Consider the following 243,796-nt stretch of genomic DNA (forward strand, 5'->3'; position numbering starts at 1 on the left):
GAAGAATAGGAGTAGACACAGGCCTCAATTTCTGCTGCAGACATCTCAGTCTCTGTGTTGATTGTGTCATAGCACATGAGACCAAGTTCAAAAGTCAAATCAAGATATCCACATGAACTTCTATCTGGAAAAAAAGCAGTTTTTCTTGTTGCTACTTGCAAGCATTGCTATAATCTTCATCAATGTTAAAATTACTTGAAAAAAGTAGTGAATTTCACTGTCTGTGAAGCAATTTGCATAGTGATTATTAGGCTACTGTATATTATTTGCCCTTGAGACACCACTACCCTGTCGATTACATGAGGCATTCATTCAATGAACGCAATATTGTTCCTCACTCTCTATCGCAACATTGTTGCTGTATTCATGAGTGATATCATGAAAATAACCATGTGTATGTATTAATAGGGTAGTCGGTTCTGACCTGACATCAATTGCCTCGAATTGATTATCTTTCTGCTAATCATTTGAACATGAATCGCATTTGAACATGAATATCACACGTCTCCATTTTTCTGCATGTTCACGTGCAAGGGAGAAACTAAATTGAATACTTCTCGCGTTCTCTCTCCTCCCCTGCTTCTCAAACTCCATTGGATGAGAAAGGCAGAGCGCCCTCCCCTCTGACCTTCTCCTCCAATGGGTTTTCAGATAGAGGCGAGGAGAACGCGATTGAGATTATCCCCAAAATATCAACGCTCTGTTTTGCAGCAGTGACTAGATTGGGCTCGAGCAGCACCGAAAATGTACATAAATCATAATTTGGCGGGTGCTAATGTCTTATTTCACACATGTACACGTGTGTATTAATACGCATCTGTGAATTAGTCATTTGTTTTTTTGCATATCCCAACTCTCCTGGAGACACCTTCAGAGAGTGGTGTCATGGCCAGGGTCTGCCATTATCAACTCTGACGCTGGAACAATTAGGATTAAATGCCTTGCTCAAGGGCAGATTGTTCACCTTGTCGGCTCAGGGAATCGAACTAGCGACCTTTCGGTTACTGGCCCATCGCTCTAACAGCTGTCATGCCAGCACTTCATTTGTCAGTACAGGTTGTAGGCTACACTTACGCTTTGGCTGAGTACTGAAAAGCTGGGACCCTGTAATGCTAATTAAGGCTAACAAAATCAACCCAATTTCCTTTCCTTAGTGGTAGCTACAATAATGAAATCTGATCACTTATTCAGCCAAAACAGGCCAGTGATGCATGAATATCAAGTAATGATCGGAAGACACCATTGCGATGCTGTAGGTTTCTCTTCAAACATTGATGTAGTGACACCTTGTAGCCTACATTAGTAGGCTACATATACCCAAGTCACAGTGACTGCTCACCTATTATCTAATTCACCACCTTATTTAGATTAAAAGGCAATCACTTTGAGGCTTGATGAAGATTGGGGTTTATTGAAAAAAAGGTTCATTACACAAAATATTTTTTTTCTTCTTTGTTTTTTAAATCCTGCAAACAACTTCTACAAAGAGGAGATGTAGACAAAACAATACAGTGGATGATGTAGAAACAACAGATGATATCAGTTGGTGAGCTGATATGGTTGGATCAACTTCTGCCAATATCACAAATTTGCCACCATCAAATAAGTTCATAATTTGGAACTGGGTCTGCTTTAGATCTCTGAACGGTGTAGAACTGGCTAAAACTGCAGGACTCAGTTGATCGTGAGGACATCACTCTGAATTTCATGGCTCAGCTGGGTCTGTAAATCACTCAGTTTCTTTTTCAGCACTGCCAGAGCAGACATGACGATGGTCTCTGGTCGCAGTGAGCCACATGTCTCCACGTTGTAATAGAACCTGCAAGTTTGTGCCACAACACAAATTAACAGTGACGTCTCTACCATCTTTCCTACTGATCATTATTCACCATCTTTTGTCATCACATACTGCTTTAACACCATCAAAACCTGTATCACACAGTCATCATCATTGGAATGCGACAGTTGATACTGAAGGACACAAATGCTCAATAACAGACATGTAATTCAATACATTGGTACTGACTGGTAAAGAACCATTTAGACTCCAATTAACTGATACTCGCCTCTCAGGTTTGCCATTGGGGTCAAAGGGTGCTTGCACCTCATCCTCCTCAATCTCTGAGTATTCACTCTTTGGCCTGAGACAGAGAAAAACACTGGGTCAATTCACAGTAACTCTCCCCCTCACCGAATACGGTAATGGGCCTCCATTAAGAACATTCAAATGTAACCCACCATTCCTCTGGCCGTGGATAAACAGTGTGCCTCAGTGCATTGTCTGGGTCATACTCAAAGGACACCCCTGCTGTAGGGTCCACTTGGCATGCTCCTTGCCAAAACCTTTTTTGGCATAAGCTCTGAGTCGCAGCTCCTGACCCTTCCTAAGCTTCACCAGCAAAATGTCTGACGAGAGGAAGGAGGCAGAGCCAAGATGAGGAAGAGGGTAGAATGATAATGCGAGAGCAGCAATGAATGTAAGAGACCAAATATTTATAATAAAATACTTTAATAGAAAACCATTGGTAAGAGCAGCCTACCATCCTGTTCAACATAGTCATTGGGATCATTGTCTCGACTCTTGGAGGTCACCTGAAGATCACATAAGATAAGTCAACTCGCTTCCGAACAAAATAATAAGGGGAGGAAAATCTGTATGTGAATTACTGTTGAATGGAAGCGCACTCACAGGAATGACTCGAGGGTGGTTGGACAGCAGGTCTCGTGAGGTCACATGGCGGGTCTGGTCCTCTGTGCAGCGAACGTCCAGTGTCAGTTCAACAGAGCATTCTGGGCAGAAATCGTCACATGTACAGTCCTGCGGTAGACGGGAATAGAGGAGAAAAGACTTAGTGGTTTTATCTTCAAGTGAGCATGGCTGGCAACATAACTTTCAGCCATTGTCTGGTCTTCATCAGGTGTCCAAATGCTTACTCTGGAGTACTGCATCTTGTCCACAACATCATCACTGGTAAGGGGGATAAGACCTGAAAATGTGACCATAGACTAAGTGAGTTAGTGATCAGTACAATATTGGTGTAAAGGAGAAAACAAGGGAGAAAGAAAACGTAGAATCGTATAATACATTAACTACATACCCACTCTGTGAGCAATAAACTCGTCGTGGATCACAGAAGAATTTGCATCAATTTGAATCCAATCAATAGCTGAAATTAAACAATGACATGAACACTTCCAAAAATATTAATCATTGTGGGGACTGGGGAGGACATGACTAACAAATGTCTACACGTTCATGAGATTCTAACAAGCACAGGTGATGCTGTATCTTACCTAGTCTGATTAATCAGGCTGTAATAGACAATTAATTGGTATACACAGCCTGACACAAATGCCTGCAAAATCATCTAAAATGTTCCTTACAAGCCAGAATGATGAATAAAATTACATTTAAAAACGTACTCTACCGGTTGTCTGTGCTGTTCGTCTTTCAGCTGCTCGTAATTTGAGATAAAATATCCACAGGAAAGTATTGTTTACCCAATGTTTTAGAGAGCCGGTAATATGCCTCTAAAAAGTTGAGTAAACAATATTTTCCTGTGGATACCGTGTCTCAAATTTTGAGAAGAGTAATTGCAGACCGCAATTAGAGGCATTTCTGATATGAAGTTACACCCATTGATGCTAGCCATTGGTCTGTGGACATTTCTTTCGCTTCAGGGACATCAGTTGTTGACTGTAGCAATGTAGCTAAGCCTAACCCCAACCTTTTTCCTAACCTCATTCTCCTAAACCTGCCACGCCAGTAATTATCACACAGTAATTATCCTAACCAGCCACGCTAATGATCCTAATCTCAATTCGAAATTGTATTTATCACATGCGCCGAATACAACAGGTGTAGACCTTACCGTGAAATGCTTACTTACAAGCCCTTAACCAACAATGCAGTTAAGAAAAATATTTACTAAATAAAATGATCAACAATAAAATAACAACGAGGCTACATACAGGGGGTACCGGTACCGAGTCAATGTGCGGGGGTACAGGTTAGTTGAAGTCATATGTACATGTACACTACCGGTCAAAAGTTTTAGAACACCTACTCATTCAAGGGATTTTATTTTTACTATTTTCTACATTGCCAGTTTCATCATAGCGCTTGATGGTTTTTGCGCCTGCACTTGAAGAAACTTTCAAAGTTCTTGCGAGGTTCCGTATTGACTGACCTTCATGTCTTAAACGGTTTTTGATATAATATGGACTTGGTCTTTTACCAAATAGGGATATCTTCTGTATATCCCCAGTACCTTGTCACAACAACAACTGATTGGCTCAAAACACATTAAGGAAAGAAATTCCACAAATTAATTTAACAAGGCACACCTGTTAATTGAAACGCATTCCAGGTGATTACCTAATGAAGCCGGTTGAGAGAATGCCATGTGTTATTTCATAGCCGAGCAGTTGCCATACCAGGCGGTCATGCAACCAGTCAGGATGCTCTCGATACAGCTGTAAAACTGAGGATCTGAGGACCCGAGGACCCATGCCAAATCTTTTCAGTGTCCTGAGGGGGAATAGGCGTTGTTGTGCTCTCTTCACGAATGTCTTAGTGTGTTTGGACCATGATAGTTTGTTTTCCTGTAGTTCACAACCATCTCCTTTGTCTTGATCACGTTGAGAGAGATTGTTGTCCTGGTGCCACATGCTCGGAGTACACGTCCTGGTAATCCGCCTGGCCTTGTGAATGTTGACCTGGCTAGCGTGATCACACAGCTGGTGCTCTCATGCATGCCTCAGTGTTGCTTGCTTCGAACCGCACATAGTAATTTAGCTCGTCTGGTAGGCTTGTGTCACTGTGCGGCTGGGCTTCCCTTTGTAGTCCGTAATAGTTTGCAAGCACTGCCACAGCCGACGAGCATCGGAGCCTGTGTAGTAGGATTCAATCTTAGTCCTGTATTTACGCTTTGCCTGTTTGATGGTTTGTCTGAGGGCATAGCGGGACTTCTTATAAGTGTCTAGGTTAGAGTCCTGCTCCTTGAAAATGGCAGCTCTAGCCTTTAGTTTAGTGCAGATGTTGCCTGTAATCCATGGCTTCTGGTTGGGGTATGTACGTACGGTCACTGTGGGGGACAATGTCATTGATGAAGCCGGTTCTGATGTGGTATACTCCTCAATGCCATCGGATGAGTCCCGGAACATATTCCAGTCCGTGCTAGCAAAACAGTCCTGTAGCTGAGCATCTGCGTCATCTGGACACTGCCGTATTGAGCGAGTCACTGGTACTTCCTGCTTTAGTTTTTGCTTGTTTGCAGGAATCAGGAGGATAGAATAATAGTCAGATTAGCCAAATGGAAGGGGAGAGTGAGCTTTGTACACGTCTCTGTGTGTGGAGTAAAGGTAGTCTAGAGTTTTTCCCCCTCTGGTTGCACATGTAACATGCTGGTCGAAATTAGGTCAAATGGATTTGTTTCCCTGCAATAAAGTCCCCGGCCACTAGGAGCGCCGCCTCTGGATGAGCATTTTCTTTTTTGCTTATGGCTTTATACAGCTCATTGACTGTGGTCTTAGTGTCAGCATCTGTGTTGGTAAATAGTCAGCTACAAAAAAATAGATAAACTCTTGGTAAATAGTGTGATCTACAGCTTATCATGAGACATTTTACCTCAGGTGAGCAAAACCTCGAGACTTCCTTAATATTTAATTTCGCACACCAGCTGTTATTGTTCTTTTTTGCAATTGCACAGAAACCAGCCAACTCTATATTATCCATGTCTTTGTTCAGCTATAACTCATTAAAACATAAGATATTACCGTTTTTAAAATCTGCCACGGTATTTATCCTAACCTTCTATGTAAACAAATAATCTGTGTCGAGAAACCAGTATCATAACACCGGAATTGACCAATGGCAGGCACAAATTGGCGTTATCTGATAAAGGAACGCCCACATCAAGAAACGCCTCGAATTCCGGTTTGCAATACATCATTTGGCAAATTTCGAGCAGCTGAAGGACACATCTCACATACAACCGGTAGAGTAAGTTTAAATGTAATTTTATATAAACATTCTGGCTTGTAAGGACCATTTATTTACACGATTTAGCAGGTATTCGTTTCAGGCTGTATATACACTAGTAACAATTAATTGTGTCCAGCCTGATTTAATCAGACTCTTACCTATTGTTGCAACCTCTGACATAAAGACACGTCGGATGGAATTCGCAACCCTGTATAAATAAGACAACACATGTGAAAGAATGAATGTCAAACTTTAGACAATAGCAGTCACTTATAATAAGAATATTATCTTGCACCAAGCCCTCCATTTCGTCGAGCACCACGACCCCAGATAAGAGCCAGGAGAGTCGCTGGCTTAAGCCCCGCTGCGCCATCCAACTAACGTTAGCTAGTTAGTCACACGTATGTTTCCATTGCTACTTATTAAGCCACGTACAACGATTAAAAAAAAAACATTTACAGCTGTGGTTATCAAGTTTATCGCAGGCGCGCTAACATTGGCTACCCTATCGCAAGCCAGCTAACAACTTTTTGATAATCAGTTGAATGGCTACTCACGACAGGTCGGTGTTCTCAATGACAAATTTAACATTCTCATCCGTCAGTTCTGTGATCTTCACGATTGGCTGGTTAGCATACGGCATGGTTAACGTATAAGAAAAGCAATTTACATTGAAGTTTACACGTCTTGTCGGTCTAAAACAACGCCACCGGGAAGGCCTCAAATTGCTTACCGCTTATTGGCCAAAATAAATCAATAAAGTCTGATTGGTCAGTCGTGGTGGGCGGGTTCTTTTTAACATCCGGGTCACACCCGTGACGTCTAGAAATACTTTCTAAATAAAACATTTTTTGCACCAAGATGAAATCCATGCAGTGTTGTTATCTCATTGTAGGAACTCCTAGGGATAGGTGTTAATACACACAGGATACATCTAATATAGATCTGTTTCTTAGTTGACACATTCCGATTATGCTTTGTCCTCATCCTAAATCAATTTGGGTGAAAAAAAAGAACATTGTTCTGTTGTAATTCATCCGTAATTTATTTAGGAACACTCAATGGAGCCGAACAAAAATGTTTGAAATACAATCACATTTTTGTGTCCTTTATACAAAAGGGATAGGAGTGGGCGTGAGGGAAAACCATTTTAAACACAAACTCCTGACTGGCAGAGATCAGAGGGGATGGTGGAACAGAAATAGCCATCTTGTTTCACCGTCTCTGGTTAATTCCGGTTAGATTTTTCAGCTGAAAAATAGAGAAATCTCCAGTGACTACTAAACACACAAAATACAATTGGAACTAAACAAATGCCAGCGCCTGGTATTATCATTTAAACAATGCAGAATTTTGGGGGAAAAAAGCCACCTAAGGTTACAAGCAATGAGGCTGTGCGTGTTCAAGACAGATACAACATATCTTTACAATGCCTAGAGAAGTGTTTAAGCTGTCAATGTGTTATAATAATCCTTTATTCTGTGCATCTCAAACATGCATATTCTCTCTAGCATCCTCACCGTAACAGCAGCTCCCATAAGCCCCTGCACCACTGCTTCTCCTGTGGATGCCGCCTACAGGACACAATAGCAAAAGAGATGTCAAATACACGTATTGAGTTCCCTTAATATAGGTTGCATACTAGTGAGGTCTTTCTAATGATTTATACGTTTCATTACTGGTGACCATTTACTTACACTACCGTTCAAAAGTTTGGGGTCACTTAGAAATGATTGTTTTTGAAAGAAAAGCACTCTTTGCCCATTAAAATAACATAAAATTGGTCAAATACAGTGCAGACATTGTTAATGTTGTAAATGACTATTGTTGCTGGAAACAGCAGATTTAAAAAAAATGGAATATCTACATAGGCGTACAGAGGCCCATTAGGCTTTCTAATGGTCATTTAGCCTTTTAAAATCATAACTTAGATTAGCTAACACAATGTGCCATTGGAACACAGGAGTGATGGTTGCTGGTAATGGGCCTCTGTACGCCAATGTAGATTTACGTTTACATTTTAGTCATTTAGCAGACGCTCTTATCCATTACAGTAGTGAATGCATACATTTCATATTTTTCTCTCCGTACTGGTCCTCCGTGGGATTCGAACCCACAACCCTGGCGTTGCAAACACCATGCTCTACCAACTGAGCCACACGGGACCATATTCCATTAAAAAAATATATATATCTGCCATTTCCAGATTCAATAGTCATTTACAACATTAAATGTCTACACTGTATTTCTGATCAATTTGATGTCAATTTAATGGACAAAGAAATTAGCTTTTCTTTCAAAAACAAGAACATTTATAAGTGACCCCAAACTTTTGAATGGTAGTGTATATTAAGAGACTATACACAGACTGAGGAAATGGTACCTGTTTGGCGGCGTCGGCCATGTTGACAATATCCTGGATGCGGTTGTCAAGGAAGTTCCAGGTGTCCTGGAAGTCTTCGGAGGAGTCCTGTACCATCACCAGCTCTGTGGTGTTATAGATCCCTGTCAGTGCAGCTCGTTTTGTATACCAGTTCAACTGAGATGGGAACAGAGGGAAAATTGAAGCATAGTGGTTGTTGACAGACTATACTAAAACCTTCGTCATGATGGAAATATAAGTATTTGGGTTAGACAAATGTCAGTAGCACCCACATGTAAAATAGGGATATTATAGAGCATAGGAGATGGATTAAAGGAGTAAACTGTGCTAAGAGGTAGAGGTGGTGAGTAGTAACCTTTGCAGAGGCAGGCCAGATAGTATGAGGTGAGGAAGACATGGGGAGAGGGGTACTTAGGCTGAGGGGATCGACTCACATCTGTGGAGCGGTCTCCAGCATAGTACCAGATATCATCCACCAGGGTGGAGAGGTGCTTCAGACTGTTTGGTATGTTGTGTGGCAGAAACAGAATACTCAAAGCCTGGAGAAAGGGAGATATACTTTAATCAGCAGAAAAACGGATATTTGAAATATATATAAATAATTGGGAGAGACTAACAATGTGGATGGCAGTGATACATTTCTTCTAAGTAAGCTGTATGGCACATTTGTGCACAGCTCATAATGACTGGAACTGAGAAAATGGAATGGCATCAAACACATGGAAACCATTTGTTTGATACCATTACAACAAGCCAGTTTTCCCCAATTAAGGTGCCACCAACCTCCTGTGGTGTACAGGTGTAATAAATGGTTGCCTCTATTAGTGTGTCAAGAAGACGTTACAAGATTAGGCTACCTTATATCAAGGAGTAGCTTGAACTGGTTCAAGGTGAGGGGATTAACTGTCAGTTGTCAAGGTCTAGGGCACAATTGTTATCCTGTGTTGTGTGCAAGATACCTGTGGCCAATTATTTATGTATGGGGTCAACATCCTCAATCTGGTTTCCACTGCATCCCTAAGAAACTCAGCAGTTTTCTTTGGTCTGCAAGAAATTATGTGGTTAACACATGCTCACATACCAATAACAAATCACAGATGTTTAATTCCTAACTGTAATATCATTCTTCCACCTGCTAATTTTAGAATGAGGGAACTTACTCTGCCTGACCAAGTTGGACCTGATTGTGATGCTCTGCCAGTTGCTCTGTTAGCTGGGTATTGGACTGAGCGATGAAGTGCAGGACTAGGTCCCCTGCCCCATTCTGGAACATTCCACTGGAAGCTGCTGAGAGACCCAGGGTCTGCTCAGAGGAAAACAGTAATAGGAAAGCAACAATTATATTTAGTCACATTACCTTAAACTCTCCAACCTCTCCGTCCCATCCACACAACTACAGTGAATCCAACTTCCCTAAACTCACTAACCTCAGCTCCTGCTGAAATGGCTTCAACAGTCCAACCATGTAGTGGGACAAAGTCCAGCGCAGCGTTAAGGATGCGCGCTTGCAGTTGCTCCTCTGTTTCATAGTCTTCTCCTTGTTCTCCACTCTGGTCTACATAACTGCACAATCAAATCAAAGTTTATTTGTCACGTGCGCCGAATACAACAGGTGTAGACCTTACAGTGAAATGCTTACTTACAGGCTCTAACCAATAGTGCAAAAAAGGTATTAGGTGAACAATAGGTAAGTAAAGAAAAACAACAGTAAAAAGACAGTGAAAAATAACAGTAGCGAGGCTACATGCTGATTGAGGTAATATGTACATGAATGTATAGTTAGTGACTATGCATATATGATAAACAGAGAGTAGCAGCAGCGTAAAAGAGGGGTTGGGGGGTACACAATGCAAATAGTCCGGGTAGCCATTTGATTACCTGTTCAGGAGTCTTATGGCTTGGGGGTAAAAACTGTTGAATCCTTTTTGTCCTAGACTTGGCACTCCGGTACTGCTTGCCATGCGGTAGTAGAGAGAACAGTCTATGACTGGGGTGGCTGGGGTCTTTGACAATTTTTAGGGCCTTCCTCTGACACCGCCTGGTGTAGAGGTCCTGGATGGCAGGAAGCTTGGCCCCAGTGATGTACTGTGCTGGAACGCACTACCCTCTGTAGTGCCTTGCGGTCGGAGGCCGAGCAGTTGCCGTACCAGGCAGTGATGCAACCAGTCAGGATGCTCTCGATGTTGCAGCTGTAGAACCTTTTGAGGATCTCAGGACCCATGCCAAATCTTTTTAGTTTCCTGAGAATAGGGGAATTCCTGGGAATAGGCTTTGTCGTGCCCTCTTCACGACCGTCTTGGACCAATCTAGCTTGTTGGTGATATGGACACCAAGGAACTTGAAGCTCTCAACCTGCTCCACTACAGCCCCGTCAATGAGAGTGCTCGGTCCTCCTTTTCCTGTAGTCCACAATCATCTCCTTATTCTTGGTTACGTTGAGGGATAGGTTGTTATTCTGGCACCACCCGGCCAGGTCTCTGACCTCCTCCCTATAGGCTGTCTCGTCGTTGTCGGTGACGTTTTTGTTGTCGTTGTTGTGTCATCTGCAAACTTAATGATGGTGTTGGAGTCGTGCTTGGCCATGCAGTCGTGGGTGAACAGGGAGTACAGTAGGGGACTGAGCACGCAGCCCTGGGGGGCTCCAGTGTTGAGGGTCAGCATGGCAGATGTGTTGCCACCTACCCTCACCACCTGCGGGCGGCCCGTCAGGAAGTCCAGGATCCAGATGCAGAGGGAGGTGTTTAGTCCCAGGATCCTTAGCTTAGTGATGAGCTTTGAGGGCACTATGGTGTTGAACGCTGAGCTGTAGTCAATGAATAGCATTCTCACATAGGTGTTCCTTTAGTCAAGGTGGGAAAGGGCAGTGTGGAGTGCAATAGAGACTGCATAATCTGTGGATCTGTTTGGGCAGTATGCAAATTGGAGTGGGTCTAGGGGATGTTCGTGTTGTGAGCCATTATCAGCCTTACAAAGCACTTCATGGTTACGGACGTGAGTGCTACGGGTCTGTAGTCATTTAGGCAGGTTGCCTTTGTTCTTGGGCACAAGGACTATGGTGGTATTACTCAATCAGGGACATGTTGAAAATGTTATTGAAGACACCTGCCAGTTAGTCAGCACATGCCCAGAGCACACGTCCTGGTAATCCGTCTGGCCCCGCAGCCTTGTGTATGTTGACCTGTTTAAAAGTCTTAATCACATCGGCTACGGAGAGCGTGATCACACAGTCGTCCGGAACAGCTGATGCTCTCATGCATGCCTCAGTGTTGCTTGCCTCGAATCGAGCATAGAAGTGATTTAGCTCGTCTGGTAGGCTCGTGTCACTGGGCAGCTCTCGGCTGTGCTTCCTTCTGTAATAGTTTGCAAGCCCTGCCACATAAGACGAGCGTCGGAGCTGGTGTAGTATGATTCAGTCTTAGCCCTGTATTGACACTTTGCCTGTTTTGATGGTTCGTCGCAGGGCATAGCAGGATTTCTTGTAAGCTTCTGGGTTAGAGTCCCGCACCTTGAAAGCGGCAGCTCTACCCTTTAGCTCAGTGCGGATGTTCCCTGTAATCCATGGCTTCTGGTTGGGGTATGTACGTACAGTCACTGTGGGGACGACGTCCTCGATGCACTTATTGATAAAGCCAGTGACTGATGTGGTGTACTCCTCAATGCCATCGGAAGAATCCTGGAACATGTTCCAGTCTGTGCTAGCAAAACAGTCCTGTAGTTTAGCATCTGCTTCATCTGACCACTTTTTTTATAGACCGAGTCACTGGTGCTTCCTGCATTACTTTTTGCTTGTAAGCAGGAATCAGGAGGATAGAGTTGTAGTCGGATTTACCAAATGGAGGGCGAGCTTTGTAAGCGTCTCTGTGTGGAGTACAGGTGGTCTCGATTTTTTTCCCCTCTGGTTGCACATTTAACATGCTGGTAGAAATTTGGTAAAACGGATTTAAGTTTCCCTGCATTAAAGTCTCCGGCCACTAGGAGTGCCGCCTCTGGGTGAATGGTTTCCTGTTTGCTTATTTCCTTATACAGCTGACTGAGTGCGGTCTTAGTGCCAGCATTTGTCTGTGGTGGTAAATAAACAGCCACGAAAAGTAGAGCTGAAAACTCTAGGCAAGTAGTGTGGCATGCAATTTATCACAATATACTCTACTTCGGGCGAGCAAAATCTAGACTTCCATAGATTTTGTGCACCAGCTGTTTACAAATATGCACAGACCGCTGCCCCCCCTTGTGTGCTGTTCTATCTTGCCGGTGCAGCGTATAATATCCCGCTAGCTGAATATCCATGTCATCATTCAGCCACGATTCCGTGAAACATAGGATATCACAGTTTTTGATGTCCCGTTGGTAGGATATTTGTGATCGTACCTCGTCTAATTTATTGACCAATGATTGCATGTTGGCGAGTAATATTGACGGTAATGGCAGCTTTCCCACTCGCCTCCTGCGGGTCCTCACGAAGCATCCCGCTCGGTATCCTCTATACCTGCGTCTCCTCCTCTTGCAAATAACGGGGATGTTGGCCCTGTCCGGTGTTTGGAGAATGTCCTGTGCGTCCTGCTTGTTGAAAAAAAATCTTAGTCTAATCCGAGGTGAGTGATCGCTGTTCTGATATCCAGAAGCTCTTTTTTGCCGTAAGATACGGTTGCAGAAACATTATGTTCAAAATAAGTTACAAATAACGCGGTAAAAAAGAGAGAACACAGCATAGACGGATGGCATAGAAGTAACTTAAGAACAAAATGACAATGTTGTTTCAGTTGCAATGTAATCGCTTGCGGACAGATGCACGTAACAAATAGTAGCATCTGTCAATTGGTACTTTGTTCTGGTACTCAGATTTTTCAGGTGTGGCCAGGCTGAACCTGGCTCAGAGTTACGGTTTAGACGGGTGGAGATTTCGCTAATCTCGTTAGTACATTTTCTAACATGTCTACCCCCAGAACTTATTTGAGCATCTGACACACTAAAGATGTTAGTTCTGGGTGTCCAAGATTAGCAGCAATGCCACAATGTGGTATGGTAATGTTATGCATTGGTAAGGTGTGTAAGTGTCAGTTTGCAGTATCATCCTAACCTGATGTTGGGCTGGGGAGCCTTTTCAGCAGCAGCAGCTTCCTGCGTTGATGTGGCTGTGTCATGTTCAGATGGGTGAGCCTGATAATGCTCGTGGAAGGTTGTAGTCGGGGATGCGGTGGAGGATGGAGGGACTGGGATGGACTTGTCCTTGTCCTCCTGAAGCCGACGTGCAGCACAGTGCAAGCCTCGTCTCAGGCCATTACACTGGGGACTGGATGTTTTTGGAACTACCACTAGAATAAATAATCAGAGAAAGATGCTGTAATTATGTTCATACTGAAACTTTGCATCGTGTGTCCTGAGCACATGTATTAGCCTAACTTATACTGAACAAAAAATATATAAATGCAACAATTTCAAATATTTTACTGAGTTAGTTCATATAAGTCAATTTAAATAAATAAATTAGGCCCTAATCTATGGATTTCACATGACTGGGAATACAGATACCTTAAAAAAAAAGGTAGGGGCGTGGATCAGAAAACCAGTCAGTATCTGGTGTGACCATCATTTTCCTCAAGAAGCGCGACATCTCCTTCGCATAGAGTTGATCAGGCTGTTGATTGTGGCCTGTGGAATGTTGTCCCACTGCTTTTCAATGGCTGTGCAAAGTTGCTGGATATTGTTGGGAACACGCTGTCGTACACGTCAATCCAGAGCATCCCAAACATGCTCAATGGGTGACATGTCTGGTGCGTATGCAGGCCGTGGAAGAACAGACATTTTCAGCTTCCAGGAATTGTGTACAGATCCTTGCGACATGGGGCTGTGCATTATCATGCTGAAAGCGGCGGATGAATGGCACGACAATGGGCCTCATGATCTCGTCACGGTATCATTCAAATTGCCATCGATAAAATACAATTGTGTTCGTTGTCTGTAACTTATGCCTGCCCATACCATAACCCCACTGCCACCATGGGGCACTCTGTTCACAACGTTGACATCAGCAAACCGCTCGCCTACACAACACCATACATGTGGCCTGCGGTTGGACGTACTGCCAAATTCTCTAAAACAATGTTGAAGGTGCCTCATTGTAGAGAAATTAATATAAAATTCTGGCAACAGCTCTGGTGGACATTCCTGCTGTCAAGCATGCCAATTGCACCCTCCCTCAAAACGTTTGACATATGTGGCATTGTGTTGTGACAAAACTGCATGAGTGGCCTTTTGTCCCCAGCACAAGGTGCACCTGTGTAATGATCATGCCATTTAATCAGCTTCTTATTTACAATGATCGCCTACCCCGGGCCAAACCCTAACAACGCTGGGCCAAATGTGCGCCACCCTATGGGCCTCCCAATCACGGCCGGTTGTGATACAGCCTGGACTCGAACCAGGGTCTGTAGTGACGCCTCTAGGACTGAGAAGCAGTGCTTTAGACTGCTTGGCAAAGGAGAAATTCCATGCACAACATTTTAGAGAAGCTTTTTGTGCGAAATAAAAATGTCTGGGATATTTTATTTCAGCTCATGAAACGTGGGACCAACACTTTATATTTTTGTTCAGTATAGTTGCCAAATAATGGGTGGGGGAGTCCATATGACGCTTGGTAGTTTGTGAAAACACAAGCAGGCTGACTGGACTCGCCACCCTCTCACAATTTAAGGGGTAAATTATTGCATATTAACGTTACCTAGCTACGTGTATTGCAATGAAGATCTTAATACTTGCAGTTGTGATAACTAAGTTAAATGTTTTCTTGCGCTGAGATGTAGCTTGCAAGGAGTAGCTAGCCAACATTATGTAACCTAATTCTGTCCTTCATTATCACCTTCTCCGATAAGTGTGTTCCCATTGGTTGGCTAGCTAGCAAGCTCTCTTGCGATTTAGACCTAAATCAATCTACACTATTACCAGAAACAAGTTCCTGAGCTAATGTCTAGACTAAGATCAACTAGCAAGTCTTGGCTCACCGCTGCCAAGATATCGAAGGGCTCTTCCAACTCGAAGTCCTTGTAGCAGCGCCGCCATATCTAGCTGCTAACTGTATTTTGTAGATATCCGACGCGTCATTTTTACGCGACTCTCTTTTGAGCAGCACGTAAATCGAATATTTCACAGTTGTTTTGACCGGAGAGGTAAGTTAGCAAGAAGGTGATCTAACTTTGACCGAAACCCTTTTGCCCTATTTAATGTTCAGAATTCTCAAAGTGAAAGTGGAATTACTACACGGAGTTTGCGTATCGAAAACATACATTTTGATTTGAACGTTTTAGCTTATACTAGTTAGCGTTAATTAACTTCTATGTCACAAAAACAATTACACGAGGCGATAAGACCAATATAATTTATAGAACACAAGTTGGTTAAATATGCTTGATGTCTGTTTGACTGGTAGTAGCTTCGTTTGCCAGAAACGTTTTTGGTTTCTAGTCGGTTCTATAATATTACACATTTTATGTGTGTTTTTTATGAGGTTGGACTCTAGCCTTGAACTACAGAGACACTAACATTAATCCTGATGTATATGTAACTGATGCAAGGTGCTGGCTGTAACTTGTCCTGAAAATGTGAAATCCTAACACAAATCAGTATAGCATTGTGTATTCTTTCTGTTTCGCAATCACTCAGGTCATGTGACTGCTGCTATCAGGGTGGTTTAGTCAAAGATGATCTATTATATTGACAAGATAGTCGAATAACCGCTCTAACAATGGAAATGCATGTCCTCAAAGATGGAAGGCAGGCGAGATCAGTGATAGGGCAGATACGCGTGTGAATAACAGGCCCACTCCAATATAAAGTTGCCGAAATGCCACATGCGTCAACTTATATTACTGCGTTCGTAACAACCTAGCCATTACGAAACATATTTTAGATCAAATAATCCTCACGTAGCAAATTAGCAATACATTTTTTTAATTGACCTGCATAAAAAAAATACTAAAGGGAAAGTGGTGTACCTAGTCAGTTGAACTGAAATGTGTCTTCCGCATTTAACCCAACCCCTCTGAATCGAGGAGGTGCGGGGGGCTGCCTTAAATCGACATCCACGTCTTCGGCGCCCTGGGAACAGTGTACATGGACAGATTTTGGAATGTGTAAACCCTATTGCTTCGCGTATTCCCCTGGTCTTGTAAAACTCCTGTCTCCCAGCTGTGTTATCAGCAGGATGTCCACCCACTCAGATAAGTCAAGTCTGATAGATAGGAGAAGCTGTCCTGTGGTGGTTTCTTCAGTCGATTTTAAATTACATTGAATTAATTGATTGCTGCTCTGCAGGAGGCCATGGCAGACCTTGGTGTGAAAGCAGGAGATAAGGTGCTTTTGGTGTGGAGCCAGCCTTCGTCCCCAACAACCCTGAAGAAGCTGGCAGAGAGTCTAGGGGCCATGGTTGGCACCGATGGCCGAGTGTCCCTGGAGAATATGGAAAGACTTATAATGTGTAAGTTTATTATCTATGCGTATTCACCTGTAATTTGTTTATTTTTATTTAACTAGGCAAGTCAGTTTAGGACAAATTATTATTTACAATGACTGCCTACACCGGCCAAACCCGGATGATGCTTGACCAATTGTGCTCCGACCTATGGGACTCTCAATCACGGCCGGTTGTGATACAGTCTGGATTTGAACCAGGGTGTCTGTAGTGACGCCTCTAGCACTGATATGCAGTGCCTTAGACCGCTACGCCACTCAGGAGCCCATAACTCCACCCCTACCAACATGTACACTTCACCTCTACCTACATGTACAGATTACCTCGACTAACCTGTACCCCCGCACACTGACTCGTTACCCCCTGTATATAGCCTCGTTAATGTTGTTTTATTGTGTTACTTTTTATAATTGTTTACTTTAGTTTAGTTAGTAAATATTTTCTTAACTCTTCTTGAACTGCTTGTAAGTAAGCATTTCTCTGTAAGGTCTACACATGTTGTATTCGGCACGTGACAAAGTTTGATTTGAAGTGACACTCATTCACCTGAGGATCTGTTACAACACTTGGCCTATGCTTGTTCTTAAACCCATGCATTGACATGTGGGTCGTTCTACCTCAAAAAGCACAAGAAAGAGGATTTTGACATCCGCCATCTCAGATTGTTACGGAATCGTTTCTGTAGTTAGAAACAGAAAATGAGATTTCCTGCAACATTATTTTGTTGAAATATAATCTACGGTATAAGAAATTAAGCTAGTTGATTGCACCCAAGTTGCCTATTTTTTAATTATAGGATTCCTGTAATGTTCAATAAATATATTAAATAACATCTGATTTGGACCCCCAAAAAATGTAAGACATGAGGATTACAAAGAAATGGTCAAAAGCCCCCCCCCCCCACGCCAATCGCATCCCATGCAAATACACCCCACTCCAATCCCACCCCAACAACCAGTCTACAGTATGTTCTCTATGTCTAACAAGTAGTATGGCGCTGCAGCTCTGAGTATTGCTTCTTCATGTAATGTAATGTATTCCCAGTGAATTTGGTGACGTTTTTCCCTCCCTGTTGTTAGGTTTATGTCCCATCCTACATCCTGATATTACCAGGTTCTGACCACTAGATGATGCTGTTCTGCATTTTCTTTTGTTGGTATGACAGCAATCCATGCTTTCAAAGCTACCTTTTTAGCATTTGTGGCACAAATCCAATGCAAGTTAATAGCTAGGTTTCCAACCAATTTAGCGACAGATTTCCATGCAAATATTTTAGATTCCGCATCAAGAAAATATGCGCATTTTCCCAGCAGCGGTGTATCCACCAAACGGACTTGTTGTGGATAAAAATCAGTGTGTGACGACGTAAGGTTACATGTACCGAATAAAAAATCGAAAGTTCAATGTGTTTCCAAAGCTCTACTGATAGTTTTATCACAAACTGTTGCGTTAAATAGCAAATGTGTCTACTACTCTGGTCTTGGCACGTGTGCTCTAGGCATCAGTTTGCAGATAACCTACTGCAGGGTATTCTACATGAGATTATTAATTTGTCAAATGGCAGTCAAGAATCAATCATTATGTCACCAGAATAAGACCCTCAATATTTATTTGAAAGGAGCTTCAAGATCACCATGTACTTTCAACATTGTGAAGTTCATCATTTATTTCATCTGTAGCCTAATAAACTGCATGGTTTCCCGAATTGTAGTGAGAGGACCACACAACATATCATCGCGTATATCCAAGTTTACTTCAATATGATGGTTGTTATTATATAAATATTTGCGCATAAAAGCATTTCCACCGCCATTCTCGCATAATTAATTTAACCGACACAAAAAGATCCCACCAGGTCGAACAAACAAATTCTGTTGGCATTTAAAAAATTGTACAGCTGTCATGATTTTTTAAAAATACGGTATGACTTTAATCGCATAAAAACTGTCGATGGAAACATGGTTAATGGTACCTAATATTAGCAGTTTCATGCTTCATGTCCAAATCATCCTAAAGTATCTTACAATACATTTTATAACTAACTCAATAGCAAAAATGCTATTATAGCTAACGTTGACTTGCATTGGATTTGTCCCACAAATGCAAAAACGTTGGAGTTTGGCCAAGTAAACAAAACCAAAGCATGGGTTGCTGTCATAACTTGTCCATAAACTGCTTACATGGTAAGGAAACCAATATGTCATTTCCCCTTTAACATTGAGGGGGGGGGCTTAATTTTTTAATTACCTACTAGCAGGAACAGCACCATCTAGTGGTCAGAATATCAGGATGTAGGATGGGACATAACCCTAACGGCTCCATACTACATATAGTACTTGTCAGACATGGAGAACTGATACGGTATACTCGTTGTTGGTGGGTCTGGCGTGGGGGGTCCGTGGGTGGCTTTTGACTATTTATTTGGATTCCTCATGTCTTATTATTAGAAAAAAAAGTTTGGTTCAAATCAGATGTTGGGTATATCAACAAAATACAGTTGCAGGAATGCAAATCTTAAAAAAATCTGAGCTGGTGGGTGTCATGGGTGTGAACAACCCATGTCTGATATGTCTAGCTATATATACACTTGTTATAAGGGCATCGGATTATACCATTTTATGAACTCCTTTCCTCAGCTTCACATGCAGCATCAAGCTACGACTGGGTCCTCTCAAGTCTACTCTCTGACAGCTTTTCTGTCCACACCTCAGAGACACTAGCAGAGATGGCCAGAGTGATCAAACCTGACGGAAAACTAGTGCTTGAAGAACCTGTTACAGGTAAGAAGGTGGAGAGCGCAAAGTGTTTGAGTGTCCTGGTCATGATTGAGGACACATAGTAAAGGACTCAGATTCTTGACACCTGTCCTTGTTCTTAGGAACTGATGACCAAAAAGTGAGGACTGCTGAGAAGCTTATATCAGCGTTGAAGTTGTCTGGCCTGGTGTCAGTGACTGAGGTGAGTAAACCAGCACTGGAATGTCACTCCTCCAGGCACTGTGTACTCTACTCATGTTTTCTTTAACATTGACAGGTCAGTAAAGAACCCCTGACCCCAGAGGCTGTGTCTGCCCTGAAGACATTCACAGGCTTCCAGGGTAACACTCTATCCAGGGTGCGCATGTCTGCTTCTAAACCCAACTTTGAAGTGGGCTCTTCGAGCCAGCTGAAGTTTTCCTTTGGGAAAAAGACCTCAAAACCAGGTATGTGGAGTTCTCCTTCCTTCGGTTAACATTTCATACTATTCCTCCAGGTCTCCTTTTGAAAATGTAATTGATTTTCTTGTTTCAGTAGACAAACCTGCACTTGACCCCAATGCTGCCAAGGCGTGGACCCTGTCAGCCAATGACATGGATGATGATGATGTGGTGAGTGATTTGTGTGGTTTTTTTGTTTTTCATATTTCTCTGATGGTGATTCTCAATATGCCACTCCCCTGTCTTTTCTTCTCAGGACCTGGTAGATTCAGATGCTCTGTTGGATGCAGATGACTTTAAGAAGCCAGACGCAGCCTCCCTCAAAGCGCCCTCCTGTGGTGACGGAACCACCAAGAAAAAGAAGGCTTGCAAGAACTGGTAAGAAACACCCCTCACTCTCTTTGGTTACAGAAAAGAGGGCTCACCCATACACCAACAATTTAGTTGGCATCATCGCCAAGAGACTAAGTTCAACTGATTATTGAATATCTCTAGTGCAAATATGGAGATAATCACACATGGTTGCCTTGAATCATAACTATTCTCTTGTAAATGTCCCCCACAATGAAATTGGGGAGGCGACTGTGGATCTTTCTCCAGATTGAAAATGCAAACTTTGAAAGGTTACACCCCTCACCCCGTTTGACCTTAAGTCATGGAATTCGGTACATAGGGCCCTCTCCCCACAAGGAACACATTTTCCGTAGGGACCCATAAGGTCAGATTATCCTCCATTTTTACATTTTGTGAAAAAAACACTACTCTGCTGGCACCAAATGAGTGGTATATGGGATCTATGGACAAAGGTCTCTCAATGTAATATTTTCCTGAATAGTACCTGGCCACTATTGACCATTTGTGCCAGGTGTGGTCTGGCACAAATGCATATAAATCAGTCAAGGATAATCAAACACAATTTTGGTGCATATGTTGCAAACACTCAAGTATCAACATATGCGAGAACATTCATATCAACCACACAGTGATGCTATAACAAGCCATGAACATGTTTCTGTTTGACTCAGTGCTGAAATGAGTCTAGCAAACCCATGCGATATCCAACACAACTGGCCTGATTTTAACAATTTGGGTGAATGATGCTTCTTGCCATAGATCCGGAATTTACAAAATGACACTTAGCCCAAGGGGGACGGCATGCTTACGGTTGCCTTGTTTGTCATTACTCCTACGTAGCTCTTGTGGTCTTGCTGAGGAGTTGGAACAGGAGAGCAAGGGCGCCAAGACAATCAGCCAGCCCAAGTCCGCCTGTGGAAGTGTGAGTGTCACTCTTTGCCCATATGCAACCACCATGGCTTTGTCAACACCAGCATCTTTGTGAAGCCAGTTTGTAATTGTTGACCAGATCTTTTGACCTGTATTTCAGTGTTACCTGGGTGATGCCTTCCGATGTGCCAGCTGTCCATACATTGGGATGCCTGCCTTCAAACCTGGAGAGAAGATCGTACTAGCCAACACAGGGCTAAATGATACCTAGGAACAACCACAATATGTACTTTCTGGAATATCACATTCCTTACATCATTCTAACCTCCCACCCCCTGGAGTCCATGACCAATGCCAGGTTCTCACTGAGATGGTCAGAATGGCTCTTCTACATCATGTATAAGAGCAAAAAGCAGGCAGAGTTTGAGTAAATGTATTGGGAGTAGTGAAACATTACTGAATCGATCCAGGTTTACAGGCTTATTTGACCACGTGACAACTGTTCCTGGCCATATCATACAATGAAGATTTCACAGGGCACTCACCATATTTCAACATACAGGTGTCCATAATAAATGTCAGTTCAATTAACCGTGTGTATATTACTATCTGGATTGTTTTCTACAAAAAGTGGTAGTCTATTTTCAGGATTTCCCATTTAATAAGTCAATGACAATCCTTCAAGCATGGCCTGTTTATATATTCACTTTCACACTTAAAAGCACAAGAATAAAATATAAAACAAACACCATCCATCAGTATTTGGTTTTACTAGAGTAATTTAAAATGTCTGTCCTCTTTATAGAAGCCAACCCAGAGATGTCCAGTTTCATGTGTACCAATACAGATCACTGTGAGGCAACTGTGAAATCCATTTTGATATCCCCGATGCTGGGTTCAAAGGTGAAACTATAAGACACTGAGGCCCTTCCATCCCCTGAGCTCTCCCAGGGGGACCTGAAGAAGTACACGCCTTGTTTCCGATGGAGACTCCATTCACAGGCACCCTACAGGGGAACAAGAGGGGTTAATTTACTATTCAACCATTTAACCTTATTCGGGTATTCATATTGAATTACAGAAAAATAGAAATTGCAATGCATTAGTAGTATTGAATGAGTGATGTTAGTACCTCTTCACTGACTGGTCTCGTCAGGCCCATGCTAACTTTGATGTCATCATTCAGTTGGTACTCCATCCACAGGGCCACACCATGGCAACGTCCCCTCCTGTACAGAAACACAAATGGTGTTCAGGACCATTTGGAATGCTGTTATCAGAGCATATTTGAGAATGTGCTCTGGCTAGGACATAATGACAATTTACTTACCGGTATGAGAAAGAAAAAAATCTGAGACCAAAATAAGAGTCCATACCTCGTAAATGGTAGTGATCCCTGACATCTGATTGGCTGTTCAGGAACACACTGTAGGAAGTCAAAGGTCATGACAGCTCTGGGCTGGGTCAGAGCCCGACACGGGTACTCCCATAGAGGCTGTGGCTCAGCCTCATGGGACTCACGGAAATCCAGAGACTGCTGCGCGGGGAGTGTTAAAAAGGTGCACTGCTGTGAGTGAGCGCTAATGAAGACTAGAGCAGTACCCATTCCCATCTTTGATAAAAAAGTGTATTTTTCTCCAAATTAAATTATGTCCATATTGAAAGAGGTGGATTCTAACCTGAACCATCTCATCCATAGGTCCAACGTCAAAGCCTTCACATGTACCACAAGGAGCTCTTATCCTCCACAGATCCTGACAGAGGTTGAGTGAATGAGAGAGGCACACAAGTTCAAAAGTTTACTTTTCATTTTACTACAGATGCCAATATCTCTTACCTGAAACTCCACGGCGACCATGCACAGAGTGGCAGAGCAAGGCAAGATGGTGGCATTGGGTGTCAGCAGACGGACCAGGGCAGTACGACAGTACCAGAAGTACAGGGAGTGCCAGGGCAGAAGACTGGTGCTGAAGTAGGGCTCGCCTATCAACACTGATATCTAGGGGACACATGAAACAATATAAATACATAAATAAAATAGAAAGCAGTAGAAAAGAGTTAACAAAAACTTTTAAAAGTGTAAAATAGTTTTTGTACAGACGCTGTTCAGGGGATTCTAATACTGTATATCATATACAGAACACCCCAGAATAGTGTTACTGTTCATACCGGTTCCCCCGCCAGGTCGGTACTGGACAGCTGATCAGGACGAATCCCCAGAATCTGAACTCCTCCGCTCATGGAGTTGGCATTCAGCACCTACAGAGATATACACGTTTTAGCAACTAGCAACCTTGTGTTCATTGACTTTTACTAATAGATTTGAACGAAGTAAAAGCTTTTGTTATGGGGACTCTCACTTGTTCAATGACCTGCTTCAACATTCCAGAGCTTTCCAAACTGAACACCTGGATGGACACAGACAAACCTTATTTCGTGGCCTTGTTGGAATCATTTCAAAAACCAAATAGGTGAGTAAAAATATACAAGTAAGAGCATGACAAAGTAAAAATAGTAATACCTTCTTAGCTCCAAGCATGTGAGCGAAGACGGGTAACAGACTCCCATCACTGACCCCTACGCACACGCTGTCTGGTTTTACAACCTAAAATTGACAAACACCCATATTCATTATCTGGATCGAATAGTAGCTACACCATATCCATTATGGCAAAGCCGCACACACCCTGCTCTATACCCGACCCTCAAACCTCATCACTCACACTGCGTAGAGCTCTGACGTAGCTCTGTGTGCGCTGGCGGTCGTTGAGCTCCCCGAAGCGTGTGCGTGTCCACACCAGGTGAGCTTGACAGACGCAACATGGCCGACAAGGTGGTGCCTCACTCAACGAGCCCTGTTGACTGAGAGGACATAAACAACCACACACAGCTCTGATTAGACAACCTTTACTCACCCTCATTTGTTTGTGCAACATTAGGTAACTACAGACAGTTTTGTACATCTAAGTAGTCTAGGGTGTGTGTGTTTGTGTGTATAGGAGTTAGTTACCCGTCGGGCTGTAGGCTGTACCACAGGCTGTAGTCGTCATGGGAGACAGTAAGGCTGAGTTCCTCTCCCTCTGCCACCCTCCTCTCCACAGGAAGGAAGTAGACACTCTGCATCCAGTGATCCCGCCACTAAAAAGACAGACAAACATTACTTCCTCAAACTGTATCACACATGTGCATCCATGACATACCCACTGCACTTACAGGAGCGGACTGAGGGTCTGGGTAGGTCCAGCTGGGAGCCATGGAACACACGATGGATCCGCTGGGGTCCATGTCTATGTCCCACCAGGAGAGGACCACCTGAGCCCGGCCACTGGACTGAGCTGGGAAGCTAGAGGAGTGGGACTGAGGGGCACTGCTCACTGGCTTACTGAAGTCCACACTGGGAGGGAGAGAAGAAAAGAGAGAAAGGCATAAATTACCACTGAATGGAGACGATTCATTGGGAATATATAAATAATAAATGTTTGTTCAAAAATGTGCATCTGACCTGAACATGGTGCAGAGAGGCCCTAGTGGTGTGAAGCGGTGAGGGGGCACCTGGCTGAGCTGGATGTCACAGACAGAGTGGGCTCCAGCACAGTGGCTTACAGCGGGAGGAGGCAGCAGTTTGCAACCATCCACCTCCATGGGTTGTAACTGTGCCCAACTCCACAACTGCTCTGACTCCACTAGCTGGGCATACACTGTGGCACGGTGGGGCACAGCCTCACAGCCCTCCTACAGGAGAAATACACATCTGCTTCACACGTCTGATTATTTCTCACAACACACACACACACGTGCACGCAAGCACACACACCTACCTGGACCAGGTTGAGATGAGCGTGTTCATAGCTGGGTAAGGCTCCCTCTCCAATTAGTTCAGTGTCAAACAGCTCTGTGACGAGGACGTTGGCTCGAGTCTGCATGTCTCCATCTGGAGTGAAAACACATGTAGCAATCTTATGATAACATTCAGTTGAGGTTAAAAGGTTTCTCTGCACAGTTAAAGAAAAGTGATCCAAAGTGGATGTAACTGCACTGTATGAGGCATATTTCAGGTCACAGGTCATTACATGTGTTATTGTTAAGATGATTCAAAAACAAACTTTGCACTTTCTGTCAAACTTGGAGTTTGTCACACACGGGAGTTACTGATGCTGCGGCACAGGCAATTTGAAAAGTAATTTGAATCAGCACAACTGTACATCACATGACTGTGTGTATGACACGTGTGACTTACCTAGTCCAACTGTCACTTCTGTAGAGTGTTTATTGATGATCTTGATCTTGTCTGAGAAGCCATTTTTCTTCACTATTCGGAAAGCAGCATCTGCCATGGGCTTGAAAACCTATTGGATAAGACAAACAAATCACAATTAAAATGGGGTTTCAAAATCCATTCTTCATTAGAACACCTTTTCCTATTTTCCATTTCCACTATCCTGTCATTGACGGTGAATTCTAAATGCTATTTGATTGATTTGCCAATGGTGTGTGGGTTTCAGCAAACTCATGCTCACCTCTACAGCATAGCAGTAGTCAGCCCCAGCTGTGACAGCCATCATGGACAGCAGTCCTGTTCCGGTGCCAATGTCCAGAACGATGACTTTATCACCCCGTGCCTTCACTCTGCTCACAGCAGCCCTGATGCCCTGGTAGTACTTCTCATTCTGGAGGGCAGACAAGAGGTTTAGATACATCAGTGGTTCCCAACCAGGGGTACTTCAGGGGTACCCCCGGGCAGAGAACCACAGAAACATACAGGGAAAGTACAAACTATATGCTGTAAGTGTTGTTTCCTGTCAAAGGAAGCATGGACACACACTCACCCTATCGTGATCGTGCAGCATATCAGCATAGCAGGACCTGAGAAACAAACCGGTGATCATCATTTGATCAGATACGGACGTGGGAAAACTGCCTAAACGCCCCGGACGCTTAATCGAGCTCACCTCATGGTTAAAAAAGTGATTTGACAAAGACAGAAAATAGTGCTTTGTATAGCTAGTGCAATAAATTAATATTAAATTATATACAAACGAAATGTTGCATTGGCGGACTATTTTAATGGAACATAAGTGGTTGGCTTGCTAGCATAACGTTAACTACCTGGCAATCTCTTGATGGTAGTCATACTCCTCACTCTCCTCGACCCAATCCAACGCGCCTGTGGTCGGGTTGGCACGTCCGCAGAAAGTCTTCATTACAGTAGCTATATATCGATTACGATGCCGCGTTTTTGATTCAATATAATATATTGTATTCCAGAATAATACCGTTTTTACACTAATCTCTACCAAATTGGATTATGGCAGCATTGCTTTAACGGGGGCAGACATGTTTTTTCTCCCTCTGACTGCCAATTGGGGTGTATTCATTCCGTGAATTCGGTTGGAAAACGTTTCTCAAACGGGACACAATGGGCGGAAACTACCTGAATGTGTCCAATAGAAACTCAAGTTTTACTCCGTTAGCTTGTTTTTTCTTAAACGGCCAACGGTTTCCGTAATGAATACCCACCTGACGTCACCCTCCAAGTCACATGACTAGTGTCAAATTAACCCCCTGTAATCTGAGTGCTTCTGCTCTTTTTTCTGGCAGTGTACACTTGTCATTGTAACAATCAGATTCATCAACTATTTTTCCAAGTAAAAAATAACGAAATCCACTGATTTTCATTTAGAATGTATTGTTCATATGAATATACATACAATTATTTATACAGTAAAATACATCACATTACAGGTGCCCCACGATTTTCTGTAGGTACAGTCTCTTGTGGTAATCAATTCAGAACATCAAACTGATTGATTGAAATTACATTGGAATTGTAATGTATTCATTAAGACCATCTCACCAGACAATGTCCATAGTACCACCCTGTGAAGCTGGACAAGCATTTCACTGCATCTGCAATAACACTTGCTAAACTGTGTACAAGACCAATAAGCATAGATTTGAACTCTGCAGACCATCAAGCTTGATATACAATCCACTGTGTGGTGGATGGATGTATTATAAAGTTGATATAACTTATGAATCACAAGCTGTGTGTTGTGTGGATTTAAAGGCCGCAAAATTGTAGTCAGGCACACTTGGCAGTAGGCAGACAGAATGGCATGCTAGGAGTTGGGACCAGGATGTCAGAGAAGATGGGTCGATAGCCAGCAGGAAGAGGAGGAGTGCTCTGCTCCAGGAGGTCCAGAACTGTACCCCTCACATCCCTGGAGACATCCCCCCTAACATCCAGCAATACTGACACATGCTCATCACTGAGGGGCACAGACAGAAGAGAGAAGACCAACACAGAAGATCAACACCTGACTACTGAAGAGACAGCTGTACAAGTGTCCCTGATATAATCATATCTCAGGAGTGAGGTCATTAAGGCAAATGTTAGATTTGTTAAAAAAATACATGAATTGATTTACAGGAAATTGATATGGTAAGGATTGTGTGTATACCTGATATCAGGGTACTTGGCCACCAGTCCAGACACCTCGAGCGTAAGCATGCTAGGGTCTTTAAGCCGGATGAAGTCAGCCAGAACAGGCAGTAAAGCCATTGGGTTCACCTCACTCACTGATCCCTCCACTTCCTAAACAGACACAGTGCATGCATGAAAATAGAATACTGTAAATAAAATGGTGTAGTGAATAAAAATGAAGGAAGGGGTGGGTATATGTTGAGTATGGTGTGGTGCGGGTTGGGTATGTAGTCCATGGAAAGTGGGATAGAGGACAGAGCAGAGCTGGGCCGAGTGTCGCACTAAACTGGGTGTCACTGGGTGTGGTTAAACTCAAGGCTATCCTCACCACCAGACCCTGGAAGAGATCCCTCAGATGCTGGGCATCCAGTGCCATTCTCTGGGCCAGCTGGCACCGCTCCTCTGCATTCCGACACACCAGCCTCTTCTGCATAAACACCCTCACATACTCCACCACCGTCAGCCACTGGCACTCTTCCTGCAAACGCTACAGGAACAGGGAGGGGTCAACAATACCATACAGGAGACTAGTATAAGTCAGCTACAGACTCATTTGATTGTCAAAGAGCCTGACCTGCCGGCAGGGTGGGCGAACACGACTATACAGCTCAAAATGGCGCTCCAGGACTCCACATAACTTCAGGGTAACCGTGACGTCTCCCTGGGCCAGCCAGGAGCGAGACAGTAGCCCCTGCAGGAAGGGCTGGAGCTCTAGCAGCAGCTGGTCCATCACCAGGCGGCAGGCCCTCCTCACTGCCCGGTCCAGAGCAGCAAGGGGGCCGGGGGGAGTCCGGGAGAACCTGCTGGCTGAACGGGACGAGAGCTGCTGCTGCAAACTCTCTGTGGAGGTCCTGAGGAGAGGAGAGGATAGGAAAGGGGGAGAAACAGAAGAGAGGAGGGGAGGGGGAGAAGAGGAAAGGAGTTGAGAGGAGAGGCAAGGAGTCTTGAACAAACTGTATAATATACTGCATGTATGTGTGTACACATACTCACATTGATGAACGTACAGATGAACAGAAACAGATAGCACTGACAAAAATAAAACAATGTACAGAAGCTCACTTGAGGATGATGCAGTTGCTAATAGAGGCCAGTAGATAATGGAGGTAGAACTTGTTTTGATTTGTGCTCTGATCCCTGCGGTGCTCCTTCCCAAATTCCACAAGAGCCTCCCGAAACCTGGAAACAGGGAGACGGAATGAGAGACTTACATGATGGAAAGAGAACGAGGACCCCGTATTTAATTGCAGTTACAATAAAATATGATAGGTTGCATTAGACCTTAAATGTGTGAAAAGTATCACAGATTTTGTGCCAAGTTCTCAAACATACTGACATAAGAACACTGACCCACCTATTGAGGAGGTTCTCCATCTCATAGAGCCCCATCTGTATGGTCTGATCCCGAAGTGATTCACTAACCATCAGAGCCACCCGTGCATTCTCCTCCAGCATCTAACACAACCACAACACAAACACAATATCAGTCCAACTCAATCACCGGCCTCAAAACAAACACAACATTGCCACAACTCATGTATCTGCATAGAAATATAGTTTAACCACATTTTAAACCAATATTAATGTAGAGGTAGTGAGGTATGTATGTTTACCTGTGTGATGATGGTTGGCAGGCTGGTGAGGTAAAAGCCTTCGTGGTCAGTGTCTGGTTCCTGGTCTCTCTGCCAGTCTGTCAGCTCCACCTCCAGGGCCTTATGCATCCACTCAGACACACTTTTCTACAGCACAAAACACACTCCACTCAACCACACTTTTCTACAGCACAAAACACACTCCACTCAACCACACTTTTCTACAGCACAAAACACACTCCACTCAACCACACTCTTCTACAGCACAATACACACTCCACTCAACCACACTTTTCTACAGCACAATACACACTCCACTCAACCACACTTTTCTACAGCACAATACACACTCCACTCAACCACACTTTTCTACAGCACAATACACACTCCACTCAACCACACTTTTCTACAGCACAATACACACTCCACTCCACCACACTTTTCTACAGCACAATACACACTCCACTCAACCACACTCTTCTACAGCACAATACACACTCCACCACACTTTTCTACAGCACAATACACACTCCACTCAACCACACTCTTCTACAGCACAATACACACTCCACTCCACCACACTTTTCTACAGCACAATACACACTCAACCACACTTTTCTACAGCACAATACACACTCCACTCAACCACACTCTTCTACAGCACAATACACACTCCACTCAACCACACTCTTCTACAGCACAATACACACTCCACCACACTCTTCTACAGCACAATACACACTCCACTCAACCACACTTTTCTACAGCACAATACACACTCCACCACACTCTTCTACAGCACAATACACACTCCACTCCACCACACTCTTCTACAGCACAATACACACTCCACTCCACCACACTCTTCTACAGCACAATACACACTCCACTCCACCACACTCTTCTACAGCACAATACACACTCCACTCAACCACACTCTTCTACAGCACAATACACACTCCACTCCACCACACTCTTCTACAGCACAATACACACTCCACTCCACCACACTCTTCTACAGCACAATACACACTCCACTCAACCACACTCTTCTACAGCACAATACACACTCCACTCAACCACACTCTTCTACAGCACAATACACACTCCACTCAACCACACTCTTCTACAGCACAATACACACTCCACCACACTCTTCTACAGCACAATACACACTCCACTCCACCACACTCTTCTACAGCACAATACACACTCCACTCCACCACACTCTTCTACAGCACAATACACACTCCACTCCACCACACTCTTCTACAGCACAATACACACTCCACTCAACCACACTTTTCTACAGCACAATACACACTCCACTCAACCACACTCTTCTACAGCACAATACACACTCCACTCAACCACACTCTTCTACAGCACAATACACACTCCACCACCACACTCTTCTACAGCACAAAACACACTCCACCACACTCTTTCTACAGCACAATACACACTCCACTCCACCACACTCTTCTACAGCACAATACACACTCCACTCCAACCACACTTTTCTACAGCACAATACACACTCCACTCAACCACACTCTTCTACAGCACAAAACACACTCCACCACACTTTTCTACAGCACAATACACACTCCACTCAACCACACTCTTCTACAGCACAAAACACACTCCACCACACTTTTCTACAGCACAATACACACTCCACTCAACCACACTCTTCTACAGCACAATACACACTCCACCACACTTTTCTACAGCACAATACACACTCCACTCAACCACACTTTTCTACAGCACAATACACACTCCACTCAACCACACTCTTCTACAGCACAATACACACTCCACTCAACCACACTCTTCTACAGCACAATACACACTCCACTCAACCACACTCTTCTACAGCACAATACACACTCCACCACACTCTTCTACAGCACAATACACACTCCACCACACTCTTCTACAGCACAATACACACTCCACCACACTCTTCTACAGCACAATACACACTCCACTCCACCACACTCTTCTACAGCACAATACACACTCCACTCCACCACACTCTTCTACAGCACAATACACACTCCACTCAACCACACTCTTCTACAGCACAATACACACTCCACTCAACCACACTCTTCTACAGCACAAAACACACTCCACTCAACCACACTCTTCTACAGCACAAAACACACTCCACCACACTTTTCTACAGCACAATACACACTCCACTCAACCACACTCTTCTACAGCACAAAACACACTCCACCACACTTTTCTACAGCACAATACACACTCCACTCAACCACACTTTTCTACAGCACAATACACACTCCACTCAACCACACTTTTCTACAGCACAATACACACTCCACTCAACCACACTTTTCTACAGCACAATACACACTCCACCACACTCTTCTACAGCACAATACACACTCCACTCAACCACACTTTTCTACAGCACAATACACACTCCACTCAACCACACTCTTCTACAGCACAATACACACTCCACTCAACCACACTTTTCTACAGCACAATACACACTCCACTCAACCACACTTTTCTACAGCACAATACACACTCCACTCAACCACACTCTTCTACAGCACAATACACACTCCACTCAACCACACTTTTCTACAGCACAATACACACTCCACTCAACCACACTCTTCTACAGCACAATACACACTCCACTCAACCACACTTTTCTACAGCACAATACACACTCCACTCAACCACACTCTTCTACAGCACAATACACACTCCACTCAACCCCACTTTTCTACAGCACAATACACACTCCACTCAACCACACTTTTCTACAGCACAATAAAACACAAACACCACAGGGGCCTCCTGAGTGGCTCAGCGGTCTAAGCCACGGCATCGCAGTGCTAGAGGCGTTACTACAGACCCGGGTTCATTTCCGGGCTGTGCCACAACCGGCCGTGGCTGGGAGTCCCATGGGAAGGCGCACAATTGGCCCAGCGTCGTACGGGTTGGGGGAGGGTTTGGCCGGGGCGGCTTTACTTGGCTCATCGCACTCTAGCGACTCCTTGTGGTGGGCCGGGTGCCTGCAGGCTGACCCCGGTTGCCAGTTGAACAGTGTTTCCTCTGACACATTGGTGCAGCTGGCTTCCGGGTTAAGCTGGCGGGTTTTAAGGAGCGCGGTTAGGCGGGTCATGTTTCGGAAGATGCATGACTTCACCATCGCCTCTCCCGAGTCCATTGGGGAGTTGCAGAAATGAGACAAGATCAAAAATTGGGGAGAAAAAGGGGGTAAAATACAACAACAACAAAAAACACAAACTCCACTGAGACAGAGAGGTATATCCCACACCACAGTGCACGTGCACAGAGGCATTAGTACACAGACATACAGGCACACTGACAAACAAACAAATAGACAGACCTAGTTAGAAACACAGATAGATAGGCAGGCAGACAGACAACTCAGAGACCCAGAAGTCTCACCCACCCGCACACTGTGTACATATTTGTTCTGCAGCTGTTCCAGACTCTCCTGGGTGATCAGGGGTCCCAGCTCCTCTGACTCCATCTCCACCATTAGGTCTGGATGCCCCATCATATCTGAGCTGCACACATACAGTACACACTGATCACGCCAAAACAACTCTACACTCGTTAACAACTAGGGTTGCAAAGCTACCGTAATTTACCAAAGTTACCGAAGTCTTCAGTAATTTTGGTAATCAACAGAAAATCGATTGCAATCTATGGTAACTTTGGTCATTTATACTTGAATAACTTAAATTATATATAGCATTAATTTGTCCATATTGTCCATGAGTTTCTAGTAGATAGATCATATGGTTCAAGAGAAAATAGCCTAATTAATGAAAAAGCATTTAAATCAACAATAGCATTATTGACTTTTTTCACAACTGCCACCAGTTTGACACAAAAACATTGACAACAAATACATAGACAATGCCATAGTCAAATAAATAAAAATATAAAGGATATTTCATTCTCAACCCCCTGTATTGAACACCAATGGTATTATGGTTTATATTTAGGATAATGTTTTACAGCTTTGTCATTCAATGTTTTATTTTGAAATCATCTTATGTAATTATTTCATATAATAATGGGATAAGGCCAGACAGAGGGCCAGAGATAATTACAGACACCTGTGATAACCTGAAGTACGCAAAAGGGCCACTAAATGTCTTGTGATAGAATACATAAAATCCTTGAAAGATACCAAAATTCTGTAAGTTTACTGGTAAACTTATAAAGTTTCCAGTAATATACCCTCCTTTTGCAACCCTATTAACACACAAAAACATATTTTGTCTCAAATTGTTTGGTCTATATTTGCTCACCTGTTGTAGATGTGTAGGACCCAGTTAAGAATAGCAAAGATCTCCCCGCTCTCCAGCTCCCATCCACTGACCTGGCCCAGGTGTGACTGTAGACAGCGGTGGCAGGCGCGGAGGTAGGCCCTGGTCAGGTTATAGTGGGGCGGAACGCAGTGGTCCAGCAGGTGGCGCACCGTGGCCAGGTCTCCCATGATCCCGTGCTGCAGGGCAGACAGGTGGCCTGCAAGGCCAGGCCCACGGGTGTGCAGGTAAGAGACGCTACGGAAACGTGCAGACACCGCCTCTTCCAACACCTAACAGAGTATAACATCACTGTAAAGCACCAGTGCAATGCTACTATCAAAACATAAGGAAAACCATCCCTGTATCTCATTAACATAGGACCTAGACCTATTGCATCATGTTCTATTCCAGTCATGTATTGTGTTGTACAATTCTACTTGCATAGCAATGTGGGCTCTTGAATGATGCTCAACCCTATCATTGAATCTCACTGTATTCAACTAGCGTACATACAAGTCTAGACATACTTGGAAGAAGCGCTCCCTCCAGCAGCGTGGCCGTCCTGGGGGAAGAGGCCTGCTGTGCCCCCCTGCACGTCCTCTCTCCTCCAGCATGGCCTGATCCAGCGCCTCCTCTCGCTCCACAATCCTCACAGCAGACACAAATGGTGTAGGGTTCTGCCGGGCTAAAGCCAGTCCACTCCCCACCACTGCCCACAGCTCCTTCCCCAGAGCCTCCACCAGCTTTCCAACGCCTGAGAAGTAGTTCCTGACCAGCTCCTCATCCTGGGCACTGAGGGCTGTCCCTGCTGTCCCAGGGGCCCCTGCTCCATGGAGCTGCCACAGGACATCATCCTGCCAGCACTCCAGCTCCATCAAACGGGCATGGGCCTCCAGGAGCCGGCGAGACTCCACCAGCCTCTCTGTCTCCGATACCATGCTCTGTACTGACAGGTAACAAGGGAGACACTGTAGTTTTAGCCAAGTTACAGATTGACATAGTTATTGAAGTGTAGGCTGAAAGGGAGTCATTCAATTTTTCCTTAAGGAACAGGATATGTGCATTTATGTGAGTCTCTCTGAAATTTCAATGATGTTTTATATGAACAGATTCATGAAATATTTTGACAGTTGTGAAGCTACAGAACCAAGGAAGCTGTTGGGGCAGTCTCACCAGAGTAGAGGCGTGGCAGGTTGCTAACGGCAGCAAGGAGTTGACAGTGATTGACAGAGACCTCTCGCATCATCTCCAGAGCCTTGACTCCCTCTGCGTTTCTGCTGGACTCCACCCCTGCCTTCCCCAGGGCATGGGACACCTCTTTCAGCTCTGCCCGGGCCTCACGAAGCTGCTCCAGACCCCAGCCCACCCCCTCTAGGTAGGACTGGACCACTGACTGGAAGAAAGGCAACATATGTAGGATCTCACAATCAGAAAATCAATCAAGGCACAAGTGGAAGTGCCATATAATAATAATTTGGTGGGTGCTTATATTTGTCCTATTTCACACATGTACAAGTGTGTATTATACAAATGTGTGAATTGGAAATGTGTTTTTTACATATACTAACTCCCCCTGAAACACCCTCAGAGAGTGCTGGTACGGCCAGGGTCTGCCATTATCAACGGCGAGTCTTGAGCTATTAGACCAGGGCTGCCCAACCCCCTACCCAGAGATCTACTGTCCTGTAGGTTTTCAGTCCAACCCTAATTTAGCGTATCTGATTCAGCTAGTTAAGGTCTTGTTGAGCAGCTAATTAGTAGAACCAGGTGTGTTCAATTGGGGTTGGACTGAACCCACAGGACCGTAGATCTCCAGGAAGAGGGTTGGGCAGCCCTGATTTAGGCCATCGACAGATTTTTCACCTTAACATATATTATGTTAACATCGACACAGATTAATAACCTGCCATCACATAAACAATTAGAAAAATCAATTTCTCCCCCAAGTTTTTATAATTTCATGTGGAAAGTGACAATAGCCTCTAGTGAGAGCAGGTGTGTTTATAGTTACAGAATACCTTGAGTCTTGACTGGATGGACGAGGTCCTCTGGCTTTCCCTTTTGCGGTACTGTCCTAACCTCTCCAGATGCTCAGGGCGACAGAACACACCCGATGCCCACTTCAGGGCCGCGCCCCGGGCCAAGCTCTCTGCCCTCTCTGCCTCTGGCCACACCTCTGGGAGCGCTGCCGCATCTGTCAATCACACGTAAACAAGCTCAATTCACCAGACGTTATGTGACAGGAGGATCCACGTGAAAGTATACATCTCCATCTGTCTTTATAGAAGAAAATCCCTGTTTTGTTCAGCTTGTATGTGTGTGGGGACATGAGCGATTATGAGTCAATGGAGAGCAGCACGGTGTGTTAATCCGTGTGTCTGTGTGCAATTTAAACAAACAGCTCTGTCTCTGTCTCACTGGTGGTCATGAGACAGATATGTTTACTACAAGCATTAAATGTGACATCAGCATTTCTGCCGCACAATAAACCTATGGAAAATGAGACTAATGCATTCGTTAACAGCACCATCATGCTTGAAATACAGAAAATAATACGCTTCTTCGGTCTTAAAACACAGAAATAATTACATTTGGAGAGGATGAGAGATATACATGCAAATGTATTACGATCTATTCTTTCCTCTGTTGTGAGTTAGTGAGAAGTGGGTGTTGGTTAGAGTCAGTGGGTACAGTCTGTTTTGGTTGTTAGCAGTGTGTGTAGAGTAGACGTCTGTACCTTCAGGTTTGTCACCACCATTCTTGTCTCTGTCTGACATTTAAGTTCAGTTCAGTGGTCCGCCTGTCCACCACCAACAGTGGCCTACCCAGAGGGCCAGAACACCACTGAACGAGGAGGATGATCAGAGCCCGAAAGAGAGCGAAGGGGTGGAGGAACGAAGGCACATATCCATTGTACTGACGGCCTTCCTCTCACACTCCCAGACACATCCTCTACGCAGAGGCCGGCAGGAAGGGAGGGAGAGGGGGCAAAGAGGGGGAGGGCAAGAGGGAGGGGACTCCAGCCAAAAGACAAAATCCAGATGGATGGGGGAAAAGGGGGAGAGCTAGGGGGTTATGGTCTTGTGTCGAAGAGTGCCGCTCTGTGTCTGAAATTATTATTTTCCTTTACGGGCAAATGAATTTTATACATACTCGTTGATAGAAAAATGCATGCATACAGTACTTGCCATTAGAAATGAATGGGAAAACTCTATTCCATATTTGTAAGACATTGTAGTTTGTAAAGCAGCTCAATAGAATGAGTGAATTATGTACTAACCTTAAGCTGTGCATTGGTCTCTCTGAGGAGCGAAGTCCCAGTAAAGTCCTCTGATCCTCCACAGCTGTTGAGATCTGGGACAAACTAGGGACGTTTCACAACTGCTACCTCTAAAGGGAGTTTGTTTATTTGTGTATCAGTCAAGGCCTCTGACCTCTCCCCACGTCTGTGTTTACATCTCCTCGTTTCCTGGACCTCTTCAAAACACACGGAACTATGCCAAGTGGCCCAGACACTAGCCAACAACAGCCTCAGTGGGGGTATTATTACAGCCTTGGTATTCGTGATGGGATTTCTTACAACTATTTTCCTTTCCAGTTTGTAACACAATCCAGTTGATGCAGCTTCCACAAATCAGTGAGGCAGCCAATTAGAGTTTATTTGATGTAAAGACTCCTGTACCATGTCTTTAGTGGTTCATATGCCAAGTACCATAATGGGTTGAGGCCAGGTATCTAACAAAACAAAAGACTAAGAGAAACATCCCAAATATGACAGCAACAGATTGGGGAGAGGATGTTATATTGTCTCCTCTCAGGGTGGGACTGTTGTACTTTCAAGGCCAGTGCCCCATTGTTCTTACTGTATCTTACTGACCACCCGGATCACTAAAGTCACTGGATGTCTATCATTACTTCCCCCACAACATTGGCCTTGTGTGCACTGGGCATCTCACCACTCATGTCAATGTTATGCTAGCTATAGGCCCAGTATGCATACCAAATTACATCATATTGCCTACAAAGTGCACTACTTTTGATCAGGTCCCACATAGTACACTACATTTTAGGACCCCAGTTTTCTGGCTGAACACAACACTTTGAGGCGTGGTCTGTACAGATGTGTACCCCTGCGCCACTCCTTCACTGTCATCACCTTGAGCTGAGAACAGCCCCACCTCCACCCAGAGGGGCTCAAGGGAACAGGAAGTCTATTTCTGTAGTAGTAAACCAAACACAGGGAGTACTTCCTGTCTGGCATTCCTGACCTGGGCTGAGTTCCTGCTCCACTCCAATCCCATTCACTTAAAGGCCCAGTGCAGTCATAAATGTAATTATCCTGTTTAATATACACATTTCCACACTAGGAGGTTGGAATAATACTGTTAAATTAGATTTTAATGCCCTTTTAGTGTAGGCGTTGTTTGAAAAGCCTGCCCGAAATTTCAGGCTGTTTTGGTGGGACGGGTTTTTTGCCTGCCTGGTGACATCACCAGGTGTCAAACCAGTTTATGTAAACTGGGTGGTTCGAGCTCTGAATGCCGAATGGCTGACAGCCATGGTATATGAGACCGTATACCACGGGTATGACAAAAACATATTTTTACTGCTCTAATTACGTTGGTAACCAGTTTATAATAGCAATAAGGCACCCTGGGGGTTTGTGATATATGGCCAATATACCACGGCTAAGGGCTGTGTCCAGATACTCCGTGTTGTGCCTTCGAACAGCCCTTAGCCGTGGTATATTGGTCATATACCACATCCCCTCGGGCCTTATTGCTTAAAATAGACCAATAAGAGTTGCAAACCTTCTTGCCACTCCCATAGTCCTAGCAAAATTCTTGCTTGAAAAATTACTCTTTGCTAAGAAGCTATTTTGTTTATTTTTGGCCAATTCAATTGAAAACAATCACAGTAAGTTACTTCATTGTAACCCAGAAATTATTTTATAGAAATTGAGATACAAACTGCTGCATTGTGCCTTTAATACTTAACTGTCATAAACACAGCCAATGGCTAGCTCTTTCATATTGTAATATTGCCATCACTATATTAAAATAGAGAAATATTGGTCATTAAGGTCACACTGCATTGTGTGTGTCAGCTTTAAAGACTTTGCGGACAATAAATGCTATATTTGAGCCCATGGGGCTTTGAACAACAAAATGCCACGCAAACTGCAGGGACATAAAACAAATTCATCAGATAATGTACACTATTAGAGACATTTTTATTATTTACTTCATCAAATCAACTGCATATAAGAATGTTGACAGGTAGCTGATTACATCCACATACAAAAAGAGAATGACAGATTGACAGCAAATACATCAAGGGGAAGGGGAATAGGTTAACTACAGAGTCTACAGACAGCAGCTACATTCATCATGTCCCTTTAGGGTCCTACTGGGATTTATCATCAGATGAGGCACTAACATTATACTGAACATCTCCTTCGGACGTACATCATTCTATACTCTCCTTTGCCTTGCCTGGGTAGCTGCCATCTTTGTGGTCTGACCCCTGTTGTGTTATGCATAACACAGCACTAGATTTTGAATGAAGGAACTCATAAACGGTCAGTATTTTCAACCTCGAAGCAGGTTGTCAAGTACAATACTATAACTCAACTTGCACTGCAATTCTACTTAAATCACTAAATTAATGAGTTTTTAGATTAGGTATTTATATCTTTTAGGTAGACTATATTATTTCTGAGAGACATATTTCCACACTTTAGAGGGTATTACAGCAATGCTGTAGTACTGAAATAATGTTGTCCAGTAGCCATGTCATGCTTTGTAGTGTTTGGCTTATCAGAATTATAACTACACTATTGGACTAATCATCCGTTTAGTGTTAGGGCTCTTCTGCACTAGCTTTGATACTTATTCAGTAGTGTTTCTAGATTATATGGATGTAGTTAATTATCCACTTCAAGCTCAGTTAAATAGTATATAATGCTAATAGACCACAAGATGGAGCTCTATTTCAAAGAGCTATTCAAAGTGACAAATCTAAGGCAAAAATATCACCACGTATAAAATAACCTCCCAATGGTAATTATAAGAATCCATAAAGATATATATAAAGATATAGAGAGAGAGCTATATAAAGATATAGCATAGCATTATATAATAGTGTGTTACAGACTGCTCTCCCTTATGTTCCCACTGCTGGCCCGAGTGTTGGGCTGTGCTCCAGCATGGTTCAGGGCTCGGTGAGTCCAGGTATGCAGGTCCAGGAGAACCTGGTTCAGCTTCTCCATCCAGTCCCCTCGATCCTCCCGCGTATCTGCTGAGAACCAGCACCTGAAGAACAGAGAGATCATGGAACAGAGATTGGATTCAACACTTAATGAGAATACTGAAATGTCATGCTAGATCTATAAAGATACACCACTGTCTATGACACACACAGATAGGCTTACTTTAGCAGGATCTGTCATTCACAAAACATTCATATTGAAGACATTCATGACCACTTGTTGTCAAGGAATGGTAATTTGCTTGTATCATGTGAGTAGTTGTTACTTTACAGTTCATGCTAGACAACTATGAAATATCATCTTACTTGGCCAGAGCACGCTGGTCATCCTGTTGTGCAGTCTGGATGCCACTGACCAGATCAAAAGTATAAGCGCGAGCACAGGAGTCCCTCTTCACTGGCTTCACACTTTGACTAGAGGAACTAAACAAAGAGATGCTGCCTTCTGCTGCCTGCAAGCACAACAGACAGAACAGTAGAGGGAATAACAGAATATTTTTAAGAGTTCAATGACCTTAAGAAATATCAAGTCAGGGTGTAACTTGGTCTATGAGAAATAGAACCAAGAGCTCCAGTCTATAGTCATATGTCAATTCAATGCCCACCTTGCTGCCCTGGTCACTGGGGTGGTTCCAATAGGACATGTGGTTTCCCTCCAGGACAAAGAAGCGTCGATGCCAAGCTCCAAATCCCTTCACCACCTCAAACATTGTCTGAATGGAAGGAGAAGGGAGAAAGAAGGGGTGGGTGGAAGATGAAATACCGTAAAGAAAGTATAGAGGACAGGAGCAGGATAATTCACAGCAGAGATCCCAATGAAACAAAACAGTAACTCACAAGGATGCCCTGGTGTTGGACGTTAGAGTGGCTCGCGCTGTCTAATCGCAGGTAGATGTTTCCCTCTAGTGGAGATAGGAAGGGCACCTGTGTAGAGAGGAGGGGGAACTAGCAGGACATGGATGCCAGGGTTGTGCTGCTTGTAATAGTTCATCTAGCTAGGGAGGTAAACAAAACATGCAGTGGAAAGCAATATGCAATGATTGTATTTTGCTCTAAGTCATAGGAACATACATTTATTTCTACACACATCTACCTATAGAGTACGCCATCACTGATATTGAAGCCAGTGTAGCTAAGACTAATTATTGGTTGCTGGCTACACACTCAGAGGCATGAAAGGAGTCAAATGGAAAAGCAAAGAGAAAAGAGAAAAAGTGAGAGCTAAACCTTTTCCTGAAACTCATCTCCCAGGAGTCTCCTGATTTTGCCTTCAAACTTTATCTGTGCACAAGTGGAGAGACAGCACAGGGGGTGGTAAAGGTTACATCACCAGTGATCCCCACCCAGACACTGGAAAATTTTAAACCAAAAACAAAAGTCATGTGAGGAAATGACAACCATTCCGATCTGTATATCGCAACTGAAAGAATTAAAATGGGTGGAAAAATCTGAAATGTGACATGACAGATTCAATCAAATGGTAACCCACATCCTCAAGTGACAGTGAGTGAAACAAGCTGGCAATCAGGTGGTTCAAAATAAAAAAGGACAAGATAAAACCATGGAATGCAGTGACAAAAACATCAATCCCCACATCTTCCCATACTGCAGTAAAAATATCCGATACACAATCATCCAGGCTGGAGCACTGCAGCAGGTCTGACTGTGACGTGCAGCCAGGTGAGGTGAGTCTACCTTGTCCAGGGGGAACTTGCTCTGGCCCAGGGAGGCCAGGGAGATCTTGTGAGAACCAACCAGAGCGAAGTGGCTGGTGCGCCGGGTGTTCAGGGCTGGCATGGTAGAAGCTGTGGGCGGTTGATTTGATCCAAATCAAAAACTGCCACCACTCAGGATGAATGTTATCTTCAGATAATATGCAACCGGGACAATAATACTTACATGTCACACTGTGGTTGGATCTCTGTTGAAAAGCAACAAGAAAACATTTTCAGATGAGAAATGTGTAACAGGTAAGGAAAAAGGGTTGGTGCCTATCCATCTCTGTTCCAAATGAAATGCATGTGTGCCTTTCTGCACTCTTACTGATCAAATATGTACTCTCTGATATCCCAGATCAATAGTGTCCTAACATATACAGCATTTCATTGAAAAGGGTCATGCAGATACATACACAGTGAGTGGGACATTTCAAGTACTAGGCAGATAAGAAAGCCAATCACTCACCTTTATGGTGCTTAGAAGCTTCCTTGGGGTGATCTTAAAGAAGAACGTCGTAAGATCAGAAATTTGCTTTCGTGCAGAACACTCGTGTATAATACTTCATTGTAATCTATAGAACATTGGGCAGAATTTCTTAAATCAGAAGATTAGCTCACTCACCCTTGATCTGGAGGAGCTGCGGAGATCCACATCACAGGTGTTCCCTGAGGTGTGGGACTGAGTAATAGAAGACCGTTTGGAAATAATACATACAACCTATTAACACCTTTCTCATCATTGACCCTTTATTGTAAAGATTTACTAATAGACCCGTTTTAGGTGACACATTCAGTAATACGTTCCATCTCACCAGGCTGTAGACCTCCACATCAATCTCAAAGTTGGAGTGAATGTCCTCCCTGAAGGGACACAGTACAGAATCAGAAAGACTTGGACAGACGAGGGGTGACAGCTATTTCAGCAGTAATACAGTAGACATTACATAAGCATCTCCTTCAAGGCACGGACAGACCGGTAGGCCGTAATTTGCAAACTGATTCTACATGTTGAAATGGGCCAAAATGATGGCTATCAGTCGTCCACCGGCGGGTAGTCTCTATAACACACGCGCCGACAGCAAGCAAATAGTGAACAAACAGCCCCCTACTGTATAGAGCGTCAATCGAGTTGTCACCTTTACTCCTAACTAATAACTTCCTCCATATGTGGAACCAGTGGCGGGACTCACAGGGTGATCGAGGTGGGGAAGGAGATGGTATCTCCATTCTGGGCGTCCGCTGCAGTGGCCAACGGGGTCGCAACAATGTTGCAGGGTCCATAGCGAATCAGGACAAAGAAATAGTGAGTTGGACGACCTTTAGGGAGGAAAGAAATATTAGATTAGTTGTTCATTAACCATCTGGTATGGTGTCTTGAGCTGACCATGAATTGGACTATACCGTTTTGTGCATTTAACCTAAATGAAGAGGCAAACAACTAACCTCTGCAGCTGGCAGATTCAAAATAAACTTTACATTATAAAGGTGACAACATGCGTAGCCTATCGGATGGTAGGTACCTGTTTGTGTGCGGGCTGAGCAGACAAACTCCACCTTGAGAGGTAGCTGGACACTGTTGATGCTGACGGTGCCCCTGCAGGGCTGCTGGGACATGCTGGAGTCCCCCTCAGCATCCTCTAACTCCCCTGAGACCCCCCTCTCCCTCAGTCTGGACACCTCAGCCAGCATGGCCGCCCGCTTCTCACCTGACACAGAGAGAGAGGGGACAGTCAGATTACAATACAATGGAGACTAATCAAGAGGTTCATCATTCACTCCAGAATAGAAGGATTTGGGAGGGAAAGGACAGGAATAACCATAGGACAGAGATAGAGTTTGTGTAGAAACTAACTGAGCAGATGGAAAAACTGGAATCATGGCACTAGAAGGTGGATATGACCAGCGGCGACTCACATGAGACGAGCAGTAGTTTCTCAGCCTCGGCCTCCTCTAGGGAACCCCTGCCGTGGTCCTCATCAGTGCAGCAGCTCAGGGCCTGCAAAGTCTGATTGATGACCGTCTGCAGCTTGGCAGCCTCCTCATTCAGAACCTGACCAATCACAGCACTACAGGATATTCACTCCACCCAGCCATAATCATTTAAATAATATTTCTTTACAGTGTCAGAGGCATAGTTATGTTATCCATGTGGTACATTTGTCAATGCCTTCACATAAAGGAACGTTTTGGATAATATGCTACACTGGTAGTCTCGCTCCATAACACAGAAGACACACTAGACTCAACCGCTCCAAGTTGTACTACAGACCATGATCCTGTCCTTGGTGTTGACAGTTTGCTGGGGGCGGGACTTCTCAGCCGCACGCCTCTGCAACCCTGGGGTTACACTCTGAATAGCTGGCTTGGTGCTCTGCTTCTGGGTACGGTAGGCATCGATGCTGTCAATCTATCAATGACAAAACACATTGGAGTCATCAGTCACAGGTAGAAATCACAAGCCAATCATTTTTGTTGTTGCACTTTTTACCCCAATTTCTTGATAGTCAATTGGTAGTTACAGTCTTGTCCCATCACTGCAACTCCTGTACAGACTCAGGAGAGGCGAAGGTCAAGACCCGCGCGTCCCCCGAAACACAACCCCACCAAGCCGCACTGCTTCCTGACACACTGCTTGCTTAACCCGGAAGCCAGCCGCACCAACGTGTCGGAGGAAACACCGTACAACCGGCGACCCTGTCAGCGTGCAGGACAGAGTTTTGGATACCCTGGTGTAGAGGACATGATGACTCACCTGTAGAGAGGGACACTGACAGCAGGGGGAGTGGTCAGCTCCTCAGGAGTCAGCGGTAGGGATGGTGGGGTGGCTGGCTGACTAGCTGCAAGTCTCTGCAGGGATATTAAAACACTTAGATGTCAATTTGGAAGTGTAAAACACTCAAAGCTTTGAAACCGCAGGGCAACACTTTCAGAATCAGATTGAACAAGGTGACCCTGGCGCCCTCTGTCTGTCTGCAGAGCCTTACCATTGGAGTCACCACAGCTTCCACAGACCTGCTGAGAGGAGAGAGGATGCAGATAGGTGGGAGGGTCAGCAGCTCATCTGCACTGGAGTCCAGTTCCCTGGTCTCTTCCAGGTCTTCACCCTCCTCAGCTTTCTCCTTGTCCAACTCTGTGTCCGTTTTCTCCTTTCTGCGCATCACTGTGGCTATGCCAGTGTCATAATCCTCAGTGCCCTCCTCCTCCTCCCTTCCCTGGGCAGCAGCCTCCAGTATGTCCTTAAACATCAGGTCAATCATCTCAGCAGTGTTGGTTTCATCTTGAGAGCTCAGCTCAGCCTCTGTGGATAAATCCCCATATGCAGTAAGTTAACATTCAAACAAACTATTGCTGTAGTATGTCTGGGACCTGGTTATCCAACTTGTAACAAATATTTCAAATGGCTCATTATTTGGTTGTTCAGTGTAATAAATTATGACAGGTGGTGGCAGTGACCCATTGAACCGATTGTTTAGAATGGAGTGCACTGCAGACAGTAAAATATGACCAGTATCTTTATAACCCAGGTGTGTAAGCGACTGCATGTACAGTGCCTTCAGACAGTATTCGCACCCCTAGACTTTTTCCACATTTTGTTGTTACAGGCAGACTGAATTTAAATTGGATTCAATTGAGATTGTGTGTCACTGGCCTACTCACAATACCCCTTAATCTCAAAGTGGAATTATGGTTTTTCAACATGATTACAAATTATTAACAAATTTAAAGCTCAAATGTCTTGAGTCAATAGGTACTCAACCCCTTTTATGGCAAGCCTAAAAATGTGCTTAACAAGTTTGCGATAATGTTTTAAAAAAAATTGAATGACTACCTCATCTCTGTACCCCACAGACACAGATAATTGTAAGGTCTCTCAGTCAAGAAATTAATTTCAAACACAGATTCAACCAAAGACCTGGGAGGTTTTCCAATGCCTCGCAAAGAGCACCTATTGGTAGATGGGTAAAAATAAAAAAAGCAGACATTGAATATCCCTTTGAGCATGGTGAAGTTATTAATTACACTTTGGATGGTGTATCAATACACACAGGTGTCCTTCCTAACTCAGTTGCTGGAGAGCAAGGAAACTGCTCAGATTTCACCATGAAACCAATGGTGACAGTTAAGAGTTTAATGGCTTGATAGGAGAAAACTGAGGATGGATCAACAACATTGTAGTTACTCCACAATACTAACCTAATTGACAGAGCGAAAAGGAAGCCTATACAGAATACAAATATTCAAAAACATGCATCCTGTTTGCAACAAGGCACTAAAGTAATAGTGCACAAAATGTGGCAAAGCAATTAACTTTGTCCTGAATACGTGTTTTGTTTGAGGCAGACACTGGGAGATTAATTCAGCTTTCAGCAGGACAATAACCTAAAACACATATCTACACTGGAGTTGCTTACTACTAAGACAGTGAATGTTCCTGAGTGGCTGGCTAGTTAGTTTGGACTGAAATCTGCTTAAAAATCTATGGCAAGGCCTGAAAATGATTGTTTAGCAATGATTAAGAACCAATTTGACAGAGCATGAAGAATTTTGAAGATAATATGTTACACAATCCAGGTGTGGAAAGCTCTTAGAGACTTGCCCAGAAACACTCACAGCTGTAATCGCTGCCAAAGGTGCATCTACAAAGTATTGATTCAGGGGTGTGAATACTTATCTAAATGATATATTTCTGTATTTAATTTTCAATAATGTGCAAAAATGACTAAACATATTTTCACGTTGTCATTATGGAGTAGTGTGTGTGTAGATGGGTTCGAGGAAAAAAATCTATTTCATCCATTTTGAATTCAGGCTGTAACAACAATGTGGAATAAGTCAAGGGGTATGAATATACTTTCTAAAATCACTGTAAGAACCCAAATTGTTTATTTATCACCTCACCAACTTGTGCCAACAGCCCTAGACCACATTTGTCTCACCTGACATACTCTCTCTTCTTCAGCTAGATGAGGAGTCCAGCTCACACAGGGCCTAGTCATTGATCATTTCTGGCTCCAGAGTAAAGGTGAATTTCTTTAGCTCTTTTGCCTCTGACTGCAGTTCACAAGTCTGTTCCTCATTTGTATGCAGCTCAGTCTTCCTGTTCCCTGTTTGATGAGTTTGTGGTCAACCCCTGCTTATGACCCAAAACAGAACCCCCCTCCCCTGGTTTTCAACTTCAGCAGACGCCACACCCTGGACCTCATCTACAAGACTTTCTGGCTTCCCTCGTTCTTCAAATCCAGAAGATTCCATCTTCTCTTGCTCCTGACATAATGGGAACCCAACCTTCTCTAGTGGGGACCCCACTTCCATCTGCTCCTCACCTACAAAGTACCCCATCTCTTCAACTAGTGGGGACCTCATCTTCTAGTGGGGACTTCATCTTCCCCTTCTCTTCCTCTATCGTGGACCCTACCTCCATTGACACTTGCTTATCATCTAAAAGGGAATGGAACTCATCATCCAACTGTTCACCTATATAGAACTTCACACCCCTCTGCTTCTCACTAAGGACTGAACCTCTTTCCTCCTGCTTGTTACTAGCAGAAGACTCTGCCTTGTCCTGCTCTTTCACTACAGGACCCTCTGCTGCCTCATGTCGTTTATCTGGCAGAGCATTTCCCTGACAAATGTCCAGAGTGCACTCCGCCTCCTCTGTCATTCGTCTCCTCCACCTCTTGTGGTGGGACATCCATGTTGTAAACTGAGGCTCTCATCACCTGTTGTATAATCAATCTCACACCTCTCTTCTACACTGACATTTGCACAAAACTCAGATTGACTAACAGGAACAGTTAGATTTTTTTCAACATATACCGTTAAAGTGTCTCCAAGCTCTTCATCTGTAATACATTGACTTCTCCTCTTGCAGTGTCTTACCAATGTCTTGGATCGGAAGCTCCACTCCATGGATCTTAGCAGTGACAGAAGTCTCGGTAAAGCTGCCATCCTTCACCCAGAGAGTCTCATCACCAGTCACATTGAGGTCTGCCTGCTGGACAAAACATTTTTTTTTTTTTTATAGCTCAGGCCAAAATACAAGCAAGCACCTTTGTTCCTCTCATGCACACATCTATGCAGCCTTTTGTAATACACATATTACAAAAAGGTACTGTGCCACTATGTGAAGGACCAGGTGAACCCTATACCCGATTACCATTCACATGACTTTGAAGAGGACAATGATGGTCAGTGACACCTGTGACATTGAGACACCCCGGTTTCTCCGCAGAACTAGTTACACCCAGTCCAATGTCCATATATGTAAACTCACATTCCATGGTTGGAACGGTGGCCACTGCAGTCTCCTGCTATAGCCAACCATCATCCGAGGGGAGGATGAGGAGACGGGTGGGGTCACCCTCTAATGATCTCACAACAAATACCATTGTTCTATCAGGAACCGAGTACTTGAGCTCAACCAAAGAGCCACAAACATAACCCTTAAGAACAATATTCCATTACCAGACACAAGGGGAGGGTAACACCAAACTTACCTCAGTCAGTGAGGAATCAGAGTATGTTTGCTTTAGAAAGACATTCTCTGCGATTGGCTGGGACCTCAAGAGACGCAGCTCCTCCTCCCTTTCCTGATTGGTCAGACAAATAGAAGCCTTTAGACAGACACTTCCCAGGAATCTGAACAATTGTGTAATATCAACATTTCAGCATTGCATACCTCTAGATAAGCTCCTGCTATTCTCAAGAGAGTTGGTGAGCACACAAACCACATTGAAAATCTTACTTCACTGCCTGAAGTGTGTGTGTGAGTGGCACAGACCTGGCGTATGTAGGAGGCTTGCTTGGAGCTGGGTGTTTCACTGTCCTCAAGTTTAAGCTGTAAGTTGGTAACGGCGTTGGAGAGGGTACGGGGGCAGCAGTTTCCTGGCAGAGGGCTGGCCGGACGGGTGGTGGGGGCGTTAAACCGCTCCACCCGTGAGCTGAATTCTGCCTCACCTGAAAAACAGACCAGATGCTCCTATCATACAACAACCTCAGAGCAGACAAGTGTTCTCCCTCACATTCAATGACTGATAATGATTCAGTCTTTACATTGGCAAGTGAGTGTGGCACACTGTGTAAAGAAGCATTAAAGGTGAATGTGTAAGATTACTCACCAATAAGATGGTTCTCTTTGAACCCTTCCTGGATTATAATGGATGGTACCCCAGACCCTGGATCAGACAGGCATCTCGGAGCCAGTAGAGGCCCTCCTACAAACAAAACAACTACCGTTGGTCACTGTTTCTCCATGACTACAGATCTAAGTATTGCAAGTAGGTTATTTTAGGAGGGAGAGTTATCAAATCAAACTTGGTCACATGCTCCAAATACAACAATGCAGAGTTAAAAAGTACAAAAAAAAATTCTAAACAGAAAATAGTAACACAATGAATATCAATAAAGAGGCTATAATACAAGGATAGCCCTTGATCATGATGACTCTCAGTACCATTACATAAGTCAATGGAAGAATGTGTTTTCTGTACAGGGAAGTTTTATAAGACTCCCAACGCTTGGTCTGAACATTAAAATGCATTGCTTGCTGTATGGTTGTTGAAGCACTTTGACCTTTTCTTTCATATCGGCAAGAAATAATCTTCAAATAACAAAAGGTTAAATTGATACACCTTTATAGGGTCAGGGTTCCCACGCAGCCATATGTTTCATGTTACAGTGTTTGTTTACAGGAAAACAGACAGAAAACAGAGTGGACTACCTGTGCAAATTAGCTATGTGCATCTCCGAACACCTGTGTGTAAATCCGGAAGTCGAACGACAGAAACATGTTGTCACTGAAAAATACTGCAACTATTAAAACACTGTACAGTAACTGTGTACTTTGCATTTGTGAAATTTTGAAGTGATATTAAAATAGAGGGTTTTAAGTTTTCAGAACCATACCACATTTGAGAATTGATTCACGTTTAGATGGAGTGTTTGGCCATTTTGGCTGCCAGAGCCAGTTCGCCTTTAAACAGAACATGCAAGGTCCTTGAGCTATAAGGAGTAAGGCTCCTTTAGTCCATTATTGGGCGACATAAACATCCCTTTTTCAGGACCCTGTCTTTCAAAGATAATTCGTAAAAATCCAAATAACTTCACAGATGTTCATTATAAAGGGTTTAAACACTGTTTCCAATGCTTGTTCAATGAACCATAAACACTTAATGAACATGCACCTGTGGAACAGTCATTAAGACATTAACAGCTTACAGGCAGTAGGCAATTAAGGTCACAGTTATGAAAACTTAGGACAAAGAAGAGGCCTTTCTACTGACTCTGAAAAACACAAAAAATAGCTGCCCAGGGTCCCTGCTTATCTGCGTGAACGTGTCTTAGGCACACTGCAAGGAGGCATGAGGACTGCAGATGTGGCCAGTGCAATAAATTGCAATGTCCGTACTGTGAGACGCCTAAGACAGCGCTACAGGGAGACAGGACGGACTGCTGATCGTCCTCGCAGTGGCAGACCACGTGTAACAACACCTGCACAGGATCGGTACATCCGAACCTCACACCTGCGGGACAGGTACAGGATGGCAACAACAACTGCCCGAGTTACACCAGAAACGCACAATCCCTCCATCAGTGCTCAGACTGTCCGCAATAGGCTGACAGAGGCTGGACTGAGGGCTTGTAGGCCTGTTGTAAGGCAGGTCCTCAGACATCACCGGCAACAACGTCGCCTATGGGCACAAACCCACCGCCACTGGACCAGACAGGATTGGCAAAAAGCGCTCTTCACTGTCGAGTCGCGGTTTTGTCTCACCAGGGGGTGAGGGTCGGTTTCACGTTTATCGGCCTGTACTCTGGAGCGGGATCGATTTAGAGGTGGAGGGTCCGTCATGGTCTGGGGCGGTGTGTCACAGCATCATCGGACTGAGCTTGTTGTCAATGCAGGCAATCTCAATGCTGTGCGTTACAGGGAAGACATCCTCCTCCCTCATGTGGTAGCCTTCCTGCAGGCTCATCCTGACATGACCCTCCAGCATGATAATGCCACCAGCCATACTGCTCGTTCTGTGCGTGATTTCCTGCAAGACAGGAATGTCAGTGTTCTGCCATGGCCAGCGAAGAGCCCAGATCTCAATCCCATTGAGCACGTCTGGGACCTGTTGGATCGGAGGGTGAGGGCTAGGGCCATTCCCCCCAGAAATGCCCAGAAACTTGCAGGAGCCTTGGAGGAAGAGTGGGGTAACATCTCACAGCAAGAACTGGCAAATCTGGTGCAGTCAATGAGGAGATGCATTGCAGTACTTAATGCAGCTGGTGGCCACACCAGATACTGACTGTTACTTTTGATTTAGACCCCCCCCCCTTTGTTCAGGGACACATTATTCCATTTCTGTTAATCACATGTCCAGTTTATGTCTCAGTTGTTGAATCTTGTTATGTTCATACAAATGTTTACACATGTTAAGTTTGCTGAAAATAAACACAGTTGACAGTGAGAGGACATTTCTTTTTTTTGCTGAGTTTACAAGTAGATAGTTCAGGTAATATGTACATGTAGGTATGGGTAAAAGTGACTAGGCAATCAGGATAGATAATATAAATAAAGAGATTAGCAGCAGCATATCTTATCTTACCCTCACGTCTCTGGGTTAGTTGCTGTACTCTGGAGCGGACAGAGCAGAGAGCAGGGGTGTCTGGCTTCACCTCCAGCTCTGCACAGCAGAGGTGGTCTCTTGATGAAGAACTCTTGTTTGGGCTGACGTTCTCCTCGCCCAACAACTTCAGGCGACGCCTCTTCTGAACATCATTGACCTCTAAGACAGGATAAGGAAGTTCATAATAACGGCTATGCCCCAACACTGCACTGTTAGTTAGGTGTTTGTTAGTTACACAGACAACACACTCACCTGACGAGGGGACATTGTCCTCTGTGTCAGACAGAGGGTCTCTCTGTCTCTTCAAAGCTGTCGACAACCCACTTCGATGTTTACTATCCATGCTCCTATAAAATAAACACCAAATGAAGTGCAGTGCCTAGCTAGCTATCGATTATGCAAATTAGCTAACTATCTGATTTACCCAGCAGCAGGTTCAGCTACGAGCCTGCTGCATACTGCTGCTAGCTATCTAGGGTTAGCTAACGGAGGTGGCTGAAACGACTTAACGTTAGCTAAAATGTGTAGGATATAACATCCTCTTACGTTAACAGAAGTGTCAGTGTGTGGCAAACAAGTCACGTCTGGGCATACATTGCAGTGAAGATTCAAACGACTTTGTTTATTCGACGCCTTTCCTACTTTGAATTTCAGCGGGTTTTAGACGTACGTCTGTTGTGCTTGAACACCTCGCCATAAGACTACCGTAACGCCAAGCTTTAGTGCGCAATACTTTTGGTATTGTATTTATGGTAGGTAGACGAATAACTTCCAGAGCGGAAGAGACAAGGAACTTCAATCTAACTAACTTCATTAGATCCGTGAAGTCTCCCAAACTCTCGATTTGTCTTATTGTCACATACAACTAAAATCCAATACAAGTCAACAGTAAACATGTTGTCCCCCACGAATGATGCAGGGCCCCCATTTGGGCCAATTAGTGAAATCAATTCAAGCACCAACGGGACAGGAGATATACTCGTTCAAAGTTTGGAATTTTAGTTGATTACTGTAGCGCCCCCAATTGGGCTTATCAGTGTAGGTTTTTAAATGTCGGATCTCAAGTTTCGGCTAAATTGGACCAGAGGTGTCTGATATATAGCCCAACATCTATTTTATTTAATTAAGAACACATTCTTATTTATAATGACGGACAACGCTGGGACAATTGTGCGCCACCATATGGGACTCCCAATCACAGCAGATTGGGATACAGCCTGGAATCGAACAAGGGTCTGCAGTGACGCCTCTAGCAACTGAGCTGAAGTGCCTTAGACCGCTGCGCCACTCTGGAGGGAAAATTCAACAATGAAACGAACATTAAATGTGGAGAATGATACATTTGCAATAGAGCTGTGGCCATGATCACAATTGTTAACTTCCAATTTAATTAACTAAACATGGCCGTTAATAATTGCATAATTACACAAGGCAACAACAACAAACTGAGTTTATAGGCTATTTATTCAATCCATTTGGCAGATCCGGGTAGACTACACAAGTGGCACAAATTGATTTGCAATAACTTCCGTGATATCGTCATTTCAACATACTGTACTTATTGTATCAAATGGTAGGCTACAGTAGCCTACAATGGCATATCAACTACTTGATGGCCAACAGATGCAAATGTAGCCTATCATTCTCCACATTTAATGTCATGTTCATTGTCCATTTTTTCCCATAACTCAAGCACAAGGAGTTCCATAACATCCATTTCAAATTGAGCAGCGCTCCAGACCCTAAAACTGAGCATGAGTAAAAGCCTTCGCTTAATACTGTTATCCATAAGAAAAGTCAACAGTATAATTCATTTTACTTTAAACCACCGCTGAGCGAACTTATCTAAAGAGCTCTAGTGCGCCTAAAGTCGTTTTCTAAAGTCGTTTTCCAATGCTTTGTCGCCGTTATATCAGGTTTAGCGCGTGAATATGTTTTATGGAAAAAGGGTGTCTCCATAATGACCAATCTAAATAGCCTACTCACAACTTGTAAGAAGTTGTCACAACATGGGGGCGTGATGTTCTGTCTCCGTGACTCAGCTGCCTCTCAAAGCACACACATCCCTCCACCACTCACTCACTCACTCACTCACTCAGTAACAGCCTGCTCACTGCCTGATAGTCAGCAGCAGCAGATCACAGTGAAATATAGATTTTTTTAAAGATACATGTCATGGCTGGCGCGGTGCAATTTAAAAGTGGCCCAAAAACCCAACATAGTTTTCAAAGTAGCCCAAAACCGCGAACATGGCAACACTGATCATTAACCATGTTAAAAAAAGGCAATAGCCTAAACATATCGTCCTTCACGACTGATGCAGCCCCTCCCTTGGGCCAGTCAGTGTAAATGAGTAAATTATGGATCTCTATGGCAAGACACATCATCTACCCAAGTTTCGTCAAAATCGGGCCAGTGGTCTCTGAGATATTGTGTGTGACTAACGTACATACAGTTGATTACAATAGTGTCCCCCTTGGGCCAATCAGTGTGATTTTGTAAATGCCTGATCTCTATGGCAAGATGCATCATTCACATACTTTTTGTCAAAATCAGGCCAGTGGTGTCTGAGATATCGCGTGGGTTAGCTAGACTCATATCCCTGAGCATGTGTGCTAAATTTCAGCTCTCTGAGTCAAACATATCCTGCGTCTCGCCAGTCCATAAAGAGTTCTCCGAATCCTGAGAAGCGTTGGAGTGGGCGGATTTCCTCGTCCTTCTCACCAGCCGTGATTCTGGGAAGCTCCATAGTAAGAAATGTGACCGTTCCTGGTGCAAAAACAATGTCTTATCCCGGAGCTCGAGTAAATCACATTACTAAGCTGCTCCCCAATGTATTACGCCAGGACATGGACATCGATTCTATCGTTGTCCATGTGGGTTTTAATGACATTATAAAGGGCAGCTCTGAAAAGTTTAAACTGGATTTGAAAGAATTGATTGACTCTCTGCTAGACACTAACAAAAGTCCCATCATATCTGGCCCTCTGCCATCTCTGAATCGCGGCATTGATGAAATCAAATCAAATTTTATTGGTCACATACACATGATTAGCAGATGTTAATATGACTGTAGCGAAATGCTTGTGCTTCCATTTCCGACCATGCAGTAATATCTAAAAAGTAATCTAACAATTTCACAATAACTACCTTATACACACAAGTGTAAAGGAATGAATAAGAATATGTACATATAAATATATGGATGAGCGATGGCCGAACGGTAATGTAGGGTATGTAAACATTATATAAAGTGGCATTGTTTAAAGTGACTAGTGATACATTTATTACATCCAATTTTTTATTATTAAAGTGGCTATAGATTTGAGTCAGTGTCACGTCCTGACCATAGTGAGTGGTTATTTTCTATGGTGGAGTAGGTCAGGGCGTGACAGGGGGGGTTTGTCTGTTTTTGTATGTCTATGTTCAGTTTCTAGTTTTGCATTTCTATGTTGGTGTTGTTTGGCATGACCTCCAATTAGAGGCAGCAGGTTGTCGTTGTCTCTAATTGGAGGTCCTATTTAAGTTGATGTTTGTTTCACATGTGTTTGTGGGTGATTATTCGTTGTGAGTGTAGTTGATCCTCCTGCGTCACAGTTTGTTGTTTTGTGTATATTTTGAAGTGTTTAATTGTTGCATTCAGTTTCACTGGTTAAATAAATATGTGGAACTACGAAAACGCTGCATCTTGGTCCGCTCCTTCTAACAGCTGTGACAGAATCACCCACCAAAGAAGGACCAAGCAGCGTGGTAAGGAACAGCAGAAGTATTTGGATGTCACGTCCTGACCAGCAGAGGGAGTAGTTGTTTAGTATTTGGTCAGGACGTGGCAGAAATTGTGTGTTTTATGTAGTTTCTAGTTGTTCTGTTTCTGTGTTAGTCTTGTGACTCCCAATCAGGAACAGCTGGATATCGTTGTTCCTGATTGGGAGTCATATATTAGGTGTGTGTTTTTCTCTTGGGGTTGTGGGTTGTTTTATTTCGCACTGCTGTAAGTATTTGTATAGCCTGTGAAACTGTCACTTTGTCATTTCGTGTTTATTGTTTTCCGTGTACATCATAGTTAATAAAAATGATGTTGAGCACGCAATCCGCTGCGTATTGGTCCACATTTTCTGACAGTGATTTTGAGATATCTTCAGATGAAGGTGAAGATCGTGACACTGGAGGAATGGACTTGGGAGGAGATTTTGGATGGTAAAGGACCCTGGAGGCGCTATATGCATCGAAAGGCAAGTCTGAGAGGCAGCCCCGAATTTTTTTTAGGGGGGGGCACAAGGGGAGTTGGGCAGAGTCAGGATGGAGTCCTGAGACAACTTCCCGTGCTTAGTGTGGGGAGCAAGTGATGGAGCAGACACTGTATTTTGCGGTGAAGCACACTGTGTCGTCAGGGCACATTCAAAGGCCGGTGCAAACTGTGCCCGCACCCCGCAGTTATCAAGCGGAGTTAAGCATCCAGCCAGGGCGGGTTGTGCAGGCCGTGCACTCCAGACCTCCAGTGCGCCTCCAAAACCCAGTGTACCCTGTGCCTGCTCCGCGCACTCTTCCTCCAGTGCGCCACCATAGCCCAGGACGTCCTGTTCCTGCTCCCCGCACTAGCCCGAAGGTGCGTGTTACTAGCCTGGCGCCTCCTATGCCAGTCCCACGTAGCAGACCTCCAGTGCGCCTCCAAGGCCCAGTGTTCCCTCCCCAGTCCGGAGCCTCCAGCGACGCCTCCCAGTCCGGAGCCTCCAGCGACGCCTCCCAGTCCGGAGCCTCCAGCGACGCCTCCCAGTCCGGAGCCTCCAGCGACGCCTCCCAATCCGGAGCCTCCAGCGACGCCTCCAGCGACGCCTCCAGCGACGCCTCCCAGCCCCGAGCCTCCAGCGACGGTCTGCAGCCCCGAGCCTCCAGCGGCGGCATGCAGCCCCGAGCCTCCAGCGGCGGCATGCAGCCCCGAGCCTCCAGCGGCGGCATGCAGCCCCGAGTCATCAGCGGCGGCATGCAGCCCCGAGTCATCAGCGGCGGCATGCAGCCCCGAGTCATCAGCGGCGGCATGCAGCCCCGAGCCATCAGCGGCGGCATGCAGCCCAGAGCCTTCAGCGGCGGCCTGCAGCCCCGAGTCTTCAGCGGTGGTCTTTAGCCCAAAGTTTTCAGCGGCGGTTGGTGGTCCGAAGCATCCGGCGAGGATCCATGGTCTGGTTCCTCTGGACATACAGAAGCGGGGGGATCAGTGGGCAGTGGGGGTACCACGCCCGGAACCAAAGCCGCCGCCATAGACAGTTGTCACCCACCCTACCCTCCCTTTGTGTTGTGTTGTTTTTTAGGCGCGATCGGAGTCCGCACCTTTGGGGGGGGTACTGTCATGTTATTAAAGTGGCTATAGATTTGAGTCAGTGTCACGTCCTGACCATAGTGAGTGGTTATTTTCTATGGTGGAGTAGGTCAGGGCGTGACAGGGGGGGTTTGTCTGTTTTTGTATGTCTATGTTCAGTTTCTAGTTTTGCATTTCTATGTTGGTGTTGTTTGGCATGACCTCCAATTAGAGGCAGCAGGTTGTCGTTGTCTCTAATTGGAGGTCCTATTTAAGTTGATGTTTGTTTCACATGTGTTTGTGGGTGATTATTCGTTGTGAGTGTATTTGATCCTCCTGCTTCACAGTTTGTTGTTTTGTGTATATTTTGAAGTGTTTAATTGTTGCATTCAATTTCACTGGTTAAATAAATATGTGGAACTACGAAAACGCTGCATATTGGTCCGCTCCATCTAACAGCTGTGACAGTCAGTATGTTGGCAGCAGCCACTCAATGTTAGTGATGGCTGTTTAACAGTCTGATGGCCTTGAGATAGAAGCTATTTTTCAGTCTCTCGGTCCCAGCTTTGATGTACCTGTACTGACCTCGCCTTCTGGATGATAGCGGGGTGAACAGGCAGTGGCTCGGGTGGTTGTTGTCCTTGATTTTTTTGGCCTTCCTGTGACATCGGGTGGTGTAGGTGTCCTGGAGGGCAGGTACTTTGCCCCCGGTGATGTGTTGTGCAGACCTCACTACCCTTTGGAGAGCCTTGCGGTTGTGGGTGGAGCAGTTGCCGTATCAGGCGGTAATACAGCCTGACAGGATGCTCTCGATTGTGCATCTGTAAAAGTTTGTGTGTTTTTGGTGACAAGCCAAATTTCTTCAGCCTCCTGAGGTTGAAGAGGCGCTGTTGCGCCTTCATCACACTGTCTGTGTGGGTGGACCATTTCAGTATGTCCGTGATGTGTACGCCGAGGAACTTAACATTTTCCACCTTCTCCACTACTGTCCCATCGATGTGGATAGGGGGGGGTGCTCCCTCTGCTGTTTCCTGAAGTCCACGATCATCTCCTTTGTTTTGTTGATGTTGAGTGTGAGGTTATTTTCCTGACACCACACTCTGAGGGCCTTCTCCTCCTCCCTGTAGGCCGTCTCGTCGTTGTTGGTAATCAAGCCTACCACTGTAGTGTCGTCTGCAAACTTGATGATTGAGTTGGAGGCGTGCATGGCCATGCAGTCATGGGTGAACAGGGAGTACAGGAGAGGGCTGAGAACGCACCCTTGTGGGGCCCCAGTGTTGAGGATCAGCGGGGTGGAGATGTTGTTTCCTACCCTCACCACCTGGGGGCGGCCCGTCAAAGTCCAGGACCCATTTGCACAGGGCAGGGTCGAGACCCAGGTTCTCGAGCTTAATGATGTGCTTGGAGGGTACTATGGTGTTAAATGCTGAGCTGTAGTCGATGAACATCATTCTTACATAGGTATTTCTCTTGTCCAGATGGGTTAGGGCAGTATGCAGTGTGATTGCGATTGCGTCGTCTGTGAACCTATTGGGGCGGTAAGCAAATTAGAGTGGGTCTAGGGTGTCAGGTAGGGTGGAGATGATATGGTCCTTGACTAGTCTCTCAAAGCACTTCATGATGACGGAAGTGAGTGCTACGGGGCGATAGTCATTTAGTTCAGTTACCTTAGCTTTCTTGGGAACAGGAACAATGGTGGCCCTCTTGAAGCATGTGGGAACAGCAGACTGGGATAGGGATTGATTATGTCCGTAAACACACCAGCCAGCTGGTCTGCCCATGCTCTGAGGACGCACCTAGGGATGCCGTCTGGGCCGGCAGCCTTGCGAGGGTTAACACATTTAAATGTTTTACTCACGTTGGCTGCGGTGAGGGAGAGTCCGCAGGTTTTGGTAGCGGGCCATGTTGGTGGCACTGTATTGTCCTCAAATCGAGCAAAGAAGTTGTTTACTTTGTCTGGGAACAAGACATCGGGGTCTGCGACGGGACTGGTTTTCTTTTTGTAGTCCGTGATTGACTGTAGACCCTGCCACATACCTCTCATGTCTGAGCCATTGAATTGCGACTCTACTTTGTCTCTATACTGACGCTTAGCTTGTTTGATTGCCTTGCGGAGGGAATAGCTACACTGTTTGTATTCGGTCATGTTTCCGGTCGCCTTGCCCTGATTAAAAGCAGTGGTTTGCGCTTTCAGTTTTGCGCGAATGCTGCCATCAATCCACGGTTTCTGGTTGGGGAAGGTTTTAATTGTCGCCGTGGGTACAACATCATCGATGCACTTGCTAATAAACTCGCTCACTGAATCAGTATATACATCAATGTTGTTGTTCGACGCTATCCTGAACATATCCCACTCCACGTGATCGAAGCAATCTTGAAGCGTGGAATCAGATTGGTCAGACCAGTGTTGAACAGACCTGAGCACTGGCGTTTCCTGTTTTAGTTTCTGTCTATAGGCTGGGAGCAACAAAATGGAGTCGTGGTCAGATTTGCCGAAAGGAGGGCGAGGGAGGGCTTTGTACGCGTCGCGGAAGTTAGAGTAACAATGATCCACAATGATTTTTCCATCCCGGGTCGCACATTCGATATGCTTATAAAATTTAGGGAGCCTTGTTTTCAGATTAGCCTTGTTAAAATAGCCTCAGGATATGTGGTTTCCAGTTTGCATAGAGCCCAATGAAGTTCTTTCAGGGCTGTCGAGGTGTCTGCTTGGGGGGGGGGATGTACACGACTGTGATTATAATCGAAGAGAATTCTCTTGGTAGATAATGCGGTCGGCATTTGATTGTAAGGAATTCTAGGTCAGGTGAAGAAAAGGACTTGAGTTCTTTGAACGCTTTAGCAGGATTCATTCGCTTCACAACTGGCTATGTGATTATTACAGGTCAATGGGTATAACTTTTGTTGACAAATTCGATACCTTTTGGAAACAAAACACATTTTATAAGGAGGATGGGATCCACCCAAATCATATGGGATCCTGGATCCTTTCACAGCACTATAAGGCTGCATTGAGACAATGACTTATCAATGACCCAAGCCCAGCTCAGCTAATCCCTACCATTGTGATGCAGAGTTGTCATAATGCTTCAGCAAATGTACATTACACCACGGGCATCAGTAGACACAATATAAGTAACCTAATTTATGTCCATTCAACTGCCCCGAATGCCTCTACTGATCCTACAGCTATTGTATGCAGTAATCATGTGCCTATGAACCAGATTTATACTGTTAGCACCAAGCCGGTGTGCCCTAGGAGGAAGTCCACTGGTGTGCCGCTCACCCTGCGCTAACATGAAGAACATGAGCACGTCTACTGCTGCTAAGCTTCCCAGTAAAGCAATAAAAGTAAGTCAACTTCCCAGAAGAAAAGTGCTCAGAATAGCCCATGTTAACTTATGTATCTTAAGAAACAAGGTTCATGAAATCAATAATTTGCTAGTAACAGATGGCATTCATATTCTGACTATCTCTGAAACTCACTTAGATCATACCTTTGATGATACAGTGGTAGCAATACAAGGTAATAACATTTACAGAAAATATAGAAATGCCAATGGTGGAGGTGTTGCTGTTTATATTCAGAACCATATTCTTGTAAAGATTAGAGAGGATCTCATGTTAAATACTATTGAAGTAATATGGCTACAGGTTCATCTGCCTCACCTAAAGCCCATTCTGGTGGGAAGCTGCTATAGACCACCAAGGGCTAACAGTCTGTATCTGGATAACATGTGTGAAATGCTTGATAATATATGTGATATCAACAGAGAGGTGTATATTCTGGGTGATTTAAATATTGACTGTCTTTCATCAAGCTGCCCACTCAAGAAAAAGCTTCAAACTGTAACCAGTGCCTGCAACCTGGTTCAGTTTATCAGTCAACCTAGGGTAGTTACAAACAGCACAGGAATGAAATCATCAACATGTATTGATCACATCTTTACTAATGCTGCAGAAATTAACTTGAAAGCAGTATCCAGATCCATTGGATGTTGTGATCACAATATAGTAGCCATATCTAGGAAAACCAAAGTTCCAAAGGCTGGGCCTAATATAGTGTATAAGAGGTCATACAATAAGTTTTGTAGTGATTCCTATGTTATTGATGTAAATAATATTTGTTGGTCCGTGGTGTGTAATGAGGAGCAAACAGACACTGCACTTGACACATTTATGAAATTGCTTATTCCAGTTGCTAATAAGCATGCACCCATTAAGAAAATGACTGTAAAAACGGTTAGGTCCCTATGGATTGATGAGGAATTAAACAATTGTATGGTTGAGAGTGATGGGGCAAAAGGAATGGCAAATAAGTCTGGCTGCACAACCAATTGGCAAACTTATTGAAAATTGAGAAATCATATGACTAAACTGAATAAAAAAGAAGAAACTACACTATGAAACAAAGATAAATGAAATGAAGAATGATAGTGAAAAGCTTTGGAGCACCTTAAATTAAATTCTGGGAAAAAAGGCAAACTCAGCTCATCATTCATTGAATCAGATGGCTCATTCATCACAAAACCAACTGATATTCCTAACTACTTTAATGATTTTTTCATTGGCAAGATTAGCAAACTTAGGCATGATATGCCAGCAACAAATGCTGACACTACACATCCAAGTATATCTGACCAAATTATGAAAGACAAGCATTGTCATTTTCAATTCTGTAAAGTTAGTGTGGAAGAGGCAAAACAATTATTGTTGTCTATCAACAATGACAAGCCACCGGGGTCTGACAACTTGGATGGAAAATTATGGAGGATAATAGAGGCCGATATTGCCACTCCTATTTGCCATATTTTCAATTTAAGCCTACTAGAATGTGTGTGCCCCCAGGCTTGGAGGGGAGCTAAAGTCATTTCGCTACCCAAGAATAGTAAAGCCCCCTTTACAGGCTCAAATAGCCGACCAATCAGCCTGTTACTGACCCTTAGTAAACTTTTGGAAAAAATTGTGTTTGACCAGACACAATGCTATTGTACAGTAAACAAATGTTCAGTATGCTTATAGAGGACATTCAACAAGCACAGCACTTACACAAATGACTGATGATTGTCTGAGAGAAATTGATGATAAAAATATTGTGGCGGCTGTTTTGTTAGACTTCAGTGCGGCTTGTGACATTATCAATCATAGTCTGCTGCTGGCAAAATGTATGTGTTATGGCTTTACACCGCCTGCTATATTGTGGATAAAGAGTTACCTGTCTAACAGAACACAGATGGTGTTCTTTAATGGAAGCCTTTCCAACACAATCCAGGTAGAATCAGGAATTCCCCAAGGCAGCTGTGTAGGCCCATTACTTTTTCAATCTTTACTAATGAATTGCTACTGGCTTTGAGGAAAGCCAGTGTGTCTATGTATGTTGATAACGCAACACTATACATGTCAGCTATGACAGCGACTGAAATGACTGCAACACTTAACAAAGAGTTGCAGTTAGTTTCAGAGTGGTTGGCAAGGAATAGGTTCATCCTAAATATTTCTACAACTAAAAGCATTGTATTTGGGACAAATCATTCACTAAACCCTAAACTTAAACTAAATCTTGTAATAAATAATGTGGAAATTGAGCAAGTTGAGGTGACTAAACTGCTTGGAGTTACCCTGGATTGTAAACTGTCATGGTCAAAACATATTGATACAACAGTAGCTAAGATGGGGAGTTTGTCCATGACAGCACTGCTCTGCCTTCTTGACAATACTGTCAACAAGGCTGGTCCTACAGGCCCTAGTTTTGTCGCAGCTGGACTACTGTTCAGTCGTGTGGTCAGGTGCCACAAAGAAGGACTTAGGAAAATTGTAATTGGTTCAGAACAGGGCAGCATGCCTGGCCCTTAGATGTACACAGAGAGCTAATATTAATAATATGCATGTCAAGCTCTCCTGGCTCAAAGTGGAGGAGAGATTGACTTCATCACTGCTTGTATTTATGATAGGTATTGACATGTTGAATGCACCGAGCTGTCTGTTTGAACTACTGGGGCATATCTCGGACACCCATGCATACCCCACAAGACATGCCAGAAGAGATCTCTTCACAGTCCCCAAGTCCAAAACAGACTATGGAAGGTGCACAGTACTACATAGAGCCATGACTACAGCGAACTCTATTCCACATCAAGTAACTCATGCAAGCAGTAAAATTTTATTTAAAAAACAGATAAAAAAAAACACCTTATGGAACAGCGGGGACTGTGAAGCTACACAAACATTGGCACAGACACATGCATACACACGATAGCATACACACTATACACACACGTACACATGGATTTTGTATTGTATATATGTGGTAGTGGTGGAGTAGGGGCCTGTGGGCACACAGTGTGTTGTGAATGTATTGTAATTTTTTTTAAATTGTATAAACTGCCTTAATTTTGCTGGACCCCAGGAAGAGTAGCTGATGCATTGGCAGCAGCTAATGGGGATTCATAATAAATACAAATCAAGATGTAAACATGTGCCCGTTATAGCGCCACCGTGTGGTCGATATGAATGTTCTCGCATATGTTGCGTCTTGACAGTGTTTGCAATGTGTACCAAATTGTGTTACAATACGAATATCCTTGACTGAGTCATACTTTAGGTCAAACGGGGTGAGGGGTGTGACCTTTCAAAGTTAGCTTTTTCAATCTCTTGTTATACCTTCACCATCTGGCCAATCAGTGTAATTTAGTAAATGCCGGATCTCTATGGCAAGACCATCATTCACACAAGTGTCGTCAAAATCGGGCCAGTGTTGGCTGAGATATCACATTTGACTAAAATAATAATGAGAACGTGTATGGACGGAGATAGATCCACAGTCCCCTCCCTGATTTAATTGTGGGGGACAACAAATCCCAAACACATTCTACATTCATTTAACATTGATTGAACATACATGCGAGGTCTGAAGTAGTCTCATTAGCATTATTGCAGAATACCAATGATTAACTGTCTGTGGAAATTGTTGAGGGTTGAAAATGATGGGTTGCAAGTGTGTGGGAGTCAGCCTGATATGAAAATGCTACTGTATGTATGTGTGTAAAAAATATCTGATAAGATCTGTTGTCTGTACAATCTCCACTTGTCACAGACAGCTCCACACCACAGACTTCTGCAACAGCGGCCTACACTGACATTTTCACAGTGTTGGGGAGTAGTGAACTATATGTAGTTCAACTAGTAATTTAACAACATTTTGCAGTAGCTTGGTGGTAGTTTAACTAAATTCAAATATAGATAGTGTTTTCAGTAGTTAATTACTTTTTTGCCATGTAGCGGTGTAGCTAACTACTGGAACTACACACCTTACTAATTATCACTTGAAACATTGTTTTTGTGTTTAATAGGATAAATTACACATTCTGTTATTATATGACCCCAAAGTGTCTTGTAATTACATGTTATAGTCTTTTACATTTCAGATTTACATATGATAATTTTTCACAAAGTAGTTTGGAGGTAGTAAACTACTTTTTCAAAGTAACTTTAGTTGAGTAAACTATATTTTTGTAGGGCTAGCTTAAGTGTAGCTTAACTTCTTCCAGTGTGAAGTAATTGGTAGCTATATATATAGTGCATTCAGAAAGTACTACTCAGTACTTTGTTGAAGCACCTTTGGCAGTGATTACAGCCTTGTGCCTTCTTGGGTATGACGCTATAAGCTTAGCACACCTGTATTTGGGGAATTTATCCCATTCTTCTCTGTAGATCCTCTCAAGCTCTGTCAGGTTAGATGGGGTGCTTCGGTGCACAGCTATTTTCAGCTCTCTCAGCTCGCCCCAGTCCGAGGTCCTGAGCAGGTTTTCATCAAGGATCTCTCTGTACTTTGCTCCGGTCATCTTACCTTCAACCATGACTAGTCACCCAGTCCCTGCCGCTGAAAATAATCCCCACAGCATCATGCTGCCATAACCATGCTTCACCTTAGGGGTGGTGCCAGTTTTCCTCCAAACGTGATGCTTGGCATTCAGGCCAAAGAGTTCAATCTTGGTTTCATCAGACCAGAGAATCTTGTTTCTCATGGAAAACTCCAAGTGGGCTGACATGCCTTTTACTGAGGAGTGGCTTCTGTCTGGCCACTCTACCATAAAGGCCTGATTGGTGGAGTGCTGCAGAGATGGTTGTCCTTCTAGAACTCTGGAGCTCTGTCAGAGTGACCATCGGGTTCTTGGTCACCTCCCTGACCAAGGCCCTTCTCCCCCGATTGCTCAGTTTGGCCTGGCGGCCAGCTCTAGGAAGAGTCTTGGTGGTTCCAAACTTCAACCATTTAAGAATGATGGAGGGCAGTCTTCATGAGGACCTTTAATGCTGCATAATTGTTTTTGGTACCCTTCCCCAGATCTGTGCCTTGACACAATCCTGTCTCTAAGCTCCAAGGACAATTGCTTCGACCTCATGGCGTGGTTTTTGGTCTGACATGCCCTGTCAACTGTGGGACCTTATATAGACAGGCGTGTGCCTTTCCAAATCATATCCAATCAATTGAATTTAACACAGGTGGACTCCAATCAAGTTGTAGAAACATCTAAAGGATGATCAATGGAAACAGAATGCACCTGAGCTCAATTTTGAGTTTCATAGCAAAAGGTCTGAATACATATGTAAATAAGGTATTTCTGTTTTATTTTTTCATAAATTTGCAAACATTTCTAAAAACCTGTTTTCCCTTTGTCATTATGGGGTAGGTATTGTGTGTATATGGATGAGAAAAAAAAATGATTTAATACATTTTAGAATAAGGCTGGAACATAACAAAATGTGGAAAAAGTCAGAAGTCTGAGTACTTTCCGAATGCACTATATATAACTATATTTTCAGAGTAGCTTCCCCAACACTTCCTTTTCACAACCATTTGAAAAAAAAATACCTTAAATAGAAAATTCTTGGGGGTTTCCTGATGTCATGGGTATCATTTGACCAAATGGTTGTACAGTAGACCTAGCATGCATATATACAGTGCATTCGGAAAGTATTCAAACCCCTTTACTTTCTACACATTTTGTTACGTTACAGTCTTAATCTAAAATAGATTAAATATATTTTTTCTCAATCTACACACAATACCCCATAATGATAAAGCAAAAACAGTTTAGATTTTTGTTGCACTTTATTACAAATAAAAAACAGAAATACCTTATTTACATAAGTATTTAGACCCTTTGCTTTGAGACTCAAAATTGAGCTCAGGTGCATCCTGTTTCCATTGATCATCCTTGAGATATTTCTACAACTTGATTGGAGTCCACCTGTGGTAAATTCAATTGATTGGACCTAATTTGGAAAGGCACACACCTGGCTATATAAGGTCACACAGTTGACAGTGCACGTCAGACCAAATACCAGATCATGAGGTCGAAGGAATTCTCCGTAGAGCGCAGAGACAGGATTGTGTCGAGGCACAGATCTGGGGAAGGGTATGAAAACATTTCTGCAGCATTGAACGTCGCCAACAACACAGTGGCCTCCATCATTCTTAAATGGTTGAAGTTTGGAACCACCAAGACTCTTCCTAGAGCTGGCCACCAGGCCAAACTGAGCAATCGGGGGAGAAGAGCCTTGGTCAGGGAGGTGACCAAGAACCCGATGGTCACTCTGACATAGCTCCAGAGTTCCTCTGTGGAAATGGGAGAACCTTCCAGAAGGACAACCATCTCTGCAGCACTCCACCAATCAGGCCTTTATGGTAGTGTGGCCAGACGGAAGCCACTCCTCAGTAAAAGGCACATGACAGCCGCTTGGAGTTTGCCAAAAGGCATCTAAAGGACTCTCAGACCATGAGAAACAAGATTCTCTGGTCTGATGAAACCAAGACTTTGGCCTGAATTCCAAGCGTCACTTCTGGAGGAAACCTGGTACCATCCCTACGGTGAAGCATGGTGGTGGCAGCGTCATGCTGTGGGGATGTTTTTCAGCAGCAGGGAGTGGGAGACTAGTCAGGATTGAGGGAAAGAAGAACGGAGCAAAGTACAGAGAGATCCTTGATGAAAACCTGCTTCTGAGCGCTCAGGATCTTAGACTGGGGCAAAGGTTCACCTTCCAACAGGACAACAACCCTAAGCACACAGTCAAGACAACACAGGAGTGGCTTCGACAAGTATCTGAATGTCCTTGAATGGCCCAGCCAGAGCCCGGACATGAACCCGATCGAACATCTCTGGAGAGACCTGAAAATTGCTGTGCAGCGACACTCCCCATCCAACCTGACAGAGCTTGAGAGGATCTACAGAGAAGAATGCGAGAATCTCTCCAAATACAGGTGTGCCAACCTTGTAGTATCATACCCACGAAGACTCGAAGGCTGTAATTGCTGCCAAAGGTGCTTCAACAAAGTACTGAGTAAAGGGTCTGAATACTTATGTAAATGTGATATTTCAGTAATTTATTTTGTTTGTTGCAGAAATGTCTTAAAAAAACTGCTTTTGCTTTGTAATTATGGGGTATTGTGTGTAGATTGATAATGGAAAAAAACAATTGAATCCATTTTAGAATAAGGTTGTAACGTAACAAAATGTGGAAGTCGTCAAGGGATCTGAATACTTTCCGAATGCACTGTACATCTCAATATTGTTTGTTATTAAGGCTTGTGGTGATCATAATTGTAGTCATTTTTTACTTATTACAACTAAATAATGCAAGAGGACAACAGAATGTTCAGCTTCTTCTAAGACTGTTAAATGAATGTTGTTTGATGATGGCATAGCTTCAAATAGCTGATACAGTGTGACCCATTACTGCTTCGACTTTTTGTGATGATTCGTCATTTGCTTTCCGGTGACAAAGGGTTGCTAGAGATCATTTGCAAGCACTGTGGTGGCACTGCATTTAATCTTATCTTCTTTGCCTCGTATTTAGTCCCCTGCCTCTCAAAAAGGAAGTGACAAGGCAGTAGAATATAAAGATGATAGATATTGTAGTGGTTGGCAGGCTATGGGGGTGTATGGAAATTGGACATTGTAATGGCATTCTCTTCTAGGAAATATTAATATAACTCTGGAAGTTCCATCATACATCTTGACAGTATTTATATGAGGAGATGTAACCCTTATGGACTCAGACTACAGAGGAACCAAGACAAAGACAGGTCAAAAGCCAGACTTTCGACACATCTCAAATCATCATGAAGACTACCTGCTTGGCTCTTGGGTTATTGCTGCTGACAGTAACCCAGTCCTATGCTATCCGTAAGTTCATTAAGTTTTCATGAGGATTGTGCAGAAATTTGTAACCAATGTGTGCTTATATGCCCTTTTATAACTTGGCTAGGTGACTCCTTTCATGATTTTGATTATATACCTGTAAAGAGCTTGTCATACTTTTCTTGGGTCAGTTGCCCTATGGCTTACGCTAGGAAATAGAAATCAAAGGATGTTCTAATTGACACAACTTATTCCCCCACAGCTCTTGGACTGGAGTCCTCACCTGACAGCTGCTGTTTCAGCTTCTCCAAAATGAGAGTACCCATCAAGAAGATCGACTCCGTTCAGAAGACTCACAGTGGATGCCCCCAACCAGCATTTGTGTAAGTGTTTGTTCCCCTTCTTCTGATGCCACAGTCCAAAAGGACAACTGCTTAGTTTGATGCCCTAGCATTGTCTCAGTTATGGAAGACTGAAGACTTTCACTGACTTGCAACAATCATACAAGCAATAGAACCCGCCTGATGTTTCTCTTTTGTACCATTATCCCTCTACAACAGGGTCAAAACTGTTGAGGGCAGAGGGATTTGCTACCAGTCGAGTGTGCTGTGGGTACAGAAAGCCTTCAACCGGGTCAAGCAGCCAGCAGCTGTGGCCACAAGTAGTGGCATTGAGGGTTCCAGTCATCCTTGATAGCCTCATCATGACTCAAGCCTCAAGACTATTCTGTCATCAACATGCAAGCAATGCATTCTAAGAGACATGTTTATCACTTAGAATGCAGAAATTACTATTTTGCAATATATGGAATTGGGAAAGGAGTGTTAGGATGTACAAACATGTTTTTGTGTATGTGAATACTGTATGTAAGAATCCACTGCTTAAATAAAATGAGAAAACATTTGACTTAAACATAAGTCTCATCTTTAATATAATAATGTACAGTTAGATAGAGAACAGATGATAAAAGGAAGAACCGAATAAAGCTGAAAACAGTGTACATAGAAAAAAAATATATAAACCAAAAAACAACTCCTAAAGTTATGACTACCTTTTAACAGTGGTTTCTAGGATAAGGGATTGGTTAAAGTACTATTTAGAAAAAGTTTGTTTCAGAAGTTTGCTCAACTGAGCCTTTTACTGACCAGTGTAGGTTGGGTCAAAGGTTGTCTTCTGTTAATTCACAGGGATTTTGAGTTTGTGTTCAGTTGTGAATTATAACAATTTAGTCATTTCCATTATGAATGTGAACCAGAGAAGAAGTACAGGGGTTAGATATTAGATGTGTGTTGTACGCGTCTGTCCCTTTTGCATGTCTTCGATGCATCTGTTAAGATTATACAGGTTTGTAAAATCAAGACTAGGCTAAAATATTAGCTTATGAACCACTTACTGTAATGATCCTACTGGGTTTAAGAAATCTTAGTTCTCCAACCATACATTATATATTAAAATAAAACTTGACGATCCTCAGAGAGGTAAGGGTTTTGAGGTGTCACACAGTGTGGCTTAGTGTTAGTCTCACCATGCGTTTGGGACAAACCCATGCATATAGAGCTTTCAGCACAGTCTTTAGAACAGAGGACGCGACAGGGAGAGAGAGGACGCGACAGGGAGAGAGAGGACGCGACAGGGAGAGAGAGGACGCGACAGGGAGAGAGAGGACGCGACAGGGAGAGAGAGGACGCGACAGGGAGAGAGAGGACGCGACAGGACGCGACAGGGAGAGAGAGGACGCGACAGGGAGAGAGAGGACGCGACAGGGAGAGAGGACAAGGGATATATAGGGCTTTAGGTTCAGGGCTTCCACAAAATCCATCACTTCACATATAAAACATCATCACGATTATCATTCTTTTAGACACCCATGCAATTTGTGTAATATCATCTATATAAGAGGGACATGATTATCTACTTCAGTATCCAGATAATGTTGCTATGACACTGACAATGTTCCTGTTAACGTTACATGTGTGTTCCATTAGTAAAAATCGGAGGCATGGTTCTGATTGCATTATCAGGCATTATCTAGGACCTCAAACACATAGTTTACAGTTATACACACTAGAGGTCGACCGATTAAACGGAATGGCCGATTAATTAGGGCCGATTTCGAGTTTTCATAACAATCGGTAATCGGTATTTTTGGCCACCGATTTGCCGATTTAATATATATTTTTTTATATAAATATTTTTTAACCAGGCAAGTCAGTTAAGAACACATTCGTATTTTCAATGACGGCCTAGGAACGGTGGGTTAACTGCCTTGTTCAGGGGCAGAACGACAGATTTTTACCTTGTCAGCTTGGGGATTCAATCTTGCAACCTTAGGGTTAACTAGTCCAACGCTCTAACCACCTGCTTTACATTGCACTCCACGAGGAGCCTGCCTGTTATGCGAATGCAGTAAGAAGCCAAGGTAAGTTGCTAGCTAGCATTAAACTTATCTTATAAAAAAACAATCAATCAATCATAATCACTAGTTAACTACACATGGTTGATGATATTACTAGTTTATCTAGCCTGTCCTGCGTTGCATATAATCGATGCGGTGCGCATTCGCGAAAAAGGACTGTCGTTGCTCCAACGTGTACCTAACCATAAACATCAATGCCTTTCTTAAAATCAATACACAGAAGTATATATTTTTAAACCTGCATATTTAGCTAAAAGAAATCCAGGTTAGCAGGCAATATTAATCAGGTGAAATTGTGTCACTTCTCTTCCGTTCATTGCACGCAGAGTCAGGGTATATGCAACAGTTTGGGCCGCCTGGCTCGTTGTGAACTAATTTGCCAGAATGTTACGTAATTATGACATAACATTGAAGGTTGTGCAATGTAATAGGAATATTTAGATTTATGGATGCCACCCGTTAGATAAAATACGGAATGGTTCCGTATTTCACTGAAAGAATAAACGTGATAGTTTCCGGATTCGACCATATTAATGACCTAAGGCTCGTATTTCTGTGTGTTATTATGTTATAATCAAGTCTATGATTTGATAGAGCAGTCTGCCTGAGCGGTGGTAGGCAGCAGCAGGCTCGTAAGCATTCATTCAAACAGCACTTTACTGCGTTTTGCCAGCAGCTCTTCGCTGTGCTTCAAGCATTGCGCTGTTTATGACTTCAAGCCTATCAACTCCCAAGATTAGGCTGGTGTAACCGATATGAAATGGCTAGCTAGTTAGCGGGTGCGCGCTAATAGCGTTTCAAACGTCACTCGCTCTGAGACTTGGAATGGTTGTTTCCCTTGCTCTGCATGGGTAACGCTGCTTCGAGGGTGGCTGTTGTCGATGTGTTCCTGGTTCGAGCGAGGAGAGGGACGGAAGCTATACTGTTACACTGGCAATACTAAAGTGCCTGTAAGAACATCCAATAGTCAAAGGTATATGAAATACAAATTGTATAGAGAGAAATAGTCCTATAATTCCTATAATAACTACAACTTAAAACCTCTTACCAGGGAATATTGAAGACTCATGTTAAAAGGAAACACCAGCTTGTATATGTTCTCATGTTCTGAGCAAGGAACTTAAACGTTAGCTTTTTTACATGGCACATAATGCACTTTTACTTTCTTCTCCATCACTTTGTTTTTGCATTATTTAAACCAAATTAAACATGTTTCATTATTTAATTGAGGCTAAACTGATTTTATTGATGTATTATATTAAGTTAAAATAAGTGTTAATTCAGTATTGTTGTAATTGTCATTCTTAGAAATAAATAAATAAAAACCGGCCGATTAATCGGTATCGGTTTTTTCGGTCTTCCAATAATCAGTATCGGCGTTGAAAAAAAATCATAATCGGTCGACCTCTAATACACACACAGGCAGACGCACGCGCACACACACACGCGCGCGCACACACGCGCACACACACACAGGCAGATGCGCGCACACACACATTTGAGAAAGGTCATCCCTTTTCCTGAACCTGGGTTATTCATCTTGACATGGCTTTTCACTGTCATCATTCCACACAATTATTTTCCTTTTTTCTTGTACTCTCCGACCTGACTCAAACCCTTAATGACCACCTACATTGTCCCCCCCTGTACACACACTCCCAAGTGTGGTGTTTAACATGCACATGTACCAGGTGTTCGGGGAATTTCAGACTGTATATGATTATGTGTTTACACATGTCACAATGGAGTGTGCTTGTGAATAGTCTAAGACTTGAGCTGCCTCTGCTGGAAGAAACAGGCGAGTTAAGTGGCCAGAGCAGCATCTAGAAAACAGTCTGTAGTACACTTGTGTAAAGGATGACTACGCATGGTGCCTGCCATGTGTAAAACTACAAAGATCAGAGGGACATCATTTCCTCCATGTCAAGAATAGGCATTGACTTTCACATTCACATTCATTCCCACATAAAAGGTTAAGGTTTTGGCAGAGACTCCAAGAGAGCGATGTGGCTGTGTGTGTGTGTGCGATGTGGCTGTGTGTGTGTGTGTGTGTGTGTAGTGGTGTACGAGTGTGTAATTGGGGTGTGTTGTTGTATGTACTGTATGAGAGTGAGTTAGTGATGTGCGAGGTCCATGTCTGACATGTACTGCAAGAGAAACATACATTCGGAATGTTGGTATGGAATGTCTACTATAGTACAATATGTGTGTGTGTGTGTGTGTGGTGTGGTTTGCGGGTTACAGATTGTGTGACAATCTAAAAGGATGTAAAAACAAGTTTGTAATATTTCATTGGAGGAATAGGTTCAACTCTTAAAAGATTTTTCCTTTCTTTTTGTTCTTTTCCATGGTCCTGTAAAAAGAGACGAAGGGAAAGGGAGATTTCACATTTCAGCATTGCATTACATTGAGAGAAATAGATAAAACATACTATATGTTTGTCTGAGAGAAAAAAAGAGCAAGGATGAGTAAATGTGTCAGCCACTTACTTAGAAGCGTCAAGTTTCTGCTGCTCCAGTATACGTTGCTGAGCCTCCCAGTTGGACTTCTCTTCCTCATGGTGGCGCTTCTTCTCCTCCAGTTCCTTATACTGAGCCTCCAAGTTCTTTTTCATCTGCTCGTGGCGTCGCTCCAGCTGAGAAGGGAAGGGAGGCAAAAACTTACTAAGACACAAATACACCCCCACACAGACAAACACTCTCTCTACCTCTCCTGTCCCCATTGGTTCACACACACACACACACACACACACACACACACACACACACACACACACACACACACACACCTCGGCCTCAGAGTCCTTCAGTTTCTGTTTCTTCTCCTTGACCTTCATCTCGAACACCTGCTCCATCTCAGTCTCCATCTTCTTCATCTTCATGACATGTTCCCTCCGCTCCTCCTCCATCTGGGCCAGGGGGCTCCTACAGGTCAAAGGTGAGAGACCAGACAACAAGCATCACTAACAGTGACCAGTGATTCATGAATCACATCTAATATAGTCTTGTCAACTGTCACTTAACGACAGTATGACAATACCTTACTTAAAGTATCAAACCAAAGGTTCATCTATGAAATAAGCTTCCTAGCAAATTAATGATATTGCTATTTGTTCTCTTAACATCATTTAGATTATTACTGTCTGAATACTATTCAACATATCAGATCTGTGGTATTTCCTCTGATGATTAAGGTCTCTCTCCTACCTGGTCATTTGGTTCTTGGTCTTGCTGGTGTCCACTCCTCCATTGCAGGTGACGGCAGCAAGCTTCCTGCTGCGGTAGTTCTCATAGTGGACGTTGTTGGTCACATCCTTCAGATCTTGCATATGGGTCCTACAGGAGGGAATTGGTAATGTTATCTCAAATAACGATATCACAAATTATAGCGATATCACTGTACATACTGTAAATGCTGCGGTATGTATCACTGTACATACTGTAAATGCTGCGGTATGTATCACTTTGACATGCATCCTCCGTCTCTCACCTGATCAGCATGTTCCGTAAGACAGTAAAGTCACAGTGCTCCCCGTTCTCCACTGAAACAGGAAGAGATGTCAGAGACCTTTTGAGATGAATCTCATCACACGGCCAGCCATCATTACTGTGTCTACTGGTAGAATACACACCACTTCCCAGAGTTCCCAATAATAATTTGTGTCTAACGACATCACAAAGGCTCTCGGATCAAACGGGACAATATCTACTTCTGAAGCCAAAAAGCACTGGGTCACTCAGCTAGTCAAGTGTACAATCTAAACACAGCCTATTAGCTGATGAGACAGTTAGGTAGTCAAACACAGTCAACACACAAATTCATGAGCCAAAAGGAGCCATGCTCAGTCAGTCAGACTGTTCACTGAGCAGACACATTGTTTAGTTTACACACAGACACAGTCAAACCTATCACTGCTTGCTAACACAGAGACCGGACATCTCACTGGACCACCGTTCAGACAGACATTCAGTAGTATACATGGAGTAAACAACAACAGGCAGACAGACAAACATCTCACCGATCAGACAGACTACTGCCCTAAGCCATTCCTTTCAGCTGATTAGATGGCCATACAGTCTCTCTGCTCAGACAAACACACGGTTAGAAGATCACATGGGATTCTGGAAAAGGACTGCAGAGATGCTATGCTGCTGCTGAGGATGTGGATTGCTCCTCTTTCCTGATCAAAACATGGCTCCTCTCCCCAGGCCCCACCTCCTCTAGGGCTAAACCCAATATGCATCCCGCTGGACCTCAGGAGGAGGACACCTTACCATGATGAGGTGCATGCATAGAGCCCCGCCTGCCAACCAATCCCCGGATGACACCTACCTGAGTGACTTCTGACGGAGGGAGGGAAGGGCACACAGGAGCCCAGGTCCTGCCCAGGTGATCCCCATAACCCGAGTCTGTCCACCCTGACTGTCTACTGAACCAGGGGTTACATGAGGGGGTATATGATGGCTGGCAGGGCAGGCCAGCCTCAGTGATGGGACGGGAGTGGAGGAGGGTTGGGTTCACAGGGTGATAGGGACACAACAAAGAAGGGTTGTAGCTCTGATGGAAAGATACACCCTCGGCCGATTGTCTGAAAACTCCTGATGTATGCTGGACTGAATGGTTGTTGCTCCCTCACTGTTCAGTGCTCTGACGTTAAAACAACAGAAATATCGCGAGCAAGAGGTCAGCTGCCCATCTGGAGTTTTAAGCTTTAGCTACGAATGTTTGTTAGGTTATGATACATGCATGGATGTTTCCATTGAATGAGCCAAGAGCAGTGAAAAATGTCTTCGCTCATGACCAGGTACTTATTGTAAAATGCTCTATGCATCAATATGCAATGTATACTGAACAAAAATATGAACGCAACATGTAAAGTGTTGGACCCATGTTTCATGAGCTGAAATAAAAGATCCCATAAATGTTTCATACACACAAAAAGCTTATTTCTCTAAACTTTTACACACAAATTTGTTTACATCCCTGTTAGTGAGAATTTCTCCTTTGCCAAGATGTTCCATCCACCTGAAAGGTGTGGCATATATCAAGAAGCTGATTAAACAACATGATCATTACATAGGTGCACCTTGTGCTGGGGACAATAAAATGCCACTATAATGTGCAGTTTTGTCACACAACACAATACCACAGATGTCTTAAGTTGAGGGAGTGTGCAATTGGCATGCTGACTGCAGGAATGTCCACCAGAGCTGTTGCCAGAGAATTTAAATGTTCATTTCTCTACCATAAGCCACCTCCAATGTCGTTTTAGAGAATTTGGCAGTACATCCAACCGGCCTCACACTGCAAACCACTTGTAACCATGTCAGCACAGGACCTCCACATCCGGCATATTTTAATTTATTTTTTGTACCTTTATTTAATTTGGCAAGTCAGTTAAGAACAAATTCTTATTTACAATGACGGCCTACCCCGGCAAAACCCGGACGACGCTGGGCCAATTGTGCGCCAGCCTCTATGGGACTCCCAATCACGGCCGGATGTGAAACAGCCAGAATTCGAACCAGAGACTGTAGTGACGCCTCTTGCACTGAGATGCAGTGCCTTAGACCGCTGCGCCACTCGGGAGTCATCTTCACCTGCCGGATCGTCTGAGGAGGGGTATAGGGGTGCTGAGTAGTATTTCTGTCTGTAATAAAGCCCCTGTGGAGAAAAAACTAATTGTGATTGGCTGGGCCTGGCTCCCAAGCGGGTGGGCCTACGCCCTCCCAGGCCCACCCATGGCTGCTCCCCAGTCATGTGAAATGCATAGCTTAGGGCCTAATTTATTTATTTCAATTGACTGATTTCCTTCTATGAACTGTAACTCAGTAAAATCCTTGAACTTGTTGCATGTTGGGTTTTTATTTTTGTTCAGTATACTAGTGATCGACCCCCTGTGGACACAGAGTGCAACTACAGGTATGGAGTGCCAGCAAACAGCATCATGGCACCAGGATTTAGAGCAAGATTGTGTAGCTATATACGTGAGCGAATATTTGTAGAGTATGCATGCAAAATGTGTACACATTGACATTATGTATACAGTAAGTTTGTGCAAATGCGCCTTTATCTCTTAACATGTCTATAATTGTATGAGTGTGGCCAAATGATGACTAAAACAGATAAAGGTGGCTCATGCAGTTTTGGAAAATGTATGACTTTTTATGTTACGATAATTAGGCACCTATAAACATAAGTTAGAGGGTGATTTAGCTTTATTCTAGGAGTAGCGTCAGCACTGAACAAACAGTTGTTTTCTCCATGACCATCAATCTAATGTCATAGCAACATAAAGGCGAAGAGGGGAGGAAGCCCTGAGGGAGAGTAGTAGAGAAAGTGAGAGATGGTTTTGTTTACCAAAAATGCCCTCTGTCAGTCATGGAAAAGAATAGATGGAAAGGAAAAAGAGAAAAGAAAGAATGAAAAAGTCAGAGTGATAAACGGTCGACCACAGAGCAACACTTGAAAATGAAAAAAAATAGTCTTTCAGGGGACTAAAAACAAAAGAAAATCAAGTGGAGAACAACAACAACGATCCATTGTGGCCAATGATGAAAAAAACAGGGTGACAGTCTTTCTCTCTGATGTCAGTGGGTGGTACAGTACAGTGTTTACTGTCAGGGGGACCATGATACCCTATTAGATCCCTGTCCCCCTTTTCCAGAATCCCTGTCAGACACACTATCTGGGGGGGGGGTCCTGGAAGACCATGCAGCTTCCCTACACTGGATCTCCACACTCCTGTACTCCATCCTCAAGCATGGCACAGTGTGTGACATTAATAAAGAGCATTCTTCAGTACAACCCTCAACAACATCATGCCAATATCTCGTCTCATCTGAGCCAGAGAACCCAGCCCGGAACATGCTGAACCTACCTTCTGCCACGCCCCAGGGGTACTGACGACCTCTGACCTTCTTGCCATTTACTTCGATCACCACATTGCTGCCAACCACTGCCAGAGGCATCCGCTCCTGCCACACAGGGACAGAGGGACCAGCGTCAGTTAATCAGTGAGCCTGTACAGTATCCACAATATATTAGATAACCAAACTGACCGGGATAAACAAGGGCAGATAGGGACTAGTGTGGACTGATACAGGTTGACTATCCGTCTCTCTCACTCTCTTTGCACACTACCTTGATCTTCCGGATGAGCTTGCTGTCCTCATCGTCCTCTGTGTCAGGAAACTCGTAGATCTGGATCTTGTGTTCTTGGATTTCCTTCATGATCTGAGGATGAGTTGAATGTAAAAATGACATGAGTTATTGCCACACACATACCGGTACACACAATGTGTTTGTGCTAACACAAATAATTACTACACACCCACACCACACACCTGTTTCTTGAATAGCTGGCATTCCTCAGGTGTCAGGGTGTCTGCCTTGGCGATGAGGGGGATCACGTTAACCTTGTCATGGAGACGCTTCATAAACTCAATGTCCAGGGGCTTCAGCCTAAAGGGGAATTCACACATTGAAAAAATATATTCTGCCTTTCTGTTGTTGCACAATCATACACAGTCATCCAGTCAGACAAATACAGGCAGGCAGGGAAGGCTGATCTATGCTTTGATGTGACAGTCCTGAATAATTCTCTGCAGTTATGCCGCATTCACGTCATGTGGGAAACTCAGGAGCTCAGAGTTAAAGTGAACGCAGGTTATTTGCGTAGAGCTTCATTTTCATACCTCCCAATTGGGAAACTCAGGATCCGACTCTTCCGCCTAGGTTAGCAAGTCGGAAATTTCAGAGTTTCCGACATCATGAACACCATAAGTACACTTTATGCTCAAACTGATGCAGTTCATTATGTCACCGGTAGAGGGTCACTGGCATGAAAACACAGTGGGGTACAAAGGAATCAAAGAAACAGTGACTGACTTATTTTTTCTGTCTTTTCTTTTTTACAGTCAGCGACCACTAATAATTATGTCATGGTGGGCTCATGAGGGATTCTCTTTGTTCTCACTCTGGGAGTAAGTGGACAAAGGGGCTATTCTTCTCTGTGGCCTGAGAGAGTGAGTTCTGTCCAGGGACCGGAGGGAAGGCCTGGAGGGGGCAGAGCAGTAAGGGTGGGTGGGGGGGTGCTGAGTATTCCATGAATGTAGAGATACAGAGCAACAGACCAGCTGTTTACAGGTCACAGGAGTAAAGGAGGATTATGAAGTGTGGGGCGAGAGACAGACAGACCTGACAGAGATTACATTTCATGTTCTGAATTTGTCTCCACATTATCAGGAGCAGGGGGGTCAGAGGCAAGGGCTGACATGACCTCTGATCTCTTAATACATCACCTTGTGTGGGTCTAACAACTGACATTTTCTCTAAGAATATTAGGATCTTATATAATTACAGCAACCATGGGTCCCTACTCCTTATGGCTGCATATAATTACAGCAACCATGGTTTGTTAAAAGTGTGCGGTTGGATAGGGTGTGCTATGATACAAATTGTGGGCCTAGCTGAGTTGCTATTAAGGTGTTCTTCAAGGCTGAAACTAAAGCCTCCCATTCCCAGGGATTCTGAGCTCAGGGGCTCCTCAGGGAGCGGCTGCCTCCTGATTAGCTGGCTCAGTGATGGTGAGAACGCTCCCATCACATCTTCCACCGAGCACGCTCAGTCTAGTGGCTGTTATGCAACCTTGTGGGTCACAACGTTGGCAGCCTACATCTCTCTCTCGCTTCCCACTCACATATGTGAACTCATGGCTACGCCTACACTCCAATCCACTCATGTTCACGTTCGGCCTCACATACATAGGGAGGCAGAAACGCATAGATAAAGGCAAAGGCACACGATCAAAAGTATATAGAAGCAATAACGTCATGGCTTATATAACAATGAGTGTAATACACATACAAATACGTGGGTACTCCAACTCAGAAGCAGCACAGGGAAATGGTCCTCTGTAGCTCAGTTGGTAGAGCATGGCTTTGGCGCTTACAATGCCAGAATAGTGGGTTCGATTCCCAGGACCACCCATAAGTAAAATGGATGCACCCGTGGCTAAGTCACTTCGGATAAAAGCGTCTGCTAAATGGCATATTTTATTATATAGAGGGAATGTTTTTAAATGTATAATTTCTATGATCCATGTTATCCAGTACACATACTGTATAACAAGTGTGCTTCAGCTCATACGAGTCTCTTTATGAGCCAAGGGAAGTGGATCAGGTGGGTAGCATAGGCATCATACATACTGTATGTTCTATGGCATCATTGTAGTACTGGTCCATGACAAAGGGCCTGTCCCTATGAGGCCTGTCAGTGTCAGTACTCACCCGTGGCCAGAGGGGGCGATGAAGTACAGGCAGCAGTGAACCCTGTTGTCTGGCATCAGTCTTCGGTTCACCCTGGACTCCGCATTCAGGAAGTCCTCACACTTACTGTCAATGTAGTTAATGACAGGCTGCCAGCTGAGAGGGGGATGATTAAGGACAGAGAGAGAAAATAGGAAAATGTTGTTTACTCCACATGCAGGCTCTCATTGACTCAGAGAGCATATATTCACACTCCCTACACAACATACAAACTGTCATTCATACATGCTCACAATTACTCCCAATACTCACTATTACTCACCAGTTACTATTATCCACTGCATCTCCGAACCCTGGTGTATCGACGATGGTGAGAGTGAGTTGGACACCTCCTTCCTTCACCAGAACCTTGGACTGCTCCACCTGTAAAACAGCAACACAGTTCCTCTAAAACAGCACTCCATAGTTCCCATGTTATCCCTCAGCGCCTCCACACACTACAGTTCATCAATAGCGTTATCACGTTGTCCCCATGGGGGTGGTTCTGGATCAGAGTGGCAGCTGGGACTCAGTGATATGGTGTTGGTTGATTTTTTTCTCTCTCACAGTTTAGGAGACCAATATATCATTCTCTCCCTGCTGCTGTTAGTTTCAGCGGCTCTCTGTTTGGCTGCATACTTTCGTTTCACAAGGGTAGTTATTTTGGGTTGATCCCTTTCAGTCTCTCTAAACACTCAAAAACACATACCATTTTTTTTTCTTCACGCTGGGCATATATCAAGCACTCAAAACACTTATGTAAGTGTTTGACTGTGTGTGTGTGTGTGTGTGTGTGTGTGTGTCTGCATATCTGCTTAAAAATCAACTTCAGTGAATGAAAAACAAATGAAGAAACTCCCAAAATACACACCCATCAGTTCAGTGAAATCTGAGTAGACAGAATGTGACCATTTGACAAACATAAGAGATTGTTAAGAGATTGATTGGAATGTAAATACTCTTCCCGTTTCTACCCCTCAGCAGCCACATCACACAGCTCACTGGCCCCAAGTCTACCCCTCTACACTGACTCTGGCCGACCCAAACAGCTCCATTCCTAAACATTGGACACACTCAATGGAGAATCAAACACATCAGCAGGAACCACTGGGACCCCTGAGACACAACCAGGAATCTCAAGCCTCAACAAATGTGCAAAACAGCTTATTTCTGTCTACATTCAAAAGTGAAGTCAAACATTCGCTCACAAACAAACACATTTTTTGGAGCAGCTTTATATGACTGCGGTTGTGATTTCAGGAGATTGTGACTTACCGTGGCTCAGGACCACGCAGATCATTCAGGGGTAGGGACTCAGAAAAAGGGCAACACTCACTGATCTCAAATTGTAAGCAAGCTAGTTAGTGCCTCCTAAAGACATGCTTGACATGGGTAATAGAGGGTGGTGCCTCCTAAAGACATGATTGACATGGGTAATAGAGGGTGGTGCCTCCTAAAGACATGATTGACATGGGTAATAGAGGGTGGTGCCTCCTAAAGACATGATTGACATGGGTAATAGAGGGTGGTGCCTCCTAAAGACATGATTGACATGGGTAATAGAGGGTGGTGCCTCCTAAAGACATGATTGACATGGGTAATAGAGGGTGGTGCCTCCTAAAGACATGATTGACATGGGTAATAGAGGGTGGTGCCTCCTAAAGACATGATTGACATGGGTAATAGAGGGTGGTGCCTCCTAAAGACATGATTGACATGGGTAATAGAGGGTGGTGCCTCCTAAAGACATGATTGACATGGGTAATAAAGGGTGGTGCCTCCTAAAGACATGATTGACATGGGTAATAAAGGGTGGTGCCTCCTAAAGACATGATTGACATGGGTAATAAAGGGTGGTGCCTCCTAAAGACATGATTGACATGGGTAATAAAGGCTGGTGCCTCCTAAAGACATGATTGACATGGGTAATAAAGGCTGGTGCCTCCTAAAGACATGATTGACATGGGTAATAAAGGCTGGTGCCTCCTAAAGACATGATTGACATGGGTAATAGAGGGTGGTGCCTCCTAAAGACATGATTGACATGGGTAATAAAGGGTGGTGCCTCCTAAAGACATGATTGACATGGGTAATAAAGGGTGGTGCCTCCTAAAGACATGATTGACATGGGTAATAAAGGGTGGTGCCTCCTAAAGACATGATTGACATGGGTAATAGAGGGTGGTGCCTCCTAAAGACATGATTGACATGGGTAATAAAGGGTGGTGCCTCCTAAAGACATGATTGACATGGGTAATAAAGGGTGGTCTATCAGCTGATCATTGATCTGCTAATTGTTTTTTTAGTTTTTTTAAATACTTTTTTAAATTTAACCAGGCAAGTCAGTTAAGAACAAATTCTTATTTAAAATGACGGCCTACCCTGGGCCAACACCGGACGACACTGGGCCAATTGTGCGCCGCCCTATGGGACTCCCAATCACGGCCGGATGTGATACAGCCTGGATTGAACCAGGTACTGTAGTGACACCCCTTTCACTGAGATGCAGTGCCTTAGACCGCTTAGACCGATGCGCCGCTCACCCTGGCTTTTTCTTTCTGATTGAGATTTATCTTCAATGCTCTTAAATAGCTTCATAATATGTTTTTAATAATCTTCTAACTCATGATATATGGCCGGCTAGTGGCTTGTGTGGATATTTTAGTGTATGGTGGTTAGCTTGAGTCTAGACTAGCTGTGTTGCTGCTGCCCTGACACACACAAGCAACTCCTGACTGAAGAAGGGATGAAGTTGGGTCGGAGGGTCGTGGATGCAGCTGCTCCTCTCTAGGTCTCTCTGCCTCTCTACTGTGGGTAGGCCATCAGCCAACCAGACCCAATACTGCTGATCATGTAAATGAAGTGTTATCAAGTGTTAATAAAATGTTATGCTGCAGCTGCTGTGGCAGTACTGTTGATATTTAAACTAGGTAGCTAACAACACACACTCGACTGGTGACTGCATCTCAAGCCATGAGTGTTTGGATACCGGGGGCGTGCGAGCTCCATACAGGGCAGACCAACAGGCGCAACCAACCAACGGCCGGGGGGTGGCGAACTTGACGACGTCAAGGCGACTTGCCTTGGGTTCAGAACAACGGAAAAAATATATAATCACCACCCACAAAAGGGCACTTGGCGAGTGGTAGGGAAAAGGGGTAGGTGCTCTGAACAGGTAGACCCCGATCTGTGCACGTGCCTGCCATGGTTACTAACTCCAAACACATCAGTGCTCTCAGTATGAACCCAAATATCAAGCACCACCTCTGTGTGTGTTTGTGCCTTTGCATATGTGTCCTAAAGACAGGAGGTTATTACAGGATGCCTCAGAGATGGCAGTCTAGAGTTGGGTGGGAAAGTCACCACTGGGTGTTGAGTTTCATGGGAACATTCCTAACCTCCTACTGACCCCTTCAGGCCCCAAGAGGAACCAGCACGCCTGAGTCCAACTTATCCCCCTCTCCTCTCCCCCCCTCTCCTCCCCTCCTTGTCCCCATTCTAAATCGAGGCCACACAAACCTCCCCAAACACCCTTAACTAGCCTACACCCCTCCCTCCCCTCCCCTGGTCCTCCAGATGCAGCCTCTTCACCTGTCCATCTCCTTTTTATCAAGGCCATATAAGGCTGCTGGTTCTCTGGGTGCGTTGCCTCTGGCCTGGCCACCGTAACCATCCAGTGGTAATTGGGTTTGTTTGCTGTGTGATCTCTGGCCTTTGGTTGTGTTGAACTTCCACATGTGTTTGGAGATGGGGGATGGTTAGAGAGGTGAGGGGGGAGGGTTGAGCCCAGGGGGGACTTGGAACCAGCTAGAGAGAGAATGGAGGGGTTTTTGGGAGGAGTCCCAGTCCTGAAGAGAGACAAACATGGATGAGAGGTAGGTTAGGTCAGGGGTGAGAGGTCGAGGAGAGAGGGATGTGGGCTACCTGAACAGTCTTCTTGATCCGTAGGGATGGCCCTGGGTAATCCTTGGAGTACAGGTCAGTCAGGAAGAGGGAGTTGATGAGTGTGGATTTCCCCAATCCAGACTCACCTATGGGAGGAGTTAAGGAGATCAGACATCAGTTACATTGTCAATCAATGTAATCCACCAACACCATAGCTAAAATAACATAGGTAAAACCAACATGTTTCAGCATACAGTTAGCCTTCATTTGCCAATGCAAACACTTCCACACTTACTAACATCATACACACCCTGTAGTGACACAGTCACAGTCTAAGGTTTGAAGGTAATCTCTGTCCCAAAGAACTGCAGCACAGGATATACAAAGCTGATTCCATGTCTCACTGAGAAAGGTCAAAAGTGCATCTGCCAGAGAGTAGGCTTGTAGTCCGAGGGAATAAAACATATCCTCTCTCCCTTTCTCTCTTCCCAATGTTCCTTCCCACCCTGACATTAGAATCATTCAGCATGTTGTCGGTTTGACTATATGACCCATTAGTTCACAGATCACACACACACACACACACACACACACACACATCTTCCACTTACATGTTACAATGATTAATGAGTGGGCATCTGGCAAACTGTGCTGGGGAGTGACTGCTGCGGTGCTCAGGGGGTAGGGGAGGGTAAAGGGAAGGTTGCCTGGCATACTCCAGCAGGACCAACCCACTAGCAGCTGAGCAACAGCGGCACTACCACCATTGTCCCAGCAGGGGGCACCCCACCACCCCCCATCACACATCAACCCATACTACTTCTCCAAGACATGTTCTTGGGGTTAAGGGGATCACTTATTGGAAATCGTAACAGCACAACATAAAACAAACTTGAGGGGAGGTTCCATTTTTACATTTTTTTTTTTACATTTACATTTTAGTCATTTAGCAGAGGCTCTTATCCAGAGCGACTTACAGTAGTGAATGCATACATTTCATACATTTTTTTTTCTTCCTGCGCTGGCCCCCCGTGGGAATCGAACCCACAACCCTGGTGTTGCAAACACCATGCTCTACCAACTGAGCTACAGGGAAGGCTGTAGCTCTTCCATCAATATGAGGGGAGGTTCATGGGGCCCTCTCTCTTCCATCAATATGAGGGGAGGTTCATGGGGCCCTCTCTCTTCCATCAATATGAGGGGAGGTTCATGGGGCCCTCTCTCTTCCATCAATATGAGGGGAGGTTCATGGGGCCCTCTCTCTTCCATCAATACTGCCTGATAATGAGGGGAGGCTCATGGGGCCCTCTCTCTTCCATCAATACTGCCTGATAATGAGGGGAGGTTCATGGGGCCCTCTCTCTTCCATCAATACTGCCTGATAATGCCTGACTGTTTAGATGAGTGGGGTTGTATGTGTTCATCTCTGCATACAATACTACATTACATTTACAACCAAATCATCTGCCACCACAAATTATGATGACTGAATCCCGGATAATTGTCAGGTTGTCCTGAACAGTTGTGAAATCCTCAGATTCCAGTGTTTCTCTTAACCTTCACACAGACCCGCTCTTTGAGGTGCAGACTCTGGGTGGTTCCTTCACACCAAGACACTACTCAGCTCACCGCTGGCTGACAAACAGCACGAGATTACAGGATGTCTGGCTCTTTACACACACTGTTTAACCAGGAGGTAACAGACATACTGTCACTGCTGGGTAAATTGACACATCCCAGCCTCTGGCCCATGCTGGAGGTGGTCACCCTCCCAAACCAGAAGGGGAGTGGGACGTAAGTGCATCTCCTACATCTCTCTGTGGGGAATGGAGGGGGCCACAGAGGGTCAGGAGTGTGCAGCTAAAGCAGAGAAGACGGAGTGCCTGCAGATGACATGCCCTGGAGCCTGATAGCAGTTACAAAGGCATTCTAATGGAAGCCAGTCACACACAGCCAGTCACCCTCCCCTCTCCGTGGCCTTGAAATCTGGTATTGGGGATCATCTGTTTCTCTCTGCCTCTCATGCATGCAGCATGGATCTATAACACCCAGAGAGAGAGAGAGAGAGAGAGAGAGACCCTGTTCTGGGTCTGGGTCCTGGGACATTCATCTGCGTTTTGGGTTTAATTAGACACTGCAGAGAACAGAATTAGGATCAGAGTTCACTGGATTAGAAAAAAATATATAAAAATACAGGATACTTCAAAAAAACTCTTTCAGAAATGCAATATTAACTCTATTGGAATCCTGGCATAAAAATGCAGCTGAAGAGCTTTCAGCTCTGGTCACTAGCCTAGAGCCTCCTCATCCTTTCAGCTCTGGTCACTAGCCTAGAGCCTCCTCATCCTTTCAGCTCTGGTCACTAGCCTAGAGCCTCCTCATCCTTTCAGCTCTGGTCACTAGCCTAGAGCCTCCTCATCCTTTCAGCTCTGGTCACTAGCCTAGAGCCTCCTCATCCTTTCAGCTCTGGTCACTAGCCTAGAGCCTCCTCATCCTTTCAGCTCTGGTCACTAGCCTAGAGCCTCCTCATCCTTTGTCCTTTGTTTGAGGGTGAGTGTGACCGCTTGCTGATGTTGGTTAGAAAAGCAAATGAATAACCAAACACTGATACATGGAGAAATAATATATCTATTATCCTTTATACAGTGGCAAGAAAAAGTATGTGAAATTGGAAAGACCTGTATTTCTGCATAAATTAGTCATAAAATGTTATCTGATCTTCATCTAGGTCACAACAATAGACAAACAGTCTGCTTAAACTAATAACACAAACAATTATATGTTTTCATGTCTTTATTGAACACACCGTGTAACCATTCACAGTGCAGGGTGGGAAAAGTATGTGAACCCTTGGATTTAATAACTGGTTGACCCTCCTTTGGCAGCAATAACCTCAACCAAACCTTTTCTGTAGTTGAGGATCAGACCTGCACAACAGTCAGGAGGAATTTTCCTCCTTACAAAACTGTTTCAGTTCAGCAATATTCTTGGGATGTCTGGTGTGAACTGCTCGAGGTCATGCCACAGTATCTCAAATCAGGTTGAGGTCAGGACTCTGACTGGGCCACTCCAGAAGGCGTATCATCTTCTGTTGAAGCCATTCTGTTGTTGATTTACTTCTGTGTTTTGGGTCGTTGTCCTGTTGCGTCACCCAACTTATGTTGAGCTTCAATTGGCGGACAGACAGCCTAACATTCTCCTGAAAAATGTCTTGGTAAACTTGGGAATTAATTTTTCTGTCGATGATAGCAAGCTGATAGCAAGCTCCACCATACTTTACAGTTGGAATGAGGTTTTGATGTTGGTGTGCTGTGCCTTTTTTTCTCCACACAGTGTGCTCCTTCCAAAAAACCCAACTGTAGTTTCATCTGTCCACAGAATATTTTGCCAGTGGCGCTGTGGAACATCCAGGTGCACTTTCACAAACTTCAGACTTGCGGCAATATTTTTTTGGGACGGCAGTGGCTTCTTCCGTGGTGTCCTCCCATGAAAACCATTCTTGTTTAGTGTTTTATGCATTGTAGACTCGTCAACAGAGATGTTAACATGTTCCAGAGATTTCTGTAAGTCTTTAGCTGACACTAGGACTCTTCTTAACCTCATTGAGCATTCTGTGCTGTGCTCTTGCAGTCATCTTTGCAGGACAGCCACTCCTAGGGAGAGTAGCAACAGTGCTGAACTCTCAATTTATAGACAATTTGTCTTAGCGTGGACTGATGAACATCAAGGCTTTTAGAGATACTTTTGTAACACTTTCCAGTCAACAATTCTTAAGATGAAGTCTTCTGAGATCTCTTCTGTTGAAGGCATGGTTCACATCAGGCAATGCTTCTTGTGAATAGAAAACTCACATTTTGTGAGCCAGGCAGCTCTAACCAACATCTCCAATCTCATCTCATTGATTAGACTCCAGGTTAGCTGACTCCTGACTCCAATTAGCTTTTGGAGAAGTCATTAGCCTAAGGGTTCATATACTTTTTCCAACCTACACTGTGAATGTTTAAAATATGTATTCAATATAGACAAGAAAAATACAATAATTTGTGTGTTATTAACTTAAGCACACTATGTTTGTCTATTCTTGTGGACTTCGATGAAGAGCAGATCAAATTTGATGACCAATTTATGCAGAAATCCAGGAAATTCCAAAGGGTTCACATACTTTTTCTTGCCTCTGTAGGCCTATTATTACCAAAAATAACTTGAACAATTTCCTACCCTCTAAAAACCAACCCCTACTTCATCTTCCCTCCACCCCCCTCATGCTGCTGTCCCAGATCAATTACACCCCTCTGGCCCCCCATCTCCCCCCAAACACTCCACCTCAACTGTATGGAAGAGCCTCATTTAAATGGTGCGTTTCCATTCAGGATTTACCATGGTGTTTTACCCAAAAGGCTCAGACTTTTCTGTTTCTATATCGCAGGCCGGCACCAGTCTCTCTCTGGGCCATGGCTCTGGCGAACCTGCTCTCAGTTAGGGCCAAAGCCAGACCACTGGTACTTTCCAGCTTGAATTTACATAACAATGGCTAACTGTGAACTTGAACGCCTTCTCACAAAGCAACTGTTTTGATTATGCAGAGGTTGTTGATTCTGCTCACTGTCAGCCCTAGCTATGGAAACAACTTCCCTAGTATAACATAATGGTGAATACACTAGTGTAACACTGATTCAGTGGAAAAGCAGCAAGAGAGCCTCAACAGCCCAGCCACAACACAGGGCACTAACCAAACACCGAATAGAACTGCTTCAAAGAGGACGCATTCCAAATTACAACCAATGTCCTCTGCAGTGTACTCCACTTATAAAGGCTTCCGCAACCGTTTGGTAGAGTTCGTGCATATATTATGATGACATTTTGGACTTCGGTGTGTTTTTTTTGGGGCTGTTCGGGCACACAATATCTTTTCTGGAGGCAAGCCGTAGTTCGGGGCCGAAGTCTACACCTCTTCATCGATGATTGGTCAACAGTAGGGATTCTTCAATAAAGTCTGTTGTCATTGAATAAGAAACGACTTGTTTCATGCAAATTTTTTAAATGAAAAATACTGCACCAAACATTTTAGTTGGATGTAAAATTGCACGACTAAAATTTCCTCGGCAAAAACGTCAAAATTAATGACAGATTTATTGAGTCATCTTAGATTAATTCTGACTATTTTGAGGAAGTGTATACTGCTATGGTGTCTCAAACAGTACTATTGTGCTTTTTTCTCATTTTTCAAGCGAGCACACTAGTTTGGTTTGCCAAATATCGGTGTTAACCTAATGCAGAGGCTGGAATGGAATAAATGGAATGGTATCAAAAACATTTATTCCATTTCAGCCATTACAATGAGCCTGTCCTCCTATAGCGCCTCCCACCAGCCTCCCCTGACCTCATGGTAACTCACGGGGGTCAAAATCATGGTACAACAACAGTTGACATACAGTTAGTTGTGACAGCGGCTGTTCTGTGGTCCAAACTAGCTGACAGCTTTGACCAATGATAGTCTCACTTACCCCCCGGAGGGCAAGTCCAAATGAATTAGCCTTCCTCAGTTAATTAAATACTGGTCCGCATGATCTCTGGAAACGCACTCTCCATAAATAGACCCTGTCCCTGACGACCCAGAGCTGCATGGATGGATGGATGGCTGGGTGAACCCCCTCTCACCCCCCCTCTTTCTTTCATTACGAGAACATTAACTGAGCAGTGTGAGGGGGACAGAGGGAGCGACTAAGAGTCAGGTGAAGAGAAAATGCAGATAGGGAGGTAACAGCAGTTAGAGAGCGACTGATTGAAAGGGCTATGGGGACAGACATACAGATGGACACACAGGGTACATTTCCCAGGAGATTATTAACATACAGATGGACACACAGGGTACGTTTCCCAGGAGATTATTAACATACAGATGGCACACAGGGTACATTTCCCAGGAGATTATTAACATACAGATGGACACACAGGGTACGTTTCCCAGGAGATTATTAACATACAGATGGCACACAGGGTATGTTTCCCAGGAGATTATTAACATACAGATGGACACACAGGGTACGTTTCCCAGGAGATTATTAACATACAGATGGACACACAGGGTACGTTTCCCAGGAGATTATTAACATACAGATGGACACACAGGGTACGTTTCCCAGGAGATTATTAACATACAGATGGACACACAGGGTACGTTTCCCAGGAGATTATTAACATACAGATGGACACACAGGGTACGTTTCCCAGGAGATTATTAACATTCTTGGCTTTTTATCTCTACTTTCTTCCTGTCAACATACTAATGGCCAACCAAAAATTACCCATGGGGCAGCAGCTGGCCCTAGACATCCTGACAGGCCCCTTTCCCCAGTGCCCCCCCCGTGCCCGGCCAGACCCCTCGCTCCTCTCCTCGCCCCACATAAAGGGGCTCCTGGTGCTTATAGTCGGTATGCCTGTAGCTCTTTACCACTGACAAACACAGAGCTCTCCTCCCCTAACTAACAGACATGTGGGCTTGAATCGGAGTCAAATGAGACATCTGGCCGACACACACTAAAAAGAGAAGAGAGAAAGGAGGGGGAAGGGAGAGGAAAGAAAGGGTAAAAGGGGGAAGGGAAGAGAGAGAGAATGTGAGTAGGGATGTTTCAGTGGGACTGACTTCAGTAGTGATAAACTATTGTTCAGGACAAAAGGGATGGCTGCAGTAGGGTCAAAGGTCATCTTATTGTGATAAAGATCTGTAACTCACAAGGATGGACACAGAACACAATCTTTATAACCTCAAACTGTTATAAATGATTAGCAAGTGTATTGGGTCCAATAGGAAATACTCTGGTAGCCATACAGATAGATTGGCTACACTCCACTGACTATAAAGACCTGATCTTAAAATAGACAATGTGAGCCAGTTTCCAGAGATTTGACAGAGAGTGAGTAATGTATAAAAGTTCAACTTTGAACCTCTGAGTCTAAACAGAAACAGCACGTGTGAGGTCATACAGGACATGTGCACACTCTGCAGCAGCAGCGCCTCCCACACACAGTCACTCACACACCCAGCAGCGGTCCCACTGAGCACACACATTATCCTGCTGTGTCTTACCATAATAAATCATTGAGAAATACATTCCTCAAAGATTTTCTTAGTGGCTCTGTCATCTTGTAATGTGATGAGATTTCCTTTACGATTCACCTGGAACATCGATTTCTGAAAACATCCTTTCTTTTCATGGTTCTATGCTTCTAAGGTAATGCTATCCTTTTAGTCAGTGAACAGTAAACAAGGGTTAGCAGATGACAGTAAAAAGATGAGTTGGATGAAACCAATAGGTGAAAATAGACTGGCATAGAATATGGGATGGTGGAAGACTGTGGTATAGGCTAGGGGAAGATGAATGGGTAGTAGAGGAGATGTGGGCCAAGCCAAGGCCTCAGTACAAACACTGGTGAGTGAACTACACAAAGAAAACTACAGTTAATCCCATAGATTACTCAACCAAAGCCTGGGTCCCCTGCCAGGTCAGCAAGCAAGCCAGTCAGAGCTAAGCCTGTCAGACCGTCTTATCAGAACGGACACAGAGAGCTTACACACAACCAGGAGGCAGGCAGGCAGGCAGGCAGGCAGGCAGGCAAGTAGACACAGACATAATGGCTGACAGGAGATAACACAGACTGGGATCCACTGCAAGGCACTGACTGTGAGTAAAGAGAAGCTCCACTTCCAAGTGTTGTGCAGGGTTGTAAATTCTTAGGTCTTGTGAGGTGAGTTGTTATAGTAGGCTGTTTAGACTCCACTTTGTTCCTACAGTATATCATGGATTTGGACAACCTGCTTTGTACAGCAGCAGGGATCTCTCCAATCTTTCCAAAATTCACTACAGAAACTGCCAGCTGGCCAAAAAGCCAGGAAACAGGTTTAAATCCGTCCCAGATTTTTGGAGGGGAAAAAATTGTCCCGAGCCAAAGTCCTGTGGCATCAGTCTCAGAGTGACAGTGGAGACACTTCCAAGTGACCGGGCTCTAACAAGCGAGTGGATTCACTTTCAGTCAAGACCCAAACAGAGCCCCAGCCTGTCAAAACAGTGAACCCAGCTGGCTTCCATTACAATCTTCACACAGCCACAGCTCACTCTACTTGCCTGAAAGTGCACTCTCTAACACTCTCACAGTGATAGAAGTAGAGTTTTGCAATAGTGTGTGTCTAAATGTGTTATATTGAGTTACACCCCTTTTGGCCTCAGAACAGCCTCAATTCGTTAGGGCAGGGACTCTACAAGGTGTCAAAAGCATTCCACAGGGATGCTGGCCCATGTTCACTCCAATGCTTCCCACAGCTGTGTCAAGTTGGCTGCATGTGCTTTGGGTGGTGGACCGTTCTTGATAGACACGGGAAACTGTTGAGCGTGAAAAACCAAGCCACATTGCAGATCTTGACACAAACTGGTGCACCTGGCTCCTACTACCATACCCCATTCAAAAGGCACTTCAATATTTTGTCTTGCCCATTCACCCTCTGAATGGCACACAAACAATCCATGTGTCAACTGTCTCATGGCTTAAAAATCCTTCTTTAACTTGTCTCCTCCCCTTCATCTACACTGACACAAGTGACATCAATAAGGGATCATAGCTTTCACCTGGTCAGTCTATGTCATGGAAAGAGCAGGTGTTCTTAATGTTTTGTATACTCAGTGCCTCTCATCCCTTTTGTTCCAAACACTGTTGTGCTTGTTCTCTCTTCCACACTTCACATTTTGTATGTGTAACGTTTGGCCCAGCTGGGGTATGCAGTGGTTAGAGCCAAAAAGAAAGAAAGAAAGAAATAGAGGCCCATATGTAACAAGGCTGAAAGTAGGAATGTAATGATTCACAGATAAACATTTGAGCCGGTGACCGATGCATAACATGCGAGTGCATCGGTCCGCGGGAGCCCAAACAGATCCAAATGAAGCATGCATCGGTAAGAAAACCAATTCAAACGTTACGAAAACGCCAGTTTACCAAAAATGATTCTCATTCATTTCTGCCTCATTCTGAAAATACATCTAATCCGTTGTGACTGAATTGATGCGTCCTCTTCTTCAGCCTATCAACATTGTATGCATGTACAGTGGGGGAAAAAAGTATTTGATCCCCTGCTGATTTTGTACGTTTGCCCACTTAGAAAGAAATGATCAGTCTATAATTTTAATGGTAGGTTTATGTGAACAGTGAGAGACAGAATAACAACAAAAAAAATCCAGAAAAACGCATGTCAAAAATGCTATAAAATGATTTGCATTTTAATGAGGGAAATAAGTATTTGACCCCTCTGCAAAACATGACTTAGTACTTGGTGACAAAACCCTTGTTGGCAATCAGAGGTCAGACGTTTCTTGTAGTTGGCCACCAGGTTTGCACACATCTCAGGAGGGATTTTGTCCCACTCCTCTTTGCAGATCTTCTCCGAGTCATTAAGGTTTCGAGGCTGACGTTTGGCAACTCGAACCTTCAGCTCCCTCCACAGATTTTCTATGGAATTAAGGTCTGGAGACTGGCTAGGCCACTCCAGGACCTTAATGTGCTTCTTCTTGAGCCTCTCCTTTGTTGCCTTGGCCGTGTGTTTTAGGTCATTGTCATGCTGGAATACCCATCCACGACCCATTTTCAATGCCCTGGCTGAGGGAAGGATGTTCTCACCCAAGATTTGACGGTACATGGCCTCGTCCATCGTCCCTTTGATGCGGTGAAGTTGTCCTGTCCCCTTAGCAGAAAAATACCCCCAAAGCATAATGTTTCCACCTCCATGTTTGACGGTGGAGATGGTGTTCTTGGGGTCATAGGCAGCATTCCTCCTCCTCCAAACACGGCGAGTTGAGTTGATGCCAAAGAGCTCCATTTTGGTCTCACCTGACCACAACACTGTCACCAGTTGTCCTCTGAATCATTCAGATGTTCATTGGCACTGCAGGATTTCAGTCCTTCACGGCGTAGTGCGTTACCAATTGTTTTCTTGGTGACTATGGTCCCAGCTGCCTTGAGATCATTGACAAGATCCTCCCGTGTAGTTCTGGGCTGATTCCTCACCGTTCTCATGATCATTGCAACCCCACAAGGTGAGATCTTGCATGGAGCCCCAGGCCGAGGGGTATTGACAGTTCTTTTGTGTTTCTTCCATTTGCGAATAATCGCACCAAATGTTGTCACCTTCTCACCAAGCTGCTTGGCGATGGTCTTGTAGCCCATTCCAGCCTTGTGTAGGTCTACAATCGTGTCCCTGAAATCCTTGGAGAGCTCTTTGGTCTTGGCCATGGTGGAGAGTTTGGAATCTGATTGATTGATTGCTTCTGTGGACAGGTGTCTTTTTTACAGGTAACAAGCTGTGGTGAGGAGCACTCCCTTTACGAGTGTGCTCCTAATCTCAGCTCGTTACCTGTATAAAAGTAACCCGGGAACCAGAAATCTTTCTGATTGAGAGGGGGTCAAATACTTATTTCCCTCATTAAAATGCAAATCAATTTATAACATTTCTGACATGCGTTTTTCTGGATATTTTTGTTGTTATTCTGTCTGTCACTATTCAAATAAACCTACCATTAAAATTATAGACTGATCCTTTCTTTATCAGTGGGCAAACGTACAAAATCAGCAGGGAATCAAATACTTTCCCCCCCCACTGTAACGGAGTATGACGTTGATCTACAAGTCAGATAACAACTGTGTACACATTGCATTAGACGCAGCTGCTCGCGCCAACGACAGGTAGGCCTACCCAATCCATGTTCTAATATTCGTAGGCTACAACTACACAGCACCCTCAGCATTCAGATGTTTGTAAAATGGCTTTCACAAAATATTAAATCATAGGCTTCATTAATTGAGAGACAACTAATGTAATTTGCTGGGCCATTGTTCTAAATGCATTTTTTACCAGAAGAGCTGTGTAGGATACAGGAGGGGTCACAGTCCACATCTTGCTGATTGCACATTAACTACTGATTGGGACTTTGATTGCCAGGTTCACCACACTAAATGACAACGGTCAGTGCTTTTGGTCATTTTTACATGAACATGGTAAAGGTGTTATTTAATAACAAGGACAGCAATCATTTTTGCGAGCCGCACTGGTCGGGAGAAGAGAGCAACTCTCCTCCGTAACGCGTCGATCACACCAATGGAACTCTGTGTTTGCATTGCAAAGGATGTTACGCCTTGATCACACCGACAGTGTCGTGTTTTGGTACACCAGGCGTAAACTCAGCAAAAAAGCTTTTGAGATTGAGTGAAAAAGCAAATGTCATAGCTCATTTCTAAAGGCAAGTATTGATATTACTACCTCAAAACATTAATCTGCTATATGAAAAGTTAATTAGTGGTGATTAGGATTTCAGATAAAAACTGGGGGACAAAAACATACATTTCCCCCGTAATCTGATATTGGTAGATGCTCAGTCTGACCAATGGCTCAACACACACACTATAACACACACAGCTCAGCTCCTGAGCGCCATAAGTACCAGATATGAATTTAGAAGGTAAAAATGAAAGTGTTCATAAGACAATTGTTAGTGAATCGAATCATATAGAACCGAACTGTATCGATTTGTTCCACTAATCAAATAGAATCGCAACAAATCGTTTCAAACTAAAAGTATCATTCCTGTATCATATCGGAGTCCGTATACAGCCCCAGTGAAAAGCTTGGACACACCTACTCATTCCAGAGTTTCTTTATTTTGACTATTTTCTACATTGTAGAATCCCAAACTTTTGACTTGTACTGTATCTACATGCGTATCGATTTGTGCTGTAAAGGAGAGATGCACATCCCTAACTGAAATCCAATCCTGTTGATATTGAATGCTGCCACTCTCCCTCTGGCACATGCAGCCCTTTCCCAGTGTCAAACAGGAAACCCAAACCAGAGGGAGATATATGTGGGACATGTCATGCTGGTTGGCTGTGAGAGAGAATGAGACAGAATGAATGAGAGAGACACACTGTGTCTTGAGAAAGAGAAAGAGAAAAAGAGAGAAAGAGAGAAAGCGTGAAAGAGAGAAAGAGAGTACAGTTGGCATACATGAAAAAGACAAAAATCAACATACCCAGTCTTGATTCCCATGGAAAGCAGTCCTTACATCAGAGGAGTATGATCAGCCCCCTCATGTACTCCCTATTCACCCATGACTACGTGGCCACGCACGCCTCCAACACAATCATGTTTGCAGACGACACAACTAGAGGTCGACCGATTAATCGGAATGGCCGATTAATTAGGGACGATTTCAAGTTTTCATAATCGGTAATCGACATTTTTGGACGCCGATTAGGCCGATTACATTGCACTTCACAAGGAGACTGCATGGCAGGCTGACCACCTGTTACGCGAGTGCAGCAAGGAGCCAAGGTAAGGTGCTAGCTAGCATTAAACTTATCTTATAAAAAACAATCAATCTTAACATAGTCACTAGTTAAACTGGTAATATCAACAACCATGTGTAGTTAGCTAGCTTGTCCTGCGTTGCACATAATCAATGCGGTGCCTGTTAATTTATCATAGAATCACAGCCTACTTCACCAAACGGGTGATGATTTAACAAGCGCATTGGCGAAAAAGCCCTGTCGTTGCACCAACGTGTACATGGTTGATGATAACATCAATGCCTTTCTTAAAATCAATACACAAGTATATATATTTTTTAAACCTGCATATTTAGTTAAGAAATTCATGTTAGCGGGCAATATTAACTAGGGAAATTGTGTCACTTCTTTTGCGTTCTGTGAATATACCAAGTCAGGGTATATGCAGCAGTTTGGGCCGCCTGGTTCATTGCAAACTGTGTGAAGACCATTTCTTCCTAACAAAGACCGTAATTTATTTGCCAGAATGTTACATAATTATAACATTGAAGGTTGTGCAATATAATAGCAATATTTAGACTTAGGGATGCCACCCGTTAGATAAAATACAGACCGGTTCCATATTTCACTGAAAGAATAAACATTTTGTTTTCGAAATGATAGTTTCCGTATATGAACATATTAATGACCTAAGACTCGTATTTCTGTGCGTTTATTATATTCTAATTAAGTCTATGATTTGATATAGCAGTCTGACTGAGCGGTGGTAGGCACCAGCAGGCTCGTAAGCATTCATTCAAACAGCACTTTACTGTGTTTGCCAGCAGCTCTTCGCTGTGCTTCAAGCATTGCGCGGTTTATGATTTCAAGCCTATCAACTCCCGAGATTAGGCTGGCAATACTAAAGTGCCTATAAGAACATCCAATAGTCAAAGGTATATGAAATACAAATGGTATAGAGAGAAATAGTCCTATAATTCCTATAATAACTACAATCTAAAACTTCTTAGCTGGGAATATTGAAGACTCATGTTAAAAAGGAACCACCAGCTTTCATATGTTCTCATGTTCTGAGCAAGGCACTTAAACGTTAGCTTTTTACATGGCACATATTGCACTTTTCTTCTCCAACACTGTGTTTTTGCATTATTTTTTTGGTCCTCCAATAATCGGTATTGGCGTTAAAATCATAAAATCGGTCGACCTCTAGACAACAGTAGTAGGCCTGATTACCAACAATGAAGAGACAGCCTACAGGGAGGAGATGAGGGCCCTGGGAGAGTGGTGCCAGGAAAATAACATCTCCCTCAACATCAACAAAACAAAGGAGCGGATTGTGGACTTCAGGAAAGAGCAGAGAGAGCACGCCACCATCCACATCGACGGGACCGCAGCGGAGAAGGAGGAAAGCTTCAATTTCCTCGGCACATCACGTCACTGACGATATGAAATGGTCCACCCACACAGACAGTGTGGTGAAGAAGGTGCAACAGCGCCTCTTCAACCTCAGGAGGCTGAAGAAATTTGGCTTGGCCCCTAAAACTTTTACAAATGCACCATGGAGAGCATCCTGTTAGGCTGCATCACCGCCTGGTACGGCAACTGCACCTCTCGCAACCGCAGGGCTCTCCAGAGGGTGGTGCGGTCTGCCCAACCCATCACCGGGGGAAAACTACCTGCCCTCCAGGACACCTTCAGCACCAGATGTCACAGGAAGGCCGAAGAGATAAATCAAGGACATCAACTACCCGTTCACCCCGCTATCATCCAAAAGGCGAGGTCAGTACAGGTGAATCAAAGCTGGGACCGTGAGACTGAAAAACAGCTTTTATCTCAAGGCCATCAGACTTAAATAGCCATCACTAGCCGGCTTCCACCTGGTTACCCAACTCTGCACCTTAGCGGCTGTTGCCCTGTATACATAGAGTCACTGGCCACTTTAATAAATGGAACACTTGTCACTTTAATAATGTTTACATACTGCTTTACTCATCTAATATGTATATAGTGTATTCTATTCTACTCTACTGTATTTTAGTCAATGCCACTCCGACATTGCTCAATCTAATATTTACATTTCTTAATTCCATTATTTTAGATGTGTGTATTGTTGTGAATCTTTTTTTAGATACTACTGCACTGTTGGAGCTAGGAACACAAGCCTTTCACTACACCAGCAATAACATTTTCTAAATATATGTGTATGTGACCAATAAAATTTGATTTGAATACTGTATATCCTGACATCAATTGCCTCATGCAGAGTGATGATTCAATAAACATGTGATTGTGTGTCTGTGAATATGTATAACCCATCAAGCCTACATTCTCTACCCATCTTATCTTCTTAGACAGCAGATTCCAACAAGTTCATTCATACATTCTGTGGTTTGCTAATTCTTCAATCCACAAGTTTTCCAGTATAGAGATCTAGAGATGTACAAATAATTAACACATTCAGTCATAACTCAATGTCCAACTTCAATTCCATGCAGAGACATAGGAAAAACACACCGATCCACACAATCCATTCAAACTAAATATTAAACCTCAAATGGCATGGTTTACATTCCTTTTTCACACACAGACATAAAAAATAAGCAGACAAAGTGACTCACCAACAACCATTAGTGTGAACTCAAAGCCCCTCTTCACTGACTTCCTGTACACCTGGTTTGGGAGGTTGGCGAACCCCACATACCCCTCCAGATTCCTCTGCTGGAAGAAAACACACCGAGTTACTCTGGAATCTTCCGGGGGGACAAACACCTTGAGATTGTGTACACGGCATGTGCGTACACACTCACACGGAGACAAAGAGTTGGTTTTAGATTTCTCTGGCCGGGAGTGACAAAGCACCATTGAAGGAGAGGGGTAAAACTGGAACAGGGTTTTGGGGGTGAGATGAGTAAAATGGGTAAGGTAGTCTAACTGCTCCCCGTTTATTTACCAGTTGTATCATATCCATCATCTGAGAGACGTCATCATGGAGACCATGGATTTCGCACCAGATGACAGCCAAGGCGTTCCCAAGTTGTGTGTTCTCCTCCTCTCTAGTACTGTATTTCTCCATTCCTCCCTCTCCCTGTTGTAAATCTCATCCTCTCCCAGCGCGTTGTCATGCACGCTACACAAGGCAAATACAATCGATTGCTGCTCACCCCTGCTAACGGCCCTTGTGTGTGTCCCAATGGAAAACTCAGGGGTAGAGAGAGAGAGATGGGCCACACTAGTCACTCCTACACAGCAACCCAGTGGGCCACTGTCTACCACCCTGAAAACATGTGTCCTCTCACTTATCCTATAGAATCAGGAAACAATATGGCTGCTAAGAGAGCAAACACTTTGTGGTATGGCCAGCCACCCAAGTCATAGTCTGTTCTCTTTGCTACCGCATGGCAAGCGGTGCCGATGCACCAAGTCTAGAACCAACAGGACCCTGAATAGCTTCTACCCCCAAGTCATATACGCGGACTATCTGCATTGACCCTGTTTGTACTTACTCTTTTGACTCATCACATACGCTGCTGTTAAAGTTTATTATCTATCCTGTTGCCTAGTCACTTTATTCCTAGTTAAATGTACAGTACCAATCAAAAGTTTGGACACACCTGCTCATTTGAGGGGTTCTTTATTTTTACTATTTTCTACATTGTAGAATAATAGTGAAGACATCAAAACGATGAAATAACACATATGGAATCATGTAGTAACCAAAATAAGTATTCAACAAATCAAAATATATTTTATATTTCAAATTTTTCAAAGTAGCCACCCTTTCTACACTCATGGCATTCTCTCAACCAGCTTCACCTGGAATGCTTTTCCAACAATCATGCTTTTCCTTCACTCTGCGGTCCAACTCATCCCAAACAATCTCAATTGGTTTGAGGTCGGGGTGATTGTGGAGGCCAGGTCAACTGATGCAGCACTCCATCACTCTCCTTCTTGGTCAAATAGCCCTTACACAGCCTGGAGGTGTGTTGGGTCATTGTCCTGTTGGAAAACAAATGATAGTCCCACGAAGCACAAACCAGATGGGACAGCATATTGCTGCAAAATGCTGTGGTAGCCATGCTGTGCCTTGAATTCTAAATAAATCACAGCCCGTGTCACCAGCCAAGCACCCCCACACCATCACACCTCCTCCTCCATGCTTCATGGTGGGAACCACACATGCAGAGATCATCCGTTCACCTACTCTGCGTCTCACAAAGACACGGGGGTTGGAACCAAAAATCTCAAATTTGGACTCATCAGACCAAAGGACAGATTTCCACCGGTCTAATGTCCATTGCTTGTGTTTCTTGGCCCAAGCAAGTCTCTTCCTCTTATTGGTGTCCTTTAGTAGTGGTTTCTTTGAAGCAATTCGACCATGAAGGCCTGATTCATGCAGTCTCCTCTGAACAGTTGATGTTGAGAAGTGTCTGTTACTTGAACTCTGTGAAGCATTTATTTGGGCTGCAATTTCTGAGGCTGATAATTCGAAGGAACAAAAGGCAAAGGGTGGCGACTTTGAAGAAACTGAAATATATTTTGATTCGTTTAACACTTTTTTGGCTACTACTACATGATTCCATATGTGTTATTTCATATTTTTCATGTCTTCACTATTATTCTACAATGTAGAAAATATTAAAAATAAAGAAAAACCCTGGAATGAGTAGGTGTGTCCAAACTTTTGACTGGTACTGTACATATCTACCTCAATTATCTCGTATCCCTGCACATCAACCCAGTACTGGTACCCTGTGTATACATCCATGTTATCATTACTCATTGTGTATTTATTCCTTGTGTTATTATTTTTAAATGTTTCTGCTATTTCTCTTTTTTTCTGCATTGTTGAGAAGGGCCCGTAAGTAAGCATTTCACTGTTAGTCTACACCTGTTATTTACAAAGCATGTGACAAATACAATTGTATTTGATTTAAATTTGTCTGATGTGTCTGAGTACAGGTAATTTCCCTTTGAGGAAAGGAGTTGGAGTTTTAAGCTCTATGATACACTGTGTGTGTGCTGAATTTGCCTTAATCTGTGTGTGTATCATTAATCTGTGTGTGTGTGTGTGTGTATCATTAATCTGTGTGTATCATATTCCGCATATTACCCTTCATTAACCCAGCACTGTGTCTCGTAGATTTTAGGGGATTTAGGCCTAAACTAATATGTAGTAACTAATGTGTTATTACATGTAGTGACAAACCGAGATCCAATACTATTTCCCCCCATACTGATTTTGATACCACTTGACAACAAAACCAAGGGGCAGATTAGAAATATTTCTCAATATTTCCTTCAGTTTCTGAACTGGCACTCAGTGCAAGTAACTGACAGCTACAAAAATATCAATGGAGAAAATCAGGGCACATCATGTCAAAGAGAAATGGCATATACAACCAGACAACCAGTAGTAGCAGAGAAAAACCCCTAGACTATTCTGTCCATCACATAGGCCCTATAGCAAAGCCCATATCTATCTCTGCAATATAGTACCGGTATGTGTTGTTCAGTTTCCCAGATAGGTCAAATGTGACATTCATGTAATCAGGTCTGTGCATCAGCATGTGACAGTGGCATAATCACCCACAGCCCCCAATTGATCTGTATCAATAGTTTTGCAATTTACTCACGTCATTGGTGGAAAATAACATGCCTAAGCAAAAGGGCACATACATAAAACGTTTGTGTGAATCTCTCCGAAATTGATATCTTGCTGTTGTTTACAGGTCAGTATGTGTACAGGCGGCGGGCAAGTAAGTGATTTTAAATGTCCTTAAGCCATTTTGCCACAACTTTGGAAGTATGCTTGGGGTCATTGTCCATTTGGAAGACCCATTTGTGACCAAGCTTTAACTTCCTGACTGATGTCTTAAGATGTTGCTTCAATATATCCACATAATTTTCCTCCTCATGATGCCATCTATTTTGTGAAGTGCACCAGTCCCTTCTGCAGCAAAGCACCCCCAAAACATGATGCTGCCACCCCTGTGCTTCACGGTTGGGATGGTGTTCTTCGGCTTGCAAACCTTCCCCTTTTACCTCCAAACATAAATGGTCATTATGGCCAAACAGTTCTATTTTTGTTTCATCAGACCAGAGGACACAAAAAGTACAATCTTTGTCCCCATGTGCAGTTGCAAACCGTAGTCTGGCTTTTTTATGGCAGTTTTGGAGCATTGGCTTCTTCCTTGCTGAGTGGCCTTTCAGGTTATGTCGATATAGGACTCATTTTACTGTGGATATAGATACTTTTGTACCCGTTTCCTCCAGAATCTTCACAAGGTCCTTTGCTGTTGTTCTGGGATTGATTTGCACTTTTCGCACCAAAGTACATTCATCTCTCGGAGACAGAACGCGTATCCTTCCTGAGCGGTATAACGGCTGCATGGTCCCATGGTGTTTATACTTGCGTACTATTGTTTGTACAGATGAACGTGGTACCTTCAGGCGTTTCGAAATTGCTCCCAAGGCTGAACCAGACTTGTGGAGATTTGTTTTCTGAGGTCTTGGCTGATTTCTTTTGAAAAGAGGCACTGAGTTTGAATGTAGGCCTTGAAATACATCCACAGGTACACCTCCAATTGACTCAAATGATGTCAATTAGCCTATTAGAAGCTTCTAAAGCCATGAAATCATTTTCGGGAATTTCCCAAGCTGTTTAAAGGCACAAGTATAATTTCTTAAGAAGACATTTGTGGAATGGTTGAAAAACTAGTTTAATGACCCCAACCTAAATGTATGTAAACTTCCGACTTCAACTGTAGCAAACAAGTCTTTGGTTGCCTAGGCCATGCCCCCTTCCCTGGAGTCAGGAGCGGAGAAAACATGCCGTCAGGAGCAGAGGAGAGGAGAAAATGTTAGTATTAAAAATGTTTTTTTTTTTTTTTGCTATTTAAATGGTGACTACAATCATTTGGCTGACCAATAACTGTCATCCAAAATTCCATGACCGTCACAGACCTACACGTACCAGATGGGTAGCAGCTAGAATTATTGGGGATCTTTTGAAGAGGGAGAGATAGAGATTTGAGGCCTGTGAATAAAACTGTGTCTGTGGTTCAGAATAAGAGGCAGTCCAAGTCCATGTGTTGCTCTTTAACCCCCTCTGGATGACATCTGCATTTGATTCTCTGTTGTTTGCCAATGCAAATTTGTCAAATTATTAGGTTTTTCTGCATATTGAACATAGGCCTAGTCAAATTTTGATTGAACAAGACCCACTTACAGCCTATAGAGAGAAATAGTACTGGCGTCTTTTTGTAGGCACTAACTACACCATGGTTCGTTGGACAAATCCTATAGGGAAATTTTATTGAGTTTTTGTATATATGCCGAAAATAAGGTTTGTGGTAAACACAGGCTTAGGAGATCTTATATGTTTTGTTTAATGAGATAATCTTCATCAGCTAACATCACTTTTTGTGAATTTTGAAACATTTATGTAATAACCCACCCCCCATAAAGGCTTCATATTTCATAAAGGTCACGTTAACTGACTGATATCTCAGAACAAAACCTATAAGAGTTCCTAAGCCTGTGTTAACATCAGACCTTATTTTCAGCATGTATCCCAAAACCCCATTATTTCCCCATTAGGAATGGCTAAATGAACCAGAGGTAACTCATTTCGTTTTTTTAAGCATTCCAAGCTGGTGAGCTCTATAGAATGAAATCATCAAAGACTCAACTACATCCAATAACCTTCATCACGTGGCCAAATACAAAATTGCCCTATTCATATAGCCTATGGATGTTTCGAATATCTGCATGGAAACAAAAGCATTATTGGAAACATAAGCCTTTTCTCAGAAATGCCATAGTGCATTCGCAATGTTAGGGTGAGTCTCTCCAAAGCGCGCATTAATATGCATGCATGTCCATTCCTTTCCACGATTTGACGTGGGATGTCATTGGTACTATTCAATTTGATCGGTCGGCGCGTGAGCCGGTTTTAAAGCGATGGGTGCACTTGGCAAGAGCAGGTTACAATTGTTACCTTTATAATAAACACAACATATCTATACAATGTATGCAACGTAATAGAATGATACAACGCGCAATAACACAACGTAAATGGGTACAACAAAGCAGAGTAGCAGTCGAGATGTTCCAACCTAAGGCAAGGCCTATAATAGAACGTTCATGCGTAGTCTACCGTTGCCAGCTGGTTTTCTAGTGAATTATAAGGGAGAATGGAGTCGAATAAACCCACTCAGGCCAAGAGCTATGAATGAAATCCTCATTTTCGGTTACATTCCTCTTTCTCCTATTGCCTCGGACGATCATGGGGTTTTAACGTTGGATATTGACAACATGGGATGCATTCATAGTATTGGTTTCAATTAATTAATGAAAATGTGTGTCCAGTTTACACGATAGAAAATATCATTGATTTGATGTGATAAGAATAACACTTACTGCAATGCTGGCAACTGCAGATTCTGGTCGTTCGATCATTGTAGTACTACTGTGACACCACCCACCCTAGAGACGAATAGATCAGACATAAAAATGTTTTATAAAAACACGGAACAAAAGCGTTAAGAGACACTGCTTTAAAAAAAGAGCCGTCCTCTTCCTGCAACGCAACGTTTGTATGTAGCCTACTCGTAGCAACAGAACCCTTGTGCCTCTCAACGGGCCCAAATGAATGAAATTGGGTTGGTGGTAGACTATCAACATAGGTTACGACGACTAGTAGAATAAACCATTTACACAACGCACAAGTGGGAAAATATTCGTATTGCAATCTCGAAAGGCGATTGTCTCCTCCTTTGGAACTACTGTATATGCCTATTGGCTAGAGACATCTGAAATTGTGATGTCACATCAGATTCGACAGACTACCGAATTCTATTGGTTCTAAATACGAACTGCATTCTTATTCGATGAGGTTTAACGGCGGTTGGCATCCAATATATGTTGCGTTACTGCCACCTACTAGACTGGAGTACAACTCCCTTATACTTCGCTTGAAAAAATAAATAAGTAAATAAACAAATACCCTGCCATCTAACACTACACTCACAATATAATTGTGTTTATAATTAAAAATAACACCACCCTACTCCACTATTTAAATCTATTTAGTCCTACATCATACCAACAACCTGAAAGGATGGGACACCACCACTTAATACACCTTGTAACTCTTCTGATGTCAAGTCTCACACCCAAATACTTCTCTGCAGCTGCCACCACAACCTCAATTTTCGGAGACTTACATTCCATCCCTGCAGTACAGTTGATAACCATTGCTATAAATGCTAAAAATTCTATCTTACTGAAACATATATCAGTTGTTTGCCTATCCCTCTGTACTGATACAGATGTACTACTCACACCACTCCTCTCAGGATCCCTCCCCCTTAACCCATCTTCCTCTACTTTCTTCACTGCTTCAGCATATGACAACTTCTGCACTACTCTAACCCTGGGAACCTGTACCTGCCTCTCTAGCACGGGACATTTCTGATCCCCAGCTCCATGGGCACCCCTACAATTAACAAATACCACATACCACTAGTGCCAAGTCTAGGACAAAAAGGCTTCTCAACAGTTTTTACCCCCAAGACATAAGACTCCTGAACAGGTAATCAAATGGCTACCTGGACTATTTGCACTATTGGTTAGAGCCTGTAAGTAAGCATTTCACTGTAAGGTCTACACCTGTTGTATTCGGCCCACGTGACAAATAAACTTTGATTTGATTTCCCCAATGCTACACATTCCTTTGTCTCATGTAATTTACGTAGTATGTATATCTAGGAGGGGGTCAATGCAAATAGTCCGGGTAGCCATTTGATTAGCTGTTCTACGGTCTTATGGCTTGGGGGTAGAAGCTGTTAAGAAGCTTCTTGGACCTAGACTTGGCGCTCCAGCACCGCTTGCTGTGCGGATGAGGCAATGACACACACACACTATGAGCCTATGACTGATACAATAGTTAGAAATCCACCACTACAGTTCATTTACATGTAATATATCAGCTCAAGAATGAGCTGGCCAGTGAAACTGTCATGTCCTTCACGCTGAGACAGTTAGACACACTTACACAATTGAGTGCATCTGAATATTCAGTGTGGTTTCGAGATATTTTACAGTCCTGTTTAATCAGGTAAGCATTAAAACAGAGAGCGAGGCATTGAAACCAACAAATTATTTGTCTACATGCATTTTAATGAATTGAAGGCAATAAAACAGAATATAGGCCTATATCCTGCAATTCAGTAATCAAGAATACTTAAATGTAACATAACCTAGGTCATTCTATGGAACTACACTCTAATTTAATCTAATCATCACTATGCACAACACATTCTACAAAATTGTGTATCGAATTTAATTTAAAAAATAAATATTGACAATCGTTCTCTGTCAAATCATTCTCTGTCATTTGATCACAGGCATACAGGCTGCTCACAGTGTTACAGTTATATAGAAATCATCTAGCTTATCTATTTCCCCAGACCCAGGTGGTGTTTTGGCTCAGGACCATGACTGCTCTCTCTGAGGCAGATCACTGGCCATGTCCTTGTGAAATAGTGGTACAAAAGAGGTTCTGAAGGATTTGCTTTGATGTTGACACAGCTGACGGTCCGATCACCATGGTTACAGGAGTGGTGTCTGCTCCCCAGACTTCTTGCTGTCCAGGAAGTTGATGTAGTCCTTCACCCATCTGTCCGAGGACCTGGCACACACCTGTCGCCCCGCCTGAGTCTTAAACCTGGACATAGAAAAACAGGGTTATTAGCACAGCATAACAGCAGCAACACCGCATAGGGACAATCACATGCAAGACATCCAAGGCTAACTCATGACTATTGACATCCGGTTTTAGATATATGTTAGATTTTTAACCTAGTTTTAGATGATGTCAGAGGACTTTTGTTCTCATTTTTAAAGGAAAATGCATGACGACGTGAAAGTGAGGTAATGAAAGTTCATCACAGGAAAGAGGAACACATTCTGGTTTATACAACAGAGGGAAAGTCACCAAAAAGAAGAAGAAGCTCGCTCTCTCTTTGTGGAGCAGTCTCTTACACTGATTTCTTTGAGGATTTGGACCATGAATGCCAATCATTCCCTGTCAGTCCTATAACTATCCCAGTCACAGCATGATTGAATCAATGGCTCTCTGTCTGACACCTGTAATATTACAACATAACACTTTTCTTTGACATCAGTACCTTGAGTGTTTGGATCACACTAACTTAGAAATCCCTCTCAAGCACTAATCGCCACATATCCACTCTCACACAGTAACAGCTAAATAACAGTAAGGTTACTCACAGAATGGCTGGGTTGGAGCACTGCTGGCTGGTCTTGGTGTAACCCACCACTTTACCTCTGGGTATCTGACGATCAGCAAAGGTAAAACAACATTTCTTCGGTCCGCTTGCCATACGCAGGCCTAGACAACACACAGAACACACACTTATAGGTCAGTTTGGGACACACACACACACTCAAAAATAAGAACAAAAATACAAACATTACAGTTGTCTCTTACCTTCGGTAAAAGTGATGGCACTGAGTACCAGAACAAGCGCAGACAGCATAGCAAGACGAGGGGTGAACATGCTGGCTTAGAGTTGGTCCAGGTGGGGTGGAGAGTGAATGAGGAGTAAAGTGTTGTGACTTCAGGTGTCAAGCTTTATTCTCTGCGTTGTTGTGGTGTACAGAGGACCAGTCTTTATACTATAAAGGTGGAGTTAGGGGGAGACCCAGACAAGGGTCTCCCCCCAATGATTGTCTCGGTCAGGTTTTTCCCATCTAATTGTTAAACATTTAAGTCGCGTGCATTTTTTAGTGTGTCGTCCCATGCATCAGACAGTGTCATGATTTTTCCATGACGTGGCAGTATTTCACTTCTCTTTTTCAGCGTTGGGTTTTACATCAGAAGTATACATATGATTATCATATATCATAATGAAGAAAAGCCCATGTGGGATTTTTAGGTTCTATTCATCAACAAAAATATTCTTAGAGTTATTGAAACTTAGAGAAGGAGAGTTTGTACTTAGTGATTTAGGACATGAGATTGATATACTGGACGTAGTCTATAATATACTGTACATATAGCTGTGTGACGTACAATAGCTCAGTATTTTGTTATTTATTTTATACAGTAATTTTTGTTCATCTTTATCAAGGGTGTCAACAGTTTTGGGTGCAACTGTACATACAGTGCATTCAGAAAGCATTCAGACCCTTTGACTTTTTCCACATTATGTTACGTTACAGCCTTATTCTAAAATTGATTTAGTCGTTTTTTCCCCCTCAATCTAAACACAACATCCCATAATGACAAAGCAAAAACAGGTTTAGAATGTTTTGCAAATTTAGAAAAATAAATAAAGTATTCAGACCCTTTACTCAGTACTTTGTTGAAGCACATTTGGGAGCGATTACAGCCTCGAGACTTCTTGGGTATGACGCTACAAGCTTGGCACACCTGTATTTGGGGAGTTTCTCCCATTGTTCTCTGCAGATCCTCTCAAGCTCTGTCAGGTTGGATGGGGAGCGTCGCTGCACAGCTATTTTCAGGTCTCTCCAGAGATGCTCGATCGGGTTCAAGTCCGGGCTCTGGTTGGGCCACTCAAGGACATTCAGAGACTTGTCCCAAAGCCACTCCTGCATTGTCTTGGCTGTGTGCTTAGGGTCGTTGTCTTGTCGGAAGGTGAACCTTCGCCCCCAGTCTGAGGTCATGAGTGCTCTGGAGCAGGTTTTCATCAAGGACCTTAGTAATTTGAGAGTCCTTTAGGTGCCTTTTGGCAAACTCGAAGTGGGCTATCATGTGCCTTTTCCTGAGCTCTGTCAGTGACCATTGGTTTCCTGGTCACTTTCCTGACCAAGGCCCTTCTCCATCGACTGCTCAGTTTGGCCTGGCGGCCAGCTCTAGGAAGAGTCTTTGGTGGTTCCAAACTTCTTCCATTTAAGAATGACAGAGGCCACTGTGTTCTTGGGGACCTTCAATGCTACAGAATTTATTTGGTACCCTTCCCCAGATCTGTGCCTCGACACAATCCTGTCTCTGAGCTCTATGGACAATTCTTTCAACCTCGTGGCTTTGTTTTTGCTCTGGCATGCACTGTCAACTGTTGGACCTTATAAAGACAGGTGTGTGCCTTTCCAAATCATGTCCAATCAATTGAATTTACCACAGGTGGACTCCAATCAAATTGTAGAAACATCTCAAGGATGATCAATGGAAACAGGATTCACCTGAGCATCATTTCGAGTCTCATAGCAAAGGGTCTGAATACTTATGTAAATAAGGTATTACTACTTTTTGTTCTTAATACATTTGCAAAAATGTTTAAAAATCATTTTTTGCTTCGTCATAATGGGTTATTGTGTGTATATGGATACATTTTAGTATAAGGCTGTAACGTAAAAAAGGTGGAAAAAGTCAAGGGGCCTGAATACTTTGCAAATGCACTGTATATATGTAGCTCTGTGACATACAGTATATTCTGGTATGTAAAGTTTTACCCAAGCAGGTGATTTCCCCTCTTTATTAAAAGTCATACTATTACAGTTTTTTTTTAAACTGTGTTTCTAGTCATGCATGTCAACATCTTTAGTATAGAATGCATCATGGCCGTTGGCACAAATTCACTGTATTTATGATTGAATTGTCACAAACGTCGTACAAACTGGAAGCCTACTCGGACCAACGTGGAGCGTGATCTGGGTTCCACATATTTTATTTAAGTGAAACGCACAAAACAACAAAGAATAGACGATACGTGACGCTCAAGCAGTGCTCATAGGCAACTACACAGAAGCAAGATCCCACAAAACACAGTGGGGAAATGGCTGCCTAAATATGATCCCCAATCAGAGACAACTATAAACAGCTGCCTCTGATTGGGAACCATACCAGGCCAACATAGAAACAGAACAATCTAGATACCCACCCTAGTCACACCCCGACCTAACCAACATAGAGAAAAAACAGGCTCTCTATGGTCAGTGAGTGAAATGAATGTGAGTTGCTGTTTATGGTTGACTGGACAAGCAATTTGCTTAACTCATCAGCATATCAGGCATATCATCAAGCTCAAATAAACAATCTAGACCTCAAAATTAGTTACAATTTACAAGGCATGTGTAATTGACTAGTTTGGAGGAATGTTATTTGGGGATATTGACCCTTGATTGGTAAAAAATGCCAAAATGAAAAGATGCCTAAATGTTTATCTCACATTTGGTCTTGTGTCTTCATGTTTATATTCTTTTGCTTTATGTTTATAGGGAGTCCCCTCATTGGAGTTTTCAAAAAAGCTCATACAATTGAGTGCTGTACCACTGAAGAGTTATTTGTGGTTCTTCACAAAGTGTTCAAGTGTAACATTGAACTCTCCTCTCCCCTGATATTAAAAAGCAGAAGTATATGTCATACGAGGAAAATACCCACAAGGTTTAACTTCCTTGTCACTTTTCTTTCTTTGGTACACAAGTGGTTTCGCTCCTTTTTAAGACCTATATAATGTGTAACTCACCACAATTACCTTACGTAACGCAAAGCTTTCATAGAAAGTGAAGCTTATTAAATATCACCAAATATACAGTAACAGTCAAAAGTTTGGACACACCTACTCATTCAAGGGTTTTTCTTTATTTTGACTATTTTATACATTGTAGAATAATAGTGAAGACATCAAAACTATGAAATAACACATATGGAATCATGTAGTAATACATTTTTTTTTATATAAAATATATTTTATATTTGAGATTTTTCAAAGTATCCACCCTTTGCCTTGATGACAGCTTTGCACACTCTTGGCATTCTCTCAACCAGCTTCATGAGGAGGTCACCTGGAATCCATTTCAGTTAACAGGTGTGCCTTGTAAAAGTTAATTTGTGGAATTTCTTTCCTTCTTACTGAGCTTGAGCCAATCAGTTGTTTTGTGACAAGGTAGAGGTGGTATACAGAAGATAGCCCTATTTGGTATAAGACCAAGTCCATATTATGGCAAGAACAGCTCAAATAAGAAAAGAGAAATGACAGTCCATCCTTAACTTAAGACATGAAGGTCAGTCAATGTGGAAAATGTCAAGAACTTTGAACGTTTCTTCAAATGCAGTCGCAAAAACCATCAAGCACTTTGATGAAACTAGCTCTCATGAGGACCTCCACAGGAAAGAAAGACCAAGAGTTACCTCTGATGCAGAGGATAAGTTCATTAGAGTTACCAGCCTTAGAAATTGCAGCCCAAATAAATGCTTCACATAGTTCAAGTAACAGACACATCTCAACATCAACTGTTCAGATTAGACTGCATGAATGAGGGCTTCATGGTCAAATTGCTTCAAAGAAACCACTTCTAAGGGCACCAATAAAAAGAAGAGATTTGCTTGGGCCAAGAAACACGAGCAATGAACATTAGACCGGTGGAAATCTGTCCATTGGTCTGATGAGTCCAAATTTGACATTTTTGGTTCCAACCGCCATGTCTTTGTGAGAAGCAGAGTAGGTGAACGGATGATCTTTGCTTGTGTGGTTCTCAACGTTAAGCATGGAGAAGGAGGTGTGATGGCGTGGGGGTGCTTTGCTGGTGACACTGTACAGTATGTTATTTATTTAGAAATCAAGGCACACTTAACCAGCAAGGCTACTACAGCATTCTGCAGTGATATGCCATCCCATCTGGTTTGCGCTTTGTGGGACTATCATTTGTTTTTTAACAGGACAATGACCCAACACACCTACAGGCTGTGTAAGAGCTATTTGACCAAGAAGGCGAGTGATGGAGTGCTGCATCAGATGACCGGGCCTCCACAATCCCCCGACCTCAACCCAATTGAGATGGTTTGGGATGAGCTGGACCACAGAGTGAAGGAAAACCAGCCAGCAAGTGCTCAGAGTATGTGGGAACTCCTTCAAGACTAGTGGAAAAGTATTCCAGGTGAAGCTGGTTGAGAGAATGCCAAGAGTGTGCAAAGCTGTCATCAAGGCAAAGGGTGGCTACTTTGAAGAAACTGAAATGTGAAATATATTTTGATTTGTTTAACACTTTTTTGGTTACTACATGATTCTGTATGTGTTATTTTATAGTGTTGATGTCTTCACTATTATTCTACATTGTAGAAAACAGTACAAATAAAGAAAAACCCTTGGATGAGTAGGTTTGTCCAAACTTTTGACTGGTACTGTATACCTGCATATCCCAACTCCCCCCTGAGACACCCTCGGAGAGTGGGTCACTGCCAGGGGGAACATAGTTAGGAAGGCCTGGGTAGGGAAGTCACCATTATCAACGGTGACCCTGCCGCAATTATTGTTAACTGCCTCGCTGAAGGACACATCGACAGATTCTTCACCTTGTCAGTTTGGGGATTTGAACTAGCAACCTTTCCGTTACTAACCGCTAGGCTACCTGCCGCCCAGGTGAATATCCTGGTACTGAGTAAAGTTCATGATAGTCCTACATAGTCCTATATACTGTAGAGCTAACCACAATTACCCTTTGTAACGCCAAGCTTTCAAAGACAGTGAGGCTCATTAAATATCATTGAATATACTCTGAGTATAAGAAACATTAGGAACATTTTCCTAATATTGAGTGCACCCATTTTTCTCCTCAGAACAGCCTCAATTTGTCGGGGCATGGTTTTCACAAGGTGTCAAAAGCGTTCCACAGGGATGCTGGCCCTTGTTGACTCCAATGCTTCCCACAGTTGTGTCAAATTGGCTGGATGTCCTTTGGGTAATGGACCATTCTTGATACACACGGGAAACTGTTGAGCATGAAAAACCCAGCAGTGGTGCAGTTCTCAAACTGGTTCGCCTGGCTCCTACTACCATACCCCATTCAAAGGCACTTCAATATTTTGTCTTTCCCATTCACCCTCTGAATGGCACACATACACAACCCATGTCTCAATTGTCTCAAGGCTTAAAAATACTTCTTCAACCTGTCTCCTCCCCTTCATCTACACTGATTGAAGTGGATTTAACAAGTGACATCACTAAGGGATCATAGCTTTCACCTGAATTCACCTGGTCAGTTGATGTCATGGAAAGAGCAGGTGGTCCTAATATTTTATACACTCAGTGTGTACCCACACAGTCATAGAAATTACTTGAATCTGCAGACAGCCATTTTGTTTCCATCCTGGCTCTGAGAGAAAGATTGATTGGTGGAAGTTCCATGTAATGTCTAGGTCGATGTGAGCTGTGGTATGCTGTGGTATGCTGGATTTTCCAATGCGATACTGCCATGCATTTTCTATAACAGTGTATTGTTTGTTATTCAGAGATATTTACACAACTTGGGGTTGTGAAAATAAATAAACACACACACACACACACACACACACACACACACACACACACACACACACACACACACACACACACACACACACACACACACACACACACACACACACAGTCCCTATAAGTCCCAGAGGACGCAGAGCGAGACAGACAGTTTCTCTGGTGTTTTCCACTGGAGGTTTGGCAGAGAATGACAGTTGGTGAATGAGACTACTTTAGACATATACTCCACACTCAAATAAACACACAAAGAGCCAGCGATTCAAAGGGGGAAAATCATTTTTTAAAAGCAGAAGAAAATAAGCTGTTTGTCAAAGAAGCTTAAAAAGAGAAAGACAATTCCCCCCCACATCACTCAGAAAACAAGGCTACACCAAAGCAGAATTCCCAGTAAAATGAATTAAAACCCATCATTAACAGTTATTATAGAAAACAAAATTAAAACAATAGTAAGGTGATGCATTTTCTGTGGAGAGACTAGAAGCCATTACACACTGCATGCAGCTACAGCAGTTCTCCCTGCCTGCCCTTTGACCCCCAATCCCTGACTCACACAGGCCCAACCCCAGAGAGGCTGAGGCACTGGAGAATCAGACAAGCACAACAGGGATTTTATCTCTATGAGTTTGTGCACTAAACCAGGGAACTGCAGCATTCTAAATAAGAAACAAGCAGATCGATAAAAAATATAAACCCTACCAATAATAATAATAATAATAATGATAATAATAAAGAGGCTTTAAAGAGTATAAAAGAAACCAGGTGATAACGTTAGTAGATGAGTAGAAACGCCAGGTGGGCATACATACAATACAAACAGTACCAGCCAAATGTTTGGACACACCTACTCATTCCAGGGTTTTTCTTTATTTTTACTATTTTCTACATTGTAGAATATTAGTGAAGACATCAAAATTATTCTACAATGTAGAAAATAGTAAAAAATAAAGAAAAACCATTGAATGGGTAGGTATGTCCAAACTTTTGAATGGTACTATACTTACATAGCTAGTAAAGTACAGAGATATTCTGACTGGCCAGGCTTACTCACTGACCAGAAACGAATAATCAGGTGTGTAAACATTCGCCTCTGCTGTGGCCACAACCAGGAATTAGCTTTATAAATACTGCACCATGCTAAAGGGGGACATGGGGTCGTCACATATCCCAAAGCCAGCCCTGCACACATAGGCACATCCCTTATCGTCCTGTGATACAGCCAGCAATAGCAACAGAGTCAATACTATACTGCAAGAATAGTTGAGAGAGTAAAAAGGTGTGATCACAAACGAGGCAGGCAGGAGTGCCGTCTGTGTCTGTAATGTGTGTGTTTGTGGGTATTGGCAGGGTGGCATTTCATGCAGAAACATTGCATTGGCAGTATTAGAGGTTGTATCGTCAAGGGAACATGCTTATCGCCCTGGAGACCAGGCTTCCAACCTAAACAGTCTCTTATCGAGGGATTGAAGTCTCAACTCCTCATTCCCCTCTTCATGCAGAAACTCCGCCACTTCCCCACCCAGGCCTTCCTAACTATGTTCCTCTTATCTAATCATATCAGGTGTTCCTCACTTCTCAGCTCTGCAAAACAACCTACCAACCAACCGCCACTGAAACATGAGATGCCTGTAAGTGGTGGCCCCAAAAACATCCCTTTTCAGTCAAAGATGTTGGTTTTCATACAACTCCTCCATTATAAATGTAAAGTATTAAATGCAGGTGTTTAAACTCCCTACAAAGATGGTGCAGTGACCATAGAAACCTTTAGAAAGAGTTAGAAAAAAATACATTTTGCTGAGGTTCCTTCAATTGACAGGAACAAACATCAACAGAGAGACACAGAGGGCCATAGAAAGCCAGGCTACACTCTATATTCCATGAGTCAAGAGAAGTCTCATGTTGCCATTTTTTATCATAGAAATAAAGAACAAAGATTTGACACTTCCGAGCCCAAAAGGTAAAAACATAAAAAGTCAGACATAAATGAGGCCTAAAAACAAAATAGTCTCTAAATACAGGAAATTATTTATAGTAAATCAATTATTGGGACTCCATCATCAGGGAGCTGATAGTCCACGAGGACCAGAGGTGATACAGTACGGTGGCCTGTAGGTGCGTGAGTCAAACTGAAACTGTCTGTGTGTTTAAGTCTTTGGCTCAGTCTCTCAGGTCCACATTAGGCCCAGTCCAGACCTCTGACACACACAACAACCACTCCTTTCTCTCGCCATCAGGTTCCATCTGGATCACATGATTCCTCTGTATCTGCTCTTCTCTTTCTTCCTCTTTACATCCATCTTTATTTTCTTTGTCAAGCTCTGTATTTCTCAGGCCTGTCCCTTTCGTTCTCTCTCTCTCTCTCTCTTCCCTCCCCATTCTAAGGTTCCTCCTCTCCTGTGGACACAGCCAGACGCATGGCCACAGACAGGTGGTCAGTGAGGCCAGCTAGCTGGGTGATGAAGCTGAACTCTTCAATGTCCTGCAGGTGGCGACAGAGAGAAGGTTCATGACATCGCCATAATAATTTCATGATACAACATGGGATTACAGATTAATTACATAAAGTCAGTATAATACTAGATTACAACACAGTGTATTTTAAATCATAATATTCTGCACCACTGTGTGTATCTGAAAATGTATGTCGACCAGAATTCCTGCCATAGCCAAGTTTAATCACAAGGGGGCAGTTCAGTGCAACGATTGATAATGAGAAAAACTACAGCAGTAGTACGAGATGTTGTCCTGCACAGATTTGCAATCTATGCAAATAAAGTAATTTGGTTTTCTAATCCTCTTTGATGAAAACATTGACCTAACCCTAACTCTCTTTTCCCAGTTTGTTTGATCTGGTCTTGATGCTCAGTCTCCTCCCTTTGCATGTTTCTACGTCACAACCTCCTTGGTATCTAGAGGGTCTTTAGCTAGGGTTTACGTACCACTTTCCAGTCCTGCTGCACCTCCTCTCTGTAAAGGATGTAGTCAATCCTCCTCCCATTGCCTTTCAGGGGGATTTTTCTGCCCTTCTGATTAGGACATTGGTTTTTATTGGTGGGGAACACCAAGTATTCCTTCCTCCCCTCCTCATTCTCCATCACTCTGTCAACAAAAACAACCAATAAACAACTTAAAAATACCATACAATTTCAACAAATATGAATATGTGTATATGTATTGTCTGCCTGTGTGTGTGTGTGTGTGTGTGTGTGTGTGTGTGTGTGTGTGTGTGTGTGTGTGTGTGTGTGTGTGTGTGTGTGTGTGTGTGTGTGTGTGTGTGTGTGTGTTGATATTCGTTGTTTTACTTACTTTTGTAAACTCTCTGGTGAGCTGACCTCCTCGTCATAAAGCCCACTGGTGTCCAATAGTGTACCTGTTAACACACACACACACACACACACACACACACACACACACACACACACACACACACACACACACACACACACACACACACACACACACACACACCTGGGTAAAAGGACAGCTGACAGGGAGGTATGAGTTCACCTGACCAATTGCATAATCTGACAATGGTTGGCAGCTCATAAGAATCTATAGTTCTGAAGCCTGTTTTCTCAATAATTTCTTGAAAAGCCAACAATGAAATCTCCAGTACCTTCCTCCTCTGTGACATAACAGATCTCTAATAACCTTAAATCCCCAGACCGCTACAATTTTCATTTAGAGAATGGTCCTCAGGCCAGCAATCAAATGTGCAGTATTGGTAATGACGAGCTCTAAGGAACTAGTCTTAGGCTGATGGAGTCTTCCACATGGAGGAGTCTGGGTGAGACAACGTTAAAATGAGCAGTAGAAGAGAAGGAGAACATGGTGACTCACAGTGATTAACATACAGTGCCTTCATAAAGTATTCATACCCCTTGACTTATTTCACATTTTGTTGTGTTACAGCCTGAATTCAAAATGGGTTAAATTGATTTTTCTATCACCCATCTACGCACAATACCCCATAATGACAAAGTCAAAACATGTTTTTAAAACTTTTTGCAAGTTTTTTGAAAATTAAATACTGAAATATTCAATTTACACAAGTATTCACACCCCTTTGCTTTGACACTCCAAGTTGAGATCAGGTGCATCCAATGTACTTTGATCATCATTGAGATGTCCCTAGAACTTGAGTCCACCTGTGGCCCATTTAATTGTCTGGACATTATTTAGAAAGAAATACACATGTCTATAGTGCCTTCAGAAAGTATTCACATCCCTTTACTTTTGCCAAATGTTATTGTGTTACAGCCTGAATTAAAAATGGACTCAATTTAGATTTTGTGTCACTGATTTACACAGAATTTACACACAATTTCGCTACACCCGCAAAAACATCTGTAACAAATAAAATGTGATTTGATAATGTCAAAGTGGATTTTTTTTAGAAATGAATTAAAAATGAAAAGCTGAAATGTATTGAGTCAATAAGTATTCAATCCCTTTGTTATGGCAAGCCTAAATAAGTTCAGGAGTAAAAATATGCTTAACAAATTGCATAATAAGTTGCATTGACTCATTCTGTGTTCAGTAATAGTGGTTAACATGAATTTTGTATGACTACCCTATCTCTGTACCCCACACATACAGAACAATTTTCTGTAAGGTCCCTCAATCGAGTAGTGAATTTCAAGCACAGATTAAACCACAAAGACAAGGGAGGTTTTTCAATGCCTCGCAAAGAAGAAAACCGGTTGGTAGATGTGTAAAAATAAAAAGCAGATGCTGAAGATCCCTTTGAGCAAGGTAAAGTTATTAATTAGGCTTTGGATGGTGTATCAATAAACCCAGTCACTACAAAGATACAGGTGTCCTTCCTAACTCAGTTGCTGGACAGGAAGGAAACTGAGTGGGAGGCCCCGGTGCACAACTGAGCAAGAGGACAAGTACATTAGAGTGTCTAGTTTGAGAAACAGACGCCTCACAAGTCCCCAACTGGCAGCTTCATTAAATAGTACCCGCAAAACACCAGTCTCAACGTCAACAGTGAAGAAGCGACCCCGTGATGCTGGCCTTCTAGGCAGAGTTGCAAAGAAATAGCCATATCTCAGACTGGCCAATAAAAAGAAAAGATTAAGATGGGCAAATGAACACAGACACTGGACAGAGGAACTCTGCCTAGAAGGCCAGCATCCCGGAGTCGCCTCTTCACTGTTGACGTTGAGTCTGGTGTTTTGCAGGTACTATTTAATGAAGCTGCCAGTTGAGGACTTGTGAGGCATCTGTTTGTCAAACTAGACACTCTAATGTACTTGTCCTCTTGCTCAGTTGTGCACCGGGGCCTCCCACTCCTCTTTCTATTCCGGTTAGAGCCAGTTAGCGTTGTTCTGTGAAGGGAGTAGTACACAGCTTTGTACGAGATCTTCAGTTTCTTGGCAATTTCTCGCATGGAATAGCCTTCATTTCTCAGAACAAGAATAGATTGATGAGTTTCAGATGAAAGTGTTTCTGTCCATTTTGAGCCTGTAATCGAACCCACAAATGCTGATGCTCCAGATACACAACTAGTCTAAAGAAGGCCAGTTTTATTGCTTCTTTAATCAGATCAACAGTTTTCAGCTGTGCTAACATAATTGCAAAAGGGTTTTCTAATGATCAATTAGCCTTTTAAAATGATAAACTTGGATTAGCTAACACAACGTGCCATTGGAACACAGGAGTGATGGTTGCTGATAATGGGCCTCTGTACGCCTATGTAGATATTCCATAAAAAATCTGCCGTTTCCAGCTACAATAGTCATTTACAACATTAACAATGTCTACACTGTATTTCTGATCAATTGTATGTTATTTTAATGTACAAAAAATGTGCTTTTCTTTAAAAAACAAGGACATTTCTAAGTGACCCCAAACTTTTGAATGGTGGTGTTTATCTGGGTATAAAAGGGTATAAAACAATTTCTAGAGTGTTGAAAGTTTCCAAGATCACAGTGGTCTCCATCATTGCTAAATAAAACAAATATGGAACTCCCCAAACTCTGCCTAGAACTGGGTGTCCAACCAAACTGAGCAACTTGGAAAGAAAGACCTTGGTCAGGGAGGTGACCAAGAACCCAATGACCACTCTGACAGACCTACATAGTTCCTTGACTGAGATTGGAGAACCTGCCAGAAGGACAACAGTCTCTACATCACTAGATGGCCAGACGGAAGCTACTTCTGAGAGAAAGGCACATGAAAACACGCCTGGAGTTTGCAAAAATGCACGTGAAAGACTCTGTGGTCTGATGAGACAAAAATGTAACTTTAGCCTGAATGCAAAACGGTATGTCTGGAGGAAACCAGGCACAGCATCATGCTATTACGATGCTTTTCATCAGCAGGGACTGGGAGCCAAACAGACAAATCCTTGATGAGAACCTGCTTCAGGGTGCAAACAACCTTAGACTGTGGGCAAAGATTTATGTTCCAACAGGACAATGACCCCTAGCATACAGCCAAAGCAATGCTGGAGTGGCTTCAGAACAAGAATGTGAAAGTCCTTGACTGGACCAGCCAAAGAATTTCTGTATTTCATTTTCAATAAATGTGCTAAATTTCCAAAAGCATGTTTTCACTTTGTCATTAGCTGGTATTGTGTCTGTAGATGGGTAAGAAAAAACATTGCTTTAATCAATTTTGAATTCAGGCTGTAACACCGCAAAACGTGGAATAAGTCAAGGGGTAGGAATACTTTCTGAAGGACTGTAACTCCTATATATCTACACATTGGCTCTAGTGCACAATAAACTTGGCTTGGTTGAATATACACCAACATCCATCCTACCATCTCTCACAGCATATAGCACTTGCCAAACATCACTGTGTCCTAGATAATGTTCTCTCTCCTTTAGATTCGGTTCCAGACCATAATTCTCCAGGTTTATGCCAGCATCTATTGTACTTATTTTTGGTCTGCACAGTGTGTGCCCAGATTGGCTGCTATAGGAAATCAAGATTTTTCTAAAGAGCCTAGTTCCCTGACACGAGCGCACCCACTCCCTCCAGTACCAGCCAAACTTCTATCCACTCACCCAGAGCCCAAGGCTTGTCCTCCCCTGGCCCCAGGCGACATGGGTCCTTGTACTGGGTGAAGACGGCATGCTGCTGCTCCAGTTTATCCTCTGAAATGGAGGGATGCAACGAGAAACAAAGAGGTGCTTGTCTGTCCAGATCCACCAGACATTGGTCTAGATACATCAAATTATATGTACAACACCCACAAGTACAATTTCTGCAGGATGTCAGAGAACAGACGATTTTCACACAGTCAGACAGCTAGCTACCTGAGGAGCAGTTGTCGAAATTGAGGTCGCCGAGGACAACATCAAAGGCCACCTGGTCCTCCAGACCCTTCTCCTCCGAGGGGCGGGACGTCATCTTGCGGAACTCCGCCCCCCACGCCAAGAGCAGATCCAACTGCTCACAACGCACAGCTGCATCTCCTGAGAGATGGAGAGAGAGAGAGAGAGACAGGGAGAGAGAGACAGAGAGACAGGGAGAGAGAGGAGGGTGTGGGGGGATGGAAATAAAACAATTGAGTGGCTTAGCTTAGCCAGCGAGGATGACCATGCTACTAAACATATTGTATGGGGGAAGAGCAGGGATGGTCAGGAACCCTGGATGACATCTATTCAATGCTGATCATTTATGAGTCAACAAGACAATGCAAACATGTGTTCTAAATGTAGACAGTAATATAATCGCTGCCTCTGCACAAGCAGCAAAGACCAAAATAAACAGAAGTAAAATGCACAAGTACACACACACACACACACACACACACACACACACACACACACACACACACACACACACACACACACACACACACACACACACACACACACACACACACACACACACACACACACACACAGTACACAGAACAAGCAGTAAGAGGGGGAAAATGGGCCATGAAAAACAAGCAGCAATAAAAATGTGCCCCGTTGCAAAGATGTATACTGTAGTGTGCAGCATCACCCAGAACATAATAAGGCCTTTCTTGTTCTCTCTCCCATATGTTTAAGTTGTCTTTAGAAATAGCCATAGTTCTATAATTAGCTGAGTGAGCAGACTCTCAGAGGCATGGGATGCTCCAGAAATAGCAGGGAGATCTGTCTTGGTAAAACATTAGGCCCAGAGACCAGAGGCTTTAAATAGGCCTGATACTTAAAACAGCTTGAGCTTGTCGCCATGGGAACAGAGGATGTTTGCGGGTTTGATGCATCCATTTATCTTATACACCGAGGTAGAAAGCTGAGTAGTCTACTACACACTAACCACCTTAAACCATCTGCCTACGACTGTTATGTTCACACACTCACCTGTACAGGTACAATCACTCTCACACCCTTTTTTAATTCTAGAACATTTGTCCTATTTCTCTCTGATATTCACATAAGACCACAGAGCCAGAATAGACCCATTCAGACACTAGGGAGAATAAGTGTTATGGCTGGGATCCAATTAAAAAAAGCAGCTCAAAATGTATTGCTTTGTGAATGTGTATTGTTCTATCTCAACGTACCTTCAATGGCATGCAGATGAGTGCAGGTGAGATATCCCACAACTCTTTGCTCCTGATGGGAGGTGCCTACCTGCACCTGTAGAGAATAGGGAGAGACAAAGAGGAAGTTAAATATCTCTGTCAACAAGTTGATCGAATACTGAATTAGAAAACATTTAATACCACCTTCTCTGTCATTGTCCCAATCCCCAAACTCTCATTCTCCATCTGTCTCCTCTCCCTCCCTCTCGTCTCCCCTCTCCAACACTCTTTTCTCTGACATTGTCCCTCTTTGAAATCCCCTCAGTGGAGACAGTCTGTCCGTCACTATCTTGATTTACAGCCCTGCATTGGCTATGATGAGCCTGGAATGAATGGAGAGGCTTTTACTGCAGATTACACTGGGTCTGTGAGACTGGGCCAAAAATGGATACTGAATGGATGGACTGGTGCTCTTGAGTGTAAGGGATGGGTGGACTACACAGAGGGGTGTAGGGTGTAGAGGTAGATTACAGTATTTGATTGTGTGGGTTGGAAACACGCAGTGTTCTGAAGTCTCGCGCAGAATCAGAAAAGGTCTCTTTAAAGACCTTTATGAGGAGATCTCTGAATAGATCTCCTCTGTGATCAGGGCTATTGTAAATTGGATTCGATTTGATTACAGTGTATTCAAGTTCTCTGTTCAGTCACTGTGCAGTCATCCAATCACTGAATTGCAGTCTTGGCTTGGTCTCACCATCAAGGCCCTCACAGTAAATGCTGAGGACCAATAAAACATTAACCCACTTAGCTAGACTTTAATATGAAATGCAAGCTTTACATTTTAGACCTCAAACATAATACATTCAGTGACATTTCCACCCCACAGAGATTTGCAGCATTAACTCAATTAAGAAGCAGTAAACTCTCTGTCCAGCCATGGCCCGACACTGTACTGACCCTGACCTGTCTGTAGAGCTGGAGCTGCTGCCTCTCCAACTCTCTCACCCGTGTTCCTGTTCCCCATTCTCTCTCTGTCTCTCTCTCTCTGTTTCTCTCTTTCATCTTCTCTCTCTTTCCCTGACTGTGTCCCTGTGTATGAATATTTCAGAGGCTTATCCATGCTTGGGTAAGTGTGTGCTCTGAAACTGACAACAGGCCTGAAGGGAATCAGGGGTATGTGTCTCGGGCCGCTTGTGTGTGTGCGCGCTATTATGTGTATGTGTGTGCACGTGTGTGTGTGTCGCTGTGTGTTTGTGTTTTACGTAGGCTGTGTGAGAAAATAAATACATTATAATGATGATTATGATAATTGGAACTGACTAAACTAGTAGCAGGGTAAAAGGTCCATGTGATTCCAAAGGACTAGATATGTGACCCACTTTAAATTCTCCTGCACCAAGACCTTTGTCTCTCTCATCATGGAGGCTAGAGAGAGGAGCCAATACCTCTTCTGTACACCATTACTGTGTTCAATGCTTAAATAGACTTTCACATTGACACATGCAGAGTAAAAGCAAAGCCCTTTATCCACCAGGAGGGAAGGTGATTTAAATCAACAAATGGAGTCGACCTCAGCACTGAGAGGAGAAGCTATGGGTTTATTTATTTAATTGATTTCCATTTGATGTGAGCTTTGAGTGGGCCTGGCCCTGTTTTGAGTTTTTATCTGTAATTCAAACCACACACAAACATGCACGCACACACACACACACACACACACACACACACACACACACACACACACACACACACACACACACACACACACACACACACACACACACACACACACACACACACACACACACACACCTTCTTCACCCTTGTCCTTTGTAGTTTTAAATAATAAATAGAGGGCTAATTGTTGAGACTCAAATTATTTAATTACTGGGTTGCTCACTCTTCAGGGAGACATTTTTAATTAAGTTAATATCTCTGCACACTCTCCCCATATCCCTCCCTTCCTCCCTCCTTCCCTCCCTTCCTCCCTCCTTCCTTTTGCCTCCAGAGCTCATGTCTTTGTAATGTTTGAGTCTGTCACTTTGTATTGGAAGTGAAATCTGCCACTTTCACTTCATGTAGGTCTGCTTGCACCATGGACTGTTGGAGGAAATGACCATGTAATATTGTTTTAGTCACAAGACTCCCAAGCTTAGAGAGAAAGATCCCTGGGATACATAATTATTTCTGAAGCCCAGTGACATGTATTCATGGATGCCAAGGGAAGCCAGGCTTCTCCAAATATTTCACCAATAAAAAAAATATTTTGTCACAGCACTCCTCTGTCTCAGTATGTGTAGTCCATGTATCTGATGCTGTCTGGACCAAAAGAGTATGACATGTTGCGGCCGTAGCATTTGATTGATTGATGCCAGCAAACATTTGACCTCGGTTGATAAATATTTTTATAAACTAATTAGCCAATCAGTGTTGAGCTGAGCTCAACTGTGGGTTGTCCTGGTGCAGCAAAATTCCCCCAAGGGAGGCCAGTTTGGATTTGGCTTCAAAACAATCAAATCACATTCTAAGCAAAACATAATTTTGTTTCTGGCCTGCAGTAGCTAGCTTGCTAAATCGTCCCTTTCCTAAACCATGGATGGAGATGGAGATTTAGATGTGGTTTTGACTTAATCCTCTGTACAGGTCAATGATTATGATGACGATTATGATCTGATCATAAATTAAATGTTGTGCCACTGGCCTGAGACGATTGAAGTTCAATATATAGCCTAGCCCTTTTAGGCTCATGTTAACTAGCTAGCTAACTTAGCTGGTTCATTGTTGCCCACGCGAGAAAGTTAGGTTAGCAAGCATTTTAACTAGGTAGCCTATGACAACAAAAACTAAAAGTGTGCTGTATGACAGAGCCATAGAGAGTGGAGGATGGTATTGGCGCTCAACTAGTCTACAAGTAGGGTGAGTAAAAAAATGTTTTTACTTGCGCAAGCTCAAACACACACACACACACACACACACACACACACACACACACACACACACACACACACACACACACACACACACACACACACACACACACACACACACACACACACACACAAATCAGTAACCATGGCCACAATATATCTTTAAGTTTGTTTTTAGTGTATTAAACTAAGCATAATAGCTTTGTTGATTTGATGATGTTTAAATGTTTAAGTGTAAATGTTGCTGAAATAGCGGAGGCAGTGCTCCTGTTGTCTTTGTGCTGACGATCGGGTAACTCCGTGGTTCTAAATCACTAGTTGTTTAGTAAACTGTTGAAAACATTAACTTGCCTGACCATGCAATATTTGCTTTGTGGATTTCAGCGGAAAGATGTTGCTCTCAGGTTTTGTGTTGAAACAAATGTATGTGTAGTTGAATTTATTCCGCCACTGTGTGACTGTTGAATTTTTGTTGTCACGGCCTTATTGTATATCACTGTGGCGTATGAAGTAATGGTTATAGAGCAAACAACGCAATTATCACAACAGAGGTTGTAATATGGCTTTTTTACTGGCTTGGCTTTTACTGGCTTGGTGATTTTACCCACACACCGCTACTGCTGAAGCCTGCTAGTCTGTGGGGTCAAGCTGTATTAGAACCCTGCAGCTAGGGGTCAATACTACAGCTCTGGAGACAGTGAGATGGTGACCCAGAATGACCCTGGGGAGGAGGGAGGGAGGCAACACCATGTGAGCTTGTTATCTGAAGCAATAGCTAGCAGGGGCAGGTATCAAACCTGGGTGTCAGAGTGGTAGAACTACTTGGTGCCTACAGTATCTAGCAGGCCTGTCAGCCTCCTAGCGTCTTTCAGATTCATCATCACCTTCAGGCTGAGCTGCCCCAGCAGGACCTGAAGCCCAGCCAGAACCAGGGATGCATCCCAAATGGCACCCTATTCCCTACATAGCCATCGCTATAGCCACAGCCCCATTCTCAGCCACACAGCCTCAGCCCCAGCCCCAGCCACACAGCCCCAGCCCCAGCCACACAGCCCCAGCCCCAGAGCCCCAGCCACACAGCCTCAGCCCCAGCCACACAGCCTCAGCCTCAGCCACACAGCCCCAGCCACACAGCCCCAGCCACACAGCCTCAGCCCCAGCCACACAGCCCCAGCCACACAGCCTCAGCCCCAGCCACACAGCCCCAGCCCCAGCCACACAACCCCAGTCCCCGCCACACAGCCTCAGCCCCAGCCACACAGCCCCAGCCCCAGCCACACAGCCTCAGCCCCAGCTACACAGCCCCAGCCACACAGCCTCAGCCCCAGCCACACAGCCCCAGCCACACAGCCTCAGCCCCAGCCACACAGCCCCAGCCACACAGCCTCAACCCCAGCCACACAGCCCCAGCCCCAGCCACACAGCCCCAGCCCCAGCCACACAGCCTCAGCCCCAGCCACACAGCCCCAGCCCCAGTCACACAGTCCCGGCCCCAGCCACACAGCCTCAACCCCAGCCACACAGCCTAGCCCCAGCCACACAGCCCCACCCCCAGCCACACAGCCCCAGCCACACAGCCTCAACCCCAGCCACACAGTCCCAGCCCCAGCCACACAGCCTCAGCCACGCAGATTAGTGATCACTAAACTAAAACTCTGCTCCGATCTGCCTGTCATCACTCTCCCCAATGAAGTCAACACACAGTGCCTCGTGAGTCACCCACAGCACACGGCACAGCGCTGCTACGGCAGCAGACTATCATAGCTCACTGCTGGGAATGGGAGTGACTAACATTCTAGCCAAATGTATGTTTTAATGTATGTTTTAGGAAAAGTTGCGGTCTGTAGTTTTGGAGCAACTCGAAAGCCCAAAGACAGCTGTAATAGAAGATTATCCTTAAAAAGGAAGATCAAATAGGCTCAATAAGCTCCTGTTGCCCGGCGCTAATTCAAACGTCGTTCTTGAAACTGTTTTAGTGTCACTACAACATACAAAAAGAGACCTCGCTTGTTTTAGAACTTCAGAAATACTGTCATGGTATAAAAAGACAGCCTACCTAATTATAATCAAATACAAAAATATGGGAATAGCAAAAACTGCTGAAATGACACCACCATTTGAACAGAGGGTAGACACCTATCTGCAACCCTCAAACGAAAACTAAGGCCTACAGTTTTATTTGAGACCGAATAAAAGGAATAAAATACATTCATTTTTGTCCTGGTGTCTGCCAGGATTTCAAGAGAGATGTTAAATTTCAAAATCCCCCCCCAAGCCAAGGGTACAGGGAACTATGCCTAAATAATTCAACTTTGTTTTGTTCACAGAGTTTCTGCGACAGTTATATTGAATATATATGTCCAACAAAAGAGGAAACAGATCCAACCTCAAAAAGCAGCCAGAAGTGAGGATGCAGCCTGGAGGACATTTAAGTCCTTCACCAAAAGTCTGGCCCAATAAGAGGCAGTAACACATTGGTAAAACTCACCGGGTTGAAAAGTACTAGTCTAATTATTATCATTCCTTCAGCCTTTTACACACTGACAGAGATTTATTTACAGCACTTGCCAATGCTATCATTAGGATAGACAGAGAAAAAACACCTCACCTTGACAAAGAGGACTCCTTTGGCTGCGAGGGCGTCTTCCCCTCGCCCGTTCGGGTAGCACTCGTAGTGGGCGTCCAGTATGGGATAGCGGCTGGCCAGCATGACACCGCTGTTCAGGAACTTGAAGCGGGAGCAACAGCCGTTCCAGGCGTAGCGGCCCACATCACTCAGGATGTAGGGGAAGTAATGGTGCAGCTGCTGCCTCAGCCTGGACATGGCCCGGTGGTCAAACACTTCCTGCAGACACAGGAAGTCCAGGTTGGCAGGGAAGAAGGCAGAGATCTCATGGTCGAATCCGTCGTCGCCTTGGCGCCGCTTGCGACCGGTGTGCTTCTTGAACATGGAGGTTCGGTGGGACAGGGTGTTGTTAGAAGACACCCCCCCTGTCAGGCTCTCTGCATCACCTTCCCCATGGTGATTCCCTGTCCCGGCCTCTGGGGGGTCTGGCTCTGGGGCACTGATACTGATCTGGACCCCCGAGGCATGCATGGGGCAGTCTGGGGAGTTCTGGGCCCCTGTGGTGTGCAGTGGACAGTCAGAGTTGTTCTGAGAACCAGCAGTGTGAAGGGGGCACTCTGGTGTGTTCTCTCCACCAGCTACATGGACGGTACAATCTGAGGAGCCCTGGTCCCCTGTTGAGTGTATGGGGCAGTCAGCACCTGCAGTGTGTATGGGGCAGTTTGGTCCTGTGGTGTGTATTGGGCAGTCTGAACCTGCAGTGTGTATTGGGCAGTTGGTTACGGGTTCGGTCTCGGCCTCGGCTGTGTTGTCGGGCCGCTGGCCCATGGAGGATGTCCGTCGGAACCCTGTGACCAGGCTGCTGAAGGAGGTGGCGCTGATGGAGGTGTTGGTGGGGGAGTCGATGTATATCTTGATCTGCGGCCGGGTGGCCCCGTTACGGATGCGCTTGCCCACCTCGCGGGCACGGCGCTGGGTCTCAGATAGGTTGTTGAAGCGTGCCAGGGAGTCTGGCAGTAGGCACACGTTGGAACTGCCGAAGCAGAAGCTGCGGCCCTGCGGCCTCCAGTCGGCCAGTGACGCCACACCCCCCTGCTCGGCCTGGTGGTTGTCTGGGCGGCGGTGGGTGTAGAGATAGGGATGGCGGGCCGCCTGCAGGGGAGCCCACAGCAGGAAGCCCAGCAGAGCGAAGGGCAGCGAGGCCAGGAGAAGCAACAGGTAGAGCGGGGTGGACACCAGCACATACAGCGTCACGAAGGAGCAGAGGTCCTGGGAGCGCCGGCGCTTCTCCAGAGAGGTTGCCACGCAGGAGGACAGCAGGCGGTCCAGCAGCCAGTAGCAGGGGAAGATGAAGCCCCATGACAGGCTGCTGAGGCACCGCAGGAAGGCACTAGAGTAGGGAGAGGTGTGGAGGACCATCTCTTCTCTGGCTCACATAAAACACTTTTACACTAAAATCAATGGGGAAAAAACTAAACTCAAATCTACCCTCCCCCCTAAGTGGAGAAAAAGACACTACATGGTTCCCTTCGCTTTCACCAGCAGGCTCTGAAGCTCTTTCTCTGATGACAGGAGGCTCCTTTACCCTCCCCCTCCCCTCTTAACAGTGGCCCTCCAATGGAGGAAGGATGAATTATAATCTCTGGGTTGAGATCATCTTGACGACGTGGAACTAAATGCTGCAGTCATAAAGGTTCCATGGACATCAGGGAGTCGGATCTATGAAGAAGTAGATCTCACTACTATCTCAGCATCAGAACCTGCAGATAGAAGATGGAGGAAAGAAGGATAGAGGGAGAGATAGAGAGAGAGAACGTATAAGAGAAATAGGGAGAGAATAAATGGAAGGGGAATTAGCTGTGCAATGACTCACTGTGATGAAAATGTGTGGTCAGCAAAATGGGCCTTGTTAATTTCACTAATGTCCCCCAATGGTTAGAAATACTGCTTCACAGATACCTTGTTTCTGATAGGCTTGTGTGCATGCCATAATATGTACTACAGCAAAACAGAGATTCATGGGTGTGTCTCTGTGTGTTGAAACAGTCAAAATGAGACGTTCTTATTTTAACACAACAAAACCCCCAAATGGTTTTAGTGACAAAACATGGTTTATAAATCAGCAGAATTCATAGCAAATAACACTGCTGTAAACGATCTTTAGACACAAGAGGCATTCAGTGGGGTAACCTTATATGAATAGAGGTTGAGTGAAAAAGGGAAGCAATCCACTCTGTATAAATAAATCATGAATTGTTAATTCATTCATTGAAACAGTTGGGGGTTTAACAACACTGGAGGGCCACTGGCCTCAGCCTAAACCCAGAGCCACCAAACCATATTCAGCACAACCTGGACTGTGTGTGGCAGAGTCCCTGGGGCAAGACTGTGCTACAAAGACTGTATAAATGATTATGATGTTTATTTATTTATTTTAATTTAACCTTTATTTAACTAGGCAAGTCAGTTAAGAATAAATTCTTATTTACAATGACGACCTACCAAAAGTCAAAAGGCCTCCTGCGGGGACAAATAAAATAAAATCAAGATGTAGACCTTACATGCTTACTTACGAGCCCCTAACCAACAATGCAGTTTCAAAAAAATACGGATAAGAATAAGAGATAAAAGTAACAAGTAATTAAAGAGCTGCAGTAAAATAACAATAGTGAGACTATATACAGGGGGGTACCGATACAGAGTCAATGTGCGGGGGCACCGGCTAGTTGAGGTAGTATGTACATGTAGGTTGAGTTATTAAAGTGACTATGCATAGATGACAACAGAAAGTAGCAGTGGTGTAAATAGGAGATGGGTGGGGGGTGGGGGGTGGGGGTGGGGTGTGGGGGGGGTGGGGGGATGCAAATAGTCTGGGTAGCCATTTGACTAGATGTTCAGGAGTTGTATGGCTTGGGGGTAGAAGCTGTTTAGAAGCCTCTTGGACCTAGACTTGGCGCTCCGGTACCACTTGTTGTGTGGTAGCAGAGAGAACAGTCTATGACCAGGGTGGCTGGAGTCTTTGACCAATTTTAGGGCCTTCCTCTGACACTGCCTGGTATAGAGGTCCTGGATGGCAGGAAGCTTGGCCCCAGAACTGGACCGTTCTCACTACCCACTACCCCCTTTGCTCTCAGAGGCCGAGCAGTTGCCATACCAGACAGTGATGCAACCAGTCAGGATGCTCTCAATGGTGCAGTAGAACCTTTTGAAGATCTGAGAACCCATACCAAATCTTTTCAGTCTCCTGAGGGGGAACAGGTTTTGTCATGCCCTCTTCACGACTGTCTTGGTGTGCTTGGACCATGTTTGTTGGTGATGTGGACACCAAGGAACTTGAAGCTCTCAACCTGCTCCACTGCAGCCCCGCCAATGAGAATGGGGGTGTGCTCGGTCCTCTTTTTCCTGTAGTCCACAATCATCTCCTTAGTCTTGATCACGTTGAGGGAGAGGTTGTTGTCCTGGCACCACACGGCCAGGTCTCTGACCTCCTCCCTATAGGCTGGCTCATCGTTGTTGGTGATCAGGCCTACCACTGTTGTGTCATCGGCAAATTTAATGATGGTGTTGGAGTCGTGCCTGGCTGTGCAGTCATGAGTGAACAGGGAGTACAGGAGGGGACTGAGCACGCACCCCTGAGGGGCCCCTGTGTTGAGGATCAGCGTGGCGGATGTGTTGTTACCTATCCTTACCACCTGGGGGCGGCCCGTCAGGAAGTCCAGGATCCAGTTGCAGAGGGAGGTGTTAAGTCCCAGGATCCTTAGCTTAGTGATGAGCTTTGAGGGCACTATTGTGTTGAACACTGAGCTGTAGTCAATGAATAGCATTCTCACATAGGTGTTCCTTTTGTCCAGGTTGGAAAGGGCAGTGTGGAGTGCAATAGGGATTGCATCATCTGTGGATCTGTTGGGGCGGTATGCAAATTGGAGTGGGTCTAGGGTTTCTGGGATGATGGTGTTGATGTAACCCATGACCAGCCTTTCAAAGCACTTCCTGGCTACAGACGTGAGTGATACAGGTTGGTAGTTATTTAGGCAGATTATCTTAGTGTTCTTGGGCACAGGCACTATAGTGGTCTGCTTGAAACATGTTGGTATTACAGACTCAGACAGGGAGAGGTTGAAAATGTCAGTGAAGACACTTGCCAGTTGGTCAGCGCATGCTCCCAGTACATGTCCTGGTAATTCGTCTGACCTTGCGGCCTTGTGAATATTGACCTGTTTAAAGGTCTTACTCACGTCGGCTGCAGAGAGCGTGATCACACAATCTTCCTGGAACAGCTGGTGCTCTCATGCATGTTTCAGTGTTATTTTCCTCGAAGCGAGCATAGAAGTAATTTAGCTCGTCTGGTAGGCTTGTGCCACTGGGCAGCTCTCGGCTGTGCTTCCCTTTGTAGTCTGTAATGGTTTACAAGCCCTGCCACATCCGACGAGCGTCAGAGCCGGTGTAGTACTATTCGATGTTAGTCCTGTATTGACGCTTTGCCTGTATGATAGTTCATCGGAGGGCATAGCGGGATTTCTTATATGCTTCCAGGTTAGAGTCCCCCTCCTTGAAAGCGTCAGCTCTAGCATTTAGCTCAGTACGGATTCTGCTTGTAATCCATGGCTTCTGGTTGGGGTATGTACGTACGGTCAATGTGGGGACAACGTCGTCGATGCACTTATTGATGAAGCCAATGACTGATGTGGTGTACTCCTCAATGTCATCTGAGGAACCCGGAACATTTTCCAGTCTGTGCTAGCAAAACAGTCCTGTAGCTTAGTATCTGCTTCATCTGACCACATTTTTATTGATTTAGTCACTGGTGCTTCCTGCTTTAATTTTTGCTTGTAAGCAGGAATTAGGAGGATAGAATTATGGTCAGATTTGCCAAATGGAGGGCGAGGGAGAGCTTTGTATGCATCTCTGTGTGTGGAGTATAGGTGGTCCAGAGTTCTTTTTCCTCTGTTTGCACATTTAACATAATTTTTTATTTTTTTTTGTAAGTTTCTCTGCATTAAAGTGCCAGGCTACTAGGAGCACCGCCTCTGGGTGAGCATTTTCTTGTTTGCTTATGGCGGAATACAGCTCATTCAATGCTGTCTTAGTGCCAGCCTCTGACTGTGGTGGTATGTAAACAGCTATGAAGAATACAGATGAAAACTCTCTTGGTAGGTTGTGTGGTCTACAGCTTATCATGAGATACTTCACCTCAGGCGATCAAAAGCTCGAGACTTCCTTAGATATCATGCACCAGCTGTTATTTACAAAAATACATAGTCCGCCGTAAAGACAACAATACATCACACAAAGAAGCCACAACTGTCAGTAAGAGTGTCCATGATTGAGTCCTTGAATGAAGAGACTGAGATAAAACTGTCCAGTTTGAGTGTTTGTTGCAGCTCGTTCCAGTCGCTAACTGCAGCGAACTGAAAAGAGGAGCGACCCAGAGATATGTGTGCTTTGGGGACCTTTAACAAAATGTGACTGGCAGAACGGGTGTTGTATGTGGAGGATGAGGGCCGCAGTAGATATCTCAGATAGGCGGGAGTGAGGTCTAAGAGGGTTTTATAAATATGCATCAACCAGTGGATCTTTCGACGGCTGTACAGAGATGACCAGTTTACAGAGGAGTATTGAGTGCAGTGATTGATGTGTCCGATAAGGAGCATTGATGGCAAATCTGATGGCCGAATGGTAAAGAACATCTAGCCGCTCGAGAGCACTCTTACCTGCCGATCTATAAAATATATCTCCGTAATCTAGCCTGGATGGTCATCTGAATCAGGGTTAGTTTGGCAGCTGGGGTGAAAGAGGAGCGATTACGATAGAGGATTTTTTAATTTTAGCTTGCAGCTTTGATATGTGCTGAGAGAAGGACAGTGCACCGTCTAGCCATACTCCCAAGTACTTGTATGATGTGACTACTTCAAACTCTAAACCCTCAGAGGTAGTAATAACACCTGTGGTAAGAGGGGCATTCTTCTTACCAAACCTGATGACCTTTGATTTGGAGGTGTACAGAACAAGGTTAAGGGTAGAGAAAGCTTGTTGGACACTAAGAAAGCTTTGTTGTAGAGCAATTTACACAAAATCTGTGGAGGGGTCAGCTGAGTATAAGACTGTATCATCTGCATATAAACGGATGACAGAGCTTCCTACTGCCTGATCTATGTTGTTGATGTAAAATGTGAAGAGCGTGGGGCCTAGGATTGAGCCTTGGGGTACTCCCTTGGTGACAGGCAGTGGCTGAGACAGCAGATTTTCTGACTTTATACACTGCACTCTTTGAGAGAGGTAGTTAGCAAACCAGGCCAAAGACCCCTCAGAGACACCAATACTCCTTAGCCAGCCCACAAGAATGGAATGGTCTATCGTATCAAAAGCTTTGGCCAAGTCAATAAAAATAGAAGCACAACATTGCTTGGAATCAAGGGCAATAGGGACATCATTTTGGGCCTTTAAGGTTGCAGTGACACATCCATAACCTGAGCGGAAACCAGATTGCATACTAGAGAGAATACTATAGATGTCAAGAAAGCCAGTTAGTTGATTATTGACAGGTTTTTCCAACACTTTTGATAAACAGGACAAAATTGAAATGGGCGGATAAGAGTTAGGATCAGCTTGATCTCCCCCTTTAAATAAAGGACGAACCGTGGATGCCTTCCAAGCAATGGGAACCTCCCCAGAGAGGAGAGACAGGTTAAAACCTGTTAGGGACAGACGTTCCACTATTTTAAAGACAAGACTCTCCTTTATCTAACCACACTGTCCGATTTCAAAAAAGCTTTACAACGAAAGCAAAACATTAGATTGTGTCAGGAGAGTACCCAGCCAGAAATAATCACACACCCATTTTTCAAGCTAGCATATATGTCACAAAAACCAAAACCACAGCTAAATGCAGCACTAACCTTTGATGATCTTCATCAGATGACACTCCTAGGACATTATGTTATACAATACATGCATGTTTTGTTCAATCAAGTTCATATTTATATAAAAAAAACAGCTTTTTACATTAGCATGTTTTGTTCAGAACTAGCATACCCATCGAAAACTTCCGGTGAATTTACTAAATTACCTATGATAAACGTTGACAAAAAACATAACAATTATTTTAAGAATTATAGATACAGAACTCCTTTATGCTATCGCGGTGTCCGATTTTAAAATAGCTTTTCGGCGAAAGCACATTTTGCAATATTCTGAGTAGATAGCCCGGCCATCATGGCTAGCTATTTTGACACCCACCAAGTTTGGCACTCACCAAACTCAGATTTACTGTAAGAAAAATTGGATTACCTTTGTTGTTCTTCGTCAGAATGCACTCCCAGGACTTCTACTTCAACAACCAATGTTGTTTTGGTTCCAAATAATCCATAGTTATATCCAAATAGCTCCGTTTTGTTTGTGCGTTCAAGTCACTATCCGAAGGGTGACAGAAAAATTCAAAATATTCCATTACCGTACTTCGAAGCATGTCAAACGCTGTTTAAAATACATTTTTATGCTATTTTTCTCGTAAAATATCGATAATATTCCAACCGAGCAACGTTGTATTCATTCAAAGGCTGAAAGAAAAAAATGGAGAATTCTCGTGAACGCGCATCTCAGTCTCACTGTCCCCAGGCTGACCACTCCCAAACTCTCCTGCTGTTCTTTGCCCAGAGACAGCAGACACCCCATTCCACTTTCTGGCGGCTTTAGAGAGCCAATGGAAGCCTTAGAAAATGTCACGTTAGAGCACAGATTCTGTATTTTCGATAGAGATGCAACAGAAGGACAAATTGTCAGACAGGGCACTTCCTGTATGGAATCTTCTCAGGTTTTGGCCTGCCATATGAGTTCTGTTATACTCAAAGACACCATTCAAACAGTTTTAGAAACTTTAGAGTGTTTTCTATCCAAATCTACTAATTATATGCATATTCTCATTTCTGGGCAAGAGTAGTAACCAGTTTAAATCGGGTATGTTTTTTATCCGGTCGTGCAAATACTGCCCCCTAGCCCCAACAGGTTAATCCTAGAAAAATTGCCTTAACTAAAAAAGCGTTGAGGCCTTGATGCCATCTTGTTTCTGGGCTAACAGCCCATTAGGCCAAACCTATGCTCACCAAGTTTCGTCTTCGAAGTCTTTTCCGTTTAGGAGAAATGGCCATGTCATGATTAGTGATGTTTTATACATTTGCAATAAGAATCCATTCGCCATCTGGTGGTATTTACCAGGACAGCGGGAAAATGACCAAAATTTGACATTTTTATAAAACGGAAACCGAATGTCAGAGACTTCGTTTGATGACTTCCCGGAAGATCTGGCCCTGGTGCACGGCCCGACACCGTCGGTGAATTCATAAAACATTTGCGGACGTCTAGTAAGGGACCGTACATTTGCAATATGGAGATTCTCATCGATCATACAGCAAATGCTGAAATGGGTCCTTCATGTATGAAAGGGTCTAAACCATCTGACACAGATGTTTTTTTGTGGTCAATTTTAAAGAGCTCCTTTAGCACCTCGGACTCAGTGACCGCCTGCAGGGAGAAACTTTGTAGCGGGGCATGGGAAAAATAAGGAGGAGCATTGGGGCTAGTCACATTAGAAGGGGTGGGAGATGAGGAAATGTTGGACGGGCAAGGAGGCATGGCTGAGTCAAATAGGAATCCTGACTTAATGAAGTGGTGATTAAAGAGCTCAGCCATGTGCTTCATGTCACCAACAACCACATCATCAACATTAACTTCTTACAGATCATTGGGACTGTCACGTCCTGGCCAGTAAAAGGGGTAATTTGTCATTGTAGGGTTTAGGTTCTAGTTTTCTTGTTTCTATGTTTATCTAGCTTTTCTAGTTCTATGTGAGTTTTGTCAATGACCTCCAATTAGAGGCAGCTGGTTGTTGTTGCCACTAATTGGAGGCCATATTTAGTTGTGTTTGTTTTCACTGGGTTTTGTGGTTGGTTGTTTCTAGTATAGTCTATGAACCTTACTGGACTGTTTTCGTCATTTGTTTTGTATTGATTGTGTTTTCTTTAATAAATAAGAGGATGAGCACTTTACCCGCTGCGTTTTGGTCCCCCTTCAACGACGAGCGTTACAGAACCACCCACCAAAGAAGGACCAAGCACTCGGAGGAAGGAGCAGCAAGAGAGCTATTTGGAGTCCTGGACAAGGAAGGAGATCCTGCATGGTAAAGGACCATGGAGGCAGGCTGGGGAGTACCGTTTTGGTCCCCCTTCAACGACGAGCGTTACAGGGATGCTAGCGTCCCACCTTGACAACATCCGGTGAAATTGCAGAGCGCCAAATTCAAATGACAGAAATCGTAATATTAAACATTCATGAAAATACAAGTGTCATACATCATTTAACCTGTTATGGCTAGGGGGCAGTATTTTCACGGCTGGATAAAAAACGTACCCGATTTCATCTGGTTACTACTCCTGCCCAGTAACTAGAATATGCATATAATTATTGGCTTTGGATAGAAAACACTCCAAAGTTTCTAAAACTGTTTGAATGGTGTCTGTGAGTATAATAGAACTCAAATGGCAGGTCAAAACCTGAGAGATTCCTTTACAGGAAGTGGCCTGTCTGACCATTTCTTGAACTTCTTTGCCATCTCTATCTTTTACAAAGGATCTCTGCTCTAACGTGACACTTCCTACGTCTTCCATGGGCGCTCAGAGCCCGGGAAAAACCTGAATGTCGTCATCCCAGCCCCAGGCTGAAACACATTATCGCCTTTCTCAAGTGGCCGATCAAGGGACTGTGGGCTTAGGCGCGTGCCCTGGCCGCCCCCGTCTTTGTGATTTTTCCTCTGTTTGCCGAAAAGGAGATTTTTTTACGCGATAATTTGCATAAAAATTGATTTTAAACAGCGGTTGACATGCTTCGAGGTACGGTATTGGAATATTTAGAATTTTTTTGTCACGAATTGTGCCATGCGCACGACCCTGATTTACCATTTCGGATAGTGTCTGGGACGCACGAACAAAACGCCGCTATTCGGATATAACGATGGATTATTTTGGACCAAACCAACATTTGTTATTGAAGTAGCAGTCCTGGGAGTGCATTCTGACGAAGACAACAAAAGGTAATCAAACTTTTATAATAGTAAATCTGATTTTGGTGAAGGCTAAACTTGCCGGGTGTCTAAATAGCTAGCCCGTGATGGTTGGGCTATGTACTTAGAATATTGCAAAATGTGCTTTCACCAAAAAGCTATTTTAAAATCGGACATATCGAGTGCATAGAGGAGTTCTGTATCTATAATTCTTAAAATAATTGTTATGCTTTTTGTGAACGTTTATCGTGAGTAATTTAGTAAATTCACCGGCAGTGTTCGGTGGGAATGCTAGTCACATGCTAGTCACATGCTAATGTAAAAAGCTGGTTTTTGATATAAATATGAACTTGATTGAACAAAACATGCATGTATTGTATAACATAATGTCCTAGGGTTGTCATCTGATGAAGATCATCAAAGGTTAGTGCTGCATTTAGCTGTGGTTCGGGTTTATGTGACATTATATGCTAGCTTGAAAAATGGGTGTCTGATTATTTCTGGCTGGGTACTCTGCTGACATAATCTAATGTTTTGCTTTCGTTGTAAAGCCTTTTTGAAATCGGACAGTGTGGTTAGATAGTCCGGTGGCCATTTGCTTAATTGTTTAGCAGTCATGGCTTGGGGATAGAAGCTGTTAAAGAGCCTTTTGGTCCTAGACTTGGCGCTCCGGTACCGCTTGCCGTGCGGTAGCAGAGAAAACAGTCTATGACTTGGGTGACTGGAGTCTCTGACATTTTTATGGGCTTTCCTCTGACACCGCCTATTATATAGGTCCTGGATGGCAGGAAGCTTGGCCACAGTGATGTACTGGGCAGTACGCACTACCCTCTGTACCGCCTTAATGTCAGATGATGAGCAGTTGCCATACCAGGTGGTGATGCAACCAATAGAGAGTCAGAGTCCCGAGTGTGGGAACAAACATAGCCTGTCCCATGGTTGGGTAAACAAGCAAGTTCATAGTCATGAGGCAAATAGCATAAAGCACAAGAAACAAATATAACAACTTGGGGCTAGCCATTGTAAGTTCAGAGTCACTCGCCCCAACTGTGCGTGTGTGCTGGAGGTGAGTGAAAGCTCGGAAGAGAGGGGGGAGTGTGGCGGGGGTACCTGTACCAGACAGGGGGAGACAGGCCAGGGCAGACGGTGAAAAGATCGCCAGGTGGAATCAACAGTGCAGCAGGCAACGGGAGTAGGTGTCACACCCACTTTGGAGAAGCTTTTTTCGGGAGGCAGATTCCTTGTAGAAAACCCCAGCTAGCTAGCTAACGTAGCTATCAAGTCTTTGTCCACCGTTTTTTTCCCACGTGTAAATGGAGGTACTAGCTAGCTATATCTCTTCAGTTTGGGCAAATGGTCTTTTACGACGTCCAAACAAAGTTGTCCTGTGGCTGTTGTATTTTGGAGATATGTGATCAAAGCAACAATACTCTTTCTTATTGAGGTCATTTACAATTGAAGTGTCCTGGCTGCATGTCAGTTCAAAATAGAGATGAATCCAGGGTGTGCTGTATGGTAATGACCTCTGCACAGATGGAGGGGATTCAAAGGCCTCTGGGAGGCTTTGACACCTCTCACTTCACACCTGAGTGCTAATTGATCTGATCTGTTCTGTCCTAGGAAGCTTGGCAGCATCAACTTAGCATTCAGTCCTTATAAAGTAAAATATATAATTGTAATATATTTTTCTTCTTGGCTTTAAAAGTAGCTTCAGACTAAATATTACTCACTCAGTTCCAGGTTGGATGGTGTTTTCAGGTTTCTTGTGCTTCTTTTGCTGGTCATTGGTTTGCCAGAGCATTTGCTGTATAGACCTTGGAAATAAGAATCATTGGTAGTAGGAATCCTTCCAGGTAATTTTGTCCAAAACCAGGTTATGTTGTGGAGGGTAGAATCTTGAATATGTCCTTGCGGAAAAATCTATATTTTTGTAAAAACATGCTGAAAAATGCGGAAGCCCATCTCTGAATCGATCAGGATCATGTAAAAATGTAATTGTGTTAAGAAACAGAAAGCACTGTGCAGCTCCTGCCAATGAATTATGCAGCCCCTGTCAATTCATTTTTGAGGATAACAACTTTAACATCCAAAGCAGATAGTGAGTCCCTTTAGGACTGACGCCAAGAAAAACTGTCAATAGATCAGAAATGGATATATTGATGCTATTAGCTCTCTTAATTAGGTCATCTAGGTTGCATCAAAGTCTGTTACAAGATTATAAACCATCTCTTGTTACATGATGTCTCATTATGTGTAAGGTCACTGTTTGTGTCATCATGTGTGACCTCACAGTTTGTCACTATGGCTAATGCCATTCTTTCTGTCATATTGTGTAACGTCATGCATTATGTCATCAAGGACAGATGGACTGCATTTAGACAGGCAGCCCAATTCTGATCTTTTTTTCTCACTAATTGGTCTTTTGACCAATCAGATCAGCTCTGAAAAAGATCTGATGTGAAAAGATCTATGTGATTGGTCAAAAGATCAATTACTGGAAATTAATATGAGAATTGGGCTGCCTGTGTAAACACAGCTATAGTGACCAGAATAGACCCTGGCTGAGTTTCAAACTCAAAGTAGACAGCCCTCGGCCCTAAAACCTCAGCCCTTGAATTACGTTTTAAATCGTCACATCCAAGTGCCTTAAATGTCCCTTGCCCAAGCGAGGGAGAGTTATGATCGGAGAGGCAACGTCCTTAGTGAAAATCTTGATGTTGAGCTTAAAAACAACCAACCTAAAGCTATTAATATACCTAGTAAGATAATGTATATAGCTAGCACTCCTGTCAGGTAGCTAGCTACAGTTACCCATAGCTGGCTAGCTAGTTTTATAGTTTGGTCATTTATTCCAATAAATGTCAGAATTCCCCCAAAATATGTTTATGAATCTAGCTACGTTTTATAGGCTCCTCACTACGAGACTAAGCCGAAAATCAATGTCTATATATACACTGCTCAAAAAAATAAAGGGAACACTAAAATAACACATCCTAGATCTGAATGAATGAAATAATCTTATTAAATACTTTTTTCTTTACATAGTTGAATGTCCTGATAACAAAATCACACAAAAATAATCAATGGAAATCCAATTTATCAACCCATGGAGGTCTGGATTTGGAGTCACACTCAAAATTAAAGTGGAAAACCACACTACAGGCTGATCCAACTTTGATGTAATGTCCTTAAAACAAGTCAAAATGAGGCTCAGTAGTGTGTGTGGCCTCCACGTGCCTGTATGACCTCCCTACAACGCCTGGGCATGCTCCTGATGAGGTGGCGGATGGTCTCCTGAGGGATCTCCTCCCAGACCTGGACTAAAGCATCCGCCAACTCCTGGACAGTCTGTGGTGCAACGTGGCGTTGGTGGATGGAGCGAGACATGATGTCCCAGATGTGCTCAATTGGATTCAGGTCTGGGGAACGGCGGGCCAGTCCATAGCAACAATGCCTTCCTCTTGCAGGAACTGCTGACACACTCCAGCCACATGAGGTCTAGCATTGTCTTGCATTAGGAGGAACCCAGGGCCAACCGCACCAGCATATGGTCTCACAAGGGGTCTGAGGATCTCATTTCGGTACCTAATGGCAGTCAGGCTACCTCTGGCGAGCACATGGAGCACATGGCCCCCCAAAGAAATGCCACCCCACACCATGACTGACCCACCGCCAAACCGGTCATGCTGGAGGATGTTGCAGGCAGCAGAACGTTCTCCACGGCGTCTCCAGACTCTGTCACGTCTGTCACATGTGCTCAGTGTGAACCTGCTTTCATCTGTGAAGAGCACAGGGCGCCAGTGGCGAATTTGCCAATCTTGGTGTTCTCTGGCAAATGCCAAACGTCCTGCACGGTGTTGGGCTGTAAGCACAACCCCCACCTGTGGACGTCGGGCCCTCATACCAGCCTCATGGAGTCTGTTTCTGACCGTTTGAGCAGACACATGCACATTTGTGGCCTGCTGGAGGTCATTTTGCCGGGCTCTGGCAGTGCTCCTCCTGCTCCTCCTTGCACAAAGGCGGAGGTAGCGGTCCTGCTGCTGGGTTGTTGCCCTCCTACGGCCTCCTCCACGTCTCCTGATGTACTGGCCTGTCTCCTGGTAGCGCCTCCATGCTCTGGACACTACGCTGACAGACACAGCAAACCTTCTTGCCACAGCTCACATTGATGTGCCATCCTGGATGAGCTGCACTACCTGAGCCACTTGTGTGGGTTGTAGACTCCGTCTCATGCTACCACTGGAGTGAAAGCACTGCCAGCATTCAAAAGTGACCAAAACATCAGCCAGGAAGCATAGGAACTGAGAAGTGGTCTGTGGTCACCACCTGCAGAACCACTCCTTTATTGGGGGTGTCTTGCTAATTGCCTATAATTTCCACCCGTTGTCTATTCCATTTGCACAACAGCATGTGAAATGTATTGTCAATTAGTGTTGCTTCCTAAGTGGACAGTTTGATTTCACAGAAGTGTGATTGACTTGGAGTTACATTGTGTTGTTTAAGTGTTCCCTTTATTTTTTTGAGCAGTGTATTTTAGCAAGCTAGCTTCATACTTTTTTTCTGACATGCCAAAAATTCAGCCTTGTTGATTCAATTTGACACTTCGCAGCCACCAGATTTTGACATGTGACTACAGTTTGCATTGAATTGTGGGTCATATCAACCCCGCAAGTGACCAAAGTTGTTCACTCGCTCCCTCGAGCTAAAACAAGAGCAGAAGGGGCAACGTTAGTGAATTGAACCTCCACTGAAGATGGCAATCAAACTGCATCCGGTTACGATGGGGATTCCCCCGAGGGAAAGTGGCTACCTCAGGGGCTGAGGGGGTAAAAATAACGTGTTTGGACTGCAGCCCCTGTCTGCATCTCAAATGGCCCATAGGGCTCTGGTCAAAAATAGTGCACTATACAGGGAATAGCATTCCATTTTGGATGCAGACCCTGTGTCTGTCTGCTAGACAAGGAGTATGCCCTAGGATGAAGCTGGCTGAACACTAACTGCATCTGTCTCTGGACCTATGACCATGACCATGTTGGAGTGAAGTGCAGGCAGCAGCAGCAGCAGCTCCCACCAGGGGCTGTTTGTGACCTTCTCCTCTGGGCTGAAATGGCAGTGGGGACGACTGGGAATATGTTTTGGTCTGATGACGAACCATTTCAATCTGAACTCTTCTTAGCTGTCTTGACATGGGCATCATGACAGGGGGTTGGAGATAATCATTATGCTTAATTCTATGTAAAAAGGTGTCTGCAAATCGAAGCATAACTCTTGAGTTGTCTGTATCCTCCTGACTAGTGGTTCTTTTTTTTATTTTTATAAATGCTGCATTGATGGTAAAATCTGGGTAAAAGACTGAAAGCAATTTGATTCTTATTCAGTACATTGAATTATTGCTTGATTTTCTAAAGTCTAACAACCTTACCAGCAGGCATGCCAGCTCAGATAGTTAGACAAGCTAACTACTCGAACTTGATTGATAGCCTGAAATGACTTCTTGGTAGCTAGTTATGAGTTTGTGAAATTGGGAACCTATCTGGGCTAGCTAAAGTCAAATTCATAAAATTGCTAGGTGGCTAGTAATATTACTGAGAAACAAAAATGCCCCATTGCCCACTACCCATAATGTGAAAATATATATTTTTTTCCCAAAAACTTTTACAAATTAATTAAAAATGAAAATCTGAAATGTCTATTCAACCCATTTGTTATGGCAATCCTAAATAAGTTCAGGAGTAAAAATATGCTTAGGTCACATACTAAGTTGCATGGACTATGTGTGCAATAATAGTGTTTAACACAATTTTTGAATGACTACCTCATCTCTGTACCCCACACAGTATCTGTAGGATCCCTCAGTCGAGCAGTGAATTTCAAACAAAGATTCAACCACAAAGACAAGGAAGGTTTTCCAATGCCTCACAAAGAAGGGCACCTATTGGTAAATGGGTAAAACAAACAAAAAGCAGACATTGAATATCCCTTTGAGCCTGGTGACGTTATTAATTACACTATGGATGGTGTATCAATACTCCCAGTCACTACAAAGATACAGGCGTCCTTCCTAACTCAGTTGCTGGAGATTAAGGAAACCACTCAAAGATTTCACCATGAGGCCAATGATGACATTAAAACAGTTACAGAGTTTATTGGCTGTGATAGGAGAAAACTAAGGATGGATCAACAACACTGTAGTTACTCCACAATACTAACCTACTTGACAGAGTGAAAAGAAGGAAGCCTGTACAGAATACAAATATTCCAAAACATGCATCCTATTTGCAACAAGGCACTAAAGTAATACTGCAAAAAAACTTGGCAAAGCAATATAATTTTTGTCCTGAATACAAAGTTTTATGTTTGGGCCAAATCCAATAAAAATGATTGAATACACTCTTCATATTTTCAAGCATAGTGGTGGCTGCATCATGTTATGGGTATGCTTGTAATCGTTAAGGACTGGGAGTTTTTCAGGATAAAAAATAAAAGGAATGGAGCTAAGCACAGGCACAATCCTAGAAGAAAAGCAGGTTCAGTCTGTTTACCACCAGACACTGAGAGATTATTTAATCTTTCAGCAGCACAATAACCTAAATCACAAGGCCAAATCTACACTGGAGTCACTTACCACTAAGACAGTGAATGTTCCTGAGTGGCTGAGTTACAGTTTTAATTTAAATCTACTTAAAAATCTATGACAAGACCTGAAAATGGTTGTCTAGCAATGATCAATAACCAATTTGACAGAACTTGAAGAATTCTGAAAAGAATAGTGGACAAATGTTGCACAATCCAGGTGTGGAAAGCTCTTAGAGACTTACCCTGTAAGACTTACATCTGTAATCGCTGCCTAAGGTATTTCTACAAAGTATTGACTCAGGGGTGTGAATCCTTCAGTAAATGAGATATTTCTGTATTTCATTTTCAATAATTTTGCAAAATGTCTAAGAACATGTTTTCACTTTGTCATTTTGGGGTATTATGTGTAGATGGGTGAGAAAAATATATTTAATCAATTTTGAATTCAGTCTTTAACATGACAACATTTGGAATAAGCATGAATACTTTCTATAGGCACTGTTTTAGCAATGATCATTTTGATTGTGCTTTGGCTACCAGCTTTGAATCAGCTAGCGTAATATATTTGATCTAATATGCTTAATCCATCTCACTGTTTAGGGTGATGTGTTAATGCTGTGTCATGATGATCAAAACAGAGTACAACAACACTGGACCTTTTTTTTAAATAAAACAAAGCAAATCTGCACGCACAAGCAGAAGCAGGAGAGATAGAGAGAAGTGCAGAGGAGAAATAGAGAGAAGAGCAGAGGAGAGAGAGAGCAGAGGAGAGGAGAGATAGAGATGGAGAGAAAGCAAAGGAGAGAAAGCAGAGGAAGATGGAGAGGAAGAGAAAGTGCAGAACCGGTTCCAGTCCTCATCATCATCCATCTCCCCAGCCCATTCTAGGTTGATGATGACAAAGGTTAAGACAACGGAATTCGAATATCCCATAACGTTTTGCGAAATTGGGACCAGTGTTGCAAGTTAGCAACGGCGCTAGTAGTTATCTACAGCACTGGTCCAATGGATTTGTTTATTTTCGAACACTGCCACATGGAATTACAGTATTACGTTGTCTTAACCTTGTCATCTTCAACCTAGAGCCCATTCCCCACAGCAGCAGATTGACTCCTGACCTCTGCATCGGAGGGGTGGGTGACAGATGGCAGGATCAAGTGGAGAGTAAAACACCAGTTGTTTTATCAAATAGTAACCCTGTGTCTTATCCAGACTCAACTAAACATAATCCTCAACAGTGTGGATGATAGAAAAAACATCACTGCATTGTGCAAGAGCTGACACATACCATCATCCTCTCTATCTCACAAATACACATGGCACACAGACATGCAAACCACAGTGCCACATCGCATAAACTGTATGAACCAGAGGAGGAAGGGGAGGACCATCCTACTCAGTGAATTTTATAACAATTCAAATAGGGAAACATTACAAAAGTTGATACGAGAATAAATTATACAACGAGCAAAGTGACAATGCTGTATGTGGCTGCTATGAAAGTGAACTGTGTGCGCGGGTGATCATGGGTGAATTCATTCCGCTGGTTCTATTTTCCTTAAATGGAAGCAAACGGAATGAAACAGGGATGGACCTACCTACATTTGTCCAATAGAAACCTTTGTTTTAGAACAGAACATTTTGCAACTGTTTGGACTAATGATTACATCCCAGCTCAGCTAGATGCAGGCAAGAGTGTGCAAGGCGGTACTGAACCTATTGATGTTGAGCTGGGTGAATGGAATATGAATGACAGTGATCCAATTTGCTGTAATAGAAAAAAGGCCATGCTCATAACAAATTGTCCCTCCCTAATCTTAAACAGCACCAACAGCCACTGGTATGAACGGTATAATATCCTATCCTATGCATACTTTTAGTTTAATAGACATATTTGCACAAACACAAACATAAAGCATACATACACAAACACTACAGATGTAGGAAATCTGTATTTGAGTTTTAAAAAGGCTTCTAAAGTTTGTAATTTCCACATTGAAATTTGAGACTTGATTTGCCTTAATCCGCATAAACAATTCACATTTCCTGTTGCTGCTGGATTATTTTCCTGCTGTAGCAAACTGTCTCAAATTAAGATCCTACATCTGTAGTTTTCTCAGAGATATAAATTCACAGTGACACAACCAAACACAGAAGAACACTCACAGACAGGAGTTTTGCAGTCAGAAACAATCTTGTCTTTTATTGATGTGTTTGCTCTGCTGGGTCTACTGCTGCTGATGACAGGGAAGACAGGGCACCACTGTAGCCCGCTGTGCCCATCCCTGGTGCTACATGGCACGATGCTGCACCTACAGTACCTACAGTATGACCAGACCAGGACTGAATGTGATGACCTCTGCCTGAACACACTACTTGTGCTTGGCAGAACACAATGTGAAGTATGCTACAGTCAGAGAGATTGAGCACAGTACGAGATGGACATCTTTACCTGACCCTGCAGTTTACAGTAATGCTTACAGTAATACTTCTCAAGCCAGTAATGCTTCTGCAGCCACTAAGACCACACACCAAGACACACCCACATGAAAAAATACTGTAGTATTACGATATTTATATAGTATAGTATTCACTGTAGTGTTTTTGCAGACTTTACTGTAGTATTTTTGCGGACATGACTGTAGTATTCTGTAGTACTTCACTATAGTGTTTTTGTTTTATTATCTTTGACATAAAAGTCGGGTATTTGTCCTTGAGGAAACCTATTGAACAAATACTAAAAGAGCAAATTATCCATAACCTATAGGTAGATCGGACTGGAGTCTGAACGAATCGTTCAGCACTTCTGCTCTTTTCTATAACCCACAGGGAACATAATAAATGATCTATACTTGGCATGTAGGTTTGTCACTTATGGGTGGCACAAGTTGGGATAAGGAGGAGGGGAATAGGCATGGTATATGCAAATTAAATACTGTAGTATTACTTTAGTTAAAAAGCTGTAGTGTTTTTGCTGACATTACTGTAGTATTTACTGCACAGTGTTTTGGTGGATAATGCTGTACTATTTACTATAGTATTCTACACTACACTACACAATTTATAGTAAGAACAACACATGATTGAGGAATACTACAGTGTGGAGTATAATATTCTACAGTATACTACAGTTTACTACATAATTCTATAGAATTCTATAGTAAGTGCTCTAGTATTATATAGTAAACTGTAGTACTTTTTCATGTGGGCAAACGCACATGCATTCACATGCACACACGTACAAACACAGACAGAGATACGCATGTGCACACACACACACACACACACACACACACACACACACACACACACACACACACACACACACACACACACACACACACACACACACACACACACACACACACACACACACACACACACACACAATGACAACAATGACAAGCCAGCAGGGTCTGACAATCTAGATGGAAAACTACTGAGGATAATAGCAGACGATATTGCCACTCCTGTTTGCCACATCTTCAATATAAGCCTACTAGAAAGTGTGTGCCCTCAGGCCTGGAGGGAAGCTAAAGTCATTCCGCTACCCAAGAATAGTAAAGCCCTCTTTACTGGCTCAAATAGCCGACCAATCAGCCTGTTACCAACCCTTAGTATACTTCTGGAAAAAAATGTGTTTGACCAGATACAATGCTATTTTACAGAAAACAAATTGACAACAAAATTTCAGCATGCTTATAGGGAAGGACACTCAGCAAGCACATCACTTACACAAATGACACAAATGATGATTGGCTGAGAGAAATTGATGATAAAATGATTGTGGGGTCTGTCTTGTTAGACTTCAGTGCAGCTTTTGACATTATTGATCATAGTCTAGTGCTGGAAAAATGTATGTGTTATGACTTTACACCCCCTGCTATAATGTGGATAACGAGTTCCTTGTCTAACAGAACACAGAGGGTGTTCTTTAATGGAAGCCTATCAAATATAATCCAGTTAGAATCAGGAATTCCCCAGGGTAGCTCTTTAGGCCCCTTGATTTTTTCAATTTTTACTAACAACATGCCACTGACTTTGAGTAAAGCCAGAGTTTCTATGTATGCGGATGACTCAACACTATACACGTCAGCTACTACAGCAACTGAAATGACTGCCACACTCAACAAAGAGCTGCAGTTAGTTTCAGAGTGGGTGGCAAGAAATAAGTTAGCCCTAAACATTTCTAAAACTAATAGCATTGTATTTGGAACAAAACACTCACTAAACCCTAAACCTCAACTAAATCTTGTAATAAATAATGTGGAAATAGAGCAAGTTGAGATGACTAAACTGCTTGGAGTAACACTAGATTGTAAACTGTCATGGTCAAAACATTGATGCACTAGTAGCTAAGATGGGGAGAAGTCTGTCTATAATAAAGCAATGCTCTGCCTTCTTAACAACACTATCAACAAGACAGGTCCTAAAAAAACACAAACATTGGCACACACGCGCACACACACACGCGCACGCGCACACACACACACACACACACACACACACACACACACACACACACACACACACACACACACACACACACACACACACACACACACACACACACACACACACACACACACACACACACACACACACACAGCAGTGCCCTGACCTCTGTTAGGTAGTGACACTGAGAGAGCCCTCCTGTCTGATTGCCAGAGTAGCCAGCTCAGCAGTCAGCTCTGCTCTTCACTTTTTACATGACTAACAACTCTTATCTGTTGTTTACTGGAGGGAATCTAGGAATATATAGTATCTTTCCGTTTTGCAGGAGGTAATGTTGTGTAAGATGTAGCCAACCATGTGTTTGTTTTGGAGTTAAACATGACTCTGATAATCATCTTTGCCATCTTTCATAAAGGACCCAAGGGGCCTTCCTGCCTGAAAAATACACACTCAACTGAAGCAAAACCAATCTCAGAGAGATTCACCAGTTTGCTTCCCAGACAATGGGGATGAACATGACAAACGACTGGGGTGCCTGCCTCAACCACTCCCCATGGATCTGTTTACCAAATGTCCCTCTCCATTGGATCAATACTGATAACGTCAAAACACCTTCTACCATGAGTGGGTGAATGTGTTTGTTTGTGTGTGTCTGTGTGTGTGTCTGTGCGTGTGTCTGTGTGTGTGTGCATGTGTGTATGCATGGCTGTCTGTGTCCATACGTGATAGAGTGGACAAATGAGTGATGTACTGCTAAGTATCCAGTGACCACAGAGATCAATGAAGCCCATCCAGCTGGCTGTGGTGGATTCCTTCTGTTTCATTATTAATGGTGCTGAATAGTGGAAAGTGTATGAGTGTATGCTGCTGCTACATTGTGAGTAATGACCAGAGACACCGGCAGCACTGTATATGCTGAACAAATGTCTGTGTTCAGGGCATAGATCTAAAATAGACCAGTAGGATCTGAGAGAGTTGCTGTTTCCCTCTTCTCAGAGCGAAGGAACTTCTCTGGATCTCTTTCTCTTTCCTGCAAGCTTTGAAAGTTGCCCCCCGTTCTTCCTCCACTGCTGAGCCAAACCAGGAGTGTCTGCCAGAGCCAGCCAGTGACGCCACTCCGAGCATGTTCAAGGGATTTTGGTTGTCATGGTGACTTAGTCACATGCACCTAGGAACTGTACTAGCGTTGCCTGTCGGCGTCTGGTGGTGAATGTTGCCCACCTCCAATTCTCCTACCACACACGTTTGTGTTAAATCTTTACACAACACAACTGCACTGTGGATCAAACACACACACACGCGCGCACGCACGCACGCACACACACACACTGCTGTAAATATACATAAAGCTCAATAAATATTGTACACACACTGGCAAACACACACACCTGGTCACAGATACAGCTACCTTTAAAAATGAGAACAAACAAACAATCTAATAACCCTGAGCCCGAGGCACAGCTGTAGAGCATGCAAGAATAATTCAAATCCACACACCAACAGACAGACATACTGTACACTCTGATGCAGTTACTCAGCTGTCTGTAACAGACCCCTGTCTAGTCTGTCCTCATGTGTGGTATAACTAAGCATTTCTTATTCTTAAATGTCATAAGATTGGCTACTACTATTGACTAAGTCCCTATGTGAAAAGCGGACTGAAAACAATAACTCCCAGTTATTTGAAAGCCTCATTAGACAACCCATCATTATGCCTTTCCAAAGCCAGAAAGCGTATTGGCCAGATAAGAATATTTTGCCAAATTATATAAGGGTCAGTCTATTAGTGTTTTGTTACTGCTGGATTTTCCATTGGCAGATTAAGGTGTGTCTGGACAAATAGTCTCAAGGGTTTTACCCAGCAGCACTAGTTGTTGCTTTATGCTGGTAGAAGACTGGGTCAGAATGGGTCATTTGTTTAATTTTTTCAGTTTCTCCACCCTCTCTCCCCCTCTTTCATTCATCCCCCTTTCTATTACAGACAGGACTGTGTGCTCTGGGCTGGGTGTAATTTGGTATCTAATACTGTTAGAGGAAATGGATAATGCCATCACTATTACCACAATGAAATCATCACTATAACTCAATCAGCCCGTCCTGCCACCTGCTTTTTAGTAAGGAACAATCATTCCTCACGTTTTCCTTGGTCTATGTTTGTGTATGTTTGTGTTAGCAAGTGAGAAAGACAACCAATCCAAAATAAACCAGAATGACTAAATTAGTATGCAACAATTGGTTAACTAATGTTAGTGTTACTGAGTAGGTATACAGTAGAAATGTACCATACAAAGGGTTACAAAGAAGAAAAAGTGATGCTTGAGAGAAAGCGAGGAAAAGAGAGAGTGAATCCTGGAATATCATACAGTAGGGCTGTGGAGTATTACAGCTGGCCTATGTATAAAGAGGCCTCTTTGGCTTGGCATGTACTCACATGGGGGATTACAATGATGATTCAGAATTACCCAGCATGTCTCTGGGCTGTGGCCCATATGGGCTCATACTGCCATAGGGCAGCTGCCCTAAATATCCTTTCAAATCTAGATCATACTGGATCAATAAGAAGGAGCTGATGTGCCATCATACACTACACTACATGCTACGTAGCCCTTCTGCTGTGCCTCTACTGCACACTGACCTCCCCTCTCTCCCTGTCCCGACTCATGACCTTTGACCCCTCCCCCAGCCACACAGCTGGACCCACCCCCGACCCTACACACACACTCACTCACACATAACACACATAATAGACACAGGCACACTGTCGCCACACACACACACTGCTGCTACTGTCTACTATCTATCCTGTTGCCTAGTCACTTTACCCCTACGTATATGTACAAACGAGGTGGTTCGAGCCATAAATGCTGATTGGCTGACACTATGGTACATCAGACCGTATACCACAGGTATGAAAAAACATGTATTTTTACTGCTTATGTTGGTAACCAGTCTATAATAGCAATAAGGCACCTCGGGGGTTGTGGTGTATGACCAATATTCCAAGGCTAATGGCTGTATTCAGGCACTCCGTGTTGCGTTGTGCATAAGAACAGCCCATGGTATATTGGCCATTTACCACACCCCTTGGGCCTTATTGCTTAAATCTACCTCAATTTCGTCACACACCTGCACATTGACTTGGTAATGCATGTATATAGCCAAGTTATCATTGCTCAATGTGTATTGATTCCTTGTGTTACCATATTTTTTTATAATATAATTATTACATTTTTTATTGTATTCTGCATTGTTGGGAAGGGCCTGTAAGTCAGCATTTCACTGTTAGTCTACACCTGTTGTTTACGAAGCATGTGACAATGAACATTTGATTTGACCATTCTCATTCTTTAACCCCCACGCCAAAACTGTACCGCGAAAAATACTCCAGCTTCCTCTTTCTGTAAACATGCAGCCTACTCCCCTGCCCTTGAAATACTTTCACAGGCAGACATATGGGCAGACATCATGCATTCTCACATTCATTACAGTAGCATAACAAATCCGCACACAACACACACACACACAAACAAATAGAGAGTGATCCCATCACTAGTTCAAACCCTGCCCTGGTTTTCTACAAACATATATCGATTGGTTGTCGCATTGATTTGTTCCATATTTGTCATGTACAAAGAAACAGCTGATCTGAAATGTCAAAACTGTTTGTTTCTGTCTGAGAACTTGCATACAGTGAAAACAAATACATTTCTATTCATAATACCGATAGGGCAAATATGTATTTGTGTGGAAAGCAAGCCAGTGTTGGACTAAAAGCCAGCCACGCCTCGAAAAGAAAGCCAGCCAATAAAAATGTTGTGGCGTTTGCACCATTCCTGCAGGTTTGAAGGCAATACAGTTAAAATGCCCCATGTCATATACAGTAGGTGTGGAACTTGAGAGAGAGTGTGATATTTTCTGGCGTTGTTCAACCAGTGCATTGTAGATGTACTGTAAGTCATTGTAAAGAACTTTCACAAAAAAAGCTTCACACAGAGACCGTCTTTCCATTTCTATAGTCTTTCCAAACTAAACCAACTGCCACTCGAAGGAACTACCATTTTATGAAAGATCCCATTAGCAGTGGGATATAGCCATATAAGCACATCAAATGATGAAATGGTAACAAGTTACTCAGTTACAGTGATATAGAGAGGAGTGACAAAAGGTGAAAAACACAGAAAGAGAAAGAACAGACAGAGAACAGGTTCACTTAATCACTGAAGTGTGAAGTGAAGGTTGCCACGTAAACTGCCTAAAGTTCAGGCAACAGTAAACACAGGTGAGTAGACCCCCTAGGAGAGGAGAGAGAGAAGGATAGAAGAGGGAGATAGATGGAGAGAGAGACATTTAGTGTCTGTACCTTTGCCACTATGGTACATCAAGCAGCATGTATAAACATTCAAGGACCACGTAAACACACTCCAAAGAGAGCACTACTATGTCCTACATGCAATACAGCAGCCCTCATACAGCCGCTCTCTAGGCCTGCGTGTATCTGAGACAGCAGGCAGTCTGCTACGTGTCCCACCGCCCCAGCAAACCCCATCTCTAATCACAGTACATGCCAACAGAGTGTAGTAGGCTAATTAAACCGACACCCACCGCTCCACACACACACATGTACAGAACACAGAAGACATGCCCACCCTGCTTTTTGAGGTCAGAGCGTGGCCTCTATGTAATGAAAGACAATCTGATAGGTTAGGCAGGGTGGAGGTGTGTTGGGATGGACGGAGCCCCACCCAGACCCAGGTCCCACACTGACTTCTCCCCCTGTGATCAGGCTATAACCAGGACCTTGAGGAGGAAACCTCTCCGCACCAGAGCTGGCCCACCAGAACATCTGGGGGCCTCCCAATCCTACAGCACCACCCAGAGAAACCATACAGCACCATAACTACACACTCACACAGACCAGCAGCTGGCAGCATACTGCACCAAATGACACAGCTCTGCTCTGGCTTTGTAGAAGAGAGGATGGTATGAGGATGGCACGAGGATGGGATGGGTCAAGCCTGGCAGTGTGGGTGGCTCAGTGCATGGACGAGTGGACGGCAAAGTCAGACAGGACTAGTTGAAGGCTGGTGGTCACACACACATGCACATGTGCACATAGCTAAAACACACACACAAAAGATGAAGTGAACAAAACTCAAATCCTCCCCCTATTGTGTCAGCCATATTTTCCCCTCTACTGGCGGAGGACACATAATCTATCCATGTTCACACAGTCTGTTCACACAACACTGCCAACACCAGACAAGTCTCGCCCCTCCCTCCCACATACTATGAACACACATTCTTTGAACTGGATTAAACACGTCAGTGCTAGAGGTCAATTAGTATAAGTAAACCTGAGTATATCACTGCTGAGTAAATCCCACCATGCCACTCTACTAGAATAGTTTGAGTGATAGTTTTAGCAAATGAAAATACTCCAGCAAAACCATTTAAAAAAAAGAATCCTTCTGAATACAGTAAGAACCAAGTTATACAGAAACTGACCTCTAACGTCCCCAAGTCCAAAACCCCTAAATGTTTCTGAATGGATAGCTTCTTCCTTACCGACATGACAGGATATTTTCCACACATACACTACACTTCTGCCCAATGTTCCAACTCTCTGAGCTCAGGCCTTACATTTCAAATCCCTATAAGCCTTTAGCTATGAACAATTGTTTTTGACTTAATCTGGAGAAATAGAATTTTAGAGCACACATCTTATATACTGTCTGTGATCATCAATTGAACTCCAATGTGTAAGCTGTTGTTCCTTCCCTGTGTGTGCTTTGAGCGCTCACTCTGAATGACGTCTGAGATGTCTGTAGTCTTTTCTAAATGCCATAGAATCAGAGGGGTCATGTGCAGCTAATAGAAGAACTTCAGTAAATCTTATATCTTTTGTTAGGCCTAATAGGCTGACCACACCGCTCGCGTCATGTGCGCGAGCGTTGCAAAATAAATTTAGAAATCTATGTTATTAAATTATTGCACCCACACTGCTCGTGCGCGCCATCGAGCGTCTGCGTTGCCAAGGGCTAAAATAGAACTCCTTGCTATTTCTGACGCAGATCGCGCTGCAAGTCCTGCCTCTCCCATCTCCTCATTGGTTTATAGAAGCAGGTACCCATGTGACATCTCCTCATTGGTTATACCCACGTGGGTGATTGAAAGACAAACTGTGTTGCCGGTCAGTGTAGTAATACTATGAAAGTTTAGATGCCAATCACCATGTAAGTTCAAAGATGAAAAAGCCTGGAAGGTGGAGAGATGACTAGAAACGATTCGGTTGGCCGTTTTATGTGTGGATTAATTGTCGGAGTAGAGGACCTTGTGTATTTCAGGTAAAATAACAACTCAATGTTTATATCCCAGGACAAATTAGCAAGCAACAGCAAGCTAGCTAAATAGGACAAATTAGCTAGCAAGTGAAAGCTAACTAGCTAAATTGCCATAAATGTTTAATGCTTTTTGACCTGTTCCCAAATTAATGTAATTGGTTCAGAGTTTGTTTTGATATTTTAACCTGCGTGTCGTGATCACGTTTGGTGTAGGGGGACAAAATAAATGTATGTACGATGGCGCACGAAGGCGCACGCGCGTAGCCGGTTTGGGTTCCGTGTAAGTGTTTAAAGTGAGGTTTGGAGATTGTGTAACTACTTGGATCAATGAAGAATTCTACCTCAGTATTCAATCAAATCTAACTGAAAAATTGTCTGAGCTAACATGTCTTATGCTGAAAAGTGGAGGCAATGAGAGGAGTATTTCTTCCAGGCATTTTTACATGATCTATTTATGTGATTTAGTTTGCTATGTCAATACTGTGACATGGGTTAGATTAAATTGAGCCAGCTTTGCTGTGTTTTGGACCACCACACTTTGTATAATAACACACCCACAGGACCACCGGGCTACACACCACTGGCCATGCTGGCAGACAACCTAACCCAGGCACTATGAATGGAAACAGACAGATGGCAAGGAAAGGGAGATGGTAGAGGCAGACAGAGAGGGACAGGGTTGTATGAGAGAGGAAAAGGGAGGGAGAGATGATGTTAAAAAAATAGACAGATTTTCAGAATGGACTAGATGAAAGAGAGAAGGTAGAAAGTAGGCCTACAGATAGAAAGATAGAAAAAGGGAGAGAGAATCTTGTCAACTTGCTCAGTGTCATAAAAAGTGAAAGCTGTGTAGGTCTAGAATGGCAGAGAGCCCCACCCTCTCATTGTGTTCAGTCACAACCTTTGGTGCCACGACTGTAGAGGTTCACACTTGGACCAATGTCGTATCGCTGCTCTTTTGCTAAAAGCATTCATTAGACAATGCCTTTGATTACTGAGTGCAGCCTCTTGCTGAGAAAATCAACTGCTTGGCAGCATACACAATTCTCTACGAACCTTATTTCTCACTCCCAACGATAGAGCATTTAGTTGTACCGAATTGGGACAATGTATTCAGCCTCACACTTGATAGCGCTTAAGGGCTCCATGCACCCCACCCGGAGCAGCACAGACAAAAAATAGTGACATTGAATAGTCATGTTTTTCTGTCATCACCGGACCCACTCAGCTTGATCAATTTATACTTTTAATATTGAATAGATATGGGCCTGTATTTTCTTTTACACATATATCACATTTGGCCATCTGTGCTGTAATAATGCCTCTGTAGGACCAATACATAAGCACATAATAGACAAATCCTGTCCTATACCCAGCCAACATATCCAGGTGGGCCCCAACTGAGTTTTATATGGACTTCATGGGTTTCAACTGGGCAAGGGCGAAATGGTCATCTTAGGTGGTACCCATAAGGGGTTATAGTGTGGGCCCTAAATGGGCCCTGAATATTTATTATGGGTTGAAAGTGAGCAATCTGGTGTTATTTGTTCAGGAATAATGACTGGGACTCAATCGGGTAAACCATTTGGGTCACAAACAGGCAAACCCGTAGGTACAAAATGGGCACTGAATCTATTTGAAATGCGTAGTAAGTGGGCTTTCTGGTGTAAATATTGTCAGGGACTGTCTATGGGATACAGTTGGGCATACCAACTGGGGTAGGCATGAGAAAACCATATTATATTATGCTTGTGAAATTCCTCAGCAAATATGTTGAATGACCTGGAATATTCAAATCCATTCAAGAACCAATTTTTTTACCTAAACAGCCAATATGCTGAGTGAACTAGCAGATTCAAAGTCATTCAACATCGTTTTTACCTAAACAGCCAATATGCTGAGTGAACTAGCAGATTCAAATCCATTCAACATCGTTTTTGCCTAAACAGCAACCAGTGGGTAGCCTGGGTACTAGTCTTTTAGTTAATCCACTCCCTGATCTCAATGTCATGTGCCAAAGAAATGTGACCATTACAAGGAGTGGCAAGGAGGGGAATGTTAGCTAAAGAGACTGGTACTCAGACTAGCTAGTGGGTGCTGTCACACATCTTTTGTCGTGCGCATGCGCATTCAATATTTTGAGGAGGGAAGGGCACATGACGGAATTTCAAATTCAGGCACTAAACGTTGGAATTGTATACAGTGCCTACAGAAAGTATTCACACCCCTTGACTTCCCCCCATTCTGTTGTGTTACAGCCTGAAATTAAAATGGATTAAATTGCGATTTTTGTGGAAGTGGAATTATGTTTTTCAAAATTTCTACAAATTAATAAAAAATGAAAAGCTGAAATGTCTTCAGTCAATAATTAGTCAATCTTCGTTATGGCAAGCCTAAATAAGTTCAGGAGTAAAAATGTGCTTAACAAGTCACATAATAAGTTGCATGGACTCTGTGTGCAATAATAGTGTTTAACATGAATTTTGTATGACTACCCCACACATACAATTATTTTTAAGGTCCCTCAGTCGAGTAGTGAATTTCAAACACAGATTCAACCACAAAGACCAGGGTGGTTTTCCAATGCCTTGCAAAGAAAGGCACTTATTGGTAGACAGGTAAAAATTAAAAAGCAGACAATGAATATCCCTTTAAGCATGGTGAAGTTTTAATTACACTTTGGATGGTGCATCAATACAGCCAGTAAATACAAAGATACAGGCGTCCTTCCTAACTCAGTTACCGGAGAGGAAGGACACCGCTCAGGGATTTCACAATGGTGACTTTAAAACAGTTACAGAGTTTAATGGCTGTGATAGGAGAAAACTGAGGATGGATCAACAACATTGTAGTTACTCCACAATATTAACCTAATTGAAAGAGTGGAAAGAAGGAAGCCTGTACAGAATACAAATATTCCAAAACATGCATCCTGTTTGCAACAAGGCACTAAAGTAATATTGCAAACAATGTGGAAAAGCAGTTAACTTTTTGTCCTGAATACAAAGTGTTAGGTTTGTGGCAAATCCAATACAACACATTACTGAATATCACTCTCCATATTTTCAAGCATAGTGGTGGCTGCATCATGTTATGGGTATGCTTGTAATTATTAAAGACTAGGTTCAGTCTGCTTTCCACCAGACACTGGGAGATGAATTCACCTTTCAGCAGGACAATAACCTAAAACACAAGGACAAATCTACACTGCTGCTTACCAAGAAGACCGTGAATGTTCTTGAGTGGCTGAGTTACAGTTTTGACTTAAATCTACTTTAAAATCTATAGCAACACCTGAAATAGTTGTCAAGCAATGATCAACAACCAATTTGACAGAGCTTGAAGAATTTTGAAAAGAATAATGTGCAAATGTTGCACAATTCAGGTGTGGAAAGCTGTTAGAGACTTACCCAGAAAGACTCACAGCTGTAATCGATGCTAAAGGTGCTTCTACAAAGTATTGAATCAGGGGTGTGAATACTTATGTAAATTAGATATTTCTGTATTTCATTTTCAATAAATGTGTAAAAATTTCTAAAAACATGTTTCACTTTGTCATTATGGGGTATTGTGTGTAGATGAATGAGAAATACATATATTTAATCCATTTTGAATTCAGGCTGTAACACAACAAAATATTGATTAAGTCAAGGGGTATGAATACTTTCTGAAGGAACTATATGTCCAGGCAAGACAACAGGAGCTGGAAATCGAGCTGGAAATCTACAGAGTGATTTGACCGGTAAGTGGTACTGACTAAAGTTAATATTTGCTTGTGTTGTTAGCTAATTGGTTTTGGTATTTTATGTTGCTGTCTGGCTGCAGAGTCATTATAGCTAATGTTAACTAGCTAGCTAGACTGACAAAGTCCTGCAATAAGAAAACTCTGCATAGTTGTGTTGTGTGGTTGTGTGGGTGTCATATAAACTCAGCAAAAAAAGAAACGTCCTCTCACTGTCAACTGCGTTTATTTTCAGCTTAACATGTGTAAATATTTGTATGAGCATAACAAGATTCAACAACTGAGACATAAACTGAACAAGTTCCACAGACATGTGACTAACAGAAATTGAATAATGTGTCCCTGAACAAAGGGGGGGGGTCAAAATCAAAAGTAACAGTCAGTATCTGGTGTGGCCACCAGCTGCATTAAGTACTGCAGTGCATCTCCTCCTCATGGACTGCACCAGATTTACCAGTTCTTGCTGTGAGATGTTACCCCATTCTTCCACCAAGGCAACTGCAAATTCCCTGACATTTCTGGGGGGAACGACCCTAGCCCTAGCCCTTACACTCCGATCCAACAGGTCTCAGACATGCTCAATCGGATTGAGATCCGGGCTCTTCGCTGGCCATAGCAGAACACTGACATTCCTGTCTTGCAGGAACTCACGCACAGAACGAGCAGTATGGCTAGGGGCATTGTCATGCTGGAGGGTCATGTCAGGATGAGCCTGCAGGAAGGGTACCACATGAGGGAGGAGGATGTCTTCCCTGTAACGCACAGCATTGAGATTGCCTGCAATGACAACAAGCTCAGTCCGATGATGCTGTGACACACCGCCCCAGACCATGACGGACCCTCCACCTCCAAATCAATCCCGCTCCAGAGTAAAGGCTCATTCCTTCGACAATAGACGCGAATCTGACCATCACCCTTGCTGAGACAAAACCGCGACTTGTCAGTGAAGAGCACTTTTTGCCAGTCCTGTCTGGTCCAGTGACGGTGGGTTTGTGCACATAGGCGACGTTGTTGCTGGTGATGTCTGGTGAGGACCTGCCTTACAACAGGCCTACAAGCCCTCAGTCCAGCCTCCCTCAGCCTATTGCGGACAGTCTGAGCACTGATGGAGGAATTGTGCGTTCCTGGTGCAACTTGGGCAGTAGTTGTTTCCATCCTCTACCTGTCCCGCAGGTGTGAGGTTCGGATGTACCAATCCTGTGCAGGTGTTATTACACGTGGTCTGCCACTGCGAGGACGATCAGCTGTCCATCCTGTCTCCCTGTAGCGCTGTCTTAGGCGTCTCACAGTACGGACATTGCAATTTATTGCCCTGGCCACATCTGCAGTCCTCATGCCTCCTTGCAGCATGCCTAAGGCACGTTCATACAGATGAGCAGGGACCCTGGGCATCTTTCTTTTGGTGTTTTCCATTGTCAATAGAAAGACCTCTTCAGTGTCTTAAGTTTTCATAACTGTGACCTTAATTGCCTACCGTCTGTAAGCTGTTAGTGTCTTATGACCTTTCCACAGGTGCATGTTCATTAAATGGGGGAAACAGGGGTTTAAACCCTTTACAATTAAGATCTGTGAAGCTATTTGGATTTTTACGAATTATCTTTGAAAGACAAGGTCCTGAAAGAGATACGTTTCTTTTTTTGCTGAGTTTATAGGTATGCCCCCAATGCAATTCTCAATTCAAATACATCCACAGTGCTTTTTTTTTGTTGTTGGTCAAATTAATTCATAATTGTATTTTGTTGAATTTATATAACAACATTCCAACCTTGTTTTTGTCTTCCGTCTGTCTTCTGTAAACAAGTGCTGTAACATGGAGATATTGCCGTGTGGGAACACTAATCCTAAAAAATGTGTGTAGCAATTTTCGTTTTGGATTTCTTTTATTTCTCGTTGGTATGAAAGATACATTCTTTATGTTTCCAAAGCAGAACCTCAAGGAATGAGAGTTAATTTTTAGAGCATGCATCGGGGCTCTTAACAAAACTCCCCCGGTCAGAAGATAATATCGTCAATAGACGCTAAAGTGGTTAGCGTATCTTCATAATGCCTATCGTCACAATGTACTGTCTTTGCTGAAACTAACATAAAACAAAATTGAAATGAGAAAAGTTGCCTCCTACACTAACTGAAATAAAATACACTACCATTCAAAAGTTTGGGGTTACTTAGAAATCTCCTTGTTTTTGAAAGAAAAGCAAATTTTTTGTCCATTAAAATAACATAAAATTGATCCGAAATACAGTGTAGACATTGTTAATGTTGTAAATAACTATTGTAGCTGGAAACGGCAGATTTTTTATTGAATATCTACACAGGTCGAAAAGAGGCCCATTATCAGCAACCATCACTCCTGCGTTCCAATGGCACGTTGTGTTAGCTAATCCAAGTTTATCATTTTAAAAGGCTAATTGATCATTAGAAAACCCCTTTGCAATTATGTTAGCACAGCTGAAAACTGTGTCCTGATTAAAGAAGCAATAAAATTGGCCTTTAGGCTAGTTGAGTATCTGGAGCATCAGCATTTGTGGGTTCGATTACAGGCTCAAAATGGCCAGAAACAAAGCACTTTCTTCTGAAACTCATCAGTCTATTCTTGTTCTGAGAAATGAAGGCTATTCCATGTGAGAAATTGCGAAGAAACTGAAGATCTCATACAAAGCTTTGTACTACTCCCTTCACAGAACAGTGCAAACTGGCTCTAACGAGAATAGAAAGAGGAGTGGGTAGACCCAGTCGCACAACTGAGCAAGAGGACAAGTACATTAGATAGTCTAGTTTGAGAAACAGACTCCTAACAAGTCCTCAACTGGCAGCTTCATTAAATAGTACCGGCAAAACACCAGTCTCAGCGTCTACAGTGAAGAGGCAACCCCGGAATGCTGGCCTTCTAGGCAGAATTGCAAAGAAAAAGCCATATCTCTATCCAGTGTCTGTGTTCTTTGGACCATCTTAATAATTTATTTTTATTGGCCAGCCTGATATATGGCTTTTTCAAAAGACCAATTAGTGGAAAAAAGAATCAGACTTGGGTTGCCTTGGTAAATGCAGACATATGGACCCATGTTGTAGATCACATGGGTTTGACCATGTCTGGCCCAAAAGGTTAATCCAACAGGGGAAGTGAAGATTAACATTTAGAGTCCTTGGATAAAGACCGAAATGTTGCACTAGATCAGTAGCCTAAATGCTTAATGTTTTCTTTCCACAGCTACCTATGAACAGGCCCGAATCAAACTTAAAAGGGCAGAGGAGATTTCTGATGTGCAGATGGACTCAGAAATGGATGAAGAAGAGCCAGGACCTGACAGTGGAAACACAGTGACAGCAGCACTGTCCGATGGGGCTGTTTTTCCTATGAATACTGTCCAGGATGTGGAGGCGATGTAGTAAAAGTAAACCAACACAGCTTTCCTGAATGGAGTGGTAGGTGCTCTGAAAGGGATGTCTTACAAAAACAAAGTATTGCAGAATTTTCTTCATTAGTCCACTGTTAATGCAATCCCAAAAATGTTGCTTTTTAGCAATCAAGTTTTCAAGATAGAGCACTTTCAGTACAGAGCAAAAAGTGTGATGATGATGATGCAAATTATATGCAAATGAGCAAAATGATAATTGCATATAATTTGTATCATCATCACTATTTTTCTCTCTGCACTGCAGTGTTTCCCAATAATGGTCCTGGGGATTCAAAGTGGTCCACTTGTTTTGTTTTTTCCTAATACTCATACACTTGATTCCACTAAGCAACTCATCATCAAGCCTTTGAATTGAATAAAGTATGTGAGTGCTAGGGCAAAAACAAAAATATGCACCCCTTTGGGACCAGGATTAGAGAACACGGCTGTACTGAAAGTCCTCTATCTTGAGATCTTCACTGCTGGCATGCACATTTAAAAACAATTGTTTACAGTGTGTGGAAACCATGTCTACATATGTAATTTGAGTGAACTATCCCTTTAATCAGAGTTCCTGCATTGCATTTGATCTGACCATGTGCTATAAATAAACATGTATTTATTGTATAAAGAAAACCATTTTTGTCATCTCTTAAATCTCTTAAGAAAGCTTGCTTTGGCAGCAGCATCTAGGGCCTGCATGGAGACTGAGAACAAACTCAGGTTTGTTTCAGGTGGTCAGCCCAACTGAAAATCACTTATTGTCCTTATAGATTTCACTATACACCCATCCTTTACCCAGATGTAACCCATTTAGGTAAACCACTAGGGCAACGTATGAAGCCCAACCTTAAACCACATCAAGCCCAACATGAAAACAACATGTGGGGCAAATGTGGATGCTGAGAGCAAAACCTTGTTTGCCCCTTGTGGTTATCCTACATGTGGGGCTAAGAGTTAATAATTCGTTAACACACCTGGGCTAAAACCTAGGGCCCATATGGGTTATAACTAGGGTTGCACATTTTGTGGAATATTCAGAGGTGGAATCTTTCTGTGGGAATTAACAGGAATATATGGGAACTAACATAATTATATGCAAATTAATATTAATACCATTTAAATATAGATGTTATTTGCATTGGATATATTTACCATATCATATGGAGACAGAAACATAAACCTTTTACCTTATCATAGACATAATTGCAAATTATTAAATAAATACAAATATTTAGTTATGAATTGAACTTTAATTAAATGAGTTGACTCATGGGATGATTTCACTGAACAACAAAAAAAAGAGAATATTGAATGATCCCCATCGAATCTCCAAAAAACGTTTTCAACATACATCTGTAAAATGATAGTCTAGAAACTAAAGCTTTGGTTTTCTTCCTGGACCTCCTCAATGTCCACCTCTTGAAAATCAGACTCTGAGGCCTCATCTTCCCTGTCACTTTCCAACCTTGTTGAAGATGGCTCGTTGTCAGGCTCAAAAATCTTCAAATTTGCCCGGATGGCCCCCAATTTTTCAACCCTTGTATTGGTCAGCCTGTTGCGTGCTTTGGTGTGTGTGTTCCCAAACAAGGACCAGTTGCACTCTGAGGACGCTAATGTTGGTGGGATTTGGAGGATGATGGAGGCAACAGGGGAAAGAGCCTCAGATTCACAAAGTCCCTTCCATCAGGTGGCTTATGAGATATGTTGGCATGACTGCCATATTGCATCTCCATCCCAAAGCCCTTGCTTGGAAGTGTACTTCGCCAGACTCCCAAGAACCTTGCCCTCATCCAGGCCAAGGTGGCGAGACATGGTGTGATGACACCATAGGCCTTGTTGATCTCTGCACCAGACAGGACGCTCTTGCCAGCATACTTGGGGTCCAAAATGTACGCTGCAGCGTGTATGGGCTTCAGGCAGAAGTCTTTATGTTTTTTGATGTATTTCAGAACTGCAGTTTGTAGCAACAGTGAAGTGTGCAGGGCAGTATGGATTTCTTCTCTTACATCTGCAATCAGAGTCTGAACATCAGACAGGATGGCATTGTCTCCCTCAATCTGTGCAATGGCTACTGGTGTAGGTTTCAGGAGTTTCAGGCTGCTTACCACTCTCTCCCAAAATACATCATCTAGTAGGAGGATCCTCTTGATGGGGCTGTCCATATCAGCAGACCATGATATGGCCATTTCTTGGAGAGACTCCTTCTCCTCCAGGAGACTGTCAAACATGATGACAACACCATCCCAATGGGTGTTGCTGGGCAGCTTCAATGTGGTGCTCTTACTCTTGTCACTTTGCTTGGTGAGGTAGATTGCTGCTATAACTTGATGACACTTCTCATACCTAATCATTTCCTTGGCTCTCTTGTAGAGCGTATCCATTGTTTTCAGTTCGATGATGTCATTGAGGAGCAGATTCAATGCATGAGCAGCACAGCCAATGGGTGTGATGTGAGGGTAGGACTCCTCCACTTTAGATCAAGCAGCCTTCATGTTCACAGCATTGACTGTCACCAGTGCAAGTACCTTCTGTGGTCCAAGGTCATTGATGACTGCCTTCAGCTCATCTGCAATGTAGATACCGGTGTGTCTGTTGTCCCTTGTGTCTGTGCTCCCTTGTGTCTGTTGTCCCTTGTGTCTGTGCTCTTGTAGAATACTGGTTGAGGGGTGGAGATGATGTAGTTAATTACTCCTTGCCCACAAACATTCGACCACCCATCAGAGATGATTGCAATACAGTCTGCTTTCTCTATGATTTGCTTGACCTTCACTTGAACTCTGTTGAACTTTGCATCCAACAAATGAGTAGATGAAGCATGTATGGCTGGAAGGGTGTATGCTGGGCGAAGAACATTCAGAAATATCTTCCAATACACATTGCCTGTGAGCATCAAAGGTGAACCAGTTGCATACACAGCTCGGGCAAGACATTCATCAGCATTTCTCTGACTACGTTCCTCCATTGAGTCAAAAAAACTTCTGATTCCAGGAGGACGATGAGCTGTTGCTATCGATAAGGTGTCTGATTCATCATTTTCACCTAGAATAGAAGTAGAGGGACTTTTGTCAGAGGTTACTTGTTGTGAGCTATGAGGGAACTTTATGCACTTGGCCAGATGATTCTGCTTCTTTGTTGCATTCTTCACATATGATTTGGCACAGTATTTGCAAATGTACACAGCTTTTCCTTCTACATTAGCTGCAGTGAAATGTCTCCACACATCAGATAGTGCCCATGGCATTTTCCTTTTAAAGATTAGAAAAAAAATGTAAAAAAACACAAATACAATACCATGTATAGATAAATAGTTAAACAGTTAGACTAAACAACTCCTTTGTAAGATAAATGTTTTAAAATGAAACATGTATGGAAACAGGTGAATTAACACTCCTCAGTTAGCAGGCTCAATCAAGCTCTAACCAACATGGTAGCAAAAACTAACGACCAGAAATTGTTAACAAGTTAGAAATGATTAAAATACACTTTGCTGTAGGCTACTATTTACTAGTTAACAAAAAATCATGTATGTCATATAAAATATATTCACCCCACCCGGTATTGTAATCAAAACTTACCAGAAAGTATGTAGTCCTTGGCTCAGACAGTGTAGTAGTGTGGGCTCAATAGCATCTCATTTCAACTGTTCTGCTATGGAACCCTGACCTGTTCACCGGACGTGCTTGTTGCACCCTCGACAACTACTATGATTATTATTATCTGACCATGCTGGTCATTTATGAACATTTTAACATCTTGACCATGTTCTGTTATAATATCCACCCTGCACAGCCAGAAGAGGACTGGCCACCCCTCATAGCCTGGTTCCTCTCTAGGTTTCTCCCTAGGTTTTTGGCCTTTCTAGGGAGTTTTTCCTAGGGAGTTTTTCCTAGCCACCGTGCTTCTTTCACATGCATTGCTTGCTGTTTGGGGTTTTAGGCTGGGTTTCTGTACAGCACTTTGAGATATCAGCTGATGTACGAAGGGCTATATAAATAAATTTGATTTGATTTTGATTTGATAGTGTGCAAGATCTTGAGAATCAGCTTTACATGTGATGGAAGAGTGCACTGCACATGTGATGGAATTGGGGATAGTTTAACCAAAATATGCCACAAGACCTAGAATTGCCTTATGTGTATCCCACAAAAAAAGGTTCTCTGTTATAAGCTAACTTTTTTGATGAATTTAAGTTAAATTCCCCAAATTCCAGAGCTTAACTTCCCATGGAAAATTCCTGGGAAAATTCTGAAAATTTACCGGAAAGTTTCCGAACCTTTGCAACCCTAGTTATTACACATTTGCCCACTGAGGTCCCTTAATAAGCCCAACATGAACCCACATAAAGCTCAACATGGCAACCACATGTGGAGCCAACAATGACACTGAAGGCAAAACTTTGTGGGTCCTATTTGGGGCCCACATCTTAAAACCATTCTTTAACCCATGTAGGCTTTAAACTTGGGGCCCTTGTGGCTAAGAGCACATGTTGGCTGGGTACAGTATGACTACCTTTTTGGGGTTAGGTGCTTGTGTAAGCCTATTTCTGAGGCACTTTCACCTTGCACAAGGAGAATAGGCTACGCTAAACACACACTTATGAGAGTCAGCACACAACCCCTTCCTATTGTAGCCAAGCATTTACGAGTTGCAGGTTGTCTTTTAATAACAGGACACACGTGTCAGCTACCAGCATCATCATGCTCCCTCCCTTGTCCCGTCAGCTTTGACTCAGCTTTGAGCGTCTATCCTCAAGAAGGGAGGCAGAGAAAGAAAGAGCGAGAGAGCAAGAGTTTTATTGCCCGACTCTTTTTCCAACCTGCCCTCAGAGCCATACGAAACATACTTTACGTATTTCTGAACACCTCCAAGACGTATGATAACTACTGATGGTCTAGTTACTTTCCGTAGCGCCTAGGAATACAAAGTTTGTGTGTTCAAGTTGCATCGGGGACAACTGTTGCATTTTAGCTAACCCTTCCCCTAACCCTTATTCTAAAATTAACCCATTTTATCTAACTACATAAATTATCGTAACCTTTGTCATTTTAGTTCCCCTAACCTTTTACATAAATTATCCTAACCTTTTTTATTAGTTCTTCTAACCGCAAACATAAATTCTCCCCAGAATTCCCCTTTGTTGTTTTGTGCAACAAGAATGCTATTCTACGACCATGCTGATGCTATGATACTATACATGCTATAATTCGTATGATATTGTATTTAACCGAACGTAATATATCACACTAAATGGCGTGTCACAGCTTTATGTATGACAAAAAAGTATGAAAATGTATGCACTCAAAAAAGGTATGAAAATGTAAGTCACTCTAGAAAAGAGCATCTGCTAAATGACTAAAATTGTAGATGTAAAAACATTTACAGAAAAATATGAATTGCCCTGAGACCACGTTGCTTTTTCATCAGGTCAGCCGCTGACCAAGAGAGCAGCTTGTGCATAGCAGCTGTGCCACGCCTATCATTGGAATAAAATCACCATCCCGAAATCAAAGATTGTGTTTCCACTGAATCTGCAACATAGGGGCTAAATCAGTACTCATGTCCAGTCAACAAAACTAGCCTATTTCAATAGGCTTCAATTTTGTGCAAACAGTGGTGATATCTAGGCCTAATAATTCCTTGCAAGCTGTTATTATGACGTCTTATTAAAGGGTACATTTTTCAAACTCAGTCCAAGTGACTTTTCCTAGTCGCCTGAAACAAAACGCGTCTGATAGCGTATTTTGCCATGCTGAGGCAGCCCTCCCCTCAACCATGTAGAAGAAAGAGATGTAAGCTAGGCTATACGAAACGGTGCGCGCATAAAAAAGATTTGTTTCCATGGGTTTGATTTACTAGACTAGCCTATGTAAAAGAACAGCCTCACTTACTCACTAACACACACACACACACACACACACACACACACACACACACATCTGGTGTGAACATTGGATCTTTGGGTCTCATGCAAATACCAGTCAAATCATCCCATGTTGTAGGCATTGAGGTGAAAGACGCGGCATAATAAATATGCTACAAAAAGCACTCATAAAGCTATTACAGGCTGGAGGTAACCTAACCAATCAGGACCGTTTGTGAACGGTTGATAATTCATATGAGCAACGTTCTCAAGATGTTAAAAAAACGCAATATCTTCATTAAACCCAACCCTTTAACGCTCCCTTGCAAACCATGCGATCTAGCATTGCAACTCACTTCTTTCAGATCCCGCAGATTTATTCAAACAGGTGGAACCCTATTTCTCTTCGGTATTCTTCCCATGTGAACCGTGGTAATAACCTCTGATGCTCCGAAATCCACGGTACAGTCCACTTCTTGCCCGCAGAAGCTGTTGGACTACGTGAGATTCCTTCCAGCACCACCACTCCATGAACAGCTCCATTGACGTCATCGCTCACAGGCTCGATGCCACACCCTTTTCATAACGACCACAGCCAATCGCAAGGCAAAGAGACAAACCTTGTTACTTCTCATGACGATCACTTTGGTGCTTGTTGGGGAAATTTGGTTTTGTGGTATGGTGCTTTCAAGAAAACTACGAACTCCAAAAAATAGGTCAGTGATCTTCTGGTCGGAAAGTCGGCGCTCTAGAAAGATGCCCGAGTTTCCGACATATAATTCCGAGTTGGATGACCGTCCAAACATTTTCTCCCAGTTGACGTGAACGCACTGATGTCGGAAGTCGGAGATTTCTGAGCTCCCAGTTCCCAGTTGTTTTGAATGAGGCAATATATATTGCATTTATACTTTTATACATTTGCTATTTTAATGAAGAAAAAATGCAAACGTGAGGTTGCATGACTACACTATTATTGCTATCTGATCCCATGACAACCTGGTAAAAAATTTAAAGTTCAAAAATCACATCTTCGTCTCAGTGAGATTCTAGTACGATTCTTTACCATATTTGTTGCTGTGTAAAATGTATAAGACTTCAATTCCCAGAAGGCACAGGTCAATACAGTGTTTCCATAGTTACCATAACATAACAGAGACGTTTTTGTAGGCTACCAGCAACAGGCAGGTAAGTGACATAGCTCGTAGCACACAGTGTAGGAAACAATGATAGCCAGTGGTCACAGATCTGTGTTGTGATGCGTTGCTAATTCACATGGTCATTGGCAGAAGTGGCAAGGTAGCACAAACAGATCTGGGAGACCAGGCAAGCTGTTAGCTAAGCTTCTACTTGAATGATAACATAGCAGGTATTCCTGCAGGGTAAATGAAGAGCCTGTGAATATGGATGGTTGTGTGGTCCGTCTCCACACAGTGAAATTCAAGCCCAAATAGATGACAGTTGACTTCCATGAGCTGCTGGGATCCAGTGATGCCCCTGAGCTCGTTCCACAGGTACTAGCAACCCCATCCACTCCCTGCACCCTTCGACCTTCTAGACATATACCTCAATCACATTGAAGATATTGTGTGTATCTCTACCCATCCCCTCCCCGCCATAGCACTCCACTTCTGCTGGAAACAACAGAAGTCTCATCATACCCACAGACTCTATGATTAATTCCTGTCACAGGCAATCAGATGCATTATAGATTGATAGTCCAAATGCATCTACTCTTCTGGGACAACTAAACAGGACAGTAATGCCTGGCTCTGTGAATGTGTTGCTGAGCAACCAAGATGCAACATATAGAAAACCTGCCCTTCTCACATCAGAAGATACTGTATGGTTGTGTAGCCAAGTCTGTCCTTGGTGCGGCGATCCACCAATGTTCCCTAAAAAAAGAATCTAACACGAAACATGTCTATGGTAAAAAGAGTATGTGGCCTTTTCTGTGGCCTAAATGTATGACAATGTAATGAGACAGACACTTTTTACATCCTGCACATTTCTCCAACCAAATAGCCTAACCTGGCACCCAATCAAATAAAACATGTGTTGACATGTTAACAAACACATCCTAAAAACAGGACAGGTCAAAGTAAAATGGACAATATGGAATGGAGCTGTTTCACCCCATGGGCTAAAATGTAATGATCAGTGGTATGAAGTTTGTATCCATTCATTTTTAACGAGCTGATCATAGCCCAAAATAAAATACTTCTACATTTCCCACTGTGTAAACACAATGATTCTCATTGCAAATAGGCTCAGGATAACTCCTGTAAAGTTGGGTAGCTGATATTCAGAGATTAAATAGCCCAAGTAATTGATCACAGGAATCAGGACTAAAAAAGCCAATGCAAGTGCCTGTTTTACAAAGCATTCATAAGATTCCATTGTGGCTGACACTGTAGGCTATACCCCAGTAAGCACGGACCGACGCCAATGTCTTTTCAGCTGTCTTTTTTGTTGTTGGTGTTTTACAAACGTTAGGCCTACCACATAAATGGACATTCAGAAAATTACATTTCGGTCGACACTGTAGGCTACATCCCAGTTTCTTTGGTCCTCTCTGGACTGTTCCGGACCAAATCTGAACCAGTCATAGATGTCTATGTTTACTTCAGATTTGGTCCGGTCTGGACCAGTCTTGATTTGGCCCGGTCTTGATTTGGCCCAAATATTAGACGTCTGTGTTTGGTTCAGATTTGTTGCGGTTCGGACCGGCCTTGATTTGATCCAAACATAGATGTCTATAAATTACATATTTTCAACTTTCATTCAGAACTGAAAATGAACCTGATTTAAAACATCCAGAAATTACGTATTTTCAACGTCCAATCAGAACCGAAAATTAACCTGATTTCAACATCTGGAAAATATGTATTTTAATGGTGGTTATTAGTAAGAAGGGAGAGGGTCTATGTCCGGGGGATTGGGATGGTGTCACGTCCTGACCAGTATAAGGGTTATTTGTTATTGTAGTTAGGTCAGGACGTGGCAGAGGGTATTTTGTTTATGTGGTTCGGGGTGGTGATTTTAAATAGTAGGGTGTTTGATTTATTATTTCCGGGTTTTGGTCTATGTTTTGTATTTCTATGTTCTTTCTGGTTTGTGGTATTTCTATGTGTAGGTTAATGGGGGGTTGGACTCTCAATTGGAGGCACGTGCTTTCTCGTTGCCTCTGATTGAGAGTCCTATATATGGGTAATTGTTTGGTGTAGTATTGTGGGAGATTGTTTCTTGTTTTGCCTGTGTGAGCATGACAAGACTGTTTTGTTGTTCGTGCGTTGTTATTTTGGTGTTCCCTTGATTTAAAATAAATACAAGATGAGCATCCACATTCCTACTGCGTTTTGGTCCTCCATTCCCGACGACAACCGTTACAGATGGGGTGACTGGGAAAGCATCAGACACTTCTCTGAGGTGTGCGTGGGTCCTCCACTCATCCCATTTCAGTCTATCGGAGGACCCACTAAACCCAAGTAGACCCCCACCAGCCACTATACTTTAATTTATAAGGTAAAACAAACAAACAGTACTTAAGTGGCAGTTTTTTTCTTCAAATGTATGTACAATTGGTGTATGTATCCACAGGTTTGGTACATTAGGAGAGGAGTTGGCCCTAAAAAGGCGTAGCTCCTCAAGTACAAAGACTTACTTTTCTTCGTTTTTTTGTTGTGTTTTTTGTTAAATGTCTGCTCAAATGCACACACACTCTATATATGTAATGTATACAATAACTATGTATTAATAATATGATCCTCCCATTTTATGGAATGCCCACCGCCCAAACATGTAATGTCTGCTAAAATGTTTTACTTGGTTCTTCAATGATAGACAGAAATCCAACTTATCACATGGAATGTGCACTGGCTCCATGATGGGAGAAAAAGTATATGGTTCTCGAACACTTAAAGAGATTGTCAGCAGATGTGGTTTTCTTGCAAGAGTTACATTTAAAAAAAGAGAGAAATTGAACATTTAAAGACGAGCTGGGTTGTTGAGGCCTTTGCTGCCACCTAATGTAGAAGCAGCAGAGGTGTAGGCATCCTGATAAATAACAAAACCCAATTTTCCATTATATCCCAGCACATGGACCAACAAGGCCATTTTGTAATGTTGAATTGTACCTTACATGGTGAAAAATACACATTGATTTCCTTGTATATCCCACCAGGGGAAAATCTGATGTTTTCAGATAGAATTTAATCTATTTTAGAACAAATCCAGACAGGGACTATGATTTTATCAGGTGACCTAAATTATACATCAATAGGATTGACAGATGCAGTAATAAAAAAGGCACAATTATTTCCAAAAATGCACTCAACAATTTACTGGATTCAAGAATTCATGAAATAGTGATATCGGATCATTCTCCGGTATCATGTTTAATTACACCAATATAAAATACACTTAGGGACAGAATTTGGAGAATGAACGTGTATCTTCTGGACCCGAAATTTATTAAACAAAACAATTTAAGAGGGAGAATTTACATAAGTATTCAGGCCCTTTACTCAGTACTTTGGTGAAGCACCTTTGGCAGTGCTTACAGCCTCGAGTCTTCTTGGGTATGACGCTACAAGCTTGGCACACAGTCTAAGGTCCGGAGTGCTCTGGAGCAGGTTTCCATCAAGGATCTCTGTACTTTTGCTCCGTTCATCTTTCCCGCGATCCTGACTAGACTCCCTGTCCTTGCTGTTGAAAAACATCCACACAGCAAGATGCTAACATCACCACGCTTCACCGTAGGGATGGTGCCAGTGCCAGGTTTCCTACAGACGTGACGCTTGGCATAAAGGCCAAATAGGTACATTTTGGTTTTATCAGACCAGAGAATCTTGTTTCTCATGGTCTGAGAGTCTTTAGGTACCTTTTGGCAAACTCCAAACGGGCTGTCATGTGCTTTTTACTGAGGAGTGGCTTCCGTCTGGCCACTCTACCATAAAGTCCTGATTGGTGGAGTGCTTTAGAGATGGTTGTCCTTCTGGAAGGTTCTCCCATCTCCACAGAGGGACTCTGGAGCTCTGTAAAGTGACCATCGGGTTATTGGTCACCTCCCTGACTAAGGCCCTTCTCCTCCGATTGCTCAGTTTGACCGGGCAGGCAGCTCTAGGTAGAGTCTTGGTGGTTCCAAACTACTTCCATTTAAGAATGATGGAGGCCACTGCGTTCTTTGGGACCTTCAATGCTGCATAATTTTTGTTGGTACCCTTCCCTAGATCTGTGCCTCAACGCAATCCTGTCTCGGAGCTCTATGGACAATTCCTTCGACCTCATGGATTGTTTTTTGCACTGAAATGCACTGTCTATGGGACCTTATATAGACAGGTGCCTATCCAAATCATGTCCAATCAATTGAATTTACCACAGGTGGACTCCAATCAAGTTGTAGAAACATCTCAAGGATGATCAATGGAAACAGGATGCACCTGAGCTCAATTTCGAGTCTCATAGCAAAGGGTCTGAATATTTATGAAAATAAGGTATTTCAGTTTTTATTTTTAATTAATTTGCAAACTTTTCTAAAAACATCTTTTCACTTTGTCATTTTGGGGTATTGTGTGTAGATTGATGAGGGAAAAAATAATTTCATCAATTTTAGAATAAGGCTGTAACGTAACAAAATGAGTTTGAATACTTTCCAAATGCACTGTACTTCGGTTTTCATTATGATATTCCATATTTTCTCCCCTCAGTCTTTTCCGCAATTTTTTTGCATTACTTGTCTCAGAACTCTCATTTTTAATTGATTATGCTTTCAAATCCTGCAAAATATCAGTGTCTTGGAAGGGGAGGATATGACAATGGCTATTTCTTCATTCCTGTTTCTGAATATGACTATAATATGTTTTGTAACAGTACTCTATGTGTGTATGTGTGTGTTTTTGTCTATAGGTAGATAATACGGATATCCTGTGTTCAGTGGTTGCTCTGTTTGATGTGTCTCTCCCTGTTGTTGGCCCTCGAGACGTCCATGACACGGTACACAGCCATGGAACGCACACGATTATCCTGCTCAGGCAACAGTCAGGTATACTTGATTTTCTACAGTATGGTTATTATTCACACAGTTAAAGTGGCCTTCTTTGGTTATAGACATCAGAATTCTCTGTTCTATTAATGTCCTGCTCCATTTCTCTGTCTCACTAACTCGCTCTCCCCCTGCTCCTCTCTCTCTCTCCCCCTGCTCCCCTCTCTCTCTCTCTCTCTCTACCCCTACTCCCCTTTCTCTCTCTCCCCCTGCTCCTCTCTCAATTTAAATTCAATTCAAGGGGCTTTATTGGCATGGGAAACATATGTTAACATTGCCAAAGCAAGTGAAGAAGATAGTAAACCAAAGTGAAATAAACAATAAAAATGAACAGTTAACATTACACTCACAGAAGTTCCAAAAGATAAAGACATTTCAAATGTCATATTACAGTTGAAGTCGGAAGTTTACATACACTTCGGTTGGAGTCATTAAAACTCGTTTTTCAACCACTCCACAATTTTCTTGTTAACAAACTATAGTTTTGGCAAGTCGGTTAGGACATCTACTTTGTGCATGACACAAGTAATTTTTCCAACAATTGTTTACAGACAGATTATTTCACTGTATCACAATTCCAGTGGGTCAGAAGTTTACATACACTAAGTTGACTGTGCCTTTTAACAGCTTGGAAAATTCCAGAAAATGATGTCATGGCTTTAGAAGCTTCTGATAGGCTAATTGACATAATTTGAGTCAATTGGAGGTGTACCTGTGGATGTATTTCAAAGCCTACCTTCAAACTCAGTGCCTCTTTGCTTGACATCATGGGAAAATCAAAAGAAAACAGAAAAAAATTGTAGACCTCCACAAGTCTGGTTCATCCTTGGGAGCAATTTCCAAATGCCTGAAGGTACCACGTTCATCTGTACAAACAATAATACGCAAGTATAAACTACATGGGACCACGCAGCGGTCATACCGCTCAGGAAGGAGACGTGTTCTGTCTCCTAGAGATGAACGTACTTTGGTGCAAAAAGTGCAAATCAATCCCAGAACAACAGCAAAGGACCTTGTGAAGATGCTGGAGGAAACGGGTACAAAAGTATCTATATCTACAGTAAAACAAGTTAAACAATTTAAAGGCAATGCTACCAAATACTAATTGAGTGTATGTAAACATCTAACCCACTGGGAATGTGATGAAAGAAATAAAAGCTGAAATAAATCATTCTCTCTATTATTATTCTGTTATTTCACATTCTTAAAATAAAGTGGTGATCCTAACTGACCTAAGAGAGGGAATTTTTAAAAGGATTAAATGTCAGGAATTGTGAAAACTGAGATTAACTTTTTAAGGTATAGGGGGCAGTATTTTCATTTTCGGATGAAAAGCGTGCCCAGAGTAAACTGCCTAATAATCGGGTCAAATATTTGCATATTATTAGTAGATTTGGATAGAAAACACTCTGAAGTTTCTAAAACTGTTTGAATGATGTCTGCGAGTATAACAGAACTCATATGGCAGGCAAAAACCTGAGAAAAATCCAACCAGGAAGTGGGAAATCTGAGAATTGTAGTTCTTCTTTTGAATCCCTATCGAAACTACGGTGTCTGTGGGATCACGTTGCACTTCCTAAGGCTTCCATTGGCTGTCAACAGCCTTTAGAAACGTGTTTCATCCTTCTCCTGTTACTGGGCAGAAAATAGGAGCTCAGTCAATGTGTGGACTGCCTGAGGACAAAGGACTTGGTGATGCGCGAGCCTGCCAGCGCGCCCCTCCTTCTTTTTCTTCTTGAATGAATACGCCCGGTTGGAATATTATCGACGTTTTATGTTAAAAAGACCCAAAGGATTGATTGTAAACAACGTCTGACATGTTTCTACGAACGGTAATGGAACTATTTGACTTTTCGTCTCTGGTACTGCGCTCGCACATTATGCCTTTGGATAGTGATCTGAACACACGAACAAAACGGAGTTATTTGGACATAAATATGGAGTATTTCGAACAAAAATAACATTTCTTGTGTAAGTAGGAGTCCTGGTAGTGCATTCTGACGAAGATCAGCAAAGGTAAGAGAATATTTCTAATACTAATTCTGAGTTTAGTTGACCCCAGAACTTGGCGGGTATCTGTATAGCTTGCTTTGATGGTTGAGCTATGTACTCAGAATATTGAAAAATGTGCTTTCTCTGTAAAGCTATTTTAAAATCTGACACAGCGGTTGCATTAAGGAGAAGTATATATTTTATTCTTTCAATAACTGCTGTAAATTTTATCAACGTTTATGATGAGTATTTTTGTAAATTGATGTGCACATTCACCGGTAGTTTTGGTGGGAATACATTTTCTGAACATCACGCGCCAATGTAAAATGGGGTTTTTGGATATAAATATGAACTTTATCGAGCAAAACATACAGGTATTGTGTAACATGAAGTCCTATGAGTGCCATCTGATGAAGATCATCGAAGGTTAGTGAATATTTTAGCTGTATTTTTGGTTTTTGTGATGCATGTCCTTGCTTGGAAAATGGCTGTGTGGTTTTTCTTGTGAAGTTTGTCCTAACATAATCTAATTTTATGCTTTCGCCGTAAAGCCTTTTTGAAATCAGACAATGTGGTTAGATTAACGAGAAGTTTATCTTTAAAATGGTGTAAAATAGTTGATTGTTTGAGAAAATGAAATTATGAGATTTTTGCTGTTTTGTATTTCGCGCCATGCTATTTCACTGGCTGTTGAATAGTGTGTCCTGCAGGTGGGACGGTCACATCCCACCTAGCCCATAGAAGTTAAATGTATTTGGCTAAGGTGTATGTAAACTTCCGACTTCAACTTTATATACAGTTATAACGATTTGCAAATTATTACAAAAGGTAAAATAAATAACATAAATATGGGTTGTATTTACAATGGTGTTTGTTCTTCACTGGTTGCCGTTTTCTTGTGGCAACAGGTCACAAATCTTGCTGCTGTGATGGCACACTGTGGTATTTCACCCAGTAGATAAGGGGGTTATCAAAATTGGGTTTGTTTTCAAATTCTTTGTGGATCTGTGTAATCTGAGGGAAATATGTATCTCTAATAGGGTCATACATTTGGCATGAGGTTAGGAAGTGCAGCTCAGTTTCCACCTAAGTTTCTGGGCTGTGTGCACATAGCCTGTCTTCTCTTGAGAGCCAGGTCTGCCTACAGTGGCCTTTCTCAATAGCAAGGCTATGCTCACTGAGTCTGGACATAGTCAAAGCTTTCCTTAAGTTTTGGTCAGTCACAGTGGTCAGGTATTCTAACACGGTGTACTCTCTGTTTAGGACAAATAGCATTCTAGTTTGCTCAGTTTTTTGGGGAATTCTTTCCAATGTGTCAAGCAATTGTCTTTTTGTTTTTTCATGATTTGGTTGTGTTGCTGTCCTGGGGCTCTGTGGGGTCTGTTTGTGTTTGTGAACAGAGCCCCAGGACCAGCTTGCTTAGGGGACTCTTCTCCAGGTTCATCTCTCTGTAGGTGATGGCTTTGTTATGGAAGGTTTTGGAATCGCTTCCTTTTAAGTGGTTGTAGAATTTAACGGCTCTTTTCTGGATTTTGATAATTAGTGGGAATCGGCCTAATTCTGCTTTGCATGCATTATTTGGTGTTGTACGTGGCTTGATTCATGCGTCCTTCACAAAGACAAATCTGCCCAATTCCAGCCTTGCTGAAGCACCCCCAGATCATCACCGATCCTCCACCAAATTTCACAGTGGGTGCGAGACCTGGAGAGACCTACAAGCCACAGTGTCTCGCACCCACTGTGAAATTTGTTGGAGGATAGGTGATGATCTGGGTTCGTCAGTTACATTGAGCTGATTTCTTATGTGCTGTTCCTTCTTTTTCCATAGTGTATTTCTGTATTGTTTTTGTAATTCACCATAGTGAAGGCATAGACTCAGGTTTTCTGGGTCTCTATGTTTTTGGTTGGACAGGTTTCTCAATTTCTTTCTTAGGTTTTTTCATTCTTCATTAAACCATTTGTCATTGTTGTTAATTTTCTTGGGTTTTCTGTTTGAATTTTTTGATTTGATAGGGAAGCTGAGAGGTCAAATATACTGTTGAGATTTTCTACTGCCAAGTTTACACCTTCACTATTACAGTGGAACGTTTTGTCCAGGAAGATGTCTAAAAGGGATTGAATTTGTTGTTGCCTAATTGTTTTTTGGTACATTCCTTCCATCTATAGCGTTTCTTAATATTACTCAGTTCCTTTGGAGTTGATGCCTCATGGTTGAATATTGCTCTGTTCAAGTAGACTGTGATTTTGCTGTGATCTGATAGGGGTGTCAGTGGGCTGACTGTGAATGCTCTGGGAGACCCTGCGTTGAGGTCAGTGATAAAGTAGTCTACAGTACTACTGCCAAGAGATGAGCTATAGGTGTACCTACCAGTCCCCTCGAAGCCTACCATTGACTATGTACATACCCAGCGTGCGACAGAGCTGCAGGAGTTGTGACCTGTTTTTGTTGGTTATGTTGTCATAGTTGTGCCTAGGGGGGCAAATGGGGGAGGAAATGCTGTCACCTCCAGGCAGGTGTTTGTCCCCCTGTGTGCTGAGGGTGTCACGTTCTTGTCCGATTCTGGCATTTAGGTCCCCATGTCCCTGGCCCTGGAAATTATTGATTTCCCCCTCCAGGATGGAGAAGCTGTCTTCATTAAAATATGGGGATTCTAGTTGGGGGATATAGGTAGCACACAGGAGGAAATGTTCTTGTTGGGATCATTTGCTTATTAATTTCTAGCCAGATGTAAAATGTTCCTGTTTTGATTCATTTAATAGAGTGAGTTAGGTCTGCTTTATACCAAATTAGCATACCCCCTGAGTCCCTTCCTTGTTTCACACCTGGTAGTTTGGTGGATGGGACTACCAGCTCTCTGTAACCTAGAGGGCAACCAGTGGGTCCGTCTCCTCTATACCATGTTTCTTGTAGGATGACAATGTCTGTATTTCCGATTTCTTTGGTGAAGTCCAGGTTCCTGCTCTTTAGGCCATAGGCAGATGACCTCAGGCCTTGGATATTCCAGGATGAGATAGTGATAGCTTTGTGTTCTATAAAGTGTCCAATGTTGTTGGTCGTGTGGTTTGGCCTCAGGCCAGTAAGTGTGAGCAGAGCCTGCTGAGCATCTGGTACATGAAATTGGCTTGGACTAGTGTAAGAGTGGGGGTTGGGCCTGTTTGCCTGCTCATGGCCTGGGCGTAAGTGTGACTTCCATGTTGAGGCCCTCTTTGCGGGGGTGGGGGGCATGGGGTGGGCAGGAGGGGCAAAGGTCTGATCTGAGGGGGCCTAAATGAGGTGTGGGCATGGTTGACTTGGGGGGGTGTTGATTGATTGGGGTTGGTGTGTGGATGTGGCTGTTGGTGTTGTGGTCTGGATGTAGGGCCAGACCACAATTCTGTCGCGGAGCTCACGATCCTGTCTTGGAGCTCTACGGACGATTCCTTCAACCTCATGGCTTATTTTTTTGCACTGACATGCACTGTCAACTGTGGGACCTTATATAGACAGGTACCTTTACAAATCATGTCCAATCAATTGAATTTACCACAGGTGGACTCCAATCCAGTTGTAGAAACATCTCAAGGATGATCAATGGAAACAGGATGCACCTGAGCTGAATTTCGAGTCTCAGAGTAAAGGGTCTGAAAACTTATGAAATTAAGGTATTTCAGTTTTTCGTTTTTAATTCATTTGAAAACATTTCTAAAAACCTGTTTTCACTTTGTCATTATGGGGTATTGTGTGTAGATTGATGAAAATAAGATGAAAATAAAATAATTTCATCAATTTTAGAATAAGGCTTTAACGTAACAAAATGAGTCTGAATACTTTCCAAATGCACCGTACTTCAGTTTTCATTATGATATTCCATATTTTCTCCCCTTTGTCTTTTCCGCAGATTTTTTGCATATTTGTCATATCATCGTCAGTAATATTCCTCCCGCCTCTAGCCTTTACTTGTCTCAGAACTCTCATTCTTAATGGTCCTCTCTGTGTGGGGGGGTCCCGCAGGTCTGGGAGAGACACTCTCTTGCTGGTTGGGGCGGGGTGTCAATTGAGCTGTTGCTGCTGTGTGAAGTGTTGGGGCTGCGTTTGAGAGCGATGTCCTTTAGGGTCCGGGCGAAGGTGGGCACTGCTGCCTTGTATAGGTGTACCTGGTCATAAAGGCTGTTCAAGTCCAGGGTGGAGTGGTGGGCCAAGTAAACATTTGGTTTTGAGGCACAGTCATGGGAAATAGTTGCATTTACCCGCTGTACGGTAGCACGGTGGAAGTCTTTTTGTGGTAGCAGGGTGGAGATAACCACATGTTTTTTTCTATCACTTTTTTCTATCACTGTGCTCTCAGGTCGTTTGTGCCTGTGTGTATTATTATGTGGCTAGGTGACCCTAGTTGGTCCTCAGACAGAAGGTCTAGGGTGCGCTGAGTGTTTGGACACCAGAGTTTAGACACTGTGTTCTGGAAAAAGTGGTTTTCTTGTATATATTTCCCATTTGAGTCCATAAGGAGTACAATCTGTGTGTCTCTCTCTCCTCCTGCTCCCATCTCTCTTGACACTGCTCCTCTCTCTCTCTCCCCCTGCTCCTCTCTCTTTCTCTCTTTACACTGCTCCTACACTCTTTCCACTGCTCCTCTTTCTCTCTCTTTCTTTCTTTCTCTCTCTCTCTCTCTCTCTCTCTCTCTCTCCCCCTGCCCCCCTCTCTCTCCACTTGCCCCTCTCTCTTTCTCCCCCTGCTCGTCTCTCTCCAGATGTTTTAGTAGAGTACAGAAGCAGAACACCGCCCAGTTTTCGAGGGGAACCTGTGAGCTCCCCTGTCCCTGCAGTGGTAAATGGGCATAGAGAATCAGAGGGGCGATACCTCCAAGTGTTCAGTGAATCAGAAGACAGTTCAGACAGCTCGGATGACCATGAAGAAGTCAAGGAGTGCACAGAGCCCAGGTACAATACTACAGTAGCTCATGCACCACATTGCACTGCTGCTGACCCACTGTTACATTGGTTTATAGTACTGTAGTACTGCTGATTTCTCAAAGCTCTTCTTGGTATTGTCAGATGTACTGCTCTTTCAAGGATACTGTCACGTCCTGACGATGGTAAGCTGTTATTTTCTATGGTAGAGTGGTCAGGGCGTGACAGGGGGTGTTTTTCTATGTTTTGTATTTCTATGTTTAGGTTCTAGTTTTCTATTTCTATGTTTTTTTTTGTGGGATCTTGTTTTTGCACAGCTTAGTAGCCTGCAGAACGTGACATTCGTTTTTTCCGTGGTTTGTTTGTTTTGTATAGTGTTCTGAGTTAAAATAAAGTATTTATTATGAGCAGTTGACACGCTGCACCTTGGTCTACTCCTTTTGACGAGCGTCACAGGTGCTGATCCATGAGTTCACACTAATACATGATGGATCCATATAGCACTGACTTAGAATGCCAAAGTCAGTCTCACTAATCCAGCGTTTCCCAAACTCGGTCCTCGGGACTCCCATGGGTGCACGTTTTGGTTTTTGCCGTAACACTACACAGCTGATTCAAATAATCAACTAATCATCAAGCTTTGATCATTTGAATCAGCTGTGTAATGCTAGGGCAAAAACCAAAACGTGCACCCCTTGGAGTCAGAAGGACCGAGTTTGGGAAACGCTGTACTCAACCATTAACAATACAAGCATTTAAGACAGACCAATGAATGAATTAACAAAAGAGTAAATGAACGAATGAATGAAATAAAGGATTTACTCAAAATGGTACTCACTGCTTTTCTGCAGTGAGTACCATGGCAATTATATTTATTGGTCTCAATACAGGGTTGAAGTGACCACCAAGTCTATTAATAAGTAATGCTCTGTGGCATCCATTTCTAAACAACTCAATTAGTTAATCAGTCCCACAGATAGATGAATACTGTATAAAGGTGGATCCTCAGGGGAACCATAAAGCGTAGAGAATTGGATGGTGCCTTGATGGGGATGGTGCCAAGATGGGATGATGCCTTAGATGGGATGGGCTGAAAGACACTTACAAACAGAAGGGGACCCCTGCTCTGGAATAGCAGGGCATGGCAGACATACCCTTTTTGTTTAAAGATAGTTATTTAAATGTGTTTAGATGTTACCCACAAGAGCACAAACTGGTTGAATTAACATTGTTTCCACGTCAATGAAACAACAAAAAAATCTATATTATATGGTTGAATCAACATGGAAAACTGGTTGGATTTGCAAAAAGTCATCAATCTAAAGGAATTTCTGGAATTTGTATAATTTTTTGGGTTGATTTCACTTTGAATTCACATTAGTTGACAACTCAATCAAATGTAAATAAAAAATTTGACATTGAACTGATGTCTGTGCCCGGTGGGTAGCATCGTACTCTTAGAGTATATTACGTAAGTTGTAGAATGGTCTCCGTGTGTTCTTAGGACTGTGAGTTGTCAGCTTGCTGTGTCAATATGCTGTGCTTGTGTGTGTCCTTGTGCGCATATATACTACCGTTCAAAAGTTTGGGGTTGCTTAGAAATGTCCTTGGTTTGAAAGAAAAGCACATTTTTTGTCTATTAAAATAACATAAAATTGATCCAAAATACAGTGTAGACATTGTTAATGTTGTAAATGACTATTGTAGCTGGAAACTGATTTTTTGTTGTTGTATTTTTTTATTTTTTTATGGAATATCTTAATAGGCGTACAGAGGCCCATTATCAGCAACAGAAACAAATAACTTTCTTTTGAAACTCATCAGTCTATTCTTGTTCTGAGAAATGAAGGCTATTCCATGCAAGAAATTGCCAAGAAACTGAAGATCTCATACAACGCTGTGTACTACTACCTTCACAGAACTGCGCAAACTGTCTATAACGAGAATAGAAAGAGGAGTTGGAGGCCCCGGCGCACAACTGAGCAAGAGGACAAGTACATTAGTGTCTTGTTTGCGAAACAGACGTCTCACAAGTCCTCAACTGGCAGCTTCATTAAATAGTACCAGCAAAACACCAGTCTCAACGTCAACAGTGAAGAGGTGACTCCGGGATGCTGGCCTTCTAGGCAGAGTTTCTTTGTCCAGTGTCTGTGTTCTTTTGCCCATCTTAATCTTTTCTTTTTATTGGCCAGTCTGAGATATGGCTTTTTCTTCGCAACTCTGCATAAGAAAGAATGTGCTTTGTTTCTGGCCATTTTGAGCCTGTAATCGAGCCCACAAATGCTGATGCTCCAGATACTCAACTAGTCTAAAGAAGGCCAGTTTTATTGCTTCTTTAATCAGGGACAAAAAATTTCAGCTGTGCTAACATAATTGCAAAAGGGTTTTCTAATGATCAATTAGTCTTTTAAAATGATAAACTTGGATTAGCTAACACAACGTGCCATTGGAACACAGGAGCGATGTTTGCTGATAATGGGCCTCTGTACGCCTATGTAGATATTCCATTAAAAAAATCAGCCGTTTCCAGCTACAATAGTCATTTACAACGTTAACATTGTCTACATTGTATTTCGGATCAATTTTATGTTATTTTAATGGACAGAAAATGTCATTTTCTTTCAAAAACAAGGATATTTCTAAGTGACTCCAAACCTTTGAACGGTAGTGTATGTGCGTGTGTGAGAGTGCATGTGTGAGTGTGTTGGTAGCTGTAAGGTTGTGTCACTGCCTTTTGATGTGATTCTAATTGACATGAATGACAAATTAGGGCAAAGTAAACCCAAGGCTAGACCTGGCTAACAAGAGCTACTCTATTAAAGATAATGAGATTACGGGGCTGTGAGGACACTGCTGTCAGCCAAGTGCTCTCACTTGTCCGCCTAGAACTTAGCCCACCCCTGCAGTAGAGCAGACCAGACCCTACTACCAAATACAGTACAGTATGAAGATAGGCTAAAACTGCTTCTCCAATAGAAATCCCCGATCACACTTGTAGGCGGTGTCATGGCGACGTTGGCTAGCTGAACTCATGCATAGAAACACGTCATCGGGTCTAACGGTCATCTCGCACCAAACTGCGCATTTGCAGGCTGTCAAATCATAGGCATTCATTCAATATAAAGTTGTTTTTGACGAAAATGAAAACGTCAGTTTGTCACTTTCACGAGGTTGGAGTTATAACATGTTCAACTACTTAAGACATTGGCTCAGATCTAGGTTGTGCCTTTAGATTTCAAGAAAATGAACAACTAATGAATTCTCTCATTGACTTCTCAAACTCCAAACCCCGGCTTGGTCTGTTTGGTCTGTTTCACAAGCTTTCCTGGAAGTCTTACGATGTTGCGCCTGTGGGTTTAGAAACTCTGTTCCATTACCATCAGCACTGATGATTTGGAGATGACATTTCCTGGAAGGGAGAGCCCATATAAAAACACCCACTGCCCAGTTCTTGCCTGCAGTACGGCATTATCATAGGCAGAAACAAACCCATCCCGATCAGTATGAAGTTACTCTATTTCTGAGCACTGAAATACAATTGAGTATAATGTGATGTCCCAGAGACCTGAAGTACTACTGCTCAGAGCTCTCAGAGCATGAAAGTATTATAGTATAGAACCCTGACATTCAATGCAGTACAATATTTTGCTGATTAATTATCAGTCCGCAGACATGTCAGAGACATGGCTTCACATCGGGTTGTGTTTGTAGTGAAAAACCTTATAGTTTTGTTTACTATCTTGTGTGCCTCGGTGTGTCTCATTAGCGTGTATAATAGTCTGTATTTCATAGTGTCAGTTCTCTTAGGCCTAGCTTCTAAGAGTGTCTTATAAGCATCTTATTACCTAGCTATTCCTTTATTCCTCTGATGGTAGAAGGATTATTTGGCAGAGTCAGTCCATCTCTGTGAGTCTAAACTGTGCAGTGTTCCATCCCTGCAGGTCTGCGTCTGCGTGGGAGACCTTCTGTATGGGGCTGGAGGAGTTCCTGGCCAGGGCACGGGAGAGGAGGGCACAGAGAGAGGCTCCAGGAGACGAACAACAGATCTTGCCCACAGCCGTGGGAGCTGAGTCACTCATCGTAGGGGCTGCAGCGTACAAATTAAAGACATTGTGAGTAGCAGTATGAAATGAAGGCAAGTGCAATATATCAGATACAAAGGGACATACGATACTGTGCTAAAATGAAAATGATTACAGTCAAAATGTAATGGAGGAATATGATCAAGTATGAAGTGATAGGGTTTTTGGACAGGTTACACCTCAAACATAGAGATACTAAACTTTTTGCTGAGGTTTTGTCAAAGAAACATAATTTCCTTGTGTGTCTTCAACTGCATTTCTCTCCCCAAATCTGTTTTCTGTTATTTCTCATTTTTCAGTCTTATGTCAACATCGTAGCAATTCCAGAGAACCTGTCTCTGTTTTTACACATTAAAAAAATGAGGGGTACTATATAAACCATTTTTGAAACATTCTATTTGAACCCACATTTTTATGACTCAGGCAGGACATAATAAACTGAATGTTTTAGCCTCAAGGCCATACGGGAAATGCCCTAAAACACAATTACCCAGTTAGGATAGGGAACAGACTGGGTACCGTGTCTAGCTAGCAGGCATTCACATTTCCATCCATCCTCTCCTCTTGGACTGAGTGGATTCCCTCCAGGTTTTTAAAATAGTTTTTTTATTTAAATCTTCAAAATGAAAGAGGCCTTGTTATTATAAGTCCCGTTCTGTAAATCAGGTCTGGGTCCCACCCTTTGTGGCCTGCATCCCTCCCACACCCTCTCTCAGCTCGCCTGTGTCTATTTCCAGTGGATGTCTGAACTGAATGCTGCGCTGTGAGGGAGGTAGTGTGTAATTACCTCCCAATGAGAGAGCAGCAGCAGCAGTGGCATACTGCTTCCCTTTCCACTGCTGCCCCCACCCTCCCATCTTATCTCCATGCCAATGGCTTCAACATGGCAGCCAGGCTCACACCACCTCCCCCTCTGCCATTCTGATCCCAGCCTCCACACGTTCACAGTTTGTCCAGTAAAGTGAATCCTGAGGACAGAGAGAAAAAGAGAGTTTGCAGCTTAGGAGTGGTTCAGCTCTGCTGCTTTAGCCCCTCACCAGTCCATTGCATGTGCTCCTAAAATAGAAACAGTAATATTAATCCAATGTGGAAGTATTAAGCTTTTAACCTGGTATTACCCCAGCGGTTACTTATGGACATAACAATCAGTATTAACTGAGACATTAATGGCCATAAAGAGAGTGATCAACTCAGGCATAGATGCTAGCTAGCTAATGACCATAACTGGTGGGGGTCATCACTAATGCATACGATGCAGAGAATAAGAGCATTACTGGTAATGGGGATGATAGTAGTGGTCATCATGTGCATTACCGCTATAGTAATGGCTATTGGCAGAAATAGGGACATGAGTCAGAAAGACAACATTGAGTGAAAGCAACAAATAACACTAACTGAAAAACAAAAAAAACGACTGACCTCCTTTACCTTTCAGGTCAACGGGAGAGAAGGTGCTACAGTTATCTCTAATGGCTACCAGGAAGCGCTATGGGAACTGTGGAGGGGGTCACCACATCATAGAGGTAAGGTGGGGCTGGGGCATGTGTTTCTCAGCTCAGTGGGATATATTGTTTCCCAGTAGCTATGTAAACCCTGCTTTAGTGAGAACCTGAAATTAGGGAAATTATCTCTGTAATGTTGGGCTATGCTGGTTTGAAAAATAGGAAGGAGCAAGATGAAAGAATAGTAGGCAAATCCAGTTAAAAACAATATTACTAACTAAAAGTGATACATAATGAAAGGTCCGTTTACTGTAACCATAGAGAGTGAACTATACAGAATGTAAATTTTCTTTAACTATGGACCAGCAGTCTGTTATTATGTCAGGAGCTAGGGTGTGTCAGCCAAATCAAGGCAGCGCTGGCTGCTGCCACAGTCCCTCAGCACCTCTGATCTGCTCTGTCTCTGTGTGTGGTTAGAGCTCCCCTGCTGGCCATGAGAGGATTTACAGCTTTTCACACTGCAATATTTCACATGGTTGTAAATGTCAATCCCAGTTCTACCATCAACATCTGTTTGTGATGATGGTGCAGTATTTCAAAAGCGTACCTTTGTTCTCTGTGTCCCTCTGTGGTGGTCAGCTACTGAAGACCCAGTCTGTGTGTGGGGCCTACGATGCGTTCCTCTCTCACGCTGACACAGACGCACGCGGTGGACTTCTTCTCATGCTGTGGCCTCACTGACGATGCCCTGCTCAACGACAAGTTCCGGTACTGAAACACATCATCACCACCAGTCCATGGTGTTGTTTACATCTACCTCTTTCATCAGAGAAGTGAGGGATGAATGGACCAACACCACGCTAATGAGTTACCTACCTCCCTCCACCACCGGTGAGCCACCTCACATGAACCACACAGGGAGCTCAGTACAGGCCATATCAATGAAGCCGTAACAGGTCCTCTCTCCTCTCATTCTTCAGAGTCAGAGAGCCGTAACCCAGGGTTTTCCTTGATGCTGCCGGAGCTGGAGCTGGAGCTGGAGCTGGAGGTGGAGATGGCGTGAGTTGGAGCTGGAGCTGGAGATGGAGATGGCGTGAGCTGGAGCTGGAGGTGGAGTTGGAGGTGGAGCTGGAGCTGGAGATGGAGATGGCGTGAGTTGGAGATGGCGTGAGCTGGAGCTGGAGCTGGAGATGGCGTGAGCTGGAGCTGGAGATGGCGTGAGCTGGAGCTGGAGCTGGAGATGGAGCTGGAGATGGAGATGGCGTGAGTTGGAGTTGGAGCTGGAGCTGGAGATGGCGTGAGCTGGAGCTGGAGCTGGAGCTGGAGCTGGAGATGGAGATGGCGTGAGTTGGAGCTGGAGCTGGAGATGGCGTGAGCTGGAGCTGGAGATGGAGGTGGAGCTGGAGGTGGAGCTGGAGATCGAGATGGAGATGGCGTGAGTTGGAGTTGGAGCTGGAGATGGAGATGGCGTGAGCTGGAGCTGGAGATGGCGTGAGCTGGAGATGGAGATGGCGTGAGCTGGAGATGGAGCTGGAGGTGGAGCTGGAGATGGCGTGAGCTGGAGATGGAGATGGCGTGAGCTGGAGATGGAGCTGGAGGTGGAGCTGGAGATGGAGCTGGAGATGGCGTGAGCTGAGCACACAGCATGGTGCTATACCGCTGTGCTCATACAGACCACCCCTGGTTAACATTGTTTATTAGAGCAGAGAGTATATAAAGTAACACAGAAATGTCTCAGTATTATTACTGGCTTTTTTTTGCCTCATACAGGCCGTACTTTGTTCTTCATTGACCTGCCTCGTAAAATAAAAGTAAAATAAAAAATACAAATGTTTCTCTACATACACTGAGAGAGTGTCATCATAACATAAGACCACACATTACGATGTGCCTTGCTTGTCAGGGTTGTGCCCTGTCAGATGCTAATTGTTGTGTCTTTATCTCTGTCAGGAGGACCAAGGCCCTGGCAGCCTACCAGCAGCAGGCAGTGTGTGTGACAAGGCTGGTCAGAGAGACCCTTAGAGAACAGGTGAGACTAACCAGCCATATGAGGATATTTTATGGAATATAAAGCCCTGCTAGATAACTGTACATTCAATACATTTGTGTTAACACATTCAGTTGGAGCTACAGAGGAGAGAAGTGGACACTCTAAACAATGAGTTGGACAAGGAGAGAGAGCTACGGCACAGAGTAGGTCTGTTTCACATTGGTTTATTGGCCACAGTAGTGTGTGTCTGTCAGTATCAAGCCCTACAAACGGTAGTTGTGATCAGACTTATCCACAATGCTGTATAGAATTCTAAGGTATTCATTCATGTGCTCTGTATATGTGTATAGAACAGCAGTTCTTGGAGTATAAACTAAGGAAGACACGACAGCTTCTAGAGAGGCAGGTGATTTGCGACTCAGGTCAGTGTTTTTAGCTTTGAATACATGTTCTAATGTGTGTTCTTTTGTTCCCTGTCATTAGTTCTCCCAGCACCCTCTGCTGACCATACTAGGTTACTGATATCGGTTACTGATAAGCAGTTTTTATACATTACTGTATAACTATGTTTGAATGTGACATTAAACAGTATTACTTTGCTATAAGGGTGTTCTGTTTTTAGATGATTCTGACCAGAATGACCCAGAATCTCCCTGTGAACCAATCAGCTCGCCTCCCAGTCCTTTAGACCTGTATTTTGATGCAGAGATGTAGGAGATGGAAGCTGAAACTGGAGTCAAGCCTAAGAAGATTCTGGTACAATATTTACAGAACAAGAGTTATTGAAATAGTACTTTCTATTTTGGACAAAGGGCTCATAACTAGTGGCTTTTAAAAATGATTTATTTCAATATTTTTTTGGCAGGAAACAAGAGCACTATTATGGATACTTCAAGGCTACACAAGGCCCGTGTGTGTACATATGTGTGTGTGTAATTTAACTGTATTTCATTCAGACTATTGTGCTGCACTGTGTGTCTACCTCAGTTGCTTTGAGGAAATAAAAGTGAATGCCTGACTGAATGAAATAATTTAGAGCCCAATTCAGTGTGTCTATCATGTTTATAGCACTTCAAGACATTTCAAGTCTAATTCTAGCCAAACCTTATTTAACCTCTCTAGGGTAGGTGGCACCAAATCGTCCCACCTACGTAACAGCCAGTGTAATCCCGTGGCGCGTTATTCAAAAACCTAAAAAATGCAAAAACTTCAATTTTTCAAACATATGACTATTTTACACCATTTTAAAGACAAGACTCTCGTTAATCTAACCACACTGTCCGATTTCAAAAAGGCTTTACAACGAAAGCAAAACATTAGATTATGTCAGCAGAGTACCCAGCCAGAAATAATCAGACACCCATTTTTCAAGCTAGCATATAATGTCACATAAACCCAAACCACAGCTAAATGCAGCACTAACCTTTGATGATCTTCATCAGATGACAACCCTAGGACATTATGTTATACAAGTTCATATTTATATCAAAAACCAGTTTTTTACATTAGCATGTGACTAGCATGTGACTAGCATTCCGACCGAACACTGCCGGTGAATTTACTAAATTACTCACGATAAACGTTCACAAAAAACATAACAATTATTTTAAGAATTATAGACACAGAACTCCTCTATGCACTCGATATGTCCGATTTTAAAATAGCTTTTCGGTGAAAGCACATTTTGCAATATTCTCAGTAGATAGCCCGGCATCACAGGGCTAGCTATTTAGACACCCAGCAAGTTTAGCACTCACCAAAGTCAGCTTTACTATAAGAAAAATGTTATTACCTTTGCTGTCTTCGTCAGAATGCACTCCCAGGACTTCTACTTCAATAACAAATGTTGGTTTGGTTCAAAATAATCCATAGTTATATCCGAACAGCGGCGTTTTGTTCGTGCGTTCAAGACACTATCCGAAAGGGTAAATAAGGGTGACGAGCATGGCGCAATTCGTGACAAAAAAATTATTACATAGGTCAGCACCTCAGGAGTAAATGTTAGTTGGCTTTTCATAGCCGATCATTCAGAATATCTCTACTACTCCTGCTGTCTCTAGAGAGTTGAAAACAGCAGGTCTGGGACAGGTAGCATGTCTGGTGAACAGGTCAGGGTTCCATAGCCGCAGGCAGAACAGTTAAACTGGAGCAGCAGCACGGCCAGGTGGACTGAGGACAGCAAAGAGTCATCAGGCCAGGTAGTCCTGAGGCATGGTCATAGGGCTCAGGTCCTCTGAGAGAGAGAGAAAGAAAGAGAAAACGAGAAAGAGAAAACAGAGAGAGAGAGTTAGAGAGAGCATTCTTAAATTCACACAGGACACCGGATAAGACAGGAGAAATGCTCCAGATATAACAGACTGACACTAGCCCCCCGACACAAACTATTGCAGCATAAATACTGGAGGCTGAGACAGGAGGGGTTGGGAGACACTGTGGCCCCGTCCGACAATACCCCCGGACAGGGCCAAACAGGCAGGATACAACTCCACCCGCTTTGCCAAAGCACAGCCCCCACACCACTAGAGGGATAGCTTCAACCACCAACTTACCATCCTGAGACAAGGCTGAGTATAGCCCACGAAGATCTCCCCCACGGCACAACCCAAGGGGGGTTGCCTCAACCCACTCAAGTGAAGCACCCCTCCTAGGGACGGCATGGAAGAGCACCAGTAAGCCAGTGACTCAGCCCCTGTAATAGGGTTAGAGGCAGAGAATCCCAGTGGAGAGAGGGGAACCGGCCAGGCAGAGACAGCAAGGGCGGTTCGTTGCTCCAATGCCTTTCCGTTCACCTTCACACTCCTGGGCCAGACTACACTCAATCACAGGACCTGCTGAAGAGATGAGTCTTCAATAAAGACTTAAAGGTTGAGACCGAGTCTGCGTCTCTCACATGGATTGGCAGACCATTCCATAAAAATGGAGCTCTATAGGAGAAAGCCCTGCCTTCAGCTGTTTGCTTAGAAATTCTAGGGACAGTAAGGATTCCTGCGTCTTGTGACCGTAGCGTATGTGTAGGTATGTACGGCAGGACCAAATCGGAAAAATATGTAGGAGCAAGCCCATGTAATGCTTTGTAGGTTAGTTGTAAAACCTTGAAATCAGCCCTTGCCTTAACAGGAAGCCAGCGTAGAGAGGCTAGCACTAGTAGCCGAGAGCTTTATGTTTATGACAGTTTGCAATGGAACACATGCAAAAATTGCATGTACTTTCAGAATTGCTTGGGTCCTGTTGGAGAACCTGGGCCGAGATACTGTTCACCTGGCATGAATACAAGTCATCCTGTTTGAGGCCAGGGATGTGCTGATCATCACCATTACCCTTTGTATACACATGCACAGTATGCAGAGAAAAGCATGCTATTCTATTTACATACACCCAAATAAAAGCATCTACATCAACAAAAAACACTGTCAATCCTTCAGAAATAAGTAATACATGGCACTTAACCATAAGAACGTTTGAGGTTTGCTTTAGTAACAATGATCATAAACCTGTGGAAGTTTAAAAAATGTATTAGATGAGATAGGAAACATAAAACAGTAGACAGGCAGTGTGGACAAAGAACAGAAGTCACAGTGGATGTCAGGAGTAACAGGACCAAGAACATGGTCAGCATTAGAGTACCCACGGCACACTGAAATTAAAAGGAACAACATTGTATTTTAAGCACACACACATTCACGGATGCACAAAGCCACAGATGTTAATACTTTTGCTGTAGAAGGCAGTTCCGTCTATGTAAATACACATATTATGAAACCATCAAACCAAAATATGGACATGTGCTGGGTTTGTGGTGGAATCAGTGACGGGAACAATGTTCCATATTTTTACCTCTGTGCAATTCACATTTCCCTCACTGCACAACCCACTTTGCTGAGGTCCACATTTCACCAAAAATATGGTATGAAACATGTTGTGCATTATGGATACATTTACACACCAGCATATCTACACTGATTCTGAGCTGGAGGCAGAGTTTGAGGAAACATTCTCAAATAATGCAATCACCCAAGCATTATGTGTCTTGTGTAGTGCGAAATGCCTTAGCCCCAGATGGTTTCCAGATAAGCTAACCCCACTACTACCTCATATTTTAAAAGTGATACTCCTTTAAACACTAAAATGGCTCTTATGGCCTCCCATCTCTACTGAACATAGGCTAGAGCTGCTCACTAAAGTGTATAGCTAGAATCTGTCACCTCCAAAGATCAAATGGGATTGATGAAGAACAGGTATTCTTTATTTTATGGAAGGCAAAGTATGTGGACACCCTGTTGCTGACAGGTGCATACAATCGAGCACACAGCCATCCAATCTCCACAGACGAACACTGGCAGTAGAACGGCCCGCACTGACGAGCCCATTGAAGAGCACAAACCAAGTGTGGCAAACAGTGGAACTGAGAGTAAGTTATGTTAAGCTGTTGAGTAATCAGGTTATCATCTCTCCTGTCACCTTCTTGAACAGAAGTAGTTGTCATGTCACACAAACATGTTTAGTTTCTGTTCCTGATTTCTTCCTTACCACACACAAGACATACTCCAAAAATGTAATTCTCATCATTTTTGTCTTCCCTATTTTTCTTCTCTTATCGTTATTCTCATCAGCACCACCCACCACATGCCTTGTGGCATATTGCACAAGAGAGAGTCACAGATCCCCTTTCATATTTACATGGTTCTTAGAGCAACTGGTCTCACATCCACACTGTCCTCTGGCCAAACATGAAGTCCTCTCTGGTGTTCACATTGATGTTGACTGGGCTTGTCTCCATCCTCCCTCAGGTAAGGACACTGTCCTGCTCAGCCCAGAATACATGTTTTCTATATGACATGTAGGAACAATAAGCAACAGCAAAATCTTTAAAAAAATGTATGTCAATAATGTTCTGCAGGTGTGTACTATAATATTGTTTGCTCTCTCATTTCTCCCAGTCTTCGCCCAGTGACTGTGTGTGTGACCTGAAGAACTCTGAGCACCCCTTTCCTCATGACAAGCTGCAGACTGTAGAGAACAGTGCCTCAAAGTGCACTAAAAACATCACTCCACAGCAGGTAAGAGACATGCTTCGGAAATCCTATTTCTAAATTCCCACTTTCTCTAAAACAATTACCACAAATAGTGAGAAACAGATCTCTGATATTTCATTGTGAATCAAATAAGAAGCAGCAGATATTTCACATTTCATTGTGTATAAAAGTAAATAAAGTAATAGCAGATGTTCCCTACAAAAGGGTCATTCTGCTGTCCCCAAAGAAGAAGCCTTTTTGCTTCCAGGTAAAACCAGTTTTGATTCCAGGTAGAACTATTTTTGGTTCCAGGTAGAACCATTGTGGGTTCCATGCTATGGAAAGGGTTCTACATGAAACCCAAAACAGTTCTACTTGGAACCAAAAGGGTTCTATCTGGAACTATCAAGGGTTCTTCAAAGGGTTCTTCTCTAGGGACAGCCAAAGAACCCTTTTAGATTCTACATAGTACCTTTTTTTCCAAAGAGTGTATCTCCTGTTCACCTGTAGGCTATGGAGGTGGAGGGTCTGTTGCTGGGTCTGAAGAGGCGTCTACCCCAGCTGGAAGCTGATGTGTCAGTGCTGGAGCAGGAGGACGATGGGGATCTGTATGGGACGGTGTCTCTTCAGGTCATAGAGAACGAACTGTCTCTGATCCAGAACCTCATCGCCAAACTCAACAGTACCACTCACAGCCACCAACGCCTCAACACAGACACTGCTGAACAGGTAAGGAGCCTTACTGGAGCTCAAACTCTATTTTACTCAAGAAGTTGCCTAAAATACTTTACCTTAGCAATGGTCATGCCACATCTGATTAAAAATGCATTATAGTTACATTATATACTGTATGAACATGTATGACTACCATATACAGAATCAGTTTAGAGGTGTTGTAAAGAAGCTTCAAATTTTTTGGTAAATTTTATTTCACCTTTATTTAACCAGGTAGGCTAGTTGAGAACAAGTTCTCATTTGCAACTGCGATCTGGCCAAGATAAAGCGTTACACATGGAATAAACAAAACATACAGTCAATAATACAGTAGAACAAAAGAAAACAAAAGTCTATATATAGTGAGTGCAAATGAGGTAAGTTAAGGCAATAAATAGGCCATGGTGGCGAAGTAATTACAATATAGCAATTAAACACTGGAATGGTAGATGTGCAGAAGATGAATGTGCAAGTAGAGATACTGGGGTGCAAAGGAGCAAGATAAATAAATAAATACAGTATGGGGATGAAGTAGGTAGATAGATGGGCTGTTTACAGATGGGCTATGTACAGGTGCAGTGATCTGTGAGCTGCTCTGACAGCTGGTGCTTAAAGCTTGTGAGGGAGATATGAGTCTCCAGCTTCAGAGATTTTTGCAGTTCGTTCCAGTCATTGGCAGCAGAGAACTGGAAGGAAAGGTGGCCAAAGGAGGAATTGGCTTTGGGGGTGATCAGTGAGATATACCTGCTGGAGCGCATGCTACGAGTGGGTGCTGCTATGGTGACCAGTGAGCTGAGATAAGGCGGGGCTTTACCAAGCAGAGACTTGTAGATAACCTGTAGCCAGTGGGTTTGGTGACGAGTATGAAGCAAGAGCCAACCAACGAGGGTGTACAGGTCGCAATGGTGGGTAGTGTATGGGGCTTTGGTGACAAAACGGATGGCACTGTGATAGACTGCATCCAGTTTGTTGAGTAGAGTGTTGGAGGCTATTTTATAGATGACATCACCGAAGTCGAGGATCGGTAGGATGGTCAGTTTTACGAGGGTGTGTTTGGCAGCATGAGTGAAGGATGCTTTGTTGCGATATAGGAAGCCGATTCTAGATTTAATTTTAGATTGGAGATGCTTAATGTGAGTCTGGAAGGAGAGTTTACAGTCTAACCAGACACGTAGGTATTTGTAGTTGTCCATGACCTGGCCAAGGCTTTCGACTCTGTCAATCACCACATTCTTATTCTTAAACTAAATGCATGCTATTCAATCGATCACTGCCTGCACCTGCTTGCCCGTTCAGCATCACTACTCTGGACGGCTCTGACTTAGAAGCCATCCAGAGTAGTGATGCTGGACGGGCAAGCAGGTGCGGGCAGTGATCGATTGAATAGCATGCATTTAGTTTTACCTGCGTTTAAGAGCAGTTGGAGGCCACGGAAGGAGAGTTGTATGGAATTGAAGTTCGTCTAGAGGTTAGTTAACACAGTGTCCAAAGAGGAGCCAGAAGTATACAGAATGGTGTCGTCTGCGTAGAGGTGGATCAGAGAATCACCAGCAGCAAGAGCAACATCATTGATGCAAACAGAGAAGAGAGTCGGCCTGAGAATTGAACCCTGTGTCACACCCATAGAGACTGCCAGAGGTCCGGACAACAGGCCCTCCGATTTGACACACGGAACTCTATCAGAGAAGTAGTTGGTAAACCTGGCGAGGCAATCATTTGAGAAACCAAGGCTGTTGAGTCTGCCAATAAGAATGTGGTGATTGACAGAGTCGAAAGCCTTGGCCAGGTCGATGAATACGGCTGCACAGTAATGTCTCTTATCGATGGCGGTTATGATGTCGTTTAGGACCTTGAGCGTGGCTGAGGTGCACCCATGACCAGCTCGGAAACCAGATTGCATAGCGGCGAAGGTACGGTGGGATTTGAAATGGTCGGTAATCTGTTTGTTAACTTGGCTTTCAAAGACCTTAGAAAGACAGGGGAGGATAGATATAGGTCTGTAGCAGTTTGGGTCTAGAGTGTCACCGCCTTTGAAGAGGGGGATGACCGCGGCAGCTTTCCAATGTTGGGAATCTCAGACGATACGAAAGAGAGGTTGAACAGGCTAGTAATAGGGGTTGCAACAATTTCGGCAGATAATTTTAGAAAGAGAGGGTCCAGATTGTCTAGCCTGGCTGATTTGTATGGGTCCAGATTTTGCAGCTCTTTCAGAACATCAGCTATCTGGATTTGGGTGAAGGAGAAATGGTGGGGGCTTTGGCGGGTTGCTGTGGAGGGTGCCGGGCAGTTGACCTGGGTAGGGGTAGCCAGGTGGAAAGCATGGCCAGTCGTAGAGAAATGCTTATTGAAATTCTCAATTATAGTGGATTTATCGGTGGTAACAGTGTTTCCTAGCCTCAGAGCAGTGGGCAGCTGGGAGGAGGTGCTCTTATTCTCCATGGACTTTACAGTGTCCCAAAACTTTTTTGAGTTAGTACTACAGGATGCAAATTTCTGTTTGAAAAAGCTAGCCTTAGCTTTTCTAACTGCCTGTGTATATTTGTTCCTAACTTCCCTGAAAAGTTGAATATCACGGGGGCTATTCGATGCTAATGCAGAACGCCACAGGATGTTTTTGTGCTGGTCAAGGGCAGACAGGTCTGGAGTGAACCAAGGACTATATCTATTCCTAGTTCAACATTTTTGGAGTGGAGCATGCTTATTTAAGATGGTGAGGAAGGCACTTTTAAAGAATAGCCAGGCATCATCTACTGACGGGATGCGGTCAATGTCATTCCAGGATACCCCGGCGAGGTCGATGCTCAGTTTGATTATATGTGTTGAGGAATGATCAGGTGCTCTTCTTCCCAGCTGCAGAAGCTCAAAGAAGAGATGGGGAAGCTGGAGAAATTTGACAACATGCAGGTGGTCAGGGGAAAGGAGGTTAACAAACGTCTGAGGAGGGACTTGGACCAGTGCCAGAACGGCCACCATCCTACTGCCCCACCCCCTGAACCTGCACCTGGTTTGTCTTCTCATGCCTTCTCCCACAGCAACGCCTGTATTGAAATCTAAAACTTTCTGCATTTGAAGAGTTTTTTGATACTCTGGTGTCACTGTCATCATGTTCATTCTGTGTCTCATGTAGGAAACTGTCCCCTGGGACACCTCCGGAGCGTGACTGGTCCCAACACATATTCAGTCACTGAGTATGGTGCCTCATATACTTATGGCTCCTGGGGTCGCGACCCCAAACCTGCTGCAGGGAAGGAGAGCTGGTTTTGGATAGTGCCTTTGACTTCAAGCAATGTCTTCTCTAACTTTGTGAGACTTTATAGCAGCCTGAGCTCTCTGGTTGTGGGGGTCAGTGTTCCAGGCAGTGTGGCAATTCACTCCTCCAACCCCACCACCAACACCATCCAGGGGCCTAACGTTGTAATGTATGGGGACGCCCTCTACTACAACTGCTACAACAAGGACGCTGTCTGCCGCTTCAACATCACAGCAAAAACAGTCACCACCATGGACCTACCCAAAGGTACTGGGTTCAACAGCAAGTTCAACTTCTGCCATCTGGATGCTTGTTATGGTTACACTGACATGGACCTGGCTACTGATGAGTCTGGTGTCTGGGTGATCTACAGCAGCCCTGATAACTTTGGTAACCTGGTCCTCGCTGAGGTGATTCCTGACAGTCCTCCCACCCTGGGCCGGACCTGGACCACTTCAGCTCACAAGCGTGCTGTGACCAACACCTTTATGGCGTGCGGTGTGCTCTACGCCACGCGGTACCTGAGTAAGGAAGCAGAGGAGATCTTCTACTCCTTTGATACTGTGAGTGGCCGGGAGCGTTATGACATCAGTATGGAGATCAAGAAAATGTCCACCAACATCCAGTCCCTCAACTACAGCCCCTTTGACCACATGCTGTATGCCTACAGTGATTCGATGGTTGTTTCCTACAAGGTTAATTTTGGGTAAACTTTATATAACTTGACAGTGTGTATTTTGTTGTGTGCAGATCTTTACCCCCTCCAGCATCAGTGGAAGCAAGAGAAAAACACATGGTCAATAATTTTTTATAAAACCAGTGTTGCAAAGAAATGCAAATGCATGATTAAACATGTGACTATGCTGACAGTTTTTATTTGTTTTTCATTACATGTTCAATACATGGACAGAGACCACTTACAGTACATATATTTCAACTTTACATTTCACATTTTATGACGAAGCAGGTAAGATTCAACCCTACTATCTCTGTGAACAGAAACAATGCTGGGGAGACTCCTGTGAAAACAAACAGTCAGAAAACAACTTTTTCCTCAATATAAATCAATCAATAATACTGTGGTAATGATAATACACGAGGACCAATAATACCACAGATAACTCCATTCTATTGTTATATAAAAAGAGGAACTCAAGGAAAGATGAACCAAAATGCGGAATGTGTCACAATACAATAGTGTTGGAGTGCTCTTTCAGTTAGCCTGCTCTAAAAACAGTGAGTATCTACAGTGCAAGGAAGATGTGGAAGGATTTGGGGTGTAGGGTAGGGTGGTCAGGATAGCAGGTACAAGCCCTTAGGGGGTAATGGCGGTGGGTGCGTGGAAGGGGGCACTTTGACTATACTGTACAGCACTTCAATGGGGCAAATTACATTCAGGGCCCCCTAGGCAGTATGTTTGAGACTGAGGAAGAGGGCAAAATGACAGCAACAGTAGTCTTACAGAGAGAAAATTAATGAAATTCATGAAATTCACAACGTTGAATATCACACTCCAGTGCATGCAAACAGATTGGAGGAGTAGAAAGGAGTGTTTGTTGTTATGACTTGTCCCAATATCCTCTCACCAAAGCCCATTTTACATGTTTTATCACCCCTCTATTATCCCCCATTCAGAACATTTTGTAGACCCATCGCTCTCACACTCTGCATCTTCACAAATGAAAATGCCTCATTCATCCAGATAGAATCTCTCCTCATCCCTCGCTCTTTCCTACAATCTTCGCTGCAGCCCCCCTGGGGTCCCTTGCACATTGGCACACTGTTGCTAGGCAGCACTATGAACAGAAAAGTGACCTCAGCTGATAGCCCTTTTGGCACGACTGGATGTGTCTGTGAGGGGCGGGGAAGCTTGTGGTTTTGGTTGGAGGTGGTTGGGGGTGGGTGTTGCCCTACATTCCGAGCTTGGAGCAAAAGGCTCCAGAAAAGCCTTGCCCCTTACAGACAGTCCCAGGAAGCACCCCTGCGGTAGTAGTTATCCCACTTCACCCCTGTTGGGGGAAACAGAGAGATTGACATTCAAATAGACGACAGGGAGCAGTTGTTACTGAAAATAAGGAATGCAAATAAAAATTTGACTGTGCAAATTGTCAGGGACCCCAGTTCCTCAAAGGACTAGCCTGACTCAATGGGTAGTCCATCTCAGCAGCTAGCAGCACACACCTAGCCTCTCCAGTCACAATGACCAAAAAGAGGTCTGTGGGATGTTAGGATATTGATTCTCTATGTAAGTTATGCATGGGTATGGATGTAAATACAATAACATTTGTTTTGTGATGACACATTGACAGTGTGTTTGCGTGTATGCGTACGTTTGTGTGGGCACGCGTGTGTTTTGTGCTACTGTGTCAAGAAGTGCCGATATACTTTGGCTCGGTTCCCTTACAGAGCCCAGCCCTCATAGGTAAGTGTGTGTGTGTAGCTTTGGTATATTCTTTGTGTGGGGCTGAGTGCTGTAGAAGGAGAGGCCAGCTATAGTCCCGTCCTGTGGTGCTGACATGAGAGAAGAATATCTCACATCTAACGGATTCTGCCTTGGCGCCTAGGTCTGGTTTGGTTTGGGTCAAAATGTGATTGTCATTTGGGAGACCATTAAGAACCGATCCTCAGCAGAACCACTTCCATGTTGGGGAGGTGGAGATGACTGTGGACACACTAACTATATAGGAATGGATGCTCCTACTAGTGGCTATATGGGTATATAGAAGCACACTAGGTTAATTTATGCTTCTGTATGACAATCAATGGGAAAGCCACATGGCATGGGATGTGATGTGGGAATACTAGTGCCTGTGACACTGATGCATCCTTCAGTTAGAGAAGCATATCCACTGTGTGATGTAAAACTCTCTAAAATATAATAGGTTGTGTGCTGCTTTCTGTCAAATCTGGGACCTCCCAGACAAAGGCCCATAATCTCTGCTGTCCTGTCGTTCAAGACAAATAGCATGAATAGTACCAACTACAACAACATGTCCTCTTGCTAGCATGTCTTTTCTCCAATGACCAACGACCTTCACTGACTACATACAACCCACTTAACTACCATCATTGATCACCTCACAGAGATTGTCAGCAGACAAGCGGATGGGTGTGGGAGGGGTCTGAGTGGAGGGGTGCCAGGGGGCAGATGGGGCTCATGGTCTGAGTGGAAGGATGAGCGGGGCAGTGGGCAGATGGGGCTCAGGGTGTGAGTGAAGGGAGGAGGGGGGCAGGTTTAGGGCAAGGGGAGGAAAAGGCAAAGGGGGAGAAGACACTGAGCAAAACACAAATGACACACTAAAGCAAAACTGCTAACGAAGTTTAAGGGAAAGAGTAATACGTTGGTGTCAGTTTTTACAATGAGGGGAGGAGGTGACAGAAGTTGTCAAATACTGAGGGATTTGGGGTAATACTACAACAAAGACAGAGAGATAGATAGAGAAGACATCCTCCACCAACCATTTAAAAGTAGAAACTCCTATCTCTCTCTCTCTCTCTCTCTCTCTCCTCTCTCTCTCTCTCTCTCTCTCTCGCTCTCTCTCTACCTCTCTCTCTCTCTCTCTCTCACACTCTTTCCCTCTCTCTCTATCTGTCCCTATCTCCAACCCACGTCTGTCTGTGTGTGTGTGGGGGTTCAGCAAGACACTTCCATGGCGTGGCTGACCTGCCCCTCATTGCTGTCAGTGTGTGTAAAACCCCGGATACGAGAGCTCTCAATGGAGCTGCCACTGGTCAGGGAGGCAGTCCGGGAGCGGGCCAGACGGGTCATACTGGCAGAGGGCACTGAGAGAGAGAGAGAGAGAGAGAGAGAGAGAGAGAGAGAGAGAGAGAGAGAGAGAGAGAGAGAGAGAGAGAGAGAGAGAGAGAGAGAGAGAGAGAGAGAGAGAGAGAGAGAGAGAGAGAGAGAGAGAGAGAGAGAGAGAGAGAGAGAAGGAAAGAGAAGGAAAGAGAATGAGTGAGAGAGGGGGGTGGATGCAGGGAGAGAAAGAAAGAAAGAACAAAAGAGGGGAAGACAATATTTGCATTTAAACAATGACAAAGCTAAGTCAGTATGAGCTAACCACTGGGAGAAATGGGACAACATGCCAATGTGTAAACTGAAAAGTAACACCCAAGCCGCTAGTGCGGCAAGGCAGCTAGCTGTAACAAACATTCCTGCTAGCTATGGATGCTTCAGAGTTTCTGTAAAGCCATCAACATGTGCCTGCAACTCTGCATGCAGACACATTCCCCCTGCTACAGTACAGCAGGACCATGCAGTGGGACTGGGAGGAAAGTCTGAACGCTGCAGAGGAGTTGATCTCTTTTAGCTACCCCTCCTGCAAGCGTTATCCTGCTCCTGAACTTATCTGGGAAGATTTTGCAATTGTCTTAGAGAAGAGCTATGACCATTTTATTGCATGGAAAACATGAACCTTGTGTAACAATTACCAAAAATCTTCAACTTGGGAAGTAGCAGTCCTAACACTTTGGGAGCTCAGTCTGAAGGTATGTTTTCCATTGAGGCACATAATCCCAGTGCACATGCTCATCCATTTAGCTGCAGTAAAGGCAGGTACTTCAAAACATGCCTATTGGCTATAATTCTCCATTTAAAATATGACAAGTTCTATCCTAGTCGTTTCCATGCAAATATTTCTCAAAAAGTTGCTTCACTTGGATACTACAATGTGCCAATGAGTGTTCAACACTGGATCATAATTAACTGTATGCCATGCAAAGAGCAAGATAGGGAATGCAATGGCAGGGATGGGAAAAAAGTAGCAATAGCATATTTTTCCTTAGGCTGAGGAAAAACACATTTAGAAAATAAATACAAAATGTAATAAAATCTTTAAGATTGCCAAAGACCAGATATCAAGCGCTAAAACAAAGAACATTTTATAATAAGTCAAAAGGCAGATATGTGAACAGAGCATCATCACTGCACATGTAGGGGAAAAAGAGAGGAAGTCAGAGGTCAGAGGTGAACAGCAAACAGGAAATACCTGGCCCTCCACTCAACCTCCGATCCTTCACATACGCAACTGAGAGAAGGCAGGAAAACAGAGGGCAAGATTAACACAACAGGTCCCTGCAATAGACATCACACCAAACCAAACAACATACTGTATTCACAACATATTCACAACACAGTCAGAACACGATCTCACATTCAGAACAACGCAACGTACAGCCAGTGTCTAAACAGAGGATTGAAACACACAAGGGGGAAGAACAATATATTTCTAAGGTACAGTATGGAGAGATAAACTCAATCAAGGCAGTGATGCCTAGTTTCTGAGAGACCACAAACCAACACACGCACAGTCTCATACACTCACTCATATGTGACAAATGATTGTAATCTGGTTCTAGATACTTACTGTAGCCCATCCCCTGGAGGAAGTACTTGAATGCTTCGGACAGTTTTCCAGGCTATAAAACAACAAGGAGAATATGGTAACAAACTTGACCTCCTTAGACTCTGTGTAACCCTGACCCCAGATGAGGTCAATGACCTCTGAGGAGTGCTGTGGTGAGTCCTATAGAGACAACCCTCTCATGGTGGCAGAACGCTTTATAAAAAAGGAACTTGAGGGTCGGTAGAGGGTTATAGGGAGGCACCATGTAGAGGTTGAGGGGCATTTTAAAGATGAAGTTAGGGGTCATCTGAGAGTTCTGTCAGAAGAAAAACTAGAGGAAGTAAAGGGGAAATGGAGGTGGGGCAGAGAGGCAGAAGTATTTGAATGTTAAATGAGAAAATGCAAAGAGCCATCTGAAGGCAGTGTTCTGACCTGTGTGAGCTGAGGGAGTCCACCAGAATCAGCCATCTGAAGGGGAGAACAGGAACAGAACCATAGTTAGTAATATACAATATCTTTATTTCAAATCGTTTAACAAACTACAGCATGTAAAATCTAATTAATTAACTAATTCATGAATTATTTGAATCAATAAAGACAATCTAATAAAGACAAATAATCTTCAACATTACTTTGCACTCATACCTTTAAGAAGGTGGTGTTGGTTGGGTCAAGTTTGGAATTGCATTCGACCTTGAGAAAAACAACAACATATTATACGATGAGGGCCAAGTTGCTTGGATATTAATATTCTCAGATAAAAAGATTTCAGGGATGTAAATGTTGTGAATGGACGAGACGGTTGGAGGGAGGCGGGGGAGTGGGGAGGGAGGGAGGGATGACCCAGATAATGCAGTCTGCTGCAGTGATGAGTCATTCCAACACACATTTGAGGCTGTGAACTCACAGCCAGGGGTGTGTACAGATGTGCGCTGGCACACACCCATCTCTCAGAACAATAACAAAGAATGGAGGGATGGCTTTCTAGGTCAAAACAGGTCCCTGGCCCTCTATCCTCTTTCTCCCTCTCCCTCTCCTCTCCCTCTCTCTCTCCCAAGATGAAATGAGCAGCAGGGTTCTTCACATCAAATAGCATCAAATATTAAAGTGACCTCCATCTGATTTTAATCTCTCTCTCTCTCTCTCTCTCTCTCTCTCTCTCTCTCTCTCTCTCTCTCTCTCTCTCTCTCTCTCTCTCTCTCTCTCTCTCTCTCTCTTTCTCTCCAGATGAAATGAGAAGCAGGGTGCTTTACACCAAATAGCATCAAATATTAAAGTGACCTCCATCTGTCATATCTCTGTTTTTCATCTCTGTCTTCATATCTCTCTCTCACTCTCCCTCACCCCACCTCCTCCCTCCCTCCCGCCCTTCCGCCCTCCCTCCCTAACTAGGTTGTATAACCTCTCATTATACTCCTCTCCTCTTCCCATCCCCTCCTCCCATCATTAAATCTTTCCTCAATTTACTGACCTACTTCTGTTTCTCTCAGTGAGGGCAAGCATTTACCTCTCAGCATGCAAAGTGCAGCACAGAGCCACAATAGAGGGAGGGGATAGAGGGAGGGAGGGGTATCAAAAACAGCAGGGGGGGGTGCAGGAGGGCAGGCAGGGAGGGAGGGAGGTGAGACAGGGAGTGAGGGAGGTTAGACAGGGAGTGAGGGAGATGAGACAGGGAGTGAGGGAGGTGAGACAGGGAGTGAGGGAGGTTAGACAGGGAGTGAGGGAGATGAGACAGGGAGTGAGGGAGATGAGACAGGGAGTGAGGGAGGTTAGATAGGGAGTGAGGGAGGTGAGACAGGGAGTGAGGGAGGTGAGACAGGGAGTGAGGGAGATGAGACAGGGAGTGAGGGAGGTGAGACAGGGAGTGAGGGAGATGAGACAGGGAGTGAGGGAGGTTAGACAGGGAGTGAGGGAGGTGAGACAGGGAGTGAGGGAGATGAGACAGGGAGTGAGGGAGGTGAGACAGGGAGTGAGGGAGGTTAGGCAGGGAGTGAGGGAGATGAGACAGGGAGTGAGGGAGATGAGACAGGGAGTGAGGGAGGTTAGACAGGGAGTGAGGGAGGTGAGACAGGGAGTGAGGGTGGTGAGACAGGGAGTGAGGGAGGTTAGACAGGGAGTGAGGGAGGTGAGACAGGGAGTGAGGGAGATGAGACAGGGAGTGAGGGAGGTGAGACAGGGAGTGAGGGAGATGAGACAGGGAGTGAGGGAGGTGAGACAGGGAGTGAGGGAGAAGAGACAGAGAGTGAGGGAGATGAGACAGGGAGTGAGGGAGGTTAGACAGGGAGTGAGGGAGGTGAGACAGGGAGTGAGGGAGATGAGACAGGGAGTGAGGGAGGTGAGACAGGGAGTGAGGGAGATGAGACAGAGAGTGAGGGAGGTGAGACAGGGAGTGAGGGAGGTTAGACAGGGAGTGAGGGAGATGAGACAGGGAGTGAGGGAGGTGAGACAGGGAGTGAGGGAGATGAGACAGGGAGTGAGGGAGGTGAGACAGGGAGTGAGGGAGGTAAGACAGGGAATGAGGGAGGTAGGACAGGGAGTGAGGGAGATGGGACAGGGAGTGAGGGAGAAGAGACAGGGAGTGAGGGAGTTGAGACAGGGAGTGAGGGAGATGAGACAGGGAGTGAGGGAGGTGAGACAGGGAGTGAGGGAGGTGAGACAGGGAGTGAGGGAGATGAGACAGGGAGTGAGGGAGGATAGACAGGGAGTGAGGGAGATGAGACAGGGAGTGAGGGAGATGTGACAGGGAGTGAGGGAGGATAGACAGGGAGTGAGGGAGATGAGACAGGGAGTGAGGGAGGTTAGACAGGGAGTGAGGGAGGTGAGACAGGGAATGAGGGAGAAGAGACAGGGAGTGAGGGAGAAGAGACAGGGAGTGAGGGAGATGAGACAGGGAGTGAGGGAGGTGAGACAGGGAGTGAGGGAGGTGAGACAGGGAGTGAGGGAGGTGAGACAGGGAGTGAGGGAGAAGAGACAGGGAGTGAGGGAGATGAGACAGGGAGTGAGGGAGGTGAGACAGGGAGTGAGGGAGGTGAGACAGGGAGTGAGGGAGATGAGACAGGGAGTGAGGGAGAAGAGACAGGGAGTGAGGGAGAAGAGACAGGGAGTGAGGGAGATGAGACAGGGAGTGAGGGAGGTGAGACAGGGAATGAGGGAGGTGAGACAGGGAGTGAGGGAGCTGAGACAGGGAGTGAGGGAGAAGAGACAGGGAGTGAGGGAGATGAGACAGGGAGTGAGGGAGGTGAGACAGGGAGTGAGGGAGGTGAGACAGGGAGTGAGGGAGGTGAGACAGGGAGTGAGGGAGATTAGACAGAGAGTGAGGGAGATGAGACAGGGAGTGAGGGAGAAGAGACAGGGAGTGAGGGAGGTGAGACAGGGAGTGAGGGAGAAGAGACAGGGAGTGAGGGAGATGAGACAGGGAGTGAGGGAGATGAGACAGGGAGTGAGGGAGGTGAGACAGGGAGTGAGGGAGATGAGACAGGGAGTGAGGGAGATGAGACAGGGAGTGAGGGAGAAGAGACAGGGAGTGAGGGAGGTGAGACAGGGAATGAGGGAGGTAGGACAGGGAGTGAGGGAGATGAGACAGGGAGTGAGGGAGTTGAGACAGGGAGTGAGGGAGATGAGACAGGGAGTGAGGGAGATGAGACAGTGAGGGAGGTGAGACAGGGAGTGAGGGAGGTGAGACAGGGAGTGAGGGAGATGAGACAGGGAGTGAGGGAGATGAGACAGGGTGTGAGGGAGATGAGACAGGGAGTGAGGGAGGTTAGACAGGGAGTGAGGGACATTAGACAGGGAGTGAGGGAGATGAGACAGGGAGTGAGGGAGATGAGACAGGGAGTGAGGGAGATGAGACAGGGTGGGGAGAGAGTAGGTGGTAGAGAACGAAGAGATAGAAATGGAGAGAAGGTGTAGAAGGAAAAGGACTCACCACTCCCTCCTCAGCTGGAGCGTTGTCACCAACAACCAGCATGACGGGGCACCTAGAAACACAGAGCACAGATCAGCAACAACACAAACACACGTACACAAACAGTAAACATGGCAAATCCCAAGTAACCTGTTATGAATGATAAGGGTACTTAAACAATATTAGCCAATGACATAAAGGACCATGGAGAATTGTCTAGTGTAGTAGAGAGACTCACTTCAGGGTCTTGGCATTGATGATGGTCCCGGTGCGGTTCATCTCCAGATCCCTACGGCTGAGAAGGAGAAGAAAACTGTGAGACACACTGCTTACATTCTCTCACAGAATATACAACTCTCCCCATCTTCCACACGCACACGCACACAGTCTGAAGTTTGTGTTTGTGTGTGTGTGTGTTACCTGTTGTACATGTTCCAGAAGAGCTGCAGGTTGACCTGGTTGATGGTGTTGTTGATCTGTTGACGGTAGCTCTGGACCAGCTCTGTGTTGTTCATCAGCTCCTCCTGTACAACAATCAACTATTAACACAGGTAGACTGAGAGACTGGTGTCTCTGAAAGGTTTATGAGCATAAAACCCTGTAGGCTAGTGTTGTTGTTGTATGAAGTATCATGTGTTGCCACAAACTGTTGTAGGTGGGTAAGGATTTATCTGGACTGAGAGCTCACCTGGCTAAAGAGGTGGGGCAGCACAGTGTCTGGAAGAGCACTGGTGAGACCAGACAGCTGGAGAGAGAGAGAGAGAGAGAGAGAGAGAGAGAGAGAGAGAGAGAGAGAGAGAGAGAGAGAGAGAGAGAGAGAGAGAGAGAGAGAGAGAGAGAGAGAGAGAGAGTGTGAGGGAGAGGGAGAGGGAGAGGGAGAGGGAGAAAGAGACAGAGAGAAAGGGGAGGGAGGATGATAGAGAGATATTATTTCCTTGCACCCATTGCAACAAGAGCAGCCATTTTGATAGTTGGGATAAAATGGCTGCTTTAATAAAGGTAACTATGTTTACATGTTTGCCACAGAGGTGCAGTGTCTGCTACCTTGCCGGTGGCCCAGTCGATCCAGCCCTTCCCGTTGGGGTCGATGTTGAGCAGCACCAGGCCCTCCACCAGGTCAGGGAAGACCAGCTGAGGACAGAGCAGAGCAGGGGTCTGTTATGTTAGATACACCTGGGATCATCAGGCAACACAAATATGAAATATATGGACAAGCAAAGAACAATAACAGGGAATGACTTACAGCAAATTTGGCCAGGATGTAGGCGCCAGCTCCAACTCCAATGCCCACAATGCTCTTGAATCTGGAAAATTAGAATGGTTTGAATTACTTTAAAGGTTTATCAGTTGTATTAATTCATTCAAAGTTCAACAATACACTCTTAGAAAAAAAGGTGCTATCTAGAACCTAAAAAGGTTCTTCGGCTGTCCCCATAGGAGAACCCTCTGAATAACACTTTTTGGTTCCAGGTGGAACCCTTTCGGTTCCAGGTAGAACCCTTTTGAGTTCCATGTAGAACCCTTTACACAGAGGGTTCTACTTGGAACCAAAAAGGGTTCTCCTATGGGGACAGCAGAATAAACCTTTTGGAACCCTTTTTTCTAATAGTGTATGGATGATGAATGTACTGTTTACTAGGAGAGAAAGGAAGAGGAGGCCCACTCACCCAAAGTGCTGCACTACGCTGGGCAGCATGCCTGCCAGCTGGTCCATGGTGGGGTACTGGTACCTGTGGAGAGGTGAGGTGAAGATCTTTAGTTAAACAGTGACATGGCAGAGAGAGACATCACTGTAGAAATGATTGTCTATATGCATATTCCAGTCAATACAATACAATAACAGAGGTGTAAGGAAACATGCATACTTGCGTATACGTGTGTGTGTGCAAGAATTCTCATGTGTGTGTGTACACGCTTGTGTGTGTGTCTGTGTGTCTAACGTGTGTGCATGTGAATGTGGAGGTACTATACATTACCCCTGTGGCATCTGAGAGGCTCCAATCTGCTGTCCAGGAGCATCCACATGACACACCACAAAGTGCTTGGTGATCTCCTGCATGTCCTCATTGTGGAAGAAGCTGTTGAAGCACAGCTTGTCTGTGGAGGGCAGAGACAGAGAGACGAAACACATGAAATATGCATTAAAGAGAGAGAACCTTGAAGGTGGCCATCTGTGCCATTGCTACCCTGTCAGCAGGTAGAATAGATGTGACAGGTATGAGAGAATGGGAAATCAGGTTTCACTGGGACTCATTCCATCAGCATCATCTGGATGCTTGAGCGGTCTTCCAGTAAGTCAGAGTAAATATAAACCAATCTATTTTGATATACTGCACTTAAACTGAGACATTTAACATTTATATAGTACCTCTTAAAATCTGCAACCGTATAAACAACTCTGATATCAACAACTCTTATATCAACAACTCTGATATCAACAACTCTGATATCAACAACTCTGATATCAACAACTATGATATCAACAACTCTGATACCGACAACTCTGATACCGACAACTCTGACATCAACAACTCTTATATCAACAACTCTTATATCGACAACTCTTATATCGACAACTCTGATATCGACAACTCTGATATCGACAACTCTGATACCGACAACTCTGATACCGACAACTCTGATACCAACAACTCTTATATCAACAACTCTGATATCGACAACTCTGATACCAACAACTCTTATATCAACAACTCTTATATCGACAACTCTGATATCGACAACTCTGATACCGACAACTCTGATACCAACAACTCTTATATCAACAACTCTTATATCAACAACTCTGATATCAACAACTCTGATATCGACAACTCTGATACCGACAACTCTGATACCGACAACTCTGATACCAACAACTCTGATACCAACAACTCTGATACCAACAACTCTGATACCAACAACTCTGATACCAACAACTCTGATACCAACAACTCTGTTTCCCCCCTCCCACCACCGCTGATGTCCTTCTTGTCTTCTGTTTGTGGTGAGTCAGTCAAAAATAACAGTGTTCTACTCCATGGAGTTAAGAAGGTGATAAAAACACTGAGACATTAATACCATCTCATCAAAAACCAACAAACATCATTACACAGGCTAATTAACCGATAACCGGACAGAAATTCAAAGCTTAAATGTGATGAAGCTGATGTGTTCTGTGCTATTTCATTTATCTGGCAGCACACAATGGCAGCGAGGTGATTCTGATTCGCCCACACAGTCAGCCATGTGAAAGACCATTAATCTTCATCCTCTACAGGTGTATTGTCTCCCTGTGGAAACTTGACCCATCTCCTCCCCAGCACAGCACAAGGACACAGTACAGAGTCATATATAGACACAGTACAGAGTCATATATTGGCCAGTGTCTCCTCTATTCTGTCACCTTCTCTCCCCTGTTCTCTCCCCTCTCCTCTCCTCTCCCTCCCTCCATCCTGTGTCTGTGTAGACTGAGTCAGGCTGCAGCGCTGTGGTTCCTGGCAGTGCATACTAATACCCCCAGCTGCAGCTGCAGAGGGAAGGATGGGGGGCAGGCAGTAGAGCAGCTGATCTACAGCGCCGCAATGCTGACCATCCCCCAACAATAACCCCACCCTGCCTGCCTTCCTGCCCTCCCTCGCCTCGCTTTAACACTGCATGATAGGGATGTTTTTCTGACCTACATTTCTCCCTCTTCCTCCCTTTCTGTTGCTCTTTCTCTTTTTCGCTCTCCATCATCATTTAATTATCCAGTCCTTTATTGAATTATTGACCACTCTGACAGACAGTGTTATCTGGTGGAATGCAGGTTGTGTTGGCAATTTAAATGGACACACTGGATCTTTTGTAGGAACGTATTGCAGTTAACAGGTAATGAAATTTTGTTGTAATGTAAAATAAATATTGTGTTTTGTATCTGAGTCATTCTGACAAGACACCCTGCAAACTGCAGCGACATTGAAAAGCCGTCCCCATCCACCAATCAGAGGAGCTAACGAGCAGGCTCTGCGGGGAGGTAGTAACAGACATTCTGGGTAAAGCGTCTGGCATCCGATTGTAACATACTGTAGCTACACGCTCTGAGACCACCATCTGCGGGAGACGTACAGCACGAACATGCACCTCCCTACAATTCCAAACCAACATGTCTCTGGCACGCGTCCTCTATTTATTTGAATGTGTTGACTGTTGGAGAAATTGCTTAAGCTTTTCACTTTGAAAAGTAAGAATGCCAACGGTCCAATATTCTAGAACACTGCTGTGCGTACGCATACTCGTTTGGTACAGTACTCTAATAGACCCTTAAAGTTAAAGAGAGATTCATACTGTCTGTCTGCACTCTGCACTCTGCAGTGGGCTGGCTGGATGGCTGTCAGGGAATGATATAGCTCCCAGAATGGAGTCCCATTATCACCTCAGATAACAGGCTGACAGCTCCATAGATATCTTTGCCAGGTCACACCATGAACAACACTCTGAGGAAGTGTGGAGAGATGCTTCCTGGAACCAGCTGCAGATCACTGTTGACGTGACTGATGATGGTGCAACACAGCCATGATCACGCACACATGGAGCACACCCACAAAACACGCATGCACACACCCACACACACACACACACACACACACACACACACACACACACACACCCACACACACACACACACAAACACACACACACCACACACACACACACACACACACACACACACACACACACACACACACACACACACACACACACACACACACACACACACACACACACACACACACACACACACACACACACACACACACACACAGGTAGAGGGACAATGTGTACTCACGGTTAAGCCCAACATCGTGGTAGGTGAGGATGGCAGGCTTGTTTCCTTTGGGTGCACCACGAATCACCACATGAAGCATCCCATAAGGAGTCTCAATGTCATGTTCCTGAAACAGACAAATGTTTATTTCTAATGGGCATGCATAGATTTACCTTCAGACAGACAATCTTGGGTTCACTGATGAGCATAGAGAGTTACTATCACCGAAGAACTATGACCGACATAATAGGCTGCATACTCAATTGTCTGCCTCTGATCAACATAAAACCTTTACGGATTCACATGGGAATGCTGATAGAGATGACTGACAACACTGTGTATATAGAGTACTGCAAAGACATGTCTGGCCCACACTATGTGTATAATATTCTGCTCTGGTGAGGGAAAAAACATTCTGTGCAGCATACTCCCACACACTCACACAAAACACACACACAAGCTCCCACACACATAAGCTCACACACACACCTCATACACACGCAGACTCCTGTACTCACATAGACAGTCACACACCCATATGCCCATACTCACAAACACACACGCATACTGTACAAACAAGCTCACACAGCCAATGCTCCTGTCCCATGTATATAGAGACATTAAACACTGGACACTTCCTGTTTCTTTTATACTGTTTTTCACACTGGATTTATATACTGGATTCTCCACATAGCTCATTCTAATATGTCTACTGTACATTGCATTTTTGTTCCACTTTTTATACACACCGCGCATTTATATACTGGATTCTTGACATAGTGAATATATCTACTGCTGTACATATCATTCTTAGTATATATTTTCAGTGTATATACTCATAGACTGCGTGTGGATGACTGATACAGTGTTATTCAGGGTGTTAACTGCATTTGTTCTGACATTTCTTGATTGCAGTGCAGTGCAGTGAAACGTCCAAAATGGCATCTTATTCCCTATATACTTTTGACAAGAGCTCTATGGGCCCTGGTCAGAAGTAGTGCACTAAATAAGGAATAGGGTGCCATTAAGGATGCAACCATAGTCTGTCACGGAAAGTGCACCCTAACCACTCAACATTCTGGCACCCAATATATCTGACAGTATTCTGCAGTGAAGCAATACATTTGCAGGTACTGCAGTACAGTTAATCACCTGTAACATCTGTCTCTTTTGTCTTTGTTTAACATGAATTGCTTGCGTGAACGATTGACAGATACAATGTAGGTCAACAAGGTCATATCGGGCGCTAAAGATTATGCGATACACGACTGCAGTATGATAGGGGTTGATAGAATGGGTAAAAAATATTTTGTATTTTCTGTATGGCTGCCTGTCTGAAATATCATAGACAAAGACAAAGACCACCACGGTGGAGCACAATAGACTGCAGGTAAAAACAGCGCCTGTATCACATACTGCAAACACTCCCTCCATCCTTTCCTCTCTCAGTCCCTTCCGTGCTCCCTTTCTCTCTCACTCATCTTCCTTTCTCGCTCACTTCTTCTTTCAGTCCCTCCCTCTCATCTTCCTCTCTCACTCCCTTCCTTCTGGCTCCCAAGGTCAGAGAGACGTTTGTCCTAGTACAGAATAATTAGGCAACTCACAAGACTTACAGGCATCTCACATACACACTCACTCTCAGGTCTATTTCCCTGTTTAGACATGCATGTGTGGCAGAATGCATTATTGTTTGTCGCAGCGTTAGTGTGTCAGCTTGTCTCCACGAAGACTCATACTTTACATGACTGATCATTAGAGGGACACAATAACAGTACAACAACCATTTCAGTATGCATAATTAACCCATACATTAAATTAGTTAATACAACATTAAATATAAGCACAACTAGAGAACTAATATTTCAACATGAATCTTTTACAGATAATCTTATCCAATGCACATTTATTCAGAGTATTACAACAGCACGGTACATCATAGATAGCTAGTCATTTATTCAGAGTATTACAACAGCACGGTACATCATAGATAGCTAATCATTTATTCAGAGTATTACAACAGCACAGTACATCATAGATAGCTAGTCATTTATTCAGAGTATTACAACAGCACGGTACATCATAGATAGCTAGTCATTTATTCAGAGTATTACAACAGCACGGTACATCATAGATAGCTAGTCATTTATTCAGAGTATTACAACAGCACGGTACATCATAGATAGCTAGACATTTATTCAGAGTATTACAACAGCACAGTACATCATAGATAGCTAGTAATTTATTCAGAGTATTACAACAGCACGGTACATCATAGATAGCTAGTCATTTATTCAGAGTATTACAACAGCACTGTACATCATAGATAGCTAATCAATTATTCCAGAGTATTACAACAGCACGGTACATCATAGATAGCTAGTCATTTATTCAGAGTATTACAACAGCACGGTACATCATAGATAGCTAGTCATTTATTCAGAGTATTACAACAGCACGGTACATCATAGATAGCTAGTCATTTATTCAGAGTATTACAACAGCACGGTACATCATAGATAGCTAGCAATTTATTCAGAGTATTACAACAGCACGGTACATCATAGATAGCTAGTCATTTATTCAGAGTATTACAACAGCACGGTACATCATAGATAGCTAATCAATTATTCCAGAGTATTACAACAGCACGGTACATCATAGATAGCTAGTCATTTATTCAGAGTATTACAACAGCACGGTACATCATAGATAGCTAGTCATTTATTCAGAGTATTACAACAGCACGGTACATCATAGATAGCTAGTCATTTATTCAGAGTATTACAACAGCACGGTACATCATAGATAGCTAATTAATTATTCCAGAGTATTACAACAGCACGGTACATCATAGATAGCTAATTAATTATTCCAGAGTATTACAACAGCACGGTACATCATAGATAGCTAATTAATTATTCCAGAGTATTACAACAGCACGGTACATCAAAGGTGTTTATTAATGAAGACATTCTATAGTAGTGGATTCACTTCCCCTTCATCAAAATATCCTCACTCTATCAACCAAAATATGCAGAGTCATCCACGCGACAGCAGAAACACTGAACACACTCAAGCAGTCACTCAGTATAAACCTGTAGATACATTATACTGTCACTCACCCCATCCCAGCATTCAGGCATGGTGCCTCAGTAAGCGTGCTCAGTGGTGGAGGAGAAAGAGGAGGAAGAATGGCAGGAGGAGGAGGAGGAGCAGTCAGTGGAGACGAGACAGACAGACAGACAGAGCCAGTCCTCTCCTGTAGTGGGACTAGGTCCTGGCTTTAGAGCAGAGCCTGCTGGGGGATGCTGCTGGTGGTCTCTTTGTCTCGTCTTGTCTTGTCTCGTCTAGCCTCGTCCTGCTCTGGGGCTGAGCGCTGCAGTGCTGTGCCCCCTCTCTTCCCCCGACACCTTATAAACCCCACCATGAGGGCGTGTCGAACTCAAGCCTATTCGCTGCCAGTGCTGCCTCTCTGCACATGATTGGTTAGCTCCTCTGTCAGTCACAGCAGGTTCTCTGCTGTGCTCTTGTTTTGCTCTCTCATCAGCACCAGTGCTCTGTTTCAGGAGAAGATGGCTTATCTCCCTCTCTTTTTCTCTCCCTCTCTCTCTTATTGACCCTGTCCTACCTGTCTCCTTTCCTTTCCCACCCCTCTTATCGCTCCTTAACAGTCATGGACGGTGATGCATAAACAAATGCTTAGCATGCAGTGAGATTTATTTTTACAAATAAAAATTAAACAGAGAACAGTGACATCTCTTTCTGTCTCTGTGCAGCAGCAGCAGCAGCCAGTAGGCTCCTCCATGCTTCTGTGTAATGGGACATTGATGGGACAGTAAGTGGCCATAGGTCACCAGTAAAGCAGAGCAGAGTACTGTATGTGCGTGCATCTACTCAGAAAGCAGGGGATGATGGAACAGTGCTGACTACAGATCAATATGGCAGCAGTGGCTGTCTCTGCTATAGGTTACATTTATTCACACCAGCAGCCATTGTCCATATTCTCCACAACATCAATTTTTTCTTTCTCTCGTCGGTATCCGCCTTTCCTGTGTACAGAGAACTTAGCAAGCTGACTCAACTGTAAACTCTCCATGTCTCTTTCTCTCTCTAGCTCGGTCCCCCTTTTCTGCGGAAGAGAGGGATTAACCCACTCCCCGGCTGACTCAACATTTCCAGTCTTCATTAAATACACAACCTCATTCTCTCACCTATAATCATATGCACTGTCATCACACACACATGCAAGGATACCCTCAGAAAAACACACATACAAACATTTACATTTTAGCTTTTATCCAGAGCGACTTACATTTGTGCATACATTTTCGTAATGGTGCCCAGTGGGAATCGAATCCACAACCCTTGCGTTACAAGCACAACACTCTACCAACTGAGCTACATGGCACCATACACTCAACCACTGTGTGATACAACTTGAGGCCTGCTGATTTGTGCAAAGCATTTAACAGATAGAGAGAGAAGGGGGGGGGGGGAACACAACAGCTCCTAGATCTTCTGCACAGATTATGTCAGACTTGGGCCCTGACAGGAAATGGTGTTCCAAAAAAGGTCCAGTTGCCAGGAACACAAATTCAATTTCCATCTAGACAACCATTGCCAAAGAGCACACAAAAAATCATACATACCTCGGCCTGAACATCAGCAACACAGGTAACTTCCACAAACCTGTGAACGATCTGAGAAACAAGGCAAGAAGATCCCTCTACGCCATTAAAAGGAACATATAATTCAACATCCCAATTAGGATCTGGCTAAAAATACTTGAATCAGTTATAGAACCTATTGCCATTTATGGTTGTGAGGTCTGGGGTCCCTCACCAACCTATAATTCACAAAATGGTACAAACACCAAATTGAGACTCTGCATGCAGAATTCTGCAAAAACATATTACGTGTACAATGTAAAACACCCAATAATGCAGAGCAGAATTAGGACGATACCCGCTAATTATCAAAATCCAGAAAAGAGCGGTTATATTCCACAACCACATGAAAGGAAGCGATTTCTAAACCTTCCATAAATAAGACATCACCTACAGAGAGATGAACCTACAGAAGAATCTCCTAAGCAAGCTGGTCCTGGGGCTCTGTTCACAAACACACCCCACAGAGCCCCAGGACAGCAACACATCTACACCCAACCAAATCATAAGAAAACTAAAAGATAATTGCTTGACACATTGGAAAGAATTAACCAGAAAAACTGGAATGCTGTTTGGCCCTAAACAGAGAGTACACAGTGGCAGAATACATGACCACTGTGACTGACCCAAAATTAAAGAAAGCTTTGACTATGTACAGACTCAGTGAGCATAGCCAGACTCAGTGAGCATAGCCTTGCTGTAGGCAGACCTGGCTTTCAAGAGAAGACAGGCTATGTGCACACTGCCCACAAAATGAGGTGGAAACTGAGCTGCACTTCCTAATGTATTACCATATTAGAGCCACATATTTCCCTCAGATTACACAGACCCACAAAGAATAAGAAAACAAATTCCCATATCTACTGGGTGAAATACCACAGTGTGCCATCACAGCAGCAATATTTGTGACCTGTTGCCACACGAAAACGGCAACCGGTGAAGAACAAACGCATATTCATGTTTATTTATTTTCCCTTTTGTACTTTAACTATATCCACATAGTTACAACACTGTACATAGGCATAATATGACATTTGAAATGTCTTTATTCCTTTGAAACTTTTGTGAGTGTAATGTTTACTGTTCATTTTCGATTGTTTATTTCACTTTTGTTTATTATCGATTTCATTTGCTTTGGCAATGTAACATATGTTTCCCATGGCAATAAAGCCATTTGAATTGAATTGAGTTGAGAGGGTGAGAGAGGGGGGAAGAGGGGGGCAGAGGGGGAGGTGAGAGAGGGGGGAGGTGACACTGGAGGTATCAGACAGAGGGGAGAATGGAGGTGTCTAGACGATTAGTCATATCTCTGATCTAATCGCTACGTGGATTCATGTTAAAATAGACTCTGAACATCACATTACAGAAATCAACTTCTAAGGACTTTAAAACTTTTGTGGTTCTGCACTGTGTGAGAGCTGCTGTGTGATAGTGAATGATTGCATCAGTATCTAGTGGTCCCAACTCATATTAGCTGTGCTATGGCCAAACAGTCACTTATCCTTCTCCCCATCTTCTTCCCTCTTCTCCTCCCAATGAGTCACCATGGTTACGTGGGTGAGTGTACAGCACAGGAGGTTGGTGGCACCTTAATTGGGGAGGATGGGCTAGTGGTAAGGAACGGAAGATGTGCAATGGTATCAAATAGGTCAAACACATGGTTTCCAAGTGTTTGATGCCATTTTATTTGCTCTGTTCTGGTCATTATTATGAGCCGTTTTCCCCTCAGCAGCCTCCTGTGATGTACAGTAATAACAGCAACCAGAGAAGGATAGAGAGAGAAAGAGAGTACGGTACATTGAAAATGTAGAAAACAGTTTCAGTACCTTCCAGTCTCCAGTGGGCATCAGGGTCTCACAGTTCTCCTAGAGAGAGAGAGAGAGAGAGAGAGAAGAGAGAGAGAGAGAGAGAGAGAGAGAGAGAGAGAGAACAGAAACACAATGTCAACTGACTCTCATTATGACACAGTCACTCTGGTTAAACCTATGAGATGCCACAGGGCTGAGAAGGCTGTTCGAGTTGAAGGGATGGATCCAGAAAGTAACATAGATAGATGCTGTGTGGGTCCAAACAAACAGACAGTAGTTAGAGGACAGGAAAGAGAGGGCTCAGGGAAAGGAGAGACAGAAAGATGCCTGTCCCTGCCCGAAGAGTCAAACCAGAACCCAAGCATTCCCCTAGACATCAGTGCAACAAGGAGGACATGCTCTATAGAGGTTATATATAGAGGTTATATCTATAGAGGTTATATGAAGAGATTATATCTATAGGGGTTATATATAGAGGTTATATCTAGAGAAGTTATATCTATAGAGGTTAAATACTGTATATAGAGGTTATTTCTACAGTGGGGGAAAAAAGTATTTGATCCCCTGCTGATTTTGTACGTTTGCCCACTTACAAAGAAATGATCAGTCTATAATTTTAGTGGTAGGTTTATTTGAACAGTGAGAGACAGAATAACAACAACAAAAATCCAGAAAAACGCATGTCAAAAATGTTATAAAATTATTTGCATTTTAATGAGGGAAATAAGTATTTGACCCCTCTGCAAAACATGACTTAGTACTTGGTGGCAAAACCCTTGTTGGCAATCACAGAGGTCAGATGTTTCTTGTAGTTGGCCACCAGATTTGCACACATCTCAGGAGGGATTTTGTCCCACTCCTCTTTGCAGATCTTCTCCAAGCCATTAAGGTTTCGAGGCTGACGTTTGGCAACTCGAACCTTCAGCTCCCTCCACAGATTTTCTATGGGACTAAGGTCTGGAGACTGGCTAGGCCACTCCAGGACCTCAATGTGCTTCTTCTTGAGCTACTCCTTTGTTGCCTTGGCCGTGTATTTTGGGTCATTGTCATGCTGGAATACCCATCCACGACCCATTTTCAATGCCCTGGCTGAGGGAAGGAGGTTTTCACCCAAGATTTGACAGTACATGGCCCCGTCAAATGATGTGGTGAAGTTGTCCTGTCCCCCTAGCAGAAAAACACCCCCAAAGCATAATGTTTCCACCTCCATGTTTGACGGTGGGGATGGTGTTCTTGGGGTCATAGGCAGCATTCCTCCTTCTCCAAACACGGTGAGTTGAGTTGATGCCAAAGAGCTCCATTTTGGTCTCACCTGACCACAACACTTTCACCCAGTTGTCCTCTGAATCATTCAGATGTTCATTGGCAAACTTCAGACGAGCATGTATATGTGCTTTTCTTGAGCGTAGTGTGTTACCAATTGTTTTCTTGGTGACTATGGTCCCAGCTGCCTTGAGATCTTGCATGGAGCCCCAGGCCAAGGGAGATTGACAGTTCTTTTGTGTTTCTTCCATTTGCGAATAATCGCACCAAGAGTTGTCACCTTCTCACCAAGCTGCTTGGCGATGGTCTTGTAGCCCATTCCAGCCTTGTGTAGGTCTACAATCTTGTCCCTGACATCCTTGGAGAGCTCTTTGGTCTTGGCCATGTTGGAGAGTTTGGAATGTGATTGATTGATTGCTTCTGTGGACAGGTGTCTTTTATACAGGTAACAAACTGAGATTAGGAGCACTCCCTTTACGAGTGTGCTCCTAATCTCAGCTCGTTACCTGTATAAAAGACAACTGAGAGCCAGAAATCTTTCTGATTGAGAGGGGGTCAAATACTTATTTCCCTCATTAAAATGCAAATCAATTTCTAACATTTTTGACATTCGTTTTTCTGGATTTTTTGTTGTTATTCTGTCTCTCACTGTTCAAATAAACCTGCCATTAAAATTATAGACTGATAATTTCTTTGTCAGTGGGCAAACGTACAAAATCAGCAGGGGATCAAATACTTTTTTCCCCTCACCGTATAGAGGTTATATAAGAAGAGTTTATATATAGACGTTATATACATAGAGAAGTTATATCTATAGAGGTTAAAAATAGAGAGATTATATCTATAGAAGTTATATAAACAGAGAGGTTATGTATATATAGAGGTCATATCTATAGAGATTATGTATTTAGAGGTTATGTATATAGTCAAATCTATAGAGGTTATATATAGAGGTTAAATATATAGCGTTATATCTATAGAGGTTATATCTGTAGAGGTTATATCTATAGAGGTTATGTATGTATAGAGGTTATATTTATAGAGCTAATATATAGAGAGGTTATACCTATAGAGATTATATATAGAGGTTATATCTATAGAGTTTAAATCTATAGAGGTTATACATAGCGGTTATATCTAGGGAGGTTAAATATATAGGTTATATATATAGAGGTTATATAAAAATAGTTTATATATAGACGTTATATACATAGAGAGGTTATATCTATAGAGGTTATATATAGAGGTTATACCTATAGAGGTTATATATAGAGGTTATATCTATAGAGTTTAAATCTATAGAGGTTATACATAGCGGTTATATCTAGGGAGGTTAAATATATAGGTTATATATATATAGAGGTTATATAAAAAGAGTTTATATATAGACGTTATATACATAGAGAGGTTATATCTATAGAGGTTATATATAGAGGTTATATCTATAGAGGTTATATCTATAGAGGTTAAATCTATAGATGTTATATCTATATAGGTTTTACATAGAGGTTATATCTATAGAGGTTATATATATATGTTATATAGACAGAGGTTATATAAAAATAGTTTATATATAGACATTATATACTGCTCAAAAAAATAAAGGGAACACTTTAACAACACATCCTAGATCTGAATGAAAGATATAATCTTATTAAATACTTTTTTCTTTAAATAGTTGAATGTGCTGACAACAAAATCACACAAAAATAATCAATGGAAATCCAATTTATCAACCCATGTAGGTCTGGATTTGGAGTAAAGTGGAAAACCACACTACAGGCTGATCCAACTTTGATGTAATGTCCTTAAAAGAGTCAAAATGAGGCTCAGTAGCGTGTGTGGCCTCCACGTGCCTGTATGACCTCCCTACAATGCCTGGGCATGCTCCTGATGAGGTGGCGGATGGTCTCCTGAGGGATCTCCTCCCAGACCTGGACTAAAGCATCCGCCAACTCCTGGACAGTCTGTGGTGCAACGTGGCGTTGGTGGATGGAGCGAGACATGATGTCCCAGATGTGCTCAATTGGATTCAGGTCTGGGGAACGGGCGGGCCAGTCCATAGCATCAATGCCTTCCTCTTGCAGGAACTGCTGACACACTCCAGCCACATGAGGTCTAGCATTGTCTTGCATTAGGAGGAACCCATGGCCAATTGCACCAGTATATGGTCTCACAAGGGGTCTGAGGATCTCATCTCGGTACCTAATGGCAGTCAGGCTACCTCTGGCAAGCACATGGAGGGCTGTGTGGCCCCCCAAAGAAATGCTACCCCACACAACGACTGACCCAACGCCAAACCGGTCATGCTGGAGGATGTTGCAGGCAGCAGAACGTTCTCCACGGCGTCTCCAGACTCTGTCACGTCTGTCACGTGCTCAGTGTGAACCTGCTTTCATCTGTGAAGAGCACAGGGCGCCAGTGGCAAATTTGCCAATCTTGGTGTTCTCTGGCAAATGCCAAACGTCCTGCACGGTGTTGGGCTGTAAGCACAGCCCCCACCTGTGGACGTCGGGCCCTCATACCACCCTCATGGAGTCTGTTTCTGACCGTTTGAGCAGACACATGCACATTTGTGGCCTGCTGGAGGTCATTTTGCAGGGCTCTGGCAGTGCTTCTCCTGCTCCTCCTTGCACAAAGGCGGAGGTAGCGGTCCTGCTGCTGGGTTGTTGCCCTCTTACGGCCTCCTCCATGTCTCCTGATGTACTGGCCTGTCTCCTGGTAGCGCCTCCATGCTCTGGACACTACGCTAACAGACACAGCAAATCTTCTTGCCACAGCTCGCATTAATGTGCCATCCTGGATGAGCTGCACTTCCTGAGCCACTTGTGTGGGTTGTAGACTCCGTCTCATGCTACCACTAGAGTGAAAGCACCGCCAGCATTCAGAAGTGACCAAAACATCAGCCAGGAAGCATAGAAATTGAGAAGGGGTCTGTGGTCCCCACTTGCAGAACCACTCCTTTGTTGGGGGTGTCTTGCTAATTGCCTATAATTTCCACCTGTTGTCTATTCCATTTGCACAACAACGTGTGAAATTTATTGTCAATCAGTGTTGCTTTCTAAGTGGACAGTTTGATTTCACAGAAGTGTGATTGACTTGGAGTTACATTGTGTTGTTTAAGTGTTCCCTTTATTTTTTTTGAGCAGTGTATATATCTGGAGGTGATATCTATAGAGGATATAAATAGAGAGGTTATATCTATAGAGGTTAATATAAATAAAAAGGTTATATATAGAGGTTATGTATATATAGAGGTAATATCTATAGAGGTTATGTATATGGAGGTCCTGTATATAGAGTTTATATCTCTAGATGTATATCTGTAGAGGTTACATATACAGGTTATATCTATAGAGATTATATGTATAGAGGTTATATATATAGAGGTTAAGTCTATAGAGTTATATCTGTAGAGGTTACATATTGAGGTTATATCTATAGAGGTTATGTATATATAGAGGTTATATCAATATAGGTCATATCTATAGAGATTATGTATATAAGATTTTGTAAATATAGGTTATATATAGAGGTTATATCTATAGAGGCTATATCTGTTGAGGTTGTATATATAGAGGTTATATCTATAGAGGTATATCTGTACAGGTTATATCTACAGAGGTTATATATAGAGAGGTTATATCCATAGAGGTTATATCTATATAGGTTATATATATAGAGGTTATCAATAGAGGTTATATCTATAGAGGTTATGTATACATAGGTTATATATAGAGAGATTATATCTATAGAGGTTATATATAGAGCTATATCTATAGAGGTTATATCTAAAGAGGTTATACATACAGAGGTTGTATCTATAGAGGTTATATCTATAGAGGTTATATCTATAGCGGTTAAGTCTTGAAGTTATGTATATATAGAGTTTATATCCATAGAGGTTATATATTTAGAGGTTATATATATATAATGTATATCTATAGAGGTTATATCTATAGAGGTTATATCTATAGAGGTTGTCTATAGAGTTATATCTGTAGAGGTTACAAATTGAGGTTATATCTATAGAGGTTATATCTATAGAGGTTATGTATTTATAGAGGTTATATCTATATAGGTTATATCTATAGAGGTTATGTATATACGATTTTGTAAATAGAGATTATATATAGAGGTTATATCTATAGAGGTTATATCTGTAGAGATTGTATGTATAGAGGTTATATCTATAGAGGTATATCTGTAGAGGTTATATCTATATAGATTATATCTATAGAGCTTATATCTATAGAGGTTATATATAGAGAGCTTATATCCATAAAGGTTATATCTATGTAGGTTATATATAGAGGTTATCAATAGAGGTTATATCTATCGAGGTTATGTCTACAGAGGTTATATATAGAGAGATTATATCTATAGAGGTTATATATAGAGGTTATATCTAAAGAGCTTATATCTAAAGAGGTTATATATACAGAGGTTATATCTATAGAGGTTATATCTATAGTGGTTAAATCTTTAGAGGTTATGTATATATAGAGTTTATATCCATAGAGATGATATATTTAGAGGTTAAATATATCATTTATATCTATAGAGGTTATATATAGAGGTCATGTATATATAGAGGTTATATCTATAGAGGTTATATCTATAGAGGTTATATATAGAGAGGTTATATATAGAGAAGTTACATATATAATGATGATATATATAGAGAAGTTATATATAGAGGTTATATATAGAGAGATTATATATATAGAGAGAGGTTATATATAGAGGTTAAATCTATAGAGGTTATATAGAGAGAGGTTCTACATAGAGAAGTTACATATATAACGATGATATATTTAGAGAAGGTATATATAGAGGTTATATATAGAGAGTTGATATATATATAGAGAGGTTATATATAGAGGTTAAATCTATTAAGGTTATATATAGAGAGATGATATATATGGAGAAGTTATATATAGAGAGGTCATATATAGAGAGATTATATATATATAGAGTAGTTATATATATGGAGATTATATCTATAGAGGTTAAATCTATTGAGTTTATATCTATAGAGATTATATATAGAGAGCTAATATCTATAGAGGTTATATATATAGAGAGGTTGTATATATAGAGGTTATGTATATAGAGGTTATATATATAGAGGTTATATTTAGATGTTATATCTATAGAGTTTATATATATGTTATATATAGAGGTTATATCTATAGAGGTTATGTATATAGAGGTTAGGTATATAGAGGTTATATATAGAGAAGTTATATCTATAGAGGTTATTTCTATATAGTTTATATATAGAGAGGTTATATATAGAGAGGTTATATGTATAGAGGTTATATCTATAGAGGTTATATATGGAGAGGTTATATAGAGAGGTTATATCGATAGAAATTACATCTATAGAGGTGATATCTATGGAGGTTATATCTATAGAGGTTATTTATATATAGAGCTTATATCTATAGAGGTAATATATAGAGAGGTTATATCCATAGAGGTTATATCTATGTAGGTTATGTATTTAGGTTGTATATAGAGGTTATTTATATAATGTATATCTATAGAGGTTATATATAGAGGTCATGTATATAGAGTGGTTATATCTATAGATGTTATATATAGAGAGGTTCTATATTGAGAAGTTACATATACAGAGATGATATATATATATATATATATATATATATATATATATAGAGGTTATATATCGAGGTTATATCTATAGAGGTTAGATATAGAGAGATGATATATATGGAGAAGTTATATATATAGATGTTATATAGAGAGAGATGATATATATAGAGTAGGTATGTATATGGAGATTATATCTATAGAGGTTGTTTATGGAGAGGCTATATCTATAGAGGTTATATATAGAGGTTATATCTATAGAGGTTATGTATATAGAGGTTATATATAAAGGTTATATATAGAGGTTATATTTAGAGGTTATATCTATAGAGTTTATATATATAAGTTATATATAGAGATTATATCTATAGAGATTATGTATATAGAGGTTATGTATGTAGATGTTATGTATAAAGAGCTAATAAATAGAGGTTATATCTTTGGAGGTTATATGTAGAGAGGTTATATGTATAGAGGTTATATCTATATAGTTTATATATAGAGGGTATATATAGAGAGGTTATATCTATAGAGTTTATATATAGAGATGTTATATCTATAGAGGTTTTGTATATAGAGGTTATATCTATAGAGATTATTTATATATAGAGGTTATTTCTGTGGAGGTTATATCTATAGAGGTTATATATAGAGCGGTTATATATAGAGTTTGTATATAGAGAGAGGTTATATCTATAGAGGTTATATATATATAGAGGTTATGTATAGAGAGGTTATATCTATTGTTGTTATATATATATATATATATATATATATATATATATATATGTTATATATAAGTGTTATATATAAAGGTTATAAGGTTATATGTAGAGGTTATATATATAGAGGTTATGTACAGAGAAGTTATATATATAGAGGTTATATATATAGAGGTTATATAGAGAGAGATTATATATGTAGAGACGTTATATATAGAGAGAGAGGTTATATATAGAGAGGTTATATCTATGGAGGTTATACTGTAGTTGAATCAGACCAAGCATCATTAAAGTGGTTTAAGAAAAATTGTCCCCAAACCCTTAGAGATCCTGAAGGTGCAATCCTAGTGCATTCATATACAGTGGTTTCAGGAAACACAAAATTATTATACATAAAAACACAGATGAGGTGAAGAAAGGAAGAAAGTTGTCAAATGGTTGCATTATTATCAGAACACATCAGCAGTCCATTGATATAGGGTGATGACATTAAGATCAGATTTCCTACTAGAGAGAATGGGTGTCATGCGCTTGTTCTTAGAGGAGAGACAGCAGGTTAGTTGCTTCAGTGGGGCGGTCGGACCAGCAGGTGTCACTCTTGTCCTCTGGAGCCCAGATGTGACTGCAGTAAGACAGCATGGTGGGGGAGGGAGCTGTGGCACTGTGCTGGTGGTGGCTGGATGCATGTTGTTCTTCAGGAAGTTTAACATTTCTCCATATGAAATGATCCTGTGTGATTATCTGGAAGTATGACACCCTGCTGATTCTATTACTATAGGCTGTGCATCAATGATTTCTTCCCCCTGTTGTTTGTGGCCTCCATATTTCTGTGACTCAGCATGTGTTGCAGGTGAGGATAAGCTATGTAAAGGAGCAACCAATAGCACAGCTGAAGGAATCCGTGATTTGGTGCCCCCACTGGGCGAGGGGACTAGTCCCCCTGCAGGGCGTGTTCTGGGTTTGTAATGACCGGGATGCACCCACTGGTCTGATTGCGGGTCTGGTGGAGCCAGTGCCGCACGATCACATGCCACTGTTGTTGGGGGTGGCTTGAGGAAGAGGGGGCGGTGAGGGGCGCAGGGTTTGCACAGGGGAGTGCATTCATACACCACCCTTGGTCTCTCTGTGTCATAAACACAAACAGAAGTGTGTTACAGTGGCTAATCAGTCCACCTCAGAGGTCCAGGCCGGGAGAGACCTGGAGGGGAGGAAGACTACAGATGTAGGATCTTAATTTGAGCCAGTTTGCTACAGCAGGAAAATAATCCTGCAGCAGGAAAATAATCCTGCAGCAAAACGAAATGTGAATTATTTTGTGGATTATAATTAATGGCCAATTTTTGTAGGGTTTGATACGTTTTAAGTTAGGGCAAATCAAGTATGACATTTTAAAGTGAAAAATCTTAAATACACTACACGTTTGCATTTCCTGTTGAGTAGGAACATTCTCATCAACAAAAGAGTGATCAGATTAAGATCCTACTTCTGTACCTAACAGACCTGGGAGGTCATGACCCACGTAGAGGAGGACAAGAGAGGCAAGGCTGTCTGGATAAGCTGCTGTCATGATGTCATCCTGATCAAATTAAAACACAGTCTTTTAAAGGAAATAAATGAATCTGGGTCACACATCCACTCCACATAGCTCTTTACTTCAAAATGCAAAGTAAGTCCTCATGGTTAATTACCACTATGTAATAATCAGCAATAATCAACATTACTTTGATTAATACATTTTTACTTGGCCTCTGTGTTTTAATGGCCACTGCCTTGATATTGTCTGAGTAATCAGTTTCTCCACTCTGTCAATCATGATCAAGAATGTCAGTGAAGTGTATAAATGACTGTGACATATCCTCTCAGACAGTTTTAATCAATGTGATTAGCACTTCTTTTCTCTACTGATGCCACCTCTCTTATGCTCCTCATTTTCAGTCACAGCATTCAAGAGTTTACTGAATTACTTATTATGCTAAGAGTAGTATACTGTTGCAGTCACTGGTTTTTGTAAGACCTTGTAGCCTCTCAACTCCCCCATCCTTTCACACTCCTAAATGTGAATATTAATGCAGTGTATGATGAATCCCTCCTACACAATTAAACACATTTTCTGTTTCCCAACCAGGACACACACAATTACACTATTATATCAACTACACACACACGCACAAATGCACAAAAATAAATGAGTATTCCAATGCACGCACGCACAAAATAACTAACAAACAGACACACGCACACACACACACGCACGCACACACACACACACACACACACACACACACACACACACACACACACACACACACACACACACACACACACACACACACACACACACACACACACACACACACACACACACACACACACACACACACACACACACACACACACGTACGTAAAGAAAAGGCTCACCATCTCAGTGTCTTGTCCTCTCTGTTCTTGCAGTAGGGGTTTCTCCTCAGTAAATTGCTGCTCCTTCATCCCAGCCATCCTGGAGAGCAACCTGCAATCACCATAGCAATGCACACCTGAGATTACATAGCCCACTTTGTTACTTTAGTAAAACCTCTTAAATCCATCCACCAACTCAAATCCCTGCAGCAAACCTCTATCATAAGTTTTCTTCCCCCAATAATTATCTACAATATATCAACCATGGTTTCTGTGGCTGGGCGAGTCCATTTTCTACTTTGTCCAATATAATGTTTTCATAGTCCCTTTATGTTGGACATGTACTAAAGGGAGGTCCACGGATGCACAGTATCTGAATAGAGAATACATTCTGGTGTTGGTCTGTTGGAAAACAGATTGAACAGTAGTAGCCTATTCTCTTTGGGTCTCCAGTGGTTTCAGCTCATGGACTGGGTCATAGACTGTTGAATAAAGCAGGTCTGAGGAGCCAGCCAGACAGTCAGACAGTGAGCTTCCCATTAGGATATAATTAAACTCCAGCAGTGTGGCTGATGTCAGTGGATACAGATGGACTCTATCAATTCTGAGTGACATGTCGATACAAGGGCACCGCTAAACCCATAGAGCGCAGAGCAGAATGGAACCTTTTTCTAACTAGGCAAGTCAGTTAAGAACAAATTCTTATTTACAATGTTGGCCTACACCGGCCAAACCCGGACGACGCTAGGCCAATTGTGCGCTGCCCTATGGGACTCCCAATCACAGCCAGGTGTGATACAACCTGAAATACAGCCAATGCACACATGGACTCACACACTCAAGCACACATATGCGAGTGTGCACACACACTCACAGTTGCAGGTAGACATTGCGTATACACATTGTGCATGCACACACAGACACATTAACTTGTTCATTGTCAAGAAAAACAAATGCAACAAGATAAAAGAAAGCTTATTGAATAAAACATTTACAGATGAGCAAGACGTAAAGGTAAAAAAGCAGCAATGGAAGGCTGCCAGCACAATAAGCATGTACAGTATGGGTAATGTGGAAACCTATGAGACTAACAACTAGTCCTTCCTGGATGAAGTACTTTACAGGCAGAAATGTAGACTCAGTTAACACCAAAATATTTTCTGTTTGAGTCTCCCTACCAAATTGAGTCAGGCACGGAGGAGCTGTGGCCTCATAAATATTTAGAAACGGTAACTTCACACAGTGACAGGTTGTTTAATGACTGGGATGCAGTAAAAACAACAGCTGGACAGCTCTCTCTCTCTCTCTCTCTCTCTCTCTCTCTCTCTCTCTCTCTCTCTCTCTCTCTCTCTCTCTCTCTCTCTCTCTCACCATACTCCTCTCTTTGTGACAACACTGTTGCTGTTCTCTGTTTGAAAGGGACCTTTGCATAAGCATGACAATGAGCCCATGACCAGTTTTAACTAGGAACTAACCAGCCACCAGCCTCATCAATCTGCCTGCTTAACTCTCTCTCTCCCTCTCTCTCTCCCTCCCTCCCGCCTTATATAAGATGGCTCACTGTGAAATCAATTATCATTACACAGTCTATATTTGTCCCTGTTGACGCTGTTTCAAACCCACTGATTTGGGTTTAGATGACTCACTACTTTTAGCTGCTGCTTTATTTCATATTCCCTAAATCCACAAATATGATTTTAGATTTTCTCTGAGGAACTATTAATCGTACTAATGAAATTAAATGAGTGGGACTTCATTTACCTAAAATGAGTCTGATCAGAAACATCAACTTCACTTTTCAGTGGTGCAGGTGATGTGTGTCTGCATCCACTGTCTATGGAGTCAAAAGGGTCATGTGCTACTTCTAAGTCTCTTTTCACCCAGTGTGGGCCGGGGTCGGCTCTCTGAATCTGCTCTCTGAATCTGCTCTCTGAATCTGCTCTCTGAATCTGCTCTCTGAATCTGCTCTCTGAATCTGCTCTCTGAATCTGCTCTCTGCCAGTAAAAAGAAGATGAGGTGAAGTTTATTTTTGTCCGTGAGCATGAAGATCTTCCTTTTACAGTATTTGGTCAAGGAGGGTAAAATAAATCTGTCCTCCTTTCTCATCCCCCTCTCTCCCTCTCCTCTGTTCTTTTATCGGGCCACGGTTCTCCCCAGACTTTGTTGCCATGACAACTTCCAGCAGCGCTGTCGGCCCAGCCCGGCTGGGTTCTAACAGGACCTGGTTTAGCTTCTCTTTTCCTTTTAACATCTTCTCATTTCCACCAGCTGCTCCCCTCTCCCATCTACCCCACCCCTGCAGCTATCTCAGTCTGGCTGGCCATGCTCCATTCCCACCCCATCATGTATATCTACTGTAACAGCACTCTCCCACTCTCATGGAGTTCATAGGGTGCAGAGCTGGAGGGTTACTGAGAATCTCTCTCACAGGGGGATAAGGTCAATTCTGTGTGACTCATATCTGTGATAGAGAGTGAGTGAGGCTGAGTGTGAGGGAGGGAGATAGACACAGCCAGTGTCTGAAAGAGGCTATGGGGAGATGAGGACGACAAGGCTGTGAGAAAAGCATTCTGCTGGACAGGAAATCAATGGGATGTGTATGTGGGGGGAAGCATCAGACCAAAAGCACAAATTCAGAATCAATACCTGGAAACTGGGCCAGGTTCAGCTCTGTGTTATGTGTGTGTACAGTGTGTGTGTGTACAGTGTGTGTGTGCAGTGTGTGTGCAGTGTGTGTGTACAGTGTGTGTGTGTGTGTGTATATTTGAACAGTTTGTTTTTCCCATAAATTGAATAAAACTGACCCAGCAGTGATCCCTGAAAAACATCCAGAAAGGCAATGCGACTTGATTCATGATTTTTCAAGCCTTCTCACTGTCAGTAACATAATTAACTTTGGTCCGGCTGATTAATTAGCCATATGGACAATAACATCAGAGAGGATTAAAGGCCAACTCATCCAAAGGAGAAAATGGCCCTTTTGGGATCTGCAGCAGAGAGCACAAACCACACCTTCACTCTTGTGGAATCTAACAACCCAAGAAATGAAATCAATTAAACACACTAACAAATTAATATCGGAGAAAGAGAGGAAGGGAGCACAAACAAGAACACTGGTCATACCTGAGGCTTTGTGCTCACTGATAGATCCTGCATTAAAACATCCCAAATGGGACCCTATTCCCTATATAGTGCAAGACTTATGACCAGAGCTCTGGTCAAAAGTAATGTACAATATGTGACCGACCGGCTCAAATCGGTCTTATGTAGCAAAATTTGAAATTGTGTTTTTTTTACATTGGATAAACTTAGAGACTACAAAATGGTAGCGACAACCCTGTGGATTCCTCAGGGGCCACTGATCTATCAGGCTGTCTCTGATGCCAGCTCTGAGAGCAGCACATACATGGAGATAGAGATAGGCTGCCTCCCAGTACTTTTGACCAGAGCCCTATGGGACATATTCCTACAGGACTGGCCGAAAGTGGTGCACTATAAAGGGAATAGGGTTCCATTTGGGAGGCAGACTATCTTTATCTCCATGTATGTGCTGCTCTCAGAGCTGGCATCAGAGACAGCCTGATAGATCAGTGGCCCCTGAGGAATCCACAGGGCTGTCGCTACAGCCTGCCTGACCTGGCTTGGCCCTGCCTCCTGTCACTAGGTAGCCTGTGCTATGGGACAGAGCAAGCTGGACAGAAGGGCACGGCATATGACTCTCAATGGGACCCGTGCAAAACAGAGAAGGAAGAGGCAGGGGAGCTCTTAAAACCTTTCTGACTGACCACTACTGTTTCAGAAGACTTCATTTTTTATCGCTGCATTCGTACTTGTATATCAAAAGATGGATCTCTTAATGATTTTAATATTAAATGCGATAGGCCTACTGTAAACGAGCCAATAGAAAGTACTATAAGTATTGTAGGTAGATGTGGAAGTATCTGCCTTACATTGACTGCCCTGATCTTGGAAGCGTCATGGAATCTCTTAGAAATCCAGCCCTCTTCTTCCACCTGACTCAGTTTTGTTACATAGTGGTGGATACCTACACTTGCCAGAAAATCCTGTTTTATCTCATGGTACAGTATGCTGCCAGGCCCTACATTGGATGTCAGATGTCAGCCGTTAGTGACAACAGCCTCGCCCAGTGAAGGCACACTCAATGACCAATATGTCAACTAGCTACATCATCCCCTTCAATGAAATCACCCATTCTCTGTCTATTCTAAGCTAAACATCCACAACATTTCGGCCTATAGCACCGAATGTCTCTTTATTGCCCCCCCAAACTCCGGTTGTTTGATTGAGCCGAACAATTTGTACTTGAGATATTGAAAACTAAAAGTAGTAAGTGTGGTGGTTAGTCTCAGGAAACAAATCCAAAAGCCTAAACAAAGAAAATATGCAACAGGTTTCAACCACTTGACAACTAGCTATACCTTATCCCAAAAGACTATCAAGGAGATGATCATACTGAGTTTGAGACTATACCCACAAACCCTAAAGCAAGGACATGATTAGCATGCAAGATGTGTGGAACATGCAGTTCCGTCCAGACTGATACAACACAGTACAGAAACAGCCATGGCTGGGGTTCGAAGTTGATGGATGGTAATATAACACACACATAGAGAATGTGTGCTGTGATGCTTGGCTACAGCTCTTCTGACCATCATTAATAGGGCCTTAATGGGGTGATAGTGAGATACGATTCATCAAATGATGTCTTGGTCCCGTGCTCTGCTGTGATTGGTCCATGGCTCATGAGTCTCTTTTAACTTTGCCAAAAAGTGCTTAATGACTCAAAAGACATGGTCCAACAGCGAGCAGCAATCAGATTCATGAGTTGTGGTCCAATGCTCTGCAGTGATTGGCCATTGGCTTGTACTCCAGCACAATAAGTTACGGTCCACAAGCTAGGCCTTGGTGTGGAACACTGCAGTCATCAGCCCATGACTTTAAGAAGGACGGACAGTGAATGGAAGGAGTGATGTACTAGATGCCAAAAACACAAGTTAAGGAAGCTATATACAGTATATGAAGTCCATTCCAGAAGGCACTACGTACATGGTCTGCAGCAGGCTCTGCGGCACCGAGCAGTTAGCCTTTGAAGAGAAGTTCCAAAACAATCCGGGCCCCATCTATCAGTACAAAATAAAATCATCCATTGGCGATTGAAAGAAAGAGGGGAAAAAAGTGAACAGCAAAGTTTAAGCCATATCATCATGACTCATAGGTCGATTTTTACAGTGATAGGAACAGAGCAGCTTTACATGGAGGAACAAACACACCAGGTATATTGCTCTTTGTGGTTGTATTAATACCCAGAAGCAGCAGAGAAACAGACCTGGTCCCATACAGTGGGCTTTGTTGAGCTTGCATATGCTAAAGGGCAAAAAGTGAACCTGATAACTGTTATTTTTACACTGTACAGGGTGAGAATACAACCTAATAAACAGTGTGAATAAAGTAACAGGAACATTGTGTCTAACGTCCAATTGTTAAAGCGTTTGATCCTATAATCAAATGTACAGTATTAGGGTTCTGCACCAGTCTTATATAATACAATGAATTGGGGCTGCACCAATATGATTTCATATTATCTTGTCGACAGAAACTGTACAAAGGAACAGGACATATTTCTGACAGGGTGAAAATCAAACACATCAGCATTTACCTTCAGACCAGGAGCATGTCATCATTTTTCTGACAGATGGTGATCACTCACAACATGTCAGGCCTGACATTCAGCCTCAGATCTCTACGTTTTTCCTACAGGTCCAAGTGTGCAACTACCATTCAACAAGGCAGGCGGCCATGCACACACAGCATGTAAATGAACATCTACCGACACACACAGGTATCAAAGGAGAGGTAACAGATATCCAATTTAAATGTCCTCTGATGAACTCTTTATTGAGACTGTAAAACTTGGAACACAGTCTGTTTGGACCAGAATATCAACTGTCCTGCCTCGATCTCTAACTCTGCCACATGCAATGGCCTCAGATATGAAGTGTGGTTCTTTTGTGATTAGTGTGGCTGCTGTTTATTGAAGGGTAGGGTAGAAAGTAAACTGTGTTCTACGGCTGACACACAACTGAACACAACAACTCAAAGCAGTTCGCTGTTCGCTAGTCTCTTTAGCTAGAAAGCAGAAGGCCTGCACCTGGTAAGAAAGTTGGCTGTATATTCTCTACATGACTTATTAATACGCAGGCTGCTAGGGATGTCTAAAGGCAGGACTGATCTATATGACGCACTCCTGTTTCTAGGGTTAATAAATTCAACCTGACGACCTCATACTCGCGCCAATGCAGAGGCTGGCACACTGTCCTACAGCACTGGGACACAGTCAGAGCCTCATTTATACAGCTAGGAGGAGACAGTAGAGGACCTGGGGGGCTAATGTCTCCATACTGTATGTGCAGTCAATTCCGTCTCCCATCATCTATGTAATATAACATCCTTATGCACTACAAAATAGTTAAGTCAAGCTTTGCAAAAATTTGTTCTGTCATTCTATCTCATGTAGGTCTTTTGTCATCTGATCCAAACTGAGCAGAATGAACATACAGACAGATAAGAACTTACCTGCTGTGGTGGTTTGAGCTGCTAGGGTGGCTGTTGATGCGTCTGGATTTTGCAGTGCGTCTGTTTCCCTCTCTCTTTCCCCCAGTCTGTTCTGGTCTGTGTGTCTGTGTGTGCTACAGAGAAAGGCTGTCTACTCTATGGGTTCTCTGATACCCTCTCATCCTCCCTCCTTCTTTCTCTCCAACTCCCTCCCTCCCTGATAATAAACAGAGAGCATGTGTTATCCCCGATGATGCAGCATGAGAGCGCCACCACACTGAAAGATCAGAGGCAAGGGAGGAGAGAGGAGGGGAGAGTGGACAGGGTGATGAAATTAAACAGGGAAGAGTGAAAGTGATGGGAGGTAAATTAAATAGATGATAGAGATAAGGAGAGATGCTGAGAGCCTGCTTGAGAGAAGGATATGGTCATAAAAGTGAGATTTAGAGTGATACAAGATAAAGGATAGATCATTTTGGGGTAACAATTATTGCTCTTGAAAACAGAAGAGTGAAGCTTCCACTGCACCAATAAGTTCACAATCACGAGCTTCAGAATACTATTTCTAACAACACCCACAAAATGACACAAAAAATATAGTACATAATGGATTTATCATTCCCTTTGACACATTTCAACTCTAGTCAGCCTCTCTCAGGCTCCCTCACACCCACACAGGCATAAACATATACAATGGGCTACCGGGGATCAGACGGTTTACTTTTGAACATCATTTTTTTTCTCCTTTGATATCAAAACACAGTGGACATCATGCAGACAACATTGGATCTGTGTTTATTTGCTGAATCCAGAGAGCATACCCCATCACATCTCTCCCCTCTCTCTCCGCACTCTGTTGTCCCTTACGTCTAGATTAACATTTGTTTTCTTCATTTCACATTGACAAAGTGACCTACTTTAGAACATCACTATGTGACTGACTAGACACAGAGTGTTATCAGACTAACTAGACACAGAGTGTTATCAGACTGACTAGACACAGAGTGTTATCAGACTGACTAGACACAGTGGTATCAGACAAGATGGAACGATTGCCAAAATCTCTTTCACATCTTGTTTATCTCAGCTAAGAGGAGACTGTTTGTATACAATAATTAAAAAAGGTTTCAAACAGGGGTGCAACTTTGGTTTTAGAAGTGGGGGGGACACAACGTTTATTTAATTAATAAATCGGTCGGAGGCTTTTGCATGGTCCAAAAGCACACCGTTGCCTCTTTTTGTATCACATTCCAGTGATACAACTGTGGGTGGAATGCAATTTCAGAATGCGGGGTGGACATGTCCCCCTCATCCCCAGTGAAAGTTGCGCCCCTGGTTTCAAATATGCTTATGTCTAACGTATGAGAATTTGATCATGAAATGTAGTCATTGCTGTAAATTACATTCTATGTGTTTTTCTCCTTGTAAGTGGAGGTAAACTGGTACATTAATTGAGATAAATCACAAATGTTTTTTGTTATTGTATGGTATCCCTCTTAAGATATATACTGCTCAAAAAAATAAAGGGAACACTTAAAGAGCACACCCTAGATCTGAATGAAAGAAATAATCTTATTAAATACTTTTTTCTTTACATAGTTGAATGTGCTGACAACAAAATCACACAAAAATAATCAATGGAAATCCAATTTATCAACCCATGGAGGTCTGGATTTGGAGTCACACTCAAAATTAAAGTGGAAAACCACACTACAGGCTGATCCAACTTTGATGTAATGTCCTTAAAACAAGTCAAAATGAGGCTCAGTAGTGTGTGTGGCCTCCACGTGCCTGTATGACCTCCCTACAACGCCTGGGCATGCTCCTGATGAGGTGGCGGATGGTCTCCTGAGGGATCTCCTCCCAGACCTGGACTAAAGCATCCGCCAACTCCTGGACAGTCTGTGGTGCAACGTGGCGTTGGTGGATGGAGCGAGACATGATGTCCCAGATGTTCTCAATTGGATTCAAGTCTGGGGAATGGGCGGGCCAGTCCATAGCATCAATGCCTTCCTCTTGCAGGAACTGCTGACACACTCCAGCCACATGAGGTCTTGCATTGTCTTGCATTAGGAGGAACCATGGGCCAACCACACCAGCATATGGTCTCACAAGGGGTCTGAGGATCTCATCTCGGTACCTAATGGCAGTCAGGCTACCTCTGGCGAGCACATGGAGGGCTGTGCGGCCCCCCAAAGAAATGCCACCCCACACCATGACTGACCCACCGCCAAACCGGTCATGCTGGAGGATGTTGCAGACAGCAGAACGTTCTCCACGGCGTCTCCAGACTCTGTCACGTCCGTCACGTGCTCAGTGTGAACCTGCTTTCATCTGTGAAGAGCACAGGGCGCCAGTGGCGAGTTTGCCAATCTTGGTGTTCTCTGGCAAATGCCAAACGTCCTGCACGGTGTTGGGCTGTAAGCACAACCCCCACCTGGGGATGTCGGGCCCTCATACCACCCTCATGGAGTCTGTTTCTGACCGTTTGAGCAGACACATGCACATTTGTGGCCTGCTGGAGGTCATTTTGCAGGGCTCTGGCAGTGCTTCTCCTGCTCCTCCTTGCACAAAGACGGAGGTAGCGGTCTTGCTGCTGGGTTGTTGCCCTCCTATGGCCTCCTCCACATCTCCTGATGTACTGGCCTGTCTCCTGGTAGCGCCTCTATGCTCTGGACACTACGCTGACAGACACAGCAAACCTTCTTGCCACAGCTCGCATTGATGTGCCATCCTGGATGAGCTGCACTACCTGAGCCACTTGTGTGGGTTGTAGACTCCGTCTCATGCTACCACTAGAGTGAAAGCACCGCCAGCATTCAAAAATGACCAAAACATCAGCCAGGAAGCATAGGAACTGAGAAGTGGTCTGTGGTCCCCACCTGCAGAACCACTCCTTTATTGGGGGTGTCTTGCTAATTGCCTATAATTTCCACCTGTTGTCTATTCCATTTGCACAACAGCATGTGAAATTTATTGTCAATCAGTGTTGCTTCCTAAGTGGACAGTTTGATTTCACAGAAGTGTGATTGACTTGGAGTTACATTGTGTTGTTTAAGTGTTCCCTTTATTTCTTTGAGCAGTGTATATCAATCAAATCTACTCAGTTGGAATGGATGTCTGAGGGGCATTTGTTATAATCTTCCCTGGTTAGAGGGAACAGGAAGAGTTGATAAGATTGACCCCCCCCCCAATCGGCTTAACCTGGGCGATCAATTAGACTGTGGCACGATGACCAGCCTATTGAATCAATGTGTCCTGGTTATTGAGTCATCCCTCTGTGTGCCTGGCAGACATCTCAGCTTGGATGTCGGCTCACCACTTCAAGCTCAACCTCGGCAAGACGAAGCTGCTCTTCCTCTTGGGGAAGGCCTGCCAGCTCCAAGACCTCTCCATCACGGTTAACAACTTCACGGTGTCCCCCTCCCAGAGTGCATAGAACCTTGGCGTGAACCTGGATGACACTTTATCATTCTCTGCTAACATCAAAGCAGTGACACACTCCTGCAGGTTCATCATGCTCTACAACATCTGTAGAGTACGACCTTTCCTCACACAGGAAGCGGCGCAGGTCCTAATCCAGGCTCTTGTCACTCTCTGTTGGCTGGGCTTCCCGCTTGTGCCGTCAAACCCCTGCAACTTATCCAGAATGCTGCAGCCCGCCTCGTATTCAACCTTCCCAAGTTCTCCCATGTCACCACGCTCCTCCGCAAACTTCACTGGCATCTACCACAAGACCATTGTGCTTGCCGACGGAGCAGCAAGAGGAACTGCCCCTCCCTACCTTCAGGCTATGCTCAAAACCTACACCCCAACCCGAGCACTGTTCTGCCACCTCTGGTCTCTTGGCCACCCCACCCCTATGGGTGGTCAGCTCCCGCTCAACCCAGTCAAAGCTCTTCAACCCAATTGAACAGCTCTCCTGGCACCCCAATGGTGGAATCTGCTTCCCCTGAAGCTAGGACAGCAGACTCCCTGCCCATCTTCCGAAAACAATTTAAACCCTACCTTTTCAAAGAGCATTTTCCTACTAACACTGGCTTTCCTGATAACTACTTTATTAAGGGAAAATGTACTTGCTACCACTGTGATATGTGGTTCTCACCCAGCTACAGTATCTTGACTCTTGAGATGAATGCACTAATTGTAAGTCACTCTGGATAAGAGCATTTGCTTAATAACTAAAATGTAAATGTAAAATGTCTGAGAAAGGTATGGCATTGCTATGGCTCTACAGTCTATTGTCTGTTTTGACTGAGGCAGACACCTCAGAAATGTCTCATGCAGCTCCTGACAGGCTGTCAGACTCAATCGGTTGCTCACAGATGAGGATGTGCACTTTAAAGAGGTATGCAGGACATGTCTGTACAATTGTATGCATTTGTGAGAAAGATGGTAGTAGTATAGTGGGTGTGATGTGACTTGAGTAAATGAGGGATACAAAGTATATTGAAAGCAGGTGCTTCCACACAGGTGTGGTTCCTGAGTTAATTAAACAATTAACATCCCATCATGCTTATGGTCATGTATAAAAATGCTAGGGTGGCCATTATTTTGTCGACCATGGCTATGCCCCCATACGATGACAATGCCCCCATCCAAATGGCACGAGTGGAGTGGTCACTGAATGGTTTGTTGAGTATAAAAAATATTTAAACCATATGCCATGGCCGTCTCAGTCACCAGCTCTCAACCCAATTGAACACTTATAGAAGATGCTGGAGCCTGAGACAGCGTTTTCCACCACCATCAACAAAACACCAAATGATGGAATTTCTCGTGGAAGAATGGTGTCGCATCCCTCCAATAGAGTTCCAGACAACACAATCTTTGCTATGTACATTGAAGCTGTTTTGGCTCGTGGTGGCCCAATGCCATATTAAGACACAATGTTGGTGTTTCCTTTGTTTTGGCCGTTACCTGTATATCTACACTAGCTACACACAGTACCAGAGTTCCAATTTATTTTAGGTTGAGTGAGGTTACTGTTTTGAGCATGGAGTGCATACAGTTGTACAGATTGGCAGAGTGTACCACCACAGCCTGGTTGTTGACCACCACCATGAGTGAGGAGTGTCATACACTTATGGAGAGACGTGTCACAAGCTGTAATATCAAAGTCTCATAAATAATCTATCTAGCATCCTGAGGCTCCCAGGGCGGTCATCTTGGACACAGCCCTTCGTCAGAGCCCGCTTTACTAGACAAATATCTCCTTTGGGCCAGAGCTTCGATCAGTTTCATTAACAGCAAGACCAAACATAAGTACATTTGACACGAGCAGAAATACAAATAGGGGACCATGCTCTTAAGAAAGAGAACTCACAATCCACTGCTGGGACCATTGCCATGTATGTTTTGGGGCCAGAGAGAGAATGTCCAAGTAAAGCTAATTTAGCAGGGTGAGTCACAGTTCTACGCTGACCTGTTCGGTCTGAACAAAATGCTCAGTCTTCACCAGACAGATTAGTATACACAGTGTTCACAAACAGGGAGCAATTGGCCCTAATTTGTCTCTGTGCAGGGATACTGGTGATGATGGTCCGGTACAGTAAACAGGTCAGAGACTTAGGTTGTTAGGTTGTAGACAGGAGAGTAGACTTGAGTAGAGAACAGCCGTTAGCTGAAGGGGCGTGGCCAGCTGAGAGGATGAGGGGAGACCTGGCACACTGAGGGACTGTGTCCCAAATGGCAACCTATTCCCTTTATAGTGCCCAGGGCTCTGGTCAAAAGTAGTTCACTAATAAGGAATACGGTTCCATTTGAGACACACTGTGAAGTGGTGAACAGCCTTTGTGGGTTAGTTGTGGTTTAGTTCTGCGTGCTTATTGAACTCACTTCGATTCCATTTGTTTGCCCATTCGCTAACACTCCCAATTTCACAATCGATCACATCCGACATCTCCCTAGTGGGTAGCAACATGTCCTCTCACTGTGCTGCACGTTGACAACAACATGCCTAAAACAGTAAATAAACTCCAACACTCCTATCTGCTGTCCATCTGTTCATCCATGGCCCACAGTAGAGACCCTAATTTCCCCCGCAAATGCTACCGTGTCAGTCGAGGGGCTGTGGTGGCGACAGGCACCCAGAGTGCCAGAGTGGGCTGAGTAATGACTCATCTGTGTGTTATGCTGAGATTGGGCAGCTCTCAGGCAGCGAGGGTGACTCTCCTCAGATGTATTTATGGAAACCTCTTCTCTTGAGACGCTCCCTTGTCCATTGACAGAACATCCAGTGCTACATTCAATCCACCAACAGAGAGGTTTAAAACACAGAGAGAACCAGGGATCAAGGCAGAGAGAGTCAATCAAGACAGAAAGAGAGATGGATGAGTGGTAACACTTTACATGTACAGTGCCAGTCAAAAGTTTGGACACACCTACTCATTCAAGGGCTTTTCGTTATTTTTACTATTTTCTGTATTGTAGAATAATAGTGAAGACATCAATACTATGAAATAACACATATGGAATCATGTAGTAACCAAAAGAAGTGTTAAATAAATAAAAATATATTTTATATTTCAGATTCTTCAAAGTAGCCACCCTTTGCCTTGATGACAGCTTTGCACACTCTTGGCATTCTCTCAACCAGCTTCATGAGGTAGTCACCTGGAATTCATTGAAATAAACAGGTGTGCCTTGTTAAAAGTTAATTTGAATTTCTTTCCTTCTTAATGCGTTTGAGACAATCAGTTGTGTTGTGACAAGGTAAGGGTGGTATACAGAAGATAGCCCTATTTGGTAAAATACCAAGTCCACATTATGGCATGAACAGCTCAAATAAGCAAAGAGAAACGAAACGACAGCCATTACTTTAAGTCAATGCGGAACATTTCCAGAACTCAATGTTTCTTCAAGTGCAGTCACAAAAACCATTAAGCGCTATGATGATACTGGCTCTCATGTGGTCCACCACAGGAAAGGAAGACCCAGAGTAACTTCTGCTGCAGAGGATAAGTTTATTGGAGTTACCAGCCTCAGAAATTGCAGCCCAAATAAATGCTTCACAGAGTTCAAGTAACAGACACATCTCAACATCAACTGTTCAGAGGAGACTGCGTGAATCAGGCCTTCATGGTCGAATTGCTGCAAAGAAACCACTACTAAAGGACACCAATAAGAAGAAGAGACTTGCTTGGGCCAAGATTTTTTATATATTTTTATTTAACTAGGCAAGTCAGTTAAGAACAAATTCTTACAATGACGGCCTACCCCAGCCAAACCTGGGAGACGCTGGGCGAATTGTGCGCCACCCTATGGGACTCCCAATCATGGCCGGATGTGATACAGCCTGGAAACACAAGCAATGGACATTAGACTGGTGGAAATATGTCCTTTGGTCTGATGAGTCCAAATTTGCGATTTTTTGTTCCAACCACCGTGTCTTTGTGAGATGCGGAGTAGGTGAACAGATGATCTCTGTATGTGTGGTTCCCACCATGAAGCATGGAGGAAGAGGTGTGATGGTGTGGGTGTGCTTTGCTGGTGACACTGCCAGTGATTTATTTCAAATTCAAGGCACACTTAACTAGCATGGCTACCACAGCATTCTGCAGCGATACACCATCCCATCTGGTTTGCGCTTACACACCTCCAGGCTGTGTAAGGGCTATTTGACCAGAAGGAGAGTGATGGAGTGTTGCATCAGATGACCTGGCCTCCACAATCACCTGACCTCAACCTAATTGAGATGGTTTGGGATCAGTTGAACTGCAGACTGAAGGAAAAACAGCCAATAAGTGCTCAGCATATGTGGGAACTCCTCCAAGACCATTGTAAATAAATGTAACCTTTATTTAACTAGGCAAGTCAGTTAAGAACAAATTCTAATTTACAATGACGACCTACCCCGGCCAAACCCGGACGACGTTGGGCCAATTGTGTGCCGCCCTATAGGACTCCCAATCACGGGCGGATGTGATACAGCCTGGATTCGAACCAGGGACTGCAGAGAAGCCTCTTGCACTGAAATGCAGTGCCTTAGACCGCTGCGCCACTTGGGAGCAAAGGGTGGCTGCTGTGAAGAATCTCAAGTATAAATATATTTTGATTTATTTAAGCACTTTTTTGGTTATTACATGATCCTATATGTGTTATTTCATAGTCTTGATGTCTTCACTATTATTCTACAAAGTAGAAAATAGTAAAAATAAAGAAAAACCCTTGAATGAGTAGGTGTGTTCAAACTTTTGACCAGTACTATACATTAAGGTATACTTTATAGAGCGTGTATAGGTAGTTTAGCCATGCTGTGTGTCATCACCTACTGTAGGCAAACAATGGTTCTGTATCACAGTTTTTCCATTACCACTACCTAGCTGTTTACAGCCTATTACAAAACCAGTGTTTGCCACATAATATTGGGAAGAATATGTTCCTCTCTCTCTATCCTCCCACCTCCAGCCCATGGCGTTGTTGGGCTGTTGCGTCGGTGCCAATGAGTGCGAAGTGGGGGGAGATTATACCCATTTGAAGAGCGTTGTGGGGGTTTTCGCTCAGATATGGCTAATCCTGACACCTCATCACTGTGGCTGCAATGTTCGCCTCAGCTCCTCTCCCTCACTATGCTTTCAGGCAGGGGGCCTCTGTTCGCCTCAGCTTCTTGCAGAGCACTCACACAGACATTGAGTCTGATGAGACAGAGAGGATGAGGAGACAGCAGACAGATGCAGCGATAGTTCTATTGATGTAGCTAGGCTACATGCTCCCTGTGATGAGGATGAGAGGAAGGTGTCATCTCTCACAGAAGTACACCTCATCAAAAGTTGACTTTTAGTTGCTTGTGTTAGTTTCACCTCACTGAAGTCATGGTACTGATTAAACAAGATACTTTATGCCGCTGGGTAGTGTAGTTCAAAACATGAATAAAGACAGCTGTCAGGTATTGGACATTTTGTAAAATATTTATTTTATCATTTATTTAACCAGGAAGGTCACATTGCAGTGGGCATCCATTTTACAAGTGAGCCGTATCCAAGAAAGTAGCATATACGTTTTATACACAAGATTACAAACACATAACGTACATGAGTACAATTTGACATTATACCTCCTTAAAATTCATGATAATACCTTCTTATAAAACTCTAGTGTGTAGGGTATTGTTCACCTTTTTGTGCAGTTTTCCTATTCAACCATGCTATACACTGAAAGCGCTTCCACACGTTAGAATGCAGGTAACTGCATAAATTATGGAAACACTTAAGTAAATGATGAGTACAAAGTATATTGAAAGCAGGTGCTTCCACACAGGTGTGGTTCTTGAGTTAATGAAGCAATTAACATCCCATCATGCTTAGGGTCATGTATAAATATTCTCAGCACTGTGGGCAGGCCATTATTTTGGCTACCATGGTTGGGATGACAATGCCCCCATCCACAGTGCATGAGTGATCACTGAATGGTATGATGTGCATGAAAATGATGTAAACCAAATGCCATGGCCGTCTCAGTCATCAGATCTCAACCCAATTTAACACTTATGGGAGATTCTGGAGCAGTGCCTGAGACTGCATTTTCCAACACCATCAAAACACCAAATTACGGAATTTCTCTTGGAAGAATGGTAGTAAATGTCCAGACTATTTGTCTATTTGTGTACTTCTTGTATGTATACAGACTATTCTACATTATTAAAAGAAGAAGAACAAAAAAAAAGTTCCAGACGTGTACAATCTATGCCAAAGTGCATTGAAACTGTTCTGGCTCGTGGTGACCCAAAGCCCTATTAAGATACTTTATGCTGGTGTTACCTTTATTTTTTATCTGTGAAGTCATGTGGGTAAGAAGGGCAGACACCCCACAGAAGACAATCAGAAAGTAGAAAGGTGAACATACACAACTTTCGACGAGATACTGTTATAGCAGAAAAAGTACTCGTCCACTTCCACCATTATTCAAATAAGGACAAAGACTTTAATGAGAAGTGCTGCAGTAATATTGGCAACTACAGTC

At 43.3% G+C, this 243,796-nt stretch overlaps 13 protein-coding genes, 1 long non-coding RNA gene and 1 other non-coding gene across 37 annotated transcripts; 5 read left to right on the forward strand and 10 right to left on the reverse strand.

Moving 5' to 3' along the window:
- Nucleotides 1-1,390: 1,390 nt before the first annotated feature.
- polr2c (RNA polymerase II subunit C) lies at nucleotides 1,391-6,725 on the reverse strand. Its single transcript, XM_045697197.1, is given in 10 exon segments — nucleotides 1,391-1,819; nucleotides 2,067-2,141; nucleotides 2,239-2,317; nucleotides 2,320-2,406; nucleotides 2,541-2,592; nucleotides 2,690-2,818; nucleotides 2,935-2,987; nucleotides 3,099-3,167; nucleotides 6,145-6,194; nucleotides 6,544-6,725. Coding segments are annotated over 10 exon segments (825 nt in total). The 5' UTR covers nucleotides 6,630-6,725; the 3' UTR covers nucleotides 1,391-1,674.
- On the forward strand, nucleotides 5,899-22,001 carry ciapin1 (cytokine induced apoptosis inhibitor 1). Of its 6 annotated transcripts, none has more exons than XM_014148907.2 (9): nucleotides 5,899-6,004; nucleotides 16,674-16,836; nucleotides 19,467-19,610; nucleotides 19,709-19,788; nucleotides 19,864-20,032; nucleotides 20,121-20,197; nucleotides 20,283-20,404; nucleotides 21,221-21,302; nucleotides 21,411-22,001. In XM_014148907.2, exons 2-9 carry the CDS (start codon nucleotides 16,680-16,682, stop codon nucleotides 21,519-21,521), a joined length of 942 nt encoding a protein of 313 aa, XP_014004382.2. In that variant the 5' UTR covers nucleotides 5,899-6,004; nucleotides 16,674-16,679; the 3' UTR covers nucleotides 21,522-22,001. The 6 variants fall into 6 exon arrangements, with proteins under 6 accessions (XP_014004382.2, XP_014004383.2, XP_014004385.1 ...); XM_014148908.2 differs by having other exon boundaries at nucleotides 20,124-20,197; XM_014148910.2 differs by having other exon boundaries at nucleotides 5,926-5,999.
- Nucleotides 7,008-15,586, reverse strand: coq9 (coenzyme Q9 homolog (S. cerevisiae)). The gene is made up of 9 exons (XM_014148914.2): nucleotides 15,365-15,586; nucleotides 13,444-13,678; nucleotides 9,797-9,932; nucleotides 9,530-9,672; nucleotides 9,329-9,413; nucleotides 8,804-8,908; nucleotides 8,370-8,525; nucleotides 7,507-7,560; nucleotides 7,008-7,237 (listed from the first exon to the last, which is right to left on the reverse strand). Exons 1-9 carry the CDS (start codon nucleotides 15,420-15,422, stop codon nucleotides 7,202-7,204), a joined length of 1,008 nt encoding a protein of 335 aa, XP_014004389.2. The 5' UTR covers nucleotides 15,423-15,586; the 3' UTR covers nucleotides 7,008-7,201.
- Nucleotides 21,668-26,703, reverse strand: prmt7 (protein arginine methyltransferase 7). Of its 2 annotated transcripts, none has more exons than XM_014148906.2 (17): nucleotides 26,357-26,703; nucleotides 26,077-26,113; nucleotides 25,768-25,917; nucleotides 25,488-25,596; nucleotides 25,069-25,181; nucleotides 24,753-24,982; nucleotides 24,464-24,644; nucleotides 24,261-24,388; nucleotides 23,974-24,112; nucleotides 23,772-23,855; nucleotides 23,611-23,658; nucleotides 23,420-23,509; nucleotides 23,088-23,249; nucleotides 22,930-23,004; nucleotides 22,627-22,784; nucleotides 22,383-22,479; nucleotides 21,668-22,257 (listed from the first exon to the last, which is right to left on the reverse strand). In XM_014148906.2, exons 1-17 carry the CDS (start codon nucleotides 26,449-26,451, stop codon nucleotides 22,099-22,101), a joined length of 2,055 nt encoding a protein of 684 aa, XP_014004381.2. In that variant the 5' UTR covers nucleotides 26,452-26,703; the 3' UTR covers nucleotides 21,668-22,098. The 2 variants fall into 2 exon arrangements, with proteins under 2 accessions (XP_014004381.2, XP_014004380.2); XM_014148905.2 differs by having other exon boundaries at nucleotides 22,627-22,787; nucleotides 26,357-26,702.
- Nucleotides 26,704-26,916: 213 nt separating this feature from the next.
- On the reverse strand, nucleotides 26,917-37,058 carry exoc3l1 (exocyst complex component 3-like 1). 2 transcript variants are annotated; one of them, XM_014148901.2, is made up of 14 exons: nucleotides 36,947-37,058; nucleotides 36,404-36,618; nucleotides 35,685-35,860; nucleotides 34,840-35,059; nucleotides 34,194-34,612; nucleotides 33,667-33,956; nucleotides 32,796-32,913; nucleotides 29,348-29,473; nucleotides 29,089-29,189; nucleotides 28,797-28,913; nucleotides 28,309-28,585; nucleotides 28,063-28,221; nucleotides 27,712-27,845; nucleotides 26,917-27,519 (listed from the first exon to the last, which is right to left on the reverse strand). In XM_014148901.2, the coding sequence occupies exons 2-14, from the start codon at nucleotides 36,441-36,443 to the stop codon at nucleotides 27,333-27,335; spliced, it is 2,364 nt and encodes a 787-aa protein (XP_014004376.1). In that variant the 5' UTR covers nucleotides 36,444-36,618; nucleotides 36,947-37,058; the 3' UTR covers nucleotides 26,917-27,332. The 2 variants fall into 2 exon arrangements, with proteins under 2 accessions (XP_014004376.1, XP_014004379.1); XM_014148904.2 differs by lacking the exons at nucleotides 35,685-35,860; nucleotides 36,404-36,618; nucleotides 36,947-37,058 and having other exon boundaries at nucleotides 34,194-34,607; nucleotides 34,840-35,025.
- Nucleotides 37,059-38,880: 1,822 nt separating this feature from the next.
- On the reverse strand, nucleotides 38,881-52,068 carry LOC106573654 (anillin). Of its 5 annotated transcripts, XM_014148898.2 has the most exons (16): nucleotides 44,639-44,659; nucleotides 44,407-44,501; nucleotides 43,924-44,061; nucleotides 43,569-43,704; nucleotides 43,175-43,360; nucleotides 42,845-42,971; nucleotides 42,467-42,515; nucleotides 42,277-42,333; nucleotides 42,121-42,153; nucleotides 41,836-41,857; nucleotides 41,632-41,741; nucleotides 41,164-41,217; nucleotides 40,774-40,860; nucleotides 40,542-40,649; nucleotides 40,243-40,388; nucleotides 38,881-39,980 (listed from the first exon to the last, which is right to left on the reverse strand). In XM_014148898.2, exons 3-16 carry the CDS (start codon nucleotides 43,924-43,926, stop codon nucleotides 39,815-39,817), a joined length of 1,284 nt encoding a protein of 427 aa, XP_014004373.1. In that variant the 5' UTR covers nucleotides 43,927-44,061; nucleotides 44,407-44,501; nucleotides 44,639-44,659; the 3' UTR covers nucleotides 38,881-39,814. The 5 variants fall into 5 exon arrangements, 3 of the variants coding, with proteins under 3 accessions (XP_014004373.1, XP_045553154.1, XP_014004374.1); XM_045697198.1 differs by lacking the exon at nucleotides 41,164-41,217; XR_006759743.1 differs by lacking the exons at nucleotides 38,881-39,980; nucleotides 40,243-40,388; nucleotides 40,542-40,649; ... (6 more) ...; nucleotides 42,467-42,515; nucleotides 42,845-42,971 and adding exons at nucleotides 47,535-47,649; nucleotides 48,152-48,244; nucleotides 48,436-48,611; ... (2 more) ...; nucleotides 51,521-51,615; nucleotides 51,815-52,064 and having other exon boundaries at nucleotides 43,246-43,360; nucleotides 44,639-44,952.
- Nucleotides 52,069-67,372: 15,304 nt separating this feature from the next.
- ccl8 (C-C motif chemokine 8) lies at nucleotides 67,373-68,608 on the forward strand. Its single transcript, NM_001141125.2, is given in 3 exon segments — nucleotides 67,373-67,744; nucleotides 67,962-68,082; nucleotides 68,260-68,608. Coding segments are annotated over 3 exon segments (318 nt in total). The 5' UTR covers nucleotides 67,373-67,680; the 3' UTR covers nucleotides 68,393-68,608.
- A 3,791-nt stretch (nucleotides 68,609-72,399) lies between these two features.
- LOC106573652 (septin-7) lies at nucleotides 72,400-104,426 on the reverse strand. Of its 6 annotated transcripts, none has more exons than XM_014148895.2 (14): nucleotides 104,054-104,426; nucleotides 98,251-98,347; nucleotides 83,348-83,454; nucleotides 79,707-79,807; nucleotides 79,406-79,540; nucleotides 77,462-77,579; nucleotides 77,259-77,351; nucleotides 76,996-77,092; nucleotides 76,476-76,487; nucleotides 73,605-73,656; nucleotides 73,322-73,450; nucleotides 72,904-73,039; nucleotides 72,605-72,750; nucleotides 72,400-72,468 (listed from the first exon to the last, which is right to left on the reverse strand). In XM_014148895.2, exons 1-14 carry the CDS (start codon nucleotides 104,090-104,092, stop codon nucleotides 72,429-72,431), a joined length of 1,302 nt encoding a protein of 433 aa, XP_014004370.1. In that variant the 5' UTR covers nucleotides 104,093-104,426; the 3' UTR covers nucleotides 72,400-72,428. The 6 variants fall into 6 exon arrangements, with proteins under 6 accessions (XP_014004370.1, XP_014004369.1, XP_045553156.1 ...); XM_014148894.2 differs by having other exon boundaries at nucleotides 98,251-98,350; XM_045697200.1 differs by lacking the exon at nucleotides 104,054-104,426 and adding an exon at nucleotides 98,583-98,760 and having other exon boundaries at nucleotides 98,251-98,350.
- A 1,375-nt stretch (nucleotides 104,427-105,801) lies between these two features.
- LOC100136511 (CCL4-like chemokine) lies at nucleotides 105,802-107,294 on the reverse strand. The gene is given in 3 exon segments (NM_001123618.1): nucleotides 105,802-106,361; nucleotides 106,928-107,048; nucleotides 107,148-107,294. Coding segments are annotated over 3 exon segments (306 nt in total). The 5' UTR covers nucleotides 107,218-107,294; the 3' UTR covers nucleotides 105,802-106,246.
- Nucleotides 107,295-113,190: 5,896 nt separating this feature from the next.
- On the reverse strand, nucleotides 113,191-167,876 carry LOC106573651 (sphingomyelin phosphodiesterase 3). Its single transcript, XM_014148893.2, has 8 exons — nucleotides 167,681-167,876; nucleotides 126,944-128,661; nucleotides 121,448-121,523; nucleotides 120,204-120,362; nucleotides 119,952-120,041; nucleotides 116,236-116,299; nucleotides 115,869-116,028; nucleotides 113,191-115,408 (listed from the first exon to the last, which is right to left on the reverse strand). The coding sequence occupies exons 2-8, from the start codon at nucleotides 128,318-128,320 to the stop codon at nucleotides 115,307-115,309; spliced, it is 2,028 nt and encodes a 675-aa protein (XP_014004368.1). The 5' UTR covers nucleotides 128,321-128,661; nucleotides 167,681-167,876; the 3' UTR covers nucleotides 113,191-115,306.
- Nucleotides 167,877-167,922: 46 nt separating this feature from the next.
- On the forward strand, nucleotides 167,923-186,853 carry LOC106573800 (uncharacterized). Of its 3 annotated transcripts, XR_006759745.1 has the most exons (8): nucleotides 168,460-168,509; nucleotides 168,703-168,835; nucleotides 173,229-173,364; nucleotides 180,084-180,273; nucleotides 184,185-184,355; nucleotides 185,761-185,848; nucleotides 186,407-186,658; nucleotides 186,748-186,853. XR_006759745.1 is itself a non-coding variant. In XM_014149150.2 (7 exons), exons 2-7 carry the CDS (start codon nucleotides 168,776-168,778, stop codon nucleotides 186,506-186,508), a joined length of 747 nt encoding a protein of 248 aa, XP_014004625.1. In that variant the 5' UTR covers nucleotides 167,923-168,040; nucleotides 168,703-168,775; the 3' UTR covers nucleotides 186,509-186,705. The 3 variants fall into 3 exon arrangements, 2 of the variants coding, with proteins under 2 accessions (XP_014004625.1, XP_045553159.1); XM_014149150.2 differs by lacking the exons at nucleotides 168,460-168,509; nucleotides 186,748-186,853 and adding an exon at nucleotides 167,923-168,040 and having other exon boundaries at nucleotides 186,407-186,705; XM_045697203.1 differs by lacking the exon at nucleotides 186,748-186,853 and having other exon boundaries at nucleotides 186,407-186,705.
- Nucleotides 186,854-187,677: 824 nt separating this feature from the next.
- On the forward strand, nucleotides 187,678-188,775 carry LOC123727816 (uncharacterized). Its single transcript, XR_006759746.1, has 5 exons — nucleotides 187,678-187,796; nucleotides 187,889-187,960; nucleotides 188,108-188,179; nucleotides 188,380-188,513; nucleotides 188,623-188,775. It is a non-coding gene; the product is annotated as an uncharacterized lncRNA (long non-coding RNA).
- A 3,598-nt stretch (nucleotides 188,776-192,373) lies between these two features.
- Nucleotides 192,374-197,600, forward strand: LOC106573648 (olfactomedin-4). The gene is made up of 5 exons (XM_014148887.2): nucleotides 192,374-192,544; nucleotides 192,695-192,814; nucleotides 193,280-193,498; nucleotides 196,334-196,487; nucleotides 196,611-197,600. The coding sequence occupies exons 1-5, from the start codon at nucleotides 192,485-192,487 to the stop codon at nucleotides 197,441-197,443; spliced, it is 1,386 nt and encodes a 461-aa protein (XP_014004362.2). The 5' UTR covers nucleotides 192,374-192,484; the 3' UTR covers nucleotides 197,444-197,600.
- LOC106573649 (protein NDRG4) lies at nucleotides 197,580-234,002 on the reverse strand. 5 transcript variants are annotated; one of them, XM_014148888.2, is made up of 18 exons: nucleotides 233,858-234,000; nucleotides 232,331-232,404; nucleotides 227,284-227,374; nucleotides 217,280-217,318; nucleotides 210,808-210,913; nucleotides 207,959-208,079; nucleotides 207,650-207,712; nucleotides 207,226-207,286; nucleotides 207,027-207,113; nucleotides 206,671-206,727; nucleotides 206,403-206,506; nucleotides 206,221-206,277; nucleotides 206,004-206,055; nucleotides 202,724-202,771; nucleotides 202,511-202,546; nucleotides 202,100-202,151; nucleotides 201,722-201,760; nucleotides 197,580-200,516 (listed from the first exon to the last, which is right to left on the reverse strand). In XM_014148888.2, the coding sequence occupies exons 2-18, from the start codon at nucleotides 232,402-232,404 to the stop codon at nucleotides 200,368-200,370; spliced, it is 1,236 nt and encodes a 411-aa protein (XP_014004363.2). In that variant the 5' UTR covers nucleotides 233,858-234,000; the 3' UTR covers nucleotides 197,580-200,367. The 5 variants fall into 5 exon arrangements, with proteins under 5 accessions (XP_014004363.2, XP_014004365.2, XP_014004364.2 ...); XM_014148890.2 differs by lacking the exon at nucleotides 232,331-232,404 and having other exon boundaries at nucleotides 233,858-234,002; XM_014148889.2 differs by lacking the exon at nucleotides 201,722-201,760 and having other exon boundaries at nucleotides 233,858-234,001.
- trnat-ugu (transfer RNA threonine (anticodon UGU)) lies at nucleotides 215,121-215,196 on the reverse strand. The gene has a single exon. It is a non-coding gene; the product is annotated as a tRNA-Thr (tRNA).
- Nucleotides 234,003-243,796: the final 9,794 nt, after the last annotated feature.

This window comes from Salmo salar, chromosome ssa16 (assembly GCF_905237065.1).
Source record: "Salmo salar chromosome ssa16, Ssal_v3.1, whole genome shotgun sequence".
NCBI lineage: Eukaryota > Metazoa > Chordata > Actinopteri > Salmoniformes > Salmonidae > Salmo > Salmo salar.

Bases quoted from the DNA above. Each gene is read 5' to 3' on its own strand.
- coq9 (XM_014148914.2), bottom strand. From the start codon at position 15,422: ATGGCGGCGCTGCTACAAGGACTTCGAGTTGGAAGAGCCCTTCGATAT. The intron at 9,933-13,443 runs GTTAGGATGATA...TTGATTGTGCAG, and splicing joins GCTCCCCAGCCCAACATCAG to TTATGTAGACCAGAGTGGAG. The intron at 8,526-8,803 runs GTGAGTCGATCC...TTCCCATCTCAG, and splicing joins CTGGAGACCGCTCCACAGAT to TTGAACTGGTATACAAAACG.
- ciapin1 (XM_014148907.2), top strand. From the start codon at position 16,680: ATGGCAGACCTTGGTGTGAAAGCAGGAGATAAGGTGCTTTTGGTGTGG. The intron at 20,033-20,120 runs GTATGTGGAGTT...TTCTTGTTTCAG, and splicing joins GAAAAAGACCTCAAAACCAG to TAGACAAACCTGCACTTGAC. The intron at 21,303-21,410 runs GTGAGTGTCACT...CCTGTATTTCAG, and splicing joins CCAAGTCCGCCTGTGGAAGT to TGTTACCTGGGTGATGCCTT.
- prmt7 (XM_014148905.2), bottom strand. From the start codon at position 26,451: ATGAAGACTTTCTGCGGACGTGCCAACCCGACCACAGGCGCGTTGGAT. The intron at 25,182-25,487 runs GTAAGTCACACG...TTTTCACTCCAG, and splicing joins AGAAGTGACAGTTGGACTAG to ATGGAGACATGCAGACTCGA. The intron at 23,005-23,087 runs GTAAGAGATATT...AACCTCTGTCAG, and splicing joins TGGTCGCCGTGGAGTTTCAG to GATCTGTGGAGGATAAGAGC.
- exoc3l1 (XM_014148901.2), bottom strand. From the start codon at position 36,443: ATGTCAGACAGAGACAAGAATGGTGGTGACAAACCTGAAG. The intron at 29,474-32,795 runs GTGGGTGAGACT...TTTGTGCTGTAG, and splicing joins AATATGTACACAGTGTGCGG to AAAAGTGTGTCTGAGTGGAT. The intron at 27,520-27,711 runs GTATACACACAA...TGTGCCCCTCAG, and splicing joins GCCAAGTACCCTGATATCAG to TGATGAGCATGTGTCAGTAT.
- LOC106573654 (XM_014148898.2), bottom strand. The intron at 42,334-42,466 runs GTGAGATGGAAC...TCTATTACTCAG, and splicing joins ATGTGGAGGTCTACAGCCTG to TCCCACACCTCAGGGAACAC. The intron at 39,981-40,242 runs GTAAGATGATAT...TCTGTTCTTCAG, and splicing joins GACCAGCGTGCTCTGGCCAA to GTGCTGGTTCTCAGCAGATA.
- LOC106573652 (XM_045697200.1), bottom strand. From the start codon at position 98,705: ATGGAGAAATACAGTACTAGAGAGGAGGAGAACACACAACTTGGGAAC. The intron at 79,541-79,706 runs GTGAGTAATAGT...TCCCCCTCTCAG, and splicing joins GCAGTGGATAATAGTAACTG to CTGGCAGCCTGTCATTAACT. The intron at 73,040-73,321 runs GTAGGAGAGAGA...TTTGACCTGTAG, and splicing joins ACCAAGAACCAAATGACCAG to GAGCCCCCTGGCCCAGATGG.
- LOC106573651 (XM_014148893.2), bottom strand. From the start codon at position 128,320: ATGGTCCTCCACACCTCTCCCTACTCTAGTGCCTTCCTGCGGTGCCTC. The intron at 120,042-120,203 runs GTAGCTAGCTGT...CCTCCATTTCAG, and splicing joins TTTCGACAACTGCTCCTCAG to AGGATAAACTGGAGCAGCAG. The intron at 115,409-115,868 runs GTACGTAAACCC...CGCCACCTGCAG, and splicing joins TGCAGCAGGACTGGAAAGTG to GACATTGAAGAGTTCAGCTT.
- LOC106573800 (XM_014149150.2), top strand. From the start codon at position 168,776: ATGACAGTTGACTTCCATGAGCTGCTGGGATCCAGTGATGCCCCTGAG. The intron at 173,365-180,083 runs GTATACTTGATT...GTCTCTCTCCAG, and splicing joins CCTGCTCAGGCAACAGTCAG to ATGTTTTAGTAGAGTACAGA. The intron at 180,274-184,184 runs GTACAATACTAC...CCATCCCTGCAG, and splicing joins AAGGAGTGCACAGAGCCCAG to GTCTGCGTCTGCGTGGGAGA.
- LOC106573648 (XM_014148887.2), top strand. From the start codon at position 192,485: ATGAAGTCCTCTCTGGTGTTCACATTGATGTTGACTGGGCTTGTCTCC. The intron at 193,499-196,333 runs GTAAGGAGCCTT...TCTTCTTCCCAG, and splicing joins ACACAGACACTGCTGAACAG to CTGCAGAAGCTCAAAGAAGA. The intron at 196,488-196,610 runs GTTTGTCTTCTC...TGTCTCATGTAG, and splicing joins ACCCCCTGAACCTGCACCTG to GAAACTGTCCCCTGGGACAC.
- LOC106573649 (XM_014148888.2), bottom strand. From the start codon at position 232,404: ATGGGGCCCGGATTGTTTTGGAACTTCTCTTCAAAGGCTAACTGCTCG. The intron at 206,507-206,670 runs GTGAGCTCTCAG...ATTGTTGTACAG, and splicing joins TGCCCCACCTCTTTAGCCAG to GAGGAGCTGATGAACAACAC. The intron at 206,278-206,402 runs GTAACACACACA...TCTCCTTCTCAG, and splicing joins TTCTGGAACATGTACAACAG to CCGTAGGGATCTGGAGATGA.